Source organism: Hemiscyllium ocellatum, chromosome 43 (genome assembly GCF_020745735.1).
Source record: "Hemiscyllium ocellatum isolate sHemOce1 chromosome 43, sHemOce1.pat.X.cur, whole genome shotgun sequence".
NCBI classification, from domain to species: Eukaryota; Metazoa; Chordata; class Chondrichthyes; order Orectolobiformes; family Hemiscylliidae; genus Hemiscyllium; species Hemiscyllium ocellatum.
Window position 1 is genome coordinate 11,360,068 of NC_083443.1, and position 248,198 is coordinate 11,608,265.

General features: G+C 40.3%; 1 protein-coding gene across 1 annotated transcript; it reads left to right on the top strand.

Annotated features, from left to right (window-relative positions):
* Nucleotides 1-47,364: 47,364 nt before the first annotated feature.
* ldb3a (LIM domain binding 3a) lies at nucleotides 47,365-223,387 on the top strand. Its single transcript, XM_060854110.1, has 18 exons — nucleotides 47,365-47,434; nucleotides 48,695-48,820; nucleotides 108,591-108,742; nucleotides 116,936-117,011; nucleotides 133,219-133,238; nucleotides 140,225-140,425; nucleotides 148,021-148,202; nucleotides 150,747-150,783; nucleotides 151,513-151,607; nucleotides 152,359-152,437; nucleotides 173,358-173,534; nucleotides 192,281-192,346; nucleotides 194,662-194,798; nucleotides 203,806-204,166; nucleotides 210,902-211,082; nucleotides 217,279-217,399; nucleotides 222,301-222,416; nucleotides 222,901-223,387. The coding sequence occupies exons 2-18, from the start codon at nucleotides 48,725-48,727 to the stop codon at nucleotides 222,988-222,990; spliced, it is 2,187 nt and encodes a 728-aa protein (XP_060710093.1). The 5' UTR covers nucleotides 47,365-47,434; nucleotides 48,695-48,724; the 3' UTR covers nucleotides 222,991-223,387.
* The last annotated feature ends 24,811 nt before the right edge of the window (nucleotides 223,388-248,198 follow it).

Genomic DNA, 248,198 nt, shown 5'->3' on the forward strand with positions numbered 1-248,198 from the left:
CCATCTGCCACTCCTCAGCCCAGCTCTGCATCATATCTAATCCTCTTTACAGCCTACAACAGCCCTCCTCACTACCCACAACTCCACCAATCTTCGTATCATCTGCAAATTTACTGCCCCACCCTTCAACTCCCTCTTTCAAGTCATTAATAAAAACTACAAACAGCAGAGGACCCAGAACTGATCCCTGCGGAACTCCACTTGTAACTGGGCTCCAGACTGAATATTTACCATCTACTACCACTCTCTGACTTCGAGTTAGCCAGTTCTCTATCCAACTGGCCAAATTTACCACTGTCCCATGCCTCCTGACTTTCCGCATAAGCCTACCATGGGGAACCTTATCAAATGCCTTATTAAAATCCATGTACAGTAAAGTTCCCTTATTGCTGTAGTCTTTTGTGAAAGATGTTGGTATAGTGGTTATGTCTGTAGACTAGGAACCAGGCCAATACTGGTGAGTTTTGTTCAAATGTCCATAATGGGAGCTAGTGTTGCTAAAATTCAGTCAATTAATCTGGAATGTATCGGAAGCTGTATATCTCACTTAATGCCCTTTAGAGCAGCACCTTGGTCTGTCTGACTTATATGTGACTCAAGATTTATTTTAATGTGGTTGATTCTTAACTGTGCAAGCTTGTTTAGGCAACTGAGGCTAACTAATAATTGCTAGCCTTATCAATTATACCTTCATCCCATTAAAGGATAACTCAGCTATCTGAAGAAGCTTTGGGAAATTGGAGAGTGTAACTCAGCAAGAGACTGCTGCAAAAAATAATTCTTTAGAATTAAAATTGAGAAGGAACAAGAGAAAATGATACAGTGAACAATCGGACATGTAGCACAGAAAGGGGAGAAAGGGATCAGTATTGGGACACATGCTTTGGAATTCAAATGCCTGGTCAAACAGATTGAGCTCAGAACGGTAATGTGTTTACATTTCCCATACAAAAAATGGTGAGATTTTGATGTAAGTGCTGCTAAGTGTATGATTAACTATTGTCAATAATGGTTGTTACTATATGTCTAATAAATCTGTGAACATCCAATACTCGCTGTTGGGGTGCCTAATTATTTTGAAAAGTAACCTATAAGTGAGAATGTTCATAGCTCACAGAAGGTTGTATCAGATTATCATCTTGTAAAGCTGTTACCTGGTGCATCAGGAAACCATTTTCCAAGTTCCCCATTCTCTTGATTTTCTGCTATGGATGGTGTCAGGTGAGGTGTCCTGCATATTAATATATTCTAATAATAGTCATTTGCTCTTTGTTTAACATTTGGTTCAGTCCACATCAGTACAATCGGTGTAAAATCAGGGATAAAGGTTGTTTAGTATTGAGAAACAGCAAAAACTGGCATTTATGTAATGCTTTTAATGGCGGAAAAAGCCAAGAGTATTTAATGGACAGCATTAATATTGACTCAAAGAAGGATGCATTAAACCAAGTGACTAAAAGCCTAGTCAAAGAGGTGGATTTTGTGAGGAACCCTTAAAGGAAGAGGGATAGTAAGGTTTAGGAAGGAAATGTCAGCGTTTTAGACAATTAGGGATGCAGCTGCAGTAAATGAAAATAGCGCGAAAGCAGGCTGTGCACAGAGAGGCATTTGAATTATATGTATGAGTGCTGTCGGCATTTATAGAACTCAAGGACCAGAGAGAAAGCTCTTTATTTCTGTGAACTTTAAATAATGGAGTGCAACAGAACCATTGAGGTGAGCATCTGTAAGGTTTCAGAAGAAAGGCCATGGGATACTCGTGTTAGCCATGGCGGAATGGTAACTCACTACTTGCCTAAATCAGAAGGCTTGCGTGTTCAAATCTTATCCCAAAGATAAGAATATGATGCTAACACTTCAGCATGGTGCTGTGCATCTTCCATCTGAGATATTAAATTCAGGGGCCACCTGTCCTCTTAGATAGATGTAAACTATCAAGTACTGCTCAAAGAAGAGAAAGAAAACCTCACACTGTATCCTGGATAACAGTTAACTCTTACCCAATAATGTTAAAAAATAAATTACCCCATCATTATTACAGTGCTGCTTATGGTACCTTACTGTGTGTATGTCAACTGCAGAATCCCACATAACAGTGAGGATTATACTTGAATATACAGGTGTCTCCCTGTATCCGCAGGTGATGCATTCCAAGACCAACTGTGGATGCCCAAAACTGCAGATAGTAGCAAACCCTATCATTTAAATGGGAAACTTACCTCCTCAACAGTCCCCTGGAATTATTTCTGAAATGTTTCATGTAATATATTTGGGCCACGGTAAACCGCAGATATCTGAAACTGCGGAAACGGAGTCCACAGATATGGGGGTTCTGCTGTACTTTATTGATGGGATGTCCTGAGCCTGGGAAAGTCTGTATATAAATGAAAGTCTTTCATGCACTGAGAGGTTGTGGGAGAAGGGGAATTCTAACCAGCCCACTCTTTTCACGCTCATTTATCGACTTTACACCTAGAGCTATGTTCAGTCAAGTTTTCCAGCTAATTCCACTGATAGCTCGATAATAGGCACTAATATAACTGCATAAACTCATTCACGTTAATTTTAGGACTAATTGAAAATAAGCCACTGTTAGCACTTAGTGACTGAGGTTGCTTTGATGGTAATTGCAGATTCATGAATGTAATTGTAGCAAATCCACTTAAAAACACATTTGAGCAACAAATCAATAAAACTTGAAACATTAATAGTTTGGTTAATAAAAGTTGACATATTAAAACAAGATTTCACTCTAAACTGATAGTACAAAGGCCTCTTTCCAGATTGTGGTGCCACAGAGAAATAAATGTATTGAGAAATAACATGTGCGTTCTGTCAATTCCCACTCAATAGACGGAAAGTCATAGTCCATGAACATGCAATTCTCTCATATATATCTGTCTGTGGGGCATGTTGCCTAGTGATGGTGCGGACTCAGATAATAATCCCTCTAGATAAAGCTCTATAATTTATCTAATTTAAATGGACACCCTGCTTTAAATATATGAATCATACATTAATTGTATCTGCAATTGGAAACATCACCTGTTAGTTCTATAAGCAGCAAGGAATTAACCAAGGGTTAGAAAGCATTGCATATTGATGGAGTTGCAGGATGGGGCTGATGGGGAGAAACAAAAATGAACAGCATGGGGATCCCTGTCTGATTTCAAATTTTCATCAGCTAGTCAGACTTGGAGGCTCGATACCAGTTGGTCAGACATGTAGCTGACACTAAGCCACCAGGGAATGAGTCTGGTATGGTACATCAATGGTTAGCCAACTGAGATGTGATTGCACATAATGGATGGCATAATAGCATCACACATTGTGTCAAAATATGTAACTGTAAAGTTTAAAGAAATCAAGAGAGTTACATATCTTTCTCTGAAAATTTTCAATCACACCACATCAACAAAACAACAGGGCAAAAGTAAATTGAACAGCTTCAGTAAGGCAATACAGTACCTATTGCAAACTGAGCTGCACAGTGATCTACAGAGAGTACAGTGTCTATTTCTAAACACCAAAGTGTATACTAAATGGATTTTACAGTGATGGATGTGAAATATATTATAATGTATTGCAGTGAGGAGTGTGGAGTATGTCAATGTCTTGCCAGCTGTGGGTTTGGAGCATATCAGGGAGGATTGGGGGAAAGGTGTTTGATGCATCAAGAGTGAAACAATGATGTGTGTGGGAGCTATTAAATAGTCACAGTATTATGTGTGGGGTATATCAGAGAATGTTACAGTGTTACATCGAGGGGATATGGTAAACCAGGATGCAAGAATGAGGAGAATAGGGTCTATCAAAGTAATACAGTGAGGTGAGCGTGACAGTGAGGATAATGGATTATCTGAATGTTACAGTGAGGGGAATGGGATAAGTCCAAGTGAGGTGTGAGGTATAAGGAATTATAGTGAAGTGTATGGGGCTTATCCATCAGCCACAGTAAAGGGTATATGTAATATTACTGAGTTACAGTGTGGGGTGTTCTTTATATCAGTGTACTATAGTAACATGTATGAGATGCATGGGATATATCAGAGTGTTCCCATGTAGAATGTGAGTATATCAGGGTGTTGCTGTAGGAGGTGTCAGGTATGTCAAAGTGTTGAACTGTGATGTATTTTAGTGAAAGTTAGAAAAAAATAGTACAGGTAAATCTATAAAAAAAAGATATTTTTGGAAAGTATTTGAATTAATTCGGCTTTTAAATCTGACGCCGGTTATTGTGATTCACTAGTTAATTTAATTATTCATGTGAATAGTTTTAGAAAGCGTAGATTCAATTTACTCTTTGAAAGTTTACAGATAATTGAACTTGTACTATCTTGCAAATGAGCTTTGGATTTGGTTCATTATCTAATCCCAATATGTTTTTGAACTGTAGTAATTTGCCTTGTTTCAGAGTGTAGCATTCTCATCTCTGAGTCAGAAGGTTCTGAATTCCTGTCTTGCACAGTACTGAGGGGTGCTGCACTGTCAAAGATAGAATGGCAATGAGTCTTGGTGTCCTGATCACTCTTTATATCTCAACCAACAACAAAATCAGATTGTCTGGCCTTTCATTTTATTGCAGCTTGGGGAACCTCATTGCTGCCAGGTTTGTTTAGATGGTTTGGGGAGGCAGTGGTGACTTAGTAACACCAGAATCCAGACATCTCAAACCGCATTGCAGCAGCTGGTCATATTTATATTTGAAAATTTTTTAAAATGGATCTGAAGTTGGGGAAAAAATGATCTTGGGATAAAAATTATGGAGAGCAGCTGCCTCTAAAGAGATGTTAGAAATGTGAAAACAAGACAATACTGGTTCTTCCAATACACATGCTGCCAGGAATGTGGGACTGCCAATTGCTCAACAGTTAAGTGTCAACAGTTTGCAATGAAGTGACTATGAAATTCAAGAAATGTAATTAGAAAATGCTGCAAATTTACAGGGGGTTAGTTAAAAGGAGATGGTAGAAGAGAAGGTATGGTCAGTGGCAGGGCAGTGTCATTTACACCAGAGGTTCAGTTCCAATCTTGCTCATGCAGGACCAATACAATGCAGGCGAACCACTGAGGAATCTTGTGGTGCAACAGGAATCTTGTGAGAGAGACTTTCTTGGAAGGTTGGAATTGGAGCAACTTAGATCAGGGAGCTCAGCTGTTACAATCAGCGTGTATATATTGCTACCATGTACGGCTTTAAGAAATACGTGGTGGTCTCACTTGAGCTTCTATGAAGAACACAAAAGCCCAGACTAAATTTTATGTGCGTACAGTTTGTATAATGCAGAGCCTTAAATCAACCAAACCTTCTCAGTAGCAGTGACTTTCGAACATGTAAGGAGATTTAAACTGACTAAAAATAGGCATCAAAAACAGGGTTAAGAATTACTTTTTGAGGAGAAGAGGTGGAGAGGCAGGGAATTCCTGGGCTCAGGGCAAAACAACCAACATTCAAAATGTCTGATTTGTTAAAACATTTGCATTTCTAGAGTTTTATTCCCATCTCCACATCACTAATTAAAGCTGGTTTTCAAATGAACTGGTAATTGGCTTGCCTCACTTTTCAAGAACTTATGCATTATTACATCAGGCATGTCCAATGGGCAGGGGGAGTGGGCATTGGAAACCACTGAAGGTTTCACTGGAACTTATTTACCTGCGCAGTTTGAAGCTGTCAGTGAGCTGTGAAATTTGTGCTGCTTTTGTCATTTGTTAAATTCAGAAGTTCAAAAGAATCAAATGCATGGAGGCTGATCACACAGACTGATAAGTGATCCATAAATGAACAATACTCAAACTCAGGAAATAGCAAAGCAGGCTTTGTTGGCAGAATGTGTGAAGAACCTCACTGAGCAGATCATCTGTGCATTGAGTGGAAGATCGAGATACCACAGCTGGTGTTTATTGTGCATATGTTTGCTAGTGTGCATACACATGTGGATAGCATGTGTGTCTTATATATGTGTGTGTGTGTGTGCGCGCGCGCGCGTATGTGCAGGTGTGTGTGCATGTCTGTGTGTATCTGTTTGCCTATGTGTGCATGTCTGTGTGTGTCTGTGTATATCTGTGTGGCTCTGTGTGGCTGTGTGTATCTGTGTGTCTGTGTGTGTTTAGCTTCTTTTGAAGCTGTTTGTTGAGAGATCATCCTCAATTAATTTTTTTGTTTCCATCTCCACTAACAGCCTGAGTCTTAGTTCGATTTCTCATGTGAGAGTTTTAGAAGAGCTAGTGCAGACTTGCCAAATGGTTGCAGATTTTTCAGTTTATGAATATGCAACTAATTTAATTCAGTCTCTCAATAAAAATTTATGAGGCCCCCAAGCCACATATGAGTGCATTTCTTTGCATTCTTTTCATCATCTTTACTTGTATTCTGCTTTATCTTATACTGTATATCAGTAAACATTCCAGGGTGGGGTTATTTAGCTGCCCATGTTTATAAATTCCACTCTCCTGATGCCTGGATAAGTACAACATCAAAGACTCTCAGTTGTCACTACCTAGACAAAATGGAAAATAGCTTTTCCTTCCATTACCAACTGCCTTGGTGGAAATATGCACCATTTATAGGATGTGCCAAAGAAACTTGCCAAGGTTCCCTCAACAGCACCTTCTAGGGTGGCACAGTGGCTAGCACTGCTGCCTCACACAGCACTAGGGACCTAGGTTCGATTCTAGCCCTGGGTGACTGCCTGTGTGGAGTTTACATGTTCTCCCCTTGCATGGGTTTCCTCCCATGGTCCAAAGATGTGTAGGTTAGGTGAATTGGCCATGCTAAATTGCCCATAGTGTTCAGGGATGTGTAGGTTAAGTGCATTAGTCAAGGGTAACTGTAGAGTAAATGGGTTGGGGAATGAGTCTGGGTGGGTTACTCTTCAGAGGGTAGGTGCGGACTTGTTGGGCCTAATGACTTGTTCCACACTGTATGGATTCTATGATTCTAAACAACAGTTTCACCCATTAGAAGGAAAAGCAGGACTGTGGTAAACCTATCTTCTTCAAATTTCGCAGTCATGCATGCACCGCCAACTCCGTTGCTGTATCCTAATCCTGGAACTCCCACTCAAAGAGAACTGTAAAAGTTCCTTCACCATATGAATTGTTATGATTCAGGAATGAGCCCCAATATCACCTTCTCAAGGATTACAGATGAGCAGTAAATGTTGATCTGGGCAGTGACTCCTATATTCCAAGAGTGAATGTTATCTTTGTGTAGAAAAGGGCACCATCTCTTAACACCTTCTGTTTAAAAATGACTCTTCATCAACTTGCTTGGACTTGTTGTGACACACCTCCAGGGACTTGAACCAGGAACCTCTAAACCAGAGGTAGGGACACTACACTGTGCCACAACACCTTCTATCTTTATACTTTTATGTGTACTCAGCTCAAAAACTCAATATTTTTTCATATGTCATTAGAGCTGGAATCTGTCTCCAATCTGAATTAAACAGATCAAAACCAGAACTAATTTATCACTGCTTAAAGTCCATGTAAATTTAACACTTCGCCTATTTCACTGTGTAATCTAGCCCCATCAATTCCATTCTCCTGTCAATGGTGGAACTGCAGAACTTCATCTGAGGGTGTAATTAAAGCGTGACATGTTTACACAGAAAATTTCCATTGTAAATGTAGATATATCATTTTTAATGCAAACATTAGTAGGAAGTACTATTAATAGTTATATCAAAGCAATTTTGCCTTTTGTTTAACTTCAATATCTTAATAGGTTGTACAGTACAGGGTTTTGTGATGGTGCAGGGTGTTTGAGAGTGACATACAGGATAGAGCCTCTTGTTTACTTGAGGCAGTGACATTCTGTGACATTGTTGCTCCAGTGACTCAAGTAAGGATTAGAAACATTGATCTGTATTCGTCAGCTTCAATCAATGCCAGTGGAGTCCAACTGGGTTAAAAGCTTTCAACGTGAATGTGTCACTGACCTACATTGACAGATGGAAAACTAATAGAGCTGATCTCCTGTTTTTATAGTAGCTGCTAAATGTAGTTCCCAACAAAGTCTGAAACCTTCAAGGACTGTAGACTTCTTTTAAAAAAACAAAGGACTGTTTTTTTAAAATTGACTGAATGTCTTGAATAGAGAAACTGAAAACTCTGCAGCTTTTTATTCTCAAGGTTAGCCAGACAGAGCTGTCCTAATAGTTATCATAATTAGTGTCCCATTAGCTAGTTAGACCTCATTTCATGAGTACTTGCATCCTCACAGACCGGAACAAATTTGCTGTTCCACATTGGGTCCTTACTCTTGGACAAAAACATGATTCAGAAGGTGAAGGTCCAATCTTTTCTGACAAAAAAATCCTCATTCTTGCTTACTCATTGGGGGCATGGGAAATATGAATATTGAAACAGAGGATCAGACATTGATGTTATTGAATAGGAAAAATTAAAAGGTCTGCTCCAGGTCCAAGTTTCTACAACGTTTGCTGCTGGTTACATTCCTGATTAATTGCTTGACTGATCTGACAGTTTTAAATGGAAGACTACAAAATAACTTATCAAAAATCAACATAGATTAAATGCAACTTATTTCAAAATCAAAAGCAAAGCAGAAATAAAATGCAAATTGCAAAAATGTAATGGTGGTAGGCCTCAGTTTGTTGCCTATAGATTTGTTACAGGCTCAGGCCAATTATTCCATCATGGGCCAGGGCACATTGTCCAGCGAGTTTTGTGGGCTTCCTCAACATCCTCAAAATTGCGCCCACAACTAACTACCACTCCATTGCATTTCACATAAACACAGAGTTTACTAGATGCAGTTTTGAATTCATCGCCTTCCAATGAGCTGCTGGATTTGCTCAAAGTTGGGAATCTGTCCAAGAAACCTGTTTTATCTGAAGGAATGCACTGATTTCAGTCACAGCATCATTGATTTAGGTTGATGCTAAAACCTAATGAATCCAGCAATCAAAGTAATTAGCCGGCAGGTTTTGAAATTTGCAATGTGGCCATTAAAATAGTCAGTCAATTAATTACAATTAGCCTGATGAGAGGAAACATAAATACCAACAATCCAAATATATATGCCCAGTTATTTATCTCAATTCGCAAGTTTGCATTCCTGTTCATTTGTGCTGTGAGACTACATTCACAATGAAACAAGTAATTAATAACTTTCTGTTCTATTGAAGTGATGTTCTCCTCCTCAAATTTCAATCACTGTAACTACAGCTCTTCTTTTAAACATTATTCATACACATGAATGTTACAATTAAACCCACTTTCCACCTTTTTACAGTGCATCAAATTGTTGCACTGGGGTTTCTTATAGTCATGTTCATCCATTGTGAACCAATGTCTGGTATAACATGCCCAGTCAGTGTGGTCCTTATGATTAAATTAGATTCCCTACAGTTTGGAAACAGGCCCTTCAGCCCACACTGACCATCTGAAGAGTAACTCACCCACACCCATTCTCCTACCCTATATTTAACCCTAACTAATGCACCTAACACTATGGACAACTTATCATAGCCAATTCACCTAACCTGCACATCTTTGAATTGTGGGAGGAAACCGGAGCACCCAGAGCAGAGAATATGCTAACTCAACATAGACAGTCACCCAAGGTGGGACTCGAACCCGGGTCCCTGGCACTGTGAGGCAGCAGTGCTAACCACTGAGCCACCGTGTCGCCCATACATATTCACACTTCTGAAGAATTTAACAGAAATAAAATTACACTTATTTAACACATTTCACAACTTCAGAGCATGTGTTACAGTCAGTAATGTTCATTTGAAGTTATTGCTGCTGTAATGCAGGAAATATAGCAGGCTCTAAATACAATGTTGCTTCGCAAGAAACAATGAAACAAAATCGCCAGATAAGGTATTTTATGAGATGATTGGAGGATAAGTAACAGCCAGAATTGGGAGGCATTCTTCAAATAGTGTCATATGAGCGGTCACCTGAGTCCAACTATCTTCATCAATGACCTTTCCTGATCGCAAGGTCTGATCTTTGCTGATGGTTGTACAATGTTCAGTTCCATTCACACCTTAGACTATAAACCAGTTTGTTCCCACACACAGAAAGACCTGGACAACATTCAGGCCTGGGCTGGTAATGGGCAAGTGAAATTCCTATTTTGTTATTCTGTCAATGGGATCAGGGTATGGCTGGCTGATCCAGTATGTAATGCCCATCCATAAGAGCCCTAGAAAAAATTGTGGTGAGCTACCTTTGTAAACCGCTGCAGGCCATGTGCGTAGGTAGACCCACACTGTTGTTAGGGAGAAACTTCCAGGATTTTGACCCAGTGACAGCGAGGAAATAGAGGTACAGTTCCAAGTCAGAATGGTGAATGACTTGAAGGGAACTTACACACAAGTGTCAGGCAATGACCATCTTTGACATGAGAAAATATAACTAGTTTTAATTGTTATACAATGGTATTACTACCAATCATATATCATCATTCACCAGGAACTGAACTGGGCTGGTCACATAAATATTGTTCTCCAAAAGCAGGTTAGAGGTCAGGAATCTTTCAGTGGGTAATTTATCTCCTGATTCCCAGTGCATGTCATTGATATACAAGGCACAAGTCAGGAGTGCGACGGAATATCCTCCACTTGCCTGGAAGAGTGCAGCTCCAACAACATTCAAGAAGCTTGATACCATCACGGATAAAACAGTCTGATTGATTGGTTTCCATGATTTCAATGTTCTGTCTCCTAGCAAAGGAGAGATTCCATTTCATGGGACATTGGCATCAGTTTTAGAACCAGAGGGATCTGTACCGATGGGACGGTCTTCACCTGAACCGATCTGGAACCAGTGTTCTGGTGAAAAGGATAAATAGGGTGGTCACTAGGACTTTAAACTTGTGAGTTGGGGTGGGGGTGGGGGCAAAGAGAAAGGGAAAGCAACAGGGAGTATGGTGTTAAGTAGAAAGATAAGCAGCAGATTAGCATGTGTGCGAGGTTTATATTCAAGGCAGACTGAAAGGAAGGATAATTTAGGACATATTACTAGAAGTGATGGAAATCATGAGGATAAGAAAATTAGCATTAAGCGCTTTATCTAAATGCTCGTAGTATTTGTAACAAACTAGATGAATTAACAGCACAAATCATCGTGAATGATTATGATATGGTAGGCATCACAGAGACATGGTTGCAGGGGATTCAAAATCTCTGGAGTCAGGGAAAGTCCAGATGAGTGGAAAATCGCTGTTGTAACCCTCTTGTTCAAGTAAGGATCAAGACAAAAGATGGAAAATTATAGGCCGATTAGCCTAATCTCAGTTGTAGGTAAAATTCTAGAATCCATCGTTAAGGATGAGATTTCTAAATTCTTGGAAATGCAGGTTCGGATTAGAATGAGTCAGCATGGATTTAGCAAGGGGAGGTTGTGTCTGACAAACCTGTTAGAATTCTTTGAAGAGATAACAAGTAGGTTAGACCAGGGAAATCAAGTGGATGTTATCTATCTAGACTTCCAAAAGGCCTTTGTTAAAGTGCCTTATTGGAGGCTGCTGAGTAAGGTGAGGGCCCATGGTGTTCAAGGTGAGCTACTGGCATGGTTTGAGGATTGGCTGTCTGACAGAGAGTTGGGATAAAAGGTTCTCTTTCCGAAAGACAGCTAGTGACAAGAGGTGTTTCACAGGTTCAGTGTTGGGGCCGTAACTGTTCACTTTATATATTAATGATCTGGATGAAGGGACTAGGGGCATTCTGGTGAAGTTTGCCAATGATACGAAGTTAGACAGACAGGCAGGTAGTACTGAGGAGGTGGGGAGGCTGCAGAGACAGTTTAGTAGAGTGGTCCAGGAAATGGCTGATGAAATTCAACGTGAGCAAATGCAAGGCCTTGCACTTTGTAAAAAAGAATACAGGCGTGGATTATTTCCTAAATGGTGAGAAAATTCATAAAGCCAAAGTACAAAAGGATCTGTGAGTGCTAGTCCAGGATTCTCTAAAGGTTGACTTGCAGGTTGAGTCTGTAGTTAAGAAAGCAAATGTAATGTTGTCATTTATCTCAAGAGGGTTGGAATATAAAAGCAATGATGTGCTACTGAGACTTTATAAAGTTCATTTAGAATACTGTGTCCAAGTTTGGGCCCCACACCTCAGAAAAGACATACTGGCACTGGAGCATGTCCAGTGGAGATTCACATGGATGGTCCCTGGAATGGTAGGTTTAACATATGATGAACGGTTGAGGATCCTGAGATTGTATTCTTTAGAGTTTAGAAGGCTAAGGGGGTGGATGCTAGGAAGTTGTTTCCATTAGGCAGGGAGACTCGGATCCATGGGCACAGCCTTAGAATTAGAGAGGGTCAGTTTAGAATGGAAATGAGGTGATATTTCTTCAGTCAGAGAGTGGTGGGCCTATGGAATTCATCGCCACAGAGCGCAGTGGAAGCTAGTTGGATGTCTTCAAAGCAAAGGTTGATATATTCTTGATCTCACAAGGAATTAAGGGCTATGGGGAGAGTGCAGATAAGTGGAGTTGAAACGTTCATTAGCTATGATTGAATGGCGGAGTGGAACCGATGGACTGAATAACGTTACTTCCACTCCTCTATCTTATGGTCTTATAGCCTTATGAACACAGACTGGTTGGATTTACATGATGCACAGCAATAACTGTCCAAGGCTCCTTCCACAGTTCTTTCCAAACTTATGACATCAACCCATCCGGAAGGACAAAGGCTGGAAACATCACCAACTATAAGTTCCCCTCCAATCCTGACCCAGAACTACACCACTGTTCCTTCACTGTCACTGGGTCGAAATCCTGGAACCCTTTCTCTAACAGCACTTTGGGTATCAACATGCAATTGGAACTTCAGTTCAGGCAGGAGTTCAACATCATCTTGTCAAGAGTAAGTGGAAATGGAAATAAATGCTGGTCTCGCCCATGATGCCCACCTCCCATGAATGAATGATAAAAGCAAATTAAAAGGAAAGATGGGACCTTAGTTTAACATGTCCTCTGAAAGCCAGCAACTGTCATGATGAGGCTACACTCTCTCAGCACTGCATTACGTTCTGCAATCTCTGAAGTGGGACTTAACCTATCAATCTCGTAGACTCTGATATTTCCTGAGATACAGCAACTCTGGTGGTGGCACAGTGGTTAGCACTGCTGCCTCACATTGCCAGAGACCTGGGTTCAATTCCCACCTCAGGCAACGGTCTGTGTCAAGTTTGCACATTCTCCCCATGTCTGTGTGGGTTTCCTCCCACAGTCTAAAAATGTGCATGTGAATTGGCCATGCTAAATTGCCCGTAGTGTGAGGGGAATGGGTCTGGGTGGTTTGCTCTTCAGAGGGTCTGTGTGGGCTCATTGGGCTGAAGGGCCTGTTTCCAAACTGTAGGGAATCTAATCTAATTTTCTGAGTTGGTTAATCCTAATTTCTTCTGAACAAACACGCTGAGAAAATCAAAGTGCTTGAGTTACGTCTCCTGACCTTCTGTGGGACCTGTCAACCAGTTCCTGATGCTGTCTCCGAGGATATGGGTTGGCCAGAATGTGAGTGCTGGTGGAAGAACGCCTCAAGTTCCTCCTTGTTACCCTCAATGTGGATTTCACCAGTTTCCCCACTTCCCCTCAGCCACCTTATCCCAGATCCAACGTTCCAACTCAGCACCGCCTTCTTGAACTGTCCTATCTGTCCATCTTCCTTCCCACCTATCCGCTCCACCCTCTTCTCCAACCTATCACTATCACCCCCACCTTCATCTATCCATTGCATTCCCAGCTACCTTCTCCCAGCCTCAGCCCCCTCCCATTTACCTCTCAACGCTCATTCTTGATGAAGAGCTAATGCTCAAAATGTTGACTGTCCTGCTCCTTGTATGCTGCCTGACCTGCTGTGCTTTTCCAGCACCACACTCTTTGACTCTGATCTCCTTCATCTGCAGTCCTCACTTTCTCCTATCTGGACAGAGTGCCCAATAGCTATTGGCATCACTTAGAACAGCACTGGGAAATAAGCTACAACTTTCTGGATTGGATATAGAATAACCAGAGCAGCTACGAAGCTAGAGCTTGGATGGTAGCACTCTTAACTCTAGATCTGAAAGCTGCATGACTCAAAACTCCCATAAGAAATGTAAGCTCAAAGAAATGAGTTTAGCTTGTCAGTATCACATTGATGGAGTCCTGTATTGCTATCTTTTTGTTCAACAGAGAGCCTTCCTGTTCGCATACTCTCTATTTTCAAGTAAAGCATGAGGAAATTTCCTGCTTGACTGACAGTGGTCACTCACTCATTGGGACTGAAAAGTCAGGTTATCTGGTCATTATTTACACTTCTCTTTGAGAATTTAATGATTGTTGTGTTTCCTATGTTACACGAGTGTGATAACATTTCATTCACTGTAAGTGCTTTGGATGTCATGAGGTTGTGAAAGCTGCTATATAAATGCAAATGTATTATTCTTTATGAGCACAAGGGGGATGGTGTAAATTGCTGTGACTTTGCAGTGTGTTCTGGAAATTTAAATTTTGGTTCAATTTAACTCCTTAAATTCAACTGTTTATGTTCAGTTAGGAACAAAATTGTCTTCAGACACATCTGCTTTTAATATCATTTGATATTTGCATACAAAACATACTTTTATAAGAAAAGGTTCTGAAGCTGGGCATGAGATCAAAGCAACATTATAAAATCCACACTGATTAATAGGAATTGGCTCTTGTTACTCAATTCTAAAAAAGGAATATTTAAACTATTTGTCAGTTGATTGGCTGGCTGGGGCATACTAATTGTCTGTGTAAGATTTTATATTAATATTCAAACTGCACTAAGGCTTCAATTTATTTTGAACATTTCCTAACTCATCGCTTATACAAACATGCAAATTAGGAACAGGAATCAGCCCAAGCCTGCTCCAACCTGCAATAAGATCATGCCTGATCTAATTGCTCCACATTCCCATCTACCCTCAATAATATTTCAACCCCTTTCTTATCACAAATCTATCCAACACTGCCTTAAATAATATTCAAAGATTCTGTTCCTACTTATTGAGGAAGGATGTTCTGAAAGTCAAGACCATGTGGTAAAAAAAGTTAGACCATAAGACATTGGAGCATAAATAGGCTATTCAGCCCATTGAGTCTACTCTGTCATTCAATGATTATGGCTGATCTGATAATTTTCAACTCCACTTTATTGCCTGTTCCTCATAGCCATATTCCCTTACTGATTAAAATCCTGCCTATCTCAGCTGTGAGTATACTTAACGAATCAACCTCGACAGTTCTGTATGGTAAAGAACTGCACAGATTCACTACCCTCTGAGAGACCAAATTTCTCCTCATCTCTATCTTAAGTGTGACCCCTTGCATTCAGATTATGCCCTCTGGTCCGAGATTTACCCATTAAGGGGAAACAATCTCTCCACATCAATAAGGTCTTCTCTCATTTTTCAAAACTCCAATGAGTACAAGCCCAACTGATACAACCTTTCCGCATAATAAAACCTCTCCATGCCTGGAATTAACCGAATGAATCTTCTCTGTACTGAGTTCCAATGCCGGCATATTTTTCTTGATTAAGGGGCCCAGAACTGTTTACAGTATTCCAGGTGTAATCTGATTAGCGTTGTATGTAGTTGGCTTGCTTATCTTGTTATAATGGCCCACTTCTACTCCTATGTCTGTTCTGAGTATTGAAACAAGCTCTTAAATGTCTATCTGGCACAGCGTCTCTATTGATTTATCCCCTAAGACCAGCAGATCAGTTTACCTCAGCTCGCTGATTGTTTCCCTTATGTAAGTTTAAAATACTAGTCGTCTTAGACTCAACCTCCTCACCATCAAACTGAATGAAAAATTTGATCATAGTTTGGTCACTGCTACCCCAGGGTGCCTCTACTCTGAGATCCTGAATAAATCTTGTCACATTACACAAAATAAAGCCAAACATACTACTCTAAGAATCTATCTCGAAAGCATTCTATGAACTCTTCATTCAGGCTATTACTTCCTATCTTTTTCTTCAGGTTTATTTGTAGGTTAAAATCACACATGATTATTGCATCCTTTTAATATAGCTCCCAAAATTTCTTCTAGTATATTTTGTTTCCACATCTTGGTTATTATTAGAGAGTTGTAGACAATTCCCACCAATGACTTCTTTCCCCACTGCTCCTCATCTCTACCAAAACAAATTCTACATCCAGTTATTCTGAACCAGGGTCACAATTGCACAAATGTTATCTTTTATTAACAATGGTAGCCCTCCACTTTTACCTATTCTTCTTGAATGTAATATACCCCTCAATATTCAGGATCCATGCTTTGCCAACTGGCAACCCCATCTCTATTATGGCTATCAAATCATATTTATTCACTTCAATGTGTGCTATCAATTTTTTTACATTGTCGTAAAGGCCCATTACGTTTGTCTTTTTATTGCTTTGTAACATCTAACCTTTATGTTGCTGTGTTTTTTCTCTGTCCGTCCCTTCTCTTCTCTGACCCTTATTTTCCATATTACTATTTTCCTCACATACCTTGTTTCTATCTTTCATATGCCACATCTTTCCACATTTAAATCCTTGCCCCATTATTGAGTATAAAATATTTTCTACTTGGCAGTTTGCAAGGACATTGGCCCTGACATGTCTTGTTGCAGACCATGGAGACTCACACGTAGAACTTCTATTTCTCACCCCTTACTATATTCTTCAGTCACCTGTGACTGTTGGTAGACTTCATTGGCACATTTGCATAATTAATATGCGTTAAATTATCACATTTTACCATACATACGGTTATTCATAAAAAGTCATAATGTTTATATATCATTGTACCCATATCTATGTATTATTTGTAGGTTGTTAAGAAAGTTTTTAAGTTGGCTTTCCTTCAAGTGCCAAATGTGGCTTTAAGAATGAATACATAGAGTTATAACCAAGTCACATGTGGGCTCCAGTGAGTCCACTGGGCTCCAGTAAATAAACAAATAGAATCCTGAGGGCAACCTCTCTCTGTCCAAAGAACTGTAGCTCCAGAATTAGCCTGCCAGGTCACCTGTGGACATATTAGACTCAAAATGTTAACTCTGTTCCTCTCTCCACTGATGCTGTCAGACTTGCTGAGTTTCTCCAGGATCAGGAAGCCTGGGTGAATTCATCCTTGTTTTGAGATATTGACAATACAGCGTACATTCCACTGTTGTCACCACCACTCTATATGGAAGTGAGAGTTGGGTCACCTACCAAAGGCAACTTTGGGTGCGGGTGAATTTCCCATCAGCATGTTTTTTTTCTTTATTGAGTCATGGGATGAGGGTGTCACTGGCTAGGTCAACATTTATTGCCCACTTCGAAACACCCAGAGGATGGTTAAGAGTCAATCACATTGCTGTGGGACTGGAGTCACATGTAGACCAGACCAGGTAAGGATGGCACTTTCCTTTCCTAAAGGACACTAGTGACTCAGATGGGTTTTCCCAACAATCGATAATGGTTACCATTAGACTCCTAATTCTAGATTTTGTTTTTGATTGAATTAAAAATCCACCATCTGCCATGGTGGGTTTCAAATCTGGGTTCCCAGAATATCATCTAGGTCTCCGGATTATCAGTAAGACACCACCTCCTTTAAACATGTACAACATTTACTTTCTGTAACCCTGATCACATCATTGTGCAAAGACTGTATAAAACTGTACCAATTGGAGGATTGATCATGCCTTGACTTTCTAGTATTGAGGCTGAGGTTGAAAGAAGAAACTAGATTCCAGATCTCTAAAATAAATTTATTTTCTGAGGTAGAGAGGTTGTCCATCAATGATTGCAACTCAGTTATTTTTCAATGTATTTGTTCACTGAATGAGAGCAATGTTGATTAGGTCAGCATTTAGTGCCCACACCTAATACGTTGAGAAGATGGTATTCTTGAATTGTTGAAGTCCATGTGATATAGGTACACCCACAATTCTGTTGGGCAGGCAATTCCAGATTTTGATATAGCACCAGTAAAGAATGGAGACATTGTTCTAATTATGGCATTTGGCTTGATGAGAAATCTACAGAAATCTTCCATATGTCTGCTGCTCTTGTCATTCTAAGTGGTAGAAGTTAATAATTTGGAAGATACTGTTTGGTAGGAACTTTAGTGAGCTGCTGGTATAGATGGTACACACTGCTACCACTGTACTTTGAAAGTGGAGGGAGTGAATGTTTGTGGATGTGGTGCTTCTTTGTCCTAGATGATGTTGAGCTTCTTGAGTGTTGACAGGCTGCACCTATCCAGACAAGTGAGGAGTATTTCATCATACCCCTAACTTATGGTATGTAAATATGGACAAGTTTTGGAAAGTTATGAGGCTAATTATTTACTGTATAATTCCCAGCTTTTAAAAAGAAAAGTGAAAAGTGAGTTTAAAAATAAAGTTTAAAAAGTTAATCAATGTTTTTTTGGCTTGTCCGTGTGGAGTAAATGATGAAACACCACTGCTATCAAGTTGGGTGACTTCAGTGGTATTGACTCTGGCAGTTGAGCAGTTCATTTGAGTCCTGCAGATTAGCTAAAAGGAGTTGGCTGGTTTGCTATTTGACTGTCACTTTTGACTGGTGACTGGGCCCCAGTCCACTCAGGGTCTTATTATTACAAAAGAAACAGCTAATTTTTTTCAAAACTCCGAAGGATACAGGCCCAGTCTGCCCAATGTAAAACATAAGACACTGCAACACAGGAACAGGGCTTTCAGCTCACCATGTCTGTGCCAACCATGATGCCATTCTAAATTAATGCCTTCTGCCTTTCCTCATAAGATAAGACCTCTAACCCTATCCCAGGCTGAGTCAACTTTCTCTGTGCTATTTTTAAGACACTTGTATCCTTTCTTAAATTAGAAAACTATAACCAGTACTCCAGATGGGACCTCACCATGCTGGTACAACTGCAACAAAGCATCCCTATTTTACTATTCCATTCCCCTTACAATAAATACCAATATTCCATTTGCCTTCCTGGATACTTGCTGTGCCTTTCTACTGACATTTTGTGACTCGTATAGCAAGACACCCAGATCCTTCTGCATTTCTGTCTTTAAATAATATGCTGCTTTTCTAATTGTATTGCTAAAATGGACACATTCACATTTTCCTAGATTATTTTCCATCTGCTAAATCCTACCTTTGCTAAATCAAATTTAGCAATCATTTGGACATTTGGTCCCTTCATCCAAGTCATTGATTTAAGTTGGAAGTAGTCAAGGGCCACGCACTGATCACATGACACTCCTCTTCTCATACTTTGTGAAACTGAAAAAGAGTACTCTCTGTTTCCTATTAACCATTTGAGTATATTACCTCTACACCCTAAGCTGTTATTTTCCGTAATAACCTTGAGGCTAAAAATGTGATGAAAGAAAGGTAAAGAAACTTTTGTCTAGTTTAGAGAGAGGGGGGAGAACAATGTCATATGAAAACAGACAAGACCACCTAGTTTTCAGTTCCCTTTGGCTTCTTAGATTTCTGAATGGCAAAATGAAGACACCTCTACAATGAAGGTCCTACCATCTAACAGTTCGATTGGACTTTTGATCCATCTTTCTGCATTGTTAGCATCAGCAGTTAACCTTCCAATGTGTCTTTCAGCAGCAAATAGAAATGAAGAGTGATCTTTGTGCTACATTGTATTACAATCATCATCATTCTCTATTCCATGGCAAACTGGCTTTGGGCAAAAACAAGACAAGACACATTCCAACAGGAAAGAACTTTTGCCCTGGCAGAATGAATATTGGAAAAGTGTGATCCCTAGCCATGATCTGTGAGGTTGCAGTCCTAAACAAATGTAACATTGTCAAATCTGCTGTCTTTCAGATAAAATTTCATTCTATTTAAGGAGTTTTTGCAACTTCTGGCTGTCTAAAGTTATCAAGGTTTGTTTTAAACTCTTTCATAGGATCTGTGCGTCACTGGCCATGCCAGTGTTTATTTGTGGATGGAAAATCAATCAGTTGAGTTGCTTAGTCCTGTTGATTGTCTTGACAGTTGTCAGAACTGGGTTCATCCAGGCAAGTGGGGAGTATCCACCACACACCTGAGCTTTGTAAACACGACACAGTCTTCTAGGAGCCAGGGACTGAACTAATCACTGCCAGATTCTCAATCTCTGACCTGCTCTTGTAACATCAGGATTATATGACGAGTCCAGTTCAGTTTCTGATCAATAGAAATCCACAAGATAGGGTAGGGTATTCAGCAAATTGAAAATCAAGGGACAATGTTTAGATTCTGTCTTTATGGAGATGGTCATTGCCTGGCAATCTCTGGCATGAGTGTTACTTGCCAATTATCAGCCTAAGCCTGGATATTATCCAGATCTTACTACATTTGGATAAGGACCATTTCAGTATCTGAGTCGTGAATGGTGCTAAACATTGTGCAACTATTGATGAATATCTCCACTTGATTCTGATGGCTCTGCCATAACTTTGCAGGAAATCTGGATGCCTGTTTCTCTGGGATTTCTGCAGATTGTACACCAGCCACCCAAGAAAAACCCATGGAGATTTCCCAGACAGTGATGATTTAATTCATGCCTATCTTCGGATCTGCTCTTGTTAAGAGGTGGTGACCCCTATTGGCTGGGAGTAAGAAAATGCTTTCAATCAACATGGTGAGGCATTGAAAGCAATTCCCCCAGTTCTCGAAAGGGGTAGCATCACAATAAAGTCTCAGTCACTCCAATACACTCATTTGTTGTCCCATTGGAAGCTGTGAGATTGGTATCAATTGTTGGCGTTAGTTAGCAGACAACTGCACAATAAAATGAAGGAGGGAATAGCCTCACAGTTAGTCTGTGGCCAGCCATCATTCTCAACCTCTGAGACCAGTAAGGAAAATCAGGAACCATCACTCTCGTTCTGGCAATGACCTAAAATGGCAAACTAGCAAAGCTGCACCTCGTCAGACGGAAAAAATACAGAGACACTTGGAGATTACACTAAATTAAAAAAATTACAGGATGATTCCCAGATCTGTGAGGTTGTAATCTAGGAAAGACTGATAGGCAGTAACCCTTATAAAGAGAAAACTGATCGAAGTCTTTCAAATTCTGGAGGCATTAGGTAGGTTGTGTATTGAAATGGTTTTTCCATTTGCAGGACTTATAAATAAAATAAATGAGGACTTCAGGAGAAACCTCTTGCCAAACAGGATGATTAGAACAGGGATCTCCTTATCCCAAGGAGTGGCTTGAGGAGAAAATAGATAAACACATGAAGGCAAAATGAGTTGTAGGATTTATTAATGGGCAGGACAAAGCTTTTGTGAAGTATAAACACTGGCGTGGCATATTTGTGCCAAGTAACCGGTTTCTGTCATGTACATTCCATATAATCTTATGTCTTAAAGAGCTGACTGATTTGGTGTGTATGGATCTTAAACAAACTCCAGTCTAACACTTCCTTTATAACTTTGATTTTAAAAGTTCACACTTGGGGGTTGGTGTCCCTGACAAGACCAGAGCCTGTTATCAATGCTTGAGAGGTTGATAATAGACTGGCTTCCCATGCTGCTGCAGTCCGTACAGCGATGTGCCATTTACAGGGAGTTCCAGGATTGGTGTCAGGCTGAGGCACAGAAGATTCAGTAACTAACTGTATTGATGTGTGCTGCCATCTTGTGTGGGTTATTAGAGACTACACCTTAGCTAACTGCCCTAAACAGTGAAAGTCAGTCTCACACATCATCTCCTCTATGCCCTCAGGGCATTTCAAAGTCTGAGTTCCTTTCAAAATGCAGTCATCATTGTTACAAACAAATATCTCATGGATTAGAGTTATCACCAAATTTATATCATTACAACATCTAATTGATTAACTTTGAACACTGTGACAAAATGTAATGTGATTTAGGGTCATGATGTTTAACTCCAAATACACTTTTTGGTCTCTGATAATTAATTTTACACAGCCTCAGGTAAATACTCACTTTCTAGAACTGCAGTAACATCGTGAGGATGGTAAAGTAGGGTTCATCTATGATAATATCAGGCAGAATACAGATTCCATTGATAAATTTAGTGTATAATATTAGTATCAATAAATGTCACCTTCACAATGATCATCAATTGTTATGAAAAACCATCTGGTTCACTAATGTCCTTTAGAGAAGGAAATATGCCATGTGACCCATGTCTGACCCCAGGTGACTCCAAACCCACAGCAATGTGACTGACATTGAAATGGCCTGAGTCCTTGGTGATTCAAGGGTAATTAGGAATGAGCAACAAATCATAGCCTCACCAATGACACCCCATCTCCCGAAAAGACTAGATTAAAGAATGATAGGGAATCAGTCAACCTACTTCACATCTCTACTATTTACTACTTGGTGTCAACCAGGGGTTTGAACAAGCAATCTTGCTTCCATGTCAGAAGATCATGAGCATGGGTCTCTATGAAGGCTTGAGCCATTATCTAAGTGCAGTACCAAAAGCGTGCTACATGGCCAGAGGTGCTACCTATAAAGTGAGGTACTAAACCTAAGCCTCACATACCCTCTTGAGTTGATGTCAATGACCTGATGATGCTTTCGAAAGAAGAGCAGGGGGAGTTATCCCCCAAATTGAAGCCAAAATTTATTTCATAAAATAACATCACTAAAATACGAATTATCTGCTAATTTTCTTTTTGCTTTTGTGGGATCTTGCAGTGCAGAAAATGGCTGCCATGCTTCTTTAATTGCATCACAGACTACATTTCAGAGTGATCTCATTGGCTATATAATGCTCTGAGATTGTAATAACTTCCACACAAATACAAATCCTTATTTCTTTCAAATAAATACACCAGATGCTGGAAATCTGAAATAAAACATAAGTGTGGAAAAAACTCTCCACAGATGTTCCCACACTTTCCGTTTCTATTTCTTACATTTTTAAAGTTACATTTCAGGTATTATTGAATCATGGGATGATTCTTCAGCAAAGGAGGTCATTCTGCCCTTTGTGCCCATACTAACTCATTGAAAAAGTTACCCAAATTGTCTCAGATCATTTCTCTCCTTCAACATGCTGCAATATTTTCCTATTCAAGTATTGTTACAATTGTCTTTTGAAAGTTATTATTGAACCTGCTACTACCTACCACCTTCATCTCTGGTACTTTCAAGGTCAGAACAAATCACTCTAGAAACTCGTTTCCAATTGCTAATTTCTAAAGGTCTTTCCCCTAGTTGTCAACCCTCCTAACTGCTGAAGCAGCTTCTCATTTACTCCATCAGTACTTTTATGATTTTGAGCATCTCCATTTTGTTCTAACCTTCTTGACTCTCAAGAGAACAACTTCAGCTTCTCCAGTCTCGCCATGTAACTGAAGTCTCAATTCCCTGGAATCATCCCTGTAACTTTCCTCCAGACCCTTTCTGAGACATCTTTTGTAAGATCTGAGGTCCAGAGTTCACACAAAACTCTAGCTTCAGATGAAGCAACATTTTTGCACAACTTCCTTGTCTTAGTGCATTGTGAACAGAGTATTCCATGATGGTCATTGGGTGTATCACTCTCTTGCTGAGGATGGCCCGCTGTATCTTCCTGCAATCAGGCAGTTTGGAGCAACCAGAGCATCTCTGAACTCAAGGCCTTGTGCAGCAAAAACTATCAGACAATCAGAAACTGCCGACCGTTTACCGCATGGAAGTGCCACCTGGAAGGCCGTGACTGTTGCCAGGAGGACAAACAACATCACAATGTCAGAGACCTTGTGTTTGGGGAGAGTGGGGAATGTTCCAGGTGTAGGGACTGTGGAAATGGGGAGGAAGGCAGTCAGATGGAAAAGCAAGACGGAGAGTCTTTTAGGGACCAGACCACATTGAATTGAATTGAATTTATTATCACGTGTACTGAGGCACAGTGAAAAGCTTTGTCTTGCGAGCAATACAGGCAGATCACAGAGTTAAGTAGCATAGATAGTAAATAATAGGTAAACAGCGGCAAAAACCAAAACACAGATACAGGCGAATGCTAAGAGTTTGAGAGTCCATTCAGTATTCTAACAACAGTAGGATAGAAAGCATTTCAAAACCTGCTGGTGCATGTGTTCAGGCTTCTGTACCTTCTCCCCAGTGGTAGAGGTTGTAGAAAAGCATTGCCAGGGTGGGATGGACCTTTAAGAATGCCGATGGCCTTTCCTTGTCAGTGGGCCTGGTAGATGGATTCTATAGATGGGAGGTTGGCCTTTGTGATTGTCCGGGCCGAGTTCACCACTCTCTGTAACCATCTCCAATCTTGAATGGTACAGTTGCCATACCAGGTGGTGATACATCCAGACAGAATGCTTTCGATGGCGCACCTATAAAAGTTGGCAAGGGTATTCACCGTCATGCCAAATGTCCTCAGCAGCCTGAGGAAGTGTGTCCACATGAAAAGTTCAAGAAAGCTTGTTGTTGATGACCACTCCCAGGAACTTGACACTCTCCATTCATTCCACCTCTGTGCTGATCATGTGTAGGGGTGCATGATTTCCTTTCCCTTGATCCTACACAAATTAAGTGCCCACCCCCAGGGAGTGAGTTGGCTCTTACTTGTCCCATTGGAGCTGAGATTGTTGCAGAACATTAACTAGCCACTAATGTGCCTTAGTTAGAAGTGAAGCAGGGCCAACAGATGTGGGCCTTCTTTCCTTTTCATTAGTTCAGCATCGCTAGTTGGTCCAGCATTTATTATCCAACCCTAAACCCCCTGGGGAAGGTGATGATGAGCTGCCTTTTTGAACTGCTGCAGTCCTTGGGGTGCAGGGCCACCCAGAGTACTGTTAGTGGGGGAGTCCCAGGAGTTTGACTGAGCAACATTGAAGGAACGATGATATATTTCCAAATCTGGATGGTGATTGGTTTGTAGGAGAACTTGCAGGTGGTGTTCCCATGTATCTGCTGCCTTTATCCTTTTATTTGGCAGAGGTCATAGACTTGGGCAGATTAGGAGAGTAGGCAAAGAGGTGGCAGATGAGTACAACATGGGAAAGTGTGAGGTCATGGACTTTGAAAGGAAAAACAGAGCATGACTATTTTCTAAGTGGGGAGAAAATTCAGAAGTCTGAAGCACAAAGAGACTTATGAGTTTTAGTTCAGGATCCTCTCAAGGTAAATCTGCAGGGTGAGTCAATAGTTAGGAAGGCCAATGCAATGATGAAATTTATTTTGAGAGGACTTGAATATAAAAGCAGGGATGTACTTCTGAGGCTCCACAAGGCTCTGGTCAGACCACATTTGGAGTATTGTGCATGTTTTTGAGCACCATATCTCAGGAAGGATGTACTGGTCCTGGAGCATGTTCAGAGGAGATTCACAAGAATGGTCCCAGTAATGAAAAATTTAACATATGAGGAACATTTGTGGATTCTGGGTTTGTACTCAATGAAGTTTAGAACGATGAAGGGGGAATCTAATTGAAACATACAGAGTACTGAATGGCCTGGACGGAGTAGATGTTGGGAAGATGTTTCCATTGGTAGGAGAGACTAGGACTCAAGGGCATAGCCTTAGAGTAAAGGCTATTTGACCCATTAAGCCTACTCTGCCAGTTATTAGGATCATGGTCAATCTATCCATGTCTCAGCTCCTCCTACCTGTATTATCCCCATAACCTTAAATTCAGGTACCATGCAAAAACCCATCCGACTGTGTCTTGAATATATTTAATGAAAATGCCTCTACTGCTTCCATAGATTCACTACTCTGGGAAAAGCCATTTCTCCTCATCTCTGTCCTAAATCTACTCCTCCTAATCTTGAGGCCCTATCCCCTAGACTTAGTCTCACCCACCAGCAGAAACAACTTGCCTGCCTCTATTGTCTCTATCCCTTTCATCATTTTATTTGTTTTTATAAGATCCTTCTCATTTTCTAAATTCTAGCGAGTCCCAGGCAGCTCAACTTCTCCTCGCAGGGTAACTCCCTCATCTCCGGAATCAATCTGGTGAACCTCCTCTGCACTATCTCCAAAGCCAGTATATCCTTTCTCAGGTAAGAAGACCAGAACTGCGCACAATACTCTCAGTGTGGTCTCATCAACACCTTGTACAATTGCAGCAGAGCCTCCTTGCTCTTAAATGCAATCCTTTTAGCAATAGTGTCATAGAGTCATAGAGATGTACAGCATGGAAACAGACCCTTAGGTCCAACCTGGATATGGTAAATAGGCAAAGTCTTTTCCCTGGGTGGTGAGTCTAGAAGTAGAGGGCATAAGTTGAGGGTGAGAGGGGAAAGATATAAAAGAGACCTACGGGGCAACTTTTTCACACAGAGGGTGGTACGTGTATGGAATGAGCTGCCAGAGGAAGTGGTGGAGGCGGGTACAATTGCAACATTTAAGAGGCATTTGGATGAGTATATGAATAGGAAGGGTTTGGAGGGATATGGACCAAGTGCTGTCAGATGAGACTAGATTGGGTTGGGATATCTGGAAGCCGATATTCAGTTTGCCTTCCTGATTCCCTGTTACACCTGCAAATCAACTTTTGGCGATTCATGTCAGAGCACTCCCAAATCCCTCTGCACAACAGCACGATGCAATCTTGCACCATTTAAATAATACTCTGGCTTACTATTTTTACCTCCAAAGTGGATAACCTCACATTTACCAACATTGTATTACATTTGCCAGACCCTTGCCCATTCCCTTAGTCGATCTAAATGTCTCTGCAGACCCTCCAATCCTCTGCACAGTTTGCCTTTCCACTCAGTTTAGTGTCAGCAGCAAACTTGGATAAGTTACACTCAGCCTCCTCTTCCAAATCGTTTATATATATCATGAACAGGTGCGAGCCTGACACTGATCCCTGCGGTACCCCACTCACGACTGATCTCCAACCAGAGAAACACCTATTTATTCCAACTCTCTACTTTCCTTTGATTAACCAGTCCTGCATCCATGCTAGTACACTCTCTGCAACACCATGCATTCTTATCTTATGGATGAGTCAATTGTGCGGCACCTTATTGAATGCCTTCTGGAAATCCAAGTATACAACATCCACCTGTTTCCCTCCATTCACCACTTTTGTTACATCCTCAAACAACTCCAGTAAGTTTGTTAAACATGACCTTCCCATCCTGAAACCATGTTGCATCTGCTTGATGAAACCCTTTGCATCCAGATGTCTCACTATTTCTTCTTTAATGATAGCCTCTAGTTTTTTCCCGAATGCAGATGTTAAGCTAACTGGCCTACAGTTATCTGCCTTTTTCCTCAATCCTTTTTTAAACAGCAGCATGACATTCGCTGTCTTCCAGTCAGCTAGTATCTGCCCAAAGTCCAGTGAATTTATCCACTATAACCTTTAGAACAGAAATAAGGACAAACTTCTTCAGCCAGAGAGGGGTGAATCTGTGGAGTTCATTGCCACTGAAGGCTGTGGAGGCAAGGTTATTGAGTATATCTAAGACTGAGATAGACAGGTTCTTGAGTATTAAGGAGATCAAGGGTTACGGGGAGAAAGCAGGAGAATGGGATTGAGAAACTTACCAGCCATGATTGAATGGTGGAACAGACTCGAAGGGCTGAATGGCCTAATTTCTGCTCCTGTGTCTTATGGTCTGACTTGAAAGGTGTTGTCCAGAAAGAAATTTACACAGGGGCAGAAAAATGGTGGAGTTCTGGTATACTATCATGCAACTGAATTAATTTGACTGCCTGTCATCCACATGGAGCATGCATTATATTTTTTTAAGAGACACTTGACAAGGAATTCAAAGATATTGCCCATTTGTCATGAAGCTTGATGACATTACTGGGTGGAATAGTTGAAATCTCTGAACGGTTTTCTTTCATGTCACTGCTGATCATTGATGGGGTGCAATGGCAGACCCAGTTATTCCTCATTTCTACTGTGAGAAATCAGACTTTGGAAATATGCTGAAGATTTCATAACACAGTCCTGCATTCTTGACCTGTACCTGAAATGTCGACTTCTCTACCTCCTGACGTTGTCCAGTCTGCTGTGTTCTCACAGCCCTCCCTGCTCCCCCACTCCCCCCACCCCTGCATTTGTCCATCTTGCATTCTTGAGGCAATTAACTTATGACGGCACAATGATTAACAAATAAACAAAAGACGGGTTCATCCCCAGTGCATTTTCACAAAGACCTTTAATTTACAACAAAAATTATGTGAGAGTATGATTGTCATTGTGGGTTAATGTTCCTCTGTCATTGATGGCAAAGTTATTAAATAGCTCTCCAACTGAAGTATGTGTAGGTTAATGGGAATTTTACTGGTATTAGCCAACAGCGCAGATTGATTATTTCACAAAAGAAAATGACATCTAAATCGATTAGTCTTTTCAGTTCTAATTGAAAACAAATATCAGCAACTTGCTTGACCTTTAAAACAATTTTGTTAAAGTTACTTGTTATCTGTCACATTCTGCAGTCAGTAATGGTGTTCCTAAAGCTATCGTTCAACTCGTAGAATCTATAGCGCACTTATGGAAAGTTCAGAAATGGATTTTTCTTCTGAGTATTTCTTCTCATGAGGTAGGTAACCAGATTTCTTGTCCCTGCCTAATTGTTCTCAGGCAATGAACAGCCCTCTAGCCTCTGAAAGTGCTTGTGGCAATGGTGTTTCTCAAGGAGGTGATAGATTAGATTCCCTACGGTATGGAAACAAGCCCTTTGGCCCAACAAGTCCACACCGACCATCTGAAGAGTAACCCACCCAGACCCATTCCCCTAACCTAAATATACCCATGACTAACACTATGGGCAATTTAGCATGGCCAATTCACTTGACTTGCACATCTTTGGATTGTGGGAGGAAACCAGAGTACCCAGAGGAAACCCACGCAGGCAAGGGGAGAATGTGCAAACTCCACACACAGTCGCCCAAGGCAGGAATTGAACCTGGGTTCCTGGTGCTGTGAGGCTGCACTGCTAACCACTGCGCCATGCATCTGTAAGATTTCTATTTTAAGACAGAGATTTTTATTCCCTCTCAGGGGAGTCAATAGTCTGTGGAAGTCTCTCCTAAATGGCAGTGGCAGTGGAGGCTTTGTCTTTAAATAGAGCCAAGGCTCAGTTGGATGGAGTTTTAGCAGAGGACAATGTGATTGGTTATGGAAGTAGACAGGAATTTGTAGCTGAGGTCACTATCACATCAGCCGTAGAATGGTGGAGCAGGCTCAAAAGGCCAAATGGTCTTCTCCTTTTTCTATCATCCTATGTTCCTAGTGACATGTTGCTACTCAATCCTGGTGCCGATTTAATAGGAAGGGCACTTGCTATGGATTTCTACAAAGACCTTGGGCTCTTCACTCTCTACAGTCTCAATGTCCTTGCATCTATTCTTCATTGAGCCTGCAATCCATCTCATGTGAAATGATGACTGCACAACAACAACTTGCATTTAAATAAGACCTTCACAGAATTAAACATCTCAGGGTGCCTCACAGAGATATATCAATCAAAGTTAACATGGAGACACAAAAGGTAGCAAAATAAGGTGAGGGGCTGAGTGGTTTAGGATCAGAATTCCAGAACTTAGGGCCTTGATATCTGAAGGTACAACATCATGGCATTTCTTGCATTTGTCTTTACTACAAATAAAAAACAATACGTGCTGGTGAAGCTGACAAAAGGTTATTATACATAAAGCATAAACTCTGTTTTTCTCTCCACAGATGCTGTCAGAGCAGACCAGCTGAGTTTTATCCAGTCCTTTCTGTATTTGTTTCAGATTTCCAGCATCCGCGATTCTTCTTTTTTAACCTCGTGTTCCAATGCTGTATGACAGACAGCTACCCATTTCTCACAGTGCCAAAGCCTTGTCTCTGGCTGACCTCCACACTCACCATTTTCCAACACCAATAAATGATCTGCAAGTGATTTGCACTTGTGGAATTCACTCACTACCTATCCTGTCCCTCCTTGTGTCTGGCAGTCACCTGCTCCCTCTTTAGCTACAGGTTTTTAAAAAATTCATTGTCAGGATTTGGGTGTCACTGGCTACACCAGCATTTATTGCCCATCTCTGTTTACTCAGAGGGCAGTTAAGAGTTAACCACATTGCTGTGGTCTGGAGCCACATGTAGCCAGACCAGGTAAAGATGACAGGTTGCTTCCTTAAAGAACATTAATGGATGTTTTCTTTCTCTCATTGAGGTGGATGAATGGTGATCTTGGATTTTTCATTCCAAATTTATGTCAAATTTAAATTCCACCCAGGTCCCCAGAACATTACTTGCCTGATTCTGTGCTTGAAATATGGACTGAATTTTCTCAGTAACTGGAAAATCATCAATTTCAGTGAAGCTGAAACTGATGGTTTCAGTTTGTCCAGTCTGTAAGGCGTAGGGTGACCACACACTGAAAGATGCTGTCTATGAATCTTCTGCCTCATAGATACGTTGCAATGCCCCCTGACTATTAGAGATAGTCAGCATGGCTTTGTGAGGGGCAGGTCATGCCTCACAAGCCTTACTGAATTCGTTGAGAATGTGACAGAACACATTGATGAAGGTAGACCAGTGGATGTGTTGTATATGGATTTTAGCAAGGCGTTTGATAAGATTCCCCCTGGTAGGCTCATTCAGAAAGCAAGGAATCATCGATTATGAGAACATTTGGCTGTCTGGATACGGAAATGGCTGGCACATAGAGGACAGAGGGTGATAGTTGATGGAAAGTATTCAGCCTGGAGCTTGGTGACCTGTGATGTTCCACAGAGATCTGTTCTGGGACCTCTGCTCTTTGTAATTTTTATAAATGACTTGGATGAGGAAGTGGAAGGGTGAGTTAGTAAGTTTGCCAATGACATGAAGGTTGGTGGAGTTGTGGATTGTGTGGAGCGTAGTTGTTGGTTGCAATGGCATATTGACAATATGCAGACTGGTCTGAGAAGTGGCAGATGGAGTTCAACCTAGAAAAGTGTGAAGTGATTTTGGAATTTGAATGCAGATTACAGGGTTAAAGGCAAGAATCTTGGCAGAATGGAGGAACAGAGGGATCTTAGGATCCATGTTCATAGATCCCTCAAAGTTGCCATCCAAGCTGATAGGTTTGTAAGAAGGCGTATGGTGTAATGGCTTTCATTAACAAGGAGGTTGAGTTTAAGAGCTACAAGGTTATGCTGTAGCTCTATAGAGCCCTGGTTTGACCACACTTGGAATATTGTCTTCAGTTCTAGTGGCCTCATTATAGGAAAGGTGCGGAAATTTTAGAGATGGTGCAGAAGAGATTTACCAGAATGTTGCCTGGACTGGAGGACATGTCTTATGAAGCAAGGTTGAGGGAGCTGGGGCTTTTCTCATGGGAGCAAAGAAGGATGAGAGGTGACCTGATAAAGGTGTACAAGATATAGTGAGGCATAGATAGATAGGATAGCCAGAGATGTTTTCCCAAGGCAGAAAAGGCTATCACGAAGGGGCATAAGTTAAGGTGATTGGAAGAACGTTTGGGGTAGATGTCAGAGGCAGGTTCTTTTTAGAGGGTGGTGGATGCATGTAATGCACTGTCAGCAGTGGCAGTAGAGTCAGATACATTAGGGACATTTAAGCGATTTTTGGATAAGCACATGGATAGTAAAATTAAGGCTATGCAGGTCAGTTTGATCTTCGAGTAGGATAAAACATCAGCACAACATTGAGGGCTGAAGGGCATGGACTGAGCTGTACTTGTTCTATGTTCTATGTTCAAGCTCCAAATCTGAGAGCTTGAGTTTCTACAGGCACAGGCCACCTCCCCTCCCCCCCCCCCCCCCCCCCCACACACACACACACACACACACACACACACTTGGTTACCCAGACCACCAAGGTTCATCTCAGATTTACCAGTCGCAGGAAACCCGGAAAGTTCTAGCAGTAGGCAAACACTTCCACCACTAATGAATGCAAGATAAGATGGGACTGACTCCATGACATATAGTTAATGAAGGGAACAGCAGAGAAGTATGCAAGAAACTTGGTGGAGCTCACAAACCGAAACCCTCTTTGAGCTTCACTGAAATTGATGCTTTGCCAGTTACTGAGAAAATTCAGTCCATATTTCAAACAGACAATTAAGCCTGGTGTGTCTGTACCAGTATTTTTGCTCCACCCAGTCTTTCTCATCAAGTACATCAACATACCCCTTTCATTCCTTTTTGTCCAGCTTCCCCTTAACTGGATCAATGTTAACCTCCTCAAACAACTCTATGTAGTGGCAAATTCCACGTTCTGACCACTGTATGCAGATTCCACTGAACTCCAGATTGGATTGATCAGTAATTATTAATTCCCTCTGGTATTGGTCTCAGGCTTTCCACTTCCACCCAGGTAAACACTTTACTAATCTTAACAACCTCCACCTAATTATTGCTCAGTTTTCTCTTTTCTAAAAGAAAAATCCACTGTTGAACCTTTCTTTGCAGATATAATCTCTCAGTTTTCCAGTGTGCCCATATAGTTTTTTCTGAGATGGAAACTAATGGAATTCTGGCCCTAATTTTAAGGGGATTGGCGTTTCAGAGCAGGGAAATCTTACTGCAAATGTACAAAGTGCTGGTGAGACCACATCTGTTCTATGAGCAATTTTGGTCCCCTTATTTAAGGAAAAAATATCACTTCATTGGAGGAAGTTCAGAAAAGGTTCACTAGCATGATCCCTGGTATGAAGAGGACAAAAATAGAAATTGCTGGAAAAACTCAGCAGGTCTGACAGCATCCGTGATAGATGCTGCCAGACCTGCGGAGTTTTTCCAACAATTTCTGTTTTGGTTTTGGTTTCCAGAATCTGCAGTTCTTTCAGCTTGTTGTTTAGTGTTTAATTCACTGCCACATTTCTTCCAGGGATGCCCACCTTGAAGAAGTTCTGCTCCTCTCTCCAGCAGGATTTCCACTTCAATCTTTTCTCTTGTTCACCGTCATTAATTTTGCTGTCACTCCTAGTGTTTCACAAGGTATTTGCCAAGCAGTTCTGAACTCTACTTTCTCTTCGCAGATGTTACCAGATCTGCAGCGTTTTCCAGCAATTTCTGTTTTTGTTTCTGATTTCCAGCACCCTTAGTTCTTTCTGGTTTTTTTTGTCTGGTATGGAGGGATTATCTTATGACCAAAAGCTAAACAGGATGGGATTCTATTCACTGGCATTTAGAAGAATGACTCTCATTGAAACATAGAGAGTGCTTAAGGGGCTTAACAGTGCAAATGCTGAATGTTTCCTCATGGGTATATTCCTCAGAATTAAGGACGGGCAAATTAAGAGTGAGGTGAAGGAGAATTTCTTCTCTTGGAGGATTGTGTGGCTTTGGAACTCCTTGCCATAGAGAGTCCTTGTATATATGTAAGGCTGAGACAGAGAAATTCTTGAACAGTTGAGGAATCAAGGGTTAAGGGTGAAATGCAGGAAAGTGGATGTAAGAAATGTTGGACCAGCCATGATCCTAATGAATGGTAGAGCAGGCTCGAGGGGCCAAACAGACTTCTCCTGTTCCTATTTCCTATGGTCTTATAGAGACTAAAACTGTTCACACTATGATCTAACTAAGCTGTGAGCTGTACAAGTTTGGCTTAACTTATCTACTTTTCAGTTCTACCCCACTCGAATTTTTGTTTGAAGGAAATTAGATGTTCAGGCAGTTTAATGCTTCGTAAAGTGCAATGGTATCAAAAACCATGATTGTGGCTCAACGGGGACAAAATTAACTTCAGATAGCTTTTACAAGGATTCCAGTATGTATGGATGGGAAATTTCTAATCAAGCTGCATTCTTAATCTTTGCAATGCTGAGTGATCTTAATCAACATGGGAAACTCTCAGATGGGAAACACCATCAAGTTAGCCGTGTCCACTTTACTCATTGTTATGTTAAGAAAATGAATTCTGATTTGTACATTTATAACTTATTCCATGAGATAAAATGATTCAAAGATATTTATCTGTTTGCATGCAGGATAAGAATAATCACCAACAATAATCACATACAAATGATATTTATTAACAATCATTATATATACGCCTTTAATGATTTAAATACAATACTCTTAGAATCACACAATGCAAATGGGGAATTGCAGGGAATGGATTGTGTGGTGACAGTGTCAAAGAACAAGTAACCTTGGGGACATGGACTCAAACCCCACCAAAGCAGTGAGTGGGATTTGAGTTCAACTAATAAATCTGGGGTTGAAAGTTAGTCTCAGTAGTGATAACCATTAATTGACTATTGTCAATTCTTATGAAGGCATGAAACATCCTAATTCAACATAAGAAAGAGTGTTCCCAAGAGATACATATGAGGAGGTGATGGTGTAGTGGTTGTTGCTGGATTAGTAAGCTAGAGACCAGGGTAATCTTCCAGGTTTGAATCCCACTATAGCAAAAAGGTGGAAGTTGAATTCAAAACAACATAAATTTGGAATTGAAAAATTAATGATGAACATGAAATCATTGTCCCAAATTGTAAGAATTCATCTGGTTCACTAATGCCCTTTAGGGAAGGAAATCTGCCATTCTTCTCTGTGGATCCAGAGCTAGAGCGACATGGCTGACTTTTAACTGTCCTTTGAAATGGTTGAGCAAATCTGTCTGGTTTCATTCATAGAGTGATAGAAATGCACAGTATGGAAACAGACCCTTCAGTCCAACTCATCCATGCCAACCAGATATCCTAAATAAATCTTGTCCCATTTGCCAGCATTTGGCTCATATCCTTCTAAACCCTTCCTATTCATATACCCACCCAGATGCCCTATAAATGTTGTAATTGTACCAGCCTTCACAACTTCCTCTGGCAGCTCATTCCATACATGTACCACACTCTGCATGAAAAGGTTGACCCTTAGGTCCTTTTTATATCTGTCCCTTCTCATCTTAATTTATGCCATCTAGTTTTAAACTCCCCTACCCTGGGGAAATGACCTTGACCATTGACCCTGTCTATGCCCCTCAAGATCTTATAAAGCTCTATAAGGTTCCCCCCTCAGCCTCTGACAAGCCAGGGAAAATAGTCCCACATTATTCAGCCTCTCCCTATAGCTCAAACCCTCTAATCCTGGCAACAGCCTTGAAAATCTTTTCTGAATCTTTTCAAGTTTAACAACATCTTTCCTAAACAAGCAGACCAGAATTGAACGCAGTATTCTAAAAATAGCCTAACAAATGTACTGTACAGCTGCAACATGACCTCCCAACTCCTTATTCAGTGCACTGACCAATATAGGCAAGCATACAAACACCTTCTTCACTATCCTGTCTACCTGCGACTCCACTTCCAAGGAATTATGAACCTGCACTCTAAGGTCTCTTTGTTCGGCAACACTCCCCAGGATTTTGCCTGACCAAAATGTAGCACCTCACCTTATCTAGATTAAACTCAATCTGTCACTCCTCACCCCATTAGCCCATCTGACCCAGGTCCCATTGTACTCTGAGATAATCTTTTCGCTATCCACTACACCAAAAATTTTAATGTTATTTGCAAATTTACTAACACTGCCTCCTACATTCACATCCAAATTATTCATATAAATGACAAAAAGCACTGTACCCAACACCAATCCCTGTGTTACAATGCTGGTCACAGGCCTCCAGTCTGTAAAGGAACTCTTCACTTCCACCCTCTCTCCCACTTTCAGCCAATTTTGTATCCAAATGTTATTTATCCCTGTATTCCATGTGGGCTAATCATATTAACTAGTCTACCCTGTGGAACATTGTCGAACATCTTACTGAAGTCCATATAAACAATGCCTACCACTCTGCCCTCATGAATCCTCTTTGTCACTTTTTCAAAACACTCAAATTAATGAGACATGATTTCCCATGTACAAAGCCATGTTGACGATCTCTAATCAGTCCTTGCCTTTCCAAATGCAAGTCAATCCTGTTTCTCAGAATCCCGTCCAACAACTTGCTCACCACTGATGTCATGCTCACAGGTCTATAGTTCCCTGGCTTTTCCTTACCACCTTTCTTAAAGAGTGGCACCACGTTAGCCAACCTCAAGTCTTCCGGCACCTCACCTGTGGCTATTGATGATACAAATACCTCAGTAAGGGGCTCAGCAATCACTTCCCTAGCTTCCCACAAAATTGTAGGGTAAACCTGGTCCAGTCTTGGGGATTTATCCATCTTTGTGTATTTTAAGACATCCAGCACCTCCTCTTCTGTGATATGGACACTTTTCAAGATATCACTATTTATTTCCCAAGTCCTCTAGCTCCCATGTCCTTCTCCACAGGAAACACTGATGCAAAATACTCATTTAGTATTTCACCCATCTCTTGTGGTTACTTACACACATAGGCAGTCTTACTGATCTTTGAGGGGCCCTGTTCTATCTTTCATTACTCTTTTGTACTTAATGTATTTGAAGAAACCCAAAGCTATCTCATGTCCCCTTTTTGCCCTCCTGACTTCCTGTTAAGTATACTCTTATTGCCCTTACACACCTCTAGGGATTCACTCAATCCCTGCTGTCTGAACATTCTTTCTTTTTCTTGACCAGAACCTCAATTTCTCTAGTCATCCAGCATTCCCTTCATCTATCTACCTTCACCCTTCTCTCATTTTTGAAGGCTTCCCACTTTCCAGCTGTTCCTTTACATGCAAATATTTGCCCTCAATCAACTTTTGAAAGTTTTTGCTGAAACCCATCAAAATTGGCCATCCTCCAATTTAGAACTCTGACTTTTATATCAGGTCTATCCTTTTCCATAACTATTTTAAAACTAACAGAAGTATGATTATTTGCCTCAAAGTGCTCTCCCACAGACACCTCAGTCACATGCTCTACCTTATTTCCGAAGAGTAGGTCAAGTTTTGCACCATCTCTAGAAAAAAATCCACATACAGAAACATAAATTGTAATTGTACGCACTTAACAAATCCCTCTCCATCTGATCCCTGAACACTATGGCTGTTCCAGTCTATGTCTGGAGAGTTAAAATACCCTACCATTAGAACCTATTATTCTTATAGATAACTGAGATCTCCTTACAAATTTTATTCTGAATTTCCCACTGACTTTTGGGGGGTCTATAGTACAATCCCAATAAGGTGATCATCCCTTTCTTATTTCTCAGTTCCACCCAAATAGCTTCACTGGACATATTCCCTAGAATATCTTCCCTAAGGACAGCTGTAATGTTATATCTAATCAAAAATGTCAGTTTCTCTCTTCTCTTGGACCCCTTTTCTATCCTTTATTCATCCCAGAGACACGTCTCTGTAATAGCTTATGATACCCCAATCCCATGTTCCCAATCATCCCCTGAGTTCATCTGTCTTACCTTTCAGGCCTCTTGCATTGAAATAAATGCAGTCAAGATTAGAGTGGTGCCGGAAAAGCACAGCAGGTCAGGCAGCATCTGAGAAGCTCCTACCTTCCTCGACTATTTGACTTGCTCCTTTTCTCAACTGTACCAGTCTCAGACTGATCCCATTTCTCACTATCTCTCTGGATCCCTCTTCCCCCCCCCCCAATCAGCCTCGAGCAAATCTTCTCATCAGTATATTAGATTAGATTACTTACAGTGGGTTGCCCTTCGGCCCAACAAGTCCAACCGACCCGCCGAAGCGCAACCCACCCATACCCCTACATTTACCCCTTATCTAACATTACGGGCAATTTAGTACAGCCAATTCACCTGACCGGCACATCTTTGGACTGTGGGAGGAAACCGGAGCACCTGGAGGAAACCCACGCAGACACGGGGAGAAAGTGCAAGCTCCACACAGTCAGTCGCCTGAGTCGGGAATTGAACCCAGGTCTCTGGCGCTGTGAGGCAGCAGTGCTGACCACTGTGCCACCATGCCACCCCTTCCAAGTCAGGTGCAACCCGTCCTTCACATACAAATCACTTCTACCCCAAAAGAGATTCCAATGATCCAAAAATGTGTATCCTTTCCTCCTGCACCAGTCCCTCAGGCACGCATTCACCTGTTCTCTCCTCCTATTCCTACTCTCACTAGCACATGACACCAGCAGTAATCCCTGTTATTACTATCCTCAAGAAGCACTGCTGCCTCACAGCACCTGAGACCCAGGTTCAATTCCCGACTCAGGCGACTGACTGTGTGGAGCTTGCACTTTCTCCCCGTGTCTGCGTGGGTTTCGTCCGGGTGCTCCGGTTTCCTCCCACAGTCCAAAGATGTGCGGGTCAGGTGAATTGGCCATGCTAAATTGCCCATAGTGTTAGGTAGGGGTAAATGTAGGGGTATGGGTGGGTTGCGCTTCGGCGGGTCGGTGTGGACTTGTTGGGCCGAAGGGCCTGTTTCCACACTGTAAATCTAATCTAATCTAATCTAATCTAATCTCCTTTTTAACCTCCTACTTAATTTCCTATATTTTCTCCACAGAACATTGTCCTTTTCTCTTCCTTTGTCATTAGTTCTAACGTGTACAACAACATCCTGCTGGTCCCCTCCGCTTTGAGAATATTCTGCACCCTCGCTGAGAGACATCCTTTGACCCTGGCACCCGGAAGGCACAAAACACCACTTGGATATTTCATTGTCAGCCACAGAAATATCTGTCTGTGCCTGTGTTTAGAGAGTCCCCTGGCACAATTGATCTCTTGGAATCTTGCATACCCTTTGTTACAGTAGAGCCACTTTCAGAAACTTGCCTGTCAGTGTTACATTCCCGTGAGAGTCTATCACCCCCTACATTTTCCAAAATGGTATACTTGTTTGAGATGGGGATAGCCACAGAAGACTCCTGAGTAACCTGTCTTCCTCTCCTACTTTTCCTAGAGGTAACTGACTGCCCGACTGTATCTGTAGTTTTTTTCTACCTTCCTGAAACTACCATCCATCACACCCCCTGGATCCTGTAAATTCCTCATTGTCTCTAACCTATCCATGTGGTCCAATAGGATTTGCAACCAAACATACCTTTTGCAGACATTTTCATGAGTAACATTGAAATTTTCACTAATCTCCTCATCACTCTACTAAAAGCTATCTTTACACCTTAACAATCTACAGATCCAGAAAATACTACACTCTTACTGCTCTAAACACCCACTCAAGAGTAACTTGGTACATATGTTTTATATTTAAAAAACAGTTTAATCTAGACACAAATAATTAAAACATTTTTTTAAATTACCTGGCTCACTATTATAGTTTTACAAACAAACAGAGTCTGGTTAGACTTAAGCCATAAGACCATAAGACATAGGAGTGGAAGTAAGGCCATTCGGCCCATCGAGTCCACTCCGCCATTCAATCATGGCTGATGGGCATTTCAACTCCAATTACCAGCATTCTCCCTGTAGCCCTTAATTCCTTAACAAACCACTTAGCTGTTCCCCTGCTGTGAAGAGCTCCTGATACAGAGTTTCTCCAAGGTCTGCTGTCAATTTCGGTGTTTGTTTATTTTTCTTGACCCAACTCCAATGTCCAGAGGTACTTGAAACTACAGAGTCAGTCAGCTATGAAAGTTCACTGCCTCCTTTGAGACATTTTATCAGTTTGATACTAGTGCAGAATGAAAGCTTGAAAACAAGGGGAGGCATCAGCCTAGGCACCAGAAAGGACAACGGTAGAAGCAACCCTCTCCACTCTGCAAAGTCCTCCTTTTTAACATCTGAGGGTTAGTACCAAAATTGGGAGAGCTGTCTCACAGACTCATCAAACAGCAGCCTGACATTGTCACACTGACAAAATTGCACCTTGTAGAGGTGTTCCAGATAACACCATTACCATCCTTGAGTATGTCCTGTCCACTGATACGATCGACCCATTATTGATGGTACCATAGTGCTATATAGTCAAGGGTGAGTTGCCCCAGAAGTCCTCAACATTGACTCTAGACCCCAAGCAGTCTCAAAATATTAGGTTAAACATGGACAAGGAAACTTCCTGCTGGTTACTAAGTACTGCTTCACCCTCACCCTTCCACATTTCTCAGATGAATCAGTACTCCTCCATGTGGAACAATACTGAGGACGGAAAGGCACAGAATGTACTCTGGATGTGGGACTTTAATGGCCAACACCAAGAATAGTTTGGAAGGACCACTGCTTGTCAACTTTCAAAGGACATAGCTATTAGATTGAGTCTCCAGTAGATGGTAAAGGAACCTACAAGTGGTAAAAAAGGATAATTGACCTCACTGTCACTAATCTTCCTGCTGCTGAATGCATCTGCACAATACACTATTGGTAGGAGTGACTACTGTACAGTCCTTGTGGAGATAAAATCCTACCTTCACATACCCTCCATCTTCCATAAAAAATGACCTGATGCCTGCCATTCAACACACCACTGCGTTCCCTGGCCAACAACTCTGTCTCGGGACTGTTGCACTGTTCCAGAGACCCTCAGCGTGAGCTCGAAGAACAACATTTTATTTTGTCGGGGTGGCACGGTGGCTCAGTGGTTAGCACTGCTGCCTCACAGCACCAGAGTCCCAGGTTCGATTCCAGCCTTGGGCAACTGTGTGTGTGGAGTTTGCACATTCTCCCCGTATCTGCATGGGTTTCCTCCCACAGTACAAAGATGTGCAGTTTAGGTGAATTGGCCATGCTAAATTGTCAGAGGGAAATGGGTCTGGGTGGTTACTCTTCGGAAGGTCGGTTTGGGCTGCAGGGCCTGTTTCTGCACTGTACGGAATCAAATAGAATAGAACATCTCATTTTCCACTTGGGGACCTTGCAGCCTCAGGGTCTCAACATTGAGTTCAATAACTTTAGAGCTGATTCCATCCTTCCATGTGTTTTACCCACCCCACCCCCTGGTCCATTAAACCATGGGTTAGTTACAACACAGTCATCCATTGCCATATACCTCTAGGCCCATTATCATATTATACAGCTCGCCCATTTTCTCCTGCACTTAGCTCTTATAATCTATTATTCAGCTTTTCTTCTGGTCTGGCCTGCTATCCATTATCTTGCTATTTGCCTTTCACAACTCTCTCTTTCTGGGCTCTGTCTTACCTCTCTCTTTCCTCCTGCCCACCACTTTGGCTTCAGCATAAATACCAGTTTTTTTTTTGTGGCTGCTAACAATTCTGTTTAAGAATCACCGGATTCTGCTTTCTTCCCACAGATGCTGAGGGCCTACTGAGATTCTCCAGCAATTGTTTCTATCCTCCATTGTGTTGTATTGTGTGGCATTACTACTGTACTAAATGGGACAGACATCAAACACATCTAGAACTCAAGACTGGGCATCCAGTAGATACCATGGCCATCCATGACATCAGAATTGTAACCAAAAGAGAAAATGCTGAAAAATCTCAGCAGGTCTGGCAGCATCTGTAAGGAGAGAAAAGAGCTGAAGTTTCAAGTCTAACTGACCCTTTGTCAAAGTTAAAAAAAGGGGAGAAATAGGGAGGTATTTATAGTAGGCTGAGAGAAGGTGAGTCATGGTTCCAGAAGCAAAGGTAGCAATAAAGAGGTGATAATGACAGTGCATAGAGAGATTATAGGGAGATTAGGAGATGTGAATGACCAAGGCTGAAGCCAGTGCTATGTGACGAAATATGTGGGAGATGGGGGGGTTGGGTGAAGCACAGGCAAAATGGAAAACAGGCTAGAAGGGTAGCAAAGGGGGAAGAGGAGAGGAAAAAGGTGATGAGAGAGTGGGGAGCAAGAGAAAGAGAGACAATCAAGAAATAAGAAGTACAGAACAGTGAAAAAAAATAAAGAAAACAAATAAAATAAATGAAATAAAACTATTGGAAGTTGTTGAATTCAATTTTGAGACCAGCGGGCTGTATCGTGCCTAGTCGGAAGATAGAACATAGAACATTACAGCGCAGTACAGGCCTCTTTGGCCCTCGATGTTGCGCCGACCTGTCATACAAATCTGAAGCCCATCTAACCTACACTATTTCATGTACGTCCATATGCTTGTCCAATGACAAGATGAGATGCTGTTCCTCCAGTGAGCTTCACTGGAACATTGCAGCAGGCCAAGGACCGACATGTGGGCATTACTGCCCCATCGATCTACTCTTGATCATCAGAAAAGTGATGGAGAGTGTCATCAACAGGATTATTAAGCAGCACCTGCTCATCAATAACTTATTCATTGACGCCCAGTTTGGATTCTGCGAGGCCCACTGGAAAACATTAAAAATTTGAATGTGGTTGGCTGACTTAGCCAGAAACACCCTCATCCCATGAGCTAATATTGAAAAACTCAGCCCCTGACCTCATTAATGCCTTGATCCAAACATGGACAAAAGAAGTGATCTCCAGAGATGAGGTGTGGGTGACAGCCTTTGACATCATTTTTGAAGAATGTGGTATCAATGAGCCATAGCAAAGCTGGAATCAGTAGAAACCAGGGACAAACTCCACTGGATGGAATTATTCCCAGCAAAAAGGAGGAAGATTGTGGTTGTTGGAAGTCAGTCATTTGAGCTCTAGAACATTTCTGCAGGTGTTCCTCAGGAGAGTGTTCTATACCCAACCATTTTCAGTCATGATATCAATGACTTTCCTCCTATCATAACGTCAGAAATGGGGATGTTTGCTGATGATGGCATAATGTTCAGCTCCATTTGTAACTCCTCAGATACTGAAGCAGTCCATGTTCAAATGCAGTAAGACCTAAACAATATCCAGGCTTAGGTTGACAAATAACAAGTAATAAGTACGTAAGTTAGCTCAGTGAGCTTGAAGGTTTGTTTTCAGACAATGAGCTACATTGCACTGCAACACCCAAGAACTACAAAAAGCAGAAGAAAAATATCTATACAATGTTTTCAAGAAGAACGGGTACCTAATAACCACAATCCACCGATTCCTCAGAATCAAACCCAAACAAGCAGACACAATGCAACTAAAAACTGTTGCCACGTTATCTTACATCAAAGACATATCAGAAATGACTGCCAGACCACTCAGACCTTTGGCATCATGGTAGCTCACAAACCTACCAACACATTTAAACAGTGACTAATGAACCTAAAGGTTCGATTAGATACCACCAGCAAAACTAATGTCATTTACAAGATACCATGCAAGAACTGTAAAAAACACTACATCGGACAAACTGGCAGGAAACTTGCCACCAGGATACATCAATACCAACTAGCCACCAAAAGACACAATCCACTATCACTAGTTTCTATACATACAGACAAAGAAGAACACCACTTTGATTGGGATAACACACACATCTGAGAACAGGCGAAACAAAGACATGCACAAGAATTCTTAGAGGTATGGCATTCTAACCAGAACTCCATCAATAAACAAGTCAATTTAGACCCTATCTACCTTTCCCTGAAAGAAAAATGGGAAATGACATTACCCACCTTAAGAAACCAAGACCTATAAATAGAGAGCGGGTCATACCACCAGCGCTTCATCAGAGACTCTCACTGCTGATTTTACCTAGTATGGTGATGAAATGTCTGAAAACAAGCCTTGAAGCTTAGTTAGCTAACTTACATATTTGTCATCAACAAATCTTCTCGAAAATCAATAACAAGTAATAATCTGAAAGTGCCAGTAATAACCATCTCCAAAAAGAAAGAATATATGATAGTATAAAGAGAAATCTGTGTCAGAGCAATGTGGTGCATTCAAGAAGGAAATAAGGAGAGTACGCATTTCAGTAATGATCAAGGGTATCACCAACAAATCCAGGATATCTGAGATATCAAGGGATATAGAGGACCAGATAAAGAGCAGGGAGACTTATAACAGGCACAAAGGGCTCAGAACAGCAAAGGCCTGAGAGGAGTATACAAAGTACAAAAGGGACCTTATAAAGAAAATTAACAGAGCAAAAAAAGGCATGAAAGGATAATGGCACGGAAAATAAATGAAATCCTAAGTTATTTAAAAAAATACAAAAAGATTACAAGGAAACAAGTAGGGTGCATTAAGGATCTTAGTGGCATTTAGTGGGTATTCACTAACGAGAGGGATGATCTAGATGTAAAAATCAGGGAGGACTGTGACATAATTAAATAAATTTGCAGGTGGTTCTGAGTGGTCTGGCATCTTTAATGGAGATAACTATCCATGGCCAGATGAAATGCATTCCTGGTTGTTTAGTATGGCAAAGGGACACTGGCAATAATTTTTGATTCCTCTCTGGCCATGGGAGAGGTGCCAGAGAACTGGAGGATAGCCAATGTGGTACCATATTTCAAAAAGGGAGTAAGAGATAAATCAGGAAACTACAGGCCAGTCAGTCTAACATAAATGGTGGGGAAACTATTGGAAGCAATTCTGAAGGGCAGAATTAATCTGTGTTTGAAGATGCAGGGATTAATCAAGGACAGTCAGCAAGGTTTTCTTAAGGGAAGATCATGTCTGACCAACTTGATTGAACTTTTCAAAGAAGTGACCAGGGATGTAGATGATGGTGATGCATTTGATATAGTCTATTTGAATTTCAGCAAGGCTTTTGATAAGATCCCGCATGGGAGACTATAGTGAATGTAAGAGCTCGTGGGTTCAAGGAAAACTGGGCTAATTGGATCCTGAATTGACTGAATGGCAGGAAGCAGAGGGTGATAGTCAAGGGGTATTTTTGTCTCTGGAAGTCTGTGTCCAATGGAGCCCCACAGGAGACAGATTTAGAGCACTTGCTGTTTGCGATACATATAAACAATGTAGACGTGAATTCAAGGGTTGTGAACAGTGAGGAGGATAGCCTTAGATTACAGGAAGGTATAGATGGGCTGCTCAGATGGGCTGATCAATGGCAAATGGAATTCAGTCCAGATGGTGCTGTGATGCACTTGGACAGGACAAACAAGGCAAGGGAATACACAATGAACAGTTGGACCCTGGGAAGCACCAAGGATCAGAGGGACCTTGGTGTGCACATATACCAGTCCGTTAATGTAGTGGGAGAGGCAGATAGTGGTGAAGAAGGCATATGGGATATTTGCTTTTATTAGCTGAGGCATTGGGTTTAAGAGCAGGGAGGTTATGCTGGAATTGTACAAAATGTTGGCTAGGTCACAGCTAGAGTATTGTGTGCAGTTCTGGAATCCACATTAAAGAGGAGCTGTGATTACACAGGAGAGGGTGCAGAGGAGATTTATCAGAATGTAGCCTGGGCTGGATAGTCTCAACTATGAAGAGAGATTGGATAGACTGGAGCAGAGGAGACAAATGGGGTATATGATTGAGATGTTTAAATTACAGTGGGCATAGATAGGGGAGACAGGAGAGAATTTCTTTTCCCTGATGGAGGGATCAATGACTTGGGGCACAGATTTAAAGTTAGGGGCAGTACACTTAGAGAGGATGTGAGGAAAGACTTTTCACCCAGATGGTGATGAATCATTCTTCATTCCTGAAGAAGGGCTTATGCCCAAAACATCGAATCTCCTGCTTCTTGGATGCTGCCTGACCTGCTGCGCTTTTCCAGCAACACATTTTCAGCATACAAGGTTATAGGCTAAGTGCTGAAAAATGTGATTAGAATAATTGGGTGCTTATTTTGGACCGGCATAGACTCACTTTTTCTGTGCTGTAGACCTCTATAATTCCATGACTAACCATCGTCCCTTGACATTCATTGGCATTACAATTGTTGAGACCCCACTATCAACATCTGGGAGTTACCATTGATCACAAACTGAACTGAGCTAGCCATATAAATACAGTGGCTCAAAAAGCAGGTAAGACTTTAGGAATCCTGCAGTGAGTAACTCATCTCTTGACTCCCAAAGCCTCTCCACTCTTTACAAGGTACAAGTCAGGAATGCTCTCTACTTGCCTTGATAGGTGCAACTCCAACAAAACTGTGGAAATGTAGCACTATCCAGGACAAAGCTTGATTGATTGGTGTTACATCCACAAACATTCAGTCCTTCCACCACTGACAGAACATAGCAGCAGTGTATACTGCCTACAAGACGGAGTGCTGAAATCCACCAAGCTCCTTAGAGAATTCCTTACACCCTTACAGCTGGTGATTTCCTTATTTCCACCACCCTCTGGGTGAAAAATCTTTCCTCACATCCCCTTGAAATCTCCTGCCCCTTATTTTAAATCTGTGCTCCAAGTCATTGATCCCTCTATGAGGGAAAATGTTCCTTCCAGTCTCCCCTATCTATGTCCATCGTAATTTTAAACAAGAAGATAGGTAACAAATGCAGTTCAATGTGGACAAGTGTGAGGTAACACAGTTTGGTACAGAGAATAGTATAACATAAAGTGTACTTTTCATAAGTGTGTAAAGGAGCAGACAGATTTGAGTGCATATATGTATAAGTCATTAAATGTGGCGAGACAGGTAGAGAGAGCTGTTAGTAAAGCATGTAGTGCTAGCTTCATTAATGGGAGACGGAGTACAAGAGCAGGGAGGTTCTGCAGAATATATGTAGGACACTGGTTCTATCTTAGCTGGAATATTGTGTACAGTTCTTGGGTGCCACACCAGAGGAAGGGTGTGTATGCATTGGAAAAAGTGGAGAAGAGATTTACAATGGTTGCAGGGCTGAGACATGGTTACCAGGATAGATTGGGACTGTTCCTTCTGGCAAGGAGAAAGCTGAGGGGACATTTAATAGTTTTCAAAATCACAAGGGATTTGGACAGAGAAAGTGTTCCTGCTAGTAAATGGATCAAGAACTACTGGTTGTGGTTTTCAATCGTTTTGCAAAAGAAATGGAGAGAAAAGAAATCTTTTCACACTAAGTAGTTAGGGTATGGGATGCTCTGCCTGGAAATGTGGAGGTAGGTGCCATTGAGGCATTCAAGAGGATTATTGGATGGTTATTTAAATAGAATCAACATACAAGGTCAAGGCGGGAGTTTGGCACAAAGTCAAAATGAATCGGTGCTAACATTATGGTCGAATGACCTGCGATTCTATAGTGTGTTTAAGAAATCTCCATGCTGAAGTTCAAGCCTTTCAACATTATCAGGGGATTCATATCACGTGTAGTCCAAGTTGAAAGAGACCTTGACTGTAACAAACCAATCTGAGGGTGAGTCTTGTTTCATAGTAAACGTCGGGTCCCAAACAACCTACTCCCAGCATGGAAAACAGACTGTCGTTCCAGGAATGTTGATAAATAGGACAGGACTTTCTGCTTCCCTGTTTTAAATTTCAATCCAACTTATTACCAGAAAAAAATATCATTCACAACGTCAACCCCTAAGTATTTCATAACCAACACACCTTTCAGCATGTGATCCTTAAAATACATCATTATTTAAGAATCGAGAGAAGGGATTTAGTAAAAGATTTGGCACAATATTTGCGACGATCCACGTATAGAAATAAAGGTTGAAAATGATTGCAGAACGGAAAAATAAAGGTGCCAACGCTCCCTGTGTGTTTCATTGTTCCCGGGGATATGTGCCAGAGGAATTCTGGACATTGTCCCAATCCCAAACTCTTTGTTAAATGTCTCCCTCCCTATTCCCCACCCTCAGCAGCTTGTTGACCGGCTGTCCAGACCCATCAGTTAACGTCATGCCCGGGGCTGGCAGCTGATAAATGTGCTTCCTGATACTGCGCTGCTTCGATTCAGAGGATCGTGGGCAGCAGCAGCAGCAACGACCAGGTATACCCAAAGATCGCTTTCTCCTTTCATCTCACCCAATGCAGTTTGTTTTGTTTGCAGCCTCGGCTACGCGTGGTTAAGAAAGGAGGGCGCCTTATCTTGCTGCATTTAATAGTTTTTTGACTTGTAGCGGGTCAAAAGGTTGGTTGAAGAGAAGGGGGAGAAAGACAGGTCAGAAAGTGGTCAAAATCGACAGGCTTTATTGCACACACGGCCCTCCCCTCCCGTGGTTTGGACTGAGCGTGTTTCCAGCTATTTAGTATTTGAAAAGCTACAGACTTCTCATTACTTGTTAACGCTAGCAAGTGATAATGCTCCCAAACTAACCCCCTTCCTGCAGACTGGGAGGAAAATGATCCCCTCTTGACTTGCAAAGGTTTGGCCCTTTTTAAAAGTTATTGCTTGTGATATTGAATCCCCGAAGGGATTAAACTGGTGGGTCTCGAGAATGACTGGAAATGTGGAGAAAATTTGAAGATAAAAAATAATTAGAGGGATGTTCCCGAACTGTGTGTTGCAAGGCATGAAATGGAGGGAATTTTGCCCTGCAGTCGCTGAAAATTGATTGCAGCATTTGGCTGTTGAACTCTGAAATGGTGCTAGAACGGCGTGGTAGGGGGTTGTGGGGGGTGGGGGGCGTGCTGCATATCATATATTGAATCCATTCTAAAATACATAGTACTCTGCCGAGATTTTCAAGTTCTTAACACCTGTTGCATCGTTTTACTTACTAAGTATGTTACTAAACATATACCGTAAGCAGAAATGTATTTATTGATATTCAAAAATGTTACACCAGATATCATTTTTAACAGTAGAATTATGTTAAATCAGTGCTACAGTCTAGTATTGAAAGTATTGGATGCCTGTTAAAATACTTGGTCACAAACGAAATTCTGGTTGCTAAGATTAAGTGAACCATCTTTTGAATGGTTTGTGGTTATCCACTTTTTAGTTTGTAAGAGTTTTGAATCGATTTGAGAAGTTGAAGGAATCTGGAAAAATCGATGTGGCTGAGTCCTATATTGGTGCTGTGAGTCACACAATCCTGGCATTTTGGGTGTTCTGTTACAGTCCATATATGGCTCAGATTGAGCTGTGACCTGTCCCTGTATGACCACTTGTTACTATTCTTGGGAGGCACTCCAGTCCCTCTTCTCAATGGGCAAAAGTTTTTGATGCTTTGTTTCAGTTGTTACCCTTTATTCACAGACTTTTCTTGTCTCTTCTCTCCCCCATTGCTGACTCTTTCTCAAGTAGCGGCTCGAGCGGCTGCTGGGAGAGTGAAGGATGTCAACCTATAATGTGTCTCTCAATGGCCCCGCACCTTGGGGCTTCAGGCTGCAGGGAGGAAAGGATTTCAACATGCCCCTGACTATATCCAGAGTAAGTTCATGTGTGTTCCTGCTGATCGAAAAGTACCTTCATTTTTCAGCAAGTTTGTGCATTGTGAACATTCTAATTCCCTGTGATCCTCTCCGTTTCTACTCATCTCCAATGGTTCGAAGTATTTTGAGCCACGCTGTTTCCACTTTACACAGCAAAGGTTCAGCCAATCCTTTGTACTTTTAGATGTGTTTGGTTGCTGGAATCTATCTATTATTGATATGTGCACTGTATTACTTAGCTGGAGCTGCTTCCAAAGCAGGCAAATGTGGTGGTAGTGGGAGGAGAAGACAGGAATAAATTTCCCCAACTTGAGGCAGTGGTGTGGTTTTCCAACTGAATACTTTGAAGCTTCCCTCTCACCCAGTAATATTCCAATGGATCTCCAGAACCAGCCAGAATAACTGAGCAGAAATGTTCCCATTACTCATTGACAGTCTTACATTCTTACATTGACATTCTACCATTTTCTAAGTCAAATTCGAAACCTAAATACTTCCATCATGAATCAGTCAAGAGCGGCACTTTCATAAACTGCTGTTGTATTCTTTGATTCAGATGCCACGGCTTGATCCCAGGATTTACTCTGCTAAATCTGTGAGTGAAGCCCAGATTCTGACTCACATGGCCCCAGCTCAAATTGGGTCTACAAGTAGGTTGCCAGGCCATAGAATCCAAGCTGTTGATCCACATTGACTCTCTCTTGGCTGTGAGTAGCTCATGGTCTGAAGTTTATGTAGACATAAGGTTGGTATAGAAACCCTAATGCCTCCAGTGATTATTCTGAAGGAACATCTCCTTCACCTATTGACAAAATGCTCATTAAGGACGTAAAATTTCAAAACTCTGAGATTTTATTTATTCTGATGACTTCCACCTGGTCATTCAACTGTGAACCAAACTCTGTCTCTGTTCTGTTACTTTTTAGGGTTCAACTCGTGCCCTAATCATTTCTAGCCATGATCTTTTGTATCATTACCCTATTCCCTGTTCTTGACTTTTTCAAACATGAACTATTACAGTGCACAGAATTTTGAACATTTGTCATTTTGTGTACTCCAAACCTCACATCAAAAAACCTACCTTCCTACTATGACATTATCAATCAATTTGGCTATTTAAGGTGAGAATATTGTTTCTTGTCATAAAGTTTTTTTGTAAAAAAAACATTTATTTTGTATTATTGAAAAACAGACATGTTTTTAAAGCTTTCAGTTCTGTAGGTCAGATTCTCTCTTGTGCTATGAATCATGTTAATAAGTGATTTAAGATTATCCATCAGGCTGACAGTGTGGTTCACTTCAATGCATTAGAAGTCACAACCAAAAAGGTAAATGCCCACACATTGTGCCATTTCAATTAAACAAATGTTTATGGTTTCCAGATGCATTCCATATGCCAAATCAGAGTTGACTTGCTCAATTTGAATTTGAACATAAGCTTGACAATAATTGTTTCCTGGTGCATTATCTCTGGCAATGCCTCTACCAATTGGAGTCGACTTACTAACCAATCAGCATCCTCTTCTCATTCAGTTGTTGTTTAGTTGTAAGTGGAAAGGCAAGTTGCAAGATGGATACAGACAGTTTACAGAGAGATTGGTTAAGTTAGTGGCAAAATGTGAAGTTGTTGGAAGGGAGAACAAAAGAACATATTATTTAAATGGAGATAAACTGCAGAAAGCTACAAAGGGATACTTGTACATGAAACACAGAAAGTGAGCACATAGGCGAGTAGGTAATCAGACTAATGGAATGTTGTCTCTTATTTCAAGGCAGCTGAAGTTTAAGAGTAGGGAAGTCTTGCTGTAACTGTACTAAGTACTGGTGAGACCACATCTAGAGCACTGTGATCAGCTAAACAGCTGAGACTCTACTCACTGGAGTTTAGAAGAATGAGAGGTGATCTCATTGAAACATACAGGATCCTTAAGGGACTTGACAAGGTGAATGCTGAAAGGAAGTTTCTCCTCATGGGAGAGTTTAGGACCAGAGGGTGTAGTCTCAGAATAAAGCAATGCCAATTTAAAACTGAGATGAGGAGAAATTTCTTCTCTCTGCAGGTTGTGAGTCTTTGGAACTCAATACCACAGACTGCAGTTTAGGCAGAGTCCTTATGTATATTTAAAGTTGAGATAGGTTCTTGATAGGAAATCAAGAGTTATGGGGATAGGGCAGGAAATGCCCAAGGAATGTCAGATTAGCCATGATCCTATTGAATATTTGAGCATCCTTGAGGGGCTGAGTGGCCTTGTTCTGTTCCTGTTTCTTCTGGTCATATGGTTCCCCTTGAGATTAGTATTTTTGCGATTCTATTCTGCAAGATGTAAACCTTCAATTAAGACTTTTTTTCCCAGAAATACCGAAATTTATTTTGTTATCAAATGCTGTTATTTTGTGTTATAGACTAGACCAAAACCCCTGCAAATATATCAGGAGATATGCTATTTAAAGGCAAGCGTAAGCTGCTGTGTTCCAGATGTAATTTGATCAGTCACACTACTCAGCTTTAAACAAAACGCACCTTATTCTTACTTCCAGTTAAAACACAAACAAAGGAAAGAAGAATTGGTGTAACTTTAACTCTATTGGAAAAGTTAACAGAATAATTGATCATTTAATGACTAAACAGCAGCTGTTTCAGTATAGTAACAACTCATAAACATAACCTTGGCAATTCAGAAAAATAGATAGTCTCACATGTGGCATGGTGGTTCAGCAGTTCGCACTACTGCCTCGCAACACTAGGGACCCAGATTTAATTTTAGCCTTGGGCAACTGTCTGTGTAGCGTTTGCACATTATCCCTGTGTCTGCATGATGTTCCTCTGGATGTTCCAGTTTCCTCCCACAATCCAAAGGTTAGGTAGATTGGACATGCTAAATTGCCCATAGTGTCCAGGGATGTGTAGGGTAGATGTTTTAGCCATTGGAAATGTAGGGTAACAGGGATAGGGTAGGGGGCTGAGTCTGAATGGACGGTTGGTGGGACTTGTTGGGCCAAATGGCCTGTTTCCACAGTAAAGTGATTCTATGATCAATGTTTCACAGGAGGAAAGAATATCAAGAGAGAATTCTGGCAGAGAGGGAGAGAGAGAGAACTCAAACATTTTGCCGTAGCAAGAACAGATGTGTGGAGCTTCAAAACACCAACAACTACTGAAAGTTAAACTAAAAACTAAACTGACTCCACCCATGCATGCTGCTTCTATTGTTACAACTTTTAAAATAAAATCCAAAGGTCTTACAACCTGTTTACTGGCTTGGAGGAGACAGCTCAGTGCCATAGCTCAAAACCTCACTTCAACAATGCAGGACAAAATACACCTCTAAAAGCTATACTATTGTCACAGTTGTCTATGTTATTTGATAATGTCCAGAATATTTTTAAGATGCCATGTGATCTTGTAGATTAGAGAGCTGTTTAATGACTAAGTTTGTTAGATGTTGACTATGTCCTGAAAAAACAAGATAAATTTCTAACTGACTATAGGAACAATGTATTTGATGAATCTATCAACCATGTTCAACTAATACCAATTCTTGCCAGCTCTTTGAAAACTTTTCAGAAGTACAAATGCCAAGTCAGAACCTTGGAACTCCCACCAACATTGTAGGCCTATCTACATCGAATGGACTGCAATGGTTCAAGAAGGCAGCACACCGCTACCTTCTCAGGGCAACTAGGCATGGCAATGAATCCTCAGTGATGGCCACTCCTGTGAACGAATTAAAAACAGGAAGGTGAAATACTTGATTTTATTGTATCCCCAAAGGCTAATTAACTGTTTTCCGATGAAAGTGGGCATGGAGTAATTGATATAACAGAGATAATAAAGCAGACTTCTGAAACAGCCACTAAAGAAACTGTTAAGCTCATTCACTTGTCAGCTAATCTAACTTCACTTGCACCTGATGGCAATGCGTAGAGGTATTTACTTGGCCATTTCTTGTGAGTGAGATATAACCTCTCCCTGACTACATGGTTACACTGTTTGGAAGATTGTGGCCTGAAATTTCACTACTGTGGTGAGTGCACCAAGCTGAGAAATCCATAATATCATAAGACTTAGGAGCAGAAATATGTATTTCAACCCATTGAGTCTGCTTCACCATTCAATGAGATCATGGCTGATCTTAGAATCCATTTTCCTACCTTTTCTCTGTACTCTTATCATTCTCTTACTAGTTAAAAATCTGTCTATCTCAGCTTTGAATGTTCTTACCGATCTAGCCTTGTAAAAGAATTCCACCGATTCACTACCCTTTGAGGGAAGAAATTCCTCCTCATCTTTGCCATAAATAAGCAACCCTTTACTCTGAAGTCATGGTCTGAGAATTTCTCAGTAGGGGAAACAACTTCTGCACAGCCAGCCTGTCAAGCCTCCTGAGAATTTTGTTTGTTTCAATAACGTTGTCTTTCATTCTTTGAAACTTCAATGAGTACAGGTCTAAGTTATTCAGGTTTTTCTCATAAATATATCCCTCCATAGCTAGGCGTACCTTCTCTGGCTTGCCTTCAATGTTTCCTTATAGAAAGGCAACAAAACTATTCATATATAATGCAAGGCCTGACTACTGCATTGTATATTTTTAAGAAGACTTGTCTATTTTTATAATCCATTCCCTTTAAAATATCTTCCAGCTCAGTGCACCCAGCACAAGAAAAACTAATGGTGGATCTGGGGATTTGGGGTCTCTGGCAGATGTAGGATAAATGCAAGAATGACGACTCTGGATGTTAGAAGCAGCCGCAGAGGCTGTTGGGCGGTCTGTTTAAAAGGCCCAGTTGTTTCCTTAAATATTAGGTGATGTAGTCCTCACTCCTTAACACTACCATCTCCATTCCCCATCATTGTCCACTCCACATCACCACACACGTCAACTCCCCAATTATCGCCCAATACATCTCATGACTTTTATTGTCAACTTTTGGCATCCCCTATCTTTGATAACCTCAATGCCAACTTGAAGGGAATTCTTTCCCCTACCTGCCAACCTTTGCTCTTACACTCTCCAGATTCTCTACATACCAACTCACCCATTATCCACCATGGGCAGGCTTCAGGAGTCATCCCAAAATGAAATAAATTAAAGTTCTAAATATCTGTAGCAGATATTTAGCAGACTTCGCCATTTTTTAAAATCCATAATTTCATCAAAGCTCAGTCAATACATTTAAATCCCCTCAGGTACTTGATTCCCTATAAAAGCAAATACTTGTTTTCATAATCCCATATCAAAGACAGCTACTCCTCTAATAACCTCTAATAAAGTTATGTACATACAGCTTTCCATGTGATAATGATAAGATGTAGAAAGCAGCAAAGGATTCATAGATTTTTTTAACACACATAGAATCAGATTGATTTAAAAAAAATATTTTAAGGGGATATTCGAGTCACAAGTGCTTGTATCTGCCTGCCTTTTTGGATAGTAGAAGTCAAAGGTTTGTAAGCTGCTGTGGAAGAAGTTTATATGATCGCGGCTGGGTTGACGGCTATTTTATCTCTTCCTCCTCAGTCACCCTCCCAACCCATTCCCCCCTCCCTCTCCAACATATCTCCCCATCTCCCCGTCCCTCGCCTTCACCACCCCACTATCACTGGAAAAAATGGTTTCAGATGGATATTCTATAGTATCTGCACAACTCTGTGAAAATTCTAGTCATAGAGTCATAGAGATGTACAGCATGGAAACAGACCATTTGGTCCAACTCATCCTTGTCGACCAGATATCCCAACCCAACCTAGTCCCACCTGCCAGCACCTGGGCCATATCCCTCAAACCCTTCCTATTCATATACCCATCCAGATGCCTTTTAAATATTGCAATTGTACTAGCCTTCATCACTTCCTCTGGCAGCTCATTCGATACACATACCATCCTCTGTGTGAAAACGTTGCCCCTTAGGTTTCTTTTATATCTTTCCCCTCTCACCCTAAACCTATGCTCTCTAGTTCTCAGGGAAAAGACATTGTCTATTTATCCTATCCATGCCCCTCATAATTTTATAAACCTCTATAAGATCATCCCTCTGCACTCCAGAGAAAACAGACCCAGCCTGTTTAACCTCTCTCTATCGATCAAATCCTCCAACCCTGGCAACATCCTTGTAAATATTTTTTGAACCCTTTCAAGTTTCACAACATCTTTCCGATAGGAAGAAGACCAGAATTGCACACAATATTCCAAAAGTGGCCTAACCAATGTCCTGCACAGCCGCAACATGACCTCCCAACTCCTGTACTCAATACTCTGACCAATAAAACAAAGCATACCAAACGCCTTCTTCACTATCCTATCTCCCTGCGACTCCACTTTCAAGAAACTATGAACCTTCACTCCAAGGTCTCTTTGTCAGCAACACACCCTAGGACCTTATCATTAAGTGTATAAGTCCTGCTAAGATTTGCTTTTCCAAGATGCAGCACCTCGCATTTATCTAAATTAAACTCCATCTACCACTTCTCAGTCCATTGGCCCATCTGATCAAGATCTCATTGTAATCTCAGGTAACCTTGCATACAGCCGTACTAGTCTGAAAACAGATCTCATCTGATCTCGGAAGCTAAGCAGACTCCAGCCTGGTTGGTACTTGCATAGGAGACTGTCTAGTAATATGAGGTGTATGAGGTAACCTTCTTCGCTATACACTACACCTTCAATTTTGGTGTCATCTGCAACTTACTAACTATACCTCTTATCTTACATCCAAATCATTTATATAAATGATAAAAAGTAGTGGACCCAGCACCGATCCTTGTGGCACTCCATTGGTCACAGGCCTCCAAACTGAAAAACAACCCTCCACCACCACTTCTACCTTTGAGCCAGTTCTGTATCCAAATGTCTAGTTCTCCCTCTATTCCATGAGATCTAACCTTGCTAACCAGTCTCCCTTGCCAAATGCCTTACTGAAGTCCATGTAGATCACATCTACTGCTCTGCCCTCCTCTTTGTTACTTCTTCAAAAAGTTTGTGAGACGTGATTTCCCACGCACAAAGCCATGTTACCTATCTCTAATCAGTCCTTGCCTTTTCAAATACGTGTACATTCTGTCCCTCAGGATTCCCTTCAACAACCTGCCCACCACTGACGTCAGGTGTATAGTTTCCTGGCTTGTCTTTACCACCTTTCTTAAACAGTGGCACCATGTTAGCCAACCTCCAGTCTTCTGGCACCTCATCTTTGACTATCGATGATACAAATATCTCAGTAAGAGGCTCAGCAATCACTTCCCTAGCTTCCCACAGAGTTCAAGAGTACACCTGAGCAGGTCCTGGAATTTATCGACTTTTATGCATTTCAAGACATCCAGCACTTCCTCCTCTGCAATATGAACATTTTTCAAAATGTCACCATTTATTTCCCTACATTCTATATCTTCCATGTCTTTTTCCATGTAAATACTGATGCAAAATATTCGTTTCGTATCTTCCCCATCTCCTGCGGCTTCACACAAAGACCGCCTTGCTGATCTTTGAGGGACCCTATTTTCTCCCTAATGTATTTGTAAAAACCTTTTGGATTCTCCTTAACACTATTTGCCAAAGCATCTCATGTCCCCTTTTTGCCCTCCTGATTTCTCTCTAAATGTATACTCCTATTGCCGTTATACTCTTTTTAAGGATTCCCTCGATCTATCCTGTCTGTACCTGACAATGCTTCCTTCTGTTTCTTACCCAAACTCTCAATTTCTTTAGTCATTCACTATTCCCTATACCTACCAGCCTTTCCTTTCACCCTAACAGGAATATACATTCTCTGGACTCTTGTTGTCTCATTTCTGAAGGCTTCCCATTTTCCAGCCATCCCTTTACCGGTGAACATCTAATCAGCTTTCGAAAGTTCTTGCCTAATACTGTCAAAATTGGCCTTTCTCCAATTTAGAACTTCAACTTTTAGATCTGGTTTATCCTTTTCCATCACTATTTAACTCTAATATAATTATGGTCGCTGGCCCCAAAATGCTCCCCCACTGACACCTCAGTCACCTGCCTGCCTTATTTCCAAGAGTAGGTCAAATTTTACACCTTCTCTAGTAGGTAAATCCACATACAGACTCAGAAAATTTTCTTGTACATACTTAACAAATTCCTCTCCATCTAAACCCTTAACACCATGGCAGTCCCAGTCTATATTTGGAAAGTTAAAATCCCCTACCAGAATCACCCTATTATTCTTACAGATAACTGAGATCTCCTTACAAATTTGTTTCTCAATTACCTGCTGATTATTAGAGGGTCGATAATACAATCCCAATCCTGTGTTTGTGGATTGATCTACAAAGAGCCATGTGGACTTGACAGGCTGAATGTCCCCTTTTTGCACCCTGGTGATGCAAGGAGCTAAATTTTCAAACCAGGAAGGGGATTGAGATATCAGGATCATTTCTAGACCTCAACCCAGCACCACATCAGCATCAGTTAGCAACACAATTTTCTATGAGAAAGGTCCCAGTTGGCCTGGAGGAGAACCTGGTGCTACAGTGGGGCCAGCTGGTATGGGAAGGAGGCAGGAACTAGATCTGCTGGGCAAATCTTGTAAGACCTACTGCAGCTTTTCCAATGCTTGCCCATTGTCTGAATGGAATAGAGGGAAGAGGAGTTCAGAGGGTGAGCAGCCTCACAGCCCACAACAGTGCTCAAAGATGCCTCTTAGCTATTACTCGAGCTGCTCTGCTCAAATGATGGTAACTCGCTGCCCCTGCATCAGACTCTTGGTTTAGAAATTCTGTCTCATTCAAGATCAATCAGCAGTAGATACATCACAGATAAATGAGACAATGCATAACAGTCAGAAGAACAAGGTGGTTAGTTATTACCTGAAATATGTAAATTGGGTTGGGTAGAGGAACAAAGGAATCCTGAAGCGTAGACTTGCTAAAATGTTGCAGCACAGGTAGGCAAGGCCATGAAGAAAGCAAACTAAGAGCTAAGTTGAATTGTTGAGGGATAAGGTTGAGCCTATGACATTGTCCTGGAGAACTGCAGAACATCACTGAATTTCCCACTGGCAATGAGGGTTACCAGTGACCAGAGACTGAACTGGACTAACTCTCTTAAAAGCTATTGCTGCAAGTGCAGACCAGAGGCTCGAAATCCTGCAGCAAATAATTTACCTCCCGACTCCCCAAAAAAAGGCACATGTCACTTTGTACCTTGTACAAGATGGACTGTTGAAATTCATTAAGGCTCTTTGGACAACACCTTCTAAACCTACTACTGCTATCATCTAGAAGGACAAGGCCAGCAGATACATGGGAACACTGCCATCTGCAAGTTCCCCTCCAAGTCACTCACCATTCTGACTTGGAAATATATCACCATTCCTTCAAAGATTTTGGATCAAAATCCTGGAACTCTGTTCCTAAAAGTATTGTGGGTTGACTTACAGCAAATAGATTGCAGTGTTCAAGAAGGCAACTCACCATCACCTTCTCAAAGTAATAAAATAAAGAGTACAGAAGTGAAAAGTATGGCAGTTACCACTAAATCTGTATTGAATCTTTGATACAACAACATGTGGAGTGTAGCGTGCAGTTCTGGTCACTGTTATAAAGCTGGTTTTGAGGCACTGGAGAGAGTGCAGATAAGGTTTACAAGGATGATATCAGAAATATGTTGCATTTGTGGGTTGGAAAGGATTGACAAAATGGGTCCCTTTTGACAATAGAAAGATAAGGGGTGTTTTCTCAATCTTGAAAGATTTTCACAGTGGATACAGAGAGAATATTTCCTTTTATGGGGAAGAGCACAACTAGAGGTCATCAATATAAGACAGTCACCAAGAAATCCAATAGGAATTCAGAAGAAATTTTGTCACCCAGAGAGTGGTGAGAATGTTGAACTCCCTACCACAGGGCTGGTTAACGTGAGTTGTATTGATACGTTAAATGGGAGGATTGATATGCAAGTGAGGGAGAAGGGACTCCACAGGTAAGATGGTTCATTTAAATGAGGGAAAATGGAAAGAGACTTGACTGAAGCATAAGTACTAAAATGGACTGGTTGTGCTGAATGGCCTGTTGCTGTGTCTTATAGTCTTCTGTATTCCAACTCTCTGTTTGCCTCCCATCTTTCACTAATAGCAAATTGTCCAAAACTTCAGGTAAGTGCTCACTCCTGCACTAAGTTCTGCTTGTCCATCACTTAAGTTCTTACTGACTGCTGGTTCCCTGTCAGCAATGAGAGACTGGCTATTTCCCTTGCCCTATGTCTGTGATCTACTCCAATCTCATATCCACCTTGCCCACCCAAAATATACCCAATTACCGTGTCATGAGCGTCCTCTCCTCCACCATTAGCAAAACAGTTTTAATTTACCTGCATCCCAAAATCTGGAGGCAGAATCTTTGAATAATAGGAAACCTTTTGTCGTCATCAGTCTGGAAGATAAGTCAGACCAAATGGACTTGGCGAGAGTGAGAAAGCTGCTGTCGCACTGAGTAAAAACTGCAGACTACAAACTCCCTCACTCCATAGCTGCTAGATGCCATTTCCAGATTCTTTCATTGATAGCAGTGAGTTAAGGCATGAGCCCAGAGCCTGGTGCTTTGTGTGATTGTGTGCTGGTAAACTGAGATGCCCTGCCAGCTGTTGGATCCACATCACTGTCAAGAACAAAGGGAAATTTGTGGATGCCTGATGTCATGCTATGTTCCACTGACACAAATGGGATTCCTCACCCCTCATCGGGAATCACAGAGCTTCATGCTTTGTGTTACGAATGGCCATTCTCTTCCTGAAAACCTGTCTATTAATACATTCTGATGTGTTTCTTATTCAGCAGTGAGTCATCGCTCATTGATTTATGGCTTAAGTGATCGGACCAGGAAGGTTGCAAGGTCACCCTGTCTGTACTTCAGTGGCACCGCTGTAGTGGCAACTGGTAACAGTTTAAATCGCCTTCATCTGTCATGCAACTTTCAATGTAATGGAACGCCCAGAAGCACTTACCACAAAAGGGCTGAAACTGACGACTTGACTGAATGTTGGGAGTGTGGGAGTGGCCAGTCACATAGCCTTGGTGCTAGTAAAAGTCAGGGGAGTGGGAAGCAGCTGGCAAAAACTTTTGAGAGAAGAGTTCTGGGAGAATACCACCTCGTGAGGAAACCAATCCAGAGTCAGGCTTTTGAAGTACATGTCCTGGAGACTGGAAGCAAGTGGAGATCAGAAACTTTGGGGGAATACATTATTACAGCAGGACATTCAGAATTAGGAGTGAAAGGGAATACGCCCAAATTGGATTGTTCAGTTGAACCAGCTGGATTATTTATCCAATCTGCTGTTGAGTTGTATTTGTGATTAGGTGTTCGGTCTGTTTTCCCTGGAGCAATGGAGATGATGGTGAGATTTGTTGGGGAAGTCAAGATGATGGAAGCTTTAGATAAGGAAGACATGGGGAACGCTATTACAAACATGAAAAGTGTTGGAAATGTTCAGAAGGTCAAAGTTGGGAGAGAGAGAAACAGAGTTAACCTTTCAGGTCATGACTTTTCATCAGAATCCTTTTATCAGAAAAGCTTTTCCCATGAGCTCGGGAGTAGATTTACAGTTTTGGAGTGAGACATACAATAGGTTAATATGAGGCAAAACTTCACTCTGAAAGTAGGCGGAGGTGCGTACTGGTGGCCTGAGACTGTCTGCCCATGAGAGCACTAAAGATGATGAATGCATTCAAAAATCGCACGGGAATTTGTGGGATTTTGCTTCAGTAGATGGAGTGATCCAGATGGCATGATGATGGTAACATCAACAAACCTGGGGAAAATTCCTTACTGGATTTAGAGCGTGCACATGTCAGACAAGTGATTTAATACCTGAGTCAACCACCGATATATTCAGGTGTTGCAGTTGGTTGGAGTGGGATAGCATTAGGTTGAGTCTGTACATTTTCATTGGTGTGTATGAAGGGTCATAGTGGAGCATTCTGACACATCTTGACCTCAAATGATTTAGGAGCATGTCCCATCTGAGAAAGTAGCATTGAGAGATGAAGAGACACATCTGCTTTTCATGTGAGGTTTAAAAACAAATGTCTGTTTCACTGAACATAAATAGTGATTGGAGCACAACAGGGCAACAATGTAAAATTAATGTTCACCTTAATGGGGTTGGTAATCAAATGGTTATTGGCCCAGCACAAGAGATGTGAAAATTAGATTCTCAGCAGAGGCAATTAATGTCATGTATATTCATTCCTTTCCTAAGCAGCAGCTGGATGGTATGTGATTGAGAAGAGATTGAAGGTTATTAAGATATGAAAACAGAAAGGTCATCACATGCTCCATTGAGTTTGCAGCTGGGCACATTAAACTGTGTTGACTGGAATGTCATTGGTCTGCTCAACTTCAAGTTGTGATAGTGGATTAAGCTCCCAGAGATATTACTTGCATAACTTTAGATACGGAGCTGGTGATGAGGGGTCTGTGTTGTCGTTTCAACTTCCTGTATATGGAAGTATATAGAAGTCAATTGCCTTTTTGAGCAAATTGGTTTGAGTATGTCAGTGTTAGTGGAACATCACGCGAAGAATAGGCTTCATGAACTGAATGACCTTCGCTTATTATCTGTCCTCAACTGAAGTACTAGAATTCTAAGTTGCTTTGCAAGTCAACAGTGTTTAGTGCTCAGGACAGAGCTAATTATGGGAGGAAGAACAGGGGAACTCCTGAACTGATTAAATCTCAGCTGATTTCTGTCATACCTTTCAGTTTGGTTTGTTTCATTAGGGTGTTTTTGTTGCAAGATTACAATCTGGAAGTTGCTTATTGCCAGAGAAGTGCTTTGGGACAATTTGAGAATACACAGATTCATTGGTTGTTTGATTTTTAAATAATGAAACTGGTTTCTTCCAGAGTGAGATTTATGTTGCCTTCAGGAAATAGAATTGAGTCTTTGATTTGTTGCGTTATGTCTCATGGTCAGTGTATGAGTATATCTTTAAGAGTCATGCTCATGAGATCACCATTGTAGTTGAGAGTGTGGTGCTGGAAAAGCACAGCAGGTCAAGCAGCATCTGAGGAGCAGGAGAATCGACATTTCGGGCATAAGCCCTCTATCAGGAATTCCAGCACCATACTCTTGACTCTGATCTCCAGCATCTGCAGTCCTCACTTTCTCCTAGATCATCATTGTATCAAAGCATGTGACTTGAAGGTATAAAGATCTCCGATGCCATCTTAACAGTGTTCACTGGGAGTAGACATTTTTATCTGTTGGTTGAATGTATATAATAGTGAGTTGCAATGTGTTTGTTGCATTTTTCAATATCCATGTTGAGTTTATTCTGTTATGAGGGATAACATACTGCATCGGGTAAAATACTCCACTGGAGATAAAAACTCACATTGTTTCTCAGTTTGTTTTCTGTTTCCTGCTTGAGGTATTATTGATTTTGCTACGGCCTTTACATTGGAGAAATAGTTGCATTATCCAGTACCTGGTCAAAGGGAGGAAGTTACATAGTGCTTTCTAAACCTGATGTTTTGGTGAATGTGATCACTTGATTCCAGCTTGAAGGAAACACCTCATGTAGGAGACATGCAGGAGTTGGAGTTGCAACTCCAGCCTCACTTGTTGACTTTACTGAGATCTTGGGGATCTAATGGCCTATGGTATTGTTCTATCAGGTCTATTCTATTTTATTGTAGCCACAAATGTACAACAATAGCTTATCATTTCTCAAAGGAAAACTGGCTTATTATAAATTTCTTGTTTAGCTTTCTTGCAGTGCTTTTAATTATTTGCTGGTTAGTGTAAGAGAGAGTAGAGCAAATAAGGTTTTTGGAAGAGACCAAAGGTAATGGATTTGATCTAGAAAATGTTTAGTTTAAGATCATTTCTGTTAATCCATTACTGCATGGTAGACAAGCTGTGTAACAAACCCAAGATAATGGAGGTGTGAAGAGAGGTAATGGTGAGGTGGGCAAGGATATTGTTATCATATTTAACTTTACAGTTTTGATGATATTGTCAAGGGGCAGAATGTAGATGAGAAATGGGAGACAACCATGGATATTTCCTTGGGAGATTTTAGAGTTGATAATACAGAAATGGGAACAGAAGCTATTGCTGGTGATTCTCTCCCAATGACAGGATAGGGAAAAATGGTGTTGTATCATCTCCAGTAAAGGCAGATCAAACCTGATAATAGGCTCTCTGGGCAGGCAGTGGCTTAGCTATAATGTTATTTGGCTAGTACTCTAGGCCCCATGCTAAATTCTGGTGACATGGGTTCAAATTCTACCATAATGATGGTGAAATTGGAATTCAGTAAAATTCTGGAATGGAGAGTTGGCTTAATGACAACTATGTAACCACTGTTGCTTTTTGTAAAAGCCCATCAGGTTTGCTGTGGTCTGGCTACATGTAACAGCGGACCCACAGTAATGTATTTAACTGTTAACCATCCTCTAGGTAATTAGGGTTAAATAATTAATACTGGGCATTGCCAGTGACACCCACACCCTGTTAGCAATTTAAAAAGACTGATAATTCTGATATTTAATTACCTGGCATTGTACATTAATTACTGAAGCAATTCAAGATCTTCATTAAGTATTTTTGACTGATAGCATATTAATCAGGACTAAGCTATTGACTACTGAGATGTAATAAAATTTTATTTATAAATATTTTTCTTAAATCCAGCTAATTTCCATTTGCATTCTCCTTCTCTCTTGTATTCCCCCTCATTTTCTTTCTTTCTTATTTTTATTTGTCTTTTGCTGTTTCTTCTCTCACTGCGTACTTTGCTGTGCTCTTTTCGTCATGGGACTCTAATCTGTCTGTTTCTTACATTTGTTTGTTTCTCATTCTCATTTTCTGATTTTCTTTCTCTCTCCTGTCTCACATGCATTCTTTGTCTCTCTCAAACTGTTGCAGATTGTCTCATTCCCTCTCCCCTCTTACATTTTGTTTTTCTCTCTGATATTCTCATTTTCTCTCATTTTCCCTTGCATTCTTTCTCTTTCATTCTCTCTCATTCTGTTTCACTATCTCACCCAGATTCTTTCTCTCACATTCTGACCCTGTGGCAGTTGAAACAGCTGCCTTTCATGTGAGCAACATTAGATCACTTAGTGTGAAACTGAATGCATTGCATTCTGCCAAGTGGATGCTGAATTTTTCATGACATTAATACAATTAAAAGGGATAAAACAGTCCAACCTAATTTTAAAATGGTAGTGTGAGTCTCGTTTATCTGCTGGTTCTTATTGTGTTTTTCTTCTTCAAACATGTTATTAAAACAGCTCAAAATTGTACCAAACTTGGAATCACAGAAATGAACAAATTGGAAGCATTTAGTTTTAAGCTGATAATTGGACCAGTGGGATACTTTGCCTAATGGGTTTCAATGCAGCTGCTTCTGTGTTGCCAGTGGTTATTACAGTACAAACGTGTATGTTTACTATTTGTAATTGATGCTGGTTGAAAGAATCATTAAGTAAGAAAGGACATTGCTTACTTTGTGTGGTCAATATTTCACCAAGCAACACAACTTTCTTCTTTTCTAGTAATATAAAAGAAAAAGTACTGCAGATGCTGGAGATCAGAATTAAAACAGAAAGACCTGATAGGAGAAAGAAACAGTTAATGTTTTGAGTCCGATATGACTCGTTCTGAATGTAGGAAGAGTCATACCAGACTCAATATTAACACTCTCTGCACTGATGCTGCTAGACCTGCTGAGTTTCTCCAGCACTTTCTGCTTTTGTTTCCTGTTCTTCTCTCCCCCAACTTTCTTTCCAATTCTGCAGAGCTTTTGACTTGAACTGATGCTAATGTGGCAGGTGGTGGGATAGGGTTATATCACTGGGTCTGGAATCTCAGACTAATGTTCTGGGGTTATGGGTTCAAATCCCACTCTGGCAGGTGGTAACACTTAAATTCACTAATGTCCCATTTTAGAGAAGGAAATTGTCATCCTTACCTGGTCTAGACTCACATCTAGTAGTGTGATTGATTGACTAGTCGAAAACCTCTGGGCAGTTAAAGGTGGGAAAGAAATGCTGGTCTCGTCTCCATCTCAGAAATAAATGGAAAAGAGACAATGGTAATACGATCCAACCAGCCTTTATAGAGAACAGTTATTTATCCAGCCTGTGGTTTCTCATTTGAGTTTGGAGAAATGCGCTTGTAATTTCTATAATAGCCATGAAAGCCAGTGCAGGGAACTGGTTCCAGAAGCACGCAGCTGAAATACGGTGGGTTTTGAGAACTGTAGCAGAGCGAGCTATTGTAAGAAAGATTAGCGAACAGTCTTTAAAATCTTTGATCTGCAACCTTTGCTCTTCTGGATGAGCTAGTACGGCTTTACGTTTTCCATTCCATACTTCTACGGAGTTGAAGGGCTGAATAATTTAGAATTGGAATTGCATGTCTCAATGGCAACATCATGAGGGAGTCACATAGCTCAACAAAAAACCTGAATGTTTCAAAGATTCAATGTCTAACATATGTACAAGAACAGAAAAAAGTGAGAAAGATTGGAAAGAACAAATGGTTTTTGCCAGTAAGTGAATCTTTTTAATAGATTATGTAGTTGCAATAAAATGCATGCAGTTTTGCTGTATAAAAACAAGGCTATGCATGGAGAAATGCTTTTTGTACATTCAAGCAACGTTGACTTGCTGTATCTGATGAGTGGCTTTCTGTATTGAGGAATGAAAGCACAAGTCATTAAAACCAGCAAATGGAACACATGTTCCTGCTGGTTCTGGCCCTTTGGAAGCACCTGTTTGTAAATCTAACCCTGGTGTTTCACCTAAATGACCAAGAAGGAACCTGAAACCCAGTATTTGTGAAGTACTGCAGTTGGATGATCAAGTGAATCTTGCTGCATGATTTTGCACAGTGGCATAAAATTATGTTCTAGTAACTGTCAAGTTGCTCATAGTTGATGTCTTCACTTTTTCATGGGATGCGGGTGATGCTGGGAGTTGCCAGTTCCTAATTACCCTTAGACTGAGAAGCTTGCCAGATCATTTCAGAATGAAACTAAAAGATCACGTTATCTTACTGGCCTTATTCTAAGGTAAAATGCTTACATAGGATACAACTTAAAGACTGATTTTCCATTTGGTCTGGTAGTTACTAACTGGAGAATGACTGCTGAAGAGAATCAGATAAATTTTATAAAAGGCCAAGACGGTTGTTTTGTCCCCATACTTTCTTGGCACAGCTACAGTTTGTCTGCTATTGAGGTTGTGCAGTCAGTGTTGCACCTCCATTAAGATCTTAAAGCACACAAAAATATTTCTTCTAATTTTTGCCTACAAAGCCTGTTTTTGAAGGGATATTTGTAAGTTCCCCTTGCAATTATTCTGGACCCATTTTCATATTGTGCTGTTTATCTTGTGAATTGTTATATTTGGCTGTTTGTATTTGGAATCAGTCTTTTGGACAGCTCTCCTTCATTTGTTTATATATAGATGGTGGACAGCCTGAAAAATAGTCCACTATTGCTGACTCAGTTAGAGAAAAGCCAAAGAAATTATGAATTTTCAAGGCTTTCCATGAGCAGGAAACAAAGTATAATTGTGGGGGATTGGTTTGAGTCTGTCCAAATTGTGGAATATTGCAGCTGAATGTGTAAATTGAAATAGATTAACAGGTATCTGTGCAATTCAGCTACTTAGCATACCAACAGGCCTGGGCACACCTGTCTACCCAGCTCCTTAAGCCTTTAAGGTCTCTGGGTTAATGGGGAACAAGCTGCAAAGCTTCACCATTTGCTGCAAGAACATCCACGAGGTATGTTTGCAAAGGTGCTGTACTAGCAGCAGTCAAACTGGAAGTGAGCACAGCCCTTCTAGTGTTTAGCCAAGATTATGACCGTATCAATGTTTCTGCTTCAGGCCATTTCCAGGTTGACAATTTGACAATTCTATATCAGGAAATGTGATGACATCAGAAGTGTCAAGCAGGTGATTGATGTCTTGGTTAACGTAGCCAGCCTTTCCCACTGCAAGCAGAGGTCCATGCACTGCCTGGGTACAATGCACTGCTGCCCATGGGAGAGCAGAGGAATCATTAGTTGCCACTGGGTCACCTGCTCCTTCAACATTCACATTTGTGCATATGTCACTGTGTGCCTTGCACAATTCTGCCTTCTCTAATTCACTAACTACATCCAGTGTTAATGTTGGCTGTTGCTTGATTCCAGGATGATGTACTCAGCATCACGTGTTTCTGAAGTAGGTCTTCTTGCAACTGACCAAGCCAAATCCTGACACAGATCTTATCCTAAGGGCAGTGGGATCTGGAGAATGGAATTTGCTTTCTTTTCTTCCCTGCTGTTGCTCTGCCTCATTAGGACTCAAACTGGGATCCAACTTAATGGATAAATTGTTGCCATTTTGAATGGGAGCAAGCTCATCCAGTCATTAATGCCAAATCTGTTGTGCCTTCAAGGAGGTCTTGGTTGTGTTTCTTTTGTCCTGCACCCAGAACCCTGGCCATTTGAGTATTGTGAAAATGGGACTTTGCTGCTATCCGTAAATAATGACGAGGGATGAGGGGTTCTGTGTGAGCAGATCCGTCTGAGACACTGGTAACTAATACTTCAGGATCAATAATGACACTATCCCAGGGGTACATTTCAAACAGAGCTCACCCTGCAACATCCAGTACATCTGCATTGCACAGAATGTTGAAGGGTAAGACTGAAGAATGGGAATTGTTCAGGAGAAAAGTTCCCTTCCTCTCTCATAGGTAGAAATGTTGTATGTCAAAGAAACACATTCAAAGTGTTAAACGTGCCCAGCCATTAATCAATTCTAAGTCCCAAAGTAAGTGCATGTCAGATTGTATCTATAATTGGATTTTTGAAACCCTTTCTGAATATGTGGACATCCAATACCAGGAGTGCCTAAAGAACCTGTCCTCCACCTAAGGCAGAAGTTGAGTGTAATGGGACTTGCCTGGATATGTGCAGCCCAACAGTACTCACGAAACTCAACAATATCAAGGAAAAGCAGCGTCATTTGATTGGCATCATATCTGCACCTGCAACATTCATTCCCTCTACCACAGTGACAGCAGTGTGTTTCATCTACAAGATTCACTGTAGCAACCCACCAAGGCTTCCTCGACAGCACCTTCCAAACCCAAGTTCTGTACCATCTAAAGAGACAGGGTAGCAGACACATAGGAACGCTACGACCTACATTTTATCCCTGACACCATCCTGACTTGAAACTATATCCCCGTTGCTTCTGTGTGACTGGAGTCCTGGAACTCCCTTCTTGACAGCATTATGAGCGTCCTTATGCGTCAAGGACTGCAGTGGCTAATAAATAGCAAGTAAAATTTGTGCCACACAAATGCCAGGCAATACAATGTTAAACAAAAGAGAATTAAACCATTACTGCTTGGCATTCAATGGTATTACCACGACTGAATTCCCCACTATCAACATCTTGGGGGTTTCCATTCACCAGAAACTGAATTGGACCATCCATATATAAATTGTGGCTAAAAGAGCAGGTCAGAGGCTGGGAATCCTGCAGTGAGTAACTCGCTTCCTGACTCCCCAAAGCGTGTCCACCATCTAAAAGACGCAAGTCAGGAATGTGATGGAATGCTCCCCACTTACCTGGATGGGTGCAGCTCCAGAAAGAAGCTTGGCACCATCCAGGACAAAGTAGCCTGCTTGATTGGAAACAGATCCACAAACATTCATTTCCTCCAGCGCTGCTCAGAAGCAGCAGTGTGTACCATCTGTAAGGTGCACTGCATAATTCACCAAGCTCCGTAGAAAGCACCTTCCAAACCCATCAATTCAGAAGGACAAGAGCAGCAGAAACATGGGAACAACCCCACCTGCAAGTTCCCTCCAGGCCACTCACCATCCTGACTTGGAAATATATCGCTGTTCGTTCAGTGCCACTGGGTAAAAATCCTGGAACTCTGTCCCTCTCTATTTGCATTGTGGGTCAATCTACAGCACATGGACTGCAGAGTTTCTAGAGGGCAGCTCACCACCATCTTCTAAGGGTCAAATAAGGAAAGACAAAAAAAGTTTGGCCCAGCATCCAGCACCCACATCCTCTAAGTAATGCAGATTGAAACGACTTTGCTGAGGTTGATGGTGCTGAAGATGCTTTGAATGGAGCTGGGAGAAAGTGAGGACTGCAGATGCTGGAGAGTCAAAGTTGAAAAGTGTGGCACTGGAAAAGCACAGCGGGTCAGGTAGCAGCCGAGGAGCAGGAGTGCCAACATTTCGGGCATAGGCCATTCATCAGGAATGGAGCTGGCTCAGTGTGTAGTAAACGTGAAGTAATCTGACTGGCCATGCAGGTAGTTTGTAACTTTGCCCACCTACTTGGGTCATGGTATTGGTGGCATGTTGAGTATACCATCGTATTCTACAATTGTACCAAGAATCTGCACAACATTGAGATTGCCTGACAGTTCATATAGTTTAAATAGATAGTGAAATGATGTATTTTAAATAGTGTACAGAAGAAATATCTTGACATCAATACCTGGAAGAAAAGTTACTAGTGTAATACATAGCAAAGTTCCTGGCTTCATTGTAAATATTGCAGATAATGTTTCACTGATCATTGTTGTTACACAGACACCAAGGCAACTGACAGGTACAGTGTTAAGAGAGGTAATCAGCTTGAATAGACAGCAAGATTGTGTTCTCCAACTCCCTTGCTTGATAAAATGATGAGGGAAAGCCTGAGAGATCTGCCATCAAAGTCAAGTAGCTGTCCAGCACCATGACCCCCATTGGTTACAGTTTCTGTGGCAAGGTCTGTAGGGAGATGTGCTTTGCTGGAGCAGGGACTGGAGACTTGGGATGTTGCCAAGGATTGGCTGCAAGGCCTAGCAAGGGGTTAATGTTGATGGACTAAGTGGATTAGAGTCTGCGGGTGGTGCTGAATGTTGAGGGGTTGGGAAGGGAATGATAATCCCACACACCCCACCCATCATCAATGCTCTTGGGGAAAACTGTTGGCTGATGGTTGGAGTGGGCCTTTCTTGTCATTGTTTAAATCACAGTGGAGGATCTTACATAGGCATTAGTTCACCAATTAAGGGTTTCAGTTGGATCATAGGTAAGCTGCCAAGGTGACTCCAGACCTACTGCAATGTAGTTGATTCCTAACTGCTCTCTGAAATGGCCTAGCAAACCACTCCATTCGAGGGCAATTAGAGATGGTTAGTAAATGTTGGCATTGCCAGCCTTGTCCGGATCCCATGAAAGAATTTTTAAAATACCATGGGGTCTAATGTTTATCTGAGAGGTCAGAAAGCCCTTTAGTTTGCTATCTTATCTGAAAGATAACCTGCTGGCATTGTTACCCTCCTTTAGCTCTGTGTTATAAATTGCATCTGGATCAAGTGACCTGTAGGCTTGAACACCTGATCTAGTGTCTCAGAGTTCATAACCATTGAGTCATATCTGACAGTGGAACAATAGAATGAGATGTTGCATGAGTTAGTCTGTTTCTGGTGATGGTGATTGAGATAGAAATGTCGGCCAGGACATTGGTAGACCTATCTGTTATTCAAATGCTTCCATAGGTTCTCTTCCATATCATTTAATCAATGCTAAAGTCAGGGCTTATTCTTTTATCTGAGAGATGACCTTTTCAACATTGTAGACTCCGTCAGTGCAGGTCAGAAGAGTTAGCCTTGATTATACATTTTGGGCTTTGAAACAGGTTTCAACTCTGTATCTTTGTCAAGACTTTGCATAACTTCATTAGACTTCAATTTATTCCACTGGCTACATATCCCAGCGGTTTGTTAGTTTTAAATTGCCTTGTGCCCATTGTATGAGCATTGCAAGTTATAAGTCCATTATTACGATTAATTTCATTAAAGTCACTTTGAATTATTCATTTACTTTATATTACATTCATGAGTAACTGTTAATGCGCCTTGTAGTGTTTCTGTCTCTGGGTTAAAAGGTTCAAGTTCAAGTCACCTACTTCAAGATGTATCATGTCATGTCTGAATAAATTGATTTAAAAAGATCTATATTACATTTGTGTTAAGTCCAGTTACAATTCTATACACTTATTCATACTATATTTTATTTCCCATTTATATAAATAGCCCAACTGTATTTTAGCATTTTAATTTCCTTTCTATATATACATATATTTTGAAAACTCTTATTGTGATATTGAAGTGGAGCTGTATCACATTCCACAGCCCCTTTGATACCAGAAGTAAATAATTGTAAATTACTTTTGTACCTTCACTGTGCTGTTTCAGAAATTCAAGCCTATTTATTTGCCATTTCCTTTTGCTCTGTTTTTAACTTTTCCATTTTCATTTGTTCATTTTCATGGTGGCCATTTTCAAAGATATTCTGCATATTCAGCATAGTTTGACTTAGAATGTGGAGAGAAATCAGAGTTAATGTTTCGAGTTGAGTGACCCTTCCTCAGACAAGAGACATTCAATCTGAAACATTAACTCTGATTTCTCTCCATAAATGCTGCCAGACCTGCTGAGCTTTTCCAGCAAACTTTGTTTTTGTCTCTGATTTACAGCATCCATGGTTATTTTGGTTTTGATTTAAGACGTCTTCTCTTTTTCTTACAATGGGATGTATTTTAAGTTTCTTTCCCAGTTATTTACTTGCTGATTTGTTCTAAGATTTGTAAAATTTTGAGCCTAACGATGGCTTGTTCTAGATTATTTCATGTTAGTGGTCTCAAGCTTCCAAACATTGCATAGTTCAACTTTGAGTATTGTCTTCGTGACCTCATTCCAGCAATGAAGTAACTTATCACAATGAAGTTCACAATGAGTTGAGTCTCTCCTGTATTATATTGATTCACTCTATTCATCTTCTTCATAGATATTTGGTTGCTTTGCCATTGCATTGTTTGATTGAAGTTGCTCATCAGTAAAACCTTCAACTGTTCTTCAAAAAAAATTGCACAGGATTTTGGTTTTGCTGAAAAGTAGGCACAATGTTAATCTTTGTTAGAAGGTATCATCCATTAGGTGAATATTTAGCCTAACCATCGATACTTGTTGAGACTTGCCCCAGACATGGCAGACAGAGTGAAATCGGCATTCTGCTGTATTTACAGGGACCTGGAGATCCTGCCAGATGGGGTTCTACCGACATTGAACTACCTCCTCCCCCAGGACTGGCAGAGAAGGGCAAAACATCCGGGCATGTCAGCCTGGTCCAGTGTTGCCACCCATGTCAGTGAAGTCACAACCAAGAATTTGTAACTCTGTGCCCAGCCTTGGGATCAAACCACTTGGCTCAGTAGGCTGCTGGCACATATCTACTTGCCAGTGGTAGCACTTCCAGTCAAGTTAAAGTTGTGGTTTCAACTCTCACCAAAAGACTTCAGTATATGACCTCAGCTGGCTCTTCAGTGCTGCATTGAAAGAGTGCAGCACTCAGAGGTGCAAATAATTCTGTAGATTCTGGAACAGTTCCAGAAGTTTGCTCGTTAGCAAACGTAGCTTCTGTATTCACGAAAGGTAGGAGAAAGAATCAGTCATCTACAGATCTGTTAGCCTGACATTGAGAAAGTGCTGAATCTATAAAGAAATAAAATTTATCTGTACACTTAGAAAATCTATAGTATAAGCAAATCAACTTAACATGGTTTTGCAAAAGGGAAATCAAGTTTGACAATGTTATTTAGGCTTTTTTGAGGATGTAACTAGTTAGGTAGATAAAAGGGAACCAGTTGATATGGTATACTTAGATTTTCATTTGATATAGTGCTGCACAAAAGTTTTATTTGCAAAATATGAGCTTGTAGAGTGAGAATAATAAATTGGCATGGACCTAAGGTTGGTTAATGGATAGGAGTTGAAGAGTAGGGCAAAATGGGGCATTTTTCAAGTTGACAAACTGTGACTAGTGGAGAGTTGCAAGCTGCAGTGCTGATGCCTCAGCTACTAACAATCCATTCAAATCTATACAATGACCTAGACGAAGAGACTTAGACCAATATTTCTCAGTTTGTTGAAAATACAAAAGTAAGCTGCTAGGAGGATACAGAAGCTGCAAAGGGAAGTAGATAGGTTAGTGAGCAGATAACAAGGTGGAAATTGGAATTTATTGTAGTTGTAAGCATAAAAAAGCAGATGTTTTTAAAAAGGTATAAAAGTTGTAAATATTGCTATTAGAGAAACTTGGGTATATTATTGCAAGGTACACAAAATTAGCATGTGGGTACATCAAGAAATTAGGAAGTCAAAAGGCATGTTGCTCTTTATTTCAGGGGACTGGAGTATAAGAATAAGGAAGTCTTGCTGCAATTGTACAGAGCTTTGATGAGGCCACACTTGGAGTATTTTGCATTGTTTTGGTTTCCAAATTTAAGGAAGGATATACTTTCATAGGATGCAGGCCAATAAAAATTCAACATATTAGTTCACCGGGCTGTTCCTGTGAGGGAGAGGCTGTGTAACTTTGTTCTGTTTTCTCTGGAGTTTAAAAGAGGAGAGGGCATCTCATCGAAACACGTGATGGTGAAGAGGGCTGAAAGGTTGTTTCCTCCATGATCTCTTCCTGCTCCAATTTCTTTTGTTTTTAAGACTTTTTGATGTTTATCTGAAGTTCTGCTTGCCTGCTCAGTTGAACATGAGAGATGTACTAACCAATAATACTCCCTCAAACAACCCAAACAATGCAGTCCACATTCATAGAGTCACACAGCATGAAAACAGACCTTTTGGTCCAACTAATCTACGCCAACTGTTTTCCCAAACGAAACCAGTCTCACTTTGGCCCATATCCCTCCAAACCTTTCCTTTTCAAATATTTATCCAAATGTCTTTTAAATGTTGTAACTGTACCTGCACCACCACTTCCTCTGGGCAGTTCATTTCATCCATGAACACATCTATATAAGAAACTTGCCTCTTCTCTCACCTTAAAAATATGACTCTCTATAAACCTCTAATGTCATCCTTCTTATACATCAGGCAAAACAGTCCCAGCTGATTTGTATAACTCAAACCACTTCCATTCCAAGCAACATCCTGGTAAATCTTTTCTAAACCCTCTCCAATTCAGTAATATCCTTCCTATAGCTGGGTGATCAGAACTGCACAAATACTCCAGAAAAGGTCCGTCTTGGGTGTTTGGGGATGAAGTTTATTGCAGACCATTCAAGTACCTTACTGTTGTTGGTAGGTTTTTGCTTCAAGTAAAATTGGCTCAATATCAATTGTCAAAACAACACGGTGCTGTCACTTCAGAAGTGACCCATTTGGCTGTAAAATGTTTTGGGCCTTAACGATGTATTGGGGGCGGGGTGGGGGTGGAGCACACTCAGTCAATCAGTCCCAGCTGTGCTCTGTTCTTTCCCATTTTCTCATTTACATTTAGGAACACATTTGATTTGGGAGTGCATTATGCCAAGCTCTTTTGAGGCCTAGAGGGACTATCTCTTCGGAAGTTCCAGTTGGTATGAAACTGAAGACTGATACAGAGTAGATTTGGCATTGTATCCTGAAACCAGGAGGCTGAGGCTGAGTTTTGGGTTCGTGGTGGGATGGTGGTGGAAACAGGAAATGCATTGTGGAGCATTATGTGATGGTTCAACATAGTCCCACACACCAAACAAGCTGAATGACAGCACTCAGCATGGTCAGGGATGTCCTGACTGACTAGATTTACAAATGTTCCTTAGCTTTTGAATAAAAGCCAGTGCGCTCCATGCACGAGTTTGGGACTTCAGGTTTATTTCTGCTGTCAGCTGTTAGAGGTGACAGACAGGAGCTTTTAATAGCTAAGAGCTGAAGGTCAGGGAACAGTGACAGATAGCTGAGGCTATAGATACTGCTGTGTCTGTGAGTGTTGTCAGCTTTAAAGGAGACCTCTGGCACAACCAAACATTTATAGCAATACCCTACTGTATTTTTAAACCATGTCTCATTTCCATTGAACTATTTGCATTTCATGGAAGTTGCATTACATTGTATCTGAAAGTTGTTTGAAAAGAATGTTTACAATTTATACTCATCTCCTCACCTGCCATCTCCCACTGCCATTATTCTTATAGCTCCTGCAATTATTGCATGGGAAATGTGTACCAGTGACCTATAGAGATCAACAAGGTTGACACTTGATCTTTAGTGTGTGTTAGCTGATCCTGCAGTGGTCCAGGGGTCTGGTCACTGTCTTTGATTACAGTATATCTGGTCTAGGAATGGGATAGACTCTGCTCCTGCTTAATGCTGAATGACCCGCATGGGTCGTGCTTGCATCATAGGTTGAAAGGATCATGCTCAAACAGCATGGGGAAACTCCCAAGGCCAGAATGCTCAAAATGAAGAATGAATTTCTGATCAAAGTACTCTGTGTTCCTGCAGTGCTGCTTGTCTGTTTCTGCACCTCCAAACCATCGGAAGCACAGCCTTCAGTCAACAAACTCCAACTCTAGATTTCTCACTAAACATAAGAACATAAGAAAGAGGAACAATTATAGGCCAAGTGCCATGCAATGACCAGCTCCAATAAGAGAGAATCTAACTCATCACCCCATGACATTCAATAGCATTACCATCAGTGAATTTCCCCACTATTAACATCCAGGGTGGGGGTGGTTACTATTGATCAGTAACTGAATTAATCCAAATGCAGCTGCAAATGTAGGCCAGAGACTACGAAAATGGCAGCAAGCAACTCGCCTCCTGACTCCCAAAGTCTGTCCATTATCTCCAAGGTACAAATTAGGAATGTGATTGAATACAGGTAGGAGCAAATTACTGCAGATGCTGGAATCTGTACTGAAAACAACAAATGCTAGAAATCACAACAGGTCAGGCAGCATCCATGGAGTGAGAGCAAGCTAATGTTTGAATCTAGATGACTCTTCCTCAGAGCTGCATGTGATGGAATACTCCTGACATACCTGGATGAATGCAGCTGCAATAACACTCAACAAGATTGACACCAACTAGTATAAATCAGCTCATTTAACTGGTATCACATCAACACACATTCATTTCCTCTACTGCCAATGCTCAACGGCAGCAGTTGTATCATCTACAAAGATGTGCTGCAGAAATTCACTGACAATCCTTAGGCAGCCCCTCCAAACCTGTGATCACTAGCATCTATAAGAACTCAAAGTGGAGGTGCTGGTGTTGGACTGGGGTGGACAAAGTCAGAAGTCACATGATACCAGATTATAGTCCCAACAGGTTTATTTAAAATATCAAGCTTTCAGAGCACTGCTGCTTTGTCAAGTAACTTTGCCTGCTGAAGGAGCAGTGCTCCAAAAGTAACCTGGTGTTGTGTGACTTCTGACATTATCCATGAGACCATAGTAAGACATAGGAACAGGAGTAGGCCATTCAGCTTCTTGAACCTGCTCTGTCATTCAGTAGGATCATAGTTGATCCAACATTCCTCACTTTCCACTTCCTGCCCTTTTGACACTTTGCATCTTGACCAAATTTGGAATCATTACATTTGAGACCTTCAGATTCTCGTGGCACTGCACCAGTTATACATTATCAACTTTAAAGAGACCCATTTCCCTGACTATCTGTCTTCTGTGTTAACCAACTCTGAATCCATTTTAATACATGATCTCCAATACGCTGAGCTCCTATCTTGTTTGCAAAATCTTTTATGTGGCACCTTATCATGTGCCTCTTGAAATTAAAATCCCCTCTGTGTTTACTGATTCCTCTTTATACACTCTGCTTTGTTTGCTCAACTGAAAATGTGTTGCTGGTTAAAGCACAGCAGGTTAGGCAGCATCCAAGGAGTAGGAAATTCGACGTACTCTCCTCATTCCTGATGAAGGGCTTATGCCCGAAACGTCGAATTTCCTACTCCTTGGATGCTGCCTAACCTGCTGTGCTTTAACCAGCAACACATTTTCAGCTGTGATCTCCAGCATCTGCAGACCTCATTTTTTACCCTTTGTTTGCTCAAAGAAACCTACCAAACTGGTCAAAAAAGATTTCGCTTTAACAAAACCACGTTGACTCAGTTTGACTACATTCCGCTTTTCTAAATGTCTCTTATTTCTTCCTTATTAATAGATTTAAAAGGCATCTGGATGGGTATATGAATAGGAAGGGATTAGAGGCTTATGGGCCAAGTGCTGGCAAATGGGACTAGATAAGGTTAGGATATATGGTTGGCATGGACAAAATGAACTGAAGGGTCTGTTTCCGTGTTGTACATCTCTATGACTCTAATATTTTCCCAATGAAAGACATTCGGCTATCTGGCCTATGACTTTCTGTCTCCCTCCTTTCTTGAACAGAGGCATCAAATTAGCAGTTTTTCATCCACTGGAGTCCTTGTGAAATCCAGTGACTGCTGGAATATTTTGACCAATGCCTCCACTGTCTCTGCAGCCACTTCCTGAATGAGGATGCCTTTAGAACCTAAAGACTCATCTGACTCTTTGTTTGTCACATATTTTGTGCCACGTGATAGACACTATTACAATATCATTTCTCCTATTAGCACTTTGTTGATCAGGATGTTTATAGTGTCCTCCACTCAGAAGACCAGCCAAAATGTTGGCTTAAATTACTTGACATTTCTCTGTTCCCACTATCATTTCCCCAGTCATATCCTAAAAAGGTCCCCACTTGCTGCTACTCTCTTTTACTGTTTGTTTTTAAATTTCTTGCCAATTCTCTTTTGTAATCAATTTTCTCCTCTGTTGGCTTTTCAGTCATCCACTCATAGTTCCTAAAATATTCCTCATCCTCTGGCCTATCACTAGTTTTTGCCCAATTGTATGTCTTTGTTTTAGATTTGATTCTCTCCTCAACCACCTTTGTTAACCACAGTTGGTTCGTCCTTCTCATTGAGTCCTTCCTTTTGAGCTGAATAAATTTTGGTGAGCATTATGAAATACATAATTGAATGTTTTTCTCTACTCACCCACTGACTTTCTCCTTAGTCTATTTTCCCAACTCACTTTAGACGACTCTTCTCGTCCTCTTTAATTACGTTAATTAAATTTATTTATTCTAAAGACATGGTTTGAGACCTGAGTTACTCTCCCTCAAAATGAACTTGAAATTCAGTTATGTTGTGCTTGCTATCCCCTAGATGCTCCCTTAACTACCAGATCTCAAACTAACCCTGCTGTACCACACATTAGTAAAGCTAAAATAGCTCATTCCCAGATAGGTTCTGCAATGTACTGATTCACTAAAGATTCCCTGATGCACTCAAAATTTTTTTTTTGTAAATTTGTCTCCAAATAAATATTTTCAGGATGCTCTATAGTTGTAGGCTCTTGTTGAATATGCATATGTTACTAGGATACAATACAGATACTGGTGATATTCTGTGTGACTGGTGTGTTTTCTTTAAAAAAAACAAATGTATAAATGAAGTTGAGGAACAACGAGACCTTGGACCACAGGTTAATAGCAAATAAAACACTGTTGATCATTAGTTTAGACAAAACCTGAACAGCCTGGGGCTCTATTCTCAAGGAAATTGCAAGCTGAGAAGTAACTTGATCGAGGCCTTTCAAGATGATGGCTGGATTTGCTGTAGAGAGGATGCTTCCAATTGCAGGCTTGTCTTGACTAGGAACCATAGAGATAAAATAGTTATCAATAAATTCAACAGGGAATTCAGAAGAAACCTTTTTTTTAACAGAAAGAATGGTTAAAATGTGGAATATGTTGCCACAGGTTTTAGAGTCAAATACCATAATTTAATGGCAACTAGATAAGTACATGGGAGAAAAAGGATGAGAAGAATATCTTGTTGGGCTTGAACAAAGTAGAGTAGGAGGAAAATCGTGTAGAGCACATACAGTGCCAAAGATCTGCTGGCTCAATGGCTTGTTCCTATGTGGTAAATGAGGGTTTGTGATGTTAGAGTACATGATGTATACCAGAAAAACTTTGGTGCCTGACAAGGCTAGTATCTGGAAGTCTATTAACAACAAACCCCAAACTATGTACATTGATATACCATCTCAGATTGCGTATGCAGTCTGCATTATAGGTGTTTTTAATAAGTGGGATTTCAACCCAGGCCTCCATGAGGTAGGGGTGTTACAACTGAGTCACAAAAGGCGTTTTGAAAGTATTAGTTCCAAATGAAACTGTTGCATGAAGTTATCCTTTAAATCAACCTGTTTGGAGATGCACTGACAGTTTTTCAGAAGCAGGTGGGACTTGAACTTGGATCTTCTGGCTCAGAAATAGAAACACCACCTCTGTGCCACAAGATCCCTGGGTTATGTGCTTAAGTTTATTATTGTATCATATAGATAGTTGACCAGCTGACTGACTGGCTGCTTGCTACCAAACTAATTGACTGTACTGACGGCAAGATGGAGACCTCTTTTATACTAGAATGTCACTTGTCACAGTATAATTTTGCTTTAAAAGATATAGTATCTTTCTGAGATCTTTGCAATATAACAACTGTAAATATTTTGAGATGCAAGGCCATGAGGTGAAAGAAAACAAAATTGTCACTGACATCGCATTGCGCCTTCTGTCTAAATTCCCAAATTCTACCGTACATTAATCAGTGGTAATGAATCAAGACCAACAAATCTGTCAGGGGAAGGCCTGTGTCACAGAGATTGGTCCTCTATCCCTTAGCTTTCTGTAATATTCTTTCAGACATACTTGTGCATGAACTGGTTAAGAGATAGCTCCTCTCTGTCGTGGAGGTCAGTGTATAGTATGGAGAAAAACATGGGCTTCACGGATTTAACTGGATGCTGTTGTTGTCATTTCTTCCCACCTCCAACTTCTGATGAAAAATTTGGGGATGACCCCTCTCACCCCTGACAACTTGCTCCAGAGTCATTGATTATTTGGAGAGTCTTAATTCAGAGCAAGACTTGCAGCCCTGCTCTTGGCAAGGTACCACAACTCTGAAAACTGTTAGATAATGCAGTGTTAGACAGACGGGACAGGGCGAACTGCAGGGAGACTTCCAAAAGAAGAATCAATGAAAGCTACCAGGCTAGTCACTTGCAGTGGGCCTGCTGGTTAATTACCAATGGTAGCATCTGAGATCTTGAATGTACATTAATTGGCCACGAGTAGGTGGCCTCCAATTGCCTACTTTGACATTCACAGAATTGTAGCAGGGCAAGGAGAATAGACAAAGGCATGGCACCCACAGTATTATATGACCCACCCCTGCCTGAGAAACCCACTGCCAGAAGACTATAAATTCCAGTCCAGGGTGAAGGCGAGGGGTGAGAATTAAATCTTAAAATAATTTCAAATTTTCTGTCAATTTTGATTGCACATACCTTTGCACCATTAGTAGAGAGACAAAGAACATCTTGCATCATACACCTCCTTTTTCGGAGGGTGCTTTGAAGTACCTTGCATGTACTTTTGAGGTATAGAAGTAACAAAAGATGAACATGGCAGCACAAACAGCAAAGGGAAAGTCTACAAAAACATTGCCCAATAAAATAATGACATATAATGGAGATTATTTGCGTGTAGAAGACGACATCAGGGCTTAATTTTGCAGTACAAAATAATTGTTGAGGTTAGTAGTGCTCATCTGTACACCAAATTGGACAGGACTTCTGAAGAGCATCCATTTGGAGTTAAATGCAGAAATTGGAAAGTTGCTTCTCAAGATGCATTGTTTTGATTTTGCTTTTAAAAATAGAGTGAGAACTCATCAACTTTCTATGTCTAATCTAACCTTTTTTGTCTCTTATTTTGCTTTCTGTGTCTGATTTGACATTGAATTCAATATTCCACCTTGTACTTCCTGGTTCACACTCTCTGCACTTCTCATTAACTCTTCAGTCTTATCCATCAAAAAGATACACAAATCTCAAGTTTGGGGAGCCGTGCTCTCTGGAAGGTTTTGCTGACAGAAAATTGTGGACGACAATACATCGAAGGACTATAAGCAAAATGGAGTCCAACAAGCAGCTACCAGATTGACTTATCAATGCAAGTTAACCTGATTTATTTTAATATCTGTTCTTATGTTCGAGCACAGATTGTTTGAGAGAAATATTTCAAGTTCTTGCCCTCAATAATTTGCAAGAAGTATCTCCTGACCATATATGATGCTTAGTGGCAGATAACACTGCATCTACATTAGTCTGCGCACATTTTAAGTAAAACATGAAGCTTCCTTCTTTGTGTTCCAGTAGCAATCTCAAAAATGTTATTTTGATTCTTTAAACCCTTGGCAGGCATAGATCCAATGTACTGTGACATCCAAAGGCTATTCAAGTAAGATAGAAGACAATAGTGGAGAGAATTGCATCCACTTGGCCTGATTTCAGTGATTTAAAAGGGGACAGGATTTTGAACCAGGGGCTACGTTGTCTTTTTCTCAAGGGTTCACCACACTTGGTGCAGAGTTTCATAACTCTTCATCTTACTGGAATAGGAATTGGATTCTTTGAAAACCCAGTGGTTGGTGCAATTTGCCAAGTTTTTTTTTAGTCCCGACCAAAGGTCAATGTATCACTGACACCAAAGTATCAATTTGCCTCACAGGAGAACCTCTTGATAGGTCACATGAAGAATGTGCAATCTGATAGGTTGTAGAACTGCTTGGGCTCTCAATCTGATTCAAATTCATTCTCCATGTGGCATTCCCACAAGGAAAAGGAGACTAGAATGGAGGAGATTTGGACACTTCATTGGGAGCTTGTCCTTCTGTCATCCTTTTATTGGGAAGATTAAGGCAGCAAGCTGTGAGCTAAAGAGAATTCTAAAGAAATAAGGCCTCTAGATTCTAGTCAGATTCTCACATAGCAAATCACCCAGCAATGGTTGATGTGACTGACCAACCTCTTCAAGCTCCTGATGAGACCTTTTAGATATTTTCTAATTAACCTGATCAGAGATGCTATCGCACACCTTTGCAGCAGATGGAACTATGAACCTGGGTCTCCTGATGCAGGGTAGGGGACAATAGCACTGCATCACAAAGGAGAAAGTGAGGATGGCAGATGCTGGAGATCAGAGTTGAAAAGTGTGGCACTGGAAAAGCGCAGCAGGTCAGGCAGCATCCGAGGAGCAGGAGAATCAATGTTTTTGGTATAAGCCCTTCAACAGGAATGTTTGGGGAGGGGGGAGGAGAAGAAGGAGTTGAGAGATAAATATGAGGATGGGGCTGGGGGAAAGGTAGTTGGGACCACACAGAGATCCAACCACACAGGAATCAACATTGATTTCATCAGTTTCCTCATCTCCCCTTTGCCCCATCTTATCCCAGATCCAACCTTCCAACTCGGCACCATCCTTTTGAACAGTCCCACCTGTCCATCTTCCTTCCCACCTATCCGCTCCACCCTCTGCTCTGACCTATCACCATCACCTCCCCACCTGCATCTACCTATTGCCTTCCCAACTACCTTCCCCCCAGCCCCATCTCCCTTCTATTTATCTCGCAGCCCTCTTCCCCAACCCCACCCCACCCCACATTCCTGATGAAGGGCTTCTCCGCGAAACATCAACTCTCCTGCTCCTCAGATGCTGCCTGACCTGCTGTGCTTTTCCAGAGTCATACTTTTCAACTCTGCACTACAAAGCCCCCATGTGATCTGTTAACACGCCCCATTTGTGCTACTTCTTCGTATCAACTGAAAGCAGTTTGCCGAGCTTGGAGCTGAGTTTGCACCTTCCTGATAAAGCCTGGTGTCCTGCTAAATCTCACATTCTCCCCCTGATGCCATTCAGATCATGAAGTCCAACTTTCTTCTCCGTCGCTGTGGTGTATACTTGAAGTGAAAGTATTGGTCATGACAAATAATCCTTCCTTAACATTTACCTAAAACTAAGTATCAAATGGTTTATGAGCCTGTAACATTGAAGATGTCATTTACAAGGGGATTTCTTTTCAAGAGCAGGAATGTTATTCGTTATAGAAACCCTATCGTAATTGCTTGTCTGTGGAACAAACATGTTGAGGCTGGGTTGTTAAATATACTCAAGTCTGAAATAGATATATTTTTAATCAGTAAGGGAATCTTTGGAAAAAATGCAGGAAAATGGAATTGAGAATTATTAGCACAGTGTTGATCTCAATAAATGGTGTAGTAGATGCGATGGGTAGAATAATTCTGCTTCTGTGTCTTTATGATTAGGCCAACTCCAGTAGGAGGAACCTCCTGATTGGCAGCTCTACCTCAGTGATTTGGTCTGTTTCAGTGCCCTCCTTCATATATTTTTGTCAGTGTATTACAACTCCATGAGAAAGGGTCATCAGCTCAGGAATTATGCCAAGGAGAAAGATGATTGCTGAGTACTATACAACTGATAGCTGTTGGACATTTCTGGTTCCCATTTGATCTTCTCAACCCTTTCTATTCCTCTTCAGGGTATCTTGACTTAAGTTTGGGTGAGGTTTAAGCAACGTGTAGTCCGTGTTGCAAATAGGTTTTATTCCTGAGTCTATCACTAATCGATTTGAATGCAAGTTAGAACACATGGGCGGCACGGTGGCACAGTGGTTAGCGCCAGAGACCCGGGTCCAATTCCCGCCTCAGGTGACTCTCTGTGTGGAGTTTGCACATTCTCCCCATGTCTGCGTGGGCTTCCTCTGGGTGCTCCGATTTCCTCCCACAGTCCAAAAAAAATGTGCAGGTTAGGTGAATTGGCCATGCTAAATTGCCCGTAGTGTGAGATGAAGGGGTAAATATAGGGGAATGAGTCTGGGTGGGTTAAGCTTCGGCGGGTCGGTGTGGACTTGTTGGGCCAAAGGGCCTATTTCCACAAAATAAGTAAACTAATCTAAAAAAAAATGCAGGACAATATAAAGCAGGACTGCGTTCAGTACTGTACACGATTCCCTAAACACCACAACCTTCTGACTTGGGACACCAATAGACTTGATGCTATATTTGATTCAATCAAACATAAAATGTAAACATTTTAATTCTGGTGAAGATGCAGATATAGGTTTTATCAATCATGAGAGCTGCTACCATCAATGATTTAAATTATTAACTCTGATTTCGAGCTTTCAGTTGAAGACTAGTCCAGCATATTTTAGAAATATTTCATACTGTAGGGATTCTGCTTCACAAGCAAATGTTACATGTTGCCAACATTCGGGAGAAAAGTGATTTGAAGATGAAATGTACTTAGTCAGAAGTGAGAGGTTTCCATTGTCAGTATCTGGTAATTGTGCATGACAAACCAAAGTCCGTGCTATGTGCTTGTCAGCTTTGCCCTGACTCATTGATTTGAGTGTGATGGACAGGGGATATTTTGGTCGCAACAGACAGGGTCAACAATTACATTCTGTACGGAACAGCATGTTATGGGCGAGAATGGATACCAAAGGGTGAGTTATAGGCTGGATTTCCTTCTGAAGGTGTTTGTGAATTTATCAACGATAAATACTGGGGAGGGGAGGTGGTGAGTTATAGGTTGCATTACAGTTGGGTTCTCTCACAGTCTCTCCAATATGAGGAGGGATTCCTGTGTTCCTCTGTTTTGACCCTGATTGACACAGATGAAATGTTTGTAGTTGGTTATTGGTCTTACAGTACATTAAAAAATGTTCCACCATTACAGGTAGAAAACTCATTAAAATCTGATCTTCCCCAGAACTTATTTAATGGTAATTAAACATTGTGGCTTTTTAGATGAAACTGTATTTCCTTAACAGTTAGATGACCTGATACTCATGGGTTTGGTGAACAGCACACCATTTGACTCACTATTCATAATCTGTGAAATTCCACCAGAATCATATAAAAGTTTTAATGGGAACAACAAGTCCTGTAAATTTCCACATTTCTTGCAGACATAAGTCAGTCATAAAACACAGTGAGCTGTTTCTGTGGGCTCTGGAGCAGCAAGGGAACATTCTGATCTTCCAAATCCCCAAAGGAAATAGCAACATTAAATTCTGAACAGGTTGTTTAGAAAAATAGGTTAAACCTGGGAGTCAGGCAATGTTATCTGCAGGCATTTTTTAATCCTGTAGTCATTTTGAATTTCTTGCCAAATTTCTGCTTTAGCATTGTATGATGCAATGCAGCCTGTAGAAAATGTGAAATTTTAACATCAGAGATACACTCCTAAAATGATACATCCTAGGAAATCTGAATAAAAACTTTGAACTTCTTCTGTGTCTTCCCTAAGATGTAGTTTACTATCTAACCGAGAGGCTAAAAGTCTCTCAATTGCTGTGTCACAACTTGGATGTTGTAACTGCATATGTGTTTGAGGAAAGCTCTTCAACCCATTGGTTAGGCCAATGTTGGAATATTGCATGCAGGGATTTCCCAACAAGCTGACATTTAGGTGTAAATCAGAAATTGTTACGATTCTCATAGAGACCTAACATTTGTCAAAAATAAATTTGTATTTCCAGTGATTGAAAGGATTATAGCATAAGATTTCTGACAGCACAGAATAAAGCAACATTGACTGAACACTATGTATTGTTTAAAAATGTGTTGCTGGAAAAGTGCAGCAGGTCAGGCAGCATCAAAGGAGAAGGAGAATCGACGTTTCGGGCATAAGCCGGCTTTGAATTATAGAAAATCATCCATATAACTTTTAACGTTATTCGACATTCCCTTGCCACGGCTAACATTATGGTTTCGCTTAAATGGTCACTTTATTCTCCACAAGCTGGTTAGAAGCTATTTTCTGCCTCTAGTTGTCTGATTCCTTTTCCTTTCCCAGTTGAGTAATCTCTATTTCCAGAACTGACTTCCACTGTGAGTTAAAAATCACACAACACCAGTTATAGTCCAACAGATTTATTTGGAAGCACTAGCTTTTATAGCTAGTGAAGGAACAGTGCTCCAAAAGCTATTGCTGCCAAATAAACCTGTTGGACTATACCCTGGCATTGTGTGATTTTTAACCAGGCAAAAGTGAGAACATCAGATGCTGGAGATTAGAGTCGAGAATGTGGTGCTGGAAAAGCACAGTGGGTCAGGCAGCATCCAAGGAGCAGGGGAATCGATATTTTGGGCAAAAGCCCTTCATCAGGGCTTTTGATGAAGGGCTTATACCCAAAACGTCAATTCTCCTGCTCTTTGGATGCTGTCTGACCCACTGTGCTTTTCCAGCACCACACTCTCGACTCTAATCTCCAGCATCTGATGTTCTTACTTTTGCCTAGTTGATTTTTAACTTTGTCTACCCCAGTTCAACCCTGGCACCTCCACATCATTCCACTCCACTATGAGTGTTATAGTGGATGATTCTTTCCTCTCACAGAGGTTAAGTAAAGTACACAGTCTCCTTCAAATCCTTACGACTTCAATCTGAGCACAAGCTTGCACCCAGGTTCAGTGGGTGAACAACAGAGTTGGTTATCTCTTTGCTTCAGGTGCAAGACTGGCTGTCTACATCTCCTGTCCTATACCTCTCAGATGGCTGTAGACTCTCCTGGTTTATGAGGTTCAATAAAGTCTTACAATCTACATTCATACCCAATGCCTTGTAATGCACTTTCCTTTCTAAAACTCATCTCCATGGCAACAAGAATCTCATGGGCCTCATATCCAAGTAGAAATGCAAATTAACTAACCTAAGACTCTCACTCCACTTAGATTTACATACAAAGTTTAAAATATAATGACTTATAAAACTTGACTCATAACCTCTTATGAGATTTGGAAATTATCAGCCTACACATAAATAGAACAACTGGTTTTCTCATTGTACACAAGAAGAACATTGAGCACCTTTGAAACAAGTATCTTGATTTAGTCTCCTCTTGTCCCCATAGCAACCAAGATATTTAGGCTTGTTGTCAGGTAGAATTCAGAGTACTCATATGACTGTCTACATTCTTGCAATTTACCTTCAGTTAAAGAGAGTTCTAAAACATTTGTCTTACAAACTTGCAAAATAAAATAAATAGGCCTTGTACAGCCTTTGCAAACAGTACCCCTGGGTGTTAAGAAGATACATTGTTTGAAACAAATCACTACAGGGTCATGATCTCTTCTGGAGCAGATTCAAAGTGGCACAATATGAAGTTTACAAGATGGTATAATCTGTAATCTTGCTGCTGGCTTTGCGTGGTGCATGAGTACCTTGTACATTGATATAGTGCAGAAGTGGAGGCCAACCAGCCCATTGTGTTGGTGCCAGCTCTTTGATGGAACTGTCTAATTAGTCCCACTTTTGTCTATCCCCGTGGCCTTGCAAATATTTGCTTCATGAATTATTCAAGAGGCTCCAAGTTCACAGGAAGTTTCAGCAAAGAAATAACTGCTAGATGCTAGAATTCAAAAAGGTCATTTTATGCTGCTGTACACTGGATAACTATCAGCAGCGTATTGACACACCATTTGTGTGGATGGCTAGGTTTGGGTACAGGAGGCTTGAAGATACCACTCCAGACCCTGCAGATCTGGCCCGCAGCTCCTTACCCACAAATGGACACTGCAGTAAGTTCTGAGTTATCAGCAACTCCCGAGTGCACATAAGTCTTTGAGGCCTCCATGATTTTCCTCCAATATCCACGTTGTAGCGCTCTGTTCATGTGGAAGAGACATCTTGAAGTTTATGAAATAGGTGAAGTTCTAGGCACTGTTACTCCAGCTGCAGGATAGCTGCTGATCTTGCATAGAGTTAGGGCTTCCTGCTTGCTAGTGGAATGCTTTTGCAAAATTACTATGCAGTTAAGACTTTGAATTTAACAGCATAAGGAATGGCAGCAGGCACAGGCTATTCCGTTCTTCAAGTCTGCTCTGCCATTTTATGAGATCACCTACTACAAGTCCATCTTCTCATGATATCCTATAATCTTTATATATCCGTAATATCTAAAATGCTGTTAATTTGCTACCGACAACTCTCTTGGTTGGGCATGTCAAAAACCTCTGTGCACTTTGAATGTCTCTTCTATATTCTAAATGGCTAACCACTTACTCTGACACAGTAATGTAGTGTTTTAGAATCCCCACCTGGGGAAACAGTTTCTGTGCTTTTTTTCTTTTTTTTCTTTGTTCTTACCTTCCATCCTCGGGTGGCATTGGGAATGTCCGGTGTGAAGCCAGTGTGGATTCCCGGCTTTGAGAGCCTGAAGGTGAAGCCAGCGTGGACTCCCAGCCTCAACGTGGATTCCCAGCCTCAAGGTGAGGCCACCATGGATTCTCGGCCTTGAGGTGAAGCCAGTGCGGACACTCGGCCTTAAAGTGAAGCCAGCACACACACCCAGCCTCATCGTAGATTCCTGGCCTTGAGGTGAAGCCAGTGGGGATTCCTTGCCTCGAGGTGAAGCCAGCGGGGATTCCCAGCCTCAGTGTGGATTCCCGGCCTCAAGGTGAAGCCTCAACGTGTATTTCCGACATCAGCGTAGGCTCCAGGCCTTGATAGCGTCAAGTGAAGCCACTGCAGACTTCTGGCTTCGAAGTGAATCCAGAGTGGGCTCCTGTCCTCGACAGCCTTGGGATCTGATGTGGTCTGGTGGCAAGGCCCAGTGCAGACAGGAGTCAAGCACAGACTCATCTGTTCCATCTTCTGTGCTTGGAATTCTGAATTTCTTCTTTTTATTCTAATTTATTCCTAATATTTTGTAGCTGGATACCTTTTGTATCTAAGATGGCGTAAAGGTCTGCAATGCTGGACTTTTATTTATTTATTTTTCTAATTTATTCCTAAGAATGTGTACCTAGATACCTTTGAACCTAAGATGGTGCCGTAAACAGTGATTTTGTAAACTTTTCACTGTACACACATGTGAGTACATGTGACAGTAAAGCTAATTCTAATTCCTTCCATGAGATTTATGTTGACCAACAGTTCAGTCAGCCCTGTTATGCCCTTTAAGAATTGTACTGGTTTACTGAATGTTTTCCAGGACGTGTTGTAGGTAAAGGTCTGTCCTTGCTTCCTTTCCCTCTCCCTGACATTCAAGTTTTTTTAACAAACCTTTCCTCTTATTTTCCTTCTGGAGTATACAATGGTTGAAAACAGATTCAAACGTTGTCTTCCCCCATTCTTGGATGTCCACATTCCCTTTACTAATATGAGTTGTTACTGTTTTCACCGATGTTTTTCAATGAAGCAATAGTCCAGTGAAGTAAGCGGCAGAATTGATGCATACATAGGGTGAATTGTAAAACCTGCAATGGATTTAGGATGAGGATAATCTAAGTCTGCATTTTCCCAACGTTTGAAGCACTTCCAAGGATTGATGCACTTGGTACAGGTTTTCCAGTGATGAGGCCAGCTCCAATGCACATTTTACCTACAACCTGTTGCACTGTGTGAGCAATAAGCAGAAGCTATGGTTGGTGGTGGGTTGGTGTGGTCAGTGGGCTATCTTCCACAATTCAATCATATTTGATTGAGGTGGGATATTTTGACACTTTTACTTAGGATATGTTAAAATCAAATAGGAATGCAAGAAGGGAAGACAGAACATGTAAGAGGCACATTGATCTTTACCAACAAATATTGAATTTTTCAATCTATGCCTATTGTGTGTTGGCTTAATCACTAAAATATGTTGAATTCATATTTCTCACTGTTAAAAAAATTCTCCCGTTGACATTTCTGGCTCCACCTGTTATTTTTTAATAAGACCAGGATAATTCAACTGTTCCTTGATTAACATCACAGTTATTTTGAAGGAAATTGTTTGGAAATCTTTGAAACTGATCCTTGATGGCATAATTTTTCTCTTCTCCTGACCACAGTTTGGTACCTTAAGCCTACCTGTTTTAAACTAGATGGCTTGCTCTTGATATCAAGCTGAATTGCTAACTCTGTAAACAATTAGGCCATAAGACCATAAGAGCAGAACTTGGCCATTTAGCCCAACAAATCTGCTCTGCCATTCCATTCTCCCACTTTCTCCCCGTAACCCTTAATCCCCTGGACAATCAAGAACCTATCGATCTCAGTCTTAAATACACTCAATGACCTGGCCTCCACAGCCTTCTGTGGCAGTGAATTCCAAAGATAATATATTGTCTTTGAAGGATGTTTTGGTTCAGAGAGGGCTTTAAGGCCAAGGATTAACTCTGTTAATAGCCCAGCAGGGAGGAAGAATACCTAAGATGACATTTCAACATTTCTTTCTGATTCCTCACCTCATTTGAATTCAAAACTAAATTGGATGGTGCTTTGAAGGGAATAAATTTGTAGGGACAAAGCTGAGGGTGGGGGTGGGGGAAGCGGCAGTGGGCTATCTGTTTTTGTTGACTTACGCATTTGGAATCTGCAGCTGTCTCTTCACCCTAAATGTGTCTGCTTCATAAAATATGGAAGGTGCTGGAGCTGGGAGTTTGGAACAAGACGTGCTAAATTCTCTTAATGCCCAAATGGCGTTTCCTTTTGAGAACAGCTGAAATAGAAGACAGTGCTCCCCCTCCCTCCCCCTCCCCACCAACAATCATCTTACCACTGAGAGATGTTCCACAGTAAAGTCAAACATTGACCAACTTGTAAAGTATCACTCTTCATACAGATACTCCTAGTGTCTGGGAATGTGCAATAGAGTTTTTGGGCATGATTTTCCCCTTTCTGCGCCTAACTGTGAGAGAGCATATGAGATGAAAACTGACATGCCATCCCCCAGTGCTGAGATACCATACCCTATGATGACACAATAAACTCATTAAAACAGGCAAAAGCGAGTTGCTTGGCCCATCACAGGCCTTGACACTGGCATCCCAGATTACCCAAAGCTGTGGCCAATTAGAGGTTGGCAATTCCTGGATCCTAAAGATCTTCAGTTGAAACCAACAGCAGCGATTACCAGGGTTGTGGAGAGAAGCAAATCGAAAGAGTCCTGACTTCACCACTGTCCCTTACCAGTGCAGCAAGAGGATGGTGTGATCTCCATTACAGAGCACACCCCTGAACAGTGCTGTAAGCAATCCTGTAGAGAAATCAGAAGATTTGAATAAACATTGTGATTTTCTTCACTTTTATCAACATTTTCCAATTATTAATCATAAATATATTGGCAATAGTAAATGGAATATTTGACTTTTAAGTTAGATCCAATTGTATGTTGAAGAATCTGTTTGCTTTTGATAGGCTTGGGGAACAGTCCAACATGATAATGGATCTGTCACACAGCCAATGATAGGAGTACAGGGGTGCGATTTTTGGGATAGATGACGAAACCTTTAGGATTACATCCAAGCTGAGTTATCATCTCTCAGATGAAGTGTATGTTTTGGAGTTTGCTGGAGGTGGTCCTTCTACTTATTCACTGGCATCTACTTGTGACACATTAGTCAACATACCCAAGTGAGAGAACAGTGGGCTTTGTGCAGCATTATGTTTGTACTACAGGCATAGATTAATGAGTGTCAGCAACAGCTCATTTGGTTCTCTGCTTAAGAAGCCTCTGGGTCCAAGTCCTGTGCAAAGGACTGAGAACTGAAATTCAATGGCGTACTGGGTGAGTGCTGCATTGTTGAAAGTGCCTCCTTTTGGATGAAATGTTGCAGAGGAGGTGTCATAGTGATAATGTTTCTAGACTAGTAATTTAGAATTCTCATCTAACGACAAGGGTTTAAATCCCATATTGGCAGATGGTTAACATTTAAATCCAAAAAAAAACTAGAAGTTCAAAATGTCCAAATGGCAACCATTGCTTGTCATTAAAAATCCCTCGAGTTTACTCATGTTCTTCACAGAAGGAAACCTGGCATCCTTATCTGGTCGGTTGTACATACCAGACCACAATAATGTTGTTGATTCTTAACTACCCTCTGGACAATTAGGGATGGGCAAAAAATGCTGAGTAGACAGCAACAACCTCATCCCATGAATTAATAATTTTAAAAAAGGTTTTTCTTTCTTTAATGATTCTGGGAAAACTGATAATATTAAGAAAATTGTAAATGTGTGAATTTCAGCTCTTGTCAAATTCTAAACTGAAAAGTTACAACTATGCACAATGAGAGTGAATTAATTTAAGTGGTTTTGAAGACTTGAGCTTCACAAGCCTCTTCCAAATTAACATCGTCAGAGCATTCTCGCTGATGGTGGGATGGCCCCCACAATGTAAATCTTATTCTCCTTTAGAACAATAAAGGAGACAAACATCCCAAGACATGGAAGGAGGTCATTATAGCCACGAAATCAGTCTTGGCTGAAAAACCAAGTGTCCAATCCCACCTTCCAATTCCTTGTCCACAGGGTTTTGTCACTTCAGATATAAATCCTAGCCTTTTTAAACGCACCTCAACTATCTCCCTTTTCCACCATTTCAGATCCCATTGGGGAAAATGTTTTTCATCTGCCCTCAAATTCTACTATCAATCACTTTAAGTCTATGTGACCTGCTTATTTTGCACTTGAATCCTAATAGATTTTATATTTATGATCAACATTCTATATGTCTCTTTCTCAAAAAACTTCCTAAAATCCATATAGACAACATCAGACCTCCTGGTTAGTTGCTCAGAAAATTCAGTCAATTTTGAAATGACTTTAGAAATGACCAAGCTATACTGTCCACCAAATAATTTTCAGCAGTCTGCTGGTCACCAAGGTTCAGATGACTGAGCAGTAATTCCAGGTTAATGCCCCATGTTTCAAATGATTTTTAAGCATCAGTAGTCCTCCAATCCTCTAGCACCTTGTCTGTAACCAAGGATGAATGGGAAATGATGGTCAGTACCCCCATTATTGTTTTTCTGGCTTCTCTTATTGTCCTGGTGTTTTATCTACTTTCAATGATGCTAAAACCACTATGTTTATAGCATCCAGTATTCGCACTGCTACTTAGGTATAGAGTCTGTATTTCCCCTTCTTTTGCAAAGATGGATGCAAGGTTTCACAAGAAATCATGTCTTCTACCTCCATGTACATTACAAGGTCTCTAAACACTGTTTTCTCAGTTTTCTTTTTGTTGTTAATGTGATCATATGGTGCTGGAAAACTGGAGATTGGCTAATGTGGTGTCATTATTTAAGAAAAACCGTAAGGAAAATCCTGGGAATTATAGACTGATGAGGTTTATGTCAGTAGTGGGTAAGTTGTTGGAGGAATTTTGAGGGGCAGGATTTACATGCAGTTGGTAAGGCAAAGACTGATTAGAGATGGTTAACATGGCTTTGCGCATGGGAAGTCATGTCTCACTAACTTGACTGAGTTTTTTTGATGACGTGACCAAGAAGATTGATGAAGGCAGAGTGGTGGACGTCAGCAAAATGTTTGACAAGATTTTACATGGTAGACTGGTTAGCAAGGTTAGATCACATGGGATCCAGGGGAAGCCAGCCAATTGGATGCAAGATTGGCTTGAATGTAGGAGACTGTGGGTGGTAGTGGAGGGTTGCTTTTTGGATAGCAATCTGTGACCAGCGGTGTTCCAGAAGATTTTAAAAAGGACCTAAGGGGTAACTTTTTCACGCAGAGGGTGGAATGAACTGCCAGAGGAAGTGGTGGAGGTGAGTTCAAGTACAACATTTAAAAGGTATCTGGATGGGTTCATGAATTGGAAGCATTTAAAAGGATATGGGCCAAATGTTGGCAAATGGGACAAAATCAGATTGGGTTGTCTGGTTGGCAGGGATGAGTTGGACCAAAGGATCTCTTTCATGCGGTATAAAATGCTATAAAACATCATTAGGTCTCCTTTCGCTTTATTTGCTCACATTTTCTCATTCCCTCTTTTTATCCTTATTAATTTCACCTATGCACTTTTTCTACCACTGTTGACTTTTGTGTAATCAAATGTTCTTGATATCTGATATATTAGTAAGCTTCCCTTTCTTTTATTGGCTTATCCTACTCGCAGGAATCAGGATTTGTAGTCTCACCCTTTATTTATCCCCTCAAATGCCTGCCACTTGGCACAGATTCTCCTTCCAGTAGTTTTAATATCCATTTTGCTATGTCATATCTCCACTCAGTATAATTTGGCTTTCCCTGATTTAAAAAAAAATGACTCTTGGTTGATCTTTATCCTTTTCCATTTCAAAGTGACCTCTGATACCACTTCTACCTCCTCCCAGATTTTTATCTGAAATGCATTAAAACTCCTTGTTGGATTTGATATGGACAGTCTTTAAAAAAAAATCTTTTATGTTGATTTTATTTCAGTTAACATTGAGGTAATTAATATCCAATTCAATAATTGTTCTGTTATTTCTGTACTGTTCATATTTGTTCTTCTGTTTCTTTGCCTGTTTGTTTGGGTCTATTGTGCACACCTAGAATGGTGAATGCCTCTTTTTTTAATCTTCGATTGAAACCATATGGGTTCATTTGATCATCTTTCTTGCATGTTATCCCTCCTCACAATTGTGATTGTTTCTTTAACTCTCCACACTGCCTTTTAACACTCTGAAAATCCTATAACCAAGAACGTTGAACTGCTTTTCCTGCCTTTCTCTCAACCATTTTGCAGTAATTACTATGAAATATTATTTCCAAGTGTCTGTCTGTGCCTTTTCCTTATCTGACTTATTCGTCAGGCTCCTCACATTGAAGTCTTTATCACTGATGTTTATTTCCTAGACTTTGTTCCCTTTGCATTCCATATTCACCTACTCATTTCTTACCTTCCATTTCTAGTTTAGTTTCTCCTGCTTCTGAATTTACTCTCAGGATCTCTTCCATCTGATAAACTAGTGTAAGCCTTCCATTACCCTCCCAATCACCACCACCACCACCAACAGAATTAGCCACTGCCCCACCGTAGGATTGGTCCTAGCTGTGCTCACTTTGCCTAGGTTCCCCCCTCCTGCAGAACCAATCCCAATATGCAGGAATGTAAAGCCCTCCCTCTTTCACCATTTCTCTTGGCACACATTCATCTGCATTACCTTTCAATACTCACGAGCATGTGGTGCCAGGAGTAATCCAGGTGAGATTATTATAATGCAAAACTTGACACTGAGTCACATAAAGAGATATTATTACAGATGTATTTTAAAGAAGGAGAGAGGGACCCAGAGAGATTTAGGGAGGAAATTCAAGATAATAGCAGATTTATACCTGGAGCTATGTGCCTATGGATTATGAAATGACATCCCAATGCTGTCATGAGAGCTCTGTCAGGTTAATTGGTGCTCAACATGAAAAAAAGTGGGTAATAAGTTCCTTAACAGCCAAAATCAGTGTCCATGTTGAAGACTCAGCTTTTAGCATGTTCAAATGACCCATTTAATTCACCTTGATGCATCCTTGCATTTTAATTACATTTGCTATTGGTTTGCGTGCACTTTATTTGGGCAAGCCATTGGATGAGTACATGTGTGATAGCAAGTTTCACTCAAATGACAAACACATTATCTTTGCTGACACTTCAGTATTGAGGGGCAGCTCATTCCCCAGAATCTGCACTTCATCAGTGGAACTATCTTTCAGATAGTATGTTAAACCAATTCTTGTGGATGCAAAAGATTCTATAGTGATATTTAAAAATGGGCGGGACTATACCTCAAGTGTCCTGTGCACATCTTTCTCTCCATCACTACCAAGCAGGCTGTTGTGCTCTGCACAAATAAGCTGCTGGACGGGTCAGCGTCAGACTGACCAGTGCGTAGTTGCCCGCTTACAAAGTCATAGAGATGTACAGCACGGAAACAGACCATTCAGTCCAACTCTTCCATGCAGATTAATTATCCTAATCTAATCTAGTCCCATTTGCCAGCACTTAGCCCATATCCCTCTAAACTCTTCCTATTCATATACCCATCCAGATGCCTTTTAAATGCTGTAATTGTATCAGCCTCCACCACTTCCTCTGGCAGCTCATTCCATATACACACCACCCTCTATGTGAAAACGTTGCCCATTAGGTGTCTTTTGAATTTTTCCCCACTCACCCTTAACCTATGCCCTCTAGTTCAGCACACCCCCACCCCTGGTTAAAGACCTTGTTTATTTATCCTATCCATGCCCCTCATGATTTTATATACCTCTATAAGGTCACTCCTCAGTCTGTGATGTTCCAGGGAAAACAGCCCCAACCTGTTCAGCCTCTCCCTACAGCTGAAACCCTCCAACCCTGGCAACATCCTTGTAAATCTTTTCTAGATCCTTTCAAATTTCTCAACATCCTTCCAATCGGAAGGAAACCAGAAATGCATGCAATATTCCAAAAGTGGCCTAAGCAATGTCCTGTACAGCCACAACATTTCCTCCCAACTGCTATACTAAATAGTCTGACTAATAAAGGGAAGCCTTCTTCATTATCCTTCATTATGCAACTCCACTATCAAGGAATTATGAAACTCTACTCCAAGGTCTCTGTTCAGCAGCACTCCCCAGGACCTTACCAAAGTCTAAATCCTGCTTGATTCCTGATGAAGGGTTTTTGCCCGAAATGTTGATTTTTCCTGCTCCTCAGATGCAGCCTGACCTGCTGTGCTTGTCCAGCACTACTCTAATCTTGACTCTGATCTCCAGCATCTGCAGTACCCACTCTGCCTGTATAAGTCCTGCCCTGATTTGCTTTTCCAAAATGCAGCACCTCACATTTATCTAAATTAAGGTCCATCTGATTAAGGTCCTGTTGTACTCTGAGGTAGCCTTCTTCACTGTTCACTACACCTCCAATTTTGGTGTCATCTGCAAACCTACTAACTATACCTCCAATGTTCACATCCAAATTGTTTATATAAATGATGAAAAGCAGGGGACCCAGCACCGATCCTTGTGGCGCACCACTGGTCACAGGCCTCCAGTCTGAAAAGCAACTCTCCACCACCACCCTCTGTTTCTACCTTCGAGCCAGCTCCTTATCCAAATGGCTCGTTCTCCCTGTATTCCTTGAGATCTAACCTTGCTAACCCATGTCTCCCATGAGGAACCTTGTCGAACACCTTACTGAAGTCCATATAGATCATGTCCACTGCTGTGCCCTCAACATTCCTCTTTGTTACATCTTCAAAAAACTCAATCTAGTTCATGAGACATGATTTCCCACCCACACATCCTGAGTTGATGGGAGCTTTTGGGCAGTCTGACTGTTTAAAATAAACCCTCTCACTGAGGTGACATTACTATTCTGCATACCATCTCCATCCCATGCAACACCAATATTAAACCCCTAGCTCTCCCACTTAACAAGTAGTACATGTATTAAAAAACATAATTGATTGGCCATGGAACTCTTTTGACATCTACACGTGTAAAAGGCACCAAACAAAAGAAAGTTCTTATTTTTGCAAAGCGCAAAGTAGATTGTAAGATCATGGTGTTATAATGCTGTCATGGCTTCCATCTACCACCTTTGGTTCTGAGTAGTGCCCAATGTTCTCAGGTTACCCCAGAAGGGAATGGTGCTCAAAATCTGAATAGCAACTGAAGCTAATCTCTCTCACAATGCCATTCTTTAGTCGATCCACAACTTGTTTTACTCCACTAACCGAATGTAGCTGTCATGCCAAAATGACATCTTACCCACTGCACAAATGAATAATTGTAGTACCATTTATGCAGGCAAAAAAGACCCAACTATGCAGACCATATCAAACAGCACATGCCATTGGCCATTCACAGCAGGCAACATACCAGTTATACATCACCAAGAACAATCGTGCTTGCAAGCCTCAGAAAGGTATATCCACCATTTGATGTGATCTGCTATTGGAAATCATTTATTAAATAATTCATAGTTCCTTGAAAGTGGAGTCGCAGGTAGACAGAATAGTGAAGAAGGTGATTGGTATGTTTTCCTTTATTGGACAGAATATTGAGTATAGGAGTTGGGAGGTCATATTGCGACTGTACAGGACATTGGTTCGGCCACTTTTGGAATATTGTGAGCAATTCTAGTCTCCTTTCTATTGGAAGGATGTTGTGAAACTTGCAAGGGTTCAAAAAAGATTTACAAGGATGTTGCCAGGGTTGGAGGGTTTCAGCTATAGGGAGAGGCTGAATAGGCTGGGGCTGTTTTCTCTGGAGCGTCTGAGGCTGAGGGAGACCTTATAGAAGTTTAGAAAATCATGAGGGGCACAGATAGGTTAAATAGACAAGGTCTTTTTTCTGGGGTCGGAGAGTCCAGAACAAGAGGGCAAATGTTTAGGATGAGAGGGGAAAAATTTAAAAGGGACCTAAGAGGCAACCTTTTCACGCCAAGGGTAGTGCATATATGGAATGAGTTGCCAGAGGAAGTGGTGTAGGCTGGTACAATTGCAACATTTAAAAGATATTTGGATGGGTACACGAATAGGAAGAGTTTAAAGGGATATGGGCCAAGTGCTTGCAAAGAGACTAGATTGGGTTAGGGTATCTGGTCGACATGGACGAGTTGGACTGAAGTGTCTGTTTATGTGCTGTACATTTCTATGACTCTATGCTAAGAGTTACACAGGAAATTAATTTACAATCATCTGTCAGGCTGACAATGGGATATATTTGCATATGTGAATAGCTACATATATAAACAAACAGAGCCCTATTTTATAAAACCAAAATGAATTTGTATATACATTGCACCTTTTTCGTAACAAAAAAGGGTGATGGATACAGCTAATTTTTAATGCTTTCCAAACCCTGACCAAGCAGAATCGACCTGCCTGCTCTGAGAATTAAGATTGACAATTAATGGTTCTTGCTGCGTCTCCAGACCAATGATGGCCCAACCAATCAGCACCCTCTTTTCACATTGTAAAACATGGTGTGTTTTTTCTCATGTCTGTTTCTTGCATCCTAGTTCTGATGAGTGCAAGATAAAAAGCTTTGATTCCTTTTAATAATGCTTAACTCGTGTCAACTGTTTAATGAATTCCCTTGTGCTTGACTTTATATTGGTATATGAGATTACAGAATGAATTTCTATAATCCCACACAATGCCTGCTTACGTTCTAATTAAACTCCCACTCAGCCAGCTTCATCATTTTGATTCCTAATGGAAATATTAGAGTCAGTAGAATAGATCACAACTCAATCTAATCCCACCTGCCAACACCTGGTCCATATCCCTCCAAACCCTTCCTATTCATATACCCATCCAAATGCCTCTTAAATGTTGCAATTGAACAGCATCCACCACTTCCTCTGGCAGCTCATTCCATACACGTACCACCCTCTGCATGAAAAAAATTGCCCCTTAGGTCTCTTTTATATCTTTCCCCTCTCACCCTAAACCTATGCCCTCTAGTTCTGGACTCCCCGACCCCAGGGAAAATACTTTGTCTATTTATCCTATTCCATGCCCCTCAGAATTTTGTAAACTTCTATCAGGTCACCCCTCAGCCTCCGACGCTCCAAGGAAAACAGCCCCGGCCTATTCAGCCTCTCCCTGTAGTTCAGATCCTCCAACTCTGGCAATTTCCTTGTAAATCTTTTCTGAACCCTTTCAGGTTTCACAACATCTTTCCAATAGGAAGGAGACCAGAATTGCACGCAATATTCCAACAGTAGCCTAACCAATGTCCTGTACAGCCGCAACATGACCTCCCAACTCCTGTACTCGATACTCTGACCAATAAAGGAAAGCATACCAAACGCCTTCTTCACTATCCGATCTACCTGTGACTCCACTTTCAAGGAGCTATGAACCTGCACTCCAAGGTCTCTTTGTTCAGCAACACTCCCAAGGACCTTACCATTAAGTGTATAAGTCCTGCTAAGATTTGCTTTCTCAAAATGCAGTACCTCGCATTTATCTGAATTAAACTCCATCTGTCACTTCTCAGCCCATTGGCCCACCTGGCCCAGATCCTGTTGTAATTGCTGTCCACTACACCTCCAATTTTGGTGTAATCTGCAAACTTACTAACTGTACCTCTTATGCTCGCATCCAAATCATTTATGTAAATGACAAAAAGTAGAGAGCCCAGCACCGATCGTTGTGGCACTCCACTGGTCACAGGCCTCCAGCCTGAAAAACAACCCTCCACCACCACCCTCTGTCTTCTCCCTTTGAGCCAGTTCTGTATCCAAATGGCTAGTTCTCCCTGTATTCTATGAGATCTAACCATACTAATTAGTATCCCATGGGGAACCTTGTCGAATGCCTTACTGAAGTCCATATAGAGCACATCTACTACTCTGCCCTCATCAATCTTCTTTGTTATTTCTTCAAAAAACTCAATCAAGTTTGTGAGACATGATTTCCCATGCACAAAGCCATGTTGACTATCCTGAATCAGTCCTTGCCTTTCCAAATACATGTACATCCTGTCCTTCAGGATTCCCTCCAACAACTTGCCCATCACCGAGGTCAGGCTCACTGGTCTGTAGTTCCCTGGCTTGTCTTTACCGCCCTTCTTAAACAGTGGCACCACGTTTGCCAACCTCCAGTCTTCCGGCACTTCACCTGTGACTATCGATGATACAAATATCTCAGCAAGAGGCCCAGCAATCACTTCTTTACCTTCCCACAGAGTTCTCGGATACACCTGATTAGGTCCTGGGGATTTATCCACCTTTAACCATTTCAAGACATCGAGCACTTCCTCCTCTGTAATCTGGACATTTTGCAAGTTGTCACCATCTATTTCCCTACAGTCGATATCTTCTATATCCTTTTCCACAGTAAATACTAATGCAAAATATTTCCCCTGTTTTCTGTGGCTCCACACAAAGGCCGCCTTGCTGATCTTTGAGGGGCCCTATTCTCTCCCTAGTTACCCTTTTGTACTTAATATATTTGTAAAAACCCTTTGGATTCTCCTTAATTGTATTTGCTAAAGCTATCTCATGTCCCCGTTTTGCCCTCCTGATTTCCCTCTTAACTATACTCCAACTTTCTTTATACTCTTCTCAGGATTCAATCGATCTATCCTGTCTAGACCTGACATATGCTTCCTTCTTTTTCTTAACCAAACCCTCAATTTCTTTGGTCATCTAGCATTCCCTATAGCTACCAGCCTTCCCTTTCATCCTGACAGGAATATACTTTCTCTGGATTCTTATTATCTCATTTCTGAAGGCTTCCTATTTTCCAGCCGCCCCTTTACCTGCGAACATCTGCCTCCAGTCAGCTTTTGAAAGTTCTTGCCTAATACCGTCAAAATAGGCCTTTCTCCAATTTAGAACTTCAACTTTTAGATCTGGTCTATCCTTTTCCATCACTGTTTTAATTCAAAGGGTTTAAATCAAATTGATCTTTAAAATGTTGCAGTGAATTTTTCACTATAATCACGTAGTTGATAATCTCCTGAAGAGGACTACCTTCTAAGTGGAAACCCTAACCAATGTTTATACCATTGATTTCAATGAATATAGTAAGGGGATGAATGATCTGCTCAGTAAAGTGAATGACCAACAATGACAATCAAAATGACATTCTCAGAGGTTCTGAAGGTTGTTCAGACCATGGAACTCTGATTAAATCATATGTTTAAAAGAACAAAGTGAGTACTGACCTAGGCACTTTCAGCAAATGAGACAAAGCCAGTCTCTATAATCTACAGGAAACAATGGTCGTAATTGAAACCACAGTAACCTCTCCTGATAACAGCTGGATTATTTCTCCAGTGAAATAAAATGGGTGAAGGATAGTTTTACAATATAAATCAATAGGCTTAAAATCAATCCATCACTCCTCACTGCTCATAGCAGTGACTGGGTGATTTCCATTCAATTGTCATCTTTATTCTGGCCACTTGCAGTGGTATCACGGTATACACCCACAATAACAGTTTTCCCTGTAGGGGCATGCTGTTTACTTCCAAGAGATTTGAAAAGAATGTGAAGGAACAGGTGGCTTCTTCGATAGCTATCCCAACTGTTGCTACTCATTACCCATTTGTGAACTATTTAAGTATAAATAACTTTGGTTTTCCTTTTTAGTTTGTGGCTAGCTCAAAGGGGGTAATTGGACATCAACTATGACATCTGCAAGATTTAGAAAAATACCCTCTGCTTTCAATTTATTTCAAGTGGCTGTTGGGCTGAATTACTGAATGTGAAATGCTGTATGAAAAGCCCACAGTGGCACAGTGGTTAGCACTGCTGCCTCACCGTGCCAGAGACCCAGGTTCAGTTTCCGCCTCAGGTGACTCTCTGTGTGGAGTCATTCTCCCTGTGTATGCGTGGGCTTGCTCCGGTTTCCTCCCACAGTCCAAAAATGTGCAGGTTAAGTGAATTGGCCATGCTAAATTGCCCGTGTTAGGTGAAGAGGTAAATGTAAGGGGGTGGGTTGTGCTTCGGCAGGTCATTGTGGACTTGTTGGGCCGAAGGGCCTGTTTCTACACTGTAAGTAATCTAATCTAATAACTCTTGCTTCTTCCATTGAAAAAGCAAGGGGGTGAGGGGCATGGATTGAGGTAGTATTTATGCCACCTTGCGTAGATCAGAATTGGCAGCAAGATTTTTCTTTCTTACATGAACCATTTCTTTCTCTTCGCTTTGAGATAACTGTCTAGAAACAGAGTTGGCTAATCAGTTGTTTAGTGTAGTTCACCATTTTGGCTTATCTGAGACCTAACTCCAATTACCTCCATTTGTTCCTTACTCTTTCATTGGACATCCATGTTATGTCTAGGGTTCAGTCTCTCCAGATTTGCAAGCACCCTATATATCATGTGGCATCAGACCATTGTCAACTGGCCCATACAGGCTACAAGTTTAATTTTTATCTTGCTGCGGACATCTGTCTTACTGCTTTGTTCCTTCCTTTGTGTTTTCTGTTAGGGACAGGGGATGAGTAGACATTCTTCTGTGTTCCTACACAATGGCTACTTCTATATAGATTTACAATTTGCATCTGATTTTCCACTTTAAAATAAAATGTCTGGGCACAACAGATGTACCTACAAAATCCCTGCACACTGAACTGTTGACGAATACAATATAAATGCCTAGAATAAGGGGTGACTTCTCATGATCACAAAACGGTGACCATGTTGAATAGTGTGTAGGATTTTCTTTTTAGTGTTAAGAAAAGTTTCCGTATTTCTGATGGGAAATTCCATTCAGGCTCCTTCAGAAATGTGCACTTCAAATCTGAAAGGTCCCTCATAGTGCAGGATAATCAGGTGAAGCCAAACTCCCCTTCCACAGTAGCAGTTTGGGTATACCGCGATTTAACAAACAAAGCAAGTGTAATGCGAGAAGAAACTTTGGTATGGAATGCACTGCCTAGAAATTGGTGTAGGCAGGTTGATATGAGGCATTCATGAGGACATTGAATGTTTTGAATAGTAATAGTGTTCAGGGATATGGATAAAAGGCAGGAGATTGGGACAAAGGAATAGAGCAGGCAAGATGGTCCAAATGGCCCCCTTTGCATCATAATAGTTTTGTGATTCTATGAAATATTCTGCAATCTATCCATAAAACTGAAGTTCCTCATCCCTAGGATGAAGCTAATCAAATTTTTATTTTGCTGTCTGATGCTTTCACAAGTGTGACACCCAGAACTGCATTCAATACTCCATTTAATACCTACCAGTGTTTTGTACAACTTTGATGTGGAGGTTCCGGTGTTGGACTGGGGTGTACAAAGTTAAAAATCACATAACACCAGGTTATAGTCTAACAGGTTTATTTAGAAGTACAAGCTTTTGGCACGCTGCTCCTTCCTGACGAAGGAGCTGTGGTCCGAACGTTTGTAGTTCCAAACAAATCTGTTGGACTATAACCTGGTGTTGTGTGATTTTTAACTTCATACAATTTTAATATAACCTCCTTGCTTTAATATTCTATAGCCCTATTAATGAAGCAGATGGTATTCTAGGCTTCATTAACCATATTCTCAACCTGCCTTCCACCATCATGGATTATTACACATATATGCTCAGGTCACTGCTGGATGTCTTCCCCTGTTCTGTTAACCAGGTCGAATTTTCACATTTCTCTGCAAAGAAAAGTTACCCTGCTACTGGTCTTTCCATTCCACCAACCCTCTATGTCCTTTTGAAGTTTTGTGCAATGTTCCTTACAGCTTACAACACCTCCAAATTTTGCATCATCCTCAATTATTGTAAGTATTCGTATTACCATTCATGTCTCATAAATGTTTCCTCTAACTCTTTTCTGCCTTACACAATCTGGGGAAGAACCTATGGAGTTAATAGTAACACCTAACAGGGAGAGGGTTAAGAATTAAACATTGCAACATGTCCCTAAGCCATCGCTTGCGTATCTATTGTCAAGGTTAAGGCAGCAGGTTGCATAGCCTGTTTGCATGCATCTTCAAATTACAACTCATTATAATCTTTAAATTGGGTTTCTTTAATTCAGTTGAGAGCTGAGTTTAAATTTACTGCTCCCAGGGCTCAGGAAACCCAGCTGCTAAATGATGGTGGGAGCTACGGTGGATGCTGGAAATTGGAAATTAAAAACAAAGTGTTGGAGATGCTCAACAGGTCTGTGCAGAGTTTATGGAAGTGTTAGCATTTTGAGTCAAATGTGACTATTTTTAGGAGTTTGTGTCAGCACTTCCTTTTAAAGTGCAGAAGGGTTTTTTGAGAGCTCGGAGCCAGGCTGAGCCGAGTGTTTCTTAAAAGCCGAGCCTTTTAAATTGTATGCACATCACAATATCTCCTTGCTGCTGTAATCTGCAGTTTTGTTTTATTTCCCATTCAAGTCTGATCCTGAGCCTCCTCACCTGTAATTTGCTAAACCCCCTGCACCCATTGGCATTCTCTGTCTCTCTTCTGCTCTGAATTTTTGGCCAAATCTACGGTCTTCTTCCAACATAGTGATCTTTCCCAATTGCCAGAAAATATCCTAGATTAATCTGGCTGGCTCTTGGTGGGAGCTTGAATAAATATTTTTATTTTCCAAAATTATACCTACATAAAATTTGCAAATTAAATTACAAAACAGTTCACATTTGATATTATATAAAATGTATTACACATTTGTGTTACACTTCAGCTTCCTTCCCAACAGTACATAAGATACCTTACAAACTTACAATTACAAGTTATATTTGCAATTCATGTCAACAATTCATGTCAAGTACTGTTTGACGCAAATGATAGAATCATAGAGATGTGCTCACGGAAACAAACCCTTTGGTCCAACTCATCCATGCCAAACAAATCTACTTCCATTTGCCAGCACTTGGCTCATATCCCTCTGAGCCCCACCTATTCATATAACCATCCAGATGACCTTTTAAATGTTGTATTGTACCAGTCTCCACCACTTCCTCTGGCAGCTCATTTCACACACGCACCACCCTCTCTATGAAAACATCCACCCTTAGGTCCTGGGCCCTGAAATGGTAGCAACACTTGCTAATCAACAACTCTTTGCACTGGAAGACCAATAGGCTTCCTAGAGATCATAGGTGTCCTTCTTCGAATTGTTGGCCCTCTAGTGGCAGTTGAAGCTTGTTGAAATAACTCCACAGTTATTTCATCACCATGTCAACCTTTACTTACACATGGAGAGTCCTTGACAGTGATCCAGCTATCTAAGAGTGAACAGAACCTCTGAGACTCCCTTTGTACCTGTCAGCCAGGGCTCCCTGATTGGACCAGATTAACAGCTCCAATCATGGGACACATTTTCTGTGAGGTCCACCTGGCTGACCCCATTACAAACACTACACTTATCTTGGTGTATGTCCCTCAGTACACAGTTTTATATTACCAATCTGCTCAGAATGTACCTTAACAAAAACTACAATGGTGTCTTGAGTATTCCCAGTGTTTTCTCATTCCCTCTCTTCAACATTGGGCCTGACGTTATTAGATTAGATTTTTTAGATTAGATTAGACTTACAGTGTGGAAACAGGCCCTTCGGCCCAACAAGTCCACACCGACCCGCCGAAGCGCAACCCACCCATACCCCTACATTTACCCCTTACCTAACACTACGGGCAATTTAGCATGGCCAATTCACCTGACCCGCACATCTTTGGACTGTGGGAGGAAACCGGAGCACCCGGAGGAAACCCACACAGACACGGGGAGAACGTGCAAACTCCACACAGTCTGTCGCCTGAGTCGGGAATTGAACCCGGGTCTCAGGCGCTGTGAGGCAGCAGTGCTAACCACTGTGCCACCGTGCCGCCCACATGTTATTATAGTTATTATAGTATACACATTTTATTGCATCAGTGACTACACTGGTCATTGTTACAATCTCAAAAATCGACATTCGACATTCAAATTCAAACACTGAAGACCATAATCTATTCATGTGAACATGCTAAAAAGAGATAGTATGTTGATGCTTTGCGTCTTGCACTCATCAGGACTACAATGCAAGAAAGCCATTTTAGAATGGAGATAGCAATTTACACAGCAGGAGGACGTGGTTCTGATTATTTGGATTATGGTTGGCAAAACAAATGGAACCCTAGTTCCAAACGATGTGCATGAATGTAAATTATACAACATTAATAATAATAATACATGCCCATATTATTGAATCCAATTGAGTGACGTATCAAGAGCCAAGAAATCTACAATTTGTTTCCAGGAATCTATGATTTTCTAGTCTTGTGTTTGTACGGTCCATTCTCTTATTATGACCTTACTGACTGAGCATTAGATTCTCTTTTGCTTTATTGATGCTACTTCAAAGAATTTTAAACATACATAGAAACATATGAATCAAAGAGTAGGCCATTTCAGCCCCTCTAGCCCCCTCAGTCATTCAATAAGGTCATGGCTAATCTGATTGTAACCCCGCATCTACATCCCTGTCTAACACTGATAGCCTTTCAACCCTGTATGTAACATGAATGCCTTTTAAATGCCATTTGGATGGGTATATGAATAGAAAGGGTTTGGAGGAATATGGGCTGGGTGCTGGCAGGTGGGACTACATTGGGTTGGGATATCTGGTCGGCACACGTTGGACCGATGGGTCTGTTTCCGTGCTGTACATCTCTATGACTCTATGAAGCTACCTCCATCTGCTTACTTTTGATTACTCTGCTTCTACTACATTTTCAGGGAGAATGTTTCAAAGATTCAGAACTGTCTAAAAGAAATAATTTTATCTAATCTACGTTTTAAATGGGTGACTCCTGATTTTTAAACAGTGGTCCCTAGCTCCTCTAGCATAGGCTAAGGTTCCTCTACGTTGGGTGGCTGTGAATCTTCAGAAGTAGAAGGGTGCAGCAGCTGGGGCTGCTGTTTGATGGACATATGCCAGGTGCAAAGAGCTCTGGATTCTCACTGCCTCATGTTGCTTGTATTACACATTAGCTGAGTCAGCAACACAGATATATTTATCTCTTAATAAGACTCTAGGGTCAGTTTTCTTCATAAAACGATCAGTGGCAGTGATGGATGTGAATGCTAGAAATGGTTTGGATCTCCATGGCTATCATTAGATATCTGGTGGTCATGGTTTTTATGGCCAATGGAGACACAGCCTCATTCAGAGAAAGAGGGTATGCCATCTTTGGTATTTTCACAAGGCTTCCTCAGATTCCTTTGCTTCTGTTCCTCCACCACATTCTGGAAAGGTTGACGAACTCCTGCAGGAGTAGAGTACAAGAGTTGCCAGAAGATCCTCTTGGCAAGTGATTGAACTGTTGGCTTATTATTCAATTGTGTTAGTATCACAGCCAAGGCTGATTTATTTTGTTCTCCCCTGGCATGCGTTGTCCAGCAAGAAGTGCTTATATACAGTCAAGAATGGGACTGCTTCCGAACTGCCGACTTAATGAGTTGTTTATGCTGAGGTTCTTAATGAGCTGATTGCAAGGGTGCATCGATATATTAAAGGGTCGGGGGGAGCTAGACAAATGTGTGAGGGAGAAGACAAAGGGTTGCAATGATAAATTTAGATTTTTTTCATGGAATATGGATGTCACTGTCAAGGTCAGCGTTTGTTGCCTGTCCCTAACTGTCCCTGATCTGAGCAACTTTTGAGATCATTTTAGAGGGCAGTTAAGAATCAACTACAACATTGTTGTGGTCTGTAAATCCATGGGAGCCAGACCAAGTAAGGATGGCAGATTACCTTCCCAACAGGACGTTAGTAAATCAGATGGGTTTTTAAAAAAAAACAGTAATCAATGATAGTCAGCATGCTCACTATCACTTACAATAAGTTTACATTCCAGATTTATTTGAATCCAAATTGCAATGGCTGCCATGTTGAGATTGTGAACCAATATCCCTCGAGTAGTAGTCTGGTTGCCAGATTACTAGTCTAATGACCTCACCATTAAATCAACATTTCCCCACCAGGAATATTAACTGTTTGAGCAGGTTGGCCTGCCACTTAGAGGTAGCATTAGATGACAAACAGCTGCCACGCCACAAAGCAAGGAACTTATTCCTTCTGGAGAGGGACACAAAAGAGAAATTATTCATAAAAGGAGGGGGATGAAAAAAAAAATAATTGTAGTTTAACTTTTTTTTAAAATGTAACTTTACTATTGTGGGTAGTTCATGTACTGGAAGAGCAATCTGTTATAGTTCTGTCTACAAATAGTGGATTGACTAGGTAAGGGCTCTGTGAGAGAGTGGCAATAACATACTTCTTGGCCAGGTAGTCTGGGTTCAGATCACCTGCTATTGTACTGTATCATAATGGGTTGATCCTAAATATTTTTATCCTAACCTTGTTGCGTTCTATTGTTACCCTTTTTCCCATCTTTGGCCTCCTTCACTAACATAACCCAATTCAGGAAATTCATAAATCAAGATCTAAAAGATAAAGCTAGTTTCAGTGATGGTGAACATATCAACTACCATTATCATTACCAACTATCAATTTATCATTTTGTTCACTACTATCCTTTAGAGAAACAAATCTGCCATCCTTACCTGGTCTGGCCTACATGTTACTTCAGAGCCACAGCAATATGGTTGACTCATGAAAGAATATCTTAAGAAGCTAAAGCTACTATCTCCTGAGTTCTCCATGGATGAATAACCAATACTTCAAACCTTCACTCGCTATCATTTTTTTGTGTGTACTCTATTTAAATTGCTTTCAAATTGATTTTCTGTACTTTTAATCTGTTGTCATTTTGATTGTTTTAATTTTTGATATTCATGCTCATTTCTTGTCATTTCAGGTAAGCCCAGGGAGTAAGGCAGCCCAAGCAAACGTCAACCAGGGGGATACCATCGTGGCGATAGATGGGGTCAGCACAGAGGGTATGACTCACCTGGACTGCCAGAATAAGATCAAATCAGCCACCTACTCCCTAAACCTGAGCCTCCAGAAGTAAGTGCAGATTTGATAGTGTGTCATGAATCGATGTGAGGGGTAGAGAATAAGGTTACAACGCAAGTTAGCAATATTAATTACATGAGGTGACACATAGTGAAGCTGAATCCTCCTGTCCAGATTTAAGACTCCATCTCCATTATTTTGTTAAAAATCACAACACCAGGTTATAGTCCAACAGGTTTAATTGGAAGCACACCAGCTTTCGGACGACGCTTCCTCATCAGGTGATTGTTTTGGTTTGAGTGAATTGGGGAAGGGAATGGGGAAATGAGTGGATAGGTGTACGGGGGAGGCAGAAGTTGTCTGCACTGCCTGTAATTACAGAATCAGTACTATTTACTGGTTATATTTTTCATTCTGATGATGAACCATTGGGTTAACCTACTGTAAAAATTATGTTTTTTAAAAAATTACCTCAAGTGCAATTACATTTTTTTCCAAGTCTCAGTCATATTTACTGGGCTGCTTTTAAGTATTATTTTGCAGGGTGCGTGGTTGAGGAAAGTCATTTGAAGCTTTTATTAAGTGTTTTTTAATCCGTTATCTTCAAGATAAGTGAATGATAATTTTCTCATTAACCAAATAATAAGCTAGCACAGTCTTGAACCCTTACAAAGTGTTTAAAATGTGTACATTAATTTAGTTGCAAATGAATCTTGATGAAAAGAAAGACATGTTACTGAAGGTTTCAACTTACACTCATCAGGTTAAAAACAAGAATACCAAATTTTAAATGATAGCTACAATTTATGCGGTCAGATGACACCAGATTATAGTCCAACAGGTTTATTTGAAATCAGAAGCTTTCTGAGCATTGCTCCTTCATCAAGCCAAATGAAGGAAAGGCACAGAACTTATAGGCAGAGAGATCAAAAGTTAGTACAAATGGTGTGAGGCTGAATAATAAGTCTCTGCAGATGATCACAAGTGTCAGACAACGTGGGTACAATGTCAACATAGAGTCATAGAATCATAGAGATTTACAAAATGGAAACAGACTGTTCAGTCCAACTCGTCCATGCCGACCAGATATCCCAACCCAATCTAGGCCCACCTGCCAAAACTTGGCCCATATTTCTTCAAACCTTTCCTATTCATATACCCATCCAGATGTCTTTTAAATGTTGCAGTCGTACTAGCCTCCACCACTTCTTCTAGCAGCTCATTTCAAACAGTTGAATAGCAAATGAAGGGATGGCCTATGAACTGATTAATTGAGGCAAAGAGGTAATTACAAAAAAATTAAAAATAAGATGGTGCTGTAGACTAACCAAATGTCTGGAATAACATGATAGGTATTAGAGTTGCATGTTGAGGTCTAACCAAAGTAACAAGTAATTCAAAACTGTACAAGCTAACTAAGGTAGAGATATTATAACAAGTTAATAAGGTGATGATGTCAAAACAGAATAGTAAGGAAGATTTTACAAATACACAATAGTATGGCGAGGTTACATGTGGCGGGAAATGAACCCAAGATCACGGTTAAGGCCATCTTCATGGGTATGGAATTTGGATATCAGCTTCTGCTTGGCGATTCTGTGTTGTTGTGTGTCTCAAAGGCCGCCTTGAAGGACACTTACCCAAAGATTGAAGGCTGAATGTCCTACACCATCTGACACTTTTGATCACCTGCGGAAATTTATTCTTCAGCCTATCAACACTCCATTCACACCATTTGTATTATCTTTTGATCTCTCAGCCTATAAATTCTGTGCCTGTGTGCTTACCTTCATTTCATGTGATGAAGGACCAGTGCTCCAAAAGCTTGTGATTTCAAATAAACCTGTTGGACTATAACCTGGTGTCATGTGACTTTTGACCTTGTCCACCCCATTTCAACAGTAGCACCTCCACATCATAACAATTTATGTAGTAAAAGATGCTGAGTGGTTGTCAAGTCAAGATTGGCTGAGCAAAAGCCACGAGGAATTGTAAGTTCCCTAAGCTCCCAAAATTCAAAAGGCATTGAAGGATTGAACATATTTGCTTTTACACATAACAGGTCCCTACGTATGATTCGGTGCTATTTTCAGCAAAGATGAATGAGTCATCTTAGGTGCTTGATTATTTTAAATTGGCAGTCTGGATTGTTCAGCAACTGTTGTCCAATCAGGGAATTATACCTGGCAGTAGACTTGCAGTTTTGGGTTTTGCAAACTTGGACTAGTATGCTTTATATATTGTCTTTCATGACTTCAAATGCCCCAACTCACCTCAGAGTCAGTCAAATTCATTTCAGGTGTAGTCACAGTTGTAATATAAGAACAGCAGCAGCCAAATTGTGCACAATAAACTCCCTCAAAACATGATAATGATAAGATAATCTGTTTCAGTGTCTCTGGTTATAACATGAAATTGACCAAGGCATTACTTCTCGTTTAAAATACAGTGGAAATGTTAATATCTGCATAAATTTAATCTGCAATTTGATATAGTGCACCTCTAGCAGCTTGGATTAGATAAATCAGGTCTATAGACTGAGACTTGAACCCCTACAGTGTTTGGACTTCAACACAAGTTCAGTGCCTAGTGACCCACAGATAGAACTGTTTATGCGCCACCTGGATAGTGGCATGGGAGTTGTTATGTCCAACTGAAGTGGCATGGCTTGCCAGTGCTGTCTGTAACCTTAAACGAGTATCTATTTAGCAATGGTATTTGTGATGCAGTGGTATTGTTTCTACCTCAGGTTCAAGTCCCATGCGAGGTATTTTGGAGCCAGTTGATTTTCATACTTTAAAAAAAACACTACATTTAAAAATCTGCACAATAAAAAAATTGGAAACCATCCAAAAAGCCTTTTCAGAAAATTGGATATTTAACAGCTTTCTTATGGCGATTGCATGGAACAATTAGGTGGTGCAGCTGTAATTTTTGGAGATGAGATGTTGAAGTAAATGAATCATGAGTGTCCTCACACTGACTGAGCTCCTTCACCAGAAATAAAAGCTATCATCCAGAATTGAGATTTGTCTTGTGCTACTTCTTTCATGTGAAGTCAATTTATCTTCAAATACTGGAAGATGCAATGTTAATGGCTTTTAACAGTGAGCTTTCTGAGATATAAAGTCTCCTTGTTTTGACAGTCCAGGCTCTCTGGAAAATTGCTTATGTTTTTGCCTGCATTCAACGACTATGAAAATATCTTAATTGATCCTGCAGAACACTTTCTCACAAACTATTTCCTATCTTGAGATTTAGGGCTGAATCTTACTTTGTTACCAAAGTTTGTATTGTGTCAAGTTGTTTTGAGAGTTTTTCGCAGTCTGGCTAATGAGTTCTCACCTTGTCTTATCTCTGAGTGAGTTACTTATTGTGTCACTGGGCTGTGTCTCATGTCCAATTTCACCTCACCTTATCATGCGCTGTTCCCAGAATAGCTTGTAACTCGATAGATATCCACCCAAAGACCAGCATCCCACATGTCCTTGCTATCTTTAAATGCCACTGTGTACCTGGATGAGCATGGACATTTGAAAGCTGTCCTGTTCCTTGACGGACAGAGTCAGAACATGGCGGAGAACGGAAAGATGATGCAGCATTTTTCCACAGGAACCTGAAGGTCCTAGTGGATGAGGTGGTCCTTCTCTGAAGACCAGTAGAGGAAGCTGCATCTCCAGACCTTGGAAGCTTGGTCTGAGGCCTCCAACATGATCAATGCCATTTCCAGCACAGCACAGCACAGCAATGCAGTGAGAAGATCAATGTCCAGGATAAGTAACACAACCTCCTTCCTGCTACTTTACACTGACTCTATCCCTGCTGCTGTACCCTCCTCCCAGCAAGGCTCATGCTCTACCACCCTCATTACTGTATGCAGCACCGTTCCTTACAGCCATTTTCTTCTCCGTTGTGCTCTTTTGATCCAGCATGATAAAGGGTGATTGTGAGTGTTCCTCTACCAGTGGCTTCAAGTCTCAGCATGAATCCACGGATGAACCTCCAAATACCCACATTCCTTTCTTAATAGCCTATACTGTTAACTCCACTTCCTCAAGTTACCACCCAACTCTTCTACATATGCCAGTGCCAGCCTATCTGATTCACCACAGTAGGTGGCCATGCCAGGTGAGGTTACTGGCCCCCACTTGAGGCCAGGGTACTCCTGACTATTGATGACCCCTCTCCTACTCTGCTTTACCATATTCCGTCCTTACAAATCCTGATTCCCCTCTTCACAATTGTACAGAATCCCTGCCCAGAGCTCACAGCCTCCTGTTTCCAAGCACTAATCTGCCAAGCCTCAATTCCGTAGCAACAGCTGCAATTACTACATGTCCTCCAACTCCTCCAAGTTTTGTGTAGACCTACTTCTAAACTGACCATATCCTTACCTTGCCTAACATGCCCAGACTCCACTGCTGCATATATATCTCTCTGACTACGTAAGAACCCTCTACACCAGAGCTGCAGAGGAATAGACCCTGTGGCCACATGCCTGACTGTGGCCAATCCTCCGGACTGGTATGGGAGGTATCTTTGACTCTCATACTGATGGTGCTGCCATGGTCTTGTGTAAGGGCTCTGTTGCATGGACTCTGAGGTATGGCTGCCTGCTTGCTGTACATACACTGTGACTGCTGTGTAAGCTGCTAGCAAAGTCTACTTTGTTTCGCAGATTTGGTAAGCTTAAAGGCTGAACACTAATGAGGCACATTGTGGCATTGACAAGGCATTTAACAAGAGTTAATCCTTTTCAGTTAGCATCTTACCACTGCTGAGCGAGAATCATTCCATTCCACTTGTGAAAAACATAAAAGGTGGAGCAACATGATCTTAATATTGTGGTAGGCCTCACAGCACTTGTCTGATTCTGCCATATGTCTCGTCATAGTTCACTTCACTCCGACCACTGTAAGATTCCGACTATAGTGACGAATGACAATTCAATGCAATTTTTTCATTATTAAGGATTTTAAAAATACCAACAGATATTTCCTATTTTGTACCTATTATGTCTTGTACCAGATTCTCATTATACAGTGCTGAATTTATTAACTTCTGAATGAAAGGAAAATGTATCCTTTAATTTTTCTCACCCACTCCATTAATATTTATAATCAATTTAAAACATTACCTTAACCATTTCCAATCACTGAGTGATCTCCTGTTCCTTTATTGCAATTGTCCATTCCACTGAAGTTATTTTTTAAGTTCACACACTTTGACCTTCACTTTACATTTCATATTTTTAATTGTTTTTCTCTGTCACTGTTTATTAGTGCAGAAAATGCTAAGGTCAGTATAATTCACCTTCCACTCTCCTGACAGATGTGCATTGCAATAATATGGAGTTGTGATTTAATAAGATGGCAGAAGGCTTTTGAATTTACTGTGTCTTCAAGAACAGGTCATGTCCTTTGGTGCCAGTGTTATTTTCAGTTTAGTTCATTCTTGGGATGTCAATGCCATTGGCAAGATCAATATTTATTGTCCCTCGGAGCTGCTTTCTTGAGCTACTGATATAAATACTCCTAAAGTGTTTTTAGGGATGAAATTCCAGGATTTTGACTCACTGACAATGAAGTAAAGGTGATATATTTCCATGTAAGGATGGTCAGTGACTTACAGGGAGTCGTGCAGGTGATGGTGTTCCCATACATTGACTGCCTTTGTCATTTAGATGGTGGGGTTGCAGGTTTGGTAGGTGTTCCTGAGGAACCTTGGTAGGTTGCTGGCCAAGTTAAAATAGCTTATCATATGTTTCATTAATTAGTCATTAAAAACATGCATACCATTCTCTTAAAGGAGAGCTTGTAGTGCAGTGGTGGTATTCTGACCTCTGGACCAGAAGGTCTGGTTTCAAGTCTGCATGCCACAGAGGTGTGTTATAATGTGTTTGAAGAAGGCAATCCCTGGCCCTGTGCCTATCAGCCTGTCCTTTCGATAGGACATACTTCTTTGCATATTTAGTTCCCAGCCCTAATCCCCTTGCAGCCACATCTGTGTGATATCCACAACATTGTACCTGTCAATTTCAATTTGATGCAAATGTATTTACCTTGCTCCATATGTTGTGTGCATTTAGGTACAACACCCTCAGTCCTGTGCTGACACCCACCCACCCCCTTCACATAGTTGTCCCTTCATCTGCTGTGCTTGAAGTTAGATTCCTGACCGTTTCCATACTCCCTGTCCTATTACTTGTTCTGGAAAATTTAATACCCTCTGCTGAGCTCTCCCCCTCCTTTAACTTTTTCCATAATTTCCCATGCAACTGAACACCTCACAGCATGAATCAGGTGGAGCTCATTTCATTGGAGCAGATCTGCTCTTCTCCAGTACTGGCCAATGTCCCATGAAATCAAACCCATTTCTCCCACACCAATCTTTGAGTCACACGTTTACCTCTTTAATTTTGTTGGCCTTGTGCTAATTAGCTCACGTAGTAATCTGGAGATTATTACCTTTTTGGTTCTGCTTTTCAGGTTACCTCCTAGCTGCTCATATTCCCTCAGGAGAATGACTTTTCTCTTTCTGTCTATATCATTGGTACTTACATGGACCATGCTAACTGGATCTTTCTCCTCTCATTCCAAGTTTTCCTGCATCTCAAATGAGATATCCTGAATTAGAGCACCAGGCAGGCAACATAGCCTTTGGGAGTCTTGATCCTGGCCACAGAGAACAGTGTCTATTCCCCTGATTACCATTATCCCTGATTCCAACCACATTTCTATTCTCTCCACCCTCTTGAATGGTTCTCTGTACCACAGTACTGTGATCAGTTTGCTCATCCTCTGTAAAGACCCCATTTTATCCACACAAGGAGCAAGAATCTCAAACCAATTAGACAAGTTCAAGTACTGAGGCTCCTTCGGCACTCCATTCTGGATCTCTCTACCTGCCTTGTTCATAGTCCCACCCTCCTGTCCATAACCACTGACTGAATTTGAGATATCTCAAAAGTAATCTCAGGTGCCTCCTGTGACACAGCACCCAGGTTACTCTCCCCTCCCTTATGATTCATCGTGTTCTAAACTCAGACTCCAGCTTATCAACTCTGAAGCAGAGTTCTTCAAGCAAACAATACTTGATACAGATGTGCTCATTATGAAGAACAATGGGATCCACCAGCTCCCATATCATGCAGTTACAACACATCGCCTTGATTTTAATTTGATTTTTAAAAAAATCATACTGGTCTTTTGGTTTGTAGCCTGTAAATATTTCTCCTATTTACCTTCAATCTGAAAGTAACCTATAATAGATAGTCAAATAAGTAGCTGTCACAAACCAATGAACGTACCATTTTTCTATGATATCACTCTTTTGAGCTGGGTTCCTGACCCTGAGCTTTATTCTGTTTAAAAAACATTACAAACTATTTGTCAAAAAAAGCAAGCAAAAAGCACCTCTTCCCTTCTGCACCAAATTCTTCTGCTGCCCCCAAATTTCCCAAATTACGTACTCGCTCGGGCTGTGTCTCTGGATGTGATCTGTCTTTCCTGATCATGTAAAGCTTAGTAATCCAAATATGAAATAAGTAAGGGCTCATCTGAAAGTTGAAGCACACATAATGGGAGCCTTGAAGCAAGAATCATATCTCCAGACCAATGAGCCAAGTACACTAAATGACCTGCAGTGGTTCAGAAAGGCAGCTCACCACCACCACATCAAGGGCAGTTAGGGATGGGCAATAAATGCTGGCCTAGTCAGAAACCCATACCACATGAATGAGTTTTAAAATGAGATGAGACAGGTGAAGTCAACATTAACTTCCTTTTTTACTTTTGCGTTCCCTCACCTTTGTTTCTCATTGTTCCTTCCCTTATATAGACACGCTTGCAGTTGAACTATAATTCCTTCTGGAATTTGACTAGGTTGTACTAAGCCATTGGCTGCCAAAATAATTAGAAGTAATTTATCCTATTTATTCTGAGTGCACTGCAGGTTTGCTGGATTTTACCCTGTACATTGCCAGTTAGAATAAATTAAGATCAGAAACATTAAAACTATCTATTATTTTCTCAAATGTTTTCAGAAATCTATGATTTGAGTTGGGTTGGGGTGGGGTGGTGGGGGGGGGGGGGGGGGGGTGGGGGTATTGTTGGTGTAGGTGGTAGAGATTTGATTGGCTGTAAGCAAAAAAAGGAAGGCAACCCAAACCTACCTAGCTACAGCAGTAGGAGTAGTTCATTGTTTTAATAATGTTCTGAGAAAAAAATGGCTTTATTCTTTCAGGTCAAGACGCCCAGGCCCAGTTCCCACTGCAGCTCTTCGTATGGACTCTCCCATGCCAGTTATCCCTCATCAAAAGGTAAGGACAAAGGAAGGGCAGAGCCACATTTAATGTTGGCTCTGCAGTTCATACGCAACCACTTTCTTTCCTGTCTATAATTGTGTGTCTATGACTTTTGATGTCTCTTGAGGATGTAAACTCTTTTGTTATTCATTTACCTATTTTGAAGATGCCATTGTGAAGACTAATATCCAGATATATCACATTGCCTTGTGGAGATAAGCACCTACATAAAATGTGACAGTCACTGGTAACATCATTTCACCCAGAAAGGTGATGGTCACCTTGGTCCTGTTGGTAAGGTGAAGATTCTGGGGAGGAAGGTATTAGATAAGATAATAATCCTTAAGGGATTAATTTTGGAGATTGCATTAAGCTGCACAATCACGATGACTTTCATGGGGATAAGAGAGAACAGCTGAGGACCTGATGGAATGAAGACATTATCCTAGTCTCCAAATAGTCTCCCTAACAATGTCCATCCTATTAACTTTATTTGTGACCAGTTGCTATCATGTAGTAAACTACATTCTGATTATGACAAGCACCTCTACTCATTAAGTCACACTACCCAGTTTAGAAGCTGCAGTGATTGCCAACCCAGACAAGCACAAAGAAGATGGAAAAGAGAGCAAGTTCTAGAATAAAACGATCTGCTCTCTTCACTTAAATCTTGCCTTACACAGACAATTAACCACAGACATTTTAAGGGAATACTGCTGCTTTTATTTGTATGGAACACGATATGTGTTGATGTGCTTTATGTTGTCATGACTGTTCATAAACAAAGATCTTTTGCCAGACATTCAGCAGAAATAATCAATGCTGTAATCAAGAAAGCAAACTAACGCTTTTACGTTCTCAGAAGGTGAAGGAAATTTCGCATATCTATGATGACTCTTATCAATTTTAATAGACGCACCATAGAAATTATCCTGCCTGATGCATAACAGTTTGGTGTGGCAACTGCTCTGCCCAAGCCGCAACAATTACAGTGAGTTGTGAATGCAGCCCAGTCCATCCCGAAAACCAGCCTTCCTTCCATTGTCTCTGTCTACATTTCCCACTGCCTTGGAAAAGCAAACAGCATCATCAAAGACCCCCCCCCACTCCAGTTATACTCTCTTCTACCCTCTTCTGTCGGGTAGAAGATACAGAAATTTGAAAACACATACCCAAAGCTTTAAGAACAGCTTCTTCCCCTCTGTTATCAGACTTACGAATGGACCTGTCATATATTAGGGTTGATCTTTCTTTGCACCTTCTCTACAGACTATATTCTGCATTGTGTTCTATTATCCTGATGTATTTGTGTAAGGTATGATTTGTCAGGTTAGCATGCACAACAATACTTTTGCATAACAACACAATATCTTGGTGCATGTGACAAAAAAAATCAAATTATATAATTCAAGTATCACCATCTCTGAGCCATAGATATCAAATGTCGTCTGTTCTGAGTAAACTGACTGTACTGCTCCAGCAGCAACTTCCAAGCCCATCTGGAGGACACAGACAGCAAACACATTGAAACCCTCCATCTGAAACTCCCTCTGGAGCCATATCCATTCCAGAACCATATCACCAATCCTTCACTGTCATTGGATCAAAATCTCAGAACTCCCTTCTTAACAGCACCTTGGATATCCTTAAGAACTGCAGTGGTTCACGAAGGTGGCTCACCTTCATAAGAAAAGCTACAGCAATGAATGCTGCCCTTGCTAGCAACCCTCATGCCCCAACAGTGAATTACAAGAAAAAAAGCTTGTGGGTCAGTGATCAGAAGTTATCTGCAGATCCCACAGTGAGGGAGGGAGATACTGGCCAGGCCCGTGAGCCTGATGGCTACCGAGACTCCTGAGTGTCTACATTTGGACACCAGTTGACTGTGGCATGCAATTACTAAGCCTTTCATAGATGTACAATTTTCCAGCTTGTACAGTACCATCGACGTTTATGTGAATAATGAGCACTCAGGTGAGAGAAACTATTACCTGTGGAACTGTATCCAGTCGCAGCAGAGAAGAATTGGAGTGATTGAAGGAAAAAAAGATATTCAATTGTTAACGTTAAAATGATGACCTGCTTTGTGCAATAATGTTTTCTTTGAAGACAGAGGAAGTTGGTTCCTGTTGATTCAATATTGCAAATGTTGGGAAGCAGGGAAGAATGAATACTTTTAAATTCATCCTCCTACCAAAGTGATGGCTTGTGTGGATTTTTACCCTATATAGCCTTTGTCCAGCACCATTTCTGCCCTGCAAACTGTGTGATTCATCTCAAAATTGATCATGTTTGTTGAACTGAACCCTTCTGAATACTAAACATAGCTCAAAATTTTGCACAGTCAAGGAAGCTCTTTTCAAAAGGTGGGTCCATTGAAGAAAGGAGGGCCCAGGATGAGACCAGCAGTAAATGTCCTGACATTCTGGTGTTTCACCTCCTCTGAACATGAAAACTGAACTGTCTTGTTAATCTCAGCAAGTTAGATGAACACTGATATTATCAAAGGTCTCTGGCAGAAACGTCTGCATCCTTAAATACTTCCTTTCTACTGAACATCCAAGAAGCAGGTTGCTGTCCAGTGGGTTAAACACTGAATCAACAGTTAGATCTAGTATCGTATGGAAATGAACATAGAGAGATCAGGAGTAAATGTTCTAAACTGGGGTAAGGCAAACCTTACAGGGCTGAGAGCTGATCTGGAAAAGGTGGACCAGTTACAGTTACTTGATAAGAAAATCTTTAGCAAATCAGTGATTGGCATTCAAAAGTGAGATTCTACAGGCACAGTGTAAACATGACACTGGGAAGAAAGAGGGCTACTGACGAGTACCCCAGTTTTCTAGAAGCATACATGATAAGATAAAGCAGGATTTATGACAATCTCAAAAAAGTAATGCTTTAGGAAGCTTAGAGGAATACAGAAAGTACAGGAGTGAATTGAAAAGGAAACTAGGAAAGCAAAGCAAGAAAACAAACAAATAATGGCAGTAAAATTAAGGAAAAAAACCATAGATTTTTAATACATTAAGAACAAGAGGCTAACTAGTAAAAAGGTTGGGCCTAATAGAGATATACATTTGTAACTTGTGTGTGAGTAGAGAAGCTATGGCCGAGTTTGAAATGAGTATTTTGTCCATGTCTTCACAGAGGAATGGGGTAGAATCATAGAATCCCTACAGTGTAGAAACAGGCCATTTGGCCCAACGATCCACACCAAATAGCATCCCACCCAGATCCACCCCCCCTATCCTTGTATTGCCCATGGCTAATCCTCCTAGCCTGCACACTGTGGCCAAATTATCATGGCCAATCTGCCTAACTAAAACATCTTTGGACTGGAAGATCTTTAGGAGGAAACCAGAGCACCTGGCAGAAACCTATGCAGATACGGGGAGAATGTGCAAACTCCACACAGATAGTCACCCAAGGCTGAAATTGAACTCAAGTCCCTGGCGCTGTGAGGCAGCAATGCTAACCACTGAGCCACTGTGCAAGATAATGCAGATATTCCTGTCATAAAAAGAGAAACATGAACTATTAGATAAAAGAAGCATAATAAGAAAGGCAATAGAGGGACTGACCTCCATGAAATTGAATAAGTCACCAGGGTTAAGTGTATTGCAAGCTCGGTTGTTAAAGGAAGTCAGGGAGGAAACAGAGCTTTGATCATTTTCCAATCCTCACTAGATATATGCGAGTGGAGGACGAGTGGGGGCAAGGGGTGTCTGTAAACATTATTCCATTATTCAAAAAGGGTGGGAGGGATTGGCCAAATGTTTATGGCTAAATAATCAGGCAACATACCATTTGGGAAACATATTAATTAGGAAGTGGTGACCTATGTAGCTTGGGGTGGTTAGATACAGTTTGGACAGGGTGGTTGGGGATGAGGTGGGGATGGTGGGGATAGCAATCATTCCTCTATATCTCACAAGCTTGCTCTGATTTGGGTTTCTTAATCATGAAACTCGGGTGCCTCAGTTGAAATAATTCCCCAGGATGAATAGAGTTACCCTTGAGAATCACTTACAGATTTTCTTTTCTATCCTGCTTAATTTTGCAATGTTTCCAGACACAAGATATTTTTTAGAGAGCTTCTTTGTTGTGGCATTCTTGTATCCTGTCCAGTAAGAGTGTTACCTTCTCTGCCTCTTCAACCCCGGGTTCAATTCCCGCCTCAGGCGACTGACTGTGTGGAGTTTGCACGTTCTCCCCGTGTCTGCGTGGGTTTCCTCCGGGTGCTCCGGTTTCCTCCCACAGTCCAAAGATGTGCGGCTCAGGTGAATTGGCCAAGCTAAATTGCCCGTAGTGTTAGGTAAGGGGTAAATGTAGGGGTATGGGTGGGTTGCGCTTCGGCGGGTCGGGGTGGACTTGTTGGGCCGATGGGCCTGTTTCCACACTGTAAGTCTAATCTAAACCCGCAGCTGAGTTATAATAAGGTAAGTGAGCTAAGGCTATTGATCAGCTCCCTCATGGTATCTCTTCCTGGGGAGAGATCCTTCAAAGCCCATCCTAACTGTGAGTGAAAATTAGAACAAACGGTTCAGTGTCCATCTGATTTCATAGCACTCGTTTTGGCCAGTCCTCCTGTTTGACATGGTCTTGTGCCGGTCCTTACTACTGAGGAGAATTGCTGTGCCACAGTGTGTTCAAGGCTCTGCATTGTAGACATGCTCTTCTTGCTAATCAGAAATATTAGCTCTTCAAGAAATTAACAGGGGTGGTCCACAAGACTTCACTTAAATAGGGAGGGTGAAAGAGAAGAAATGTAAATTCTTGCATCTTTTGTGCTTTTGACTTCTGGAAGCTACAATGTTGTTGCTACCTGTATCCATATTTGCAGGAATGCTTTCAGTTGCATGTCTTAATCAAAATGATTTTCTGAATTCACCCTGATCTTGCTGTTAATGAGCTTTGACGTGTGAACAAGTCTTTCTGTCTAAATCTGTTAAATGCTTTAAAATTGAAGTACATTGATTGCTTAATCTTATTTCTAAATGATGTTTATCCGCATTTTTAGGTTCTCCTTCTCTCGTTTACCACCCAAACCCCGAAACCTCTGTGCTACTCACAGACCCTCAGCTTGAAGATATTGCTAACAGCAATGCCTCTTTTTTTTTGGGTGCTAGGAGAGATGGACTGTGCCCTGAGCTAATTAATTCTGGGCTTTAATCTCCTTTCCTCCTTACATTCACTGTGTGTTCAAATGCCAAGAGTTTCCTTTGGCTGTCTTGCCCTTTTGCTCATGCTTGCTTTCTCTTGCCTGTGCTTGTTTTCTCTCTCCTGCTCATGCACTCTTGCTCATGCATTCTCTCATGCATGTAGTCTCAAACTGGTACTGTCTTTCGCATGTGCTGTCTCTCACTGATGTTTTCACTCACTTGTGTTTTGTCACTCTTTTGTGCGTTCTCTTTAATTCACTTAAGAAAGTGATTTTGGAAGCAACTTTTCAAACAAAAAGGCAATACAGGAAACTGGGATCAGATTCACACTTCAGAAGGTTTAGTGCAATCCTGCACCTATGCAACAAGTTTTGAGTGAGGTCACAGCACCACCTTGGGGCAACTAGTAGAAACCTCTTGTGAATTGGACTTGAAATTATCACAATAGTTGACAAATGTAATAGGAGTGCAACAGATAGTTTACTTTGTACTGTTGTCCCTCCTTAGTCTGACTCACTCACAGACGCAGAATGTAGGGAATTGAGTACATTCATCAAAAGCATTTCTCTTGGTCTCGACTGTATCTCTTTTTAAGCTGGCCTTCAGAGAAATGGCATTCTTTTTCTGGAATTTTGGGAACATTTTTAATGTTTTAGTGCCTCTCTAGTTCATTGGTTGATAATATGGGTAGACAATGATCTACGTTTTACACTTAGAGTTACCATTTCTTATTCATTAAAGGCCAGAGCCTTTTTGATGAGAACATGTGGTAACTTTCCTTTACCAAGAGAAAGGAGTCATGGTACATAGTTACACCTCAGACAGATGACTGTCCTTTCTGCTGAGTCTTGAGTTTTGCAAGATCATTCGCCCCACCTCACAGATTTTATTTCTGAACACTGTGCTGGTGTAAAAAGTCTCAATACAGTCTTTTGACGTTGGCACAAAAATGTAAAGAAAAGCATTTTCACCGACTAAGAGAACTGGTATTACCCTTTACAACTTCAACAGGAGGGGGGTTCTAGGAAACATTTAATGAAACACAAGCATATCAACAGACCTCCCTTGAAAAAAAATTTACCGATACATTTTAAGGTTATTTCTGCTTGACCAGTTCTGAGTCGGGGGCACAGACAATCCAACTGGAAATCCAATTTGACTCTTGCACCTTTGCCATAATCCTTTAATCCTTTTCATATCGAACAAGACTTCGATTTTTTACTAATCCACAAGTACAAACATAGATTCACAGAGGCACGGACACATGCAAAATTGAAAGTTTTTATTATAGTGCTGCAGAGATACAATAACAGGGACTGATTTGGAGACAATATAAAGTGTGAGGGAGGTGGGGGTAATATTAGTGACTGGGAGAGTGATAAATCCATGGGTGATTCATGTGCATCCTATTCCAGATCCCCCGTGTAGGTAGGTTTTATGGCTCCTCCCGTCAATGCTGCTGACAATGTGAGCAACATAATCCATCTCACTAATTTTACATCAGGATTTGGAACTGCAGCTTTTCCTGATGCCCCCAGTCAAGTGATTCAACTTTTGCAATACAAATCTCAAAGCATCATGGGCATTATCACGTATCATTAATGTATCATGCCCTTAAAAACAAGTGGTCATTCTGTAATCCAAGTCAAGGCGGTGGGGAATGGCTGAATATAGCTTTGACCCACCATCATTTTGCATCAGATACTTCCACAAAGCCATCTAATTCCTACAAGTGCCCGGTTGACAGTGTGGCTGCATTTGAGTTGACATTTAGTCCCCTAAGAGTCTTGCTTTAAGGCTCCACACTGGCAAAGCAGGCAGGCATCACTGCACATTCCAAGTTTAAACAATGTAATATGACCCCTTTCTTTGTTTTAGAATGCTCATGGAATGAACACTAGAAATATTCCACCTGCTACTTAACTAGGTGGGCTTGAAGCCAGCCAAGGCTCCTTCAGTGAACCTGTAGTGTATGAAGATCAGGATGGGTTATCATGTTTTTCATACTTAAATCATCAACCAAACCTAGCCTCTCAGGTGATGAAACGGGTCTCTTGAATAAACAAGCAGCTCATGATCACTGCCTGTGGAATTTTGCTCCAGCCATACAGTCATACAGGATAGACCATTTGGTCCAACTCATTCCACACAGACCTAAACTTAAATAGTCCCATTTGCCTGTGTTTGGACCTTATCCCTCTAAATCTTTCCTATTCATGTACATGCGTTGATGCTTTTTAAATGCTGTAACTGTACCCACTGCTACCCCTTTCTCTGGCAGCTATTCCATACACACACCATCCTCTGTGTGAAAAAGTTGCCGCCTACGTTCCCTTTAAAAGCTTTCTCCTCTCACCTTAAACCTATGCCCTCTACTTTTGAAAAAAAACGTGAAGGAAAAGACCTTGGCTATTCATCTTATCTATGCTCCTCATGATTTTATAAATCTAGGTCACCCCTCAGCCCCCCTTTTAGAGGGGAAGAAATAAACTGGAAGATTGGGAGGAGTTGTGGTCCAAGTAAATTTCTGCAAAGTCCCCTTGATGAGTCTTTTCCATGTAAATATTGAGGTGACTGCACAGACATTCATAAGGTAAAATGGGTTTGGCTACAGCTTCTACATGTAACTTTGTGTTTTCCTGCAATTCCAGAAATTACAGAATATAATGGAAGAGTTAGGAGTGGGTGGAGAGATGGGAGTGGGATTTAATACATAGTATTAGGTGAACCTACAATGGTAGAAGTGAGAATGTGAAGTGTATGCTGTACGGTTGAGTGCTTCAGGAAGCAGGAAAGAGATTTGGGATTTCTGGTGGAGAAGTTTTGAGATTGTTCTGCTTTCTATTAAGAAATAGAAAAGAAACCAAATAAGATGTTGGGATGCACATGTGAGAGTGCTATGTTTGAGCCTAAGAAGTTGATGTCGAATCTGTTTCTGGACTTGAAGGAACATTATAGAATATGGTATACAAATCCATATACTAGGGAAAGCTATAAGTTTACTTGAAGGGAGATCAAAGACAGGCTACAAATTGTGATTTTGAACTCGGCCATCTGAGTTCTGTGGAAAAGCTTTTCTTCCTGAGATTTAACTCTGAAGATGATGTAGGGTTTGCTGAGGGTCTTGCGATTTACATGGATGTGGAAGAGTTTGATCCAGCCACGTTGTATAGGTTACAGTCTAAGCTGGACAGTTTAAACCATGAGGTGTCAAAGTAAAATTGAGGAATTTGGGCAATGTTTTTCATGGGCATGAGATGGAATTTTGAAAACAAGCAGAGTGATTTATTTGTTAAAGAACTAGTTGAAGTTTTATTAGGAAAGGAAATGCATCATTGTTATTTCTGAGAATCTAAGTGAAGTAGCTGACTGATTGTCTGAAAGAGTCAGCAAGATGGACATATGGTCCCATCTCCAAACCTTCACCAGTTCTCTAATATTTGAAAGGACCTTTTTGGACTTTGTTGGATTTAGACCTTTACCAAATTCAAAATCAGACTGATGACATAACAAATCAAAAAAAGAAATAGTGGAAAATACTCAAGCTCTGGTTGCATCTTTGGAGAGAGAAATTGAATTTCAGGATCATGAACCTTTGTCAGAACTTACTGCAGATGCTGAAAATTTGAAATGATTTTACTTTTTTACTTGTGCTCATGGAGTCAGGAAGTGTACGGCTTAAAGCAGGGCTATGCTGAGCTCACCCTATACAAATGAGTAAGTCCATGAAAGGGTTGGGGAGAGGTGAGGAGACAATTAGTCAGTTTGCTACAATCAGTGTTTGGTTCAGATTAAGGCCAACAGTTGGGGCTTGAGCCCCATTTCAGTTGAGGTAGACTTGAAGGTTACCTTATCCCATAGCGTAATGACAATATAATCCATGAGCAAATAATCTAGGAAAAGAAGTGGTTTGATGCAAACATTATTAACCAATAAGCTCTATGTTACAAAGAGCATTTGCTAGCTTCAACATCAGAATTTCAAAGCTCAATTACTATTTTGGGACATTTCCTAATCGCTTTTCTCAGCCTGAACTGCTTGCTCTGGCTGAAGTAGCTCATCACTTGCAGCCAAGTGATGAGTTTCATCAATGAATGCTGGATAACTTGGGCTCACAAATACATTTTTTTGCTTTGATCATTGGCTTGTTGTGTGTTTGCATGTCATCTATGATTTTATTTTGCCTTTGTTCTGTGCTCGGCTATATGTTGCTGCAGGAACCAGCTTCGGAGATCGACATCAGTGGAAAACTGACATCAAGCCCTGAGTACCAGCTCAGTCAGACTGCATGGGCCTCTGGTAGCATGCTTTCAGCTAATGGGATGTCCTCTGATTACCTCAGCACAAGGGATAGCAGCTTGTTACGTAGCTCAGAGATGGCAGCATCTTTCAGGCAAACGTCTTCCATGACCACTTCAATGTTCTCTCCAGCTACTTCTTTGACCTCCAGCCTTTCACCTCAAAGAGGGGTCAGCCTTTCTCGGGCATCAGCAAGAGTTTGTGATGTAACTGGCATTAAATGTACAACATCTAGTTCCAGCCATCGGGGACAGTACAATAGCCCCATGGGCCTATATTCTAGAGAGACAATTGATGAAATGGTCAGGGCAACAGCCCAGAAGGATGACAGGCGAGACAGAGTCTCTGCAGGTGGATTCCTCCAAGGGTAAGCATCAAAGCAACTGAGTACACGGTGGGTAGTTTGACACATGCCTGCTAAGTTTATGGCTTTAAGCAAACTTAATTTTTAAAGCACTCCATATGTTGCCTTTCATAAAGCAACCTGGTAAGCAGTTCCTAACTCTGAGCCCTTGTTGAGTAGTTTGCCTCCAGTTATATTTGTTTGAATGGTATTTACTGATTGCCCATCAATAGCAGCACCTCCTTAAAGTTGAAGCAATTGCCCTTGCTACCCATATCACACAGTTCCTCTGGGCTGACACCTCTGCCTTATATTTCCAAGAACACTGGAAAATTCTAAAGCAGACAGCCACAGTGGCAAAATAACAGGAATTCCTGAAGAATCAGAGGCCATTCAACCCCTCAAGCCTGTTCTGCCATTCAATTACATCATGGCTGATCTGTACCTTAACTGTATCAATCCACCTTGGTTACATAAAATGTTAATGCCAGTGACAGAGATTGGATTAATGCCAGGGGTTGAATGTAAGTTTCCACATAGATGATGCGCCATTGGATTCTGGAGTTTTCATGTCCCTGGTTAATAGACTGGGTGACAGAATCAGTGCCACCTTCTCTGAAAAGGCATATCCAAGAGGAGGGAGCACATAGCAGTTTGAGGCTCTGACCACCGACCCTCATATGTTTACATAGGTACCAGTAAGAGCTCAAATGGATAGCAGATTAAGGTTTGTGACTTTTTGGAATTATCCAGATTTTGCAATTATTTGCTCCAAATGGAGTTAGGTTGAACTTATCCTTGGTCCCCATGGCAGTTTTAAGACTTGCCTCCATCATTTTTTTATGAATGGATGTCACCCTGGCTTCTTGTAAAATCTGGGGATAATAAGATGACAGATGTTGACTGTTACCTTCAGTCCGACTATAAGTGAGGAGTCAGGCTGCAAATTTTAGGCTCCTTCACCTGATGCAAATGAAATCTGAAATTTACATTGATGCAAAATCAAGTCAAACAAGTTTGCACAGACACAACACTCCTTTGTGAATGTATCTTGATCTTGAGTTAGTAGTGTTGTGATCACACTACTGAACCAATAGTCAGCAGCTTGGACTCCAATACAGAAATTGGGAGCTCAAATCCCACCATGGCAGTTTTGGAATTTGCATACAGTTGTGAAAAAAAAGCTGCATGCAATAAACTAGCATTAGTAAAAGTGACCCTGAAGCTATTAGATTATCACTAAAACCCAAATGAAAGCCTGTGCCCTTCCCCAGCCTGCTCTGTTTTTGATTCTAGGCCACCATCAGTATGGCTGACTCTCAATTACTCACTTTGTTGCCAAACAAGCCACCCTCTATAGACATTCAAGAGGACCGATTGTACTTTTCTGAGAGGAACTCCATATAATGCCATGACGCTAGCAATTATTGCTCATACCTGATTGCCCAGAGGTCAGTTAAGACCACATTGCCATGGGTATGGATTCACAAGTGGGCCAGATTAGGTAAGGATGACAGATCTCCTTCTCTAAATGACATTAGTGAATTGAATGGATTTTTTAATGACATTTGACGTGGTTAAATTTGACATGGTTGTCCTTATGCTGGAAAGTTCTAAAGCAGCCAGTCACAGTGGCAAAGTGACAGGAACTCCTGAAGAATCAGAGGCCATTCAACCCCGCAAGCCTGTTATTCCAGGTTTTTATTGAATTCAAATTTCACCATCTGCTGTGGTGGGATTTCAGTCAGTGTCCTCACATCATTACAATGATGGTCTGGATTACTAGTCCTGTGGCATTATCACTACAAGATGGTGATTGGGACAAACAGGTTCAGATGGTGTGGAAGCAGCCTTAGAACGACTTGGGGAAGACAGAAGGAAAGATGAGGATCCTGTTGTGCCTGGAGGAAGAGAGATGGTGATCGTGTTGAGAGACTTCAGGCAGCAACACATGGTCTTGATGATAGAAGAGGAATCTTAGAAAGCTGGATGATTGCTGGAGTTTTTTTTATTCATTCATGGGATGTGTGCATTGCTGGCTGGATCAGAATGTATTGTCCACCCCTTATTGTCCAGAATGGTTGAGAGTCAACCACATTGCTGTGGGTTTGGAGTCACAAACAGGTCAGACCGGATAAAGATGGCAGTTTCATTCCTTGAAGGGCATTAGTGCACCAGATGAGTTTTCCATTAAGTAATACTGGATTCATGATCACCATTAGGCTCTTAACTCCAGATTTTTATTGAATTCAAATTCCACTACCTGCCATGCAAGGATTTGAATCACGGCCTCCAGAACATCATCTGGGTCTGTGCATTAGCAGCTAAGTGATAAAACCAGCAGGCTATTACCTCCTCTTAAAGTGCACAATATAGTGAGACACAGGACTGGCTAGATTCTAATTCCACTTTTTTTTATATATTCACTCATGGGACATGGGCATCGCTGGCTGGCCAGCAAATATTGCCCAACTGTAATCACCCTTGAGAAGGTGGTCCTCAGCTGTCTTCTTAAATCACTGCACACCATGTGCAGTGTGTCAATACACAATGACTTTAGGGAAGAAATTCCAGGATTTTGCATAAGTGACAGTGGGAGAACTGTGATATATTTCTGAGTTAGGACAGTGAGTATCTTGGAGAGGAACTAGCAATGGTGTTCTCCTGCATTTGCTGCCCTTATCCTTCGAGGTGGTTGTGGCCATGGGTTTGGAAGGTCGTTTTCTGTAGATGAGTTTCAATGGTGGAGGATGTGGATATTTTGGGATGTGGCGTCAGTAACAGTTGCCTTTTCTTGAATGTTGTGAGAGCTGCATTCGTCCAAGTATTCTATCGCACTGGTGCCTTGTAGTTGGTAAGCAGGCTTTGGGAAATCAGGAGGTGAGTTACTAGCTGAAGTATTCAATGTCATTGACTGCCTAGAATTATTTTATTTTATATATTAGTGTTTTATCATGTTTGTCATCCTGCACTCAGTAGATTGCACTTGAGGTCATCATTTCTTCTTAGTTGTGATATCTTTTACGGTGAACTTGTTCATGGGAGGTTATTTGTGTGAATGTTTTAAGGATTTATTACTCTGCGTGTTATATGTTATATAAGCAAATCATGTTATATGAGCAAATTCATAACATCACAGAAATAGAGTACTTCTATTTAAGAAAAATAGAAAACAGTCTGCATATAGCAAATTCCAACTTAATAGCACTGCCCTGTTGTTACAATCAAAAGGGAGATTTTTGGTCTTGCCATGATCATAGACCAATTGCAATCTCTTCTGCACTCTCTTTTGTTTCTTGCACTCTGTTGGTTGGGAAGAATTTTTGTGTTCACAATGGATGGGGGTGGCGATTGGAAACCTGCATCCAATGCAACACCTGCAGTAGCTGCAACCTGTTCAAACCTACACTGTTCAAACAAGGTCAATGGGGCTGCATGTCTGAAATTATGGAGTATTACACTTAAGACAGGTTTTCCAGGACTTGCGAAACTAAAGAGCTAAAGAGCCAGAAATGTTCAGACATCTGGTAAGTGCCTTTTCAGCACTGCTTGTGGATTAGGACAGTTTGCGCTTACACTCAAGCTAACCTGAATTTGCAGCTGTCCAACATGCCTGGCTGATCTGCCCACTCGTGAGCTCTCCACCGTCACTCCTCTCCAATTCCACCAGCTCAGATTCTCCTGCTCAGCCTATCAGTTTGGCTGGGTCAGAACAGAGGCAAAACAATGCAGTTGAGATCCTGCATCAAAAGCAGGGCACCTGTATTTCTGAATTATCCACTCACTACCATCTTCCTGATTTACCTCCCCACCTAATGATGAGGACTAATGTGTAGGCACCTCAGGAAAAGATCAAGAAAGATATGTTTCTCCATAAGAAGGGAATAATTTTGAAAATGATCATTTGAGAATTGAGGAATCTTACAGTGCTGCAATGTGATAGTGGCTCATTAAGATGGAAGTCTTACTTTTCATTCTAGGATCTGTTGCCACTTTGTTGAGCATGGTCACTCTATCTCTCTGCAAAGGTTGTGCCTACTAAGCATCTCCACATTTTATTTCCAAATACGGCAACGCTCCAAATAGCTGAGAGTGTAACTAGAACTGAGTGAGGCTGTGAAACAGTTTTGTTCAGACTGACGTCAATACATATAAAACATTTCAGTCTTCTCTGTCCAGCAGAGAAACATTCAAAAATGTCAAGGGTGTGGTGAAAAGGACAGATGAACTGAGGATTCTGAGGTACAAATAAAGCAAGAGCACAGGTAGCTGTGGAAGAAACAACTGAATCCAGATCACACACAATTTTGTCAATAATTATCAGCAATTCCTCAAGAGTAGCTGGTGTTTTTCTTTACAATATTGGCCTGGAAACTGGCACATATGATGAAAATTTAATATCTGTGATTTCTGACTGTTTCCAATCTGTTAACTATCTCGGTATGTGTGACAAATCAAGAAATGAAGAGAGATAATAGAAGGAAATCTGTGCTTTCACAGTTAATGATCTATTTTTACCAGGTTTCCATTGTAACAGCTGTTTTTGAGATGTCAAATGAGAAAGGGCCTGAAAATCCCAGTGAGCCTGGAGAAGATGGGCGGCACGGTGGCACAGTGGTTAGCACTGCTGCCTCACAGCGCCTGGAGACCCGGGTTCAATTCCCGACTCAGGCGACTAACTGTGTGGAGTTTGCATGTTCTCCCTGTGTCTGCGTGGGTTTCCTCCGGGTGCTCCGGTTTCCTCCCACAGTCCAAAGATGTGCGGGTCAGGTGAATTGGCCAGGATAAATTGCCCGTAGTGTTAGGTAAAAGGGGGTAAATGTAGGGGTATGGGTGGGTTGCGCTTCGGCGGGTTGGTGTGGACTTGTTGGGCTGAAGGGCCTGTTTCCACACTGTAAGTAATCTAATCTAATCTAAAGATGGTGAGCTGCCATGATGGGGCAGTACGTAACCAATGTCACCATGGCTTCTAGGTGGTCATATTGAAGTACTCCAGCAATGTAATTCTCAGCTAAGCTGCCTCTAGTTGTTGTAACAAACACAGAAAGAGCTAAAGAAACTCGGCAGGTCTGGCAGCATCTGTGAAGAGAAATAGAGTTAACTATTCAAATCCTTCAGTTGTTATACCCTGGCACAGATTGATCCTACTTCAGCAAAGCTTGTACTGCTAATCTTTCTCCCTTGCGTACCATTGAATGCTTACTCTGGAGGTGTATAATTGCTGCCTCAAACTGAATCTCTATTTGCTGTTTACACAACGGATACCAGAAGTGATGGGAGTTGGGGAATCTGACTCACTATTCTCCTCCCCTTGGTGTAGAAATTGGCTTTTACCACTCAACCTGGCAACACATTTGCTAAGTGCCATGTTGAATTGGTGACATGGACAGAGACTTCCTGCCTGACGATCTGAACTTCTGTAGATTTGGTGGGTCCATTACCAGTTTCATGAGTGGATTACATTAGACTTACAGTGTGGAAACAGGCCCTTCGGCCCAACAAGTCCACACCGACCCGCCGAAGCACAACCCACCCATACATTTACCCCTTACCTAACACTACGGGCAATTTAGAATGGCCAATTCACCTGACCCGCACATCTTTGGACTGTGGGAGGAAACCGGAGCACCCGGAGGAAACCCACGCAGACACGGGGAGAACGTGCAAACTCCACACAGTCAGTCGCCTGAGTCGGGAATTGAACCCGGGTCTACAGGCGCTGTGAGGCAGCAGTGCTAACCACTGTGCCACCGTGCCGCCCGTAGATGTAGAGCTTATTCCCCAAGTGGATGCAAATAAATTCATAATATCATATCTGAGTGTCCTCCAGAACTGCTCAAGTGGTAATAAAGGAACTAAGTTAAGTCTGAATCATGACTACTGCAGTGCCACTGAATCAATGCCATTCCATCCTTGGTTCTCAAAAGGCAGGTCCTGAATGTTTCATTAGAAACAAGGCTGTCACTTTGCAATTAATGGTCAGAACAAGTACCTGGTATGTTGGGTATGGTACATACCTCAGTCCCCCCAGTATTCTGGAGAGGTCCAGTGCTGTTTCGTGTCTGTATTGCTTGTGTGTCTATTGACATTTTATAATTGGCAATTTCGCACAATCTAGAGAGACTTTGAGCTTTCCCAGGTCTGATTACAGATATATTGGAGCAGCCATAAGTAAAAAGGAACTCCACATAATCCTGTGAAATATCCATCCTATAGCATTTGGTCTCAACAGAATATATTATTCCACTGATCTCTGGATGTCTGAGTGGAGATTGATATGCTTTCCTCTGTAGCGATGAAGATGGACCAAATGGGGAAATGTGTTCCTCAGCAAAAAACTGGGTTGTTCTGAAGTGTGATGCAATGCAGTGTGATTTGGAAACTAAACCATTTTTAAAATTCTTTCCTCCCACAGATCGTCAACACTACATCCAAGTTAGTGGTCAGCCATATTGTGGTAGTGTGCGTGGCATGATGTGATCTATTAAAAAAACAGCATGAAGGGTACCGTGTTGCTTTGCCCTGCTGTGCTTGCTCTTTCTCAGGGGTTGCTGTGCAGCATGTATGCAATTTAATGCTATTTCTCAGAGTGAAGTTCAAACTGCTTTGCAGTTTTGTTGCTCTGATGTAGCATTTCCTTTTCTCTCGACTACATGGAAGCAATCAACCTTGTCCTACCTCTGCTTGCCCCATCTGAAATACGAAAATGTGGAGCTGTTTTCTCTTGTCAGATTTCCTGAGCTCTGAGTATTAGCATAAATATTTCCAAAATCTACTGTTCCAACTTCTGGAATCATTCTGTTGAAATCCTTTTAACACCCCAAGATATGAGAGCACAGTCAAACAGAGCTTGACCCACACAACCAAAAAAGGGGATATCAGCCAGGGTGACGAAAAGCTTGCTTGAACTAATGTAAGTTTTGAGGAGGTTTCACAAGAAACATCAAGGTGGAGTGATTTAGGTTCGGGTTTCCAGGGCCATAGTTGGAGACAAAGGAGACAAGTTAGAGAAATGCATAGTGCCCAGAGGGCCTTAAGGTTGGAGAAAGCAACAAATATTGGAAGGATTCTGAACATTTATATGGGGGGGGAATATTAAAATGCAGACTTTCGTGGATTGGGAGCCACTGTAGGCTGCTGAGCACAGGAATAATTGATACATGATATGTGGAGAGCAGAGTTTTGGAATTTATATAGTAGCAGAAGAGCAGAAAGAGTAGAATGGAAGAAAAAAAATGAATTATATTAATGAGCAGGAAGGAACAAGATTAAGGAAAAAATATGAAGGCAAAATGTGATCCAAGATATAGTGGGTTCATTGATTCATAGCTCACACATGTAAAATGTACAGGGAGTGACAGAGATGTAGGCAGACACATAAGCTGAGAGAGCCAACATCAGAAATACACGAGAAGAATCAGAATTTGAAATAAAAATTTGTTGACCCTCTTGTGTATTTCCAATGTTTTTCTATATAAATGTATTTAGTTTTAGATCCAAGGAAACTCCAAGGATTTTGTCATTCTTTCCACCCTCTTCCTGGTGACCTCTTTACACAGGCAAATTAGAAATAAAATTGGGCAAAATGATTAGTAAGACAAAGGACAAATCTGGTGGAAACAAACTCCGTGCTTTTTTCTTGCGAGGTTCTAATTCTCATTTGAATTCTGTCATACATCTTGCCTAACTTATCTGGAACTGGAAATTGAACCTTGAAATTCTAGTTGACGGGACCATGTCAGGTCATGAACTATTGCCCCTGCCTCATTTTTTAAGGGATGTGTTGGTGTGAACTCCCAGATTTCTTGGAGATAATTGTTTCCTTAATGCTTTGAAAGGTCTCAGTGAAATCTGGGTCATTTGATTCCTAGTGCAAGGTTCGACCAGGCACCAAACCCTCACTAGGAGAAGGCTATCGAAAGACGGACTAGTCACCCTAGATTCAAGATGGTCTCTAGCAACAACTGAAGAACATTCATATGTACATGAATACATTTTCCTTAGCCTTGGGATCCACTCAGCTTTGTAAGGGCTGATCCTGTCAAGCTGGAAGTAACCTGCTCTGGATAGACACATGTTCCCTCCACTCTGCCCCTTCACTAAAGCCCTGGTTATGGCTAAAAACCAAAAGAACTGTGGATGCTGGAAATCAGAAACAAAAACAGAAATTTCTAGAAGTCAGTAGGTCTGGCAGCATTTCAGATCCAGTGACCCTTCTTCAGAACTGTGCATTTCAGCTCTGAAGAAGGGTCACTAGACCCAAAACGTTAATTCTATTTTCTCCCCACAGAATCTGCCAAATTTGTTTACATTTTTCAGCAATTTTGTGTCCCTAGCTGAGTCTGTCTGCTTTCGGACAGTCCTTGCAGAATAAGGATTGATCACAATTGCTCGTCAGCACCATACTGACATTCTGCTAGACCACTGAGGCTTATCTTGGAACTATGTGTGAAATGAATGAGAATCTGACTGTCATTACAATATCTTCCCTTGGTTGAATAGCTTGCTGACCCAGTCTGTTTCTCAACTGAAAATGGCCTCTTGTAAGAGGCACTGGGAGAAAAACCCAGACCCTGAATGAGTTCATAGACTTTATTGAGCAATAACAATGTTGCCTGATGATGGGTCATTATTTGGGTTTTATAACTAGGTGCCGATGGAGCTTTTCCAATTGTGATAAAGGGTGAGAGAATAAAGCTGCAGTCGCATTCTCTGACCCTTGTTTATGTTTCTCAGGACTGCTTCTGCACTGGAATCTAAAGTAATGACCAGTTTTATACCTTCAGCTCCATTAATCCAATCTGCAGGGAATCCCAGAGGCATAGGTAAAAATTCTGTTACATCAAAATTATAAACTTATGAGAAATCTGAGTTTAGGTTGAGTTTTGTCTGAAAAGAAAGCTACAGTACTCCATTTTGCATAGCTGGTTGGGAATGAGAACATTACATTGGTTCAAGAGGAGCTATTCCCAGGTCAGGGGCACAGTGGTGTAAGGAAATCTCCAATCCAACCTGTTTCTGACAGAAGAGTGAATGAGGCTATCACAAATGGAGGAGTTCCCTACTTTAACAAAATAATTCACTGAGGCTGCATGATCTAATTTTCCCATTTCACATATGATCCTTTCCTCGCTGTTATGGTTTAATATTACATCAATGATTAATCTTAGGATGCCACTAAAAGAAACCCTGAAAGGCCAGCAGCAGACTCATAGGGTTGTTGGAAATGAAAGTTGTAAGATGAAATCACAAGGAATACATCCATTCAGTGTTGGCAACCTTAATGTAGCCTTTACTTTTCAAAGCTTCTAATTTCTGGATGGAGAGCAAGGCCATCACTTGTCCAATCCTCCAATGGACTCAGCATTAGAATGGCTGAAAATCTGTTGCTGGTTAAAGCACAGCAGGTTAGGCAGCATCCAAGGAACAGGAAATTCGATGTTTCGGGCCAGAGCCCTTCATGGCTCTGGCCCGAAACATCGAATTTCCTGTTCCTTGGATGCTGCCTAACCTGCTGTGCTTTAACCAGCAACACATTTTCAGCTCTGATCTCCAGCATCTGCAGACCTCACTTTTTACTCAGCATTAGAATGAACAAACACAAAAGATCATAAGGCCTACACATATTCCTATTCTTTTGATCCCCTTAAGACTGGTGTGCACTTCAAACAAATCATGGCTGATCTGACCTTGGCCTCAAATCCACTTCTCCATAAGTTCCCATAACTCCAGACAGCTCTATCGCAGGTTTAACTATTTTTATAACCCAGCCTCCACTGCCTTTTTGAGTTGAGAATTCCAGGGAATCATAACCTTCTATGGAAAGAAATTCCTCCAGATCACCATCTTTTGGAGTTTCTTTATTCTGAAACTGTGACCCCTGGTTCTAAATTTCTTCATGAAGGGTAAACTTCAAATCCTAATCTGTCAAACCTCCTCAGAAACTTAGAGGTTTCAAAACTGCACCTCTCATTTTTCTAAATTCAAACTTCAATTGGCCCTAATTGTTAAGCCTTTCCTCATAAAACCCTTTAATCCCAGGAATCAACCTTGTGAACCTCCTGTGATCTGCTTCCAATGCAGTTATATCCTGCTTAAATAAGGAGACCAAAACTACATGCAGCGCTCTAGTTAAGATGTTACCAATGCCCTCTACAAGTATAGCCATGATATGGATGAGCCAGTGTTGCACTGGGGTGGACAAAGTTAAAAATCACACAACACCAGGTTATAGTCCAACAGGTGTATTTGGAAACACTAGCTTTCGGAGGACTGCTCCTTCATCAGGTAGGTGTGGAGCAGGACCATGAGTCACTTGTGGTCCTGTTCCACAGCTACTTGATGAAGGAGCAGTCCTCCGAAAGCAAGTGCTTCCAAATACACCTGTTGGACTATAACCTGGTGTTGTGTGATTTTTAACTCTACAAGTGTAGCAAGTGATCCCCTTCACTTTTATACTCCTAGACCATCAGCATGGTGACAACAACCTCTCCAGGCTCCAGAAATTCAAGGCCAGTTTAATTAACGCTGTTTTGAATTGGGGTTAAATAGACATGACCTGAGTAGATTCAGTCTATCCCTACATGTTACATTTTAACTCCAAACAAGTGCCAAGATAATGAGAGAGCAAATAAGAATTGGTGGGTATGCATGTGACATGTGCATGCATTTTCATGAAACTGGAACTGTCTATTCAAAAACTGTCTTTCAATGCAGTTAAGTGTAGTCAAGGCAATTCTGTGATTTGATGCTTGAAAAAAAGTTTAGGGTAGGAGAAGCTCAAAAATAAATGTTGAAGTGAAAAACTTCCTTGGTGCCACCCTTTGACCATTGGTAGCCTTGAGCTACATTTTTCAGTGCATACTGGGTTGTGTGGTGCATGCTAGGTAGAAGGATGGTTTGAGCAATGCATGTTGGGCAGAAGGATAGGGTTGTGTGCTGCATGCTGGATATTTGGAGCAGTTTTGTTCTTGCATGCTGTATCTGGACTGGTCATTGAAGTGCTAGTTTGAGATCTTTATGCCTGTTTTATTTAAATTTCTTTTGTGGGAGGTAAAGCGGAATTGTTCTCCTTTCGCAACGGACTGAAGAGGAAAATATTGCATTGCTTACTCCTTGATCTTTACAGCTGAAGGTGTTCTCCAATATTCCTGAAATTGAGTTGCTGATGGCTTCTTGTTTGAAAGTATGGCAGAGTTACAATGCAAGAAACATTTGTTTAAATAATTTGGATATCTGTTTTTATTTGAACTGGGAAGGTATGGATGGAATGGAGTGCAAAAATAAGGCTTGTTTGAACAACCTCTACTGAGCTAGTGACCTGCATGGCTTGTACTTGCTCTTGGCAATATGCAGACATTGGGTATGGATAAGCAGAAGTTTCACATCCACTTGGTTGCCTCACTCCTTATCCATTTCTGCCCCTAAGTGGAGCTTCATTTCCCATTGATTGGGCTCTTTGGAGTTAATTGCCTTTTACTGGAGGATCTCTGCAAATAGGTACATGGTGCCTGTCCTCTGAATTCTCCCGTTTCCTCCAGAAGTCACCTGCTGAGTCTATCTCGCTGTTGGACCAGCAAGGTGGTAGAGGTCAGGATATACTGTGATCAGTTTGCTAACATCACACCATTAAATTGTTTTAAAATGACTAAGTCTTTGATTTTAAGTATAACTTTGGTGAGATTAAAGACCATTGACCTTTCTTTTAATCTTGTGTATTTATTTTTGTTCCTTTTTCCTATTTGAATGGTTTGAGGGCTGAATCTTGACAGTATCTCCAGGGATTGACAGAGCTGGCTTTTACTACTGCTTTCTCCTTTCAGTGACTCACCACTTTAAGATGAGTTACAAGAGAGAATGGAGTAGGAGTAGAACATTCAGCCCCTCAAATCTGTTTTGCCTTTCTATAAGATCATGGCTGATCTGCTGATGGCTTCAAATCTTCCTTTGTGCCAGCTCAGCATAGCCCTCCAGTCTTTGATATTCCAGAAATCTATCTACTTTTAGTGATTTAGCTCAAAAACTCTTGAGTGTAGAAAGTTCCACACATTCACTATGCTTTCTTTCATATCTCAGTTTTACATGAGTGTCCTCTTATTCTGTAAGTATGTCCCTAGTTTAAGACTCCCCACTAGCAGAAGCATCTTCTCAAGATCTGCCCTGCAAAACTCATCTGGATCTTGTCTGTTCACCCCTCACTTTTCTAAACTCTAATGAACAAAGGCCTAACCTGCTTAACTGTTCTTGATAAGTCACCCCCTTTATCTCAGGATTCAGCCTAGTGAGTCTCTTTTTAATTGTCTCCAATGCCAGACTATCTATTTTTGAAATATAGTGACCACAATACACAATACACAGATGCAGCCTCGGAGAAAGTGAGGACTGCAGATACTGGAGGGTCAGAACTGAAAAGGGTGGCACTGGAAAAACACAGGAGGTCAGGCAACATCCGAGGAGCAGGAGAGTCGATGATACGGGCATAAGCCCTTCATCCTGACAAACATCTTATACCTGAAACTGTCCTGCTCCTCGGATGTCTGACCTGCTGTGCTTTTCCAGCGCCATCCTTTTCAACTCCAGCCCTAGCCTCACCAATACCCTTTACAACTGTAATAAGATTTACCTATTTTTGAACTCCAATCCCCTAGCAATGAAGGCCGCAATTCCATTTGCCTTTTTAATTGCTTACTGCAGCTTCATGCACAAGAGCACTCAAATCCATGTGTTTCACTTTTTTGGAGTCTCTATCCATTCAAATGGATAGGAGGAATCAAAAGCAGGCTATTAGTGAAGTGTTCAACCTCACACTTTAATCTCTATCTGCCAAGTATTTGCCCACTTACTCAACCTATTTATATCTCCATGCAAAATCTGTGTGTCCTCATTACAGTTTGTACTCCTACCTATTCTTGTTTTGTCAGCAAATTTGGATTCATTACATTCTGCCCCTTCCTCCAAGACAATGGGGATTGTCTGAAAAATGCCCTTTATCCTAACTATATTCTGTTAACCAGTGTTAACCAATACTCTCTCCATGTTCATACATTACCACCAATATTGTGAGTTTTTATCTTGTGTAATAATGTTTTATGTGGAACTCATCAAATGCCATCTATAAGCCCAAGCATCAACAAGTATTAAAAATGGGAGCCCAAATTGACTTACTGTAGTCGGCATATTTAAGCCTCAGAGTGAGAGAATTGAAATAGAGGGGTTTACATAGAAGATTGGCAAGTTGTCTTTTCATACAAGCATGTGTAATTTCCTCTTAGGATCTGAATTTGGAACGGAAATGGGGAGGTACAACTAACTTCTGCTTACCCATTGTCACCTCTCTCCCTCACAAGTGATATATTTCCCTGCATTGCTTTCTTCCTTTCACCATTTGCTCTCCTGTCCTTTCTCACTCCCACAACTGATAGTGAGTATGTGGAGCATTTCAACCCCAACGTCCTGAAGGATTCCGTGTTGTCCACACACAAGCCAATCGAAGTGAAAGGCCCTGGTGGGAAGGCCACCATCATCCATGCCCAGTATAACACACCCATCAGCATGTACTCCCAAGATGCCATCATGGATGCCATTGCTGGTCAGGCTCATGCCAGAGGCAGTGATCTTTCAAGGTAGGCCATGAGAATCTGTGATCTGTTGCCTGCATGTAAAGACCTAAGGAACCAGAGTGTATCTTTGAAGTTTACAGACAAAAAGAATAAAGCTGTTTGAAACATATAGTTAAAAGATGGTAATTAATCGAAGGATAGAAATGAAAAATGAACTTCTGCTCTGATAGATTGAACAATTTCATTGGGAACCTGTCCTCTCAAATTGTGCAGAGAGTCAGTTGCCATGACAGTTTGAAAAAAAGAGACTGGAAACCAGTGTTAAAATGAACCTGGACATTTCGAGAGATGGTTGGCCTCAGAAATATAAATTTCAGCAACAAACCACTGATTTGCAGCTGTCATTGATGTATATTTTTCCCATCCTCCTCTATGCTTCCTTTCTCCTTCAGTGTTGCTCAATGGCAAAGAATGGTTTGGCTCAATGGCCTGTTTCTATGCCAGTATTCAACATAAACTGTCAATCTCAGCCCATTGCCCACAGGGCAAGATTAAAGGAATGGTTCCTGATTGACGTGTTTGAGTGGCAAGATTTGACAGCAGATCTCCCTTGCAAGCATTCAAATAAAGCCAAAGGGCCAACTACTCATCATGGCTGGATTTGTGTAGTTTTAGTTTGCAGCTCAGAGGATAGAACAGACATTAGTGAGTTTAATTTTCAGAATTTCTCGGGAACTTTGCTATTCAGAGCCTCTCTATGCTACAGCTTCATCCAACCAATTCAACTTACTCCATGGCACATGAGCTGTCTGTAGATGCAGCCTGTATGTTTGTATGTGTATGCCTGACTGTATATGTGCAGCATGTATCTGGCATTGAACACTTGGAAGAATTCCTTAGGGGTCAGTAAGAGGTTAAAATCATAATGTGTTTGCTTTCTTTGCAGCTTTGACCTTGGCCGAGGGGTCTTGCTCATCAACGAATTTGATTTATTACTTACATTTAAGATGGAGTTTTAAAAGTTCATGCCATGAATGAAATTTTACTGAAAATTGTGTTGTTTAGTATTGGGCACAGGCTTCAGTTTGTAAGGCTCCATTTGGGCGGCATAGAGTCAGTGATACCCGGTACATGTATTAAATAAATGGTTCGTGTGTTGTCCAAAGCACGTATAAATCTAACTGCCAATGGCTGAATGCTCACCTATCTTGAAAGAACTGCAGTGTCTTGTCAGCCATTTTGAATTTCAGACTATCACCAATCATCCTTGTACTTTGTCAAACTAGATGAAAAATTGAATGCAATCGCTATTGTTGATTTTAAGTTGATTGAGAGAGTGAATTCACTACTAGAGTGTGGATCCTATTTGAACACAGAAAACAGAATTAACATTTTGCTGCTGGCCCTCAGTGAAATGAGTTTACTCAAGGTTGTCTCAATTCCTGGGAGGCAAGCATTCAGAGCAACCCATTTATGGGGCATTAAATTGATAATATTACTTACAGTCGACTAAATTGGCCGCTGTTCAAGTTGGAAGAATGGTGGCAGAAAATGATTGAAATTGAGACATCTTACAGAGAGATCTGTGCACTCCATTGAACAATGTATGTTGATTTGGGAGTGCTCAACGTTGGGTACGAAACCTGATTTGAACAAGTACAAAGGAAAAAGCATTGATCTCAGATTCATCATATAAAAGGGTTTTTATATTAAGACTCATGTTTTGCAAACAGTGAGAAAAAAAGACCTTTATAGTGTAATATCTTTTGGACTTTTCCACACTGGTTTTAGCTGAAACTGGTCTTGTTAGAAAGTACTTTCACTGTGTTGCAGTTTATGTGGTATAAGCTCTCCTTGTAATTGCGTGCTCTCCACTATGGATAACTCACTGAGGTCTCTTAAATTGTTGACAGTGTTGAAAATCCTCTGTAGATCAGGGATTAGTATTGCAATTCTTTCATTTTTTTTATTGGTAGACCAGTATTTTATTCTAATTGAATGTTGCTTCTCTTTCTCCAACCCCAACCAACCACCTCCAACCCCACCTACTCCACTTTCTCACCCCCTCCACCATTCCCATTTCTAACACACAATTGTCATTGTTACTTTTTGTTATTTGTCAATCAAACCAATCTACCTCCTAATAATCACGGACATCAATGATCAATGCCCTGGTGGTGTTTGATCATATGGCCCTCAGTGGTCCTGAACCTCCATTTGCGTAAGTAGGTCCATCTTTCCTAACCATACTGTTGTTTCTTAACAAAATCTGTATTAAACTCACACGGGCCAGAGACACCATTTCAATCATAGTCCTGGGAGGTGGGAGTTTCTGTTTCTTGGTTCATAGTTTTGCATTGAAATTGTGTCATGACATCTTCATTTTTGGTTTCTACTTTTAGGGAAACAAATTCTGAATATTTTTTAAAAATACTTCACTGTTCCCACACCCATCAATAACAAATAATCTAAAAGGTGACCATTTGTGAGCTTTTCGATTGTTAAAGTCTTGACAGCATCAATACTTTTGGAATGGGAATTTGTGCTGCCAGTTGTTTGATACTAGTCACAGTAGTTGCAATTGAATGACCATAAGAAAGCTAAGTTTCATGCAGTGTAGTGCGGGTACCTGCTTCTCATGGTTTCACGTTACACTAGTCCACCTGCTTCTAACTTGGATGGTTGTAATGTAAAGAGAGGGCTCACAAAGTGTTTTAATAAACACCAGATTAAGCCGTTTGATGGTTCTCTCAGGTGAAGGTAGACCTGATGGAGAAATACATGATGTGCTAGTCCAAATTCACAGGATTTGGCTGAAATCAGACAGGACTGCAGTGTTTTTCCGACACCTTTATTAATGTCAGTTTGATGTTTGTGTGAGGATGTGGTTGTGGAAGTTGGAGGTGTTTGCAGATAATATATCTGTGCCCATTTGACAATCTGCAATGTAAAGCTGATCTCTGGTTAGTTATCTGATGGTATGAAGGCAGTGTCTGCAAATAACTTCAATTATATATTTATTAGAGCCTCTTAAAAGGATAGGCTATTATCGTTATTTCACCGAAAGAACCATTGTTCATCTGGATATTGCTTCAGAATTGACCTTTACGATTATGGGCATTGTTCATTCTTTGCGGTCACATCTGATTCAAAAGATATATATCTTGACCAGCAGGGTCTAATGTAGATAAACATAAAATAACCCATCCAAACTTAAACTATGGGCTCAATGAAATGTTAAGCAGCATATTAGGTAGAAAAGTGAATTTATGGTAACTGTTGCAAAGATAATCAACCCAGCTTGTTGCGAACATTAAGCTGGCAAACAGTATTAGATTTCATTTATACTATAGTAGAATAAAGAAACCAGTAATTATGAGAAGATGGGTTTAGATCAACCAAACAAGTACAAGACTATTGACTGATGTCAGAGTGCTTACTTATAAAGGAAGGGTGTTATGTTCTAAGAGAGTGCAGTGCAAGGCAAAAAAAGTTGACCTTTGTTCTTGAAAATTTAAACTAAAAGACAAGGTTAGGGAAACTGGACTTTATCTTAACAGAAGTGAGATATGAAAAGATATCACCAAAGCTGATCATGGTCACCATTGATACCACAGATGAGGATTTCAAATTAAACATTAAAAGAAGACATAGATGTCTGACCAATCTGTTTAAGACACAATAATAGACTAAAGGGATAAATGAGAGACAGAAGTGCCGGCATTTGGTGTTTTCAACAATTTGGTGGCCTTTTGGGACCAAATGTTGTTTACTTGTTCCTATGATATCCTGCATTCCTCTTGCATACCTTCAGCACACACAAATGAGTTCAAATAGTATCCAGGAAAATTAAGATGTATAAATGATTCTTCCTGCAATGTTTTTGTACTTATTTTAATTTGGTAAACCTAAAATGCTGATGTCTGCCCTTACAGTTCCCAAAATGTTGCATGGAATGTTGAACTGAGTGTGTAATATATACAGTACTCATATATATATATACTATAACCTCACATGTTAAAACCACCAGGTCAATCTGTAGGTTGTCCCTGATCAAGAGACTCTTTCACTATCTAAGCCAGAAATTCATTTGATTTTGATATTTCCTAACCTGGGCTAACTACCATTGTCAGTGTTTGGTGTCATGGTTTCAAACAATCCTGTGACAAAATTAACTTTTGTATACATAATAACTGCTTTAACATTTTGGAGTGGACTATAATCAGGAATGCACTCAAGAATGGCTTGAGTAGAAGGTTGGAGACTGTTGGAATGTTTTCTGCAACCACGCATAAAGATTATTCCGTCACATGGGTTTGTTTCTGATGAGGGACAAACTTCATAGTACATTAACCTTCAAAGAAATGTAAGTTATCAATTGGCGGAGAGCTGTGTTTTAGTCTGAGGTATGCAATAAAAGCTTGTGTTGTTAAAAAGTGCACTACTGTTTAAAACACAACAAAATATCATGGGGAATCTATCATGTCATCCACCGAGATGGTGGAATGATGTGGTTAGGTTATGTTGGGGATATAAAAGATGGTTGGAGATCAAAACATTTAGTTTCAGCTGTCCTAGTCAACCATAATTCAAATTGGTCTGTTACATACTTATTTTGAGAAGTGTGTGATCTTCTAACATTGTTTAGTAATTTTACTGACGCTTGCTGAAAGAAAGTTAAGTATTTCTGTGAAATGTGTACAATGATTAAAGTAACAACAATTGCAACATTGTCTATATGATCCATTCCTCTATACTGATTGTACTGATTCTTATGAGGATGTCCCCAGTGACAGGAATAGTGACAGGGCTTCTCTGTGATGTTGTCAAACAATGGGCTGGATGGTGTTATGATTAAATCTTCATACAAGGATTAGCATTGGTGTTTTTTGGGGTCACTGAACTTCTTGACAAAATCACAGACAAAAGTTTAAGCATGTGAATTGATGTGTAAGCATTAAGAGGTAAGAGCTAGGTATTTACTAAATACAACTGTGGCAGGAAAATGAGACTTTAGGCAAAAATGATTAAGGAAGGAGGTGATAATAAAGAGCAACTTAGAATACAAAACCTGCTGGTTAAATAGTCAGAGAGTGCATCTTTGATGATGTTGGTCAGCAAAGCACAATGCTATCTATCTGTGGGTCACCTTCTGAATTTGGACTGTGTGTGAGTAATAAAGCAAATCCAAGATGTTTGAGAGATGCATATGAAGAATTAAAATTTGTATCCTGTTTTTGTTTGAGTCACATAATATATGTGCTGTATACAAAGCTCTACTGAGAAATAATCTGAGGTGTAGACGTTCCTTTAACACCAACATTGACACCAATTATTTTTTTCTGTCCATTTACTGACTGTCGGATGCTAAGGAATGTTCAGTTCAATGTGGAAATTAAGGTTTCATTGACTGACAGTTTTCCCAGCACTTGATGGATGTTGATGATGTGGAGTATGATTTTGTTTGCTATTATACATATAACATAGAATGGAAGTCCATCAGATGTTTTCTTTCTGATTCTCCACTCTAACTGAAATATACTGACTGGATTTAATTTTCAGTATTTCATACTTAACTTCAACATCCCAGCTTTTGGGAAAATTATTAATGTTCCTTGGTCTAAAGATCCAAGGTTGGCAACTACTTGCAGTATTTCATAATACTCTTTATTGCCTGTCAGTCTAATCATCTTTGCAGTTTTTTTAGTTTCAGCACATGCTGCGCTTGCAAAGAATTGCTCCTATACTATAAACTCTCTATTTAATTTAGATGGCTCCACTATGCCTGGTACATTCATCGCACAGAATAATTGCCTTTCCTGTTATAAACTATCTGGACTCATTTCAGTTTAGTCCAAATTATAGTTGAAATAACTCCATTATGGGATGGAGCAACTCTAAAAGTAGCTGAGGATCATGATAGACCCATTCCATTTCTAATGTTCTTGCCAACTGAGGAAATGAAGGATAGTGTTGGAAAGCAGGTTGAAATGAAGTCATGATTTTATTGAATGGTGGTACAGGCTTGAGACCTCATATAGACTGTTCCTGCCCCTACATCTTATGGAAACCCTACCCCTTTCAGAAAATGAGAAGCATTACAAATCTGCTTGCAATGGTAAGGATATGTTATCTGTGAGTAGCCAAATGCAACCTAGATGAATATGGACATTTAGCTAAGATTTGTGTTTTGAGCCAACTATAACCAGCTGCTGAGTCCAATCTGGAACAGAATAAAGGTGACCCACATTGATGTAGAGGTGAGTACTTAATTAAAAGAATTCAAGATTGTTTTCATGAAAAGTTAGTTCACTCTTAAGAACTTTTTATCATCCACCGTCCTACACTTTTTTTCTTTCTTCCCTCTTGCTTTCCAATCCTCTGTCATCTTGGACAGCTAATTAAGAAAGCCAACTCACTGCTCCACAATCACCTGCTCTGGATTAAACCCTCCTGAAAACATTGTTTGGAGATAAATCATTTTGTTTTCCCTCCCATCCTACTCAATTCCAGTGGTTCAACTCACCCTGCCAACTGACCGCCAGGTCTATTGCCCATTTAACATTTGCCTGTCACAGACTTAATTCTGTACACCAGGCTTATCAAGTGAGGATATTTACCATTATCATTCAAGGTAATTGAACAAAATCAACACTGTTGTAAAAGTTAAAACTTGTGTAAATACATACTATAGCCAATGACATGACAACATTGAATGTCTCCTTTTTGGAAGTGAGGGAAATGTTTTTGACTGATGAATTAGAATTTCTTTCATCGAATCAGATACATATTTATGAATGATTAGCATTAAACATTTTGGCCTATGTTTTGTCCTGGAGACTTCTTATTTCCTTCTTTAAGGTCACCCAAAAAAATGTCAGCTACCTCAGAATTGATCAGTGGTTTCTGGTCTGTATTCATGGGCACACTATCAGTGTTATTTTGTCTTGGACAAGGGGAGGGAATATACATAAGCTTCATCTTAAATCAGAGCTGAGTTTTATTTTCGGCCCTATTTGATTTGATTAATTCCATTGTTGACCCAATTCTCTCATCTCACCATCCCAGATCCAATACAACTGGACATGACTGAAACTTAAAAATTAATTCACGCTTGCTGATGGAAAGCCTTGGTGAATTTCAATAATTTAGTACTCAGTTCTTCACTTAATGTTTGTATGCCCCTGTTCAAACATTAAATGTATTTGCAAAGCTGACCAATGGTGGCATGTGTTTGAACTGTAACATACACCGTCACTGAAACATTGGGTGCAACTTCACTTTTTCCCTAAACATCACAGCAGACATGACAAACAAAGGTTTTCTGTTCAAAAATGTTCAACTATAGCATGACATCGTGCTCTTCTCAGGGGCCTGCTTTGAAATTTCACCAGCACAGGCTTAAGCTGTACTTAGAAAATGGACAACGAGGAAACATTTCATGATTCTAAAAGTGTTCTTTAAAAACCTTTTGCTATTGACCAGAGGGTATTTATGGACCCAAAGAAGAGCTAGAAAATGTCTTTCTCCACCTGAATATACACCACCACAGTTGAATGCTGCGGCAGATGCTGGGGTTGCCAGTGCTGGAGAGTCACAGTGATGTGTTAGCGGTTAGGATGTGTCATTGTAAAATGAAACTCTCTCTGTTATTGCAGTAACCTACATGTTAAAGATGCTCTAGTCGACAGTGCCTCTCCAGTCTACCAGGCTGTTGTTCGTAACTCTAACAAGCCCCAACAAACTCACCAGCAGGAGCTGGATGAATGGACTCGCCGGGCTGCCAATTTGCAGTCCAAATCTTTTCGTATCCTTGCTCAGATGACTGGAACACAATACTGTAAGTATATAGGAGCTTTCATTCTGTTAAGTGAAGTGATGAGAAGTGAGTGGTGCACACGACCACATTACTATTGAAACTTGAGGTTACATCCAGTCCAAACTGGTGAGATAAAAGCCTTCTTTCTTTCTGCTGGTCCGAAGTGAAGTGAGCTGACGTAGAATTAACCTGGTTCTCACTGGGTACAGGTCCACAAAATGAAATGGCCTGTGATTCACACCAAATGATCAGTCTCACTTTCGGGAATAGTGCAGTAGAAGGTGCTTCTATGAGGTTACATAGAGCAGAGGAAAGGGAGCTTTACTCTGTAACTGACTTTCACTGCATCAGATAGGACTGCATCAAGATGTGCTTGATAGGACAGAGGAAAGGAAACTTTACTCTGTGCCTGATCCACACATGCTTGACTTACCAGTACTGAGAAGGCTTTCATTTTGACCAAATTCATGCTATACCCAACACAGTATGCTTGATGGTGCAGTGTGGAGGGAGCTTTACTCTGCACTTCCCTTGCAATTTCTCTTTGGAAGCAATTACTTTACCATGTCTATGGAATAAGATGTCATTTTCCTCTCCTAAGATCTATAAAAATGTTTACTTCTTGAATAAGTAACATAATTATTTTGAACTAGTAAAATTTTCTGCAACATTTTCTAGGGCGTATGCCAATTGTCTCATGGAAAGGGAGAATGGGACCACATTGGAAGGCATCAAGCAGAAAATAGCCTTCCTTTGACAACACCTTCTAAACTTGTGACTTCTGCCAGATATAAGGTCAAGGGCAACAGATACCTGGGAACACCACCACAGTCAAGTTCCCTCCAAACCACACACCATCCTGACTTGAAACAATATCACATTCTTTCAGTGTTGCTGGGTCAGAATTCTGGAACTCCATCCCAAATGGCACTATGGGTGTAACTACATCACGCAGACTTCTGCAATTCAAGAATTGGGTTCTACACATTGCAATTAGAGATGGGCAGACAATGCTAGCAATACCCAAATCATGTGAAAGAATAAAAGAAATTAAGTATCTTAATTAGGACAGTTTTGGCCATTATAATGATGTTTTTATATCACCTGTTATCACCTGAGCAAAATGCAGATGTATGAAGACACATGCTCACTGTATTTAGCCAGGTTTCTGGTGTTCCTCTATGCTACTGTGGTACAGTTATAATGTAACATTACTGAAAATGCAGGAACAAATATTTAACCCTCAAGTAATTCTGAGCCTGATTATCTTCATGCCCTCCCCACCACCTCAAGAATTGCCTCCCAAACAAAACTGACCCACTGGCTGGTAGAAACTAATTTCTGCCTTTTCCATGCTCTTCTGTGAACACCTAAGTAAAACATGCATGAATGTCATTGCCAGTTAGAGACCCAGCACAGTTCCAGCAGGCACCCCAATTAACAGCTAAATTCCAGCAGATGTACCAACCTTGCTGGGATGGACTGTGATGCAGATTGTCATTGAGCAGAATGCCCAGGTGAGTGGGAATTATGAGGGGTTTTAACAAATTAACAATCAAGGAATGAAACCAATGGAAGAAAATAACAGGTCTGCTCGTACTACACATTTTTATGCCAAACTCCTAGAATTTTAATTTTTCTTCACCCAAAAATAACTTAATAAAAAAATTCCTGATATAGGTCAGAATTTAAAAATAAAGTGTTAGTTAATTTAAAATATGATTATTTAATAAATATTCTTCCCTTTCTTAATGTATCTCTCTCCTCTTGTCATACCCACCAACCCAACTCAATAGAATCACTGTGTAATATCGAGTATACTCTGCTGTTTAAACAATCCATCTCCCACTTTGAAGATTAAAAACTTTAATGCATGTGGTGTAAACTGTGCAAAATAAATCTATTTTACCAAAAACAGGGATGGAGGACATCTGTAGGAGTGCAAGAGTAAATCCACCATGTGCACATCTAATTGAACGGGATATAGGACATGGATTTTTCAGTATGAAGTCCTCCTCTTCATTGGTCTCCTCCTTCCTTTTTAAGCAGGACTGTGATATCCTCAGAGAAATCCTGTTTTTAATCGAGCTGGATGGTGCAATGTGGTAAACTGTCAGATTCTATCTGTAACACAGCCCAGGAAGAGAGTCCATCCCTTTCTGGTGGAACTGTGTGGGGTCCATTTCCCTTTATTTTCTTGAATTCAAATCTAGTTCGCAGACTTGCAGGATTTACTTTTGTTTTTCATTCTTTAACTATTGAATGGTGTTGCTGTCAAGCTGTAATAACATTGACCAAATTGAACATTAGCAGGTCGTAGGGCAGATTTTCTAGTCACTTCCACTTACTGCCAAAATGTGGCATATGTGCTGAGATTCAACAGTGATTAGACCCATCTCTGAGATTAAGTTTCATATAAACTGAACCCTCAGATATTTAGAACAGGGGGAGCTTTCATCTTCTCATGATACATCCTCTGCAAACAGATCTTTAGGATTAGCATTTAATTTGTTGTGAACATATTTCACTAGGGATGGTTATTCATTTAGATCTTTTGTTTTCTAGTGCAAGATCCAGATGAGGATGCGATGAAAAGATCAAGGTAGGCTTCTGGCAACAGCAGCAGTCATTGGCCCACTTAGCACATACTTCAGGCATATTACTATTAAAACACATTTATGCACTTAGCAATACATTCAGTATTAGTTAATTATAGAAAGTTGGGGTTATTAAGATAACAAACAGTTAATTTAAAACTTTAGATGAACATGTTGAAATTGGATAAAGAATCCTACATCTGGTTCCACTTATGACATTCAGGGTTCTGTAGGTATGTGCCAACAGTTAAAGGATATCATTGTCTAAGTACACACTGTTTAAAGGGATAGGTATGGTTTGGTGACCACAGTGAGGCATTACTATTGTATCATGGTGTTTCCAAATAAGCTGTGTTTCCAATCCCAATACCCAAACCTGTGCTGCCACTATTACCATCCTGCTCCCCACCTCCCCAAATCCATAAATGTGTCCTGCCAAATCTACACTAATGAATGGGGGTTGCTTACATTGTTCCTAATTCTACATAAAAATGATCAACTTCTTTCCGTGTAAAGGGTTACCATATAAATTCTATTAACAGTTGAGAAACCAATGTGCAAAATATCGTTGTCTTTGTTGCAACAATGGATCAACTGGGGACATGTTTTGAATCTTGTCATTTGTATAATGCATTTGCTTGCTATACGGTTGTAAGGTCAGAAGAGTGGAGGCTGTATTCCCTAATGCCTTACTCTTCTCCTCCTCTCTTTTTCTCTCTTTCTCTATGCCACAGGGAAAAGTTTGAACATGAAGTAAAAGGTCCACGCTTTGCCAAATTGCGCAAATGGCATCATGGTCTGTCTGCACAGATCCTTAATATTAAAGGTTAAACTGCCCACGTGTAATAAGACACTTGAAGATAGAGTTACTAAATAAAGCAAAAGAGCATATTACTGTAATAGTGGCTATAAAAAAAGTAGTAAGAGAACATCAAATCTTCAAAACAAGTTAAACAAAGTGCTTGTTGAGTGTCCTTAGCCTTACATCCCTCCTCTGTTGTATTGTAGTGCTGTAAGCAGCACAGTACTTCTCCATGTATGAAGGTTTCTCTGCCAATAAAATGCTAAAAGTCCTGTTTCTGTACAAAGAGTCAACTTTTGTATCATTGACTTCCTTTCAGAGAGATTTTAGGGAATTAATACTTTGTGAGCTGCCTTGTGTTTGAGAAAGATTGCAGTTTTAGAGGACCGTTGTTGTCTCAACGATAGAAGTTAAAATAGTAGGTGCTGTCAAGCTTGAGGGAATGCTTGCACAACACAGTTGAGCCTGACAGTAGGTCAGACAGTGAGTCTTCAGGGAAGTAAAGGATTTAAAGAAAATAGCAATGATTTTCTGGAAAATACACCCACCACATTACATCCCCTGGCAAAGACAATTTGTTCATTTTGCTAATCACAAGTAGCTCCTTAATGATTGTTGCAGTCTATTGAAATCTTTGATAAACGCTGAACCTTATTTATTGTTGGTGACCATCCACCAAAGCCCTGACCCACAATTACTTGTCCCATCCAAGTATGATAGATATAAGCATAAGGCTGGTATCTGCTCATTTGATGAGTGACTTAACTAATAATTTCAGGTACAACTGTTGGCCTCTTGGTATTCCGTACTCCTAATCCAACCTCGTTCCCATTACATAGTCCAAATTCTTGTGAAAGGTATTGTTTAAATAGTTGATCTGTTATTGCTTAGCTTCTCTCACAAAGCAGCCCAGCATAGCAGGAATGTTAGCTTTTTGTCTGGGTTTCTGATAGGATTCATATTAGCCAACAAGTATTTTTAAGATTGGGTCATGGTACTGAAGGTAAGAAAAGGAAATCATGCTAAGTAATTCATACTGAATCCCATTCAGTCTGGGCTGTGTACACTATGGAATGCCCTAGACTAAGCTCAGTAAAGGCAGAAGGCAAACAATGCATCCAGCAATTGAATCCAAGTAACCACTACATGAAAGGTTTTTCTTTAGGACAGTGAAGATGAGGGGCTACTAACAGTGAATTGAAATGAATGTATATTAGGAATGATTACCCAATTTTATAAGAACCCGTTAGACATGTTATTCTTTGGTAATTGTATTGTGTGAGCATTCCTTCATAAATGAGGAAATTACCAAGTATCTTGTATAACATTTGAAGGTAATATGTAAAATGTAGTAGATCGAGCTGAAGGTAAATTAAAATAAAACTGGGTAGAAGGATTTGAATAATGATTGCGATTGAAATGTATAACATATTTCACTGTGATTTTGCAAAAAAAACTAGATTGAGCTCATGCAATACCTTTCTCCTCTTTACTTCTCTATTGAAGGTGCTGATTCATGCTGTGGTTCATTTCTTTTTGTCTATATGGTAGTCATTCAAATGTCAGCTCATTGGGGCTACATGTCAACAGTCTTTACCTTTATCACTAGATGGTAATCTGGAGAGGGAAACCTAATTGCAAGTTTTTGCTTCTCATAATTCTATTCCAATTTTTAAATTGACTCATCAGTACTGAGGCAAATTGCAATCCCTTTGTTGAAATTAGCTAGATCAGCCCTCTGTAGGTTTCATTGCAATAAGGGGAAAACTTAAAAGAATTTCATAGAATTCTAGGTTCCATGAGATAAATACTTAATCTGTTGAGCTGCAAAATATGTGACATATGTTATACCTTCATTATTTCTATGAAAGGGCACTACATTGTTGTGGTGATTTGGGACCTAGTGCGTGGCACTAGAGTCTGAGCTGCATCTGCAGTTTCCCACTGACCCTGACAATTCTGTACAACCGTGGCCTGTTAAAATCATATTTTATGAATGATTTGAGCTGAGTAGATGAGTAGGTTAGAGAGGAGTAATTGAAAACACTTGGGTTCGATATAGTGAAATTGATGAAAGGTGTAGTGTGACCATTTGGTTCCTGTATTCTGTGCTTGGCTGCTTTGGTTTGCTACTTCTCTGTATATACCAGCACTTTTTCTCTGAAATAAAAATATCATTTAAAAAAAAACCATTAGATCCTTTCCAATTTCTTTGTATCCTGATTAAATGAAGAACTTGATACTCACTAAGAATCATAATCCAACATTTGAAGTCAGACTATTCATCAGTTTAATTTCTCTAGCAGTCACATTAAAGAGGTAGCACCTGAGCTGGGACCTACGAAAGGCATTGTATCCCAAGTGTTGAGAGTTTGAAACCACCACACATCTATTAATAAATGACAAGAGAGTAGAAATTCCCATTTGCAATTTTCCTGTGCGTTCAGGTTTATACCACTTTATACTGCTTTATTTTTAAATGTGGTTTAAACCAAATTACGGCTTCAGGTCGATGTTGTACAAGAAGCTTATGAATGTGTCAAATCTTAAGACATTAATGCTGCTAATCAAAATTTCTACCCTTTCTGTCGTTACTGGGTATAAAGATAGATAATGTCTTAATTTCCAAAAATGAGAAATTTTCTCAGTTTTTTTTGTTCTCCCTCTATCTGAGACTGTCAAAAAACCTTTCAATCTCTCCTCACTGTTGCAGTTCTTAAAGCACATCAGTTCCACGCCCCAACACAGGTTTGAAGCAAGCTAACAAATCGTAATATTTCAGCAAAGTGTTAACTTAGTTGATTGTTCAGTTATAGTTGCCTGGTATTATTCCATGAGCTCTGATAATAGATTAGTTTTGATGATCACTCCTGTGTGTCTGAACTCTAGGGAATATCTTAGTATACTCTGCTAAATTTCAATTTGTTGGGCTTTATTAGCAGTCATTGTAACTAGTCAAACTTGGATTAAGTTTTATTTTTATCCAACTGATGGATCAAATCCATATGGTGGCTTTAAATCTAATATCCATGGATATTGCAAGATAAACTGATAGAAGGCCTAATGTAAATAGGCTGATTAAACGATACTATCACTTTAAAATGCATTAGAAATGTATTATTGAGACGTACTGTGCACAACGATTATAATAGTTGCCCTCCAGTGGACTGGTCAAACATTTGTTTGAATGTTGAAAAATGTGGTGCTGGAAAAACACGGCAGGTCAGGCAGCATCCGAGGAGCAGGAGAATCGATGTTTTGGGCATAAGCCCTTCTTCAGGAATGAGGCTGGTGTGCCAAGTGGCTGAGATAAAAGGTAGGGGGGAGGGAATTTGGGGGAGGGGCACTGGGAATACGATAGGTGGAAGGAGGTGAGGGTGATTGGCCAGAGAGGGGTGGGGGCGGAGAGGTCGGGAAGAAGATTGCAGGTCAAGAGGGCGGTGCTGAATCCGGGGGTTGGAACTGAGATAATGTGGGGGGAGGGGAAATGAGGAATCTGGAGAAATCTACATTCATCCCGTGTGGTTGGAGTGTCTGTAGATATTTTTCTTATTTGGGTGTCGTAGAGTCATAAAGTTTGGAAAAAAAAAGCTGCTTAAAAAATGGATTCTGAGAAGGCAGTCATGGAGTTGTTCAGAAATCTAATCATTGGGACATTAAAGCAAAAGTGGGGGTTTTGGGAGAAAATGCCAAGTGCCAGGTACAAGGTAGATGAAGGCTTTACCAATAGTAATCAAAGGAGAGGAGCTTGCATAAATCAAAGCTGGAAAAACAACTGTCTGAGATGGAGAACCAGAGAGGCTAGCAGGGGCATGACAGAACCTAAAGGTGAGAAATCATGATGCTGTTTGTGGGGGAGCACGGGTGTTTTTACATTTTCATAACCCACTTGGAAATTTGCATTGATATTCAAGCCCCATTACTCCCAGTATTATCATAATTAAAGGTTGAATCAAAGGACTCTAAGTCCCTAATTTACCTGTTTAATAGATTCACATTAAAAGAAAGCACTGAATTTAATAAGAACCACTAATTGATGAAGAGTCATCTAGACACGAAGCATTAGCTTGCTCTCTCTCCATGGATGCTGTTTGACCCACTGTGATCTCCAGCATTTGTTATTTTTGATTGTTACAAATAAATCGATTATAATTGAAGACAACCAAAAATATGAATTATCGACAACTAGTTGAAATAATTCCCTTCCTAAAACACTACATAAACACATACAGACATATACAAACAAACAAACATGAGTTTTGAAGAAGAATCACATTAGTCTTGAAACTTTAATTTTGTTTCTTTCTCCATTGATGCTGCAGCCTGGTGAGTTTCTTCGGCATTCTCTACATTTGCTTCAGATTTCCAGTATCCACAGGATTTTGCTTTTTAGCAAACATGGGTGTTGTGGATGGAGGGAAAAACACTGGAGGAACACAGTATAATAGCACCAATGCACAGGATTTGATGAGGTGTCCTTTTTGCATTCTGAAGACTTTCTGTTCTCCTTTCTCCTTATTTCTAGATTTTTTTCAATAATTTCAGTTTCTGGTTCAAGGCAACAGCTGATGGCAGCAGATGGGAGAGTATAACTAACTGTCTTCCAGTCATTAGTTACTTCATTGTAAGGATAGGAAGAGAGAGTCACTTTTTCTACAATTTGGAGGAAAACTACAAAGTCTTCCTGCATTATTCACACCTAAATTGTTCACCTGCCCAGGAGCCAATCAATCAGAGTTGTTGTCATGCTGAGTGACCTCTGGCATCTACCACTATTCCCAATTGTATAAACCAATCAACAGTCTGGAGCTGGGCAAAGCTCACTCTGAACACCCACCACAATAGATTCTTAGATCTCTATCCCATTACTTGAAAATAGCAACAATGGAAACATAACTCACAATGAATTCCAGTAACTGTTTTTAAAATGCAGCAACTCCTCCAGCAGGTTTAAAGCAGTCCTTTTTCCCAATTTGGTCCAAAATCTAAAATAAAGAAAATACAAAGAAGCAGAAGAGGTGAGAAACTATTTTAAAACCTGGAAGAACTGCGGATGCTGGAAATCTGAAACAAAAACAGAAATTGCTGGAAAATCTCATCAAGTCGGACAGCATCTGTGGAGAGAAATCAGACTTAATGTTTTTGGTCCAGTGATCCTTTGTCAGATTGATGGGTCTTCATTCTGAAGAAGTGTCACTGAACCTGAAATATTAACTCTGATCTCTCTCCACAGATGCTGCTAGACTTGCTGAGACTTTCCAGAAATTTTTGTTTGTGTGAGAAAAATAAACTTTTGCGTAGTGAATAATTAGGGCATGGAAGAGGTTCAATTTAGGCATTCAAGAAGGAATTAGATGATTATTTGAATAGAAATAATATGCAGGAATGTCCAGGAAAATCAAGAGATTGGCACTAGGTAAAGACATTCATTTGGAAGGCTCATCAATACATAGATCCCCACCTGAAGAATAAATATTGATTACAACCAGCAATAAATGTTGTCCCATTACCAAATTTAAACTTGTAGTTCTTCATGCATTGTTGTTGTAAACTACAATGCTTTGGATATCACTTTAGTGTGACTACACTTCTGTTTGTTGAAAGCAGCATGGTTGGGGTGGGGCATCAGGAAATCAAGAGGAGATATAGAGCACAAAGGTAACTAGTGAAGTGACCACTTAAAATGACCTGAGAAATTATCTTTAATATAATGTAATAATGGCATTGCCACAATATTTTCTGAATATTTTTAAGGTGGAAAGATGTCCTTAGTGAATGAATTTTTGAACAGTTTGGCTGAAATTGGAATGATCCATTAAATGAGTTAAAACACCAAAGAGTCCATAACTGAATGTGTGAGTTTTAGCTTTTCTTTCAGATGTTTGGGCAGTCCACCACTCAGAGTATCTCTTTAAACTGTGTTCCAAGCTTGTGAATAATATGATCTTCACTCTAACTAAAATGTTGAACGTAGACTGAACATTAACAAAAATTAGATGCAGTGTAAATTCTGGTCAATTCATGAATGGCTAAGAATACAAGTTTTCGATGTTTTATTGACATCTATTGGATTATGTACAGCCATTAAAAGGACTGACAGAAGCCAGACTCTATGGAAAGAGGTAACAGAATCTGGACATAAAGGCAATGAACTGTACTCATTAATTAGTTTAAAATTCTGTTGTAGGCATGAGCTGTGGTACTACCAAGCCAACCTAAAAAAGGACAGACAACTGAACACTGTGGTGGCACGGTGGCTCAGTGTTTAGCACTGCCTGTGTGGAGTTTGCACATTCTCCCCGTGTCTGTGTGGGTTTGCTCCAGTTTCCTCCCACAGTCCAAAGATGTGCCGGTCAGGTGAATTGGCCATGCTAAATTGCCCATAGTACATTAGGTACATAGTATTAGGAAATGGGTCTGGGTGGGTTACTCGTCGGTGTGGTCTTGTTGGGCCGAAGGGCCTGTTTCCACACTGTAGGGAATCTGATATAAATAACTCAAATCAAAGTACTTTATTGAAAGAAGGTAAACTGAACTATGAGTTTTGGAAAATTGATTTATTCTAAATTATTGTTTTAAAATTATTACTTCAATCCAGTTTAAGAAGGAGCTCTTTCTTGATGAAGCAGCTCTTTCTTGATGAAGCAGCTATTTATATTTGTGTACTGGTGGAGGACCCAGTCAGAGGTCTGTGGAGTAGCTCCCTGTTGAAAGACTGTGCTATCATGATAATGAGGGAGTCCTGATACATTGAAGTGAAAGATTTGTGTTTTGTAGTATTAACACAGATACATCAGAATGCAGATTGGACATTAAACATTAAACTGAACATTCAAAATGAATATTAGTAAAGAAAGCATTCCAGTAAATGTGAGACTTCAAGTCAGGTATTAAACATTTGCATGCCAGTATTTGCTTGTCCTATTTACCAGTATTTAACAGTTAATTTCAAGTTAGGGTTTGTTACACAGTGCTAACACTTGACAGGACACTATATCAACAAAGCACTAAAATAAATGTCATCAAATTACTTGGGAACCAATGAGACTGGAGGGGTATTCTGTGGAGAAGTTTCTGACTGAGTTCTATTCTAAAGGATGCTCTCTACCAGGCAGCTAAGAAACAAGACAAACTGCTTCTAAACAAAGCAGGAATAAATTTTGACTAATTACATAAGTGGAGGCAGGCTTCTTAAAATTCTGGTTGGAGTTTGTTTCATGGATACAGTAAGCGATGCAGGTGTGACACGTGGGCAAATAGACTTCCTCAGAATTGTGCAATATTGTGTTCTTGAAGATTCTGTTCCATGGCGACAGCTGAAACAAAAAGAGGCCTTTCAGGTAAACTGCTTGTCTGGTTGTGACATAGGGAAATATCCAACCTGCAATGGGCTGTTCCTTTTCCAAACCAAAAACTAACCCAATTTCTGCTGGATGCCTCCATGATTGAGGCATTCCTTTCATGGCTGAGACATGCCCTCCTTGATTGTGACATTCTACCCATGCTGGGATATTGCCTCCATGGCTGGGATATTGCCTCCATGGCTGGGATATTTCCTCCATGGTTGGTTAGTGTGCTTACTCGCTGCATGTCTGCATGATGGGAGTTGGTGATATTTTGTGTGTTTGTGTGCAGGTTTGACCCTTGATGCTTGACCTATCCCAAAAGGTTTGCTTTTTTTTTGCCTCCATGTCATCATCAGTTGCTTCATTGCCTAAAGTCAGTGCCATCTAATTTATCCATTCAACTCACACCCCCTTCCTTCCCCCCGAATCAAAACCTAAACAGGTGTCCATATTTTTGATATCAGCCACACAGTGGTTGCACTGACCCATTTAACCATGGATTGTCATTTTTATTTTTAAAACATTTGTTGGACAATGTCTTCATCATCTGTGAAGAAATAATATTCAATCAATACAAATTTTCTCAAAATTTCCTAACACTCAAATTTAACACCTTCATCTTCTATTGCTAAGTAAACCAATTTTCAGCGGCTATGCTTAAAGATCATTATGACTTTTCAAAAATATACTTTTTTAAAAAAAATCTTATTTTTGTGTGTGAAAGCATTATTTTAAACTAATAGTATAATATAAGCTGGCCAATCCCATTGCGTGGGAACCTGGAATACATGATGATCACAGGACATGGGTTATGTGCACAGCAGACTACTTGTCACAGACCCAGCATGAAAAACACTAAACTGGAGTGATTTTGTTTTTATGCAGTTTCCATATAAAAAAAAATGCATGTTCTTCACTCTGATGAGTGCATGCTATCCCAAATGGTGTTAATCCAGAATGGGGAGCAGTAAACAGGGGTTTCTTTCTGACAGTAGTATCTTCATCCCATTTGTCTGTATATCTGTGCTTCTTTGTTGTCTTGTTTATCGTCTTGTCTTTTTGCACTTTACTGGGAAGTTGTTGTAACTTTATAAAATCATATCCTGGACTTAAGCTTCTGAAAGATGGCTGATTCACAGAGGTAGCAAGCTGATGACACCATTCCTTATCCACCTTTTTGAAACTTCCTGATGTAATTGCAGGCTTTTCCTTAGTTTGCTTTTTATCAAAAGAGCAATTCACCGAACTGATTTGAAGAAGGCCTAGATTTTTTTTTCAGAGTTTTGTCTTGAAACATGATAGCACAGGATCGAGGAACATTCCCCATCCACCCAACCTGTGCCATTATGTTTCTTGAAATGATGATGGCTGAAAGATGTAGAAATTAGTCTTGTTTGTCCAATTTAACTGAGAGAAATCACCAAGGACAAATGTTATTAAACAACAGGTTAAGCAAGATTTAAATTGGCTGAGGATATGGTTCCTTATTGCTTTAGCCTTCCTCTTGTGGTGGGGAAGGGGGAATAAATATTAAATGGGGCTGGAGCTCAGCATCAACAAACAAAATGGTACTTGGAGCTAAAAGAAACTCTAGCCAAATTGCCTTGGTTTTGATTATGTATGTAATGAATACTGACAAAATGTAATTTTGACTTAGGCAAATGTTGATAGGAGTTTAGCATTTTGTAGAGAAAATCATGGAGTGGCACTATGGGGACCAGGTTCCGAGACTCCTTAATGACTGTGTACATGCAAAATTCTCCCTACAAACATATTTCAAGCTGCTGCTGTGTATGCTTTCTGTACACCATGCCTGACAGTTTTTACTTGTACATGCTCATGTACGCTTTTGTTAATGTCTTGCAGCTCTAGCCTTTTTACCTGTCTGATGCTTGTACATATCATGTGCTTTAATGGTCTGTTTTCTGCACGCTGGAGTCATTCTGCATCTAACATTTGCCATGATAGCCTTGCCTCTTCCTGTGAGTTTAATCTATTCTCTTATCTTTAGTAACATTCCCTTCCCCTCCTGGAAGACAGTTATTTCCCTATGTTAAGACTGCAAGCAGATTGAAATGTAGATTAAGCTATGGGCCTCGGCTGGAGCCCCTCTGTGCGTGGGACCTACCCCTAACTGCAGTGGCTGAGAAAGACAGATATGGCTTTACCTGCCTTTAAAATAGTTGTGAACTAAAATCAGCATGATATAAGCTGTAATCTTACATTTCTCACCTTTCCTTCCAGCAGCTATTGTCTTTCTTTGTAGTTTTGTCACTTTTATTTAGTGAATAATGCTGGCTTTCGCAGTATCTCTTCTGTGGCTTATATGTTCTGAGGTTCATTTCTTCACTTCTCATTTTATTAAACTGAAAGCTTATCTTCAACAGAATTTCTGATTCTTGATACTTTTGGCCTAGTTTTAAAATGTTCAATCATTGTAGTGAGGAAAAGAAATCCTCCTGTCATTTTCATGAGAGGCAGTGAAGTAACATTGGTAATCTTGTCTGTTTTGTGATATGTTCATCTTGAATAGGGTTGCGTGAAAGTCTAATAGGGTGGAATGAGTGAGGGAACCAACACAAGGTGCTATCTAGATCACTATCCACTCTCTTCAAATACATAGTCAGATGCCAACGAAATAGAAATTGTATGACCCAGATCGTCCCACCTGCCAACTAAGTACATCCACATTTGATGGACAAAAATACATGTGAGAAATTTAAACAAATTAAAAATTGGGGGGAAAAGACCTCTAATTTGACAGTTGTCAGCTTGCATTTTAATCTCTGGAATGGATAGGTGCAAAATTAACAAGCTGCAGTATGAACTAAGTGTGAAGAACTTTGTAGCAGCAGGAAATTGTGATTCCTCTAGGTCTTAAGTTTTGCATTCAATGTAGTATTTTGTAGGCCAGTAGGGAGATACTGCATCTCCATGTGCCAATCACAAAACATAACTAAACTCCATCATTTCAAGAATTTTAACTTTTAGAACACAATGATGAGAAGCAAAATTTTAGTGTCCATGTTCAAAATCTCCAGTACTTGGATCGAGTCAATATATCACACTTCAATGAGCCCTGTAATCAGGGGTTAGACATATGAATAGGATACTTTTCTTTCTGGTACAACTCCAACCCTGTCCAAACAGTATTCTGTAGAAATAGCAGGCTACTCCTTTGCCATGTAGCTTCAATTGGCTCAAGTACTGGTAAATGTGGAATTTAATGTGGGATGTAAGATGTGAAGATCAGTGCCCTCGGAGAAGCTCTTCAGTACCTCTCCATTAGTGCATTTCTCATTCACAACCTTTTTGATGGCAAGTGGTAGTTATCTTAGTCAAGTCTGATAACACCCTACCCAACATTCAACAATTGCACTTTTCAGTGAAGTTTGTTGAATAGTAAGAAAGATATGAATTCTGCATCTTAATTTTTTTGTCCCTGTCTCCCTTGAGATAGGTCCAACTGTAAATGCTGAATGGCTGACTACAAATGCATCCAACATATGAGGGGAGGCATGGCGGTGGACTGAATCTGAAACATTTTATTGTGTGTGGCCCTGTACCTGGCAGTATCTTTACTATTGGTGATTATTGGTACACTGCGTTATAGCTTTTAGTCGAAGTTGTGTTTTGTGAATGGCAGCCATGGGACTCTTTGGTTCTTTAATTTATCTCCTTTATATGTTTGTTCTAATTGGATATTTCAAAGCCAAACTAACCAATCATCTAACACATAGTTTGTTTCCATGAAAGCTCTGCCCATGTAACAAATAACTAAAATAAGTCAATTGCTTGCAAATTTATTAAACAATAAAATCAATTTACAGTTTAGGTATTTGAAATATCCAAATGGTTTGTTCTGGTGTCTCATCCAGTTTCTTCTATTTTGATGGTAGTTGAGCCTACATGAACAGGATTTCTGTTTGTCTAGGAATTTTTAAAATCTTAGGTGTGTTCTGAGCAGATTACATAGTTTGTTTATTCTGTATAGTTACTGGTGTTGTCTGCTCGTGTGGAGTTGTCTTGTCTTGTATCTGACCATGTCTATGTTCATTTAAGACTGTTGCTAGAAAATGGCTTTTCATTAACAATTCTGATGGTGAAACTTCTGGCATTGAAACCTAAATACTTTTTTTCTCACTGACACTTACAACATCAGTTCTCTAACATTTATTTATATCCGAAATGCTGTACATCTCTATGACTCTATGACTCTAAATGATATGTTTCAAAATAATAGGGTATGAATTGGTCTTAGGCCACAGTACTAAATGGGCAAGAGTGAATCAGAAGCCCATTCCTATAAAGTTTACTTAAACAGAAAAGGAAATAGAGTGGGCTGTCCAGTTATTGTTTCTTCTCATGAGTCACAGCCCAATACTAATCCATCAACCACTTGTATGAAGATATACAACAACTTGACATGCCTTCTTGAAAAGTTTTGTCACCATCTGAGATTCTAGCAACAGTCTTTTGATTTTCATCATGATTATACTTTACAGCAAATGATGAACCCGTTACCACTTTAAAAGTCACTTCACTCAACTTTCCCAACATTAACACTAAACTAGTTCACTGTCACTTTTCTACACATGTCTAGATAATTCACCTTAGGAATGGAGGGAGGGATTGGTAGGTAGTGAGCCAAAGACTTAATGCTGCTTGAAGCCTGAAGAATCGTTGACACCACAATGACTGTCTTGGCTGTTGATTTTTTTTCAATGAATGTCATCACCACAGAAATAAAATTAGCCTATAATATCCCTTTTGGTGAGTGTGTTTTTTGTGCGTCAACTAATCGTGTGATTGGTGGGTTGCATGAAATTGTAATTCATTCAGCACTGTGCACAAGTTCACTGATTTTATTTTGTTTCAGTAGTTTTCTTTTCATTGTTCTCTACGGATTCAAGCACATCTCATTATCAACGGTCAGCGAAGTTGTTGAAGCACAAAGGTGTTGTACTTATACAAATATTGTACTTCGACCCATCTTAAGTGCTGGTCTTGGTACTGAACAAATGACTTTAAAACTGGTAAACTGCCATTTTTGGGTGAGCTCTCCAATACAAACTGTTCCATTTTTACAATGTATAATGTGGAAGTGCATCTTTGAAGATTTGTAATCCTTGCAAATTTTCAAGGTATTCTCCCACCCACACTTTGTCTAGTCTCCTGGCCCTTAGAGTTTGCATTATGGAGCATGCCTCACAGTGAATTTCATAAGGGAGGAGGTACTTTGAATCAATGGATGCTTTTGTACCACAGTCAGGATTTCAACAAATTACAATTCACAAGACTTCAACTGGAGTTTGCTACAATTAACACTGTTATTGCAAAAAGGTATCGATCTGCATAAAGTAATCTAGGCCAGGTATAACTGTTGATCTATAACGTGAGATCAACAGAGTTTGGTTAGAAGAAAAAGTCTGCACAACAGATTAAACAGTTCCTGTAACCATTGCATGGGATAGAGAAATATCAGCTTCTCTATCAGTCATACTGGCTTTTTCACTGATCCTAACACAAAGGCCCTTAACATAGAGGAAGAAGGTTGATCACAGTAGCAATGCAAGAGCCATTACTGTTACATTTTTTAGGTGGTTACTACATCTGTGATGTGCACAAACGTTAAGCAAATAACAGTTGCATTATGGTAGAAGATGCTCAACCTCAATCACTAAATACTGCTGTTGAGAAGTTCCCACATTGAAAATTATACTCCCTTAATATTATTGTGTTGCAATCATTGTGTGACCATCACAACATGAGCCTTACTCTCCCACCCTCCCAACCTTTGTGGATAACTGATTGGGAGTCTGCTGTAACTTGCCTACCTCCTGTTTATAACCTCCTGTCCTATTAATTTCACTTAGAACAATCATGATTTATTCTTTTTCCTCTATTATATTCTTCCATCCTACAAAATACATGGTTTTATCTAATTATAGTTCAAATATCTGTTTCAATCATAGGGAGCAGACAAATGAATTGTCAAATGCTGGAGCAAATCAGGAATGTTATCTGATGAAATATTCATATGTGTGTTCCTATTTTGTGGGAACCTTTTTAATACTTATTTCAAGGTGTTACATTTTCCTGCTGTGATTGTTTACTTGAGCCTCACTCACACATGTTTTTAACAATAATTCTGGTTTCACTGCTGCCTGTCTCTTCACCAACCCTTCCTCACTTTGGTAGCTTCATGGAGGACAGGTTCGACACTGCTGAGACCAGGTAATGTGTGCACCTTCTCTCAATCTCTGTTTCTCTCTTTCGTTTCTCTATTTCCCTCTTTATCTATGTATGTGTCTCTACATGTGTGCCCCTGAATGCATCTTTCTTTCAGTCTGAGTGTTTGTCTTTCTCTCTCTCTCTCTCTCTCCTTCTGTGCTGCTGTTTTGTCTCTCTCTGCCTCTCTCTGCTCACTGTCTGTTTTATTTAAGACTGGTCTCTTTAGTAATTTAAGCTGAACATTGTTGATGCTTTTGGTCACTGAGATTCAAATGCACAATGACAAGTGAAATGTTTTTTCACACTGTTGGTTTGAAAAACAGAATGTGATTTATATATTACAATGTATTCATTCTGCTATATGTTTTGTGGAAAAGAGAAGCACAATTCTGTCAGCTGTTCGCCAAAGCATTAACGATCCATTGTTGTTGTTAAGTCTTGTGATATGTCACCCAAGTCGCTGTATTAAAAATATGAAACTATACAGTGGTCTATTTATCAAAGAGCACATTACATCAAGCTCAGTATGATTTTCAGCTGGCACATGCACATTACACTATCTTGTGAACTAGTTATTATTAAATCGAGATTTTTAGCCTTGAGATAAATTCATCATATAATGGATCTTATCTTTATGAGGAAAGGTTTTGATTTGTTTGTTCTTGGGATGTGAGTATTGCTGGCAAGTTATATTGTGGTGTTGCTGATTTCCTTTCCAAGCATCTTTGTACTTTTTGATATTCCTAAATTGTGAACCAGTGTGGTTAAAGGTATTTAACATACATTAATTTCATATTTTTGAACTTGGATATTTAATTAAAAATAGAACCAGATGGAATTTGGTGAATTCTATGAAGTTTTTTTAAATTCAAACAGATTAGAAAATAATTTGGACAGTAATCTAAGTACATCAGTTTCAAGAAAACACATGACTGCTGTCAAGAGCCTGGTTGACCCTTAGGTATTAATATATAAAACATTAACACTGTTATGATTACAACAGGCAGAGTAAGCACTTTAATGCAATGACTTTAGATTTGACTTCAGAAATGAGGGGTCAAAGCTTTTGTTCAGAAGAATCTAAAGTTCATTTCAGAAAGTAAAATAGTTTCTCCTAGCAAATTATCCAAGTATTTTTCAGTTCAGTTCAACAAATCAGGTGCTACAACAGAAGTTGTTTCTAGTCTGTAAAGCTTCCAAACCAGAAGAGTTTATATCAAAATCTTCAAGTTGTGAGAAGTGATAAAGTTTAGTCCATCAGAATTTTGAAACATTCACGTTAATAAATTCAGAAAGGAGTCACAAAATTGTCTTTACGTAAAGAAAATTGTTAACAGTGTCAGTTAAGTAAGTATTCAAAAAGCTGAGAAAGGAATGATATTTCTCTGAGATTACATCTCTTTGACAGTGTTGGAAAATGGGTTGAAACCTTGTTTTAACATTTGTTTTAAGATCTTTCTAACTGTCATATGAAGCTTCTTTTTTTTATCTTTTATGTGAAAATTTATGTTCAGTTGTTAACATCTGCAGCATCATATGAATATTTTGTGACTAAATGCCATGTTAATCAATCTCAAAAATGAAATATATGATCTATCGAGCTAGGTTTCATTCTGGGATCTGAAATGTCCAGTATTGCAATCAACTGTGGTCATCATATCAGTAATATCTCAGAACTTCACTAACTTGTTCTTGAGATGCGTTGAACACAGTCTCAGTGTCTCCCTGTAATTTCCTATCCTTCCTATGGAAAGTGACCTGTGATTGCTCACCACCACTTAACTGCACAGAAGTTGGGATGATAAAGTGTGCTAGTGAATTACCTGTAAAAGTTCAGAACATAAACCTTCTAGACTTTGAGGACATTAAAACAGAGGAATACTCTCCAGTGTGGGAAGATTTCTCTGCTTAACAATGTGCAGCAATGTGTAAACATATTCTTTATAAAGGCGTTTAATCTCAGTGCATAGAGGAAAATTTCCTGTTATTTGAGCTTTCAGCAGATTTTGATGAAATTCCAAATTAAAGGCTCCTTAATCAGTAGAAAGTAATGGGAATGCTGGAAAAGTGCATGAACTGAGTAATAAAATGGTTAAGGATAGGAAATAAGGCTGGGTCCAAAATTAAACCGAATATGTTTAATACAAAATAATATCTCTGTTAAAACACTGGGTAAAGGAAACAGATGGAATTGCATCAAATAATCAAAGTAATCAAGGCTACTTGTTAGATTACAAGAATGTTGAGTAGAGTCCTGGAGGTTGCAAGGTAAATATTCTAGAGCACATAAACATAATTGTGGGGCATCAATCCAACAAGAAAATGCAGTGAGCAGACTCCACTTGGAGGTCAGTTGTCATAGCCTGGGATTCACAAATTAAAGGTGAGAGTGCAGTGAATGGCAGTATGAATTATTTTAATGTATAAGAACAGATATGAACAAAAGACCAAAATAATTTTAAGGCCAAAGTGAGGACTGCAGATGCTGGAGGTTAGAGATGAGAATGTAGTGCTGGAAAAGCACAGCAGGTCAGGCAGCATCTGAGGAGCAGGAGAATTGACATTTCGGTCAAAAGTCCTTCATCAGGAATGAACCCAAAATAATTTTAAGCTTTACTGTCTAAAGAGATGGTTTAAAGGGAGAATCTTATTAAAATTCATAAAATATTCAATAGTTTCAACAAGATAATGATGGGATTAGAGTTCTGAACTAATGAAAGAAACGATAATCCGTGATAAATACTTAGAATAATCTACCAGTTCTAGGTACCTTCAAATGCCATTGATGCTAAATTGAGAGAAATGTATATTAAAAGGGAAGGTTTCGGGCTAGTGATCTTTTGCCACCTTTGACGTTTATATTCTTGTAATATTTTTCTTCTCTATAATTCTTTAGATATTAATTTAAGATTGTCAAAAGGTCCTGTGCTAAATGCAGCTGATTAACATGACTTAATGTGGTTTTCATTGTGCCATTGCATATATTGGATGGGCCATTGCAAGAGATTGAATGCTATTATTTTTGATTATGTTGGTCAGATTATCTTCACCACATAATGTGGTGAGTGCTACTGTACTTCCTCTCATACTCCATAGAATGCAGTATGTATGATGGATCTGAGAAGTGATATGCTTTTATTGGGTGAAATCTACTAGTGCAAGGGATGAGAAGCCCATCAGATGGTAGACACAGGACATGCATTGTATTCTGTCAATTATTTGTTTTGGCTAATGGTACAAGTGAGATATTCCCACCCACCAACAAGGCACCGATTCAGTTGGTCTTACTTAGAAATCTTACCAGTCATTTGATCTACGTAATGGAGTTTGAACCACAAGTAAACTCCAAAACATTTTTCCGTGTTACCCATTCTTAAACATTGCAGTCTGGGGGAATAGCCTTCAGTATCTGAAATCAGGGACCAGTACTCTCAAATTACTTAGTAAGTGTACGATAGAGGTGCTGAAAGTGAATTTCAACTGCTGTGCAGTTTAGTGAATTTCTTAGCGAAGATAAGGTGGGTACAGTTTTATGCATTGCATGACAGGGCAAATAATTTATATTCTTGGTTACTTTGTTATCTGTTCCTGTTCCATGCCCTTGTCAATTATATTCTCAGATGATCTGTATATTTTGATTTCTTTGCGCTTGTTAAGGTGAGAATAATGCTATAAATCTGGTGCTTGAGTTTGACGCACACTGGTATTTTCAACCTGCTGCTTTGATGTAAATATGATTTTACAGACTGTCTGCCTATTTTACAAACTGCCGATATTTATTTCCATTTCCAAGTTGAAAATATACATCATTCAATTCATGATGAACTAAAGAATTGCCAGATAAATTGTGTTTGCGTTTGAGAGAGAAAATGAAGAATTTCTTTAAGTGAATGGTACCATGGCCAATTACAGATATTCTAGGATCAATCCAAAGCTTTGCCCATTTTATTTAATTAAAATTACTGTTTCAGAACAAAATTCCATGAAATGTAGCAATTCCTTTTCAATCTGGATAAATAAATGGGATACAAGAATATCATTCAAATTAACAGCCTGCAATACCAAATAACTGGTGGGATAATTTGTCCACAATGATAATGCGTCCACAATGATAATGCAATCCTGCCCTCACACAGTGAACCTGTAGTGGTTAGGAGAAGTAAACATTTTATTCCTGCCAGTATCAAAGAAAATGGTCCAAGCAGAGTGAAATTTACTCAAAGAAATACTCATCACCTCTTTAACCGTATTTAAGGAGTAGTGTGCACAAATGTTTAGTTTCTTTCTAGGTTCAAGTCAGTGCCAATTATTTTAATAATGACAGCGATTTAGCTGAAGCTTTACCTGTGTAAAATTCATTCTTATGTCAGTAGTCTTCCTCCATCAAATTCTGTACCATTTTTCCCAGGATGACCGAAGATCTCTCTAGAATTCTTTTTTTCACATATAAACTATGGTCCTTACTAAATATAACATTGCCAGAGCAGTTCTTGTCCTAGAATATTGAATCCATTATCACTCTATAGAAGGGGAACTATCTTAACAGGCTGATTGTAGAATATCTAATTGAATTCGGATGTTAGATGTTAAATAAAAATACAGCCAGATGGAATTTGGTGAGTTCTATGAAGGTTTTCGTTTGAAAAGTTTAGAAAGTAATTTGGACAGTGACATAAATACATCAGTTTTAAAAAGATATATGACTACAGCCAAGTTTCTGGTCGACCTTATAGTGTTAATAAATAAAGTGCTAATACTGTTGTGATTATGACAGGCAGAACAGTGCAATGATTTTAGATTTTACTTCAGAACAGAAGGTTCAAAGCTTTTATTCAGAAGAATCTAGAGTTCAGTTTAGAAAGTAGAATAGTTTCTCCGAGCAAGTGATTCAAATACATTCCAGTTCAGTTCACGGAACCAGGCATGTCAACAGAAATTGTTTCTAGCCTATGAAGCTTCTAAGAATTTGTATAGAAATATTCAAGTTGTGAGAACTGCTTAAGTTTAGTGAATCAGAAGTTTGAAAAATTATATCAGGAAACTCAAAGGTTTCAAAAATTGTCTTTATAGTAAAGAAACTTGTTGATAGTGTCAGTTAAGTAAGGATTCAAAAAGATGAGAAAGGAATGATATTTCTCTGGGATTACATCTCTTTAATAGATGGTGTCAAAGCCTTTGATCTTTGTTTTCAGATGTTTCTAACTGTCATATAAAGCTTTGTTTGTTAATTTCTTTTGTGTAAAAACTTATATTTAGTTGTTAACACCTGCAGCCTCATATTAATATATTTTAGTGACTAAATGCCATGTCAATTAATCTCAAAAATGAAACATATCATCTATTAAGCTAGGTTTAATTCAGGGATCAGATTTGTCTAGTATTACTCTCAGCTGGGATCATAATACCAGTAACGTCTATAATAAATTATCTGTAAATTGCATCCAGTTCACTTGTTCCTATTAGAGAAGGAGCAAATCTTGTCCTTCTCTTGTGTAATAAGACAGGGCAACTGACTGAAGTGACGGTAGGGGAACACTCTGTGTCTAGTGAACATAGTTCTCTTAGTTTTAAAATAATTATGGAAGAAGACGAGCCTTCCTTAAAAGTTAAAGTTTTTAATTGGGGTAAGGCAAATGTTAATGTTATGATTCAAGAACCTTCAAATGTTGATTGGAGTAAACTGTTTGCAGCTAAAGGAATGTCTGATAAGTGGGAGGCTTTCAAAAGTCTGACAACGAGAGATCAGAGTCATTATGTTCCTGTTACAGTGAAAGGTAAGGATGGGGAACAATGGCTGAATAATGACATTAAAAGGTTTTAGCCAAGAATAAAAAGAATCAGATATCAAATTTGGATAACTGGGTTCAAATTCATTTCTTGAATAGTACAAAGAGTGTAGAGCATTCTTAAGAGGGAGATCAGGGAGGCAATGAAGAGATATGACATAGCCCTGGCATATAAAGTGAAGAATAATCCAGAGATTCTATAAGTGCATTAAGAACAAAAGAGCAACTAGAGAGAATAGGGCACCTTAAAGAATACAGAGGTCGTCTTTGTGTTGAACCTCAGGAGATGGGAGAGATATTAATATTTTGTGTTGGTTTTTACTGTGGAGAAAGAAATAGAGGTAAGAGTACTCACTGAAATAAATATTAATGTTTTGAAAACAGTCCACATTACAGAAGAGGAAGGTCTTAGAAAATATAAAGGTGGACAAATCTCTGGTACCTGATCTCATGTATCCCAGGACATTTTAGAAAGTTAGAGAGGAAATTACTGGGCCCCTTGCAGAAATACTTGCATCATCTGTAATTACGGATGAGGTGGTAGATGACTGGAGAGTGGCTAATGTTGTGCCTTTGTTTAAGAAGGGACGTAAAGAGAACCCTGTGAACTATAGACATATGAGTCTGACTTCGCTGATCGGTAAGCTGTTAGTGGTGCATCTGAAAGAAATGCACTTGGAGAAGGAAAGAATGATTATAGAAATTCAGCATGGTTTTGTGTGAAGGAATTAGTGTTTCACAAATGATTGAGTTTTTTGAGGAAGTAACCAAGAAGATTGATGAGGGCAGAGCAATAAACATTGTTTACTTGGACTTTAGTAAAGCCTTTGACAAGATTTCGCATTGTCGACTAATTAGTAAAGTTAGATGATGTGGGATTCAGGGTGAGCTTGCAAATTGGATACAAAATTGGCTTAATGGCAGAAGACAGTGGTGGTGGAGGGTTGGTTTTTGGACTGCTTGGCCTGTTACCAGCAGTGTTCCGAATGGATTGAACCTGGGTTTATTTCTGTTTATCATTTATATAAATGATTTAGATCAGAATATAGAAGACATGGTTAATAAGTTTGCAGATGACATCAAAATTGATGGTATAGTGGAAACTGAAGAAGGTTACCTAAGGTTATTAAAGAGATCTTGATCAATTGGGTCAATGGGTTGAGGAGTGGCAGATGGAGTTTAATTTGGATAAATAAATGTGAGATATTGCATTTTGGAAACAGACAAGGGTAGATCTTATACAATTAAAAGTCGGGTCTTGGGTAGCATTGTAGAACGGAGAGACATGGAGGTTCAGGTACATAATCCTTTGAAGTCTCCATCACATGTAAGTAGGGTGCTTGAGAAGGCATTAGCATGTTTGCCTTCATTGCTCAGACCTTTGAGTAAAGGAGTTGGGATGTCATGTTGAGATTGTACATGATGTTGGTGAAGCTTCTTCTGCAGGACTATGTCCAGTTCTAGTTGCCCTGCTATAGGTAGGATATTATTAAGCTGGAGAGGGTTCAGAAGAAATTTACAGGATGTTGCCAGGAATGGAGGGTTTGAGTTATAAGAAAAGGCTGGATAGGCTAGGACTTTTTTCATTGGAGTGAAGGAGGTTGAGGAGTGACCTCATAGAGTTCTATAAAATCATGAAGGGTACAGGTAAGGTGACTGGCAGGCGTATTTTCCCTAGGGTGGGGGATTTCAAGACTATGGGCATATTTTTAAGGTGAGAGGAGAAAGATTTAAAAAAGAAATGAGGGCCAGTTTCTTTACTCAGAGTGATGTGTGTATGGAATGAACGTCCAGAGGAAGTGGTCGATCTAGGTACAATTACAACATTTAAAAGACACCTGGACAAGTATATGAATATGAAATGTTCAGAGGGATACGCAAGCTGTGGGGCAAGTTTAGTTTTGGATTATATTCAGCATGGACTGGTTGGCCCAAAGTGTCTGTTTCTATGCTGTATGACGCTATGACTCTTCATATGGGATTGGCTTTGCTCTGTGTTGGTTTGATAACATAATACTTTAATCTCCGCTATCAATGAGAGTGGGGAGCAGCTGCCTGCCAAATTGTTGGACGAGATATATCCACATGTATGTTTACCTAAATGAAACTGTCCTCAGAAAAACAGAAACTAGCAGTGACCTATCATTTTATTGGAGACAGAATATCCATATTACTTTTCATCTCCAATGTAATAATCTAGTGTAGCAACTATTTAGTTCTAATACTACTTGCAAAATTGGTTCTCTCTCAGGCCCAGGACCAACTGTTTGATGTTGCTGTGATTTCCAAGATGTTGGCAGTCCAAAATTCAGCTGATGATAATTTCCATCGTTGATTCGATTTTAAAACTCTGTTCTGCTCTGAGAGACTTGTTTTTCATGATTTGTTTTCCCTTCTGTAATTTGGATTAGCACACCTATTGAGCACGCTCAGCCAGCTTCGTCAGCATCCAGCCCTGCCTATGCTGCTATGCCTGTTGCTTCAGCCAATACGCCTGCTGTCGCTAACCTGATGGCATCGCCGATCTCACCACCTACTGCTGCCGGTCAAGATCGTACTGCTGTGCCAGCCTCCCCTGCTCTGCAAAGGTATTGATTTTCTGCAAAAAAGATAGTTGCTCTATCCATTTAGTAATGACCTGGTTTTACAGGACCCCCTTTGCCTCTTTGAGGGCAGACTCAACTGCTACTGCGTCTTTGTCTGTTCCGTTTATGTGCAAGTATAACTGTGTCCTTAGCAGGCATTCTCTGTAATGTGGGAAATTACAATTCTAGACACCAGGTAGCATTGAGTCTCTCAGTACCAGGAGTCCTGCCAGAGGGCAAGAATCTGGCATGATCCTGAGGAAATCTTAAGGGTCCTGTTCATGAACAATAAAACTTACACTACATTACTGAAGAAGTGGAGTCATTTCAAGGGGTACAAGACCCATGATGTTGGAGAGGAAAGAGCAGCTTTTTATGTCTTTTAGTTGGTCCAGAACCACAGATAAAGGAATGTTCTCGAAAGAGAGGGTGATATGTCTACTCTTCCTCCAAAGATGCATTGGCGGGTGGGGGAATTGGCGTGGATTGTAAACCGTTACTCCAGTGACTGCAACCTTCCCTCATTTCCTGATCTCTCGGGAAATTAGATGGCTCTCCTACATAATCTAATTTACATGTAATGCACAGGATTGGAGTAGCCAACTGCCATCCCTGTGAAAAAATGTAGGACTAATGGAGAGATGATGTTAGATATCACCTCACTTTAACTATGATACCTCAAACAAGTTAGGGAGATCCAATATGTCCAAAATACCCTGCCTACGACTACCCATAATATTGCCCTGATTTCAGCTAATAATCTGAAGCCTTGAATTATCTGGTTTTTGGGGTTTCACATCACAGAATACTTTTGCATTCAACTGACAGAGCCTCCATGGCTGTCTCAGCAGACAGGTTTTCAAAAGGCCCATTGGTGAGTTTGGAATCCAATATCTACCATTAATTTACTGCCCAAAGAAAGGTTAATACTGTAAACCTGACTCACAATTTGTTAGATGGAGTTATTAGGTAAAGGAATGTCAGTAATTATTCTCAAATGTCAGGGTGACTGATGTTGCAAGGTGTGCCACCTGCAGGAATTTTAAGGAAGTGCTGGCAACCTAACAAACACAGACATAAACCCTGACACATTTATACAGATATGTAGTCAAAAGGTGTGGCGCTGCAAAAGCACAGCAGGTCATAGGCAGCATCCGAGGAGCAGGACAGTCAATGTTTCGGTCATAAGCCCTTCATTAGGAATGTGGAGGGGGCTGAGAGATAAATAGGAGGGTGGGGAGTTGGGGTTGGGGGAAAGATAGCTGAGAAGACAAAAGGTCAATGCATGTGTGGGATGATAGTGATAGGTCGGTAAAGAGGGTGAAGTGGATAGGTGGGAAGGAAGATGGACAGGTAAGACAGTTCAAGAGGCTGGTGCCAAGTTAGAGGGTTGGATCTGGGATGAGGTTGGGTGACAGAAGATTAGGAAGCTCATAAAGTCAGTGTTGATGCCGTGTGGTTGATGGATCCCAGGGCAGAAGATGAGGCATTTTCCTCCAGTTGTCGGGTGGCTTGAATTTGACAGTGGAAGTGGTCCAGGACTTGCATGTCCTTGGAGGAGTGGGAGGGGGAGTTGAAGTGGTTGGCCACAGGGTGGTGGGGTTTTTTGGTGCATGTGTCCCAGGGATGTTCCTTGAAATGCTCTAAGAGTAGGTGTCCTGCCTTCCCGATGTAGAGAAGACCACATCGAGAGCAATGGATACTGTAGATGAGGTGTTTGGATATCAAGGAAAATCTGTTCTGGATGTGAAAAGATCCTTTGGGGACTAGGACAGAGATGACAAAGGAGGTGTGGGTGCAGAAACCCACCCTCCACATGTGGTAACGTCCCTTATTGCTGCAAGAGGTGTAAACCTTGTCCAAGTCTCCAAAGGTTTGTTTTCACATCAGGCAGAGATTTCCCTGCGCATCCAAACACCTCATCTACTGTGTCCATTGCTCTTGATGTGGTCTCCTCTACATAAGAGAGACGGGACGCCAACTCGTGGTATGTTTCAGGGAATATCTCTGGGACACATGCACCAAACAACCCCACCACCCTGTGGCTGAACACTTCAACACCCCCTCCCAATCCACCAAGGATATGCTAGTCCTGGGCTGCCTCCACCGCCAAATCCAAGTCACCTGACCACTAGAGAGAGAACGCCTCATCTTTTGCCTTGGGACCCTTCAAGCACATGCCATCAACCTTGACTTCACTAGCTTCCTAATCCCCCCCTCCCCTCACCTCATCCCAGATACAGACCTCCAACTCGGCACCGCCCTCTTGAACTGTCCTATCTTCCTCCCCATCGATTGACTCTACCGTCCCCACCATGCGCCTATATATCTCTCAGCCCTCTATCTATTCCCTCCTCCACCCCCCCCCCCCCCCCCCCACACACACACACACACACACACACTCTCCTGATGAAGGGCTTATGCACAAATCGTCATCTCTCCTGCTCCTCTGATGCTGCCTGACCTGCTGTACTTTTCCAGCGCCACACATTTTGACTCTGATCTCCAGCATCTGCAGTCCTCACTTTCTTCCTCATATGCAAATATATAAACACACATTCACACATACACAAACATTTCCTAGATTTTGAAATGACTGATGGCTTTCCTCATTGGGAAACTGGATTTGGAATTGAGTTAACTGTCAATTATCTTTTAACTGACTATTTGGGATTGACCCTAAAGTAACCTTACAGTACTGATTGATGAGAAGTAGAATTATCACTGGACTCTGAGACACTTCCACACACTAACCATATAAGCAAATAGCCCAACAGGTGGAGGAGGCCACTGGGACAGTAGTTATGAAGAAGGATCACTGGACTCTAAAACAGTGACTCTGATTTCTCTCTACAGATGCTGCCAGACCTGCTGAGCTCTTCCAGCAATTTCTGTTTTTGTTTGAGATGGATAGGGCTACTGGAGCTAGAGAAGCTGTGGGAAGTACATGTACATCCCATGCTCCATGCTAGTAAGGTGCCATTTTCTAGTTGATGCTCATGTAAGGTCTCATGGTCTTGGCTGTGAGGTTGTGAGATGCACCATAGTTGGGACAAATAGGCACTCTGTAAGGTAAAGAATGAATACACTCAAGGATTTTTCAAATGGATATGTTTCCATTTTAAACAGAGGGGTCTCTGCATTTGTGGAACTTAACCCAGCTAACAAAAACCTGCCGCGTTTGTCATTGAGAAGTTCTACACGTATTTGTCTTTAATTTATTCACTATTACATTCCATCGTGGAACTATAGAGGTTTACAGTTGTAGCCCCTCAGGTCTGGGTCAGCTTTTGCTCAAATAATCCAAAACTAACCTCCTGCCTTACGTTTGGTGCATCTGCTTTGTATGTTTGACTGTTCATTCCATCACTTCAACTATTCCCAATGGCAAAGCATTCCACACTCTAATAACTGACTACAATATGTTTCTCTTAACATCCTCACTCTTTTAGTGACTCTTTTAAGTTGATAAGTGACTCCCTAACAATGGAAATAACCTTACATCGTTCATTCAGCAAAACCTTTCATAAATTTAAATGGTCTATTAAATTTTGTTAACCTTCTCAACTCCAGTGGAAGAGTACCCCTGCCTTGTAATTTTAGATCTTCATCCTGGAATCATTTTGCTTAATCTATAAACTGAAGTTTGGTCTTAACGTTCAATCTATAATTGGTATACTTTAATCCACAGTACTTCTAATGGTTGCCTAATATTTGCCCAGTGCAAATTTTGAATTATCTCCTTCCACTTTCTTTATCAAAACTGACACACATAATGTTGGAGAAACTCAGGTCTAGCAGTATCTGTGAAAAGAGAAACAGTGAACATTTCAAATCTGGTATGATTCTTCAAACTTTCTTTGTATTATCCAAAATGCTATTTGGCAATTTTATAGATTTATCATCCATATACTTTCATTTGCAGCCATGGGTTTCCAGTGCACCACACCCTACAACAACATGCATTTTTTCTACTTGTTATGAATTTTGCTGTGCTGCGGCTATCCGCTCAGGTTCATTTTGGAGCCTGCTTTTTTTTGCTAAACTTGACTCCTTACTTTGCTGTCTGTCTTCCCCACTGTGCAAAGTATATTGCTACCTGTTGCTTTTCTATCCTGTAGTTAAATGATAACAGAATTTAAAGAATAGGAACATCCTGGCCTATGGTGGTATTTATATTTCTTACCAAACTCTAAAGATCATTGTAGGAACACAAACTATTATCCATTAGAGTTTAAGTCTTTTAAGAGAATGTAATTTTTCCTCTGACAATAATCAAACAAAACCTTTGTCGGATTATTCCATGATTAATTGACTGATATGTTTCTACCTTGATTGTAAATATTTTCTAATCAACCTGTTTAGTTATTACAAAATTGTGGAGTAAATAGGACTTGAATCTGAGCCTTCTGGCCCAGAGGTAGGGAAACTACCACTGCACTACAGGGCCCCCTGCTCTGCTTGTACAGTTAGGTTGAAAAATTTAAAGGTACAATATAGTTATAGACGATTTGACCCGATCAGTTTATATCACTGTCTACCCTCCACATAAGAAAATAATTCTAATCGTGTTTACCTGAATTGTTGCCCCATCCTTTTCATCACACCTTAGTTAACTCATCTATCTCATCTAATCTTGAATGCTGACAGTTTCCAGTTAAACCACAGACCCTGGAATTGAATTCCACAGCCTCAAAACTGTGTGGGTGAAAATACTTCTCCTGCCTTCTGTTCAAAATCTGTTATATTTGTCACTTAACAACAGCACATTGTTTGAGAACCTTCAACTACTGAAAAGCACTGTTCCTTTTTTGTCCATTTAGTCCTTTCAGAATTTTAATTAATTTATTATTTTCTGTAATGTGCATTTTCCTTATTATAAAAGTAGATTTTTATTTATTCTATAAGATTTGTTCTTTCTTAAACCCAGAGACATCTTAGTCAATCTCATTGTACTAACACTGAAGCCTTATACTAACTGAGGTCTTATTCAGGTTTAACATTTTGGATTTTATAATCTATACCTTATGATAAAAGTAGAATTTTTGACAGATCTGTCAATTTTTGTGAACCTGTAATTCCAATTCGTCTGCTTATCTTCAACATCAAATCTACTTCCATTCAGACTAAAATAACTGCTTTTTAAAAATCAAAATATATAAGTCTACACACTTGTTTTCCTTATAGTGCTTTTAAAAGTGTACTGGATTATCGAGATTTGAGAAGATTTGTAGCTCAGGTTGAGGTTCTGGATGTAGGTTTGCTCGCTGTGCTGGAAAGTTCAGTTTCAGACATTTCGTCACCATACTAGGTAACATCATCCGTGAGCCTCTGGTGAAACGCTGGTGGTATGGCCTGCTTTTTATTTATGTATTTAGGTTTCCTTGGGTTGGTGATGTCATTTCTTGTGGTGATGTTATTTCTGTTCTTTTTCTCAGGGGGTGGGAAATGGTATCCAAGTCAATGTGTTTGTTGATAGAATTCCAGTTAGAGTGCCATGCTTCTAAGGATTCTCGCATGTGTCTCTGTTTGACTTGTCCTAGGACGGATGTGTTGTTCCAGTCAAAGTGGTATCCGTCCTCATCTATAATGTAAAGGTACTACTGAGAGTGGGTCATGTCTTTTTGTGGCTAGTTGATATTCATGTAACCTGGTGGCTAGTTTTCTGCCTGTTTGTCCAATGTAGTATTTCTAAATAAATAAACACATAAACAAAAAAATGGACCAATGTTTCACCTGGAGGCTCACTGATGATGTTATCGAATATGAAGATGAAACGTCTGAAACTGAACCTTCTAGTTCAGTGAGCAAATCTACATCCCGTACTGGATTATGTTGAGTCAGATTTGTGTTAGCAGAAGTTTGCCAATTTATGTGAGCACAGAGAATTAAGAGTGTTCTCGAGGTGCTGCCTAGATGGGGAAAATTCATTTCCTATATGCCGACCAGCTGACAGACTTCACTGGATCTGTAATAATCTCTAAATATTTATGATCTTTGTCACTATGGTGCTGTGATTGACACAGATAAAGGGAGAGAGGTTGCCATTATTATACAGGTTAATATGACCATTTTTGCACCAACCAGAGGACCAGAAGCAGATGTCAGTATGTAACTGGAGCTCTGCGTAGAAGATTGGTGGAATTTTGTCATTTTTACACCGGTAAGATTAGCTATTTCAGTGGATTAGTGGGTTACACTGAATCTTAAAGACCGAAAGATCCCAGCTCTGGCTCCTTATCTGTTAGCTGTTCTCAATAGGGACAACAGCTGGGATGCTGAAGCATGTGGAAATACTCCATTCTTGCTGCTGATTGCCATTCACTGGCTCCTATTAGAAGTGCTTAGATGTGACATTGTCCAGCTTTACCATCTTGACTAATGCATGAAAGATTGTCACATGGATCGAGTGTTGGAAGGTCTACGGAATGGAATTGCTCAGTGCCTTGATGATAGTGGAGAGAAGAGTAGAAAATGCAAAAACAATGCAGTAGAAGGTGCTTTTGATGCAAGTACAATATTGGCATGGTTTGGTAGTCATTTGAAAATGCATTGCTATGAGCCAACACTGCACTACAGGAGACTATGAGTAACTGTGAGAGTTCATTATTGGTAAAGTATTCAAAAAAACTTTTCAGTGTTTGTGTAAATCCTCAATTTATTTCCAGTAATCATTTTATCATTTAATCATTTTACAATCTTTAGTCATATCTTGTCTACTAGATTGCCCTGTGAAATTATTACAGGGGTGGGTGATATCCTCCATTGTTTTCCTGTATTGCTGAGGCAAGAATGAATAAAAATGTGAGCATTAATTATTGGTTTTGGTGTACAAGCAGTTATATAACTCTGTCGTATACTGGTGTGCTAAAATCCAGAGTAAGCATGTCTTTTCATTTATTGCTATTAGATTATGGATGCATAGAACCTGACATTCACAAAATTCCACCTCCATGAGGTGGTAATGTCATAAATTATTTTTAACTTACGTGCTTCTTAATTTAATATAGTTATTATTTGTTAAAAAGTATTAAGTACTGGGAACTATGATAAAACTGCCTGAGGAGGGGGGCAGTAGCCTTGAAAGGGTGCATTTCATAAAAGGTTGTGCACTTGCAATATCAGCAGGCATTATCTGACTGATATTGAAATGAATTTTGCAAGATGTTTCAGCTAATCTGCCCACTCAGGTCCTGCCCATAATCTAATGCTGTTTTACAGTATTGCTCTAGTTTAATTAGTGTCTGCTAATGCAAGCTGTTATGTTGAGCGTTGTGCATCTTTGTAGTGTTGATGCCTTTTCTCTGCTCTGTATTCTCTTCAGAATGGCTGCACCTTCCATTGCTTCACCCATGCAGCCTGGAATGCTTGCTGGGTCCAGGACTACATCCCTGGCTGCTGCCACTATAACTGCTGCTATCTCTGCGCAGACTAGGTATATCCATCTCCCTTCATCTACTTTCCATCTCTCTCTCTATTAACTAATGAAAACAATATTCTAGAAAAGATGTCACGAACAATAAACACAGAAGCCCAGAATATACTAGGCAATAAATGACTTCATCACTCTGTGGGCCACATTAATTAATCCCCCAAAGCCTTCCCCATTTCCTTCAAGTTGAAGCAAGTTTCTCTTCTTTGGTTATTGCAAAACATGGAAAAATCCCAGCTGGCAATTGCCAATCTAAATTTACAAGATTGCAAATAAAGATGGAAATTGAAGAAAATTATGCAAATGAGTTTTGTTGCAGTTATCTATAGGAAATGTATTCAAAAAGGTGAGCTCTAAGCTATGGGGAAGAACTTGTTTGCAGTGACTCTTAGCATTTGCCAAGTTCTCATTGATGCTCCCATGTTTTTTGCTGTGTGGAAATATATTAACCATTAATTGTTCCCTAGCCTTCTTTTCAAAAGTAAATTAATACATTGGAGAGAAACGAAGGTGGGAAGTGACTTGGGACGGGTAATGATGTCAGGCAAGAGCAAATTGGGATAGGCAGGATTCTGCTCGTTCAGTGCTTCAGCTAGATAAGATGCTGAGCTGGCATGATATGAGTACCCATGGTTTCATTGGTGAGTACAGTTGAAAGAGAGTTAGTTCACTGACTGTGGGTGGATTATTGTCTGATGGAATTAATCTTGATTTGAATATTTTTATGATACATAACTTCAGGAATGAGAAGTGCCACAATGGGACTGAGCTCAATATTGCAGCACAATTGATTATTGCAAACACAGTGGAACTTGTTTGATTGTTGAAACACTCCAGATTTTAGAATATAAAAATCAGAAAAAATTGCAGATGCTGTAAATCAGAAACAAAAACAGAAGTTGCTGGAAAAGCTCAGCAGGTCTGTGAAGATAAATCAAAGTTAATGTTTCAGCTCTGATGACCCTCAGAACTGATGGCAGCTCTGAAAATGTTGGTTTATTTGCAGAAGATAGGGTCACGTAGGGGGCAAAGTGTAAATGATAGGTAGGGATAGAGCCCAGAGAAAGAGAAGAACAGTTGGACAGACAAAGGAATCAATGATGATCTGGCTGGGAGGGTGAATAGCTGTTAATGGTGACCATTAGTGGCTAAAATTCGGTGGTGTGTAATGGTGGGCTATGTGATAATAATGCCTGGTGTGTGTGGGGGAGTCTAGGTCTTAAAATTATTGAACTCAATATTGAGTCCAGAGGGCTGCATGGTCCCCAAGCAGAAAATGAGGTGTTCTTCCTGCTTGCGCTGACCTTTGCTGGAATATGCAGCAAACCTGAGACAGACATGTTGGCCAGGGAATAGGGTGGTGTGTTAAAGTGGCAGGCAACTGGAAGCTCAGGGTCTATTTTGTGGGTGGAATGTAGATGTTCTGTCTGCACTTCATTTCCCCAGTGTAGAAGAGACCATATTCTGAGCAGCGAATGCAGTAGTCTAGGTTGTGAGAATTGCAGGTAAAATGCTGCTTCACCTGGAAGGTAGATTTGGGCCCTTGGATACTGAGGAGGAAGGAGGTAAATGGGCAGGTGTTACACCTTCAGTGATTGCAGGTGAAGGTGCTGTGGGATTGTGAGGGTTGTTGGGAGTGAAGGACCAGGGTGTCCCGGAGGGAATGATCCCTGCGGAAGGTGGACAAGGGAGACGAGGAGAATATAAGTCTGGTGGTGGTGTCTCACTGAAGGTTGTGCAATAGTGGCTGATAATCTTCTGGATGTGGATGTTGATGGGATGGTAGGTAAGGACAAGGGGAACCCTATTGCTATTGCGGGACGGAAGAGGGCAGACATGTGGGAGATGGGTCACATCCATTTGAGGGCCCTGTCGACAATAGTACTGGTGAATTCTTGGTTGAGGAACAAGGTGGACATTTTGGATGCTCCATTGTCAAAGTTTGCCTCATCAGAACATACACAATAGAGATGGAGGAACTGGGAGAATGGAATGGATTCTTTACAGGAAACAGGCTGCAAGGATGTATAGTCCAGGTAGTTGTGGGAGTTGGTGGGTTTATAGTGGACATTAGTGGCCGGTTTATCCCCAGAAATGGAAACAGAGATGAGGAAGGGAAGGCAAGGGATAGACTAGGTGAAATTGAGGGCAGGGTGGAAATTAGAAACAAAATTGATAAACTTTTCCAATTCCGGATAAGAGAGGGAAGCAGCACAGATGATATCATTGATATATCAGAGAAAGAGTTGTGGGTGGGGCCAGAATAGGACTGGAACAATGAATGTTCGACATACCCCCACAAAGAGACAGCCATAACTGTGGCCCACACGAGTACCTATGTCCAACCTCTGACCTGAAGAAAATGAGAGGAATTAAATGAGAAATTGTTGAGGGTGAGGACAAGTTTGGCCAAGTGGTGGAGGGTGGTGGTGGTGGTGGGTGGGGACGGTTTAGGTCGTTGCTCCAGGAAGAAGCAGAGAGCCCTGAGACCATCCCCAGATAACAGTTTCCAATTTTAGCAAAGATTTGACACATTTGAAAGTGATCACTGGTGTGGGTGTTAATCATTAAACATAAATAATAAATAAATCTTGGGAAGTGTAATAATTCACACTAAGCAGTTATAATGCCATTGAATGTCAAGAGAAGATAGTACAATCACTACTTTTCTCTTTATCAACCTGAATCTAAATGTTATCTAAATCTTGATGTATGCAGGCGCAGACTGCTTCATCATCAGAAAAATCATGAAAACCATGCAAACATTAGTACCACACACACATTTCTGACCTTAACGTGAAAGAAGATCATTGATGCATGGGTTGAATACAGTCTGATAACTCTTGCAGTGATGTCTTGGGGTTGATTTAATTTTCACCATCAAACACAACCACCCTCTTTTTTGCAAGGCACTTTAGTCCTGAGACAATCAGAATAGAATACAATGCATTTGAATGGCAACCTCTTATGCAATTAACCTCTATGATTTTGTAGTCCCCCATGTCTTGGTAAGTCTCACAGAGAAAAGATGAATGGTAGAAAGGATGTAACCTTATAAATATAAGGGCTGCTTGTTTGTCCAATTAATTGGATAATGTTTGTGGGTGCAATGCTTCAGTCTGCCTTTTGTTTTATTTTTGTTTTTATTCATTCAGGGGATGTGGGCTTGGCTGGCCCAGCTTTTATTGCCCATTGTTAATTGCCTTTCAGAAGTTGATGTTGACTGCCTTCTTAAACCACTGCAGTCCATTTGGTGTAAGTACATCCACAGTGATGTTAGAAAGAGAGTTCCAGGATTTTGATCCATTGACCATGAAGGAATGACAATATATTTCTAATTCAGGATGGTGAGTGGCTTGGAGGGAAACTTGAAGGTAATGGTGTTCCTATTTATCTGTTACACTTCTCCTTTTAGATGGTAGTGGATTTAGTTGCCTTGGTGAATTTCTGTAGTGGATCTTGTAAATGGCATGGACTGTTGCAATTGTGTGTCAGTGGTAGAGGTCGCATGTGTTTGTGGTTGTGGTGCCAATCAAACAGGCTGCTTTGACCTGGATGGTGTCAAGTTTCTTGAGTGTTGCTGGAACTGCACCCATCCAGGCAAAAGGAGAGCATTCTATTACACTCTTGAGTTGTGTCTTGTAGATGTTCGGCAGGCTTTGAAGAGTGAAAAGGTGAGTACTCAGTGCAGGACTCTTAGCCTTTGATCTGTTCTTGTACCCACAGTATTTATATGGCTAGTCCAGTTCAGTTTTTGGTCAATAGTAACCCCTAGGTTGTTGATAGTGGTGGTTCAACAATGGTAATGCCATTGAATGTCAAGACAGTACAGTTAGATGCTTTCTTGATGGAAATTGTCATTGTCTGTCACCTGTGTATTACTAGTTATTATTAGTCCAAGCCTGGAATTTAGCCAGGTCGTGCTGCATTTGGCCAAGGACTGCTTCAGTATCTGAGCAGTCACAGATGGTGCTAAACATAGGGTAATCATCAGTGAATATTTCCACTTCTGACCTTATAATGGAGAGAACGTCATTGATGAAGAAGCTGAAGATAGTGGGCCCAGGATACTATCCTGAGGAGGTCCTGCAGAGACCACCTGGAACTGATATGATTACAACCACAATCATTTTCCTTTATACCAGGTTTGATTCCAACCAGCAGTGAGTTTTTTTCCTTGACTCCTATTGACTCCAGCTTTGCTAGAGTTCCCAGAATTATATCTGATCTGAGCATGTCTGAATGTACCGTTTTAAGGATTACAATGCCATAACAACCACAAAAAAAAGTAAAAATAACAATCAAAAGTGACTCCCCAAATCCAAAATAATTTGGGTTTTTCGGATCTGTTCAAACTGACTAAATTTAGTTTGTTTTGGATTCAGAAGTCGAATTATGATTTGATTTCAAGTTTTTTGTGACTTTGAAGTAGTTTTATTTTTAAAAATCAGAACAAATCTTGGGTCATATCATGGGAGAAGGTGTGGAAAATCCCATGGTGAGACGTCCGTGTGACACAACGCTTTAGGTATAGACATTAATTTTCTCAGTAAATTCTGACAACTTTAAATCTAAACCATTTCTTACATATTTTTAACAATACCTTAGAGGAAGAGGAGCCTGCATTCAAAATAATTCCAAATCTCTGGATTACATTTTTTTTCAAAGTGAATTAAAGGCATGTCAAAATATCTTAATTGTAGAACTTTTGTTGAAGCTTAAGTCTCTTAGTAAAAGACACCACTAGAACAGAAAACTGGATACATGGAACAAATGACATAAACTAAAAAATGAAAACAGAAAATTCTGGAAATACCTCTGCAGATCTGACACCATCCAAGAGGTAAAAGGAATAAACATTTGAAATGATGTACCTGCTGACTATTTCAAGCATTTTATGTTTTATTTCAGCTTTCCAGCATTTGTAATTATTTTGCATTTGTATTGAGGTAAAGTGGCATCGGAATGGGATTTACAACCTTGAGACTGTAAAAATAACTGAAAACTAAGGAAGGTTAAAAAGTTCCAAGGTTCATGTTTGAGGGAGCAAAGTGTTAAGAGACTGAAGTATATAATGTACATCCCCTAGGCGAGATAACGTGTTGCTAAATTTGATTCCACAAGTCTTCATTTTGTTCAGTGTGAGGAAACATGCATTTGTATGCAAGTTTGTTCCCACAGTAAATTATCACTCTTGGCTGTGCCTTACTAGAAAGAAGCCTTCCTCATCCTGAAGCTGAGGCTCAAGAAAGAGAAAGCCTCTAGTCTCCAAACATGACACTCCCCATGTGTCAAGCATGAATGCCCTAGACTGTTGGAGGATCAATAATTCCCTGCATCTTTGACTTGAGGGGATGAAAACATTATTCTGCCATGTTGAAGGCACCGAGTTTGCCTCCTTTTCTTGAACAATGGGGATGCAATGCTAATTAAATGTCTCCATGAAGGCATTGTAACTGACATCCCAATTTATGAGAAAATGCTTTCATATTCTTTCACTCTGATTCTTGTTACTAATTATGCCTTAGTTACTCAGCCAAAATAAGCAGCAGCATTCCTTTCATTCTGCTGTTATTCCAACTTCAATGTCCAGCTCCATGGTTTGGATTTTTTTTTCATAAATCCTCTACCTTCATCAGCTAATCTGGCAGCTACCACCACACAGACATTGATTTGGAGTCAAAACACAGGCCTTTTTATCTGTGCTTTCCTGAAAATTCCAAAGAATATTAATCTAAAGGAAGGAAGCTACAGAGGATTCTCAACACTTGTGCAAAAGCTCAGCATCTTCTCAAAGATGAAACACTGTAAATTAAACAAAGATGAAGCATTGTAAATTACCTTATTCCACTGCCTACTTACAATTTCTCCATGTGAACAGTACCCTTTTAAATTTAACCCTCCTTTTAAGCAAACATCTGATCATTCTTAGATGTATTGCAGGCTTAAAAATATGATTTGTATTCTCAAAGTTCAGAGGACAAATGATGAAATGGAAAAAGGTCTCAGCTTTGGAATTTTACAGGTATTATATGTGCATGAGCCTTTCCAGCAATGGGCTATGACAGATATTTTCTAATCAACCTGTTTAGAGATGCTATCATACCATGGAGTAGTTGAGACTTGAATGCAGGGTTCATGGCTCAGAGGACACTTCCTGCACCACAGGAGCTCCTGTAGATCAGGATAAACAAATTGCTCCTGTTGTTTGTATGTCAGATGGTCATCAGAAGGAAGTCGAGATTTTAGAGGGAGCTTTGTGCTCTGCATGTGTATTGTCTTACAATTATTGCAATTGTTACAGCCAAAGTATTTGGAACAATATCTGGTTAAAGCATCTTAAGCGGTTAAATTCACTTTACTCTTACAGGGTTTTGCTTGTTCACCAGATAGTAGCCCTTCCCTGTCTTCCTGCAGCATGTACCATTCTGTAATCAAGCAAGTGTCATGGTTGCATTCCATTCTGAATGATGTTCTTGAAATGGGTGTGAAGAGATGTAGTGAGGTCAGAATCAGTTGAGATATGCTTGTTATTTGTTTGTGAGCTGGGGCATCATTAATAGCTCAGTGAATGGGAACTTGTTCTAGTATTGCACAATACAGTCCAGGATGGTCTTTGCTGAAGGGTCAAGTCACAGCCAGGGCAGCAGTTGGGTTTTAACAATTACACTCACCGGCCCTTGAGCCGGAAGGAGAAAAATCAATAAAGCCCTTGATAACCTCCTGCTGAACAATATATTTCTGTGCATGTGAGATGGAGAGCACCTTTAGACTCAATTGTGTTGGCCCGTAATTGTTTTTTAAAAATGACAATAATCACCATCCGGCTCACAGGTAAAGAATGGTTACTTCAGCTTAGTATTGGAAGGTAATACTAAGAAAATGTCGGTAAAGGAGTGAACCAAACTGGTGCAATTATTTTTTGTCATCTTCATAATACATGTGTGTTTTTTTTTTCAATTCTTTGTGGGGTAGATTCGGTGTCAACCCACTCAAACCAAGGACTGCCTTGGAGGCGATTCGTATAACTCCACTCATCAACGCGCCTTCCTTACCCAAACGAACCAGGCCTAGCTCTGTTCCTCTGGGAAAAGCAAACCTGAGGTACCACGGATCTGTGGAAACTAATTCTATAAAGGGCCATGTATGCAGAACATTGTACAAATAAACTTAGATGTTTAAATGTATAACGAATCCTAGAAATAAATCTATAAATAATTGAAAAATTCATTACAAATTGCTTTATAATGAATCAACATAATCAACAGCAGTGTATACTAACCATTTTTATGAATGGTTGCAGATATACTGAACTTTGGCATGCAGAAACTATCCATTGACTTCAATTTTCAATATCTCCTTTAGAAAGTAGAAAAAAGTGGCACATAATCCAGGCTGTATTCCAATGCAGTACTGAGGGACTGCTACATTGTCAAGGATCCGTTTTTCGAACAAGATGTTAAATTGAGGCTCTTCTACACCCTCAAGTAGATGTAAATAGCACTATTTCTATGCCACCATGGAAGTTTAGTTCTCTCCAGTATTTTTCCAATATTTAACTCTTAAAATTCTTTGTCTTCTAAAGCAAACTGTGATAACCATAGGACATTTATAAATGTCCTTTTATAAAATCATAGGACATAGTCCAATTTCTGCTCCTATTCAGCCCATTGAGTCTGCTGCGCCATTTGATCATGGCTGATAGGTTTTTCAACTCCATTTACCTGCTTTTTCCCATAACCTTTGATCCCCTTGGCAACAGAACTTATCTATCTTTGTTTTAAATATACTCAATGATCTGGCCTCCGCAGCCTTCTGTGACAATGAATTCCACAGATTCTCCACTTTCTGGCTAAAGCTATCTTTCCTTTTTTGTAGAGTATCTCCTGGACATAAACTTATGTCCACCAAGGTTATAGCTGAATATTGGGAGAACATTGTTGAAATTCTACCCCAAGATTTCACTCAAAGATTTTCAATTTACAATGTTGTTTCCCTTCCTTGTGGGTATTCCATGCTTTGGAGCGTGGCTGTACTGCTTTTTGGTGGCATGGCCTTCCCCTTTATAAAAAGCTCTGTGCTTTACAAAAAAACATGTATACACCCCCAAATATCTCAAATCTCAATTAAAACATGGAAAATTTAGTAACATTAAAAAAAGAAAAATATTCATAAATAAATCCACTCTTTTCCCCTATTCCCTTGCAGAATTAGGATATATCCTCATACAATATTAAACCTTCCCAGATTTAGCTAGAGTCCTGTACTCTATGGGTTGGACCAATGCAGATTTGGCATCCTAAAGCTTAGAATTCAAAGAATTCAGAGGCATGTGACACTGAGCATCCATTCCTCTGGAAGTAGCTGTTGTCATTCCAAGACAGGTTTGACAAAGTCAAAGAAATAAGGAGATCAGGCAGAACCTAGTCTTATGAAAACAATAATAAAAATCAGAGACAGATGACAGGGAAAGTAGCAAGGATACAGCAAGAGAATACTGTAGTAATAGTAATAAATTATCATATTGTCTTCAGGTAAAACAAAGTCAGACAGCACAGGATAAATTTTAAAAATCAGGGTTTGAGATAAAACCCAAGCAGCATTTTTAAAATATATACATTCTTCATATTGTGTAGTTTCACGTATTATAAAATTCTGGTTATATTTTTAATTGAAGCTGCCAAAGATTTTCCACTTTCTGGCTAATGCTATCTTTTTGTGGAGGAGCTTATGGACATAAACTCTATGTCCACCAAGGTTATAGCTGGATATTGGGAGAACATTGTTGAAATTCTACCCCGAGATTCCACTCAAAGACTTTCAATTTACTTTGTTGTTTCCCATTGCTACTTCTGACAGGAAGGTGCAATTGCATTGTGATGCCTTCACCGACAGGAAGCTATCATTTAACGTGACAATTTTTCACAGACCATTTCCATTACAAATTTGATATATGAATTTATAATACCATAAGTTTCAAAGTGAACATGGATGTGAAAATGTCAATATATTATGCATGTGTATATCTGCATCACCATTAACTTGACAGAATAATACCATAAGCATATATATTTAAAATGATATGTTCAAAATGTGTTTATCTTCTGTGTTTGCAGAAGTATTTTGAAGTGGTAGACTTGTCATATTTATTCTCAACATGATGGCAACAATTCCACATTTGTTCCTTGCACAGTGTGCTTAATGTGTACCAATAACACCTGAAGTCAAGAACAATCTAACTTTTACCAATCTTTGTGGTTATGTAAAAGCATTTCATTGCTCCTGAATTTCACTAATCATCTTGGAATTTGTGCTTTCCACATTTGTGTTTAAATTCTAGTAGGTGTAAGAAGCACTTACAGAAGCACTTTCCTCCACCTCACTTTATAAATGGTATTTTGTTGTCAGCTTTTCCTTGGTTCCTTTATCCCATAACACTGTGGCGCTCTTTAAAACATTAATGTAAGATCTTGGTTTGAATGTCAATCAAAACCCATCTTGATATCACTATTCTGTTCTGGGTGCTGAGTTCTTTCATTTCTGGGATGTAGATTTAAATAAAACTCACATGGAATAGTTGAGGATACCTTTCTCTGACAGGAGAAATGTGCTTTCACTACTTCCACGAGGGACCATTAGCTGTGATTAGGAACAAAAGCCCTCATTTTTGGTGAAAGCTGTTACAGAGCTTGCTAAACTAACTTGACACTGTCTTTGTTAATATCCCAAAGGCAAGATGACCGACATAATGTAATGTTACCAAACTCTTTACCAGTTCATCCAATGCAAGCTTCATTAAATGAGGTCAAGAATAACATTTTGTGTTAATTTTTCAAATCTTGAATGGTTGGCATAGAAATATCTGACTATTAAAAAGGTGCAGGGCAAACTGAATGTCCTGAAATTGCACGGATACATGTTACAAATAACAGTACTGTACCAAACAACATCTCTTGTGGTGATACAGAGGATATTATACTCTGATTTTCAAGATCTTAAACACTTATTCTAGGGTATTTAAGAATGGCTAAATATTGATTCATATCACAGGAACAAATTTGGAAGTTTACAGGGTTGAGATCAGTAATGGGGAAAATATTAGAAATTGCTATAAGTGAATTGAGTTCTTATCCCCAAAAGTCAAAGTCTGAAAGAAATGAAATCTAACAATTGGCTGGGACTCATTTTGAGTCTGTACTTAAATGAGTTCTATCAAAAACATAAGGGGCAGATTTTCCATTGGTACCTCAGAATAAAACTAGCAGTGGGATCAGTTCTCCAGCGCCTGAATGTGGTGCCTGAAATCAGGACAACCATCTGAAATTGATGGAAGTATATTTGTTATAGCAGGTTCTGCAACACAGTGTCAGCATGCTTAAGTATCATGTAAAAAAAATCTACCCTTGGAAAAGAAACTTTCTGAAAGCACTCAGCAATGCCTTGCTATTTAACTTACTTCAATCAAGTTGAAATTTTAATTCAGTAGTATCTCAAAATGGAAATTATTCAGATTGTATGAAAGAGGTGACTGATGACATCCATCAGATAATTTGGTTTAGGCTTCTGTTTGAAAAATATTGATTTCCTTTCAGCCTGCAGACTATGATTCAAAATAGACTTATGGGTAGGGGACTGGTAACGCTTATTTCACAATGGACAACTAATGTGCCGTGGTACAAAAATAAGCGTACTCACAGAACAAAGGTTATGACATTCTCAAAGCCAAAATAATGAGGTGGCTGTGATAGCAAACTACACATTGTAAGTGACTCCATGCTGCTTGTGTTATGTACAAAATTGTGTAGGTGTACACCTCATATTATACTAAACAATATGTATATATGTATCGGCAATGTTTAAAATATGTGCGCAAGGTACAGAATATCAGAACATGGTATATTAATAACTAAAAAGGAAAATGGCTGCACCACGCACAGGTTTGAGAACTGGAGAATTTTATATTGTTGACATAGTCAAGTATTGTTTAAGAGCAGGAGTTAATTTTGGGATTAAAGTAGATTTTGACCAGCTCTACCCACCAACTCTTCCCAGCACAAACTTTTGTTCTTCGTCACATAGTATGTGCGTAGTCTGTCTATTCTGAAGCTGCTTTCATAGTCGCTAAAGGAAACCCATAATTGAAGATAGCATTTTATGTTTTTTTTCATATAATTTACAGCTATACCTTTATCTTTAAAGTATTTTCAGCAAGGAAAACAAATAGATTTTATGGCAGATAGCATTTCTTTTTACAGTTTCTGTAGTGACTGTGAGATTTTCATTTTGTTTAATACTTCTTGTCTCCTTTTGACTACAGTTGGCAGCAGACGTCCTCTTCCTCTATCAGCCACCAATCTCAATCAGCACATAGCATAAGGACTAGGTACTTTCTTATAAATATGTTAAAATCACTTCAACTTAACAGAGCACTAATGCTACACATGGTGTGACTGTACAATATTAACCAGTCAACAGAGATGCCAAGTATTCACACTACACAGAAGTACTCACTATTCCTACTGCCTCTTTGTTCCAGATTTAATTTGTCACTTTTTTTAAAAAAACTGAGGCAACTTCAGACTGAGCAGTAAGCTCGCTGTACCCAAAACCTGAGATGAATTGTGATTGCCAAATTCAAATGAGCCAAAGGTACAATGAAATTCTGTAAAGTGTTTGGTGCCTTTTATGCCTGACCACTAAACATCAGGGAACCAAACCATGAAACTTTATTGCAGTCCAGCAGACACTCTGCTAGTATGCGAACTAGATTTTGTGTAGAATGGACCAGAATAGACAGCTGCCACTGGTAACAAAATACATTGAATTGTATGAATTAATTTGCCTTTCTTAATTAAACAATTTGCTGTGAACAATGCATCTGTACATCCACTGAGCCATAAATAAAACTGGATAAAATGTGAGGAAATTAAAAAGGAAGGAATAGTCGTTATGAAATGTCAATGGAGTACATCAGCGTCCATTTTATTTCCTTTTGCCTTCACTCCATTGTCTTTTTAAATTTTTGAATGTTGTCATCTCTGTTTCTCAGCACTAGCTTCACCTTGCTCGAGGAAAAAATCCTAATCAACATCTAATCTGATATTTTAAATTTGAATCACTTCCAAAACTTTCCCTTTGAAATCAAACATTCTACGTGTTACATACTTTTTGCTGAGCATGCTTTTGCCCTGTTATTACCAAATGCAAAGAGAAGTGGTCCAGAATTTAGTAATGTTAGGGTAGACAGCAACTCAAAACAAGTGGTGATGGATACAGCACTTGGTGTTCATTTCCATTACAGTTTTATTGCAAAATAATTGCAGTTACATTCAGCAGTGGAACTGTCATCTTAACTCCATGTTCTCAGCAGAGAGAAGAGTGAGTTTACTGTCAACTACAGTAGTAGTTATTTAGTACTTTCACCCTGAATCCAAGGTATGGTCAATATTCACATTCAAGCAGCAGTGAATCCCACCCTCAGATGTTTTTCAAATTTACCAACTGTAAATCAAGAATCAACCAATATTTATATGTACATTTGTTCAACTCCAATCTAAAATAGACTTGATGACCCCAGAATATAGAATAGGAAAACCATTTGTTCTATCCTAGCTCACCCACCAGATAAAATCTGCAAATCTAAATGATAACAAATAGCTATTTGTTATGTAATTCCAGTATTTTTAATCTCCATTACTTAAAAAAAAATTCCAAGTATTTACTAAGGTTTGAAGAAAAGCACCTGACATGCCCACACATACCAGTGTTACATTTTGATGGTTTGTATTTGTACTGTTCAATTTAGATCATAACTTAATGCCACATCTTTCTCTACATTACTACAGTGTTCATTATTTGACAAGATCCCTTCTCAGTCAACTTGTTTTATTTTCAAAAAGTCGCACTTCTCCAATCTTTCTTCAGCTTGGTCTTTTGCTTCAGGGACCAGTCTTGTGTCATTTTGTACCACTTCCAGGTTCAAAAATATCAGTGATAAGAAATGGCTAAAGTATTCAAATGAATCTGTCAGTGAGGCAGTTTCTTGAGCCAAAGCAATACTATTTGGAAAACTTAAAAGACTGTCCCTGTCTTGTGCTCCCAATTTTGCTGATTTTGATCAGGTCTTCCAAAAGTACTAAACATGTTACACTCGACTTTCTACTTTGAACTTCACTGGTTATATTATGTAATTCAAGCTGACAATGGCTTGTTTGTTGCTGTTTGAACATGTTGTTAATTTGCCTCACCAGCTCCATTGAAGGAAAAAAAACATAAGAAGTGGCCAGTTGCAAAATATTCTTTAATAAATGGACGTATGTATTTGTTTTTAAACAAACCCAAGGATATGGGTTGGATTGCTAAGAGGTTGCCAGAGCAAACTACACGGGGACTGGTTTGCTGGTCAAGTACCACTGCCTCATGATGATTAGCCATTTAAAACTTGACTTTTTGTGATAGTTTGTAGAAAAAAATCTCTTCATACCCATGATGAAAAGGCAGTTGAGTTCAGAATTAGCTGCTTATTGAACATCTTATATTCTGGGCAAACTGATAAATATTTCTGTAGCCCACTGCCAATCATGAATTTAATATCCTGATGGCATCCTGTTAGGGTCAATTTCAAAAAGTGATAATTTAATCACATTTCTCTTGTATTTTCCATTCATTTTCTATACTTTCTTTTAAAACATTCTTCAGTCAGGGTTTCTCAAGCAACACCAATGTGATCAGACCTCCAGCATCTCAAGTCTGTACAGATGCCTCAAACCTAGCTTCTAAACCAAAGGTGGTCAGCACAGCGAGTATCAAACCTGCAACCGTTCACTCAACTGGAGGTAATTTACTAATGCAGCATTTATTTTTGACTTTGTTTGACAGGGAAGGTGGCTGTCTGAACATCTTGGAAAGTTTTGACATTTTAAGAAATATTTAGTAAAATAAACACCCCATTAATGATAAATGAGACATTTATTTGACATAAATTCTGTACCATCATCATCAACTTTCTTATTTTTGTTGCACTGTTTCATTTACAGAAATAAAGATGTCCCAGTATATTTATAAACAACCTATTATAGAATTGACCATTTGAGCAAAATGCATGAGGAAGCAATTAAGCCGTTAAATTCAAGCACAAGCATTTTATGAGAGTGTCCTGAATATATTCTTGAATAGTAGTGCTTATTCAATTTCACAGTTGTTTAAATGTACTCGGTCATTTTGAAAATAATTTGCACAGCCAATTAAAAAAACTGGAGTTCTGTAAATGGGCAAGTCTACACAATGAAGAACTACCATACAGCGGCAAATTCAATAATTCTGACTTAGTGTTATCTAACAGGATGCTATACAATATAATGCATAACATGTTATATATTTAATCTACTGTGCCATGGCATTCAGAATTTATTTTGTAAATCCCTTCCTGCATCTATAGTTCTACAAAGCTGCCTATTCTGGTACTAAGTTTCAATTTGTAACTTTAAAATATTACATTGTGATCTGGTTTGGCAATTCAAAAGAATGCTGAACTTGAATAATGATAATACTGGCATGAAGTAGGAAGCTGCCTACTTCCTTTTCAGTTACCTGCAACTCATGTCAAACATGGAAAGTTCCTCACCTGGAGCTCTAATCATCACCTCAGTACTGTGTTCACAGGAAGAATTTGCAGCTCCATAAGTTACCAGCATTACTTCTATTCACAAGAGTAAAGAAATTGAGATATAGATTGCAATGAACAGGATAGTTTGAAAGGGCAAAAACTGAAAAATGTTGGTGTGTGGTCTAATGACGCCAGTGACAATATACCTTTTATGCAACCTGACATAACTTCACAGAGGCCGGTATCCCTTCAACAATTCACCCTTTATTTACTTGTGCACAATATACTGGCTGTGGCCAGCCATCTTGAAATTCGTCACCTGAACCTCCTGGGTATATTTTCATTTTGTTTTATAAACCCTCACACTACTGCCAAACAGCAGTAGTGCTTACTTTTCCGAGCACCCATGTCATGTGTGTGAGGTGTAGGACATAATGAAAAAAACAAGTGCAAAAAACTTTATTCATATTTCACCACCAGGAAGAAAGGAAACACCTGAATGGCCATCTCATGATTATATTTTATTTTATTAAACAGTACAAAATACAAGGAAACAGTTAACATAAACAGCCGTATACAAGAAACAGTAATTCACAGGGGCAAGGGATGGCAAGGCCATCTCCTGGTTATATTTTTTTCTTACCCCACATTACCGCTGAACTGCAACAGTGTTTATAATTTCCCCAGCACCTATGTTGTGTGCGCGCGCAGGTGTGAGACACAGTGAAAGACAACAGGTGTACAAATCTGTATTTCCACCACCAGGAAGAAAGGAAACACCTAAGTGGCCATCTCCTGGTTATACATTTTACAGCTTAAAAATTAAGAACAAACAATAAAGAAACCAAAACAGAAAAGAAACAAATATCTTCCCTCAACAAAAAAAGGGGGAAGAAAAGACTAAGAAACTCTTCTCTTCCTCAGTATCAGCAGGAACACACTGACTGTAGCACCAGCCAGCACAGAGTCAGTGCTCTAAACTGAAGATACTCTAAATCTTGTGGTTATATGTTTTTTTCCTTTATCCCCACACTACCGCCTAACTGCGGTAGTGCTTATATTTTCCCCAACACCCATGTTGTGTGTGTGCAGGTGTGAGACACAGTGAGAGACACAAGGTGTACAAATCTTTATTTGATTTCCACCACCAGGAAGAAAGGAAACACCCTCATTATATTATTTTTCTTTACAAGCAGTGCCCTTCACGACAAAGGGCAATGCTGTGTGATCAAACACTCCTCTTTATTTTTTTAAAATTAACCCACACTACCATCTAACTGCGGTAGTGCTTATTTTTTCCCCAGCACCCATGGTGTGTGTGTGTGCGCAGGTGGCACATTCCATTTATTCTTTTTCAGTGCGAGATGCAGTGAGAGACACAAAGTGCACAAATCTTTATTTAATTTCCACCACCAGGAAGAAAGGAAACACCCGAGTGGCCTGTGACAAGCAGTGCCCTTCACATCAAAGGGCAATCTCCTATTTATATTTTTTTGTGTGAGAGACACAAAGTGCATGAACCTTTATTCAATTTCCACCACCAGGAAGATTGGAAAAACACCTGAGTGGGCCAGTGACAAGCAGTGTCCTTCACATCAAAGGGCAATGCTCTGTGAATCTCCTCGTTAGACTGGTCAACCAGAACTTTCCTAATTGGCCCAGGTTAACCACCCCAATCAAGGATCATGGTCAGCAAGATCCAGCTAGTTCCAATCACTACATCCTTCTCCGGCTAAAGTCCAGGGATGTAAGCCTGGTCTTTTTCTTGCGATATTTTCACTCCAGGTCTGGTTCCTCTGACCCAGACACGGGCAGCATGTACTAGATCGCAGCCAGTCTCTTGCATCAGGAGCAAGAGTTTTTGGGAGAGTTTCCTCCTCTTCCAGCTATAATGGTATCGAGGATTCATCCATCTAGGGCTCAGATTTCCTTGAGCTACAGCGAGTGGGAGAACCTAACAGTTTCTCACAGGCTTTCTGGCTGTTGTGAGGGGCAAATATGTTTTGTTCCTGCCCCATTTGAGGGGTAGTAGCTACCTGAGCTTTGTTTCACCCTTCCCACCTGCAGGCCTATGATATTGCATATGGCAGTCTTCTATATTGATATAAACTTTAATAGACATTAATTGTAGCACACTTCTGAGACTCCTCATCCAGTCACAATTGCAGGTAGGCATAATTCATGTGAAGCTTCTTAAAGGACAGCACCATCCAGCTTTGTGTACAAGTCTATGTGAGGGATCAGATATTTATCCAGCTGTGAAGTAAACGGTAAACCACTGTTCAAGTCTCCACAAAAGGTGAACTGTGTCATCAGGCTTCACAATTGTTACTGTCCATTCTGCAAATGGCACTGGTTTGATAATTCCTTTGCTCTTCACCTCACCTGCAAGGCAAACAGCCCTGGGTGCATCCCACAAAAATTCAGAATTGCTTCCTGGTCAATATGTAAAGTGGTTTTGACCCTTTGATCATCCCACACCCTTCCTGAAAAGTTCCTGGATAATTCGCTAGGACTTCACTGAGGCAGCCACTTTCTAATCAAAAAAAAGGTTGAGCTGAAAATCTAGGTGAACCTTTCTCAACCAATACTGCCCGAATAGGTTTGGGCCCAAACCTTGTAATACCATTAATGGTAACTATATCAACTGCTTCTCAAAAGGAGACAGGAACTGAAGTTATGCCCTTAATCTGCAATAGTTCCCCAGCATATGGTCTTAAGCTTGAGTGAGACCTCAGCCAGATTAACAGTGGGTGTCCCGAGTGAATCTCGTTAAAGACAGATTCTGCAACCACAGATACAGCTGCATTAGTATCAGCCTCCATGAGAACTGGGTGAGCCTTTAACTAAACATTAGTTTTAAATCAGTGCTAATTTGAGTGTCACTAAGCAATTTAATTGTTCCAACCCACATGTAGGGGGACTTTATAGGTTGTGTACTCTCCTGGGTACCAACCTACAAGTTATCTTACTCAAGACTCCTTTGCTGTCTTGAATCCACATACCAGCAACAATTACAACAGCTTGCTGGCCCAAATCCTGGAGAACTTTTCAGCCAATTAGCTGAGGCTTGGCTTTGTTGTAGGATCCTGTAGGCTGACCAAGGGTCCCTCTGCTCAGGATATGCCCTGCATGAGGCTCTGCAATTGCCTACACAAGTGGTGTTCCCCACGCTCAGTTGGGCAGGTGAGGGAGTCCACTTCCATTTGGATGCCCTGTAGCTTCCATGCTGCACTTCCCACAGCATCTAATGACACAGCCAATTATAATGCTTGTTTGAAGATAAGTTGGGCTTCAGCTAGTAGGCACTTCTGCATGGTTATGTCATTAATCCCACATACCAAATGTGGTATCAGCATCTCATTCAGGGTTAACCCAAAAATCACATGTCTCTGTCACTCATGTCAACCTCAAATTGTAAAATGGGTTCCCACCTGATTCTTTAACAGCCAAATAAAACAGATTGCATCTCTAATTTAGAGATTGGTTAGGATCATAATATTTCATAACCAATTCCTGAAAGATTTTAATGTCTGACATCTCTGGGGAAAATTAAGGATTGCTTGTTGCTTTTCGTTTGCCCCATTGTCATTTGCCTGGAAAAAATATTGCTTTCTTTCCACATACTGGGCCTAGTCTTTGACAGCAAAATCAAAGAAGCTTCCCAAATAAAATCATGATGCCAGAAATGCTTACCCCAACTCCAAGATGATTGTTACAAGCAAACATTCTTCAGGCCTGTCCTGTTTTCTCCTGTTAACACTGAAGCAACTGCACAGATGCCAGTATCTTGTCACCAAGTCAACCTTTATTTACTTGTGCACACAGTGCTGTGGCTAGCCAGCTTGGAGTCAGTCACTCGAACTGAAGAGATTCTAAATTTCTTTTAACAAATTTTTTAAAAAAGTGGGTGGGTGGGAGACAACGAAACACTTCTCCTCCAAGCCAGATCTCCTGCTTGTATAGCTCAGCCAGAGCTTTCAAGATTGGCTGAGGTTAACTACCCTAACTCAGGATCTCCTACTCAGCATGATCCAGGTGGTTCCAATCACAACACAACCATTACAGAAATGCAGCAAAAACAACAGGTCTGGCAGGATCTGTGGAGGGAGAAACATTTTGGGTCTGGTATGGCTTCTTCAGAACATTCATTACATTTTTACTTCCCTTTAACATAGAAAAGGAGGCATGGCCAAAGGTTTGGTTAAAACGTGTGTGTTTAAGTATGGTCATGGAAGAGGGGTAAAAACCACAAAGGAGAGTTTAAGACCATAAGATGTAAGTGCAGAATTAGGCCATTCAATTCACTCAATCATGGCTGATGCGTTTCTTAACCTTATTCTTCCCATAACCTTTGATCAAAAACCTATGTCTTAAATACACTCAGTGACTTGGTCTCCCCAACCTTCTGCAGCAATGGGTTCCACGAGTTAACCACACTCTGGGCAAATATATTTATAGTGATTGGAACCAGGTGGATCTTGTTGACTATGACATTCTTGATTGGGGTTGTTAATCTGGGCCAGAGGGTCCTGGCTGACAGATATAAACAGGAGAAGGGTTTGGGGTCTGACTTTGCCACCCCTTTCCCCTGTAAATTGCTGTTTCTTGGTATGGATGTTTATGTTAACTTTTTTTTAAATTACAAGTTACAAACAAAGGGGATTTAGAATCTCCTCAGTTCAGGGGGCTGACTGATTGGCTGGCCATAGCCAGTATATAGTGCACTTGTCAATTAAGGGTGACTTGATGACGGGATTCTGGCATCTGTGCGGTTATTTCAGAATTCCTCCTCATTTCAGTTCTAAAGTGTCATCTCTGAAGCGGTGCCCTTGTGTCCTAGGCTTTCCTAAAAGCAGAAAGATCTTCTCCATGTTCATTCTATCCAAACTCGAGTTTAAATCAAGTCCATCCTCATCCTTTAGTACTTGGAGTTTAGGCCCAGAGTCCTCAACTGCTTGTGTAGTAAGCCTATCATCCCCAGTGTAATTCTTGAAAATCTCCTCTGGACTCCTTAAAGGCCAGTGCAGCCTTCCTTAGGCATGGGGTCCAAACTGCTCACAGCATTCCAAATGTGATCTGACCACAACCTTACATAGACTCAGCAGTACATCCTTGCAATTGCATTCTTGTCTTCTTGAAATGAATGCTACCATTGCATTTGCCTCCCTAACTGGCAACTGAACTTGTATGTTAACTTTAAAAGAATCTTCAATTAGGAGTCCCAGTTCCCTTTGTGATTCAGATTTCTGAAGCCTTTCCCCACTTAGAAAATGGACCTTGCCACTATTCTTCCTATGCTCACACTTTCCCACATTGTATTCCATCTGCCACTTCTTTGCCTATCTGTCCAGGCCCATCTGCAGCCTCCCTGTCTCCTCAGCACTACCTGCTCCACTTACTCCAGAACATGAGCCCAGACAACTGAAGCCATAGCCACCAATGATGGGGTATAAAACAAGTGGGTAATGCATAACAGGCTGAATTCAGAGAAAAGTGTGTCGTTTTAAGCCAAGCAAGGAAAAGAATGCCAGCCAGAACCATGGAGAGAATGGACTGGGATGTTGAGGGACAGGAACAATGATGCGTCTCATTCTTTCCTTAGCTCTGATATTATCTGTGGCAGTTTCTCTATCTTGCAGTTTTCCTTTCAATCCTTTCCCTTCCCTGACAGAATAGCTTCCTCTGTAACCAAAAAGATGGCATGCTGGAAACATACAGAAGTTTAGTCAGCATCTGTGGAGGAAACAATCTAGTTAGCATTTCATGTTTCCTCTTTGTGACACCATTATCCAAAGGACAATCAGTTGGCATGATCAGCATTTTTACTGTCTATCCTTAAATCGCCTTTGAGACTGTGGAGGTGGGTGAGCCATATTTTTGAACTGTGCTATAAATATGGTGTACATTTATCTCAATGCATTGGGGAAGAGGTTCCAGAATTTTAAACACAGCAATAAATGAAGGGATGCTGAGAAGTCAGAAAGGTGTGAGACTTGGAGGGGAATTTGAAGATGTTTCCATGCCATTGAGTATAAGAGTTGGGACATCATGTTGAGGTTGTACAGGACGTTGGTGAGGCCACTTTTGGAGCACGGTGTACAGTCTGGGTCACCCTGCTATAGGAAGATTATTAAATTGGAGAAGGTTCAGAAAAGATTCACCAGGATATTGCCAGGACTAGATTGTTTGAGTTGTATGGATATGTTAGATAGACTGGAACATTTTTCACTAGAAGGTTGAGGGGTGACCTTGTAGAGGTTTATAAAACTATGAGGGTCATAGATAAAGGTGAACAGCAAAAGGTCTTTTGCCTAAGTTGGGTGGGTTCAAAACTAGGGGGTCATATTTTCAAGGTGAGAGGAGAAAGATTTAAACGGGACCAGAGAGGCAACTTTTTCATGCAGAGGGTGGTTCGTGTGTGGAATGAACTGCTATAGGAAGTGATAAATGCAGGTATAGTTACAACATTTAAAAGACACTTGGATAGGTACACAAATAGAAAAGGTTTGGAGGGATACGGGCCAAATGGAGGCAAGTGGAAATAGTTTATTCTGGGAATCTTGGTTGGCATAGATGAGTCGGATCAATAGGTCTGTTTCTGTGTTGTATGACTCTACTGCTTTACTCCACTTTCTCTTATTGATGAAGGGTCACTCGTCCCGAAACGTTAACTGATTTCTTTTCACAGATGCTGCCAGACCTGCTGAGCTGAGCTTTACCAGCAATTTCTATTTTTGTATGCACTGCTTTCTTGTTTTTCTTACATGTCTCAAAGGTATTTGTTAGGTATGACTCCAAGCCAGTGAAGAGCTTTCCAGATTGGTCAATGATGATGTCCTGATGAAGGGTCTGAACCTGAAATCTAACTTGTTCCCTCCAAGAAAGCTTATTAACTTGATAGCTGCTTCCATCATCTGTTTCTATTTGATTTCCAGCATCAGTATTCTTTTGCTTTTTTAAAAAAACGTACATAGCATTTTATTGCTTAGGCCGAAAATTGTGGTGGGAGTGGGGGCACTGCCAAGTAATCCTATTTGAACCTTCAGGGTCAAAAATTCAGATGTTACCAACCGTTAATAGGTAGACTCTGTGTGTCACCTCAGGTTACATTTATAGGGCAAAAAATTCAAAGAATTGGAAATTTGAGCTAGTTTCATGAAATATTTAGTCTCCTGGCCTGCTTTTCGTGTACTTATCCAAATGTCCTTTAAACATCATAATTGTTTCAATCCAACACATCTTCAGGTTATGACCTCTGTGCTGCAGAATCCTTTGTTCATGTCTTTAGATTCCTCCAGATGTGATTACTATAAGACATTTTAAAAATTATTCATTCATGGAATGCAGGTAACATGAGCTAGGCCAGCATTTATTGCTTGATTCTAATTGAATTCTAATCTATTCTAATCATATGCTACCAGTGGGTGGCTGTGGCACAGTGGTTAGCAGTGCTGCCTCATAGCACCAGAGACCCAGGTTGAATTCACACCTCAGACGACTGTGTGGAGTTTGCACATTCTCCCCGCGTCTGCGTTGGTTTCCTTTGGGTGCTCCGGTTTCCTCCCACAATCCAAAAATGTGCAGGTTAGATGAATTGGCCATGCTAAATTGCCCGTAGTGTTAGGTGAAAAGGTAAATGTAGGGGAGTGGGTTGCACTTCGGCTGGTTGGTGTGAACTTATTGGGCCGAAGGGCCTGTGCAATCTAATCTAGGAACCCTCACATATTACCGTGAGTTTGGAATCACACGTAGACCAGACTGAGAGTTGAAAAGTGTGGTGCTGGAAAAGCACAGCAGGTCAGGCAAGGAACAGGAAAGCTAACATTTCAGACTTAAGCCCTTCATCAGGAATCAGATTCCATTTCCTAAAGGACATTATTGAACTATTATTTGACTTTTATGACAACTGGTGGATTGCATGTGGAATGAACTTCCTGAAGATGTGTTGGATTGAAACAATTATGATGTTTAAAGGACATTTGGATAAGTATATGAATAGGAAAGGTTTGGAGGGATATGTGCCAGGAGCAGGCAGATAGAACTAGTTTAGTTTGGGATTATATTCAGCAGTGACTTGTTGGACCCAAGGATCTGGTTCCATGCTGTATGATTCTGTGTCCATGCCTCCGTCTATTAAGAGCCTAGTAAAACACCACATAATTCAGCTCTATATCTGTTTTTGGATTTGATATTTGGAACTTTGTTGCTTACTTATTTCAATTCATTCTCTTCAGAGCACATGCACAGCAGCACTGCCACATTCAATGTTGCTAAGCCTGCTCCAGCTCCTCCGAATGAACCAACTGCTATGACATCAGATGGACGACCACCATGGGTAACAGATGATAGCTTCGCCCAGAAATTTCAGCCTGGAAAAAGCACCACCACCCTCACCAAACATATTCAGCCTTTGCCACATTCTGCACCACCAAAACCATTTGCGTCATCCCTGCCCCAGACACCTGCTTATGTTCCTACACATGCTCCAGTGCCAGGGCAGACCAGTGGAGGCACTCGCAACCTTGTGCAAAGGGCTGAAAGATTCCCAGCAAGCAGCCGAACTCCTTTATGTGGACAGTGTAACAGTATTATCAGGTGAGGGCATATTTCCTGATTTTCCACTTAAGGAATGGCATATTTAACCTGTATCCTTCATGTGCAACATCTCATTTAATCTATCACTTCAGATTTACAGTCAAATGGTTGTTAGAGTACAGTCTCATTCCAACAGCACAAGTGACTAAAAATAACATTTTCTGGGGAGGGTGCCCACAAATTATCCCTCTTTTCCATTCCTTCCTTTAAGGATCACCATCACATTACTGTCTGAAGTATTGATGTACCATCTACAATGTTACTGACCAGAAGTACTTTGGGATTGCATAGATTCCCTTCGCCATGCATTGAAAATGAGAAATTATCAACATTCAAAGGAACAAGATGGTAGAAAAACTGGAATGTTTCCCTTCAGTTAGGAGTTAGAAATGATTGAATTGGTGATGGTGTAGATTTTTGAAAGGTCAGAAGGAACATTAAGCTCCCTGTGACACAACAAAAAGCATCCAAAGAAGAACGATTTCTTCCCTTTGAGTGGCCTGTAGTTGTGCCTCCAAATATCACTACCCAACGTAGTAATGGGTAGAATGGGCCTAGTCTATCCTCTTCCCATAAGTATTTCAAAATTGCATTAAGGGACTGTTGGATTCACAGGATTTTGAATGGCCCATTTGTGGCATGTCCCAATTCCACCCTTTTCATTGGCCCCATCAAACCAGTGGTGACCACATTGAGGGATTAAGTGCTCTGTCACTATTTTCATTGTGTTATCATTCTATCACCACACAATGAAAGGAAAGAAAACTGATCTCATCAGCTTCATTTTTCAAAGTACTATACATTTCAAGCTCTTGGAATGAAAGTACTCTGCCTAACGTTTGTGGTCCACTCCAAAACAGATAGACAGGAAACATATGCTGCCTGCAGTGAGGTTCTGGAGTTAGTTTATCCTAGAAGCACAAATCGTATATGTAATTGAACGCAATGGTTTGTTAGATTAGTATTTCATACCACAGGGATGTGTGGTAGGGTACTGACAGTATAATTGCACATAATATTACTGGTTTGACCCACTGCAATTTTATGCAGTGGATGGGGTTCAAGAGTGTTTTAGTCCAGACAGTAATATGCAAGGCTTGGCTTTTCATCAAAAATGGTAAATAATTTACAGTTAGGAGAAAAAGTGAGGACTGCAGATGCTGGAGACCAGAGTTAAGGGCTTATGCCCGAAACGTCGATTCTCCTTCTCCTCGGATGCTGCCTGGCCTGCTGTGTTTTTCCAGTACCACACTTCTCAAAACAATTTACAGTTGTTGAACAAGCATCATTGAAATTCCTTCTAATAAGCAGCAATGCTGTTACTGTGAATGGGAGGAATGCCATTTTTTTTAAAATGTGGAATTGTTGACTTATTGTTCATGCAACTGCTGACAGACAAAACTGCTTAAAAAAGTATCTGTCTGAAACTACCTGTTTCTCTATTGCTGGCTTGTACTTAGAGTGTTTCTGTCGATCACTTACGTGTTTTCCTGTCTCCGGGTTTCAGATACAAAATATTAATGAGGATGTTGCAGGAGAGGCCATGAAGGACCAAAGATAAGCAGGGCAGAGATCCTACTGATCTAGATATCAAGGCCTGATCAATGTATTGTAGCTCTGCAATCTGCCTAGCATGCAGCCAAATGGACACTAAAATAAAAACAAAAGAACTGTAGATGCTAGAAATGTGAAACAAAGCCAGAAAGCGCTAGAGAAACTGAGCATCTGTAGAGAGGAAAATAGAGTTAACGCTTTGTTTCCAGTGACCTTCCTTCTGGTATAGAGTCATCCTGGTTCGGTCCAACCAGTCCATGCCAGACATAATCCTAAACTGAACTAGTCCCATCTACCTGCATTTAGCCCATATTCCTCCAAATATTTCTTATCTAAATGTCTTTAAACATTGTAACTGTACCCACATCCACCACTTGCTCTGCAAGTTCATTCCACACACAAACAATTCTAAAAAAATTGTTCCTCGTGTCTTTGTTAAATGTTTATCCTCTCACCTTAAATGTACGTTCCCTAGTCTTGAAGTCCCTCACCCTAAAAGTTTTCATTCACCTTATCTATACCCATGATTTTATAAACCTCTATAAGATCACCCCTCAACCTCCTACACTCCATTGAAGTAAGTTCCAGCCTCCCCTTATAACACAAACCCTCCATTCATGGTAACATCCTGATAAATCTCTTCTGAGCCCTCTCCAGCTTAATAATATCCTTCCTATAATAGGGCAACCAGAACTGGGACAGTACTCCAGAAGAGGCCTCACCAACATCCTTATCAACCTCAACATAACATCTCAGCTCCTGTACTCAAAAAAAAGGTCTAAGTGACGAAGGCAAACATGCTAAGTGCTTTCTTAACTACCATTGCCAGTCTTCAGCCTATTGACCCAATTGATCAAGGTTTCTTTGTACTCTTAGTTAACCTTCTTTACTGTCGACTATACAGCCAACCTTCGTATCATCCATAAAATTAACCATACCTTATATATTCTCATCTAAATCGTGTATATAAAATGACAAACAAAAGAGGACCCAGTATCAATCCCTGTGGAACACCACTGGTCACAGGCCTCCAGTCCAAAAAATAACTCTCTACCATCACTTTCTGCCTCCTGCCATTAAGCCAATTTTGTATCCAATTGGCAAGCTCACACTGAATCCCAAGTGATATAACTTTACTAATTAGTCTACTATTTCAAGACTTTGGGCTGTAGTAAAGTCCAAGTAAACATTGAGGGCACAGTGGTAGACATTGATCTTCGTTATTTCTTCAAAGAAACTTAATCAAGTTTGAGTCACAGTTTCCCTCACACAAAACCCTGCTGACTGTCCTTAAACTGTTCGTCGCCTCCCCAAATGCTTATAAATTCTAGTCTTTCAAATTCCAATAACTTACCTACCACCAAAGTCAGACTCACTGATTTATAGTTCCCAGGCTGCTTCTTACATCTTGTTAAACAAAGGCACAACATTAGCCACTCTCCAGTCATCTAGCACTTCACCGTAGTTATAAAAGTGTTACAAACATTTCTGTGAGGGCCCCACAACTTCCTCCCGAACTGCCACAAAGTTCTGGGATAAATTAGATCAGGTCCTGGAGATTTATCCACCTTTATATCTTCTAAGACCTCCACAGCACTTCCTCTTCTGTAATGTGATCTGTTTTCAAAACATCAATATTTATTTCCCCGAGTTCTCTAGCCCCATTTTCTTCCTCACAGTAAAAACTGATATGAAATATTAATTTAATATCTCTCCTATCTCCAGAGGTTCAACACAAAGCCAACCTCTGATCTTTAAGGGGCCCTACTCACTCTCTGGTTGCTGTCTTGCTCTCAAATGTATTTGGAGAGTCTCTTTGGATTATCCTTAAATCTTATTTGCCAATGCTATCTCATATTTTCTCTTTACCTTCCTGATCTTTCTCTCAAGAATGCTCCTACACTCTTTATACTGTTCAAGAGATTCATTTGAAGCAAGTGTCCAAATCTAAAATATAAAATTTGTTTTATTCTTGACCAGAACTTCAATGTCTTGATTCATCTAATCCTACCAACCTTACCTTTCATTCTACCAGGAACATAATGACTCTGAACTCTTGTTATCATAATTGAAAGCCTCCCACTTATCAGATGTCCTTTTACCAGAGAGCAGTCTACTCTAATCAATATTTGAAAGTTCTTGTCTCATACCATTAAAATTTGCCTTATTCCAATTAAAAAAAAACTTTAATTTTATGGAAGGCTTATCCTTTTCAACAATTTCAAAGCAATTATAATTATGATGATCACTGGACCCAAAGTGTCACTCCAGTCACTTGCCTTGACTTATTACCCAAGAGAAGATTAAGTTTTGCTCCTTCTCTGGTCGAAAACATTTGCATATAGATTAAAAATAATTCTTGATCCCTGCACATATTTTGGGAGTTATATCAATTGCAACAGTGTCAATCTCTGTACATAATCTCAAATGCTTCACTGTTTTTCCACAAATTAATTATGTTCAGACAGTGACTGCCCCTTCAGAACCCTTGATATTTGCTCAAAACAAATCTTGCTTTCCTACATAATCCCTTATTCCCATATATATGCTGATTCTTCGTTTATCAATTCTCCCATGTGGCTTCTTGGGCATCTCAATAACAGCAAGAGCCATTATCCCACTCCTGAAGATAGAAGGCCATTTCTCGCATACAGATTAGATCCAAGCCAAACTTAGGACCTTCTCATTCACTGAATTGGAACAATGATGTCTAGCTTACCTTTCTTTTGCCCCTGCTCTTAATTGCTAGTTTCTTCTAAACCAGTCCTATCACTCCCTGCCCAGTCTTAATCTTTCAGTATGTACACAACCTGGTTGTTTCCCTTAGCTTTTAACAAATGTAGAAGTCACAAATTTAGTTAATTTGTAAAGGAGCACATGCAAGATCTTGATGGAGATGAGTAAACCTAGAGAAAGAGAGTTAGAATATGAGTTAGAGTCAAAAGAGAAAAAGACATAACAGAAGACATTGAGACAGTTTGCCCAAAAGAATGGGCAGGGGCTTAAAGTATTAAGGTAGGGTTACAAAGGGACTGGATACATTCACTCTGTTTTTGTCTCTGTAGACGCTGTCAAGCCGGCTGAGCTTTTCTAGTACTTTGTTTTTGAGCCAAATGGACAGTTTGGCTGACAAGCATAAAAAGACACTGAGGACTCTTTCACCAAGTAGTCTCGAGAAAGAAATCTATCATTAGAAGAGGGCAAGAGGAAACATCAAGGCTTGGTTGGGGAAGATGGAAGTTGAGGGCTTTGAGGCGGCAGGAAATCAGAACAACTGAGGAAGGCAAAAAACTTAAAAACAAAGTGCTGGAGAAATTTATTTAGTGGAAAATTTATTTCAGCTTTCCACATCCACAGTATGTTGCTTTATTTTGAGGCCATAGACTTGCTTGAAGGGCTTAGAAAAGAGTATGCTGCTCTTCTTGAGGCGATAGTACTACTGAAAGATCCATTTACCTTTGGGAACTTGTAATGTTTGCAACAGTTCAGCAACATCAAATCCCAGGTCACTTCATTTTCTTTAAAATATTGCAGCAAGATTTTCCCATTTCCAGAGCAACAGGAAGATATTGAAGAGCTGCATTGGAACAGCTGCCTGATGCAGTCTCACCAGTGAAGTTTTTTCACTGGCAGGACTGGATGAATAATGGCTGCGATTAATTAGAGGCAGGCAACCTATTTTAAATAACACATTCGCTCGGGTCTAACCCTTCAACTGGTCACTGCCCATACATGGCTTAGTGTAGAAGGCTTCTGTGAGGCAGCTTGAAAACTAGTAGAGCTTGAGGCTGCAAGCCCCTAAAGAGGGTGCAGTGGGATGAAAGCCACACCAAATGGGACATCTGAGGAGACTGACAGTTTGGCCGATCTCAACTCTAATTTTCTATTTGCCTCTCCATGACCATGCAATCTCAGATCTGCCTGAACAGCAGTCACAGGATTGTTGCTCAGATTTCAGAGCTGCCAGCTCAGTCATTTGGCTTCATTTTTGTTTCATTGTATGCTAAAAGCCCACACGTGACCCTAGAGATGATCAATCCAGAGGCAGCCTGATGGAAAATAGCTAAATTGTTCCTGGTGACAACAGGTCAGACCTTAGGACTTTGTTCCAATATCAGTACCCTGAAAGCTGTGATAAATTCTTGTGATGCCATTCTTCCATGACGATGATTACAGCCCCATTTGCCTTTTGTATGATTTTTGTATTATTTAGTATCTTAAGAATAGGATTACATTACCTTACCTTGGCACATGAAACCCCTACCCAGCCTCTTGGGCAGACCCTTTCAATGACTGGCTGGATCTTGCTGTTCCTTTATTAAAGGAACTGAATTTGTGACTTCTACATTTTTTAAAACAAGTTAAGAGAGGGGCAATAAAGATGTGATTAAGGATGAATAGGAAGACTCTAGATTTTGGAGAAACTAGCAATTAGAGCAGAGGCTAAAGGGAGTAAATTTGAAGTCATCATTTTGATTAAGTGAATGGTGAAGTACTGAGTTTGGCTTGGATTTAGTCTGTATGAGAGAAATAGCTTTATATCTTAAGGGCTGGAGTTAAAGTTCTTCTGCTATTGGAATGCCCAAGAAGCCACATGGTAACTTGACAAACTAAGAATTAGCATTGACATGGAAATGGGAAATAAAGAATTATATAGGAAAATAAGATTGATTTTGAGCGAGCTGGAAGTGTTCCGAGGAGACTGATCAACCTGAGAATGTTACTATTCTGATGAATAAGGGTAAAGCATTTGAAATTATGCAGATAGATCTAACATGGTTCCCATTAACATCGTTCCCAAGATGTGTGTCTATGGAATAAATGACAAAATATTAGTGCGATGTGTTATCATTCAGACCTATGAGGAAATTATGTCTGCCCTACTGAGTGACTTGAATGATCTAGATATCCACAGGTATGAACAGTTTGGATCTGAAAAAAATACTTCTGTGAAGTGTTGGATTCAAAAACAAAAGATTAAAATTAATTTTGTCAAAAGAAAACAAGAAAATTGGGCAACTTATGTAATAAGGAAACGGAATTTGGAGTAGATGTTTAAAAAGGGATTGGATGAGGTCCTGCAGGGAACAACGTTACAAGACTATCAGTTCCAGAATCTGATTGGAAAAGGATAGTTTGCACTGCTGTTTTATTATTGTATCTTTTTTTCCTTATCTCCAGAGGTCCTTTCCTCGTGGCCTTGGGCCGCTCCTGGCACCCTGAGGAATTTAACTGTACTTACTGCAAGACCTCCCTTGTCGATACTGGATTTGTAGAGGAGCAGAACAATATTTACTGTGAACGGTGCTATGAGCAGTTCTTTGCTCCAAATTGTGCTAAGTGTAATACAAAGATAATGGGGGTAAGTGAATTATATTAAGTATAGACAAGTCTAAGAGGAATCAAGAGAGGAATTCATGATTAGCTGGACAATAAGTAAACCAAAACCACATACATTGAAAATAATTCTGAAATACAACTTGGTGCTGTTAATTCCACTTGTGTTTCTTGTAAGCATATGCAATTTGAGATGTAACAGTAACTGCATATATGAAGTTGTTCCAGAATAGTGTCAGGAACAAGTCTCCTGGTATTAATGTCCTGTTCTTTTCAAATGTCCAGGTGTAGGACCTGATTTTAACTTGGAGAAAATGGCTGGGTATTAAATGATGATCATCAGTAAAATTCCCAACTTGTTTCCTCCCCCAAAAAAAAGGCAATGTAGCGTCCCATTATGACAGAGAACAACTAGTTCAAAGCACTGTTCAGTACAATATTAGTTTAGACCAGAGTGGTGCTGAAAAAGCACAGCAGTTCAGGCAGCATCCGAGGAGAAAGCCCAAAACGTCGATTTTACTACTCCTCGGATGCTTTACCAGCACCATTCTAATCTAGACTCTGGTTTCCAGCATCTGCAGTCATTGTAATATTGCACTGAGGTAAAAACACAAAACAGAAATAAGATCCTTTCATGTTGCTAATACCTTAGCTTGAAATGAATATTGCAAGCTACACCATCTTAATTCATTGAAAGCAGAAAACAATTGATGGTGAAATGAAGTCAATGAATAGAACATTGGTTGGACTGCAAAATGAACAGTCAGTACACTGGAGTATTTTGTAGAGTTCTGATCACCATTAGAAAGAGATACAGGCACTGCAGAGTACAAAAAAAATTCTAGAATGATACCACACATGTGAGATTATACCCGGAATAGCTACAGAGGCTGGTATCCTGTCACCCTTATTTACATGTGAACAGTACATAGGGACTGGTTCTGATCAGGCTGGTCAGAGTCTAAGTTCTCTGAATCTCCTGTTAATATCGGTCAGCCAAGCCTCCCTAATTGGGGCTGTTAACCTGGACCATACTCAACGAGATCCACTCAGCCCTTGTTCCAATCACAACATCCCTCTGCCCCACTGAGTTCAGAGATGTAGCCCTGTTCTTTTTCTTGTAGCTACTCCTGGGAAGTTCCTCTGACTCTAACACAGACACGGGTGGTGTATAACAGACTATAGCACGTCTTTTCTGCCCAGAGTGTATTGGGACAGATTCCTCTTCTTCGGACCTCTGAGATTTCTGCAATGCTAGATGGAGGGGGAGAACCCATTTTTCTGACAGCCTTTCTGCTGTTCCAAGAGGCCAGATAGGTTTTGCTCCTGCCCTGTTTGTGAGGTAGCAGCTTTCATGTGATCCATATATGTTTGTTCAGGACCTCACCTACCTGAACTTTATATGCTTCAAGACCACACTTCACGTCTACCTCACCGTGTATCCACACTTGGCCATTTCCGTGTCTTTGACACCAAACTTCGTACCCTGGAGTAAACGGTCTCTCCTGCTTAGAGGTGGCTGGATTTAATGTTCTTGCTGCTATTTCACCCCGCCTCCCCCCCCCCCCCCCCCCCCGTCTAGGAATGTCAGGTTTAACCTGATGCAGAGTTTTCTCCCCATCAGCAACTCTGCACCAGGGGTGAGGAATGGTCCTATCATTAAATAGGCTCTGGGACAGTTTGGTATCAAGTGAATCATTAGGCTATTTCTTGACACCTGCCTTCAACATTTGGACTGCTTTTTCCTCCAGACCATTGGACAATGGGTAGTATGGAGCTGTCCAAACATGCTGGATGCCATTCAACTTTAGGAAATCCCTACAGGCAAATAACATCCCATTGTCCATGACCCATACTTCTGGGAGTCTGTATCACAAATGATGCTAGCAGCTTTTCAGTCATCATCCTTGATTTTGCCAAATGAACTCTGTATGCCTAACCACTTTGGGCATCCATAATGACCAAGAATATTTAACCCATGAAAGGACTGCCATAGTCAATGTGTAACAGAGTCCAGGGTTAACTCAATTATTCCCATGAATGTGGGACAGCAGCTGGTAGTAATTGTTGGCATTCTGGGCCACAGCTATGCTGGCATCCAATCTTGATCATCAGACATAACTTCGTGTGAAAGCTTTTATTTTGGACTCCTGCTCACCATAGTAATAGGCTGGTCCTGTACAGTTATCTGGTTGAACTGGGTCTGGAAAGGGTTCAATTCTGGTTCTAATGGTCCTTTCGTTTCCCCGATCACCACGAGCGGTTTTTGTTTTACCAAGACTTGACCTTTGTGTCCACAGCGAATACTGTCAGCAGTGACTGAAAGGGTATCCTGAAAGTTTAAAACCAAAATTGACCCTTCTAGGGGCAGTATTACCTGTGATGTATCTGTCAGTGGGAAGTGGCTCAATGTATCTGTATTTGCTACTGGACAATGTTCCAACTTGCAATTGTATGCACTTAAAAGGAGGGCTCACCACTGAATTCAACCAGAAGCTATGGGCGCCATGGCCTGGTGGTCTTTAAGTAGCCCTATCAGGGGGTTTATGGGTCATTATAGAAGTAAATTTGTAATAGTGAAGGTATTTTCTCACACCAAAGATGACTGCCAAACCTTTCTTCTCTATCTGGGCACATTTGGATTTGGCAAAGTCAGGGAAGTGCCGTAATCCACTGTTCCTCTCTGTTGGGCCACTGGTCAGCCAATACCACCTTGATACCGAACATGGAGGCATCGCATGTCAGCACCACCTCACGCTTGGAATTGTAAAGGGCCAACATCTTATATGGCGAAAGCTGCATTTTCACTTCCCAAAAGGTTATTTCTTGGCTAAGTGATCATTTCCAAGGCTGCCCCTTCTTTAAATAGCAGGTGGAAGGGTGCTAAGATGGAGTCCATTTGGTTTGATTAGATTTACTGTAGTCATGTGTGCCTAAGTACAGTGGAAAACTTTGTCTGCAAGCAGAACAGGCAGATCATAGTAAGCAAGGACATACAGATCATAGAGTGGTTAGACAGTGAGGCATACAGGTTGTACTGCACAGGAGGTGCATGAAGCAAGATCAACATTATTTGAAGTTAGAGAGTCCAGACATCAGTCAAATAACAGCAAGGAAGAAGCTATTCTTGAACCTGTTGGTGCATGTGTTCAAGCTTCTGCATCTGCTGCCTGCCAGAAGAGGTTGTACGAAAGCAATATCAGAGTGGGAAAAGTCTATAATGATGTTGGCAGCCTTTCCACAGCAGTGATAAGTGAAAATGGAGTCTTTCGATGGAAGGTTGGTGGAAGGATGGAAAGGATGATGGAAGAGTCTTCTTGAAGCAGGTAAGGACTTTGACTTGTTGGAGGGAGAGGTTGAAGATGTCAGTGAATGCCTTCACCAACTGATTCACACAGGATTACATTAGGTTAGATTCCCCACAGTATAGAAACAAGCCCTTCGACCCTCCGAAGAGTAAACCGCCCAGACCCTTTCCCCTACATTTACCCCTAACACTATGGCCATGCTAAATTGCCCAATCACGTGACCTGAACATCTTTGGATTATGGAAGGAAACCTACGCAGACACTGGAAGTGTGTGCAAACTCCACACAGACAGACTCCAGAGGCAAGAATCAAATCTAGGTCTCTGGTGCTGTGAGGTAATAGTGCTAATCACTGAGCCACCGTGTCACAGCCAAGGACTCCATCTGGGTTCATCACTTTCATTGGGTCAACTCTCAGGAAGACAGATCTGACATCTGCAGTGATGGTGGAAGGAACAGGTGCATCTGGAGCTGTTGGGACTGGTGATACCACCACTGCTCAAATTCTGCTCAAAGTGAACATTACAAAGCATTTAGCACATGAGGGAGGGAAGCGTTTTTGACTGCTATCTTGCTCTGCTTCATGTTGCCTCCTGTTTTGTTTCAGCCTTGCCACAGGTGGCAGGCGCTCATGCGGTTGGTTTGGACTTCTAACCGGATCTTGTATTGCCTATTGGCAGCTCTGATGAGGTCATATCTGAACTTTCTGTATAGGTCTGAGTTGTCCGACTTGAATGCTGCATGCCTGGTCTTCAATAAGCAGGGGATTTCCTGGTTGTCCATGGCTTTCAGTTGGGAACACCTGGCTTGATTTCATGGCACGCAGTTCACCACGCATTTGCTAATTAATTCCATGATGGTAGTGGCATACTCATCGAGATTTTCTGCTGAGTACTTGAATATGGTCCAGTTCACAAGCAGTCCTGGAGACACTCTGCTGCTGCATTTGGACCAGCATTGTGAGGACCTTTTGTGAGGAATCCTCCCATTTCAGCTTCTGCTGCTTGGAGGAACACAGTTATGATCTGATTTTCCAAAGTGTGGACAAGGGATGGAGCGGTAGTCATCTTTGATAGTTGTGTAGCAATGGTCTAGGATGTTCCTTCCTAGAGTGGAGCAGGAGACATATTGGTGGTATTTTGGCAGCATCCTTTTGAGTTTGGCCTGGTTGAAGTTGCTGGCCACCATGAATAGGGGGGCATTTCATCTTCAGAGTGTTTGTAGTGGTGTAAATTTCATGTGGGGAATTCTTCATATCTGCCTGGGCTAGGGCAGGAAGTAGGACATTTCATTAAGTCATGCTATGTATGAATTTTCCATAATAATTCACCAATCCAAGAAAAGACAGATGTGGGAGTCATCCTCACTCTATTTTCCAACAAGTGTAGCCCAGTCTTGTCGACTCTAGCCTAAACACTTGATGTCACAAACAAAAACAGAAACTGTCAGAAAAGCTCCACAGATCTGGCAGCATCTGTTGAGAAATCACAGTTAATGTTTCAGGTCCAATGATCATTCCTCAGCCTGGAACACACATTTTTCCCTTCTAGGGTGTACGCCTGCTTGGGAGAAATATTAAAGCACTATGTCCAAGTTCTCCAAGTTGTCTTTATTGGTCTTCCTGGTTATTTGTGAATCATCCAGATAAATGGCAACCTGGAGTAGACCTTGTAAAATGTCCATTGGAAAAAGGCACAGACTGATGAGACTCCAAATGGCAATCTTCTGGGTATTAATTGTGGCATACTTTTGGGATCTCTCATCTAATTGCAATTGCAGGTACACTTGGCTCATGTCCAGCTTCTTGAAGGACAGCGAGCCCACCAGTTTTGCTTACAAGTCCTCTATGAGAGAGATTGGGCATTTATCCAGCTGCGAGAAGCTATTTGCCATTTGCATAGAATCCCCACAAAGGCAAACTGAGCCATCAGACTTCACAATTGGTGACTGTCCGGTACCAGTGCTGCGCACTCTGCAAACTGTACTGGTTTAACGATTCTTTTGCATTCCAGCCTCAATTTCTGCCTCTACATTTGCCCTTAAGGTAAATAGCACTGGGCAATTTTACAGAATTGCTTCCTGGTTAACATGCAAGGTGGCCTTTGATAGTCCCTACTCCTTCCTGAAAAGGATCTGGATATTTAATTAGGACTTCACCCAGGTAGCCACTTTCTAATCAAACAATATCAATTCAATCAAGGTGAACCTTTGTCAACCAATTCACCTAATCAATCTCAGGCCTGAGCTTTTGACTACAATCGGTGGTAACAAAGGTTGTAATAGCTGCAACCTCATAGTTATATGTATTAACCCAAGCTCTAAGTTCATTGGCCTTGCCTGTCATATGCCTCACATTAAAATGAATACCCTTCAGACCACCAGTCCCGCCATGTTCAGTAACCTCTACTAAAACTACTCTGTGTAACTGACGCCATATTGCCATTGTCCACTCGTGTCAAAATCAATTTCACTCTGGTTATTGAGAACTCAATTCAAACTCCATTACTTAATTACTCAGGACCACTCAGACGGAAAAAGTCATTCGTGTTTTGACACCTTCAGATTCGATCCGATAGCCTATTGGTTAGCCTCCTATTCTTTACTCCAAATGGGGAGTTCTATAATACATTTTTGAGCAATGATAGCTTCACCTCTCCAGTTAATGCAAAGTCTCTTGCAAAAGACGTGTCCTTTCTATCAGTATTGACCTCAAGCAGATGCTGTATTTCTATACTGGATTCTCCTACCAAGTGTATTCTTATAATTCTGTCAGATATTAGGATTACTTAATAAGGAAACATTTATTTATTTATCTGTATATTTATTTAATTTCATTGAGTGATACACAGCAAAGTTTGGCATGGGTGTGGAGGCTAATGTTCTACAGTTTGATGATTCTGCTGTCCATTGCAGGAAGTAATGCATGCCCTAAGACAAACTTGGCACACCACCTGCTTTGTCTGTGCTGCCTGTGGAAAATCTTTTGGGAACAGCCTTTTCCATATGGAAGATGGAGAGCCCTACTGTGAGAAAGGTACATGTCCTTCAAGGTTGAATGATGAACAGCCTTAATGTTGAAACATAGACTTTCAGCTCCAATTTTGCACAATTTAATCCTTCCCCAACTATTGCCACTGACTCTTTTTGGCATTTAGTAAGAAGTAATGTCTGTAACATCATTATCATCTGGAAGCGAAAAGCGATTCCACCAGCTCAGGAGAAAGTCTATTGTCCTGGTTCTGTCTTTGAATGATGAATGAGGTTCTTTTTCCTATACAGCTATTCTTTAATAGAATAATAATCTTAAATTTAAAAAGAATAATACCCTGGTATGTTTATTTAATAATTATTTAATATGAAAGTTCAAACAGCTTTTACTATCAAGAGTGGCTAACTAATATACAAAATGGAGGTCACCGAACATATACTTTGGTTGCCTAGGATTAGTGAGCAATTGTGAATGCTATACCATCAGTCTTTTGGTGCATCGTTTTTCGATGTGTCTCCTATTTGTTACGGACCAGGCCAGACCCCTTCAAAACATTTTAAGAAGGTAGCTCAGACCTAACTTTTTTATTTTAAAAGCAGATGTAAAGTCAATATTGTAGGGGTGATGTAACTGGTCAAACTACTCGGCTTAGAGCAAAACAGAATTTATTTACACACTGAGGTTGAAACACGAACAAAAGAAAACATAATTTAGAATAATTTATTTGATAACCCAACCAACACAATGTCACAACTTAACAAAGCTATTCCAATCCCTGCAACATCGCATAAACACGCCCCTTGGCAAAAGGTAAATCCAAACATAGGTTCTTATACACAGGAGAGTTTTCAGAGAGAAAGTTTAGGCAAAAAACGTTTGTTAAAGCATGAAATCTGTTTACACTGTAGCTGTTTCTTTAGTTCCACAGCAGTTTTTCTTTTCTGCCAGCTAAAAGTCAACCAAACTGAAAAAAAACCTGAACTGGGAAAACTGGCCACTCCACTTTCATTATACAACTGTTTTAAAGAAAAAACGTAACGGCCTCCTCTGATTATTGACTCAAACAGTTTCTGTCAGCCACTTCGGCACTGCTGCCTTTACAATTCTTCTTGAAAAATACCAAGGACATTATAACTTTGTTAAAGGGGCAGCATCGTCACATGGATCGTTGTCCATGACTCATTAATATTGAGTGAACAGCAAGTGAACATCAAGTGACTCACTAGTGTTACTCTGAAGAATGTCTCCTGCACGTCATTTAGAGCAAAGACACAAATGTGTCAGCAAAGAGTATGTTTATAATTTTGCTACAAACAAAATGACGAAGAAACATTCACTTTATAGTTTTTTTATTAAAATGGTTTCCTCCTTTCTGGCACTAGAACACAAAATGCAACAGAAACAGAGGAGAAGAAAGAATGTGAATGCTGGTATAGCTGCATAATCTGTAGTTCTTTTCTAAGAATAGGAAATCTTTTAAAAAAAGCGAAGATTATCGTAGCCAACAAATGTACTCTTTCCAGGCTACCTCAGTCGTAAATCTCCTTCTTCCTCTAGACAAAATGTCTTAGTCTGCATGTCCTGTCTTTAAATATGGTTTCTGAATTAATTTTCTTTCTAGTTTTTCCGTGCAACCTTAAACAATTTTGGTCTTGCAAAATCTTGCATTAACATGTTAGTGTTCTGTCTTTAGCTTTTACCGATTCCTTATTGCAATTCAATATTGCTAGGTACATGATGATCTCATGCTAGTGGTTTGCAAAATATGAAATCCAACAGTCTTACCATCAGTATCCTCTTCCGCCTGCAACCAGACAGATTTCCGGGTGGCAGGACTAATGTATGAAGAGAGACTAGATCGGTTGGACTATATCCATTGGAGTTCAGAAGAATGAGAGGGGATATCATAGAAACCTATAAAATCCTAATAGGACTAGACAAACTAAGCATAAGAAGAATGTTCCCAATGTGCAAGAAGTCCAGGACCAAGGGCTATCGTCCAAGAATAAGGAGTAAACCATTTAGGATCGAGATGAGGAAGAATTTCTTCAGAGAGAGTGTGGTGAGCCTGTTGGCATTCTCAACAACAGAAAGTAGTTGAGGCTAAAGCACTGAATGTTTCCAAGAAGGGGTTAGATATAGTTCTTAAGGCTAAACGGATCAAAGGGTATGGAGAGAAAGCAGAAACAGTACTGAGTTGGATGGTCAACCATCATCATATTGGATGCTAAAGCAGAGTCCTGGTCCTGCTTTCTATTTTTCTGTTTATTGCCCATCCCTATTTGGTCCAGAGGGCAGTTAAGTGTCAACTATGTTGCTTTGGGTCGGGAGACATATGTAGGCCAGATCAGACAAGGATGGCAGATGCCATTAATAAGCCAGGTGGGTTCTATGACTCTAATTGACAGTGGTAATGTGGTCACCATCAGGCTAACGTTATACTCCAGATTTTTAACAAATTCAAATTTCACCAAATACCAAAATGGAATTCGAACCCAGAACATTAGCTTGATTTTCTGGATTACTTGTCCAGTGATGTTATCAATACTACTGCCACCTCTCTACCAAAGAAAGAAGCAGAAACTGATCTGTCTTTCACCAGCCAGTACAACATAAGCAACGTGTATGTATCCTTTCTGTAGACCATACCACCTGCCGCCCTGCCACCACTGCCTAGGGGGAGGCCGTATGTACCCTAACATGTCCCCAGTTGGTATTAATCATTTTTAATCACACCTAGAGCATACACACATCCACATTAGGGCACTTGTAGTGCAGTATTAGTGTTCCTACTTCTGAGCCAGAAGACTCAGGTTCACGTTCAACCTGCTCCAGAGGCATATCATTACATCCCTAAGCAGATTGAATAAACAGAGGTGCATATATTTACATTCAGGGTTGACATGGTATTTGCAATATTAACATTGGTTTGCCTCCATCTCTTGCAAACTCTCATGCAATAACCTGACTGACTCCTCCTGCATAATCCTTGTAAATCTCCACTGGCTCCTCCCCAGTAAATGTTGTTCCCTATTTGAAAGAACGCCTCTCATCATGTGCTCTGCTGACTACTGCTTAAGTTGTGCTCTCTACTTGCTCCACTTGGCCATACGGTAGGCAACAGATCCATTAGACACAATGTATATTTTCTAGAACTTGGTCACACTACACTATTTTAAAAGCATTTGGGGCAATAAATCGATCGTGTGTTTCTGCTTCCTTCCTGTATTTGTGTTTTTCATTAAGTGGCAAGTATTTTTTTCCTAGGTAAAGGATACAAAGATTATTTATTTATTCTTTCGCTGGATGCGGGCACTGTCAGCAAAGCTAGTTTCTGTTGCCCATTTCTAATTGCCCATGAACTGAATTGCCTGCTAGACCATTTGTCTCAGGCCATTTCAGAGGGCAGATGGAAGTTAAGCCCATTGCTATGGGTCTGGGGTCACATGTAGGCCACACCACATGAAGAAAGCAGATTTTCCCAACCTTAAAAGACATTAATGAACCAGTTAGGCTTCTACAACCATTGGCACTGATTATCATCAGACTAGCTGTTTCAATTTCAGGATTATTAATTGAATTCAAATGTCACCATCTGTCTTGGTGGGATCCAAACATGTTTTACCATAGCATTAGCTTTGGTCTCTCAATTGCTAGTCGAATGACAATACTACCTCATCACCTGCCCCAATTTTCCAGATATTCTGTTGAAATTAATGCAAGGGTTTTTTTTCACTCCATCTGTCACCTGACAGTCAAGCAGCTAGTCAATAAGTCTACCAGGCAGAAAAACTTATGCACAAGCTCACAGCCATGGTGCAGAAAGAAAATCAAAGTCAGCAAAGAACATGGGAGGATGGGAATAATTCTGTAAATTGTTTTTAATTGTGTATGATTGTGACATCGGTAACACGCCTGCTCCAAAAAAAGGAAAAATAACTCATAGCCTATCTGGTCCACAAATTGTGCTATAAATGCATTACTTTTATGGATCCAGCAATGACCTGTTGAAGTGGAGGCATGGAGCCTCCTTAAAAGATTTTGGTGACTCAGCTGCTTCTTGAAAGTGGATTGATCACTCCTCCTATCTGACTGCCTACATTAAAATCAGCGTGGGCAGATTGGAGCTATAGAGTTATAGATTAGGTTTAAGATTAAAAAAAACTTTATTTGAAGGCTAAAACTCCCTCACTTAGGAAGCACTGTACAAATATAATTTATTAACCTGGCAAAAGAGTCTACATCCTCCGAGTTCCTTGTGCTCCTCATTTTCAGGCATAAGTCTATATTGCCAAAAATATAAGCATCTATATTACTAACATGCAATATATGCCAGATTTCAATAAAGCTTTCCTAATGTTACTTGTATTTCATATAAAAACATTTAAGGCCATATTTAACCAATTCTTTATCTAATCTTTGACTTGCCATAGAATTTAACCACACGATGGAATAGTTGCCTGCTAAGGTTTGGTAAACCAAAGAATCCATTTATTGGAAAGTAATACTCAATTTAAACAAGATATTTTATTCGATGGTGAGGCTGCATACCACATTGGACAAAGTGTCATTAGCACATGATACTTGTGGTTCGCCAACTTATATGTCCTAGTCCAGGTTGCCCTTTGAGTCGTGTGGGTAAAGAGATGATTGGCATTGGCCACAACAAAGAAATTGAGTCACCACAAAAGCCCCTCTTCATCATCCTTCTTATTCGAATTACAAGAAACCTTAGGCAAATGTATGAGACCAGGCTAGTGTACTTGCTCAGCTGGAAACTACCATGATAAGAACATCTCTCTATTGTCAGACTAACGAAATGAGGCACACTTTTATTTTTTCTTAATTATTATTAATTTGATAATCAGTCTCATGTTTGATTTTCTGTCTTTTCTATTTCTTCTCACTGATAAATTCTCAAGTGAAAGATTCTTTTTTTTTTCCAGATTACATTGCTCTCTTCAGCACTAAGTGCCATGGCTGTGACTTCCCTGTGGAGGCTGGTGATAAATTCATTGAAGCTTTGGGTTATACCTGGCATGACACCTGCTTTGTCTGTGCTGTACGTATGAAGCCATAGGTTCCTTGAAGAGATTGCTAGTTTTTTTGAGATGGTGGTGGAATGTTTTGGAAAATTTAGTCATAATATTGCTAATGTTTCCATTATGCTACAAAGTGAAACACTTAATCAATTTATCCTTGAAATCACTCCTATAGATTGCTCAGTTTAAATTTAAGGAGGAGAATGAAATTCACCTTAACCTTTGGTGACTTTATCTTTCAAGCATGTGCATAAACAACAAATTTCCTATACTTGTTACATACCCCTCTCAGGAAGGTAATTTTGGATGTTGGTTTGTGACAGTCAGTGCACTGCTTTACATCAGTTGGCGCTGGCTTGGTATTTACCATGATTCATTTTTTTTCTTCACCTCTGTATTGTGAGAAAGATCATCAGAAAAACAATTTGTAAGGTGAGAAGTGTTGGTTACAGTTTGACTCCAGTGTCTGATCTTTAACATAGTTATAATTTCACTTTTCTTCAGGTGTGCCATGTAAATCTAGAAGGTCAGCCATTTTATTCCAAAAAGGACAAGCCACTCTGCAAGAAGCACGCTCATGCCATTAATGTTTGAGATGCTCAGGGACCATCAAAAGAAAGCCTGGAGGAAAACCTATTTAAAAGGAGAACATGGAGAGCAGCTGTCTCTTTCAACAAACAGATCCAACAGCTGCCTCTTAAGTCTTTTCATTCTTGTTTTATTTTGTTTTAATTAAGTTTCAAATAATTTGACTAAGATTGTGAGTGTTTGTAAAAGTTCAGTTGCTGGATGGGCTGCAGGATATTGTGGGAATGCATTTTTTCCACAGCCAGTTACAGTAGCTTCTCACAATGCTTTATCAGGCACACTCAATACTAACAAAATACATTGCACATAACTGGAAAGTTTACAGAGTTAAGCTTGATGAATGCTATTCTGCTGATCCTGATTTGATAGCTAATATTTCTGTAAACCAGGTTTCCAATTGAACTAGATAAAATCTCCACCTGCATTAAGCGGCTTTTCTTTAAGTTTGTGTCTGTAATTACTGTTTTATATGGCTTAGTCCTGTCTTTTTGTGTCGGGTTAGTAGCTTTAAATTGAAGTGTAATCATACTGAAACTCTGCATTTTTGCCATGTACCATGTGTGTTTGTACATGGATTTGTTAAACTAAGCAACTACTAACAATGTCATAGTTCAATTTGCTTATTTAAAATTTTTAAGATGTTGCTTAAGGAGCAAAACTCTTGAGTAGGTTTGAAATTGGCAGTTCTGCCACAGCTGTCCCCATTTTTATTGTTTTTGGATGTGAAGGGGCTGACTAGACACTATTCTGTCAGCACTACATGATTCCATATTTATGCTTTAGAAATTGTCTTGAACCTTAAAATAAGCTTGGTTAGGAAATAACTATGTGACAAATCAAATGGCATGCTTCCTAAAGTTTATAATCTGGTTGCTTGCACTGATTCACTTGATGCAATTTCCCCAAACTTGACAGAGCTGTGTAAAAGAACAAGAAATTTTAAGTCCAAATTATGTACTCAAAAGACAAGTTTTATGACCTTTTGTGCAACTTTAGAAAAACATAGTGGCAGACGTCAGCCCGACCTACAAAACTGGCTAAGTCCCCTTGGTGATTTATTCATCATTGGGAGCTTCTGCTAATTGCAAGGTTTAAAGCCATCAAGGTGGCCATAAAATAAAGCTAGTTCGTTCTTTTAGGTGCAAGAACATGAGTGAGAAAAAGGCTTAACGTGTCACATCAAAACTAGCAAATGGTGTTACTTTTTTACATGCTGTCTAATTGTCCTGTTTTACGGCAGATATGCAAGTGAGCAGGAATTCAAAGGAAACATTTCTCAAAATGGATTGAATTTTTGGATGCAGTTTGTGGTCAGATCACCAATTGCATCTGAAGCCTTTATGTTTTAATAGTTTTCAATTTATCTTATCAGAAGTTAAACTTATTCAAATCATAGCCACTTTAGTCAGGGCAGAGTGAAAAGAATTGCACCTTATTTGTTTCTGTTTCTGGGTCCTATGACATTTCACATTTTACTCTGTTTGATTTGATGTTTTTAAAATTTTGAGCTATCTTGGGTTTCATTGAGTGCATCAGCTATTGTCAAATGAAAGTGAAAATCCCAATTATAGATGATTTGTTTACAGTCTGAGTATCAAGTAATCATTTTTTGAGGATGAAGGTAATTTAGATATTTTTATTATTTGTTAATTTTTTCATTTTCTGACAATGACATCCAGCAGTAGTTATTCCTCTTTTATATGCTAAACTATCTATTATAATACTACACTTATTTCGATATAAACTGGATAATCTCCTCTAGTGTTGCTTATTGCCAAAAATGATATTGTATCTTTGATTCTAATCTTCACATTATTATTCAATAGGGGATTATTTGGTAGGTGGTGCTGAGGTGAGGTGGAACAGGACCTCATGACGCTTTGGTGTGTATCTTTTCCTAAGACCTTCACCCAAATGTCAGCCTAGTTGTCAGGTTTGGTGTCCACTCTGGCAAATACACGATAGTAGCAGATCACTATTGCTAGTAGAGAGCTTGAATGGGAGAAGTGTTCCATTCCCTGATCAATAAGGAAGTGGCATCTGAATTTGTGTGGTGTGTGGTGTGTGGTGGGGGCTGGGGGAGTGGAGGAAGGTGTCCAATCCAGTGGAACAAAATATGCATGGATCAGCAATACAAGTAGTGCTATATTGGCACTTATCCTTTCTCCGAAGTAGTCCTAAGCTCCTTTGGGCTACCATGTTTCCAGTCAAGACTATACTTGCAAAGCAGGTTAAATATAAGCAGCCAGCTCATTCCTTCCCTTGGAATAGCTATTCTTTCACCTCGACTGGGTTTTCTTTTCACATCTCTCGCCTATCAATGCACTTGTATTCTTTAGTCCGCCCTAAAGAAATCTCCTTCTAGCTAGCATTAGAGTTTGTCTTTCCCATCTCTGTCAAGGGTTCTTTCTCTTTCTTTCATCTAGCCCACTTCATTTGTTTGCAGACATTAGGATGAATAAAGTTGTCAAGATCATTAAACAGACAATGTACAGTTACCTTGATCAAGCTGCTGTGCGAAATATCTCCTTTGTCTGTCAAGCAAGATTTTTTGTTTAAAAAAGCAGCAAAGTAAAATTCCTTAGCCTTAATTCAGAGTTGTAATAGATTGGCAAAGAGAGATTTTAGAGAAAGCCATGGCCCAGATAAAAGGGAACAGCAGTGTTATTGTTATTAGGACCTTGGTGCTCATTTAACTATGAAATAATAATTTGACTCCAAAGTCACACAAGGATACACAGGATAAAAGAATATTCACTAATTTGGACTAATTACTCTTCATGGCACTACTGTGCCAGGTATGATTTCAATTATTTATCTGTTGCCATTGAATTAGTGTTTTATTTCTCTCTAACGTTTCTTGTCTATCTCACTGAATCTGCTATGATTGCCAATTTGTGATCTATTTCATCACTATTAATTCTTATCTTCAAATTGGAGGTATAAGTTAATGCTGAAGAAACTGAAAGAGTTGGATTTCTTTGAGTGTATTGGAATTTATGGGTGCCATTTATCTTAAGTAATGAAGTACAGCAAGCAGCAGCCTATTTTACACTCCACTAAACATACATTTCAATAAAGTAATAGAAAATGGGAACTTCAATGGAACCTAGTATCAAGCAAAGTGTAGACTGCTGATTCACTGTCATCTGTTTTACAGATTTCAACTCCCGTGTGTCTCCATTGGTTAGAATTCCCTCTCGTTCACCTGCACCAGTTATTACTCACTACATCATTATAAATGGCACAACACCAGTTTATAGTCCAATAGGTTTATTTTTCAGAGCACTGCTCCCACTCACTACATTGTCACATTTACCCCATCACTCAAAATCAGCTGTATGGAATTGTGCCCTTCACTATAGCATATCGCTCCTTGCACCATCCATTGTAGCTGAACATTGATTCTTCCTATGACTAGTATAGCCATCTTGCAGCTGTCTTGCCTCTTTAATTCTCTTTCCTTTCTCCCCATTTCTTCCTGAAAGTGTAACATGACAAGAAATTGATTTATTATATCCTTCCTTTCCAAAGCCAACTTCCCCACCATGAAGCTCTTCCATGAAGACCTGCTCCAGTTTCTGTTCTTGCTTCTCTTGTTTGATCTGTCATGTCTTCTCATTAGAATTTCTATGCTTCTGTTTATCACCACTACTTCTCTCTATATTTCACTTTTGTATTTTTTTTTCCTTGTGCTTGCTTGTGTTTTCTACTTTTCTTATTCCAAAATTTAAAATCTATCTCAGTACTAAATGGGGAAACAGCCTTTTAATTCTTTGAGGACATGTCACTATATGTACAGATCACTAGAACTTGAGGTGCTTTTCAGAAGGGATTGGAAAGTCAGGTGAGTGATCCAAAACAGAATACCAATGTTTACAAAGAAAGGAGCAATCGAGAGGCAAATTATGAAGGAAGTGTGCTGTAGGCCCACTTTGGTCAGTGAGAATATAGGCCAGGATAACTGGGTACTGTGGTAGGAGATTCCTCAGGATTAGAGGCTGAGACAGGTGCCGGAGCAAGCAGGCAATTGGGATATGGTGCCAAATTCCTGAGATGGAAACAATAAGAACCAGAATTTAAGACAGGATGCCTAAATTAGTAAGCAGTAATTGAGGAGAAGCAAGAATGGGAAGTAATGTGGACTAGTTGGCAGTAAGAGTAGAATGGTGAGGATACAGAGATTGGAAATTTTGGGAACTGCCAGCCAGGATGTAGCTTTCAAGATTCTGGATCAGAAAATATATCAATCAGGGCTGTTTGACTTGAGGAAATTAAGAAACCTAATTTCAGGACTAATAACATAGTGACATTGCGAATTAAATATGCATACGACAATTAATATGTTTATGTACATAACTCATCAGAGGAGGATGTCATTTAGAAGACAATTAGACATCATTATGGTTTAAGTGATAGTTCTCCTGAAAAACTGCTAACTCAGTTGGCTAACCACCTATGTCAGAGTTTCTGAGGAAAAGGGAAATTTGAACTAACTTTTCTGCTGTATACTGTAAATTCAGATGCTGATAGTTATCTGAATTAATTAATTTGCTATTAATTTTAACCATGTACAAATGCATTTTAGGAAGCATTCTTGCAAGGCAAGGTCTCTGTAGCCTCATGTGACCCTCAAGCCCAGGCTTACAAACAGTGAAAACTTATTCATAAATTGCACTAGCATTATATTTAGGGCTTTTCTGCTATAGGTCAAGTCACCAATCCATTTTTCACAGTGACTGACTCGCACCACATTGCAAGGCCCTTCTTAAGCCATAGTATCTGCACAGATTTTGTGATAAGTTATTTCTAATTGTTTCCTGCTAGCATTAAAAATTATCTATTTGTAGTTTGCTGGATGATTCTTCAGTATCGCTATTTCTAAAATTACTTTTATCATAAGGCGATTAAAACTTGCATTGGTTTCATTCATTTCTCCAAATGGAAGAATGGCATTTTAAGTTCAATCTCATTAATCCTTACTCTGAGATACTTACAGACTGTTTGCAATGCATGTGTTTTGTGTGTATGTCCCCATTGCAGAGCTTCTGGGCCAATCACAGGTCTCAATGGCAGAGGTCTCTCTTGCTTGAAGCTGCCAGCTTGCTGAATTCTAAAGATCCACAGTTGATGCTTATTCTTCAGGTGACCCATGAAGGTGTCTTTTTTTTCTGCTTTTTATTGGTTGGTGTCATTGGGAGAAAGGAGTCAGATAATTGGAGTGGCTTTCAGCAGCAATGCCCTGCCCCCACCTGGCCCCAGATTGAGACGAATGAAAACCCTTCCCAAACCACAAGTCGATTTCTTAGGTGGGAAACTGCCACTTTTCTCCTCCGCCAGAAGTGTAGGCAAGCAGACCAATGGTAAGTTAAGTGCCAATCAAATTACCATTTAAGGGCCTTAATCTCTGTTGAGTGAAGGACAGGGTTCATGAACGAGCCGGGGTAGAGTCTCTCACCTTGGACTGAACAACCTAGGTTCAAGGCATAACACAGTGGCTCAGTGGTCAGCGCTGCTGCCTCACAGCGCCAGCGATCTGGGTTCGATTCCTGCCTCGGTTGAGTGTCAGTGTGGAGTTGCATATTATCCCCGTGTCTGCTTGGATTTCCTCTCACAATCCAAAGATGTGTAGGTCAGGTGAATAGGTCATGCTAAATTGCCCATAGTATTAGGTGTATTAGTCAGGCAAAAATATAAGGTATGGGAATGGGTCTGGGTCGGTTACTGTTGGGAGGGTTGATGTGGACTTGTAGGGCCAAATGGCCTGTTTCCATACTGTAGGGAATCTAATTTTAAAAAGTCCCATCTGCTCCAGAGGTATGTAGTAGCATCTCTGAATAGGTTGAGAGAAAAATAGGTTAATTTAAAAAAAACAAAATAGGGCTCTTCAAGTCCAGGCAGTGGATTGTGAAGGGGGTCATCTCTGCTGACTGCCTGCCCCTCATTAGTAGTTATGTTTAAGCCTGAGGGAATGCATGCTGTCTACCAATGCTCTTGATGTCTTTAGAGAAAGATGGGCATTGTGAGGGTGGAGTGCATTATTTCCCTCTCTAACTCCATTTTGATTTAGTCCCCCACTCTTTGCCTATCCCCCCCACACTTTTTTTAATGTCAACATTGCCGATGCAGGATTTGTTTGTTAATACACACCTGGCCACATGGGTGTTTACCTGTTGTGGAAATATAGATAGAATAAAGTCTATTTACACAGGGGAGAAAAAAGCACTCTTTTGGTGCAGTGGTAGTGTTCCTACTCTTGAGTCAGGAAGCCTGAGTTCAAGACCCACCTCCTCCAGAAGTGTGCAATAGAGAAGAGGTTGCTTAGAAATTATCAAATAAGTCCCCAACGGAGTTTCTCATACAGCAGTTATTTGATGATGTTTCTAGAATAGGACAAGTCACCCCATTATTTGCCCTTCTAGCCACTTCCAGGGAGAAGAAAATTCCATCTTCATGTAGCCATCAGCATTCATGTGCTATACAGAAATGATTAGATTTAGATTCCCTACGTGTGGAAACAGGCCCTTCGGCCCAACAAGTCCACACTGACCCTCTGAAGAGCAACCCTGACTAATGCACCTAACACTATGGCCAATTCACCTGTGGGATGAAACCGAAGCACCTGGAGGAAACCCATGCAGACACAGGGAGAATGTGCAAACTCCACACAGACAGTCGCTGAGGCAAAAATTGAATCCGGGTCCCTGGTGCTTGAGGCAACAGTACTAACCACTGGACCACCGTGCCGCCCCTATTTCAAATTAACCAATTCAAAATTGATATTAAACTTGGTTGTAAGAACATTTCCCTCAAAGCCTTACCTGTTTATCAATTTTATCCACATTCAGTATTGTAAACCCCAAGCTTTCAACTATTCCATTCTGACCATTTATGTAATCCTCCACCTTTTGATCACTTCAGAGGGGACAGCTTTTTACTAACCTAGGGCCATGCTTTGAAATTTGCACTCTAAACCTCTACCTTCTCATCTCGATCTCTCCTTTAAGAGCATCCTTATAGCCTGCCTCTTTTAACAAACTTTTCATCACCCTTCTTCTTCATTGACTTTGTATTCATTTTTAATTCTGCATTTGTAGTAGATTTTGAGATTTTTATATTGCTAATGAGGAGTTATAAATGCTAGTTTTGTTGTATGAATGCGTGCCTCATTTAGGAAGAAAAAAATCACTTTGATACTGTTATGGACTAGCCCAGAGCCCTCAAAACATTTTTAAGCAGGTCGCCTAGACTGTAACTTTGCTATTTGTTTTAGCTCAGTATATAGTGAATATTCCCAGAGTAAATGAACTTAAGCAAACAAACTTTATTTACAAAATTATGGAATGATACATAATGAACAAAAAAACCAAGTACCAGATAACTTATCCTATCCAAACCCAGCTTAATGATGCTGTCCCGAAAATACTTGCAACAGTCTCAATACACACATCCCTTAGCACAAAGAGTGAAAGTGAAGCCAACCAGCGCTTACAAACCTGTAGAGAGAGAGACTTGCCCCAGCAGCATTTCTTCACACACACACATTGTTCTGAACTGAATGTAAAAAAAAATGATTCTAAACAAAGGCTAGCTACACAGCTAACTGGCCACTCCCCTTTGACGATAACAGGTTTTCTTTTAAGACATGAAGGTTTTAGGCTGGATATATTATCTGCTAGGGTAAACAAAAGGGCCCCAATAAAACTTGCAAACCCAGCCTAGTTGGAACCTTGGGTCGTTAGAACTTCTCTGCAAAAATCTCAAGGGCATAGTAACCTTGTAAAAAGAACCAGTATTGTGACAATACCCACAAAATGTTGAAAAGTTCTTCACAATCATGTTTTTATTTGTAGTATAGTCACTTGGAGAACATTCTGTGTTTTAATTTATGACACAAGATCTTCCTTAAAATGTAGTGAGGTGAAAGTAAAAAAAAATGTGATCTGTACCACTTACTGATGTGATGATATGTTCCAAAGAAGAATGACATTTCTGAAATTGAAGTTGCTCTAGCACCAAAACAACAATATAAGGCAGACTCAAAATAAAACATTTTTAACTCAAAGATTTATTTTGTATTCCAATATTGCAGTGATTGCAGCTTGAACTAGCTCATTGGGTAACCTTTCATTCATTTAGGAGCAAGGCAAATCCTTCTGAGGTTGCCTCAAAGTCTGAAACACAAAGGATGGGAGCTTTGATGTCTTTCATTCAGGTTTCCTGTTTCTTGTCTATGAATGGCATGCAAAACAAATTTCACTCATTTCATGAATGGAGGACAAATGGAATCAGTGTTGCTTTAATGTTGAGTGAAACTTGTGTGGAAAGAGTTGAGGTAATTTCACTTCCCTGATGTTAGAATTGCTGTTGTATAGACTTTGTGAGTTCTGCTAGAAAAGGGTGTTATTGCCAAGTTTTGTATTTAACATTGCTGCACTAAACTAAACATATTTACAATAACACAAAGCTGAAACAACTATCTAAACAAATTAGTATTATTGAATACACAGTGGGCACCTGTGTTATTTCACACATTGTAATCAAAGTTATGTTCTATTAATTTTTCCCACCCTTTCCCATTCAGATGTTTTTCTAAGCACTGAAGATTGAATCAGGTGACTGAAGAGAGTGTTTGTAGTAATTTCAGCAAATCAGTGGAGAGAATGCATAAGCTAAAAAAAAATTCACTTTGTTGTAACAATCCTGTGTACACCAAACATGAAGAGTGGGCCAAAAGCTTGTTTCTGCTCTTAATTTCAAAAGTATCATAGGTTCATCTCTCATATTTTACATATCTTTTTTGACTTGAACATTTCCTGGACAGAGCAGAGAGGAGAAAACTGAACAGAGGGAAACCAGGCAGATTCCGTTCAGTGTGTGATCCTCCTTACCCAATTTTTCTGTGTCCTGCTTGTGATGATGCTGATCCTTTAACAAGGTTAGGTTGTCCTTAGATTATTTTTTAAGGAGGTCGTAAAGACACAGTCTCTGAAATGTCTGGGGTTGAGCTACTTGAGAATGCTTTCAAGTTTAAAAAAATATATACCTGTACAACGAAAGGGGAGTGGCCAGTTCCCCAACTTAGTTTTTCCCTGATTTGGTTTGCTTTGGTTTTAGCAGTCTGGCTGTTCACTGAAAGCAGTCGGTCAGTTTGAGGATGCTGGTCTAAGAAACAGCTACATGGAAGATGTTCCATGCTGAATCCCTCTCCTCTCGCTCTCTTTTCTGCAAGACCCTGTATTTAATTTTTCCTTTAGTGCCAAGGGCTGATTATGAGGGTTGTTGAAAGTTTGGAAGAGCATCATTAATTTGGGATAGTCTGTTGGGTTTTCAGATAGGTTAAGTTATTCTATATTCTGTTCTGTTCTGTTTGTGTTTCATTTGGTAGTCTTGCAAATAAATTTTGTTTTGTTTAAAACAATGTGGTTGGGCTAGTTGCATCCCTCCTGGAATATCCACTTCATATCTGCTTAAAACAACTAGCAAAGTTAGGGTCTGGACTACTTTCTTGAAATATTTTGAGGGGTTCGAGTCTGGTCCATAACATGCCCAGGCTTAATACTCTATAGGTAAAACTGTTTTAAACTTAACTTAAAAATTGAGGAATGTTTATAATCCATATAGTGTAGTATGCTATTCAGTTATAGATCAGAACCTTGAAACCTGCATGCAGCATTAAAGCTGAAGTATTAATTAGGTGTATGAAACTTGTTAGAGGCTGACCCAGTTACTTTAAAGTTTTAAGTTAACTAAGTACATTTAAAATATACTAACTGTACTGTAGGCAAAAGTGATAGCCATTTTCAAACAGCAAGGTCCCACAGATGGCAATGAGATAATATGTGACCATGTTTTAGTGATGTGCACCAAAGATTAAATTTCAGCCACAACAAATGCACTGCTGTTCCTAAAATATTGCCATGGGATATTTTACATTTACCTTAACAGTAGGCAGAGCCTTGGCTTTTACAACTTACATATTTGAAAATTGCCACCTCTAATGAAGCAGCACTCCTTCAATACTGTACTGGACTCTTAGTTTAGATTCTGTCCTCAATGAGTGCTGGAGTAGCTTTGAAATTCAATTATTTTAGGTTTCAGATATACATTACATACTATTAAGAGAAAGTAAAATTATTTATGTTTTTAATGTAATTAAAATACCATCTGCCTCAGTTGGCTTGTTAACCAGTGAGTCCTGACTGATTATGAGATGAAATAGGTTTTCCTAAAAGATTGACATTTGATTGTTGATGATGGACATAAATCACGATCTGCAATGTGCAAACTGATGATAATCAGTGTGAAAATGGTATGAATTGCATGGAGCCCTTCAGGCACATCTAAGTTAAATTTTAGTTTTTAAAAACAAATTAGTGAAAAGTAGCACGTGTTTGCAATGAGAAAAAGAATGTATGATGGAAACATTGGTGCGAATTGACATTTACAGACAAGTCTTATTTTTGAATGCTTTACTTTTGCCTCTTTTTCCTTTGATCGTTTACCTGACTGAAATTACATCTCTAAGAAAGTTATAACCATCTGTGCACAAAACAATTGGGGAACAGTGTCTGCTTTTGATGAGATGGTTTGCCAATTATGGCAGTTAAACCCTCTCCTGAGAAGACAACAGTGCAGCATAATTGAAAGGAGATGTCAGAAGGATCAATACAACATGCCACACAACCTGGGAACAGACATGTAATAAGATAGTACACCTTGAGGAAACTGCCAAGGGAAGTCGACCTAACATTGTAGCCTAATTATCCATGAGAAAAAGTGATGCCTGATGCTCTGTTCTGAAATCCATAAGAGCTTCAAAGGAAATCTATCCTAATAAGTAGTAAATTACAACTGATAGCTTGAATACACACTCAGCTTCACAATTAACATTGTTGTAATATAACCTACCTGCATGATGCAAGAAATGGGCTGCAGAATACAATTACTTCCTCCTTTATTTTGGGAACGCAGAGCAGCGGGAAAGGTTTCATATCAAACCATGAATGATATGTGCAGGCTTCACATGCTTAAATCATCTGCCAGTCTAGATGAAGGTCAGAAGAATAAAGTTCTGGTAGGAAATGAATGACTGCAATTGGCAAAAGTTCATTCAGTGGATGGCACAGATCCCCAGCTGGTTCCATCCTGACCTGGAAACAATTCTAGATGTATTACCAAAGGTTATTCCCAGTTAGGAGTGTCAGATCATTCAGAAATAGTAGTTGATATATTTGTGGACAATTCAGCTCTCCCATATGTTGATTTCCCTAGCAAACCTTCTTACATCTGATACCAACTTGCTAATCTCCTCAGCAATGTTCGTTAGATATCTTTTTGTGACTTTAGTTTCCTATATTTCTCTCTGTTCCTGCTTTGTTAATGTCTTGGCAGTGTTTCATTTACAGTTGACTTTTCTGTGAATTAAAAGATAAATTCAATTCTTTTAGGTTTCAGATATACATCACAGACTATGAAGAGAAAGTAAAATTATTTATGTTTTTAATGTAATTAAAACACGAACAAAAGTCTATAACAAAAGTAAATATTGCAAATAAGTAGAAATCTTTTTGAAAACCTTAGCCCTTCCACTTCTTATGGAACTTGAGACAGTCTAGCCCACAGTGGCATAGGCCCGACCATAGGTAGGGTGAGAAGTCAGGTCCTGAATCTGGAACAAGGATCCAAACCTATGCTGTTGGCACAAATTAATCCAGCTAGTTTAGATAACTGGCCTCGATAAGGGGTCCAAGTCACTTTGGTGAGGTCTGAGATTACCAAGACTACTTGAATTGTGATACATTGTGCCATGAAATTGGTATTTCTAACCATGGATTGACTTAGGAAAAAGGAGGAAGACATTAAAGAAATATCCCAAAATTCCAGCACCACTTTCAACCTACAGAGCCACAGTGACTTTTCTTCCTTTGAATCGATTTGAAAAATGATCAAAAGATCATTAAGAAAATTTTCTAGAGTTTGTAGAATATTTTCTAGAATTGGTAAATTCATTAATCAGAGAACATAAATTTCAAATAATCATAATAAGCATGCTGTTCGTTAGGAGATTTATTGAAGACACAAGATGAAATGTAACCACTGAAAGCTGGTGAGTTGAGGTCTGATGAGGTGTTAACATTTTTAAATGTTAAACTCAACTGTACTCACCCACTACCAGGTTTAACGGAGACAGGATGAAGGGAGCGTTGCCAATCTCCTGCTTTGAGGAAAGTTGGTAATTTAAATTAAGTTGCCAGTCTCTAATTTAATGTGGTTTGTAGTTTAACTCTGTATAGTCAAGTTTCAGACCTCAGGAAATCCAACAGTTAAAAGGAACGAGCTTCAGGGAGAAAGTCTTTTGCAATAACTGCTTGTGGGTCAGGTGAGCATGGACCTCTTCCTCCCAACCTCACACCTGTCTCCCCCACTCCTTATGAAGACTCTCCAGGTAAGATTCTACCTGAGATGGGAGAACAGAATTGGTCTCAGTCCTTGGATTGGGTTTGTGCCCTACTTCCCCAACATCCAATATTTCAATAGCACCTGAAGGTTCCCAACTTGTATGAAAGTTACACTCGTCCAACTGAAAAGTAAGCTTGTCAATCTATCTGATTTCTAGGTATCAATCAAGGAAAAATTCTGCATACTTAAATGGAGAAATGTTTCTGAGACTCCATCCTCACCCACAACCCCAGCCTACACAAGTTGCCACTGTCAGTATTCAAGACAGAATGTTCCACAAACAGCAGCACAAAACAGAATCTAGAATAGATTTTAACAATTTGATAATTATTAAAAAGTATATCATATATTTTTTTAAAGGGACTGGAAATAGTGGAATGAAACTGAGTAGATAACTTGGAGAGAACAATGGAATTTGGGCCAAGTGGCTACTTCCAAGGCTGTAAAATTCTGTTCAAAAGAGCCAGATATATTTCATTGTCTCATTCTTCTAGCCCAGCACCATAAATCATTGGTTTTGCAAAGCTTAAATATTCTACAAATCAGCATAAAAATAAACTATCATACTGCACATATCTTTTCATAAGCAAAAAGAGGGGGATATTTTTGTGTCTCCTGAACATTTGAAATAAGATCTGATCTATTTTTATTAGGGGAGTACAAGGACTCTTAGATATATAAGAAGCAATTTTGTTCTTTTTTTTCCATAATTCCAGAACTATTGCAGAAGAAGAACAAAGAAACTTGAATAATTTCCATGTATTTTTCATTTACATATTTCTGATTATAACATCTCTAGACACTCCTGAGAAAAGATTAAAAAGAACCCATTTCAATTCAAGATTTGTCAAGATGAGGTGCCAAGCTTATTATAAGGGGTATATATCGCAACTAATGTAATAAAGTTGAACAGAAGATTTTGATCTAAGAAGTCCTTTTTCTTATTCGCCAAATTAATTTGTTTTGCTTTATGGAAATTTCTGTGAAGTGTAACCTTTCTCTTTGAATTATGATAGAATTTCAAAACTTAATCTAAATATCCAGTCTGTATGAAATCCAATTTAATCGCAGAATGCAGAGTGGGTATTTTTAAATGGTCCTTGAGCCTACAAATTACTTTTAGCTGTGTAAGTGGATGTGCTTTTATGTAATCAATTATACAAGACCAATAGTGCAAAAAATAATGCTTGGAGCAAGGTGTGAACTTTTTTCTCTCACTGGACACAATGGTGGCATTTTTTTTAGGCAACTCTACAGGAAATAATGTTGCTACTTTGTTGGGGGTTATGCAGAGTGATATTGTGTTCACCTCATAGCAAATTGATCAAAAAGACAGCAGGCTTAATCACATTCAGGGAAATCTATTCAGAATGATATCAATTATCAACCAAAATCAGAAGTGAAGAGCATTCTGATTGCAGAGTTGTAGAACAACAGACAAAAGTGAACCATGGGAGGATGGTTTTGGTTCTCATCAATTGTGTCTGATTTTTGAAGTAACATTCATATTTTATCTGCTGCATAAATGCTGCTGTGAAGTGTAAACATAGAAGTAATCATGCGAGAATGTCTGCTGGATTGAACCAATTATTTAACATTTTTCTTTACATTTAATGCAACATTTTAAAGATTTAGATTGTGATATATATTAACAATGTTACGATTAGTGGAATCATCTATTAAGGCTTGCCTACTTAAATATATTGCCTTGTCGTTATCATAAATATAGATTAATACATTTAAGATGCATTTACTTTCATGTCATTGGACAAGTGGTTCCGTGGGTCTATTCTTGAACTTTTCAATGGGGAAATTGTGAAATCTGGTACACTCTGAATTGACACTTTTAAAATAATAATGAGTAATTTAATACTCCAAAGAGCCATCCCTTGATTGTTACTTGGATAAAATTTTGAAATGTATCTTTAATTATCTTAAGTGTCTGATCTGTTTCATCCCCCAAACCCATACAGAACATTGCTTCAAACATTGTTCTCTTTTTAAAGACACCTGAATTGTTTCAAACTTTATTTGTACCAGAAACTAAATTAATGAGTGGGACGTGACCTGCCTGAACATTAGTTAAGTTTACTAATTTTTTGGTTTGCCGAGAATGTGTGCCAACATCTGGCTATGGGAATGTTTTTTAGTGTAGATGGTTATGGGAGAGTAGTCAAATTATATAATACCTTCATATGACTGTAGTAATAGATATTTTTTGCTACTGAGCATTAATGACATTAATTAAGATGATACTGCCTTCCACTGTGGTGACAAAGTTGATTATTATTTTAGGAATGCTGAATGGTTACAGTATCAATCAATTCCTAGAATTATATGTGTTTTTGAATATAATTCTGATTTTTAAAAAATGACTTTGAAAACATTATTCTTATTACTTTTCCATTTGCATGTACTGTACTGTTGCAAAACCATCTTTCAATTTGGTGGCTGGTCTGATATTATAAAAACAATTCAGATATAATTCTATTTAGCCTCTGCACCTAAGAGTTCCAGGCATTCTGTTCTGTAGAGCATCTAGGTGGCAATAAATGACTGGAGGCCAAAGGATTTGTACTTGGTTTCAATTTTGCATGACCTTAAATGCATGAAAAGTATGTTCTGATACTGTATCAATAAAAAAAATAATTTGCTTGGAGATGGCAATCTGTGTATTATGTTGTCAGGGTAACTGGATGAATTACAATGAGTTATGTTGCTTAGCTTTTCAAAAAAATCAATGCACACAAGTGCATACATGCCAACCAACAAAATTCAGAAAAGCTGACTAACCGCTTCAGAAATCCCTTAAAATGCTGACAACTCCAAAAATCAATGTAAAACTGAAAAACAACCCAGTATAAAGGCCTACAATCAAAGCTATTGCTTCAAGGTGATAAAGTTAAATTCCTTATTATTGCAATGCTCTGCAATTAATGTTTTGGAATAGCATTATATAATTCAAATTTCGGTGAAAACTGAAACCCAACAGTCTCCACAGTGACACAAAGGAGCAGTTATTATAGGAATGCAGTCAGACATGAGCTTGTGACTTTAGGTATATTTATACCTAATATTTTATCAATTATATTCTTAAAAAAAGTGAAATATATAAAATAGCATCTTTTATAGTAATTGTTTGAGAAGATTATGACAGAGGAAGTGAACTGTTGTATAAAAGTATTATCCCAAGTCTTGCTCTCCATCTCAGGAAACATTAAAGAATGTTTGTTGCATTTTGTAGTATTCTGAAGTGTACTATGACTGTGTGTGTGTGTGTGTGTGCGTGTATGTGTGTAAATGAGAGAGAGACACACTCAAGGATAGCTCACTGGTAATAAGGAGTGTCTTTTGTTACATCACCTTCTGTCTGGGGTCTGTGCTATTATCTTATTTCCTTCGAGCCCATGCACTTTTTATTTATTCGCTTTTATTCATTGGCTTCACTGGCAAGGCCAGCGATTTATTGTCCATCCTTACATGACTTTGAGAAGACGGTTGCTGCCTACAGAGGTGCTGCAGTTGATAATGTGGAAGTATTCCCTCTCAGCTCTTCCACGATTTTCATCCAATAATGAAGCAACAGTAATATAATTTGAAGATATGAAATCTGGAAGAGAACTTGGAGTTGGTGTTCACATGCACCTGCATTCTCTGTCCATCTGGTGGTAGAGGTGACAAGTTTAGAATGAGCTGATGAAGGAATTTTGAGGCAATGTTGCAGTAGTTCACCTTGTGGCGGTACATATTGTGCCGGAGGGCATGAATGCTTAAGGCAGTAAATGTCTATGCCATCAAGTGGGCCATTTGTCCTGATTGCTACAAAATGTTTTGAATTATTATTGAAGGTATACCCAACTCGGCAGTGTTGACGTGTGCCTTACATGTGGTGAAAAACTTTGAGGACATTAGTTATTTACTGTTGAATGCCCAGTGTCCATTTGTTCCTGTAGCTTGAGCCAGTTGTGTTTCTAATCAGTATTTGTCCCAGAATATTGAGAGAGAGAGATGTGATTTGTAAGGCCACTGAATATTGATGAGAAATATACTTCCACTTGCTGTAAGTGATCTTTGCCTAGTTTTTGCCACTTAGCTACCCAAGATTTGATATTGTCTATATCTTGCTATTTGTGGGCACAAATTACTTGAGGAATTGCAAATGGAGTTGATCATCATAGAATAATTAGTGAGCAACTATTCAATAGAAGATCTTGATGAAGCAGTTGATGGAACTTAGTATACTACTCTGAGGAATCTTGGGTGTCATAACTGGTATTCAAATGTATCAAATATCACTCCAATTCTCATTTAATTTTACTCCGGCTCCATGATCTCCATATTTCGTCAAATACACCTTGATGTCAAAAACAGTTACTCCTATCTCAGCTCTGGAATTCAGCTCTATAAGTATAGTCCATACTTTTGACAAAGACTGTAATGAGATCCAGTTCTAAATGATTCTAATGGAACATAAACTGACTATTGGCCAGCAGACCATTAAGTACTGAGGCCTCATTTGCAATGGGCATTGAAATCCACCACAAAGAAAACTTATTTGTTCACATTTGACCAATGAGATGGACTATTACTTCATACCTCTGAACTACAAATCTAATAACATAAGCGTTTTTGGAGATGATTCCATATTTTTATACATTCCTCGTGTCAGTTTCTTCTTCTGGCATTTCAGATATCTGTTCTTCTGTTCTTGAAAATCATGATATGTACTGTCATGTTTCTATATTCTGTGGCTTCATTGAGTAAGTATATCGAACTAGGAAATCTACTGATTATCATTTACCATTCCTTGCTCAGCTGATCAATTAGTACTCCTTTGTGATGAACACAAAGTACAAAAGCATAGAATCCACACCAGTGGAAGCCTTAAAAGTCCATAACTTGGTAATGCCTTGAAAGAAAGCTCCTTTTTCTAATGAAAACTTAATTTCCATTCCATTGGTTACAATTTCCACTTTGTGTTTTCATGGTTTAAAATCCTACTTCTTTCAACTTTACAAGTACTTAAACCGCTCAAAAGAAATCTTCTATCTTCTTTGTGGAAGTCAAATATATTCTAGATTAGAATGGTGCTGGAAAAGCACAGCAGATAAGGCAGCATCTGAGGAGCAGTAAAATCGACATTTCGGGCAAAAGCCCTTCATCAGAAATATCTTTTACCGAAGTCAAATATATCCACGTGAAAGTTAAAAGTAACTCTGAAAACGTTTCCAATCTTGTGTTTTATGTAACCTTGTTGGCTTCACTCTTTTCAAGCAGCTTAAAAAGCCATTTAATTAAGTAGCAGCTGCAAAGTTAAACAGCATTCTGGAGGAACCATAGCAAAGACAGAGCTCAATTTACTGACACGGCTCTAAACCATTGTGAATCGGTTTGCATAAAACCATTGCCCAAACTGTTTTAAAATTCCTGTTAATTTTATCTTTGTCACCACCCTTGCAATGTTTCCAACCTTCAGTATCAATTAAAATAGACGGTAAGATAGACTGCTTCCTACCATCAAGCCAATTGTGTATCCAATTTGCCAGCTCCCCGTGGATTCCATGTAATCTAACCTCACAGAGCAGCCTACCATGTGGAACCTTATCAAAGGCCTTACTGAAATCCATATAGACTACGTCTACTGCCCTGCCCTCATCAACCTTCCTGATCACTTCATCAAAGAACTATAATAATAGCCACTCAGCTCCAAAACTCTCATATATCATTTTTCATAATCAGATTAACCATTCCAGCATTTTCTAATACAGTAGTGCCTCAACATATGAACGACCCCGTTCACGAACAAATCGGTTTACAAACAGGGTTGTACATAAAATTTTGCTTCAACGTAGATTAGATTACTTACAGTGTGGAAACAGGCCCTTCGGCCCCACACCGACCCGCCAAAGCGCAACCTACCCATACCCCTACAATTACCCCTTACCTAACACTACGGGCAATTTAGCATGGCCAATTCATCTGACCCGCACATCTTTGGACTGTGGGAGGAAACTGGAGCACCCGGAGGAAACCCATGCAGACATGGGGGGAACGTGCAAACTCCACACAGTCTGTCGCCTGAGTCGGGAATTGAACCCGGGTCTCAGGCGCTGTGAGGCAGCAGTGCTAACCACTGTGCCACCATGCCGCCCACAAAGGTATGAACGCAAAAAGCCCGTGCGCGACCACATGGTTTCATTGTTCTGCTTTGCTACGCGCACTTTGAATGCAAAAGCTCTTGGGGCCCCGTATAATCGTATTCAGTTCGTCTTTAGCGCATGGGCTGTGAACATTGTTCGTTGCTACATCCAAGCATTCTTACGCTATCCGAACAATGGGAAAAATGGATTCAGTTAGCGAACCGGGTCCTGGAACGGATTAAGTTCGTAAATCGAGGCGCAACTGTACTTTTTCTTCTGGTCTTACTCCATTTTCCACAAACTTCAATTGTTCAAAAGTTCTGCTGCATTTACCTTGCCCCTTATTAAGTCCACTTACCTTCATGTTTTTTGTTGACCTAGTTCAGACCCCTCTTCCACGATACCATAAAATTAAAATATTTAGGAATGAAATTAGTCAACACCATCAGCAGGAAATGGCAAATCATCAGGTGAATTTTTCACCATGACTAAACTTCTTAATGAATTGCTTTTGGTGTATCCTGTTCACAAAATGCAGAACAAAGCCAATCTGGCTAATGATTAGAGTCACAGCACGGAGACAGGCCCTTCAGTCCAAACTAGTCCATGCTGACCAAAATGTCCATTTCCTTGCACTTAGCCCATAGCCTTCTAAACCTTTACTATCCATGCATTTGTGTAAATGCCTTTTAAACATTGTTAATGTACACATCTCAACCACTTCTGCATAGCAGCCCATTCCATATAGGTACCACCCTCTGTGTAAACAAGTTGCCCCTCAGGTTCCCTTTTATTCTTTCCCCTGTAATCTTAAATTGATTTGATTCCCCAACCCTGTGAAAAAGACTGAGTGCATTCACCTTATCCATGCCCCTCATGATCTTATAATAGCTCTAAAAGATCCCCCCCTCAGTCTCCTATGCTGTAAAAAAAAGTCCTAGCTCATCCAATCTCTTCCTGTAACTCAGACACTTGAGTCTTGTCAACATCCTTGAAAATTTCTTATGCACTCTTTCCAGTTGAATAACATCATCCCTAGGAGACCAAAACTGAACACAATACTCCAAATGCAGTCTCACTAATGTCATGTACAATTGCAACATTACTTCCCAATTTCTATCATAAATACCCTCACTGATGAAGGCCAGTGTACCAAAGCCTTCTTCACTACCTTGTCTACTGTGACACCGTTTTCAGAGAACCGTGTACCTGAACTCCAACGTCACCCTGTTTCACTACACTCCTTAAGGCCCTACCATTTACCTTGAATCTCCTACCTTGATTTGACTTTCCAAAATGTAAGACCTCAAATTATCTATATTAAACTCCATTTGCCATTTCTCAGCCCACTTCCCCAACTGATCAAGGTCCTGCTGCAATTTCTGACCAGTTTCCTCACTGTCCATGACATTGCCTATTTTAGTATCATTTGCAACCTTACTAATCATGCCTTGTATATTCTCATCCAAATAATTGATATCTGTTGCAAATGTGTTGCTGGTCAAAGCACAGCAGGCCAGGCAGCATCTCAGGAATAGAGAATTCGACGTTTCGAGAGGAAGGGCTTATGCTCCAGCATCTGCAGACCTCATTTTTTACTCAAATAATTGATATAGCTAACATAGATCGATGGGCCAAGCATCAGCCCCTGAGATACACCACTGGTCACAGGCTTCCATACTGACAAGCATTCTTCGACTATTACCCTTTGTTTCCTACCATCAAGCCAATTGTGTATCCAGTTTGCCGCTCCCCTTGGATTCCATGTGATCTATCCTTATAGGGCACCCTGAGCAGAAAATGTGTTGCTGGAAAAGCACAGCAGGTCAGGCAGCATCCAAGGAACAGGAACTCGACGTTTCGGGCATAAGCCACTCTTCAGGACTGAGGAAAGTGTGTCCAGCAAACTAAGATAAAAGGTAGGGAGGAGGGACTTGGGGGAGGGGTGATGGAGATGTGATAGGTGGAAGGAGGTCAAGGTGAGGTGATAGGCCGGAGTGGGGTGGGGGCGGCGAGGTCAGGAAGAAGATTGCAGGTTAGGAAGGCGGTGCTGAGTTCGAGGGATTTGACTGAGACAAGGTAGGGGGAGGGGAAATGAGGAGACTGGAGAAATCTGAGTTCATCCCTTGTGGTTGAAGGGTTCCCAGGCGGAAGATGAAGCGCTCTTCCTCCAACTATCATGTTGTTATGGTCTGGCGATGGAGGAGTCCAAGGACCTGCATGTCCTTGGTGGAGTGGGAGGGGGAGTTAAAGTGTTCAGCCACGGGATGGTTGGGTTGGTTGGTCCGGGTATCCCAGAGGTGTTCTCTGAAACGTTCTGCAAGTAGACAGCCTGTCTCCCCAATATAGAGGAGGCCACATCGGGTGCAGCGGATGCAATAGATGATGTGTGTGGAGGTGCAGGTAAATTTATGGTGGATATGGAAGGATCCCTTGGGGCCTAGGAGAGAAGTAAGGGAGGAGGTGTGGGCGCAAGTTTTGCATTTCTTGCGGTTGCAGGGGAAGGTGCCGGGAGTGGAGGTTGGGTTGGTGGGGGGGTGTGGACCTGACGAGGGAGTCACGGAGGGAGTGGTCCTTTCAGAATGCTGATAGGGGAGGGGAGGGGAGGGAAATATATGGTGGGGTCCGTTTGGAGGTGGCGGAAATGACGGCGGATGATACGCTGTATATGGAGGTTGGTGGGGTTCTGTCCTGGTGGCCCTTGGAGGGGCGGGGCGGGGCTCAAGGGCGGAAGAGCAGGAAGTGGAGGAGATGCGGTGGAGGGCATCGTCGATCACGTCTGGGGGGAATCTGCAGTCCTTGAAGAAGGAGGCCATCTGGGCTGTACGGTATTGGAACTGGCGTTTTTACAGGGGGCAGGGTGGGAGGAGGTGTAGTCTAGGTAGCTGTGGGAGTCAGTCGGTTTATAGTAGATGTCTGTGTTGATTCAGTCGCCCGAGATAGAAATGGAAAGGTCTAGGAAGGGGAGGGAGGAGTCTGAGACGGTCAAGGTGAATTTGAGATCGGGATGGAAGGTGTTGGTAAAGTGGATGAACTGTTCAACCTCCTCGTGGGAGCACGAGGCAGCGCCGATACAGTCATCGATGTAGCGGAGGAAAAGATGGGGGGTGATGCCAGTGTAGTTGTGAAAGGTGGACTGTTCCACATATCCTACGAAGAGGCAGGCATAGCTGGGGCCCATGCGGGTGCCCATGGCAACTCCTTTGGTTTGGAGGAACTGGGAGGATTGGAAAGAGAAGTTGTTCAGGGTGAGGACCAGTTCAGTCAGTCGAAGGAGGGTGTCAGTGGAAGGGTACTGGTTGGTACGGCGGGAAAGGAAGAAGCGGAGGGCTTTGAGTCCTTCGTGATGGGGGGATGGAGGTGTACAGGGACTGGATGTCCATGGTGAAGATAAGGCGTTGGGGACCGGGGAAGCGAAAATCATGGAGGAGGTGGAAGGCGTGGGTGGTGTCCCAAACGTAGGTGGGGAGTTCTTGGACTAAGGGGGACAGGACCGTGTTGAGGTATGTGGAGATGAGTTCGGTGGCGCAGGAGCAGGCTGAGACAATGGGTCGGCCGGGGCAGTCAGGTTTGTGGATTTTGGGCAGGAGATAGAAATGGGCGGTGCGAGGTTGTGAGACTATGAGGTTGGAGGCGGTGGATGGGAGATCCCCTGAGGTGATGAGGTTATGGATGGTCTGGGGGTCATGGTCAAGGGGCAGTAGGAGGAGGTGTCAGCGAGCTGGCGTTTAGCCTCAGCAGTGTAAAGGTCGGTGCGCCAAACTACTACCACGTCTCCCTTGTCTGCTGGTTTGATGGTGACCCTATATAGGGCACCCTACCATGCGGAACCTTATCAAAGGCCTTACTGAAATCCATATAGACTACCTCTGCTGCCCTGCCTTCATCAACCTTCCTGGCTACTTCATCAAAGAACTCTAGCAATCTTCTCCACATCTAAACCAGCCAGGACTTTCAGTATTTTGTAAGTTTCAATCAGATTCTACCTCATCCCTCTAAACTCTATTGACAACAGACCCAGAATACTCAAATGCTCTTTATATGACAAGCTCTTTATCCCCAGGATCATTGTGGTAAACTCCTCTGGACCCTATCCTATAGGATACAGAGCCCAAGATTGCTCACATTATTCCAAAAGCAGTCCAACCAGATCTCATTCACCTTTGTCATTGCCAACTGAACCTGCATGCTAACCTTAAGAGAATCCTGAATGAGGACTCCCAAGTCTCTTTACACTTCAGATTTCCAAAGTCATTCCCCATTTAGAAAACAGTCTACATCTCTATTCTTCCTACTAAAATGTGTACCCTACTTTGCCATGTAGTGTTCCATCTGCCGTTTCTTTCACCAGTCATCTAGCATGTCCAAGTTCTTCCACAGCCTCCCCACTTCCTTTATATTACACATCCTTCCACCTATCATTGTATCATCTGCAAAGTTAGCAACAATGCCCTCAGCTCCTTTGTTCAGATCATTAATGTATAATGCAAATAGTTGTGGTTTCACCACTGACCCCTGCAGTACTCCACTAGTCACTAACTGAAAAAGACCCCTTTATCCCTAATCTCTGCCTTCTGCCAGTCAATTATCCCTTTATTCATGTTAAGCTCCCGAATCAGAACTGCCTCATTGTTCATCACCAAATCTGGAACTGCCTGTTCCCTGGCAGGCTCTACCACAAGCTGCTCCAAAAAACCATCTCGTAGACATCACATGAATTTTTTTTCTTGAGATCTGCTACAAACCTGATTTCCTCGTCCACCTGCATATTGAAATCCCCCATGATTATTATAATATAGTGCCTTTCGTATTTGCTGTATTTTCTATCTCCTGATTTATTTTCTTCCCTTCATCTTGATTACAGCTACGAGGCATGTACTGCCTTCTAAATGGTGGTATCTTTGAGGTCAAAAATTGCTGTTTATGGAGTCATGATGTATCTGGCACTCAGTATATAATGTTGGTAGTTAAGCAAGTTGATGCTAGTGGATGCAGTGACAATCAGAAGGGCTGCTTTTATCCTGGATAGTGTCAATTTTCTTTAGTGTGCACTCATCCAAGGAAGTCTGGATTATTCCATCACGCTCCTGGTTAGTGCCTTATAAATCGCAGACAGGATCTGGGGAGTCAGGAAGTGAGTTGCTCATTGCAGGATTCCTAGATTCTGACCTGTTCTTATAGCCACAGTAGTTAGATGGCTATTCAGTGTACTGGTGAATGATTACCCTTAGGATTTTGATATTGGAGGATTCAGCAAAAGTGATCACATTTTTGTCTCTGGTTAAAGAGGGTCAATTACCTGGCATTTTGTGGCATGAATTATTGTTTATCAGCCTAATTGTCCAGGTCTTGCTGCATTTGGACAACTCTTCCTTTTCTGAAGTGTTGCAAAAAGTGCTAAACTTGCGCAATCATTAGCGAATGTCCTAACTTCTAACTTTATACAGGAGGTCACATCATTGACCAAGCAGCTGAATATGCAAAGAATTTTATTTTTCTGACCCGATCCTTATATCCAGCACATCAGTGCAAAAGACAAGGCAGAAGTAGGATCCCAGGATAGGTCACTTGCTTGAACCGTTGCCCCAAACCACCCATGATCTCTCATGCTATCCTCTTCTTGCCAACATTCCCCTCTTCTCCCACCCCTTCCCCCTTTCCCTCTTACCCCCTCCCCTCTCCTTATTCCCCCACCCCCTTTCCCCTCCCTCCTTTTCCTCCTCATCCCCCTACCCTCCCCCGTTTCCTCCTCCCCAGTTCCTGCCCCATTTTCCAACTCTACAATTTTGCCCCTCCCCTTCCCCCACCACCCTTACACCTTTACCCCTTCACCCCCGTCCATTCCCCCCTCGCCCCCATCCCTTTCCCCACCACCCTTACCCACCTCAGCCCCACCCCTTTTCCCCCTCGCCCCCACCCCTTCTCACTTGCTCTTTCTCCCTCCACCCTTACTCCTTTTCCATCTCACCCCTGTCCCCTTTCCCCCTCACCCCCATGCCCTTTTCCCCCATTTTCCCATTTACCCCTGCAACACCGACCTCTTTCCCTCACACTTCCGATCCCTTTCCCCCTTACATCTCATCTCGCCTCACCTTCCTCCTTTCCCTCTCCTTCACCTTCCTCCTTTCCCTCTCCTTCCCCTTTCCCCTCCTCACCTCCCCCTTTCCCCTCCCTTTCCCCCGCCCCCTTCCCTCCACCCCCTTTCCCCCTCCCAACCTCCCCCTTTCCCCCACTCCCCTCCTCCCGCTTTCCCCCTCCCTCCCCACCTCCACTTTTCCCCCTCCCTCCCCCTTTCCCCCTCCCTCCCCACCTCCACCTTTCCCCCTCCCTCCCCCTATGCCCCTCCCCTCTTCCCCCACCCTCCCCTCTTCCCCCACTCCCCTTTCCCCCTCCCTCCCCACCTCCCCCTTTCCCCCTCCCCTCTTCCCCCACTCCCCTCCTCCCCTTTCCCCCTCCCTCCCCACCTCCCCCTTTCCCCCTCCCCTCTTCCCCCACTCCCCTCCTCCCCTTTCCCCCTCCCTCCCCCCTCCCTCCCCACCTCCGCCTTTCCCCCTCCCTCCCCACCTCCCCCTTTCCCCTGTTCCCCCTTTCCCCCTCCTTCCCCTGTTCCCC

Bases quoted from the DNA above. Each gene is read 5' to 3' on its own strand.
- ldb3a (XM_060854110.1), top strand. From the start codon at position 48,725: ATGTCAACCTATAATGTGTCTCTCAATGGCCCCGCACCTTGGGGCTTC. The intron at 192,347-194,661 runs GTACTTTCTTAT...AACATTCTTCAG, and splicing joins GCACATAGCATAAGGACTAG to TCAGGGTTTCTCAAGCAACA. The intron at 211,083-217,278 runs GTAAGTGAATTA...TGTCCATTGCAG, and splicing joins GTAATACAAAGATAATGGGG to GAAGTAATGCATGCCCTAAG.